Source organism: Haliotis rubra, unplaced genomic scaffold, assembly GCF_003918875.1.
Source record: "Haliotis rubra isolate DU_JTF1 unplaced genomic scaffold, ASM391887v1 Scf956, whole genome shotgun sequence".
NCBI classification, from domain to species: Eukaryota; Metazoa; Mollusca; class Gastropoda; order Lepetellida; family Haliotidae; genus Haliotis; species Haliotis rubra.
This window is the reverse complement of record NW_025767697.1, coordinates 83,715-370,432: the sequence shown is the minus strand read 5'-3', so window position 1 is coordinate 370,432 and position 286,718 is coordinate 83,715. Positions and strand designations below refer to the sequence as shown.

Sequence of the window (286,718 nt, the reverse complement as noted above, 5' to 3'; positions counted from 1 at the left end):
TTGTAAAGTTTTCATATTGCTACTTTCATTACATGGTGTTAGAACGGACAATAATAATTGACAAGGAAGGAAGACGGTGTCACTACCATCGCATGACGTGCTTCAGCTATATGTGGACGTTTTGAAAGAGCAACATCCTATATGTAAATGCCAGAGAGTACCATATGAAACAGTCATTCTGAAGCTTCGCGGACCTAAAGCACCAACTATGCAGTCTGTCTTGGTGTTTAGGGGAGTAGTATTCGTATGTTTTGTGCAATTGATTTTGTCTTCAGATGGTGAGTATACACAATAACTAATATGTCGTTCTATTGCGATATATGAAGATAGTTAAATAATATGGAAAACAGTTCGTTTAACATTCAAAGATTTAACATAAATACAAAACTAATTTACTTGGTAAATCAAGGTGTACCTTAACGAGCGCGAAGGCATGTTCCGAGAGCTAGTGTGACGTCATTACAGCCAATAGTTACCGACATCTGAGTGAGACCATTGCGGAGTCACAATTACAGTATGACACGACATGGAAAGAGATAATATCCCGGTTGTTGATAATGTTCTAGAAATACAGCCGTTTCAGTTTAAACCACTTCGACGGCGGAAATGACGGAATCGATAATGATGATTTCAGTGGCTCAAGTGTTGAATCGGATGCCCATTCCGATTATGTTTTGAGAAATGAGCATTGATTTTCACATTTATTTAAATTGTGAGCGTATATATCAGAGTTTTTTGGTAATAATTACTGAGCACATGACAAAACAAGGCAACTATAAACCCTCGAATATTCAGAATAGTTAATATCACTGCATTGACTTTTACTCTTAGGATAGATATATCTGCGTGTATAGAGTTCATGGGTTTACTAAAAATACTATGGCTCTCCCACAATCATGAATAATTTCGAAAATGTAACCAATTTTCGAGAGGGCGGGACTTCCGTGGAATTCGTTTACAGTATTCGGGCAAACACTTCAGCATACAGCTCAAATGTTAATAATTTATGAGTATTTACAAATGTGGTTATTAATAATCCTGGTGGTATTTCAAAATTCTAACAAATATAGCTACCTAAAGGTATGGACATTTGGATTGCTCGAGGCTAACTACGTTTCTTGAAATGCGTCTCCTCACCTGCAACCATCGTCGCTTTCGCAATGCAGACCTCACATTGACGGCTGCAAGTAGAAATTCTAGCATTTTCAGCGGAATTTCTAGAATATCTTCCTCAAATTATTTGAGGTTTGCGCTTCATATCCATTTCGCCAAAAAGTCAAGTCCTATTTTGTAGTCCTTCTTAGAAAATTGCTGTTTCTAATTTGCTGGGATTCACAAAGCCTGTATGACGACAGTAGGTCCAAGCAGCCTATGACTTTTTCTGGTTTGACTTCTGTTAAAATTGATGTAAAATGTATTCCTGGTTGTTTACATACATGTAGTTTGATGTACATCTGATAGCTGCACAATATGTCTTGGTGGATGAAACCACTTCAAAACTCAATGTTTGTGGCCAGTGCCCACTCGATTGTGGATCTCACACATTGAAACATCATCAACTGGATGGTGTGACTGTGTGAAAAGGGCGAGCCACGCATACGAGGCAAAAGATGATTTGCAGTAGTATGTTTGGAGCAAAGGGTCACTTTTGGACACTGTTTACATACTTACCACACTATATAGTAAAAAATTACGATTTCTTAGCTTAGTTCCTTAGTTCCAAACCTAGGTATAGTCTTTATACTGATTTCTTTATTTTAGCTCATGATAAATTCAAAAGAGAAAGATGCAAAGTTCGGGATTTTCAGAGTGTCATAATCTGTTACCATATGAAATCAACTTAGCCCAACCCTTTAATCATCTTAAACGTTATCATTCATAGAATAGCGACATTAACCTTCTGTCTATATTTGCTGTCACGTACTATAATCTGGCGTTTATGTTCTGATTATGTTGAAATCAATACTACTACTAATAAATTATTTGATTATACTCATACCGTAGATAAGGTATTCCTCATACGTATATATGCATGTTAGTTTGAATCACATAAACGTGGGGCATAAAAAATTTTTGAGTAGAAGAATGACTACACCGAAAAGGTCGCTATACTACATAAGGGAGTGATGTTCCGTAAAACAAAATTTGGACAATGATTTCCGGGATTTGTTTTGGCTAGGTTTTGTCTCTCTTATTTAATTTGGAAAATGAAGCGTGAGTGAGCAAGTAAATAAACGTTGTTCTGAATAGTAATTCTGTTATGTCAGCACGTGTGTTATCGTCAGTTTGATGACAGGGCAAGCCTACACTGATGTATTATATTGGTGAATACCATAGGAATGGTCAAATATATATATTTAAATCAAGCATTCACAGATGTAATCCAAAATTAACACAGCGTTTACAGTTTCAACAAAATCAGTAAAGGCGCCACCGTATCACTGCAATGTCTGGTACCTGACTTTATTACCCACGTGGTCAACGTATGGGTAGTTGCATACTAATCTCGTACGTCACTCGAGTGTCGTATCGCGTTGACCTGTGTCGTAACGACTTGACCTGAGATTCTAACGATTTGATTGGATAACCGATGACCTCTCAGTTAGGTCACGTTGTGACGGACCTATTTTTTTCATTCATAACAAACACGTGAAATCATTCATTCTATATGCAGCTTATATGCATTGTGGGAATGTAAACATGCGAACGTTGCCGTATCGCTGTTTAATTGTGAGTCGAGCTGAGACATTATATGCATCGAAAAACATAAACGCAAAGGTTCAACCAGTGATGTTAGTTGAGTGAAGCTACTGCAAACTAAGAAACGGGGTGCTACGGAGTAGTTTAATGTAGGAGGCTGTACGAGGCGATGACAACTGACGTGCATCTTGACGTCGGTTACCAAGGGGGCAGACGAGCAAGGCGTAGTGACGTCATTACAGTGTGACGTCATGCAAAAGTGTACAACAGAACAACATTCTTCCGCAACCTCTTTATGAAACCGGTTTCGGTTTGAAACCATAAAAATAACAAAAATGCGCTATTTTGTCAATTTAATGCATGTAAGACGTGGGTATAAATATCGATACCACACTCGCATCTTCATAACATACGAATTATGAACCAGATCTTCCTATGGTTCTTGACTCGCTTTCACTCCGCCAGATACCATAGGAAGGACACTCGTTTCGTATAGTTCGTATATAATGAGACCTCGTGTAGTATTCTCTATTGATTGTCTTGTTTGACTTGTTTGCTTCTGTCTGCAGCGACAATGAGATCAGCAATGACCTGTGCGCAAAGGGGTGACGTAACAGTAGAACTTCAGTGTTCTGTCAATGAAAGGATACATGTAAAGGAAGAGTGGTATGGGGACGGAGCAACAAACCCATGTCGATTTCAAAGTAACGGATCGTGCAGAGATGTCCTTCAGACCTCCAGATATGGCTTGGCCGTAAACTGCAATGGAGAACAGACGTGTAACGAAACGGTGTCTTCAGTTACCTGTAACCTTGCTGCACCTGCTGCTGCTGCCGAAGTACACTATAAGTGCATCAATGGTAAGACTTAAACCGTTTTGTTGTCGCATCTCATCTAAAAAAGCAACAAACCCAAAACATCCCCCCCTAAACACATCGCCCCAAACCACCACCCCCAAATCCAAGAAATATTTGTGTCAACAAGTCGATAAGGCCGTAAAATCAAGTCATGGGATGCCAGTAAAGTCTATCGTATACTTGCAGACAGTATGGACATCTGCGGCTTTGACACCATCAACGCAGCAACAAACAAGTCTGTGTACCTCCACTCCCCGGGCTACCCGTACAGTCTTGGGTTGAATAAAAGCTGCGTGGTGAGGATCACTGGGAAGGTTATACAAGTGACACTGGTTGAGCAGAGATTGAATGGGGGAAACTTGATCATTTCAGGCAAAGACTACAAAAAATGGTCAAATGTGAACATAAAACTATACAACAGAAAACTGACAGAACAATATTCAGAAGTTGCGATATCATACATTGACAGAGGCAATGATAGATCAAATGTGTGGATAAGTGTTGTTGGTAAGTATTATTCTATTTCACATTTAATCCTAAGCTGTATATCTGTTGTTTTATGTCGCATATCTTTTCAGGGATTGACATATTTCAATGACTTTTTATAAGCTGAGTAAGGGCGTGGTACTGACATTAGTAAATTAACCTTGTATGCTCAGCACTTTAGTAATTTTTAAAAGCAGGACAACACACTCGTATTGATTTAACATATGCATTAGTGGTTTGAGACTGGGACAATCAGGGCAATTATAAAAAAAGTTTCATCCTAGGTTCAAGTCCAATGTCTGTAACGTTCAACGGAGGGATGATTACGACATCGGCGGCTTCAACCTTATTAGTTCCTATGTCTGAAGGATCTTCGCTTCTACATGACGTAAGCAGTCAAAAGATGTCGGTAACACAATCAGTAATGCCAAGGAGCACCATCTCTCCTGACACGCAAACATTGTCAACAAAGGCTCTCTTTACTATCATGGGTATGTATGTTTATCAAAATTCATTTATTAACACTTATTTATTTATTTAATGAGAGAGAGAGAGAGAGAGAGAGAGAGAGAGAGAGAGAGAGAGAGAGAGAGAGAGAGAGAGAGAGAGAGAGAGAGAGAGAGAGAGAGAGAGAGAGAGAGACAGAGAGAGACAGACAGACAGACAGACAGACAGAGAGCTCACGCACGCCACAAGTCAAACACACTCACCACAAAACACACACACATTGCTTATAGGGGTGTATTTTCACAACCAACATGGTCCAGGTTATGTAACGTCTTATTTTGCGTGACAGTAACTACATTAGTTTAGTTACATACACAGGTACAGATACAGATACAGCCTCAGTCACAGACACAGACGCGGTAGAGATGACATCGAAGACAACAGTTACTACAATGACAATTGCTCCCACGACCACTTCTGTTGCAGGTAAATATAGCATGATGGTTTTTACGTGTTTATCACAGTAACGTTTGCAAACTTTTCAGCGATAAAGAAAAGTTTGATACATCAGCGTGTTCTCCATGATTGACACATGCTGCTCTTAGTTTAAGAAACTTAACGGAAAATGGTACAGACACTGATTTCCTGATCTATTGTAGCAACGTCTTGCCCCTTTTCATTATCACAGAAAACAGGACAGTTGGAATGACATCGAACGAAACAACTTATATTTCACTAGAGATGCTTCTGAAGAAGGTTTACTCCAATCTGAATCGTACATGTACTAGTAATATAGTGCTTGTAGAATGTGTACATTGAGTACAAACCTGCTATTGCAATATGTACCTTTCTAACTTTTGTGGGAATCTATGTACTTGCTCTAAAACGAAAATTATTTTCCACCAAAAGTATTTATGTTCACGTACCAGCAACGTCTAACTAAAGATATAGGATACGTGTCCCAATAACAAGTGTGATCAAAATTTGAACATTCAACTAGACAGGCAAGATGATATTTCTCTGATTCGACGGATAGGAAAAAAATATATTAAGTAAATTTGCCGTTGTATTATGTGTACAACACAAACAGCACCGAAATAAACAACCGTACATAATAAAGTTATCTGATAAACTTGATAAAAAATAGAAACAAAGACGCATATGGTGATTTTTTTTACAGAAACTATTTGCCAGTGATTTTACTGAAAATTCATTGCGATTCTGGTCTTGCATTTGCCGCAATTCATTAAGAATAATCAAGACCTAAAAAATTACCCGAATCAGAATTTCTTCAAAACGTCAGGGGACACGTCACCAATAGCGAGTGTGACCACCCTGGGCATCAATACAACAGGAATCCTGTTTCATAAATCCAGGAGAGCCTGTTCAAATTCCTGCCGGTCTCAGATGACGATGAAGATGATCGGGGTTGGAGTTCATGTCTGGAGTACGTGCTGGCCAAGGCGATACGTTGACGCTAACGTTATGCAGGTATTCTCGAACAATTCTGGCGGTGGGACGCCTTGCGCTGTGATACAAAATGACTCGTCTTGGCTGTTGTAGAATAAAGGGCACCATGAAAGGCCTTAACACTTCACCTCTGTATCACTGTGCATTCAGATTTCCTCGGATGATAACCGGTCTTGTTGGCCACAAATGCCCTCCGATGTCATGACGCTTTCTCCATCGAATGGATGAACTTCCAACGCAGTTCATCGCCAGTTGCTCTCTTCTAGATCTAATTTCATCTGCAAAGAACATTCTTTGGCCTTTGTCGTGTTCATGCAGGCTGACGTTGTGAAGCCCCCATATTGGCGATACCGACCGCCTTCTCTCGTTGCGCAAATCTTGGCATGTTCGTTGTGGGTTTTCATGACTGCATGTTTGCGCTTTCCAACGCTGGTATTTATGTCATAGTCATTTGGACGTGCATTTGGACCAATGTCCCACAATTACGTTTTCCGCGTTTTGAAAACGTGTGATTCATACGAGGGTTTCAGACAGCTGCGTTGTTATCGGAACTTTGTTGCGTTTTGGCGAACGCTTTCCCGCTTTAGTTCTAACTTGTACCAGCTTTGCTTTTGTATGCAACACTTTAAAACTGATAACTATCCTTTGTTCGGTAGATCATATCCTATTCGTACCACAATCTTATGTTCTTCAGCGATCGCGAACAATCACATCAACGATGACAAACAAACATCATAACATTGTACTGAAATATTTTCAATGTAAGTGTGTACACATATGCCATCTACTCTTAACAAAAGAAACTTGACGTACTGTTTTGGAGTGTATTTACTGAGTGCATATAACGGGTGATCGAGAAGACCATGGTGACAGCTGAACTTTGTTTTGCTGGAGGAAGTCCTGGTAGACGTGTGCAACGTCCGGTCGAGCATTATCATGCCTGAAAGATCCACCGTTGACGTTGATGAAGGGAAAACCTCGTTGCTATAGCGAACCCTATTCAATGCTTTTGCTACCTGCACAAGAGCTGTCCGGCCATTATGATGCATACTTCCCCATACCATGACACTTCCACCACCAAATGCATCGCCTGCTGTGCACAGTTATCGGCGAAACGTTCGTTCCGACGTCTGTATACATGTGAAAGTCCATCAGCACGTCTGAGAAGAAACCGAGACTCACCTGAGAACAAAATTGTCCTCCATCTTGTCCACGGCCATCTCACCGTTGTGTGCACCATATTAGACGTTCTGCCGGTGACGTTGTGTCAACACGTTACGTCGAACTGGTCTGCTCACTAAAAGTCCGGATTGGGATAGCCGATTGCGCACTGACTTGTCGAAGATTCGGCGCAGTCCAGGGATTTGGGTTGTATTGCTGTATGCTGCGGCCGTGGTGCGTGAACGAAGATGTTTCAACCGGATGAAGCAATTCTGGGCGGCGGTGGTAACTCTATGTCGACCTGACCTGGGTCTGTCAATAACACACCGAGTGTCCTTGTATCAGGTCCATAGGTTTGAGATGGTCTGTCTGGACACGCCGAAGTGCCTTGCCACCATAAGCTGCGATGTCCTTCTTTGTAAACGTTGTGTCGTTGAGCTTCAGTCAGTCTTGGCATTCTTTTGTCGTCTATAGTGGCTTACAGCAATGCATGTGAAGTACCGTTGATGTGGGTTTTCAAAGCCTACAGTCATAGGCTTCAATTCGGGGCGATACATAATTTCATGATGCACGTGCATTTCATGTAGGGTGCGTTTTAGCGATTCACTACAAACGTGAGTGTAACATTACGTTTCTGTTCAACGATTCTTGTTGCACACATTTCATCGTGTTTCTCCACATGTTGAGATTCAGCATGGATTGGTTTGTGTCAAATATTTTTCCAAAATTCAACTTGTTCCTATGCCAAGTTTCTTTTTTTTCAAAGAGTATATTTCATAGAAAACTGACATGCAATACATGGTCACAATATAACATTGCATTGACTTGCATGGCGCACAAACGCTAACGTTCACTTTTTTGGCGAAACACTTCCTGTTTATGATTTCTTATATGTATTCCTCCAACAATTTATAACAAATGAAAGCATAGCATTTTGCTCATGTGCATTAATTATACGTCATCTATGCACTTGTCTACTGCGTTTTAGGAACAATCTGATGATATGCATATTTAAAAAAAAATAGAAAATTAATACACTATCCACAGCTTTCTTCTTTAACCAAAACTGTGAAACAACCATTAAAGGGTAATATAATTTTTTTGCTCTGCCACTTTTATAAGTAAATGCACGTGTGGTTCTCGTTAGTCAACGCCGTTATCATAAAGAAACTTTCTTTTCATTCCCAAATATATATTATTTACTTAGCACTTTAATTGTAATGGATTCCCCGAGTAGTTGTGTGAACTAATGAGTTTTATGGTTGAATACGTGGTAGCAAAACATTCTGAACAAGTACAATCTTTTCTGTGCTTCCACATATACGTTTGGAGGTACAGCAACACAGGGAAGGAAAGGAAATAGGGTAATTGAGTGGGTTATGGCCATAACATTCGTCGATGAGATAATCAGCGCCAACATCCTATGACAACAAGTCGAATACACGATTCTACCAATTCGTGCATGGTCCTTAATTTTGATCAATGGTGTTACGACATGCTCCTATTTCATGTTAAAAAAACTGACGTGTCTTACGTTGGGTGCGATGTTAAGCAGTGAGCTGAAACATCCAAGCTGACGTCCTGACGACTGCACGTATTTTCTAAACGTAATGGAACACGCTTGTTTCAGGCAACAGTGGGGATGTTGTGATAGCCCTGTCTGTGGTGTGTGGTATTCTGGTGCTGATCATTGTAGTCTTCGTCGTATATGTGTAAGTACTTCATATTGTCTTTATGCAGATAAAGTGTCACTATGATATCTTGCTGTACAGCCTGCTTTTAAACTTAGGTTAAATATTTGTAAAATGTTTATCGCTGCAGCATGATGGTGAAGCACTCCAGGAATTCATCGAGTACTGGAACATCTGTTCACTATGCTGTTCGAAGCAGCCCTAGGAATGGGCCTCAGATAGACGATGGACTTTCACACCCCAGTGCCAACATCAACACGAATTCTTCCCTCAGCCGGCATGAAAACGCAAATGTCTACGCTGGAATACAACGTAATACAAGCGACGCTGGTGACGAACATAATTACGGTCACATTACGAGCAGTGAAGGACCTTGCTATGCTAACTCTGTTAGTGGAGATGATCCATATGTTAACACCTAGAGACAACACAGACGCTAGTGTACTCAGCAGTAGCTTCATTCGTGTATACCTGTATGTACCTGCATATTGGAAACCAATCACTGTTCTTTATAATAGCGAATATGTGTCGTGTATAACATTTAAACTTTGTTTGTACATTGCACGTCTAAAAATGTTCCATATTCAATATCACAGTATTCGCATCTCCACTAGTCCTTACTTGTCCTTTAACAAAGTTTGTACAGTTTCGTTTATCACCTGATCAGTCAGCATGCTTGTTAAATGCAAATTGGTTTAGTATATCGGCTTTGTTATGAATTATTCATCTAAGTTGCAAACCCATGTGGTTATTCGTTTTACAATCCTTTGAAAATAAAGTATTCATATTCCAGTGACTTATCCTTTTCCAACATCCATACTTTTAGTTACTAATTCAACTAAAAATCCGTTTTAAAAACAGATGGTTGCGCATGGTGCTAACTTCAAAAATGTCTTTTTAAATATACTTTTCATACGTATGAGGAAAGTACATAATCAGACTTTGATAAGACAGTGAAAGACTTTATTAAATCTCATACATGTGACACCTGTTCAGACTTTCCTGTAACTGAAGAGCTTCTTTCAGGGGAAATTACGATTGCAGAAATAGATGATGTTATAAATTTCCTAAAGAGCGGAAAAGCTCCAGGAGAAGATGGAATACCCCCGGAGTTCCTGAAGTGTTCTAGTGACGTGCTCATATATTATCTTCATGTTTTATTTAATAAAATATTTGAATCTGGAAACTTTCCTACAGCTTAAAATAAAGGTAGGATTGTTCCACTCCATAAGTCAGGAGATAAGGCAGACCCTAATAATTACCGGGGGATTTCTATATTGAACGTTATGGGGAAAATATCTACAAAAGTCATGATAAAAAGGGTTTTTCAGGGCTTGGATAGAACTGAACGACTTAATATCCGAAGCCCAAGCTGGCTTTTGGTCTAGTTACTCTACCACTGACAATATATTACAAACATTGATTTCTAAATATTTGTGTAAACCACGTGGTAGGATTTTACTGTGCATTTATTGACTTTAAGAAGGCCTTTAACGATGTAGACAGAAAAAACAAGTTATTATTTAAATTAGCACTAAAGGGTTGTCATGGGAAAATGTTTAATATACTTAAGAATATGTATTCATCAGTTAAATCATGTGTGAGACCAAACTAAAAAAGAACGAGTAACTTTACCACATCAGCAGGTATTCGACAAGGATGTGTTCTTAGTCCCATACTGTTCACCTTTTTCATAAGCTGAAACTGAAATGTATTATGATGATCATGCTACTTGTTACACAAAAATATTTTGATATATGATATAATGCTACTACAATGTTCTCTTATACTGTTTCTGGGTTGCAAAAGCAATTAAATGTGCTCCAATCTTTCTTTGAAAGATGGGGATTTCAAGTCAATTTAGATAATACCAATGTTATTGTATTCACGTGAAAGCTGGGCTCTAAACAACATAAATCTAAAACTAAAACCATATTATAAGTATATAGGTATTCTTGGGCAAATTAAATTGGGCAAAAACATGCCAAACGCTGGCAGCTCAAGCTTCACGTGCAATGATGCCTCTATTCACATCATTTAAAAAAAATAGTTGCATATCCTTTCTAGCGTCTTGTGAAATATTTGATAGCAGTTTTACCAATTTTAATTTACGTTTTACCAATTTTAATTTACTGTATGGGTCTGAAATATGGGAGACAAGACACTTTGAAGTTATAGAAAAAGTTCACACACAGTATCTAAAACGTTTCTTACAGGTTGGCAAATCCGCATCCAATAAGGCTATACTTGGCGAAACAGGGCGCCACACGATGTTTGTTTCAACACAGATAAGGGTTATATATACTGGATAAAAATACTTCATATGAATTGTTCTAGATATCCATACCAATGCTATATAATGTTAAAACAAATAGATGATGCTGGATAGCAAAACTGGGTGTCAAATCTAAGAAATTTGCTATTTTACACAGGTTTTACCCATGTTTGGTTATCACAAAGTGTGGGTGATTCTATATTGTTTACAACTATATTCAAACAACGGTTGAAAGATATCGATTGCCAAAATTGGCATAGTTTTATATCATCTTCGCACTACTTAAGTAATCATAGTAGCATTGAGACTTTGTTGCAGCCTGAAAAATATATTATGTCTCTCGGATAGGTCTTTGCTAAGAGTCTTTTGCAAATTTAGAATATCTCTTCATGATTTTAATATTAATCACCTGCGTAGGAACAAAAATGAACATGTATATAAATCACTCTGTTTCCAATGTGATCTTAACGTTATGGAGGACGAGTTCCACGTCCTGTTTATTTGTTAAAAGTATCATGACCTGAGATTAAAATATCTCCCAAGCCTATCTTATGTTAAGTACTATTCAGTGAAACTCTTGTGTAATGTATTAAGTACAAATAATGAGGATAATTTACGAGCACTCGCCATTTTTCATAAAAATGTATTTCTATTGAGATGTAAATGGAAATAGAAAAATATTGCTGTATTGTTTATCACGTGACATGTGTTCTATCAAATACAATTGTATTCTAGGCTATGAGGCCGAAATACTGCATTTATATATATATATATATGTTGAACCGACCGCCAAGTCCACCATTATAGAGGGGAGCATCATATCAATCCGTTATCAGGTGATAAAATGGGCATTATTTCATTGTGTATGTCCAAACATGCTGCTCCAGCATGATAACACACGGCTCTACGTCATTCATGTTTTTGTCTACATCATTGCTCCGAAATATACTACAAACAAAAAGTATTGGAACACCCTAAAATTTAATGGTCATATATAAACTTAAACGTGGTGAGGTCATTTATACTCTAAGGTAAATGCAACTTTTTGTGTGCTTAATAGGAACTTTAAAAGACATGTTTGAACATTCAGTAAATGCATGTCGTTTAAAGTGCCCATTAAGCCCACAAAAAGTTGCATTTATCTTAGAGTAAAAATGACCTTACCACGTTTAAATTTATAAATGGCTTTCAAAATTCAGGGTATTCCCATACCTTTTGTGTGTAGTAAATGTCAGTGAGCTTACCTGACAGCAGATATTGACAGACAGACAGACAGACATTTTATTCCAGTACCAAGGCCATTGGCCCAAAATGAGTCATTTATCAACTTTCACAATCCGCGCATAAATACACAGTAGAGTCCATGAATTATTCCATGCAAGAGTTGTCATGCATATGGGTTTACACATCACACACCCATTTCACATGTAAAGGCAATTCTAAGTGTATACACCTTAATTAGGACCTGACCAATATCACAGACAACAATACATTTATCTGATGCCATAATATTTATAAAAGACTGATGTGATATTAATGTTACATGTTTAAAAATGTATGTGCTTCTTATGGTTGCATATTGTTTACACACAAATAATACATGGTATTTGTCGTATGGAACTCTTGGGTGAACGAGGACGAGTGTGTCATTAAACATTGGCAGTTGAGAATGGTATACCCAGGGTATTCATTAAGACGAATTATACTCACATAAAAAGTATAACTAGAAAGAGAGGGAAGGCAATAGGAAAGGCTTCGATGTACTGTGAAGTCAACATAACTGAACATCTAACCGTTCAAACTAAGCGTTCTTTCTAACTGGACAGGGATTTTTTCGGTCCCGCAAAACTCCTTCATGATTGTTCATTATTCAACTGAAAACTGGCCATTTTCTCTAACAGGACGGTTTTTGACAAACATTGTAAGGTCATGAATGACATAGGCAGGTCTGACCGTATTCACAAAATATGCCTCAATGAAAGTAGTAACTCTGATCGGCAGTTTAGTGCTCATGATTTTGTAATCTAGGGGCTTGGCGGGTACTAGTATGTGAAAAAACCCAAAATGTTGTATTACAAAACTGATTACTTTTGATGCTTGATGCATTATGTTTGCGATAACCAAGGCTTGGGTAATTTGGAAAATCAGTCACCGATTTAAGAGACAACCATTTGATTTGCGAATCACATGATTTTTATGTTGCATTATATTAAGGCGCATGTATCATCACATACTCTGTCAATTTAGATGAAGTAGCTGCTACAATCAATACCAACCGTGGAAAATCTGAAACATATGACTTTACATTGTTATTATGTTGAAAAGTCATACAATGGCATTGCGTTATATTCAGCGGTGATTTTGTGTGATCAGAAACAAATATTTGTTAAGGCTGACGCTGACGGAAGAAGTGAAACACACTGTCATATATGATATTTTATGCATTTTGTCTTAAATTATGCATCCGCCCACCCATTATATCTATCCGTTACACACATGCATGCATGCATTCACGCACGCACACATACATACATTATGTACGTATGAAATTAATGCTCTCTACAGTAGCAATTGTGAAAGTTTGTATGGACTATAAATCGTTTACCCGCATTCTGTGTGGCAGTTGTCGTCTGATCGCCAGAGAACATTAAGGTGACTGGTTCTAAAAAAAACAAACCCGAAACTGATCAAAACAGTACCGTAACATCCACCTGATTACGGCCATGTTATATAGTTGTTGGATATAATATAAAATACATGCGTATTTCACAAATTTGTTTATATTTGTTTGAATTCATACATTTTGATGAAACATATGTTTCGACAAAAATGCAGGTACAGTAAGTGCATCTATAGACGTGCAATTCCTCCGAACGAGCAGCCATTGTGATTGTTTATAAGGGCTGGAAATCGTTTACCCGCATTCTGTGTGGCACTTGTCGTCTAATCGCCTGGTAACGTTGTGGTGACTGGTTTTAACAAAAAATGAAATTAAACAAAACATACCGTAACATTCTACCGGAGTTATAGTCATGTCATAAACAGTGAGAACCCGGATATCCGGACATATTCGTTTTTGCGTAAATCGTCCGGATAACTGCATATCGGATGTCTAGCTTTTTCGTTTTCGTACACCACAAGGAAAATCCCCAAATCGTCAAATGTTCTGTAGTTGTTGTTATACAGTGGGATAAAAATGCATATGACATATATTTAAATAAGTTTTACAAATTTGTATATATTTTGATTAAATACTTGCGATTTGATTATTTATAAAAGCTGGTGGAAGAAGTACATATGTTGTCGTGCAATTCCTCCGTATGAAGAACTGAGACAGTGATTAGCTCGAGAAAGTCTCTCTACATGTACAAGACATTTCAACACACGTTGGTTGAATGGATGGATAGTTACCTTCAGTGGCAGTTGTTGTCATGGTCCTTTGCTGAGTTGACGGTATCGTCCCTTTAGACGTGAAGTAGAGAAAGACACATACACTTTATTAGCAATCATGTCACAATCGATCTCATGTTTCCGCCTTATATGTTTTCGGCTTTTGACAATCTTCTACATTTAAACCATTTAACTGACTAGCTCTTTAATGACAAATTGATATTTGAAATCCTCAGCGTTCTACACCACCAATCAATTATCATTACTACATCCATGTATGTACGATGCCGTCTTGCTTCATATACCAGTGTTGGTTGCTAACTGTGACTAAATGGCACTTAATCAGTGATGAATTCATTATTCATTTTATGAATCTCATATTCAAAGCTGAAGATACAATCCAGTTTCCCTCCTAACATTGCGATATGGACATGAAATCGGTCGAACAGATTGGAATATATCATATTTCATGTGACTACAACATATATCATACATGCTGTGCACGCTGACTATCTACAAAACAGAAATTACAAGGAAAGTCCAATGAACATCCGGAACCATCTGCGCACATCATCTCTGGACTTCTAACCTCTACTCTACTCTACTCTACGAACTTCCTCAGTGTCTAATTGATCCTAATTGTTCCAGTAGCAAATAAGTTACCATCTTATTGACGAGACCTAATTGATCTCAATCGGTCACACCAGTTGTCCCAATTCTGGCAGTGAGATACAACACTTGCATGGTCAAGTGCACAACAGACTGCCAAATATGGGAAATCACCGTCTGTATATGCCGTCTGTAATATCATGTTTCCCTAAATACATTTAAAATCTTTCACACCAAGAAATAAATGCCGCACAATCTACTTAGATCGTACCATGCTGATATCTACGTGTAGTTGGGTCCTTCGGGAATACTTATAATAGGGTTTTATTCACCTGTGCCTTTGTTGATTGCGTGTCTTGGAACCATGTGGGTAACTGTTCATAATATCAGATAATAAGTTGGCGTGCTTGAAGTAACAAAACCCCATCGTTGTACACCTTAATATTGAAGAGTGCGACGTAAAGCAACAAATAATGAAACAAGCGTTACCAGAACACTAGGAAAAATACTAGAACACTAGTTCAAAATAGCTTTGGTCTTCTCTGGCTCATGTTCTGGATCTTTTGGCACGTTCAGCATTTGATTAAAAGAATGTGAATTAAGTATTATACAACAGATTCGAAAGCCGCCATTGTTGGGGGAATACTTAGTGCAATACAGATCAGCTTATCTGAGGAAATGTGTAAACATTGCATGCAGAACAACACGCAAGTCCAAAATGTAAAACTGTAAGTGCCCATTTCTTTCAGGAACGTGGAGAACTAAAAACTGCTCATATTTACACTCAGTCTGTCTTTCTTTGCTCAGGTCGAGAAGCATAATAACACATAACCACTGTCTAACTATCCCGTAAACGATAACTGATCTATATAATAACGTCATTGAATCATAAATATTAATTACTGACAAAAGTTTTCGATTTCCGTTCTGCTTGATCAACCCATATAAGATATAATATGCATCAAATGAAACATTTGTTGATATTACCGCAATTTCATTGAAACACATGTACCTAGAGTGACAGAGTATGTTAGTTTGGTTTAACGCCGTTTTTAACAGTATTCCAGTTATATCACGGCGTATCAGCTGGATGTGGGGAAATCCCGAAGTGAAGCTTGTCTGAGAAGTTTACCATTTTGGGGGAACCAACATAATCAGGACAAACCGGAAATGTAAACCCATGATCCTTGGTGTCTGGTGCACACAGAGGACAGAATGGATCATGCATGCCCTCTGTGACCTATAATACAGTCATTGAGGTTGAGGGTTGCTATTTTCCTTTTTGTATAAGTATATCGCGATGCTAAATTTCTTTAAGGATAGATGTGAAGATGAAATCAGAAGAAAAATATGTGCCATGCATTTTAGGAATTTAAAATCGAAATGAATACCTTTCAAATTTGTTTGGTTGAACCATTATGCCTTCAATACAGAGTGGTAGGTACTGTATGTTCTTCATGAAAGTTACCATTTGAGGGAAGTCACCGGTAGGCATTTAGAATTTGTAAAAACATGAAGCCATAAAATTCATACAATACTAAATATTTCCACAATTTCAGTGCCTCTTCTTGTCCTGCTCCGCCATCACAATACATGTTATAGTTTACACGTGTCGTACGTAGTAGCTCCAGACACATGCGTTGGGTGTCACTCCTGACTTTAAAATATTAAATGAAGGTCGATTTATGTCAATGGACCATTATTTCTGATAACCTTTTGATTCTGCTTATCACACAGTTATGATGTACTTATCATTCATAGTTTGTGTATGAACTAACGATGAGGCGTCAGCCGATTATCTACGTGATATTATCAATACTGGTACTGGCATTAGTCAGACAGAAGCTGTGGCCAGTATGTTCAATAATTCACAGTTTGCGATTAGCAGAGTATGAAACAGACACCATCAAACCCAACATCTTGACGATTTTATACAATGAACGACTGTGTACATGTTGTACAGAAAGTGGAAGTTCTGTTTCCGAATTTCTATATTGCTTGTGTGAGTGTTACTCAGCTCTAAGAACTATGTGTCTCAAACAGGATATGAAGTTTAAACTATAACGTCCCTAATCAAACATATTTCATCTGAGGTATTTGATGTTCTATATAACCAGAAGACACACACACACACACACACACACACACACACACACACACACACACACACACACACACACACACACACACACACACACACACACACACACACACACACACACACACACACACACACACACACACATATATATAGTCATTGCGCTAAGAGAAACTTAATCGATTACAGACATGCGTAATTCATGTAACCAAACATTCCCTGTATTTTGCCTTTATACTGAAAAAACTTTCTGTCTGTCTATTTACCTAATGGAGAGGTAAATACCAAGACACACTTATGATTAAAATTACCCACTTCACTGTCGTAAGCGGATCACGCCCAGCCAATCCACCCACCCACCCATACGCACGCACACCCCACCCCACCGCTTCACAACCACGCACCCCACTATTGTCCAAATTCAAACGAAATACTAGTTGAATCAGGAAGCAAATCTAATTAATGGACTGTGACGCTGTGTGTTATGACAAGATACACCCGGCAACATGCTCTACACACTTAGTCACAACACACTGATTTCACTTCCCTGTTCATACCGGAGACCTCCGGGGACGTGTACCCATGCATTTACCTTTTTTTAGTTAAATTGTTTCAGGTGTTCTCGAGTACATAATGGATTCACAGGTACGGAAATACACGAAGATGACCTAGGAGAGTAATTATATGCAAGTAGGCTAGTCACGAACCAACGAAGGTTGTTGCTACATTTCCCATGAACTCAATTGTGGATGTGTGAATCTCAACGAGGCAACTACATATTGAATATGAATCCAACAGTTTAACTTCAGGGTTGAATAGAAACGATATGTTCTGTAAGCTTGACGTACAGAGAGGACGCATTTAACTGCTGTTGACTGAGATCTAGCAGCCATGCGTGTTGAAAGAGCGTTTGTAATCTATCATTTCTTCTTGCTGTATACGGTGAGTAATAGCACTGACAGACCTGATTTTCTATTTCAGCATGCTGTGTAATGTGATTTTTAAATGTCGCATTATGTACGTGTGATGTGTTGTGTGACTGACGCGCAAATGTCAAAATCTCTTCATGTCCCTGAATTTTAATGCGCACAAGCCGTTTTAAACATTACCTGTGCTATGATACCTACCTTGAGACACCATCTATAAGATAGTCCAAATCAGACTTAGACTCAGAAATGGCATTTTTGTATTGATACACACTGATAGTTTATCTCTTGGAAACTCCATTTCACATTTCCGCTGCATTAAAGCCATATGCATCGCGTACTTATCAGTATATGTACGCACAAGTTTTGTAAATGGAAGGATACTGTAAATGTACGCGTTTCATGTTTTAGATTCATACATTATGATTTTATATGTAATGTCTAATTTGAGCCATACAGAATATCATGTTTTAAAGATGAAACTACATCTATATTTCTCGTTTATTTCACAACAAATAGGGTTTTACCTTCAACTGGAACAATATATTCAAGTATATTTTGTCAAGTATGTTTGACTGAACGAGTTTCAATATATTCAAAGGTGTCAGGACTGGAAACAGATGTATAGAGGATTTGACAAAAGTCTTTACAGTACAGCTTCAGTGTTCTGCCGGTGAATGGATACATGTCGTGCACGAGGTGTATGGGGATGGAGACGCAGCAACATGTCGTCTGAAATCTGCTCAGTCGTGTAGTAAGCTCTTTGCCAGCAGCCAGTATGGCCTGATCGTCAGTTGTAATGGGAAGCAGTCATGTTATGAAGCAATGCAGGTACAGACCATCAACAACTGCAATATTACCGATGCTGCTGCTGAAGTAAATTACAACTGCATCAAAGGTGAGACATCAATATGGTATACCTGTATCAAAGGTGATCATTGGACAAACCTGTAGTAGATCTACGTATAAACACTGATTTATTTAATATCAGCCACAGAGTCCATTATAGACATATTATTGTAAATATTTACCACAAACGTCATAAACGAATGTGTAGATGTTGAATGCACAGCCAGATATCAACTGCAGTATTACCGATGCTGCTCAGTGCTGAAGTAAAGTACAACTGTATCAAAGGAAACTTTGGTCGTTGACGGGGCATTACCTGACTGTCAGTAAGACACAACTGAAGAATGACGGTATGTCTTCCCCCATCAAGTGCAATCTCTTAGCGAAAAACGTGTGTCGCCACTGGGCTTACGAATGTTATCTTCGGCGACATGAGCAAATCTTTATGAAAGTAACCAGAAATATTTATTTACTAACAATTTCCCCATTAAAGAAATATTTAACAGGGTGCTGTCAGGCTTGAATATTATTGGCCTCTATTGCTGTCAATCTCTGAAACAGATATAAGTGAATGCGTCAATTGTAGATGCTATATAATCTAGAAACGTACCATCTGTCTCTGTCAGCCGTATGTTAACAATAGTTCGACTGATTGAAACATTGATCAAATCCGATGTAGCCATTGTTTTATGGCTTACAGACTGAAATTCATAATTGTAAATTATTCGCAATTCGCTCGTCAGAGATTACGACATGGCTATTTTTAATCTTTTTGTTACAAAGTTCATTAATACACACTGACGGGCCGACAGGTGATACCTGTATATAAAGTCAAATCCTGATGAGTCGAATGCCGGTGTATAGTAACCATGCCTGTCGGTCCCGATCTTGTTTTCCAAATCTTGTTTTAAATAACTGGACCATTCTCTTGTTGTGCTTCGTGACATTACAAAACAACACGCTCAAGTAATGTCGTACTGTCTTCATCATATACATTATCATCCATGTTGTGTCATCGGATCCGTGAAGATCCAGGTTAGAATAAAATTCTTATTCATAAGTTGGAAACAAAGGCACTTGCAAACAAGCAAGATCATCAAATGTTTTGAAATACAGTCATGTCTTGAAGCCATAAGTGTACAGCGTACTAGTATTAACTACTTCAATGTGACCAAAGCTACTGCTGAAGTAGAGTACAACTGTATAAAAGGTAAGTCATCAGTTTAGTATTCCCATATCATGAGACAAAAGTTTAGTAGATGCATAAACATCGAATATTTTTAATGTCAGTCACAGCTTCAATAATACAAACACAAATACATACACGGTGATACCTTTGTTTTATTTGTTACGTTTCATGTTATTTTCTGCATGTTTGGTTTGTCAGGTTTTCGTTCAAAGACACGAAAATATAGAAACATCCACTCGATGAGGGCGCTGTTATCTCATAAAAAGGGCCCATCAGCATGGACAAGTGATTATGACAGTAAAATATAAATATGCTCGAGCTGGTCCTAGATGGAATACATACTTGCCTTGGAACACGCACATGCATTTCATAAGTCGAGGCGCCAAAGAACAAGGTGCACGTGTGAAAAACTCAAAGAACATATTTAACCTGGATCTTGCATGACCGACGGACTCGAGGTCGAATTAACCATTTCGGCGATTAGACATCAGGTCCTCGTGATCTAACGCATACTTAGTACTATCTCAAACTGACATTATCAACAAGGAACGCTTTAAATAATGCCAGTCAGTGATTCATTTATGCCTACATGTAGGCGTCAATATTTAAACCCAGTTGTCATTTTTATGCATTATGTTACATATTACGAATCATGGTACATTGCGTTTTCGATCAAGGTTTTGATTGTCACATTAAGTGGTTTAGTGCAGTGGCAAAGGGTGAAAATAGATACCTGTAGGACTAAAGCATGAAACTTTGCAAAGTGCTGGGAAATATCATGATAAAACATATTTTTGTGGTGGTGCCCGATGTTTTGGGCCCATTTTCCGAAAACTCCAAGATGGCGTCCCAGAGGGCCACCGGCAATCAAAGATTTCCAATTCTATCACTATATGACTTACCCCACTGGATTAAAGCATAAAACCTTGCACATTGCTAGGGAACATCGCAATAAAACATATTTTTGTTGTATGCCCGAATCTACGGGCCTATTTTCCGAAAAATCAAAGAAGGCCACCAAAAAAAGAAGTCCATCCAGAATGGTCGCCGACTATGACAAATCTTAAAACGTTGCTCGTGCTGTAAACCACTCGTTTTAACAGACTCCATGAGGTACACGAATGCATCGCCTTATCTATCTGCAATCTAATTGATGTTTCCTCTGAAATACATGACAGGTGGATCAAAATTTGAGTTTGCCTTAAGGAAGTCTGCTGATCTGTATAAATACTCAGTGTAGACTTTATTAGAAATGGGAAAATAAGGGATATATACAACGGCCATACAAAACATTATCAAGGACGCACGGAAATCATTCACGAATTTGACCCCTTAAAAATCCGCCTTTAAATTAATTTTCGCCAACCCATACTTGTTGAAAGAAGTGACTGACGGAGTCGGGTGATAAGGTTAGGTTGACAGAAGTAATCTATCCCATGTACCTAGACGATGCTCATGATGTCAATCACTGGATTGGTCCAAATCCTACAGACCGACGTTATAAAAATGTAATATCGCCGAATGATAGCTTAAACAGCAACTAAAAAAAATATAAAAAATGACATTTTATATTTGATTTTATAAGTTAAACCATGAAAATATTTCAAACACATGAGTACAGAAAGGTTATCTACAAGAAAGAATGATATGTATGTATATCAGTGCACTAATTATAGATAGAATCGTGTGTATCTACGTATTTCCTAATTAATTTCGGGCGGTGGGGTAGCCTAGTAGTTAAGGCGTTCGGTCGTCAGGCTGAACACTCAGGTTCGATTCCCCACATGAGCACAATGTGTGAAGCCCATTTCCGGTGTCCCCGCCGTGATATTGCTGGAATTTTGCTAAAAGAGGCGTAAAACTAAACTCACTCACTTCTGATAATGTCTAACGTTCAGCGTTATTTCACTGACGACGTATTACTATCGTAATGCAGTGACGTCAAGGGTTAATACATGTTGTGACACTTTTCCCCTTCCCCGTTGATGGTAGCATTGCGCCCCATGCATCTGCACACTACTGGAAGTACATACAAATAGGTACCCCTCTAAAAGTCAGGGAATAGGAACCGCCATGTCGTCGGTTTTGTTTACATCGGCATAAAGGTCAATTTATTTCATTAAAATGCTTTTTGTCAAACATTCGTTTGGGCAAAGATTAACAGATAACTCATTCCTGAACACATACATGTACAGTAAATACAACCTGGTACCCATCTAAAAGCCAATATGGAAAAGGAACCGCAATATCGCCGGTTTTGTTCACATCGGTATAAAGATATAGTTATTATCTATTTTTTACAAGATCTAAACACGAATGGTAAACATACTTGGGAATCAGATGTAAGATGGTGGTTATTTAACTCTGGATTTTCTCATGTATGCCTCCCAATGATGTGGGCAATGAATCTGTTTTATTGTTCAAATGAAAAGAATACTCACTGATATGTATCAACAAGAATGGCACAACTCTATATGGACTTCAAAATATCCATTTTTCTAATGTTAAGTCACAGCTTGTACCACAGCATGTGCCGCTTGATTTCTTCTGGCTCAAATGAGTTGCTGTATATCGGCTTGCTAACTGGCGTAACGTGAGCTAGGTGGTTTCAGAGACAATGTCCTCGAATAATAAAAAAAATCGTATTAGGTCGAATTTTACGTTGGTTGAACGAAGTTTCACCATAAGCTCAATGTGGCAGTTATCAGCTTACAAAAGAAAAAAATAAATATATATATATTTTTGCTATTATTCTAACATATGTACAGCGCCGATATCCAGCCCAGCTTCAAAAAGGCGCTTTGTTTTTCTCCTTCGATCACTGGAATTCAATCTCAACGGCACGTCGTATTATCAATCTCAGCTCCCTGGGGATCATACAGCTCTTGCAGCCACTAGGCGCACCGAGTTAATGTTGCTTTCCCGTCATTACGAGGTACCCATTCACAGCTGGGTGGACTGGGACACACAGTCACAGTACTTTGTCCAAGTTTACTGCACGTTGCTGTACCCGCAACTAGGTGTTTGCACGTATTCATGGGGACACCATCTGGTCATCTACCAACGGATTCGTGGGTTCTTTTGCGAGCACTGGGTTGTGTACTGTACACTAGGGGCTGTGACAACACTGAAAGAGTCTGCACACAAAAGTGACTCCAAGGTTTTTACACCCGGTCACAGGAGGGCTCGATCCCGTCACCTCAAGCTCGCTCGATTACTAGCGTGGCGCCTTACAAAGCTCGCCCACCACGCCCCCATATATGTTTAACGTCTTTGTTTACTTAGATTGTTCTACACTTGTACACTTTGAACAAAGTCTTTGAATTCGATGCTATATATGTTGATAAAAATGTCGTCCATCAGTTCACTATCCCGTGTGTAAGCAGACGTCGTGGCATCTGAGGAGTACTGATGTGGGGTGTCCAGAAAAAGGTAACACGTACTTGTTTTATCAAAATTGTTTGAGTAGGTGTGGCTGCTGTCATTTTGCATTTTACTCCAAATGGAATCAGTTTCGGATGATTAATACATTTGGTATCGGAAGGAACAACAGTAAACAGTAAACACAACTATTATTATACTTGTCCCATGTACCTGTGTTTCAGGTAGTATGAACATGTGTAGTCCAGTCACAACAACAGTAAACGGGTCGGTGTACCTCCATTCCCCCGGCTTCCCTGACAGTGTCGGTGTGACCAGCCGCTGTGTTGTTAGGATCACAGGGCAGACTATACTTGTAACACTGGTAGAGGAGCGGATGAGGGGGTCAGGGATGCTTAACATCTCAGGTGACGGGAGACAACTCTGGACAAACGAGAACGCGAACCAGTACAACAGGGTATTACCTGGACAAGCTGCCGAAATAGTTATAGTCTACGATAACCATGATCAGGATGGATCAAATGTATGGATACGTGTTGCAGGTAGCAATCATTAATACACTGATGCCAAAATCATATTTAGCGTACTGTATTCACAGTAATGCATTTTGCGCCCTATTCCTCCTTAACTGAATTACATATGGCCCTTCGTGGATCTATTTTCTGCTGAATTCCCACCACTTGCAGAAATCTTATCTATTAAAAGTAAACAAGTAACTCGGACCTGGAGACTGCTGTAACCATAAGTTGTTCATAAATTCAGGTCAAATGAATATTACGGTCACCGGAGAAATACTGGATGCATCAACCACACCTACATCAACACAGCAGCCGCCACGTTCACAGAGTACATCCGGTCCAAGTACTTCGGACACACCAACAACTGAAACAAAGCCACGTGCCCAATCTACAACTATTGGTGAGTGTACTCTGGCGTTTTATAGCCCTCATTATACGTCAAACGTTTTCAGCTGCTTACAGAGATATTTGCTCCCATACAAGCATTTATAGTGCTTTTGCCTGTGTGAGTGTGAACATCTCTGAAGGGCATGGTTCATTAACTTGTGTGGTCAACCGCTATTTGAGTGCCATGTTTTCACTGCGGATCGACATCAATGCAATTAAAGTACCTTAAATAATGCATCTACATCTTTTCATGCAAGGATGCACACTTATATTTAACACATTTAAAAAATGTCCGCGAAAAGATAATACATAAATGAAAAGAAACCAAGCTCCCATATACATGATTTATCTATCTTCCTTGGAACTGCATCTGATACAAAATTCACAAATTGCAGCGTCCTTTACGACCGTTACATCTACGAGTGGACAACCTACTCGTTCGACAGGGAATATAACAACACAGTGGACTTCAAAATCAACGATGGTATCAACAACAGTTTCAAGAACAGACACAAGTGAGTATACGCAATTACACGCATTTCTTCGCAGTATGTACACACTATATTCGTCTATTGCTTGTAACTACATAGAGACGTTATGTGGCAGTTTATGTAGTTTCATGTCGATATAGTGAGAACTACATCTGATCAAAAGGGTTTTAGTACAAACCACCACAACTGAATCACTGTTCTAGACATAATTGGCTCAACCATATCCATACAATAATAGATGGGTTGTAATACATTCAGTCTTTGCCTTATAGGCGTGAACACAATCAAGCACCCAGTCGTACACTTTGCAACCCAGCTAAGTACCTCTTGATCTCTTTATCAATAATCAGAAAAACAATCACTTTACTATGTGGAAAATATAATATTTTGTGTGGAAGTATAAGTCCAAAACATTCTCAACAAGAATCTTTTTGTGCATCCATATATACAGTTTGGGGTACACAGCTTGAAAAAAAACAGTATTATAATGCCAGAGAACGAAAGCTATAGAGTAGTTGAGTGGGTTATAGCACTAATGTTCTTTGCAGAGATAATCAAAGCCAACATCCGATGGCCACGAATCCAAGATTCTCCCAAATCATGATCGTTAATATTAAACAAGCCCAGTGAACTGAAACATACGCGAGCTGACGTCCTCGCGTATTTTCTGCACATATTTTCTGAACGTATTGCAATATACACGTTTCAGGCAACAGTGAGGATATTGTGACAGCCTTGGCTGTGGTGTGTGGTATTCTGGTGCTCATCATTGTAGTCCTCGTCATATACTTGTAAGTACTTCATATTGTCTTTAATGCACATATCAGACACAGTAACACTGTTATAAGGTTAAAATGCATCTTTTAAACAAGAAAAGTATCCACAAACCCATTATTCAGAATTGCGGTTATTTCGTGATAGAATTGATGCTATCACTTCTAGTTAATTAATCAAGGGATATAGAACATGATAACTGGAAGTACAATAATCCAAAATACCCTTAAAGTATTAGTTAACGGTGAACCAACGATGGGTAGTTTACAGTAATTCTCCGATTACGAGGTACAACATGAGACCATGGAATGATGTAACTTTAAACGAAACGGAAATATTGTATCGGGACATGTGACAAGGGCGGAGTAGGCTCGAACACCTTAAAAATTTACCGTCAGCGCTAGCTGTCAGCAGAACGTTCGGTTCGCGATCGTTGTAGTTCCACGTTTGTTAAAGAGCTTGCCCTGTCCTGTCCAGTCCCAGCCACCTTGTAATGAAGAGAGGGATTGAGTAAATATTTAATTATTGTATGAAATTGTTAGTGTGGACTCCCGGTCGTCCGACCCTCACTCCTTGACGGTAGCACCCCCAACGGACCAAGCGGGTGCAGAGCTTGAGCTTACATTTCCCCTAACAATGTGCAACAGCCATATTACTAGGTAAATGTTAATAGGGTTTACTGACGCCCAGTCGTCAGATGCGACAACACTATGGTATTTTGTTGTACTGTCTGCTGTTGAACATATCAGTTGTGTATATTGTCAAATATTTATCACTGCAGTATGGTGGTGAAGCCATTCAGAAAGAAGCATGACACTTCATCGAATACTGGAACGTCTGTTGAGCATGGTGAAACAAATGTCTACGATGGAATACAGCCTAATACAAGCGTGGCTGGTGACGAACATAACTACGACCGCATAACCAGCAGTGAAGGACCTTGCTATGCCAACTCTGTCAGTGGAAATGATCCATATGTTAACACCTAGACGTTAGTGCTACTCAGTCGCAGTTATATATGTAAATCATTATGTACCTGTATCGTCACTTTGAAATCAATCAAACGTTCTTTATAAAAGTGAATAAGTGCTTATATAGTATTATTTAAATCTAAACGTTCCTTTATACAATATTTCTATAAACGTTGAAAATATGTTTGATAGTCCACATTATGTTCGACAATATTCACTACCCAATTAGTCTTACTTGTCCTTTATTTAAATTATCGCCTGATCAGTCAGCATGCCTGATGAATGCAAACGTATGTGCTTATTTTGTTTTACAATTACTTTACAATAAATGTCATATTCCAGTGACGTATCCTTTTCTATCCATACTTTTAGTTACCAATTCAACTTAAGAAACTGTTTTAACAACAAACAGGCGCACACGGTGCTTATTTCCAACTAGTATTATGTCGAAAAGTCCGCTTCCTTTGACACGAAACAGTCTTGTTACTGCGGACGATGACGATATGACGAAATGTTCTATTATAATGCAGAAATTCTGTGGAACTAATAACTACAAGCATCACGTGAAATGGTTAATCCGTTCACAAGTTCGGTTATTTGTGTTTGTGTGTTAGTGTTTGTTTTCTGAAACGTATTTGGTCATGAACAGCGGTTTGAGCATATACATGTTTTTTAAAACTATATTGTCTAGATGTAGGCTTCGTAGCAATAGTGTAGCATGAACTAAGGCCATCTGGATTCTTCCTCGGGGCCTAACCAATCACAAACACGCTTAGACATAGGGTTCTCCAGGAATTACATATATTCATACACAGCCGGGAAACTTCATACCACACACGTGCGTCAATAGTGTTTCGATTCGTAACTCCGAAACTATTGGTGACATAAATGTTGCTACATGCATATTAGCTGCTGTAATCAGATATTGTGCATGAAATAAACCACCAGGTGTGTACAATAAACAATATGTAAATGCACAGCCAACACTTTCCTGGTCTGATAACGCGAATGGTGCTTTGTCCGTACTTGTACCCTGATTTTCCTGTAAATATCACAACAAGGTAAATGGCGATTTTATCACTCAATATGAGCCAGTCAGTATCAACATTTTCCCCAATTGTTTTGTATACAGTCATGAAAGTAAAACAAATATTAAACACAAACATCACAAACATGTAGGCAGTTCAACTAAACAGAGCAATAGGGTCTACTCCAACTAAATTCCAGGTTGTCAGTAATGTTGGCATTTGCAACTGTTTGGAACTGTTTTAAACACGGCAGTCTCCCCACCAGATATCTCAATGCTCCACTGAGAATATTCGGATCTATCCGTTCAACCACAACAACTTTATTATTATTTTTTTATTATTGGATATTTATATAGAGCACATATCCACGCACCAGTGCATGCTCAAGGCGCTGGTATTTTGTTTCCTCGATCATTGGATGTCAATCTCAGCGGCACATCATATTATCAATCTCAACTCCCTGGGGATCATACAACTCTTGCTGCTACAAGGCACACCGAGTTATTGCGGCTTTCCCATCCTCACGGGGTACCCATTCACAGCTGGGTGGACTGGGACACACAGTCACAGTACTTTGTCCAAGTTTACTGCACGTTGCTGTACCCACAACTAGGTGTTTGCACGTATTAATGTGGCCATCATCTGATCATATACCAACGGATTCGTGGGTTCTTTTAAGTGCACAGGGTTGTGTTTTCACTGTACACTAGCCCGGGATTGTGACGCCTTACCACTCGACTGTATCGATACACTTTAGATAAGAGTCTGCACACAAAGCTGACTCCAAAAAATGATGAAGAAATGAAACTTGGTAGATTTGTTCTACAAACCTTCCTATATAACAAACTAAATGTCCCCTAAAATCCCATTTGAGCTAAATCCATAGTGCACGTGGAAACATGGCTACCATATGCAACCTTTTGCTAACCTAGAAGACCAATTGTGCTTGATAAAATAGTAACAACTTCTTTATTTCTGTACATAAGTACATAAATGTTTGACAATTGAGTGAATATATCTCAAAATTGTTGACTATTATTTCAGAAAGAACTTCTTTCGGTTGAAATTTGATTTTTCTATATGTTTTTACCCTTGGGTGACACAAAGACCTATAGGTATAATGATAAGGCTTAGATATGTCCAAAAGATCTTGAAGTGTATTGTTCAATGTCTTTTTCACCACAAACCACCAATTATAACTAAAAAAACCATATTTTTTTACATTTTGACTGAAACTGAAAATTTGCAATTCTTTGGCATTTTGAAAGGACAATAAATGGCCCAACAATTGCAATAATTTGATTTTCGACACCGAAAAACCAAGCAAGTGAAATTTAATAATTTCATAAAACACATTTAAGTAGCCATTTCCATGCTTTAAATAGAGTAATCGCCCTTGGATACTCACAATTTCAAGAACATATCATAACTCAACCTGACAGTACCTAAAAATAACTGATATTCTGCAGAATACCAAGACTATCAAACACTATTTACAGATTATGTAACAGGGCATCTTCAAACACGTATGATTAAAGAGGCCGCCATATAGCTGAAATCTTGCTGAGTGCGGCGTAACATTAAACTCACTCACTCACTATGATTAAAGATCTAAAAAGACAATGTTCTTTTCCTTGTCAGTCTGGAGGACGTTGAAGGCTGTGATTCAACTTCACTCTCATCAGCGTCTGTTTCATCAAATGGTAGTTGGAGAGCGGAAGGTCGCGGGTTCGATCTCCGACCGCGTCATACCAAAAGACGTTAAAATATGGTACTTGTTGGTCCCTGCCTGGCGCTCGGCATTAATGGGTACAACAAGGACTGGTCGGCTCGGAGTCAGTATAATGTGTCTGAGTGGGGTATTCATGCTTCACTGCGGCATGGTATCTCAGTGGGCTAGCACTATAAAACCAGCTTAAGTCTGGGCTAGTACAAGCATCCGCACATACACATACACACGCATGCACGTCGTCATATGAGCGAAATATTCTCCAGCGCGACGTTAAACCCAATTTTACCTCACCTCACCTCAAATGGTAGTTCATGATCTTCTTCATCCTCCTCTGCAAGGCATACTGTGTTTTAATTGCTGCAACTACCGTGACAATATCCACACAGACGCGAACATTCCAATCGTGACTTTCTGCACCCACACATACGCTCACACCCTGTTTTACAATTGCATTTGATCATGTTGATCAATGTCTCTGGTGCTGGGGGGTCACGGGTTGTTACTGGTTTGAGCTGGCCACAAACAGTTTGCCATCCGCAATCATTTGGTGGAAGACTTCTTCCGATCCATTGCTGCACTTGCAGACAAACCTTCAGACAATGTTCTCTCGCCGCTGCCGATGTAGGTGGCAAGGCAGATAACTGCATTTGTGTGAGAATGGGACACTTGGTAGCGTCTCTTGTGAAACAATGATATCTGTGCTCATTGAGGTATTTAACAGACTTAAGTGCACCATACAATGCCAGTAAGAACTGCTCTTCTGCAAATGCAACCATATCCTTTGTGGATAATTGATTATATAACTCTTTGACAAGTGGTTGCAAGACCTGTCGTTTTGTGAACAACATGACAGTTTTTTTCTTTCCCTGTCTGTACAAGGCTGAAGTAGTGTCACAACCAGTCATGGCGTGGAGAAAGAGCAACCCCGAAATGAAGCTCTCTGGCAATGCTTGCCGTAACAACGAAATGTTATATAGACGATCAGCAGTCTTTCCGCTCCCAATTTTAAGGAAGTACAATCTTTCTGTAAGACACAAATTGATGAGGAGAACCAGAAGATCAACATCAGTCCCAAAACCAATGGCCTTGTACCCATTATCAGCACAATCAATACCTGTTGGTGCAATGAGAAGGTCAGCATCTGCACTGGCTTGATATTGAGCTCATGAAATTGTTGTGTCAGAGCCTTTATCAAATGTGACTTGTTTTACCATTGGACGGCAAATTATCCTGTTTGATCGTCAATGGTGGTTCAGAATTGAAGACAATATCAGTGCTCAGATATATGGATGCTCTCCGACTCTGTTCAACACCTTTTGTGGACACAGACTCGCCATACCCATCAAACACAATGATGCAATTGTTTCCAAAGTGTCTACTGACATATGTCCGATTAGCATCATAAACATCATTGTATGTTCTGCTTTGGGGCCATATCACTTTTCTCAGCAAGTATCCACCATCACTTATGTACATAGCATCTGGCTTTATTTGCTTGACAAAGAATCAGTGACGGAGTACATGACAGATTTTTCTGTTTTCTCATTGAGTACTCATCGAATGATGATAGAGGACATGGAGAAAGTTCACATTTGAAAAGGATAAAAAGTCATCATCTGTTTTCATGAAGCACAGGATGCGATGAAAAAGCTGCATAGTATTGACAGGAATAACCTCATTCTGTATTCTGATTGAGTTGTTCAGGGCATATAGGGGGAGTACTCCAAAGCTTTTGCCAACTATATTCTTCATAGCAGAATCTCCAATTGCAAGTGCAGAATCGCATGTAATGTATTCTTTCTCTACAATTCCACTACTCAAGGAGACCAGTTCATGTCCTTGTTCAAGTGGAGAACGAGTTGATAGCCATTCAATCAGCTTGTTAACGCCACTGATGTCCCTCTCAATTCTAGAAGTCCTTAGTTCTACGTGCTGGTCAGCACTACAAAATCTGGTTCCACAGAATTCCTCGAAGTACTGAATCATTTCAGTACAACCAGGCATTGGCAAGATCCATTCCGCCAACGCAGTCTCTGTCAGTCCTCGTCCACGAGTGAGACCACTGGATGTCTTCATCGCCCGCATGAGAACCTGTTTAATTGTCATATCTGTCCAGATGCCAGCCCACATCTTGTCACTTCGCCTGACAGTAAAACCACCAAACCTGGTAAAAGCTTCAAATTCACCCTTGGGCATAATATCTCCCAGTTGTGACATCTGTTGAACATACAAATGAGCACTTCTGGCATAAGCAACATGTCCTGCAGCATGAAAATATGGTATCATCTTGCAGGCAGCATGAAGATGAAGATCCCAGTCTCTAATCCTTTCAGCTCGAATGAACTGGTGTATCAAAGAAACTTGCTCAAAATATTGTCACCACAACTTGGCAGTTCTGCTTTGAGACGATTCCAATTCCATAACTGCAGTCAGTTTTTCGACAAGGTTTGTGACATTGGCAATTGCTGGAAGTTCATCAGGGATCACATGGTTGGTTTGAACATCCTTATACAAAGTCTTCAGACAAGCTTTACCTGTTTCATCCAGGCTGACCTTCTGCAAGGCAATAACAGCTATTGCTAACTGTACCAGGGTATGTGACCTCAATGCTCTTGCATAAGAGTGATCTGTCAACAATTTTCAGTAGAGTCAGAGGCATAGATGAGTGACCATAGCTCTTTCAATCCACTGCCAACCGACCGAACCCATGAAAGACATAAGGAGACGGAAACCACCAAGTCTGACAACAACTGAAGCTAGAGTACTTTTGTTCTGGTGGGAAGCTGCAATATCAAAAGCTTTCTCATATAGAGGTTGGTCAAATGTCATAAAACATGTTTTCTGTCAATGTTTCCTGCATTTGTCAGCAGAATATGCCAGCACAGAATAATGCGTCTGGATTCGGTGCCTGCAAGTTGACAAATTGCAATGGGATCACTTTGGATACTTCATACTTGTCAACACTATCTACTCCAGCAGTGAGTGTCCTACACTTTCAACCATACTCATCTCATCCAAAGCGTATCCAAACGAATATGCACAGAGCCACAAGAGGTAAGCTTTCTGACATTGGAAATGTCATCAACAGTCAAACCAACCAAACTTTTGCTGACATTGTCTGCTGAAACAGCTGTGTTACGTTTGATAACATCAGATATGCAGACAGAACTACCTGGTGTGACACACATAATTCCACCCATACTATGAAATGTGCCATATCCACCAAAGTGTGCGAACATTAAAATCTGCATTGTCGAATACAAACTGCATGAAGGCATTTTCACCAATCTCATGATCTGCAGCCATTGCAGAATGTTCACAGGAAATAGCCTCATTATATAATGGACACACTTCCAAGGCTGACATTATATCCTGAAGGTGCTTAGATCCATTTTGTCGGTGAATATACACGACAAAACCAAGTTGTATCATAGAAAGAAATGATCTTTCTCTTGCTGCTGAGAGTATTTGGCGACAAATAACAGACGCCTTCCTTTGCTTTGTAGCAACATCACCTTTCTTATCTTTGTTTGTAATCATGTGTATTAGGCACATTCATCATGTGATTATGAAAAGCACCATCAGCAGGAGTGTAATGGTCAGTATCACAAAGCATTGTCCTGATATCCTCCCGTATGATATCCGCACTATGCACAACTGTTCTTCTTCAGGGTTCCCCACTTCTGAGAATACTTTGCATCGGTAACGATCTTGTGGCCAGTATTTCTAATGCAAACTAACGGTTTCCTTCCACGAATACTAGAAATGATAATACCATCACCAAAGTGAGCTAGCAATTATGATTCCAGGGTTTTTCACTACATTCAATCTCACCATCAACATGAAATTCTCTCAGTTTGCTCACGAGATCCTCTGTTGAATACGGACATTCATCATTTTGTTCCAGACATTCAAACAAATCATCAAAGACTTTCTTATAACATGTATGGTGATACCTGGCTTCGGCAGCCACTAAATCTATGGTGCTTGATATCCGTTCAGTAACAGCTCGACCCCACACATCACCACGATATTCAGCCATGTCAAGAATGGAATCTTTGGAACTATTCGTTCGAACTTAAAAAATATGCCTCTTGTGTTTATGTTTTATAGTCTCTGAAACTATATCACAATTTTCTCAACAGAACAAGCAATTCATTTTGAAATTGAAAGTTGACAGTGATGATCTTAAGGTCTTTCGAGGTGAGGGATTCACAGCTGCTAAAATAGACGATTCACGTGTGTAATCTTTGCGGCAGTTTACATGAACTGAAACTGAAGATATTCCAGATAATTGTTCAGCAGTTCCATCTTTGCTCTTATTCTACTTTGCAGTAAGGTAGTTAGACCTCTTGCGACGGTGACAATATCACCTGGAGATAAACTTTTGCTGCATATGATACAACACTCTGTTGGATCCATCGTGAAATAAAACTTGTCCGTGGAACTAGCAGGTTGAAATGTGGATATGCTCCAGTATGTTAAACTATTCGCTGACAAAAAGTCAAACACTTCTTCAATGCTTAGGACCCCTTAAGTGAAAGATGATACTTGATGAGCAATTATGGAAGAAAAGAGCAAGTGGAAGTTTACCGCTTCAGGGAATTGCTTCAGTCATTCGTGGGTTTTTGTGAAATAATTGTTGGTTATGTATCAGTGGTTTTATAATTGTTGCGATTTTCCACGGAAATGAAATTATAATTATAAGAATAGTTATTATATTAAACCTTTCAGATAATGTTCAGTTTGCCATGAAAGTATTGAAATGTTTACTTATCAGTAACCTTGATGAATATAACTGTGATAAGACTCATGCATACTGGTTATTACAAAGCTAGGGGATGGGGGCAACACAATTTTCTGGCTGGTATGCAAATCAATGAAATTTCGAGTTTTGCCATTTTCAATTTATATTTTCAAATTAACTATGTCTTCTAACTATTTGGTACCATTGGATAGATAAATCATACGGCAATTTATTCATGTCTGTATAAAACCAATTAAACTTCATATCAAAAAGTTTCAGGCCACAATTCAGACCCAGGGTCACAGTTTCCTAGAAATCTATTTTTAGAACAAAACGGGATGTGCACATGAGGCAAATGATTATTTTCTACTTTTTAAAGTGTTTTTATATACGTGCACTATAATCCATTATATTAGTCAAATTGGATGGGATTATATTCATAACTAAAGATTTCATGAGCATTTCTGTTTTTAAAACAGGATTTTCTTAGAAGAACAATTATCGTAGGGTATGCATGTTTGCACTTCCTTTGTGGAATTAGCTGAAGTGGGATTTTAGGGGACTTTTAGTATGTTATGCAGGAAGATCCATAGAATATATATGCCAAGTTTCGTTTCTTCATCATTTTCTTCCGACCTTGGCCAAAAATAATGGCTAATTTGACTGGCGTATAAAACCACTTTAGCATCGAATCAATATATATTTTGTTTGTTTCACGATCAATACATAACACAATGGCCATTTGTGACAACGTCATACTGCTTTATTCCCGCATCGAGATCGAGTGTGACCCTCCAAACACACAGTAGTAGTACCTGTGAATTAGGAAGACTAGGATGATGATATAAAAACTCGATATGATTTAAGAACATTTAAGAATACTCTAAAACCATAACTTTTGCCAGCAGCATCACACAAATATCAATTATATAAAAATCAGGAATGTTGTCAGTTATAATATGATATTAAGCTATCGTTATGGAGTAAAGCTAAGTTTCTAAACGTTTTTTCAACTGGACATTCCCTTCGACTTCATGTGAATTATATTCATTGATCATTATCTTGATGAAAATATGGACAATTTTAGACTGGTGCATTTTCAATAATGTTCAGTGTATTTACATATGGCTAATGTTTCTTTGGTCAGTGTCACGTTTGGCAAAACCAGTTTTGATGACAACACTTCCTGGTCAACTAAGCTGAATTACTTTAATTAATATGGTTTCTTGGAACTCTCTGCATCGTCGACTCTTCAAATGTTAAGGTTCCTGGGATCACTGTACATACCAAGCTGCATCGATTCTCAAAGATGCTCCTCATTTGTTACGGAATCGTACTGATGCAGCTTCGAGTAGTCGTGCTCGACCTCCTTGCTTCCCAGCCGACACAAGGCAGAATAGGAGCTTGAAGCAGCATCGGCCAGTCCAGCATGTCCATACCCTGGTATCTGGCGCTTCACACATTACAGAAGCAATGTCATTTCTTTTCCCCGACTGATAGATGTAAAATATTGAGTTGTTTACACGGAGGCAGTTCTGATGTTTCCACTCCCATGTGTCCAAATACTACATCGGACGCTTCATAAATTCTGGAAGTGACAGTTGTCCTGTTTGGGGGATCTGAGTGTGAGCTGAGGACATCGGTTTTACACGGAGCTGGTTATCGCATTTCAATTCCGAGATGTCCATCCAACTCTTCATAGATTCTTGAACTCACTTCTTTCCTTTTCAGCAACTGAGCGGAGATTTTGTGGATAGATTTTGGCAGGGTTGCTGTCACCGTGCGCCATGTTTCTGTCTGTGCTGCGGTGTGCACGGGCGACGTCAGACTCTTCATAGTTCGTAGAATTGTCACAAATCAATCTGTTGGCCTTTTTACGTATTACATCCGCATGCTCGTAGTTTGGGGAAATGTTCTGTTTCGTGATAGTACTGAAATTGAAAACAAGGCCCAATGTGGCTTTCACCTGCTGTTCGCGTAAAAGTGATCAAAGTCAAAATAGGGAGTTGTAATAGACACATGTTTTATCACTGATACATGCAATTTGGAAACATCCTCAACGTATCTGTCACAAGAAACTTTATGTGTCTATATCTGAATATGAATGAAACGAGTCAGTTTCATCGATTTAATTTACTTTTTGTTCAGATAGATAAATCATTTTAAGGAACTCGATTATTATTGAACGATATAAGATCATCTACGTCACCATGGTCTTATGATCTCAAAGGTTTTTGACGCGACAGTGTGTCATTACTGAAACCTTAAATTGGAATTTTTGGGTAGGATATGTTCAAGCGTGTACGAGGCAACTAAAGGGATCGGGTGGACATCTTTTTGACCTTACTGATTATGTATCATAACGTTTCAGCATACTCATGCTGTCAGTCACTGATCTGTCTGGCAAAGATGTGACCATTTATCGGTCGCCTTGACGTAGTCGTCACATTTCGGAGTGTGGTTTATGACACTAACTGAATCTCCTATAAGTGACTACAAACACACTCACCAACATACAATCACGAGAACAAGGCTTGTGATGGCTACCGCTGTACTGGCTGAAGCAGCTGCTACAATCAATACCAAGCGTGGAACATCTGAAACATATGACTTTAATTTGTTATAATATTGAAAAGTCAGTACACACACAATTGTATTACGTTATATTCATCGGTGTGATTGTGTGAAACAAATATTCATAAAGTTTGACGCTGATGGAAGAAGGGAAACACACTGCCGTATATAATATTTCATGCATTTTGTCTTAAATTATGCATCCACCCACCCATTACATCCTTTCTTTACACACACATGCATGCATGCATGCACGCACGCACGCACACATACAGTATGTATGTATGAAATTAATGCCCTCTAAAGCAGTTATTGTGAAAGCTTATATGGATTATAAATCGTTTACCCGCATTCTGTGTGGCAGTTGTCGTCTGATCGCCTGAGAACATTGAGGTGACCGGTTCTAACAAAAAGTACCGAAACTGATAAAAACAGTACCGTAATATCCCACCAGATTTACAGCCATGTCATAAAGTTGTGTGATATACATATAAAAACATACAAATGCGTATTTCATAAATTTGTTCATATACTGAACAGCAAAACAAACGCAAGTCTGGCTTTTTGTCAAGTTTTTGAATAGAAGACAACCGAAATTATCCCTAATCATTTATTCTATAGAAAACACTGTCAATTTAACAGCTAAAAGTTGCTGTTGACATTGAATTGCAATAAGTTCAAATTGATCACAGTCCGTCAAATGGAGATACCCTTGAATGCGAAAAGTGACAGTATGTTTAGTCGCGCGTATAGCCACCTTGAGTTTGCTCACGGGCCGTACAACGTGGCCTCATTGAGTTCACTAGAGTCTGAAAGAATGCCTTAGGCAACTGGTTCCGCTCAAACACCAACCTCTATTCCTATTGTGCAAGTGTGAGTGTTCGTCTACCTGCAGCAATCCTCCGCCAAATTTCGTCCCAGAATGTTCAATGGGAGCTATATCCGGGGAAAGAGACGTTAATGTTGTTGCGCCAGATAATCCATCGACCCCCTTGCTGTGTGAGGGCTGCAAACGTCGCTGGCGTTGTTGACGTGCTAAAATTGGCCACACATATGGCCTTCGGCAGTGGATTCCAGCAGTCAAAAGACGACGCCTAATCGTATCGCTTGGCACTGATCCCCTTGACGCAAGAACTAACGCTGTTGTTACTGTTGCTGCTTGAGTTCGGTTCCTTAGATGAGTGACCCGGATGAACCGATCTTGCGCATGAGTTGTCACTTGTTGCCGTCCGGTACGGCGACGATCAGCAGCAACCCGCTTTCCTGATGACGTTGAGCAGGTCGTGTAATAGTGGTAAGATGACAACCCAATTGTCTAGCTACAGCGGTTGCAGAGCTACCTCCGTGCAACTTTCCAATGGCCATTCCCCTCTGCTCAGTCGTTAGTCTAGGCATCGTTTGTGTGGTGTGTACACCTCCTAGCGTCAATACTGAACTGTTTTTTGACACAAACCTTTATAAAGGATACCTAAGAGTGAAATGCATGCTTTTCATCCATAACCGTCGATGCACGTGCTAACATTATGGTTTGGCTTCACTGTTGGTGTGTTTGTGTGAATGGTTCGTATGGACGTCAAATTGCACGACATTATCTCATCTGGAATCATTACGTCTCTATACCATGAACATTCCATAAATATGAACGCTTACCTTCATGAGATTTCAGTTTTTCGAAACTTGCGTTTCTTTTGCTGTACAGTATATATTTGTTTGAATTCATGCATTTTGATGAAACATGCATTGACAAATATGCAGGTAGAAGAAGTGCATCTATAGACGTGCAATTCCTCCGAACGGGGAATTATTAGCAGCCATTGTGATTGTTTATAAGTGCTGAAAATCGTTTACCCGTAGTCCATGTGGCAGTTTTCGTCTGATCGCCTGGTAACGTTGCGGTGGCTGGTTCTAACAAAAAATGAAATTAAACAAAAACGTTCCGTAACGTTCTACTGGATTCACAGCCATGTGATATAGTTGTTGCAATACGGTGGACTATACATGCATATACATTTGATGAAACATATATATTGACAAAAATGCAGGTACAAGAAGTGCATCTGTAGACGTGCAATTCCTCCGCACGAGCAGCCATTGTGATTGTTTATAAGGGCTGGAAATCGTTTACCCGTAGTCTGTGTGGTAGTTGTTGTCTGATCGCCTGGTAACGTTATGGTGACTGGTTCTAACAAGATACGAAATTACACAAAAACATACCGTAACATTCTACCGGATTTACGGCCAAATCATATAGTCATACAGTGGCATGTACATGCATATAAAATAAATTTAAATATATTTCCCAAATTTGTTTATGTTTCATTAAATACATGCGTTTTGATTCTTTATAAAAGTAGGCGAAAGAAGTACACCTGTTGCCGTGTAATTCCCCAGAACGAAGAACTGAGAAAGCTTTAGAAGGAATCCCTAGACCTACAAGACTTTTCAACACACGCTTGTTGAATGGATGGATAGTTACCTTCAGTCGCAGTTGTTGTCATGGTCCTTTGCTGAGTTGACGGTATCGTCCCTTTAGACAAGAAGTTTAGAAAGACACATATACCTTATGAGGTATCGTGACACTATCGATCTGATATTTCCACCTTAGATGTTGTCGGCTTTTGAAAAGCTTCTACATTTGAACCATTTAATTGACTAGCTGCTTTAATGATAGACATATTCTGGGACAAATTGATAGTTGAAATTCTCAGCTTTCTACACCATCAATCAATCATCATTAGTACATCCATGTATGTACGATACCGTCTTGCTTCATATACCACCAGTGTTGGTTGCTAACTGTGACCAAATGGCACTTAATCAGTGATGAATTCATGATACATTAACATATTCTAAGCTAAAGATACAATCCAGTTTCCCCCCTAAAATTGCGATATGGGCATGAAATCGGTCGATTGGAAAATATCATACGTGCTACATATAATACTGTGTGCACTGATTATCTGCAAAGGAGTAATTACAACTGTGTAAAGTTTACCTGTTGACGAGAGGCTGCCTGAAGTGATGGGATTATTGTAGGTAGTGTCTGTTTGATCCATCATGGTAGATTCTGGATTCAATGGGCGCGTTAATGTGGGCGTTGTTGATGTGATGTTGGCTGAAGTAAAAACTGTAGTATATTTTTTTTATGTACTCCATTCAATCAATGAGTCAACAACATTAGCTGGACCATTGATGTTGATGATCAGAGAATGGTTAAAAAGGCTCTTTGTAAAAATACGCCGGCTGTAATATCATGTTTCCCTAAATACATCAGTGGATGTAAACTGTTTGTCACCAAACCATAAATACCGCACAGTGTACTTAGATCGTACCGCATTGATATCTACGTGTAGATGGGTCCTTAGGGCATCATTATAACAGATTTTTAGCAACCTGTGCCTCTTAAGCGGCAAAATATGAATCGGGGGAGGCTTGGTGAAAGTTGATTGCTTGTCTTGGTTGACACACGTCATCTTATCCCAGTTGCGTAGATCGATGCTCATGCTGTTTTCATAATATCAGTCACTAAGTTGGCGTGCTTGAAGTGCCATCCGGGATTCGAACCCATATCCTCAGAGTCAGGCACCAAATCGTCAGCACATAAAGTCATACGCCTAACCCGCTCAGCTACCGCGACCTCCCCAAAAATGGATGTCTGACAACTGGTAGTCTAGACTGCGGACCATGTGTACCCCTCTGATAAGTGTAAATTGGCACGGCTCCCACGACCAAAAGCTATGATTACATGTACACGATGCCATTTAGAAAGTGGTTAAATGTAACATGTTACATTTACACTGAGCTGAGCGGGTTAGGCGGCTGACTTTGTGTGCTGGCGATTAGGTGCCTGACTCTGAGGATATTGGTTCGAATCCCGGATGGGACTCAACCCCAAAAAGTACTAGAATTTGTACTTTAGTAAGAAAGTGTAACTCCAAATATAACATATGTAACAAATACCGAAGAAAGCGTAAGAGGAACACTGGAATATAGTTACGAGACAAACAGTTTGGTCTCCCCTGGCTCTTGTTCTAGATTTTTTTACACGTTCAGCGTTTGATTAAAAGAATGTGAATTAAATATTATATAACAGATTATATAACAGATATTAATAATGATTTCGATTTCCGTTTTCCTTGATCAACCCATATCGGATATAATATGTATCAAATGAAACGAGTTGATATTATCGCAGATTCATTAATTATTTACTTGTGACAGAGGTAAAAGAGTCGGTTGGTCTGGTTTAACGCCCCCTTTGAAGTGAAGCAGGTCTAAGGTGTTTACCATTTGGTGTTTTTTTTAACCAACTTAATCGTGACAAACCGGAATTCAATCAATGATCCTTGGTTTCTGGTGCGCTCAGGGGACGCAACTCCGCACAGACGACTGGGTCATGCCTGCCCACTGTTTTTCCAGAAGACCTATAATATATTGACGTTGATAGTTGCTATATTCCTTTTGTATAAGTCCATGACGGTGTTAAATGTCTTTTAAGGATAGATAAGGATGAAATGAGAAGGAAAATATGCCGTTCATTATAGTTATTTAATATCAAAATGAGGACCGTTCATATTTATATCACGAGGCGCCTTCTATACACAATGACGGTAGTTATTGAAAGATATCATGTTAAGCAAGTCTTTTGGTAAGTATTTAGAAGTTGCAATACGATGCCATCATGAAATTAATGCAACACGTCACAATTTAATTCCGGACTCACAAAAGTCCAGAAACTCTCCGCACTGTGGCCACTTTCTGACAAGGGACTTAAACAAATTTAACATGCAGTTGTCATGAATATAGGCCATGGATGACCAAATGATTTTCTTTTTCTCAAAAACTCAAAATTTAAACTCGCTCACTATGATTACTATTTCAAGTCAACCTCTTGCTGCTTCATCAAAATATTAAACTCAATTAAACTTACTTAAACTCAACAGAACCGTTTCAATGTTCCTAACAAATGCTTCCGAAAGGCATATTAGATTCTGGTGTTCCGAGGATGTGAAGGAGATACTTTAAAAATACGATGCCATCATGTTTGTAAGAAAATGAACGAGCCGCCATGTATTATATTCAATGAGGTTTGGGCTTGGTGACAAGGAGCTGATACATTTCTAGGTAAGGAGAATCAATCCTAGGTTGAGAGAACTTATCAGTATGTATGTGTGAAATAAGTGTGGTCGTAAACTCTTAATGTAAATACCAAGTATTAGAACTGAGATAAGTGTTGACGACAGTCATCTCATGCAAGATCGTTTTTTTGTTTTAAAACATAACACCAAAACACATCTTATCGTTTATACATGTGTCAGGTAGCGCAACACACATGTGTAGGGTGTCAGTCCTGACTTTCAGATATTCAAGGAAGGTAGATTAACCCCAAAGGATATTCAATTGACAGGCTTATTGATTCTGCTTATCACACACTTGTGATGTTCTTACTTTCATTCATATTTAACTTTGCATTTATGTATGAACTGGTAATGCGGCGTCAGCAATGCGCGTAGTATCTACTGTACATACTGTTTACAGTGCTGGCAGTGGTAAGCATGCAGTGGCCAGTACGTTCAAATTCACATTTTACGACTGCGAAACTCCCTAAATGCCGACGATCCCATACACTGAACGACTGCGCAAATATTGCACTGAAAGTGGAAGATCTGTTAGTGAAGATGCCTTTCTAAACTCTAAGAATTATAATCTTAAACAGTATTTCAAATGTAAACGTCTTCGATCGAGCATATTTCACCTGAAAACGTTGATGTTTTGTATAGCTCATGTCTAAATTTATAATATAGTCCAAGTGAGAAAAGAAACCTAATCGATTACTTTACTGACATGCAACTCATGCATTACTGCCTTTATGAAAAAATAAATAAAATTATCCAAATATAATATCATGTGTTCATTTCAGGCTTAAACCACATGATAAAACAGTGTATATACAGCTCTTGATGCGTGTGATCGGTACAGACAAAATAAAATAACACAAAACAAGTGGCTGAGTCTTTAATATAGACTGACAACGGCAAATCTGCAATTTCTGAACACTACAATAGAAGTAGACACACCACTTGTCTGTTCTCGAAACCATATCTCTCATTCTAACCATGGCATTTTATCTTAGAAACCTTACTTCTTTTGTTTCTTACTATATTTATTTCATAAGCTAACAAAGTTACGGGTGTTTGATGCAACACTACTATTGTTTCGCTATATCCCCTTCTTAAATAGACTGCCAGCTTTCCCCTTTGGCCAATGTCCGCATAATTCAATTGCATTGTGCATATGATCCAGTGGTATTTATGATACACTTGAAGAAAGATAACTCTCTCTTTTAACAAAGCTTCAATTGCAGTTGGAAGATTGTCTGCATCACTTGAAATACCGAAATACACTTATGATTAGAGAAAACCCACGTCACTCTCGTAAGCAGATCACGCCCCATCACCACCAGCCACCCCACTACTGTCCAAATCCAAACGAAAAACTAGTTGAATCACGAAGCAAACAAACATAATCGATTGTGACGTTGTGTGTTGGGGCAAGATAGACCCGCGCAATGCTCTATATGTATAGTCACAACACACTCATTTTACTTCCCTGTTCATACCTGAGACCTGGTCGTCCTCGAGGGACGTTTACTCGTGCATTTAACTATCAATAACACCTAGCGACCTGTTGACGTTAGTCGGTTCGTCATTTCATCGTGCTGGTTATAACAGAAACTTCTTTGGGTTTGTTCAGACTATTTAACACATTCACTTATATTTAGTCTACTGTTTGCCTATGTGATGTAGATACGATTGTAGGTTTATGTTTTGGAGTACCTAATGGATTCAAGGGTACGAACATAGACGCAGACGACCTGACAGCGTGATTATATACAAGCAGTCTAGTCATGAATTGACGAATGTTGTTTACATTTCCTGTGCATTCGATGGCGGATGTGCGTGAATTTGAACGAGGCAACTTGCTACATATTGAATACGAATCCAACAGTTTAACGGCATGCCTGAACAGAGACGACATGTTCTGTATCCATGGACGTACAGAAAGCACGCATTGAACTTCTGATGACTGAGATCTAACAGCCATGCATGTTGAAAGGGCGTTTGTGATCTGTCTACATTTCTTCTTGGCTGTATATGGTGAGTAATGGTACAGACAAATGTGTCTTTGGATTCTGTATTTCAGTATGTGTAACGTGATTATTTCATCATAATTCCGGTTGCCGTATGATTTTATATCGCATTATGTACGTGTGATTTGTTGTGACTGACGCGCAAATGTCAAAAGCCTTTCATACCACTGGATTTTAAAGCTCCCAAGCCATTTTATACATTAACTGTGATATGATACATACATTGGAGACACCTCTTACAACAAAGTCCAAATCAGACTTAGACTCAGACTGTGTTCTAATACACAATGATAGTTGATCACATTTAAGACAACATTACACATTTCTGCAGCGTTAAAGCATTATTTACCTATCAGCATATATACGCACTAGTTTTGTGAATTGAAGAATACTGTACATGCACCGTTTCATACATTATATTAAAACATTATAATGTTATATATAATGGCTTATTTGAGTCACACATAATTTCATGTTTTAAAGATGACGTTACATCTTTGCTTCGAAACTTTTCGTTTATTTAAAAACAAATAGGGTTTTACCGTCAATTGGAACAATATATTCAAGTATATTTTGTCAAGTAATTTTTGACGGAACGAGTTTCAATATATTCAAAGGTGTCAAGACTGGAAAGAGATGTGTAGAGGATTTGCCGAAAATCTTTACAGTACAGCTTCAGTGTCCTGCCGGTGAATGGATACATGTCTCGCACGTGGTGTATGGGGATAGAGATGCAGTGACATGTCGTGTGAAATCTGCTGAGTCGTGTAGTAAGAAACTCGACAGCAGCCAGTCTGGCCTGGTTGTCAACTGTAATGGGAAACATTCATGTCATGAAACCATGCATGTACAGACCATCAACAACTGCAATATTACCGATGCTGCTGCTGAAGTAAAGTACAACTGCATCAAAGGTGAGACTTCAATATGGTATACCTGTATCAAAGGTGATTATTGGACAAACCTGTAGTAGATCTACGTATAAACACTGATTTCTTTAATATCAGCCACTTAGTCCATCATAGACATTTTATTGTAATTATTTACCATGAACGTCATAAACGAACGTGTAGATGCTGGATGCACAGCTGATAGCAACTGCAGTATTAGCGGTGCTGCTAAGTGCTGAAGTAAAGAACTACTGTATCAAAGGCAACTTTGGTCGTTGACGGGGCATGACGTGACTGTTAGTAAGACACAACTTAAGAATAAGGATATTTCTTCCCCCCATCAAGTGCAATCTTTTAGCGAAAAACGTGTGTCGCCAGTGGGCTTACGAATGTTATCTTCGACGACATGAACAAATATTTATGAAAGTAGCCAGAAATATTTATTTACTAATAATGTCCCCATTTATGAAATATTTGGTTGAATATACAAACAAACCCTGTCGATGAAGTACTTGTCTCGGTGAAGCATATGTATGCTCGAGCTGGTCGCAGGTGGATTATTTCGTTGTAATGGAAAATGCACATGCATTTCATAAGTCGAGATGTCAAAGAACAAGAAGCACGTGTGAGAGACTCAAGAAACATACTTAACGTGGATCTCGCAAGACGGACTCGAGGTCGAACTAACCATTTCAGCGATTAGACACCAGGTCCTCGTCATCTAACCCATGCTTAGTACTATATCAAACTGACAAAATCAACAGGGAATGATTGTATTAATGTCAGTCCTTGATTCATTTTACCTACATGTATGAGTCAATATTTAAACCCATTTATGCATTGTGTTATTGTTTCCGTAACTAATCATCACTAGCTCTTTACCATATTGCGAACCATGGTATACTGCGTTTTCTATCAAGGCTTTGATTGTCACGTAAGGAATTTGTCATTCTCACACATTTGGTCTCGATGTGCATGTCATCTAACCCCCATACACAGCACCCATTATATTGTACGCTCAGCTCACAATATACTGATAATTACAGGACGCTATCAGGCTTGAATATTATTGACCTTTTAATGAATATAGCCTTTTGTATGGTGTCACAGCCGTGTTAGTCAACTAGATTTGCCACCTCCTACTTCTTGTGGATGGAGATTCGGTGAAGAAAAATGCAACAAATATACATAAATTATAGTAACCATGTAGACGCCTTACAGGGCATGTTTTCCATAATTTTTTTCAGAAAGTTCATTCTGTGGGGTATCTTACGATACAAAATGCATGGTCCTGCACGTATAATTCACGCATCAGTTAAGAAACATCCAAGATAACAATGATATTGATTACACGTATTGAAGAAGCAGTGCTTGTGATATCAGAAACATTCAGAGCATCGACTAAATATAGGTAAATTGTGATGACTTAGCCATTTATATATAGCAGTAGCGGTCTTTCTAAAATTGCATGGTTACCATGGAAACAACATCAGATGAAATGTTGCCTGAAACTTTCAACAAAAGATTCTGAGCTGTCCAAAGATACATCTAGCTATTCCTCCGGTAGACGTGTTTCAACACAAAAAAACCTACTGCTCTATAATAAGCAACCCATGCCTGTCGTAATAAGGAATATGCAATACCATTTCAAAAGTCATCAAAAGTAAGACATGTTATATTTGGGATTGCACTTTCTCAGTAAAGTACAGATTCTAGTACATGTGTACCACTTGACCGCTTTCTAAATGTCAAACCTGATTCAAGGTGTATTCAAAGCTGTCGGCCGATGGAGCCGTGCCAATTTACACTTGTCAGAGGGGTACACAAAGTCCATGCTCTAGACTACCAATTTTCCGACTTCCATTTTTGTGGAAACCGCAGTAGCTGAGTGGGTTGAGTTTGTGTGCTGGCGATTAAGTGCTTGACTCTGAGAGTGTGGGTTCGAATCTGGAATGCGACTCAAGCAAACAAGAGTACTAGAATCTGTACTTTACTGTGAAAATGTAATCCCAATTATAACACGTCTTACGTTGTCGAAGAAACCGACTAACGGGATCGGATGGTCAGGCTTGCTGACTGACATATGTCATCGTATCCCAATTGCGTAGATCGATATTCATGCTGTTTATCACTGGATTGTCTGGTACAGATTATTTTCAGACTGCCGCCATATAGCTGGAATATTGAGTATTGCTGAGTGCAAAAAACTTGACAAAACATCAGCAATATATATTGTAAACACCAAACGCAGGATGCTGCCAACTACTAATTCGTATGCTAATTAAAAAAAACCCCCAGGTTTTACTTCGACTATCGTTGAATTTCATGCCAACTGTAATCTAGATTTTGACCTTAGTGTTGCCAGTAGGACAGAACATCCTTATCCTGGTAACAATACATATCAGTAACATTGACAGTAATTTATGAGCGTTGATTTTTGGAGATTCTAGTTCCCTTCATTTCAACCTTGATCAACATGAAGCCAAAGCAAAACCGAACAGGCGTGTGAGCAATTCTCTCTTCTCTTATGTGACCCATAACGTATGTCTCAAATTGAAAACCCAATACCAGCCTTCTCCTACTTGCCATATACATTGTATTTCAGGTAGTATGAACATGCGAAGTCCAGTCACAACAACAGTAAACGGGTCGGTGTACCTCCATTCTCCCGGCTTCCCTGACAGTGTCGGTGTGAACAGCAGCTGTGTTGTTAGGATCACAGGGCAGACTTTACAAGTAACATTGGTAGAGGAGCGGTTGAGGTCAGGGATGCTTAACATCTCAGGTGACGGGAGACAACTCTGGACAAACGTGAACGCGAACCAGTACAACAGGATATTATCTGGACAAGCTGCCGAAATAGTTATAGTCTACAATAACCATGATCATGATGGATCAAACCTGTGGATCAAAGTTGCCGGTGTGTATTAATCAAACTATCTTTTGGCGCATCCCATATTTAACTAACACCTTCGCTAACCAGAAATACGAGCTGATGCCTTTCTAACTAGTCATTGTTATTGTAAACGAGTGTTCAGTACATAAATGACATGACATGGAGCCCTATATCACGCTAGAACTATCTTAAAAATTAACATATAACTCGGACCTAGAGATTTCTACTGAAATAACTTAATCATAGATTCAGGTCAAATGAACATAACGATCAGCGGAGAAACATTGAATATATCAACTACACCTACGCCAACACAGCAGCCGTCACAGAGTACATCTGATCCAAGTACGCCGGATACACAGTCTACAGGTATTGGTGAGTGTGTACTGACGTTGTATGACCTTAAATATACGTCAAACGTTTTCAGAAGCCTACATGAAATATTTACCTCAATTCGTGTATTAATAGTGTGTTTCTTCTGTATGAGTATGGACATTATTGTTACATTAAGAAATAGTGGTCGAACGCTGTTTCGGTATGTTTCAGTGCATAGCAGCAACAACGCCCTTAAATTAGGTTTACTCATATAACTACATCGTTCCTTGCACGGATGTACCGGTTATTTAATACATTTGAAAAATGTCCTTGAAAAGATAATACATGAAAGAAACAAACAAAGCTGGCATATGCATATCTATCTATCCTTAGTTGCAGCGTCTTTTACGACCCCTACGTCTACGCATGGACATACTACTAACTCGACAGGAAGTAAAGCAACACAGTCGTCTTCCAAATCAACGACGATGGTATCAACAACAGTTTCAATAACAGACACAGGTAACCATACGCAATTACACGCATTTCGCCACGGTGTGTTCACACCATATTCTTCTATCGCATGTAAATACACACAGTCGCTACGTAGTATATCAGTAATTTAAAGTCGATACAATGTGTATGTTCCTTGAGAACTACATCTGATCAGAAGAGCTTTAGTACATACCACCAGAACTGCATAACTGTTGTAACAAAATTTTCTTCTCCATGACCCTGGTTTGGTGGAGTGAGTCGTTTTCGGACAGAAATACTCACAAGACAGGCCAAAAGCTAAAGGACGGTCACATGTAAGGTTTTTAGACCATGTAAGTGGGAAAACATAAACCTCTCTAATCACAAACAACATAAATTGTATTAATATTGTCACCCTTTTTATCCCGCCTTGGCATATTTTGCAGATTTATATTGTAACATGATGAGTATTTATCATACTTTATGTTTCAATAAAACATGACAAACGTATTGCATAAACTATCTTCAACTATAAAATGTATACATTTTCTGAAAATATATTCATCACCGTTGCTGCGATGTGAATATATCATAACCACTGACACTACTGCCATTACCACTGCTATGAGATTCTATACTGTCCTTGTAGTTGTACTGCTATTGAACTTTGAAATCCCCCACTCTCTTCCGTACTGGCATTGTAATTACATTGCAGTAGTTTGTGTTGATTTGTAAAACTAGATACTGTTATACTACAATTGTTAATTGTATAACATGTCTGTGTTGTTTGATGGTTCACACTACTTGCGACCAGACGAGATTCATGTGTATGCATTCATTGCGTATACTGTTTTTCTTTATAAAAAACAAACCAACAAATATTGGGCTGAAAAACTAGCAGGAACGAATACAGAAAAATACTGAAAGGGATGGTATAATAATAGTTGCTATAAAACGAAGAATTAATAGCAATTACGATATATTCTTATGATAGCAGACAAGTATAAATACACAGGATCGCGAGTTCAGAATTTGGCACGATGATACAACGGTGTGAACTTGATTTACTAACTCGTTGTGGAGGTCATATTCTTATAGTTCTGAGAATTCTGGCCACCCATGATGTAGAGCACTTAGAATCTGAAATGTAAAGTCAATTTTATTAACCCAATTCGCACCGTTTATATAGACAAGTTGAGCCTGCGGAAAGTGGCCTTCCGATACACTATCCAATAATTTATGAAATATTCTGAAACCATGTGACAACGTAGTCAGATGGTCGCATGAACAGTAATATATACTGAGTCAAAAAAGAAACTTCACAAATGTAATTTGAAAAATAATGAATAATTTTTTCTCTGATGATACATTTATGTATCCGAAATGGGATCCCTATCTTTCGACTCTAGAAAAACGTTAGCAAAACCAACTCAAACCCATCCATTCGTCGTGCAAATGACGTTAGTGCCAAATCAGGTTTTGCACGTGCAGTCGATCACGTGATCTCCGCATCGAAGTTTTCTTCATATGCACGTGTTTGCATTGGCCTCAAGAATTGAAAAAACACTTTGAAACCACAGTTCTAACGGTACTTGAAATGCCACGATTGTCAAATGTGCAACGTGAACGTGCCGTTGGCATGTTGCAAGCTGGAAGATCAGTTATTGACGTCGCAAGAGCAATGGGATGCAGCCGTCGTACTGTGTATGACTTGCGAGGTCGTCTACAACAAACTGGCACCACTTCTGATCGCCCAAGGTCGGGTCGTCCACGTGTGACGTTACGAGCAGAAGACCGTCAAATCGTCCTACGTCTCCTACGTGACAGATTTCTGCCGGCTACACAAACCAGGGCTGAGATGTTTAGAGGTCGACTGTTCTCACAGACCATTCGAAATCGGTTGTGGGCTGCCAATCTCGATTCTCGACGTCCATATGGAAAATATTGACGCCGTTTCATCAACGTCAACGTCTGCTGTGGGCCCAACGTCACCTCCGATGGACCCAGAGAGACTGGAATCGAGTCGTCTTTAGGGATGAATCCAGGTTTACCCTCAGATTCGCGGACGGCAGGCATAGAATCTGGAGACGACGTCGTGAACGGTATGCCCAATGTTGTGTACAGGAAGTCAACAGATTCGGGGGCGGAAGTTGCATGGTGTGGGGTGCTTTCTGTGGGAACAACCGTTCCCGACTTCTGGTCATCCGTGGAAACCTCACAGCTGCTGCTTACCGCGACCAGGTGCTCACCCCTGAACTCGTTCCTTTCATGACGGCTCATGGCCCAGGTCTACAGTTCCAGCATGATAATGCTCGGCCGCATACCGCGATGTTGACACGAAATCTCCTTCAAAACGCTGGAATCAACGTCATCGACTGGCCATAGAGGTCCCCTGACCTCAATCCAATACAGCACGTTTAGGATGCACTTGGGAGAAGGCTTGGTGGTCTTAGGAACCAGCCTCAGAATTTGCAGGAACTTGGCGCTGCCTTGCAAGAGCAATGGTGCAGAATCCCCAACCACGTGTTCACGAGCATCAGGCAGTCGACGAGGAGACGGTGTTTGGCAGTGGTGAATGCGCGGGGCGGCCATACACGATATTGAACTGAGACATTTCGCATTTTTATTCTTGTGACTTGACATTCTGTATACCCATGCATGTTTTGGAACGGCGGAGTAGCCTAATGGAACTGATTATGGCACTGTCAGTGTATCGAGTACATCACACAGATCTCTGCAATGACATAATAACAATTTAACCATCTTACCATCTCTTGTTCTTTTATAGCGCCCTGAAGAAAGAATGTGAAGTTTCTTTTTTGACTTGAATTGTCCATATTTTAATTTAGATGGATTTCAGCATGACAATGACCAATGAATATAACTAACATGAAATCGAAGGGCATGTCCAGTTGAAAATATGCTTTAAAAACAAATTCCTGTCAACAGTATGACTCTTAATTCCAAAATGCATCAACATGCAGCCACGCCATGAAAAAAGTGCGAATTTCATTCTGAAATCATACTGACTGTGACATAAAAAGCAGGTGTATGAATACCGATTCTCATTGCTTCACTAACGATTGTGAAACGAGGACAGAGATAACACCTCACGAAAGAGAACGTGCACTAGGCATGATTCAGGTTGGCACCAGCAGCAGGGATATTGCTTGACAACTTGGACTTGGCCACTCCACCATCGTTAGGCTTCATAGACGACATCAGTAGAGGGGCAGCACCCATGACCTTCAAATGACCTTGGTAACAACGTGTTACGACGCTCCATCAGGATCGCCATATTGACCTTGTCCATATCAGTAATTGAACACTGCCGACTGCCAGGACTGCTGCACTAGTTCAAGGCTGACGTGGGGGTCATCAGCACTGACTCGATGCGACGCCGTCTAAACACTACAGGGATCCATGCTCGACGTCCTTACGTTGGACCAATTCTGACTGACAGACACCGTAATCAGCATATACAATAGGCTAGCAGGCATTTTCAGTAAAAGTTCCAACAATGGCATGGTGGGGTAGTCACTGGCGAGTCACGTTTCATCTACGTAATGCTGACAACCGATTACGTGTTTGGCGTAGACGTGGTGAATGTTATGCTGATGAGTGTGTGGTTCAGACAGACCTTTGGGTGGTGGGAGTGTCATTGTCTGGGGTGGACGAAATTAAAATCACAGGACTGCCTTCATGTCTGTCAAGGGAGAGTTAATGCCCTTTATTACCGTGAGCAGATTCTTCAGAATCACATCGTATCTGTCTTCAATCACCACCAAGATGTCAATACTTTTCAACAGGACAACGCACGGGCACACACAACACGACTTTCCATGCAGTATCTGGCCAACCAACACATCCTGGTTATTCATTGGCCAGCAAAGTCGCCACATGTATCCCCCATGGAGCACTTATGGGACGAAATTGGTCAAAGTCTTTCGCGGCGACAACAGATGCGAAACATCCGGGAACTTGAGGCTGCACTACTGCAGAAGTGGAATGCCATCCTCAAGAACTCTATTCGGACGCTTATTGACCCAATGAGGAGATATTGAACAGAATGTGTCAATGCAAATGGCGGTCATACGCGATGTTGACTTTTCGATTTGGCCCAACGTGTGTTTGATCCTTTCTGACTTTGGAACATTTTTAAACGAATGAGCGTCTTTTCTGTGTTGTTGTTTGTGTCAATCGTCCATCTGTTATTATCCACTCCAAAACTATCACTTCCTTACACGTGCTTTTAATAATCTGAACTTTTATAAGTGGTGCGTTTTCAATGATGTTCAGTATATAATACCGAACATTGTGATGTACGGGCTGTATATTTAAATTTTAAACCACAAGTTTTCACATAACCGTAAATAACCGTCAGAGTATTAAGAAAAACACCATATGTCAACATATGTCTTTTTCATGTGTATATCGTAATCTTTCGAATCATGTTTCAAGGAATAGTCGTTCAACAGTACATTTCGTCTCAAAGGAAAAGTACGCTACAAATCTCGACGAGATACAATTCAACAGCCTCTTTCTCCCAACAAACCAATCGACAATGTCAGAAACATTGACACGTGATCCAACAACAAACACAACCACGGCACTGACTACTCCAAAGTCTGCTGCAAGTGAATAGATACACAAAAGATCAACAAGATATATCCGCATGAGGAATGATCACGAACAATACGTTTAGACATCACATTCAATGGACCGTACATCTTCGTTAAATTACAATATTAACCACGCAGTTAGTGTGATTTCACATTAGGGACTGACAAACTGATATGCTGAAAGGGGTGGGAATGGGATTTATGTTAGAGACAGAATAGCTTTAAGATAATAAAACTTACGTATGTACATCTAATTTGCGAGAGGAGGAACCAAGACACATCATTTGATGTAAGACATTACTTAGACCGATAGGACTTACAACCGATACAAACAGTCATATCATTGATATTAAGGATACATACCTGTTATATATACAAATCATGACCTTTGATTAATTTATGTCATTCAGGCGGTAGAATATGAAACAGAAATCTAGTACGCACCGCTTGTATGAGTCGATAAATGCAGGTAGGCAAACTAGTTTATGCTTGAACAGTGTGATAATTTCAACAACAAATGTTAATTGTGGACACTATAACCCACAAGTGTACGATCTTGAATGACGAATTAAGAATCACCATCATATAGTTAAAACGTATGATACAAGATGTTCACAAAAAGCTGAACCTACACCCTCTCACCTGTGGCACCCGTCAGAAACACGTGCACACACAACTGTTCACCTGGATGTCCCAAATGAATGAAAATAGCACGAAATATATATATTTACTACTACATGACCTAATTTCATAGTGTGATGTATCATTTATTATTTAAATATTACATATATATATATATATATTCATATCTAATTGTCAGTTTTATTTCTCTTCAGTAATTATTACAAAGGATGGCGAGGCATATTCCACAACCACATCCAGCCCTGAACCGGGTACGTACCTCACCATTGCACCGACATATCATTTGTCCAATTTAAATTAATCTTCATTTAACAGAAAATAAACATGTAATACGCAGTAATGTAAGAGGTCATTACTGTTCATGAAGTAATACAAGTTGTTCCAACCTTTCTGACTTAGGAACTGATAATAGAGCATGGTTGAAAATGTTATTGCATATATTTCGTAGATTTACTTTTTGTACCCTCATACCGTCATCGAATCTTACTCGTCAAGTCACTGACAATATATCGTACTGACCTTATTCTTACAGGACTGATAGTTTGGATAGTTTCTGCTGTCTCAGGCTGTGTTGTCACAATCTTGATTGTTGTGATTTCAGTTGTCCTTTGCAGGTAATATTAAGATTTTATGTTTTATATTGTAACATGATGAGTATTTATTAAAATGTATGTTTCAATAAAACATGACAAACGTATTGCATAAACTATCTTCAACTATAAAATGTTTACATTTTCTGAAAATATATTCATCTTAGACTTAATACTGTCGAATCCCGTTATCTCGACCAATCGGGAGCATGTTGGAATTTCAGGTATCCGGACAGTCGAGATAACGCATCATGAACAATTAGTAATATAATGTAATATTCTAATGGATACTTAATGGACTTGGACCCGGTTGTATGAAACTTTAATAAAGCTTTAATCGTTAATTAAACTATGATTAGTTAATCACTGATTATCTTCAGTTGCATGAACTCCTTAATAAAGGAATCCCTTCATTAATCCATCATCAAGCTAATGAAGGTTTGGGGGTATCATTAACTCATCATTAGCTGTATCAACATTGCAGACGACATAATGTACCATCAACTTCGACGTCGGAGAAAAGAGAAACATTTTCGTGAACGGATTAATTAACCCCCACCGGGTGCCACAGGGACATATATGTCCTTCCTCTTTAACCCTCACTTTGAAGTTCAATAAGATTCTAAACATATCACATATTTATATACAAATATACTTCACAGTTTTGAATTCTGCGGGAAATTCCCCGTTTCTTGGTACCATCCACTATTAAATCAGACAAAACTAGAGTGCTTAAAATAACCTTTCAAAATAGACTTCGTCGTGTCGCAATTTTTGACACAATATGTAATCGCGATTCACAGAGTTATTTGCTGTAAGTTTTGAAATGTGAAAATTTGACAATTACTGGGAATATAGACTTTCAAAAATAGCATAGTAATGATCACTGATATCAGTTTTTCATAAAATCAGTAATGATAATTCTGAAACGTTGCCGATGAACCTAGAATCGGTTGGGATGTTTTCGAAAATACACTTACACAAACGCCGAAGTGCGTTTTCCGACCTATTGGATACTGTTTACAAAATCACGTTTCGCGAAGGCCAGTATTGAGACACCAATTACATCACGTATATTTCATATTCAGCTCCGAGAAATACACCACTGAATTCCCTATACATTTTGGAATCAAATTACAAATGGTCTTTGTCACCAATACCAACTGTCTAGATGAAATGAAACGAAAGATATTGGGGTGAAAACGAACATTGTACTCGAAAGATTGCACTTTTTTGAAATGTAAACAAAGAAAGAATCCGATTTTACACTGCGTAGCATTTTTCTGGAATTGTCCGACACCCAGCCGTCCATTCTATGCTTGCAATGGCTCAATATCTTTAGAATATGCATGGAAAGAGTATCGTGCCAAGAAACAGGAAATTAAAAACAGATACAATGCAATGATTTGATAATTCATAAGAATTTATCAAGGTTTCCGTGCAGCGTGACGCCATGACTGATGCAACGGTAATTATCAGCATTTCTGGCTTCTTCTCTTATTTATCCAATGAAAACTATAAAAACATATAACAATACACAGAGAGTCAGAATAATTCTGATTACTTACATACTTATGTACAAATGATCCCTGAATCAAGGGAAGAGTCCTCGCCAAATCTTGTGTACCCTTGTCAGCGAAGTCACCATTTTGTAAGAAAACGGTCAGCGATAGTGATGTCATACGTCAACCTTGTTGCACATATTAGGCAATTTCTTTGAGGTGAAGGTCGGCTGAACAAGAGTAAACACAATCGCCCTATCCTTCCGATTACACTGTCAGTATTATGATGCGTATTTTGCGTATAGTTCAGATACTTTTTCATGAAACTGACTTCAGTATCTACATTTAGTTTTGTTCAATATCATATCATACGTGGATATAGGGTATACATTCTATATTTTTGAAAGTTTTTGATTGTTTGAATAATATTTACATAAGAAATTGACACATTTAGTGTAGTAGACCATTTTCTGTCTGAAAACACTTTTTATTTGCATTTTGAAACATGTTGTTCCATTTTGTATTGATTTCTTTGGACGTTCTATTGCTTACCCCAATGCTATTGAGCTCAGCCATTATTTTGTCCCATATCTGCTTCTTTTTTGTCATTAGTAATGGAGTTAGTCAGTTTGCTGTTTAACACACTGATATGATCTTCAACTAGGCCTGTATTTCACAACTTTCAAAGTTTTTACTGCGATTTCTGACAGCAGCCATTATGCAGACTATAGATGAGTGTTAACCTGCAATGCATCATGGATAATAATTAGGGGATTCCCCTAAGTTAATCATGGTTTAATGACGGGACCTTTGTTAGAGGCATACTTAGTTAATGGGTGTTTAAATAAGGGTTTATACAACCGTATTTAAACACTTCATTAACTAATCAAACATTAAGAATTTAATCAATGATTAGTGTTTAATTGATGATTACATAATTACGCGTTGATACAACTGGGTCCTGTTCATAATTATAAACAAACAAGATTTAAGAGCAACATGGGAAACAAAAAAATGTGTTTACATAATGAGCTGGTCTTGACTAGAATCGGGTGCAAATATCGACACAGTCGAGATAACCAGATTCGGGATAATGAGGGTCGGCTGTATTACTTAATGTCAATTAATTGTTTATTTTATTCAAGGAAACATGTGAAGAAGAGCCGTCCTCTTGAAACTCCTGGCAAAGGTCATTTTGAACTCGGTTCCATGAATACGGAAAAGCATCACAATGGCTTTGGACAAAATGAGACTTCTGGAAAAAATGAGCAGGATCAGTACGCTAAAGCGTTGCCTTTGGGTTCTACGGTAGATATGTACGACAAAAATACATTTACAGTCACCAACCGCGAAGCCGCCAACGGAGCCCCACAAATCATAAGAGGCCCTAATAGCCGCACGGGAATATGTGGTATGACTGAAAATGATTTATATGAGGGAGGTTTTGATGATCCTCGAGGGAGAATGGTTGACAATGTTGTCTATGATAAATTCGACATTGAAAGAGAGAAAGAATCTGTGCAGAACGATTCCGACACTTCTCCTAACAACAGTAAACAGGTTTGGAAAAATAAGTGTGAAATGATAGAAAACCACGTCTACGACAGAGGGTCTCCTTGTGCTGCCAAAGACAATCCTGTTGGTGATTTGTGTGATGGAGGGCTGGAAACTAGTGGGGAAATGGTTGGCAATGGGCTCTGTGATAAATTCGAGTACGACAGAGAGAAGGAATGTCTACAGGACGAATACGACACTTCTGTTAACAAAAGTAAACAGGCTTGGAAAGATGATTGCGATATGGTAGAAAACGACGTCTACGAACGGGGTCCTCCTTGATGACCCCGTTGGCAGCGTGGCTGACAACGACAATCCTGTTGGTCTTTTGTATGATGGAAGACTAGAAACTAGCGAGAGAATGGTTGACAATGGACTCTATCATAAATTCTAGTATGGCAGAGAAAAGGATTCTGTGCAGGACGAATCGGACATTTCTCCCAGCAACGTTCACAATGACGAGGATAGAGTCATGGTGTCCAATGGTCTCTACCACAGTTTCATTTAGCTTTTGAAACAGGAGTTGACGTATGCAGAGTATGTTTGCGAATATTCAACAGCAAGTGATGATCATAATGATGGTATTTTATTGTGGATACTGTAAGAAGACGAAGACGCAAATCTGAAACCTAGAACAAAATAAGCTATCACGGAATTACGTCATGCCATCAGTGGGTGCAGAAATTGTCTTGTCCATAGTAAATGAAAATATAAATCTACTTTCCAGACAATCAAGATATTCATTTTATCTGAGTAAACAGTAGTACAGTTGTCGTCAATAATCACTGATCAATTGACATACATATATCTACATGTATAATCATGTTTTAATGCTTAAATCCGACCCAACTTGGTTTGCAGAATACGCAGCCCATTGACACTCTTATTGAATAACACTGAATGAAAGGTCAATACCTTTCTATTGGTGCAATTATAACCTAACCAAGTTTAAGATTGTTTCAAACATCACCTTTATAATAAAAAAATAAGCCTACATGCTTGTCACGATGGTACACATTTGTTAATGCCCGTTACCTCATTTCAACGAATGCCATTCTGATATACCATTTTGGTATAATCGTATCAATGTATGTTAATTGTGGCCACTTTGACTGGTAATGCATTTAACAGGATATCTCACGAGACTACACGACGGTAAAAGTAGTAGTACAAATATTCTTCAAAACGTCGGGCTCTTTTATATTTGGAAATCTCAAATATTTCCCCACCATTCGCTAGTGAGAAACATAACGTAATTGTTTCACTTGACCAGTGAGAACTCCTAATCATAGATTACCTGAAACGGGAATTATTGAAACGGGAAGATGGTTTAATATTAATCTGAAAAACTGAACATGTACAATTTGTAAGAATAAGTTCATTTGTGACGAGTTTCGCGTTATCTTATCATGTACACTTCTTAATGTTGAACGTAAGAGGAAGTTGTCCCCTTATTTTTGTAATAATCAACATATAGACAAATCTATCTCACTTATACGATCAGATTATACCCCACTCATGTTTAAACTATCACTGTTTACTAAAACTGTTCTTAGTCTCTTCTAGACCAATATTTCCACTTATGTGTTATTGTTATAACGATTGTTTGTTCTCCATATCATTTTGTATGAGTTATTCTGTTCTGTTCTAGTAAGGAACGAAATATGAACCTATGAAGTCGTAGGTTCCTGGTGTATGTGCGCAATCAAGCTGTTGCTAATGCTGCTGCCACATACAATGGGAAACGACATTAATGTGAATGATTGCCTTGTTTATATTGTTTCTTCAATCATTTAATTACCTCTTTCTTTTTATTCTTTAACACTACAGGTTAATGTGCATCATTAACATGACTGTGCTGCTTATGCACATGGATGGAAATATACCTTATTTTTACCATCAATCGTAAAAATATTTTTAGATAGTCAACATTAAAACATTTATATAATTCTGATTATTGTTATATATTAGGATGTATATCAGAGTAAATAGAGTTTAGACTGCTTATATTATGTACGTTCTGTACATTTAATGCCAAACAAACTGCTTATTACACAAGTGAACACATTGCTATTGCTTTCCCAACGGCAAAGTACCCTCCTTTGTACACTGTCTCTATTCTTCACATAACTTATAGCAACTCCACATTTGCCTCATGTGCAGTACTTATTATTTGTTCCAACAGTGGTCACCCTTAACAGTCAAGCTTGCAGGTAGGGAAAATAATTATTTAATTATATAAGAATAGTTTCCTAATAATAGCATACCAAACATGGAATTCATGCTTGGCGCTAAAGTATTGGATCCGCTGAATAGACACATAAGCTAATGATTTGTAACCTAAGTTGAACACCTAGTAACACAATATACTGAACGAGAGCAGTTTTAACTTCCCAACGGTATAATACAGCTAGCATGTGAATCACCCTATGTGCGCTTATGTTACAATTATAAACATCGGGCATGCATACGGATTTGAACTGCATTGTGTAGATTGCCAGAGTCGTTATCGGGGACAGGTAAAAGGCTATTCAGATCTGAATAGGGTTGTAGTTTGTAGCAACAGACAAGCCTCAGATAAACAGGTCTGACTTGACAGGTTGGAAGAAGGATAATACGACAGTCGTTACGTATTGAAGTACAATGATTTAAAACGTTCAATGCTCGTTCTATTGAACTTGTACTAAACATCACCAGTTCAAAAGGTTATGAAAGGACCCATAAAGTCAAGACGCTGTACATATACAATGTATACAGCCTACCCTTATAGAATCAAATAAAAACGAGTATCCTGTTGTCATAATAACCATACATTCAAGGCCAGACGCCAAAGATACTGATCTAAACATTGCCATAGCGATAATGACGTTTCATTATTGGTTTACTGGGGTATTTCAATATTTGGAATTCAATGTATTTGTCCAGCGAAGTGCAACACAGAAAGAAACCGGGAAATATGTCGCAGGCAGCTTCATTAGGAAACATCCCCCGGAAGGAGCTACAAATGTCAGTTCAATCTGAAACCCCAAATAACAGTATTACAAGTGATACCAACACTTATTCGAATTTAATTCGGCATCACCTACGGAAGAATACAGCAACGAGATGGTGAGGGAAATGGCAATGGCGGGAGACTGACATATGCAAACACTGCTGGCAGTGAAGATCTGGAATGTAGTGCTAGCGCTGATACTGAAGGCTGACCATCATGATTAACAGCAGTGATGATGGGGAAGATAGCTGCAGTAACACTGGTAGAGGAAGACGCGTAGCTTGGCGATGACAGAAGATAACTTACTCTGAACACTTACAAGTTTATCAACAAATTTTGAGCCTAAAATACTTCTGATATGTTCATGATAAAAATAACTGTATGGTATTGGAGAATGCTTTATATCATTCACATAAACGTAATATTGACATGCACATATTTTCTGGTCACGTCATGTACCCCTATTAAAACGGCAGAAATGAATAAATGTGAGTACAGAGCAGTCATAGAGCTTTTGGTCCTCGTGGGCTACCCGGCGAAGCACATTGAAGCACACTGAAGAGTGATTGACAGCAGTACTCGTACCCCAGTGGATTCGGTACTCGTACACATTCTTATTATATACAATTTGCTTCAGGATATGTACTATGTAATATATACATTATTTCCTAGTCATTAAGTGAGAACCTGAAAAGAAACGTATAATTAACCTTTATTGTATACCGGCATATCAGAGACAACAGCCTTGCTCCAAGGCAGCACTGAATGCTGAACCCATGGATGTATAGTAGTAATTCTATCCTTCGAAGAGGCAAGTCTAGATAAGCAGACAGTAGCCTATGGACCCCAGTCTGTTGTTTATTAATTTTTAGAAATTGTCATTTAAAGTATTAATTGTGAACTTAGAGACTGGCGCAAGTATACAGAAACAACTGGCAATATTTAACAACAGGCAATGTAACATTACCATATACACCCACATTTCATTGCAAAGAAATGTAGGTTGTGTTTGTAAGCAATTTTCTTCTCTCCCATTCTTTCCACGGATATAGATATCAGGCCCTTCTATGTCAGTGTCACCAGTGAGGCTGGGCATATTGAAAACACATTCACATGGGCAGCGGGACGAACTACGTCCCACCCTACAAATCCTTTGGTGTGGAACATCAAGCAATTCAAGCTACCCTTTCACCACTAAACCATTGTCCTTTAGCCAGTGTGATCAGTTAATAATCATTAGACTTTCACACAATGTCATTGGGTATAGCTGATAGCTTTACAGCTCAGGAAAATGATTTTTCTACTTCCTCGTCTCACAACCCGTGAGATAGGCTTGGCTGCATCATTGCAATGCATTTATTCACCTGCGTACCTCGTGTGAGAGAGGGATAAATTGCTATGTCTTTTCACGTTAATATTTAATGTATGGTATGTATGTATGTCGTAATAGTTATTTTACCGTCGTGTTCTCATAACCTTTCTTCACGCGTTAACCATTTTACAGATATTTTTCAGTGGTGGTTGGATTGGTTTTGTGTTAGTGTTCGACATGTGTTTACTCTAACATACTGATTTCCACAGTGTACCTTCTCAAATCATACAATGTGTGTTATCTGTGTAATATATCTGGGACGTTATTTTAGGACTTTTATTAAATGGTCTTAGAAGAATAGACACAAACTGACACCGGGAAGGAAGACCGTGTCACTACCATCGCATGACTTTGTTTTAAGCTATTTGTGGAAATGTCTGAGAGTACCACGCAACAGTCATTCTGAAGTTTCTCGGACCTGAAGCATCAACTATGGAGTCTGTCCTGGTGTTTATGGGAGTAGTATTCCTGTGTTTTGTGCATTTGATTTTGTCTTCAAATTGTAAGTATACTCATGAACTATTATGTCGTTTTATTGTAAAATACGGAGATAGTGAAATGATATGGAAAATAGTTCGTTTAAAATACACAGTTTCAACTGTATATATACGACACCTTAGTCGTGAAAGTTCACATACAAATATTTACCTAGTAAATCAAGGTGCATCCTAACTAGCACGAATGCACTCACTCACACACACATGCACGCACGAACACACTCACCTTTAAAATACATACACAATAAATTACCAGTACGTAACAGTGGTAACACAGAACGAATATAGGGCGTGCGCGAAAATCATGACATCATTTTGTATCGACAATGGGGAAATTGCTTTGGTACCTACCTAAGACGAGAACTCTTACACAGTGAAAGTTTATAGGTGTTGACATTTAGGTTGCTCAAACCTAAACAAAATTTCTTGAAATGTATCTCTCACATGTACTAGTATGTACACGATATCTACAGAGACGTATTTCGTAATTAAGACATCGTTTTCAGTTTCAACAAAATCAGTAAAGGCACCACTGCATCACTGTAATGACTGGTACATGACATTATTGTTTTTTATTCCTCGTTGAAGTACAATGTGTCAGCAGAAAGTTTACCTGCACGTTTGCTTCTGTCTGCAGTGACAATGAGATCAGCAATGACCTGTGAGCAAAGGGGTGACATAACAGTAGAACTTCAGTGTTCTGTCAATGAAAAGATACATGTAGAACAAGAGTGGTATGGGGACGGAGCAACAAACCCTTGTCGATTTCAGACTAACGGATCGTGTAGAGAGGTCCTGCAGACCTCCACTCATGGCTTGGTTGTAAACTGCAAAGGACAACAGACGTGTAACGAAACGGTGTCTTCAGTTACCTGTAACCTTGCTGCACCTGCTGCTGCCGAAGTACACTATAAGTGCATCAATGGTAAGATTTGATATATGCTCAACCCGAATTACATACATGGATTATCATTATCATAATTCAAATAATTATGTTTTAATATATAAACCACATTCTATCTTTATTTCAAAATTGTAACTAATGTCACAAAATTATCAAATGTGGTTACTGTAAAGATTACGATATAGACATAAGTATATTCTTATCCCCATGTACCACTTACGACCTTTCAACTTGAGATGTATGGTGCAAAAGCTTTCTTTTATAAAGCCTGTTATAGAAATAGCAGAGGAAATATACACGGGCTGTTTGGCAGATTGATGAGTAATAACCCCCAATTACTTACACGTACACCTATACCTGTTGGTATACCATCATAGTCCTATCTGCTTTATTCTATATATATATATATATATATATATATATATATCTTTACAATGACATAATCCAAAAGGATATTTCAATACATTATGATCATATTTTGCTACCTTCGATGTATGTAACACTTCTACATGATCCTCAAATTCAGCTTGCATCTTTTCGTGCTATATCCCCCTCTAATTCATTCGACCCCTCTCCCACCCACCCCCTTAAATAAGGAAGAAATCAAAATGATAAAGTCCGAACAAATCAGCAACTCCTGAACCCAGTGGAAGCAAACACGAGCATTAGTACCGCGTTTATAGTTTTAGAATAGTTATGTCAACATATCGACAGCGTCGTACAATTAACTTTTTAACAAAAAGGATGCTGTTTGTTTGTTTGTTTCAATCACGTGTTCAGCTTATCTTATGCTTGCAGACAGTATGGACATCTGCGCCTTTGACACCATCATCACAGCAGCAAACGAGTCTGTGTACCTTCACTCCCCAGGATACCCGAACAGTGTTGGGTTGAATAAAAGCTGTGTGGTGAGGATCACTGGGAAGGGTATCCAAGTGACACTGGTTGAGCAGAGTTTGAATGGGGGAAACTTGATCATTTCAGGCAACGGCAATAAACAATGGTCAAATGTGAACGCAACACTATACAAGAGAAAACTGAGAGAACAATATTCAGAAGTTGCGATATCTTACACTGACGGAGGCAATGATAGATCAAACGTGTGGATAAGTGTTGTTGGTAAGTATAATTCTGTTTTCATTTAATTTTAAGCTGAATCTCTGTTGTTTTATGTCACAGATCGTTCTTATTTCATGTAAATGTATACTACCTATCAAACATTTCGACTCACTTATATACTTTTATTTACATATACGTATAATTTTGCAGTTGGTACCCCCAAGTTGGTGGAGAAATTCATCTACGATGTAACTCAAATGCATCAAATTGCTGAAAAGCATGTGCACATATCGTGCATGTGAACAGCTGCGTTTTGGTGTAAAGCTTTCACTGATCTTTATCATTTATTGAACGTATGACAATAATCTTTTCAATGATACGAATTCTTTTTACAATACATCAGTTCATGTGTAAACAGTACCTACAAACAGTATGGAATATTTTGCAAAATCTAGTTTGGAACAGTAAGTGGCTACATTTACACTAGTGAGTCTAAACTTTGGATGGGTAGTATATATGCAGAAACATACGGAAGCGTAGTAGGGCCACGGTGAAAACATTTTTGGGGGTCACTATCTCCTACGTAGGACTTAATATCTCCTACGTAGGACTTAGTATCTCCTACGTAGGACATACTATCTCCTACATAGGACTTAGTATCTCCTACGTAGGACTAAGTATCTCCTACGTAGGACTTACTATCTCCTACGTAGGACTTAGTATCTCCTACGTAGGATATAGTATCTCCTACGTAGTACTTAGTATCTCCTACGTAGGACTTAGTAACTCCTTCGTAGGACTTAGTATCTCCTACGTAGGACTTAGTATCTCCTACGTAGGGCATACTGTCTCCTACCTAGTACTTAATATATCCTTTTTAAGGATGGTTATTAAGTTGAGAAATGTTTGGCTATGCAGGACGTTAGATAGTCGAAATGTGAGTCAGTGAGAGAGAGAGGTGGATGGGATGGTTGGGGTGAGGTTGTGATATGAAACTCGGGTTATAACACGACCTCCGCAAGTTGTTGCTTGTCTTGATGGGGCTAGGTTGGATCGGATGCAACGCTCGTTTGCGGTTGTATTCGTAATTGTTTACAGGTTGACTTGACTGGGGTGGACAAGTGTTGAGTGCGGCGTAAAACAATACGAAATTAAAAAAGGCAAAGAATTGTCATTAAAGTTATTTGTATAAATATAAGGGGATACGTACACATAGATTGCCACCGAAAGTCTCAGACAAGTCTGTACACGTAGATTATGATTCATGTGCAACGACCTCTGAAATATCCAACGCATAATAGAAAACTGTAACAAAGTGCAACATGTAACGGTGAACTAACTGCAACGTGTAATAGTAGAGCAAATTGAACGCAAGGCAGTAAAGTATAACAGTCGGTCCAACACAGTACTAATGTGCAACAATTAGTTGAACACATGACTCTAATAGTGAAGGAAACAGTAGACTCTAATAGTAAATTGAAACACATGATAGTAGACTCTAACAGTAAATGAAACACATAACTGTAGACTCTTACAGTGACTGAAACAGTGAAACAGGAGATTGTGTGCGTGTCTGGGGCTTTAAGTAGACCGTTTCAGATTAATCCATATAAACGTATATCAATCATCTCCTACAGGAAATATAAAGTACTACGTAGGAGATACTAAGTCCTACGTAGGAGATAGTAAGTCCTACGTAGGATATAGTGAATCCTACGTAGGAGATACTAAGTCCTACGTAGGAGATACCCACTGAGGAGATACCAACTCCTACGTAGGAGATACTAAGTCCTACGTAGGAGATACCCACTTAGGAGATACCAACTCCTACGTAGGAGATACTAAGTCCTACGTAGGAGATATTAAGTCCTACGTAGGAGATAGTAAGTCCTACGTAGGAGATATTAAGTCCTACGTAGGAGATAGTAAGTCCTACGTAGGAGATATTAAGTACTACGTAGGAGATAGTAAGACCCAAAAACATTTTCACCGTGGCCCTACTACGCTTCCTTAGAAACAAATAAAGGAACATAGGGAAATTCAAGTGTTCCTTTAATATTTTCCAGTTTTCATTACCAGCTTTGAATAGCGCTGTGAGGAAATCAGAGAATGAATAAAGGAACACTGCCATGAAGTTGTGCTCTTATATTTGCTTCCCTCAGTATATTTTAAAAATTAGATTAGAAGCTGAGTATGGACCTAGTAATACGTTTTAACCTTAAATGTTCAGTACTATTCAGTTGTATTGGCTACATGGTTCAACATATGCTTTGTGATTTGAAACTGGAACATCAGTACAAATATGAAGCATTGTTTCATCCCTAGGTTCAAGTCCAATGTCTGTAATGTTTAACGGAGGAATGGTTACGACATCGGCGACTTCAACATCATTGGTTCTTATGTCTGAAGGATTTTTGCCTCAGCACGACGTAACCAGTCTAAAGATGTCGGTAACGCAATCAGTAATGCGAACAAGCAGCCTGTCTACTGACAAGCAAACACTGTCAACTGTGTCAACAAACGCTCTCTTAACTACCATGAGTAGGTACCCTTGTTTAAAAGCTCTATTCATAACCAGTTTGAAATAAAATATTTGATAAAACTTGTTGAAATGCCATTATAGCAGGCGTGGTCACATGGACCGGGCGTCAGACCTCGGATCAGAAGGTTCTAATCACGTGACATGACTCGGAAAATACTTGTTCGCCACACCATGATTTAATTTTAATTAAGAACGTACCTACCATCAAATGCCAAATTTTACCTGCTTCCTGTCTGAAGTCATAAACTGACTTCGCTCCAAAAGGACACATGCTGCGTTATAACTGCTGAAACGCCACGTACTCACACACTAACACATGGCGATGTTTGTTAATGACTATTATGATGATGTAAAACAACACACACACACCACACACACCACACACACACACACACACACACACACACACACACACACACACACACACACACACACTCACACATAGATACACACAGACAGGCAGACAGACAGACAGACAGACAGACAGACACACACATTGTTTGAAGGGGAGTATTTTCGCATCTTGATCCAGTTCCAGGTCAGTTTATATAACGTCTTATTTTGCGTGACAGTAAGTACTACATTGTTTTAGTTACAGATACAGTCTCAGTCACTACCACAGCCACGGTTGAGGTGACATCGAAGACAGCAGCTGCTACAATGAAAATTGCTCTCATCACCACTCCTGTTGCAGGTAACTACAATAATGCCGTTTACATGTGTATCAAAGTAACTTTTGCAAAGGTTTTAGAGGTTAATAAAAGTTTGATGGGCACATGCCAAGGTGTTTCATGCGTCAATGCGGCAATCCTTTGACATCTGAAGAGTTCTCCATGATTGACACATGCTGCTCTTATTTTGAGAAACTTAAACAATACAGACACTGATTTCCTGATACATTGTAACAATGTCTTGCCCTTTTTCATTATCACAGAAAACATGACAGTTGGAATGACATCGAACAAAACAACTCATATTCCACGAACTCCAGATGCTTCTGATGAAGGTGGATTTATTCCAATCTGAATCAGTGAATATCGTACATGTACTAGTATTATAGTTAACGGAAGTGCTTGTAGAACATGTGTATATTGAGTAAAAACCTTATATTACAATGCACTTCTAACCTTTGTTGGAATCTATGCATTTTCTCTAAAACGAAAGATATTTCTCCACAAAACGTATTTATTTTCACATACCAGCAATGTCTAATTTACAATACAGGGATAGGGTTAAGAAAAAGGAATTATGGTACTGATGACCTTCTCTTGTTATGTGCTACATAGGGAGAGATTTGCTAAAAAATGTCTCAAATGAATCATTTTAAACTTACATGTCTTGTTCTTACAGATCTGGTTGTCGTTTTTGCTTCTATCGCTGCATGTTGTGTGGTCGCTGTCATAGTTGTCGTCGTAGTCGCAGTAGTCCTGTGCAGGTAGGTTCATAATATACACCTTGAATAATGTAACAAAGATTATTATTCTTCCGGCAATTTGATGATGTATTCTTACATAATTTCAAAATTTTCTGACATTGTCAAGTGAATGGTGCGCTGCTACAGTTTCAGTCGGATTTGCTTTTTAATCATCAGTGATCCATTCTTATAACCCCCATTACTGTTTTGTCTTTCTGGTCCTTGAGTATATTGGACACTGATGACTGTTACTCAACCATTGTATACAATTCAAGCTTTATTCAACAGTGGTTGACAGGGGTGATGATGATGACTTTAAGGGGAGGTCACCCATTTGCTCTGCTCTGGTGTGTGTGTGTGTGTGTGTAATCAAAATATTGTACACATGGTAAATGTCAGCAATTTTGTAAATGCCATTGTACATTCTACATGCTACTCTATAAAAATCACACATCCCCTCCCAAACGTCCAGGCATGATCAATGTTAAGAACATCATGACCGCTATTAAGCCAAATATGACGTTGAGGTTTCTTCACAACAATCGTTTCCCCACCCTCAAATATTACTTTCAACCCCTCCAAGGATACTCCCCACCCCTTTCAGGATTACTTCCCATCCAGCCAGCATTATTCATCACCCTTCCAGCAATACTCCTCGCCCCTCCAGTATTACTCCCCAACCATCTATTACTCTCGTTACTCAATCTACATTGACCTGATCACGAACATTCATTGGAATAGTTAGAATACAGAATATTCATCACGTGCTATTGTGTTGCAGGTGTAAAAATGATAAAGCTAACCGTTCTGCAACTCCTCCTCACAACGGTGGCATTGACAGACCTCTGGAGCTCCGCTCTCCCCACAATAGGACACCTAGTGGTTTACGAAAGCATGATGGCAGCCAACATTATTTCATCATAGATTCAGCATTTGTGCCTGGAAATGGGGATGTGTCATTAAATACAGACTCAAGAGGCAAAGAAGAAACCAGGGCCCTCCGAGTACAGGACGGATACTCTAGTATTGCCACATAGCTCTAGAATAAACATGAATGAAAACAACACATTTACGATCACGCATCCGAGATGTACTCCGTCACCAGATAGCCTGACTGGTTCAAATGAAGATAAACATGTCGAGGACACTGAATCACCTGGAATAGGTGACCTGAAAGCTGACACTGATCAACTTGAATCGGTGGACATGTTTCTGTTTGATCGTGGAAACAGAACAAAATCCACGTGTCACATGATCTAAAACGATGTGTACTGTGGGGGACCTCCTACTACAAGGAACCATGATGCCAGTACAGATGACGGCAACCAGGATGAAGAAAGCACGCCTGAAGATGACTTATATCATGGAGAAGAAGATGTCAGCGTCGGTACAATTGATGGGATGGTTGACAATGATATATATGAGAGTTCTGGGTATGACACTAAAGTTGCAGATCAAAGTGGTGAATGTGACGAAGTGTCTGTTTCAGCTACCCAAGATATCAATGGAGGAGGATCAGCTAAGGAGGAGGTTGACATGAAGTCTAATGACCCCTGTCACAGTTTCGTGTAAACCTTGTACGCTCATAACAGTTGATTATGTTCCTGATTCTATGTCGATGACCTCCCAGGCACAGATGTCAGGCATTACATGTAAACATATTATCTGCGGCATAAACCTTATGAATATTTGCAATCGATAAATAGCTATACCAAAGGATATATATAGTACCCAAATATAGTACACAAATATATCACCTGAACACCTTGTATGAAAATTGCATGTGTCATTGTTAAAAACTGTCTTATGTATCCTTTATGCCCATATAAGGCTGTATTCACTCGGTATTAATATAATTATGTCTTGTTTATGCCAGGACATTCTGAAGGAGAGATATCTCCTTCTGTGAGTGTAGGTATGATTGTTTATCCTGCATCAAATGAAGTGGGTTTAACAGTTGTGTATTTCAGTAATGACACGTGTCCAGTTATTGTGTTATTGTTCGTAGATGATTACAACATGAACGGGCGAAACCCGCAAAAACCTGTATTGTGTAGACAAATAAAGAAAAGCATTGGGTGCTGGGCGGTGTTCAGCACTGATCAGTGGATTCTGGCCCTTCGTCACAAGCCAGCAGTTTGTTACACATACACTATACTGATTTTTTTAATGCTTTTCTGATCTTAGTATACAGGCCAAGATAAATCAGAAGCAGGTTTATTTGGTTTAGTCGAAGTTGAGAGGAACCAGTAGCTAAACATGGCAATACCAAAGAAGTTATAGAGTAACTATGCTGGAAGTGTTGGTTTTGACAACCTTCATACCTAACTAACTGATTTCGTACGATGTGTAATCTTGCTGCCAATGATGAAAATGCAGGAATATTACGCACGCACTTTGTATATATTCGCTGACTTAAAATTAACATACTTATTTTCTCTTAATAAACTTAGTTATTGTATACTCTCACCAAAACAAAATAACTGATTACGTGTATGGGGATATTGTACATTGTGCAGAGAAATAAATATTTGCTTTTCCCCAGTACGTTTATTTGTTGTGTGGATATAAGAACGCGTCTTATATAGAATGTTTATTTTAGGAAATTTCATATCAGAACAAAGTCCATTTCCCAAGCACCTGTTGCATTAGTACATTGCAGAAAAAGAAAGAACTGCAACACAGAAGCTCTACTGCAATTTGAAAGTTATAGACGCCCTATAATGTTTGTTTGCCTTTAGGGAAAAACACAACAACGCTAAATGTTTATGGAAATTAATTCAGAACTTCGGTGATAATCATTGTGTAAACAAATGGCGACGCATGTTCATTGGATGACATCTAAGCATTCACACAGTGCGGTCTTTAGTACTGCCTTAACTACGCATGTATTCCAGAAACAGTTTGTCTTCAATAGGTTTTCTTATTGGCATTTTAAAAATAAATGATTCAGGACTGTTTGAATGTAATGACATTTCTTTCCAAAAGGTAACCGGTCATTTGTGTGCGAATCCCACGCGTTAATGGACACTTTGATAAGCAATTATTGAGGAATCTGCTTTCCAGTTCATGTACATTTACTACATCATATGAGTGTTTGGAACTTATTCAGGCTCAGGGGAGACAACACTGGGTGTCATATTTGTAAAGTATGACCGGAATTGTCTCCCTTGGTGAACAGACTAGCGCATGGCAAACAGCAATCCACGGAACGTATGCATATATAGCAGATTTTTTAACGGATATATTTTCACTTCCCTGTCTTATTGCCTCCTTGGGTTGCATGGATTGCATGCAACTAGTATTGAATTTACAGCTACCTATGGCATTACTCCCCACTTATCCAGCATTCTTCACCACCCCTCAAGCATTACTCATCCAAAACACTCCTGTTTTACTGCCCACCCTCTTTCAGACTTTCCTGTGGTAGTGGTTAACAAACCTTCGATCAATGGAACGTAAGCATATAGAGCAGTTATTTTCAATGAATATACATGTATTTCACTTCCCTGTCTAGCGGCCTCGTCGGGCGCACGCATTGTATGCAACTAGGATTGCATATACAGGTACCCATGACTGCTCTGAAATTACATATGGAGGCAATTTCACATCCTTGTCCATCAAACTCTTGTTTATGTTACTCCTGGAAATATCAGTTGACAATGCTATGTGCAGTATTTGCACGAATGTGTGACTTTCAGATCAGAGAAACAAGTTACTGAAACAAGAACAGATGTATGGAATAATGTAACATTTGGAACTGGATGTGTAGACTTCGAGGACGCTAAAAGAGCCATGAATATCAGACGAATATTTGTTGGGACAGTGTTCCTAGCTTATGTGTATTACATCATGTCTGCATATGGTGAGTACACAAGGTACACACGATATAACATTCTGAAATAGTGTATGTATGCAGTCACCATGTCGAACGTTATATATTTTCTGACAAAATTAGGGATTTACTTTTTCAACTGTATCTGATTCACGTTAGAAGTAATGTCTTACCCCAGTAACGTAGAATTACGTTTAATGCGCGAGTCATTTCCAGAGATTATTTCTTTATCTCATTACGTAGAATTACGTTTAATGCGCGAGTCATTTCCAGAGATTATTTCTTTATCTCATCAAACGTAATAGGGTTTCACCTGCGATTGTATAAAATTTAAGAGTAATATCTTAGGTTGTATCATGCCAAGTGTGTTTGACTGAACGATTCATTTCATATTCAAAGGTGACACCAGAAACAGATGTATAGAGGGTTTGTCGAAAGTCTTTACAGTACAGCTTCAGTGTTCTGTCGATGAGCGGATACATGTCGAGTACGAGGCCTATGGGGGTGGAGATGCAGTGACATGTCGTCTGGCATCTGCTGAGTCGTGTAGTAAGAAACCCGACAGCAGCCAGTCTGGCCTGGTTGTCAACTGTAATGGGAAACAGTCATGTCGTGAAGCCATGCAGGTACAGACCATCAACAACTGTAATATTACCGATGCTGCTGCTGAAGTAAAGTACAACTGCATCATAGGTGAGACTTCAATATGGTATACCTACTATCAAAGGTGATCATTGGAGAAACCTGTAGTAGATCCAGGTATAAACACTGATTTCTTTAATATCAGCCACTGAGTCCATTATAGACATATTATTGTAAATATTTACCACAAACGTCACCAACGAATGTGTAGATTTTGAATGCACAGCCAGATATCGACAGCAGTATCACCGATGCTGCTCAGTGCTGAAGTAAAGTACTACAATATCAAGGGTAACTTTGGTCATTGACGGGGCATTACCTGACTGTCAGTAAGACACAACGTAGGAATGACGGTATGTCTTCCCCCATCAAGTGCAAACTTTTAGCAAAAAACGTGTGTCGCCGGTGGGCTTACGAACGATATCTTCGTCGACATGAACAAATCTTTATGAAAGTAACCAGAAATATTTATTTACTAACAATTTCCCCATTTATGAAATATTTGACGGGGCGCTGTCGGGCTTGAATATTATTGGCTGTCAAACTCTCTGAAACAGATATAATTGAATACGTCAATTGTAGATGGTATATAATCTAGAAACGTACTACCAGAAACGAAATCTGTCTCTGTCAGCCGTATGTTAACAATAGTTCGACTGATTGAAACATTGATCAAATCCGATGGAGCCATTGTTTTATGGCTTACAGACTGAAATTCATAATTGTAAATTATTCGCAATTCGCTTGTCAGAGATTACGACATTGCTATTTTAATCCTTTTGTTACATAGTTCATTAATACACACTGACGGGCTGACAGGTGATACCTGTATGTAGTACCATGCTTCGGAATCTTGTTTTAAATAACTGGACAATTCTCTTGTTCGTGACATTACAAAACAACACGCTCAAGTAATGTCGTACTGTCTTCTCCATGTACGTAATCATCCTTGTTGTGTCATCGGATCCGTGAAGATCCAGGTTAGAATAAAATTATTATTCATAAGTTGGAAACAAAGGCACTTGCAAACAAGCAAGATCATCAAATGTTTTGAAATACAGTCATGTCTTGAAGCCATAGAGTGTACAGCCTACTAGTATTAACCACTGCAATGTGACCAATGCTACTGCTGAAGTAGGTACAACTGTATAAAGGTAAGTCATCAGTTTAGTATTTCCGCTATCATAGGAGACAAAGTTAGTAGATGCATAAACATCGATTTTTTTTAAAATCATCAGTCACAGATTCAATAATACAAACACCTTATCATTGTAAATATTTACCCGAACTTCATAAATGATTAATAAGCATGCTGAATGCACAGCCCGATAACAACTGGAACATCACTGATGCTGCTCAGTGCTGAAGTAAAAGTACAACTGTATCAAAGCTGAGTTCTGTCGTTGAACGGGGCATTAACTGACTGGACTGTCAGCAAGACACAACTTTAGTAATGGAGGAATATCTTTACCCCTTCGAACTACATTGCTCATACACTTTTTCAATGAAAATGTGTGTCGCCAACAGACTTATGAATGTTATCTTCGGTCACGGCGACATGAAAATATCTTTATAAAGTAACTAGTAAATATTTATTTACAGATAATTTATCTATTTATACACGGTGATACCTTTGTTTTATTTTTTACGTTTCATGTTATTTTCTGCATATGTTTGATTTGTCAGCTTTTCGTTCAAAGACACGAAAATTTAGAAAACATCCACTCGCTGAGGGCGCTGTTATCTCATAAAAAGCAAGTGATTATGACAGTACAATATAAATATGCTCGAGCTGGTCCTAGATGGAATACATACTTGCCTTGGAACATGCACATGCATTTCATAAGTCGAGGCGCCAAAGAACAAGGTGCACGTGTGAAAGACTCAAAGAACATATTTAACCTGGATCTCGCATGACCGACGGACTCGAGGTCCAACTAACCATTTCAGCGATTAGACGTCAGGTCCTCGTGATCTAACGCATACGTAGTACTATCTCAAACTGACATTATCAACAAGGAACGCTTTAAATAATGCCAGTCAGTGATTCATTGATGCCTACATGTAGGTGTCAATAGTTAAACCCCATGCATTCTGTTACATATTACGAATCATGGTACATTGCGTTTTCGATCAAGGTTTTGATTGTCACATTAAGTGGTTTAGTGCAGTGGCAAAGGTTGAAAATAGATACCTGTAGGACTAAAGCATGAAACTTTGCAAAGGGCTGGGACATATCATGATAAAACATAATTTTGTGGTGGTGCCCGATGTTTTGGGCCCATTTTCCAAGATGGCGTCAAAGATGGCCACCAATAATCAAAGATTTCCAATTCTAACACTATATGACTTACCCCATCTGGATTAAAGCAGAAAACCTCGCATATTGCTAGGGAACATCGCAATAAAACATATTTTTGTTGTATGCCCGAATCGACGGGCCTATTTTCCGAAAAATCCAAGACTGCCACCAAAATTCAAAGTCCACACACAGAATGGTCGCCGACTATGACAAATCTTAAAACGTTGCTCGTGCTGTCATTAATACAGGTTGTGACACTTTTCCCCTTCCCCGTTGATGGTAGCATTGCGCCCCATGCATCTGCACACTACTGGAAGTACATACACATATTTACCCCTCTAAAAGTCAGGGAATAGGAACCGCCATGTCGTCGGTTTTGTTTACATCGGCATAAAGGTCAATTTATTTCATTAAATGCTTTTTGTCAAACATCCGTTTGGGCAAAGATTAACAGAACACATACATGTACAGTATATACAACATGGTACCCATCTAAAAGCCAATATGGAAAAGGAACTGCAATATCGCCGGTTTTGTTCACATATAGTTATTACCTTTTTTTTACAAGATCTAAACACGAATGGCAAACATACTTGGGAATCAGATGTAAGATGGTGGTTATTTTCTAATGTTAAGTCACAGCTTTTACCAGAGCATGTGCCGTTTGAATGATTTCTTCTGGCTCAAATGAGTTGCTGTATATCGGCTTGCTAACTGGCGCAACGTGAGCTAGGTGGTTTCAGAGACAATGTCCTCGAATAATCAAAGCAATCGTATTAGGTCGAGATTTTACGTTGGTTGAACGAAGTTTCACCATAAGCGCAATGTGGCAGTTATCAGGTTTACAAAGAATAACAGATATATATATATATTTGCTATTATACTAACATATGTACAGCGCCGATATCCAGCTCAGCTGCTCAAAAGCGCTTTGTTTTTCTCCCCCGATCACTGGAATTCAATCTCAACGGCACGTCGTATTCTCAATCTCAGCTCCCTGGGGATCATTCAGCTCTTGCAGCCACTAGGCACACAGAGTTAATATGGCTTTCCCATCCTTACGAGGTACCCATTCACAGCTGGGTGGACTGGGACACATAGTCACAGTACTTTCTCCAAGTTTACTGCACGTTGCTGTACCCGCAACTAGGTGTTTGCACGTATTCATGGGGACCATCTGGTCATCTACCAACGGATTCGTGGGTTCTTTTACGAGCACAGGGATGTGTACTGTACACTAGGGGTTGTGACAACACTGAAAGAGTCTGCACACAAAATGACTCCAAGGTTTTTACACCCGGTCACAGGAGGGCTCGATCCCGTCACCTCAAGCTCGCTCGATTACTAGCCTGGCGCCTTATACAGCTCGCCCACCACGCCTCCATATATGTTTAACGTCTTTGTTTACTTAGATAGTTCTACACTTGTACACTTTGAACAAAGTCTTTCAATGCGATGCTATATATGTTGATAAAAATGTCGTCCATCAGTTCACTATCCCGTGTGTATGCAGACGTCGTGGCATGTGAGGAGTACTGATGTGGGGTGTCCAGAAAAAGGTAACACCTACTTGTTTTATCCAAATTGTTTGAGTAGCTGTGGCTACTGGCATTTTGCATTTTACTCCAAATGGAATTAGTTTCGGATGATGAATAGATTTGGTAGCGGAAGGAACAACAGTAAACAGTAAACACAACTATTATTATATTTGTCCCATGTACCTGTATTTCCGGTAGTAAGAACATGTGTAGTCCAGTCACAACAACAGTAAGTGGGTCGGTGTACCTCCATTCTCCCGGCTTCCCTGACAGTGTCGGTGTGACCAGCAGCTGTGTTGTTAGGATCACAGGGCAGAATATAGAAGTAGCATTGATGGAACAGCGGATGAGGTCGGGGATACTTGACATCACAGGTGACGGGAGACAACTCTGGACAAACGTGAACGTGAACCAATACAACAGGGTATTACCGGGACCAGCTACCGAAATAGTTATAGTCTACGATAACCATGATCAGGATGGATCAAATGTATGGATACGTGTTGCAGGTAGCAATCAATTAATACACTAATGCCAAAATCATATTTAGCATACAGTATTCACAGTAATGCATTTTGCGCCTTATTCCTCCTTAACTGAATTACATATGGCCCTTCGTGGCTCTATTTTTTGTTAATTTCCCACAACATGCAGAAATCGTATCTCTTAACGATAAACATATAACTCGAACCTACTGAATGCTGTAACAATAACTTGTTCAAAGATTCAGGTCAAATGAACGTAAAGATCAGCGGAGAAATACTGGATTCATCATCCACATCTACATCAACACAGCAGCCGCCACGTTCACAGAGTAGATCCAGTCCAAGTACTTCGGATACACCAAGAACTGAAACAGCGGCACATTCTACATCTATTGGTGAGTGTATAGTGGCGTTGTATGGACCTCGCCATGCTTCAAACGTTTTCAGCTGCTTGCAGAATATTTACCCCCATACATGTATTTTTAGTGTTTTTGCCTGTGTTAGTGTGAACATCACTGAAGGGCATGGTTCATTAACTTGTGTGGTCGACCGCTATTTGAGCATGTTTTCACTGCGGAGCATCATCAATGCATTTAAAGTACCTTAAATAATGCATCTACATCTTTTCATGCAAGGATGCACACTTACATTTAACACATTTACAAAATGTCCGCGAAAAGATAATACATAAATGAAAAGAAACAAAGCTCCCATATACATGATTTATCTATCTTCCTTGGAACTGCATCTGATAACAAATTCTCAAATTGCAGCGTCCTTTACGGCCGTTACACCTACGAGTGGACAACCTACTCGTTCGACAGGGAATATAACAACACAGTGGACTTCAAAATCAACGATGGCATCAACAACATTTTCAACAACAGACACAAGTGAGTATACGAAAAAACACGCATTTCTTCACGGTATGTACACACTATATTCGTATATTGCTTGTACCTACATAGAGACGTTATGTGGCAGTTTATGTAGTTTCATGTCGATATAGTGAGAACTACATCTGAACAGAAGGGTTGTAGTACAAACAACCACAACTGAATCACTGTTGTAGACAATTGGCTCCACCATATCCATACAGTAATAGATGGGTTGTAATACATTCAGTCTTTGTCTTATAGGCGTGAAAACAATCAAGCACCCAGTAGTACACTTTGCAACCCAGCTAAGTACCTCTTGATCTCTTTATACTATTAAATAGGGCTGCTCAATATAACCGGATTACCGATATTTACTGATTCAGACATTAAAATCGATACGTATGGCGATACGCTGCTCGAAAACCGGTATTTCGACATGCATTCGGAAAACATCGTAACACTCGGAAATCTTTGAATATTTCCGTTTTTCACACTGGAAGTAGGGTTAAGTTCGGTTTGAAGTTGTGTTCTTAATGTTTGTTCAAATGTTTCGCAATGTTTTTGATGTGAATGTTTTAAACCTCAGGGTTTTTTTGAGAGTGGAGAAACTAGTTCAAACTAGTAACGACTGTGTTGATGTTAAATTGTTCTTTTCCTTGTTTCATCATAATTACAAGTTTTTATTAAAGCTTAATCAGGCATAGTGAATTTGTTGTAAGTACTTTTGTGTTTTAAAACATTTCTTTTCTTTGTTTCATCATAATTACAAGTTTTTATTAAAGCTTAATCAGGCATAGTGAATTTGTTGTGTTTTAACTTGTTCATAAGTACTTTTGTGTTTTAAAACATTTCTTGCAATATATTGCAATACATATCGCAATATATGCTTTCGCATCGCAAATTATCGCAACATGAAAATTCTCTGCAACATCCAACCCTACTAATAAATCGGAAAAACAATGACATTGATTAACTATGTGGAAAATATAATATTTTGTATGGAAGTATAAGTCCAAAACATTCTCAACAAGAATCGTTTTGTGCAAACATACATACTGTTTCGGGTATACAGGTTGAAAACCCCCACAGTATTACAATGTCAGAGAAAGGAAGCAATGGAGTAATTGAAAGGGCTATAACACTAATGTTTTTTGCCGGGATAATCAAAGCCAACATCCAATGGCCACGAATCAAAGATTCTCCTAAATCGTTAATTTAAAACTGGAGCAGAGAACTGAAACATACGCAAGCTGACGCCCTCAAGACTGCACTTATTTTCTGAACGTATTGTTTCAGGCAACATTTGGGATATTGTGATAGCCGTATCTGTGGTGTGTGGTATTCTGGTGCTCATCATTGTAGTCCTCGTCATATATTTGTAAGTACTTCATATTGTCTCAAATGCACATATCAAACACAGTGCCACTGTTATAAGGTTACATGTATATGAATCTTTTAAAAAAGTATAACGAACCCATTATTGAGAATTGCGGTTATTTCGTGATAGCATTGATGCTATCACTGCTTGGTAATTAATCAAAGTATATAGAACATAATGACTGGGAGTAACAAAATCCAAAAGACTCTTAAAGTATTAGTTAACGGTGAATACCCGACGGATAGTTTTCAGTAATTCTCCGATCAAAAGGTACAACATGAGACCATGGAATGAGTTAACTTTAAACGATTGAGAAATGTTGTATCGGCACATGTGATATGTGCCTAAGCGGAGCAGGCTCGAACACCTTGAAAATATACTTTCAGCACTAGCAAAGTGGTGCGGGTTTGAAAGTCAGCAGAACTTTCGCTTCACGATCGTTGTAGGTCCACGTTTGATAAAGAGTTTGCCCTGTCCTGTGAAGTCCGAGTCAACTTGTAATGAAGGGAGGGATTGAGTAAATCTTTATTTATCATATCCCTAATGTTGATATAATTATTGTATGAATGTGCGCCAGAACATGAATGCAGTGTTGTTAGTTAGAAGTCCCGGTCGTCCGACCCTCACTCCTTGACGTAGCATCCCCCAACGGACCAAGCGAATGTAGCTTGAGCTTACATCTCCCCTGACAATGTGGACGGCCATGTCAATAGGTAACTGTTTACTGTCGCCCAATCGGCAGTTAGGACACCACTATGGTATTTTGCTTTACTTTCTGCTGTTGAACATAATATTATCAATTGTGTATATTGTCAAATGTTCATCACTGCAGCATGCTGGTGAAGCCATTCAGGAAGAAAAAATAACACTTCACCGAAAACAGGAACGTCTGTTGGGCATGGTGAAACAAATGTCTACTATGGAATTCAACGCAACACAAGCGACTCTGTTGACGAACATAACTACGTCCACATAACCAGCAGTGAAGGGCCTTTCTATGCTAACTCTGTCAGTGGAGATGATCCATATGTTAACACCTAGAACTTAGTGCTACTCAGTCGTAGATATAGTAACATAAATCATTATGTACCTGTATAGTCACGTTGAAATCAATCAACGTTCTTTATGAAAGGCGTTAGCGAATATGTGCTTATAAAGTCTATATTCTAAACGTTTCTTTGTGCACTATTGCTGTAAACGGTGAAAATATGTTTCATATAACACATTATGCTTTACAGTATTCAGATATAATTATTCCTTACCTTCCTTTATTAAAGTCTCATTTATCACCTGATCAGTCACATGCTTGATAAATGCGAAATTTCAATGCATTTAGTTTATCTGCTTCACTACTCATGACTCATCCTTTTCCACCATCCATACGTTTAGTTACTAATTCAACTAAATGAACAGTTTTAAGAACAGATAGTCGCTCACAGCGCTAATTTCAAATATGTCTTATTAAAACAAGTATCATGTGGACAAGTCCTGTTACTTTGACATGGAACATGCGGCTTGTTACTGTTGTTGATGACGAAATGTTCTATGTTAATGCAGAAATTCTGTGAGAGTAATAAATACACAGATCACGTCATGTGGTTAATTTGTTTAAAAGTTTGGTTATTGTGATTCAAGAAGTATTTTATGCTGAAACGTAGCTGGTCATACACAGAGTTTTGAACTTAGAAACAAGATCCAAACTACATAGTCTTGATGGCAGGGTTCTTAGCCATGGTGAAGCAGGTAGTAAGGCCATCTGGATTCTTTGTGTCGGGGTCTAAACAAAAATAACATGTACAACACTTAGACAAAATGTTTTCCAGGAATGACATAAGATGTTCATACTTATCAGGGAAACTACATAATTCACACAGTTGCGCCAATAGTGTTCCGATTCGTAACTCTGTACCTATTTACAACATGAAGGTTGCTACATGTATATCAGGTGCCGCTATTCAGATATAGTACACGTGCAGCCAATAATCCACCAGTCGTGGACAATAATAATACATACAGTTTCTTTTCTTTACATCAATATGTAAATAAACTTTCCTGGTATGATAACCCGAATGGTGCTTTGTCCTTACTTTGTACCCTGATTTTCCTGTAAATATCACGACGAGGTAAACAGTGATGTTATTACTCAATATGAGAAAGCCAGTAACAGCATTTCCCAACTGTTTTGTATACAATGAGTGAGTGAGTGAGTTTAGCTTTATGTCGCACCCAGCATTATTCCAGCTATATGGCGGCGGTTTGTAACTAATCCAGTCTGGACCAGACAATTTGTATACACTAAATGTTCTATGGAAGTAAAATCTAGGCAGTTAAGCTTAGGAGTGGCAAGTAAAAGTGTCTACACAAACCTGGTGATTCGTAATGTTGGCATTTTCCTTCCTTTGGAACTGTTTTAAACTAGGCAGTCTCCCAATCAGACATCAAAATGTTCCCCACATGGGTACAATACGTGAAGACCATTTCTGGTGTCCCCCGCTGGGATACTGCTGGAATATTGCTAAGAGGGGCGTAAAACCGCACTCACTCAGGCACTCAATGCTCCACCAATAAAATTCATTCCGTTCAAACAACATAATGGTTCACGAACGCATGATGGCAGCCAACATTATTTCATCATAGATCCAACATTTGTGCCTTGAAATGAGGATTTGTCATTAAATGCAGATTCAAGAGGCAAATAACGAACCAGCGCTCCGAATACAGGACGGGTTCTCTACAGTCTTGTCACGTAGCTCCAGATTAAACATGAATGATAACAACAGATTTACGATGAAGCAACCGAAATATATTCAGTCACCAGGTAACTTGACTGGCTCGAATGAAGAGAGAGATATTGAGAACACTGTATCACCTGGAACAGGTGACCTGAAAGCCGACACTGATCAACTTGAATCAATAGACATGTTTCTCTTTGATCGTGGAAACAGTACAAAATCAACGTGTCATGTGACCGACAACGATGTATACAATGGGGGACCTCCTACTACAAAGAACCATGATGTCAGTCCAGATGACGGCAACAAGGCTGAAGAAAGCATGCCTGAAGATGACTTGTATCATGGAGAAGAAGATGTCAGTGGCTGTACAGTTAAAGGGATGGTTGACAATGATATATATGAGAGTTCTGGATATGACACTAAAGTTGCAGAGCAGATTGGTGAATGTGAGGATGTGTCTGTTTCAGCTACCCAAGATATCAACACAGCGGGATCAGCTAAGGAGGAGGTTGACATCATGTCGAATGACCTCTACCACAGTTTCGTCTAAACCTTGCACGCTCATTGCAGCTGGTTATGTTCCTGATTCTATGTCGATGACCTCCCAGACATATCTACCAGGCATTACACGTAAACATATGATTTGAGGCATAAACATTATGAATTAGGAATAATTGAAATAGATAAATAGCTATACCAAATGTATATATAGTAGTCACATATAGTACACAAACATACCATTTGAAAACCTTGCATAAAAATCGTATTTTGTTAAAAAATCGTCATTGTTAAAACTGTCTTAAATATCCTTCTTGCCAGTATAAGACTGTATTCACTCGGTATTAACATTATTATGTCTTGTATATGCTAGGACATTCTGATGGATAGATATCTCCTACTGGGCGTGTAGGTATGAAGGATTTTCCTGCACCAAATGAAGTGCGTTTATCAGTTCCGCATTTCAGTAATGTCACAACACGTCCAGTTATTGTGTCAGGTAAACAGGTGATTCGTAGATGCTTCCTACATGAACGGGCGAAACCCGCATGTACGTGTTTCGTGTAGACAAATATAGAAACGCATTGGGTGCTGGGGCGGTGTTCTGCACTGATCAGTGGATTCTGGTCCCTCGTCACAAGCCGGCAGTGTTACACTTACACTTTATTGAAAGCAGAGTATGTTTTGATGCTTTCTTAGTATACAGGTCAAGATAAATCAGAAGCAGGCTTATTTGGTTTAGTCGTAGTTATCCGATTTAAGAAGAACGAATACCTAAACGTGGCAATACCAAAGAAGATATAGAGTAAGTAGCTTCGTCTGGAAATGAATGGTTTTGACAACCTTCATACATTACTGTCAGTACAACAGATGATTTATTATGTTGTAATCCACAGCAAGAGAATGAACTCAACCCAACTTTACAACCCAACTAATTGATTTCGCACGATAAGTAATCTTGCTACATATGATAAATATTCATAAATATTACGCACGCTCTTTGTATATTCGCTGACTCAAAACAAATTGGGTTTTACCAGAGATAGCATTGTGTTACTATCTAAGAGTAATATATGCAGCTATATTATGCTAAGTATACTTTACATTCGAAGGTGACTCCAAAATAGGATCATACTTAGCCCGGCATAGATGACATTAAACGAATTATTATCTTCTGGTGTCACCAGAACTGGAGACAGATGTATAGAGGACTTGTCGAAAAGCTTTACAGTACAGCTTCAGTGTTTTGTCGGTGAATGGATACATGTCTTGCACGAGGTGTATGGGGATGGAGATACAGCGACATGTCGTGTGAAATCTGCTGGGTCGTGCAATAAGTTTCTCGCCAGCAGCCAGCAGGGCCTAGTCGTCAATTGTAATGGGAAGCAGTACTGTCGTGAAGCCATGAAGGTACAACTCATTAACAACTGCAATGTTACCGTTGCTGCTGCTGAAGTGAATCAAATCCATCAAAGGTGAGACATCAGCTTAATATGGCTGCATATAGCAGTCACATAAGGTGCCATTCTTGGATATTCGATCCTGACGTACAGTATGTACATAACCTCAGCTGTAATTGCGCTGTCAGCACATCACAATACATTGACACATGACATTGTATTGGCTCCTTTAGATTAGCTTCCTGACATCCATACAAGTTGTAAGCCGATAAAGATCGAATGGTTTTAATGTTTGTTTACTGATCTATCACCGTCCTCTACGGCTTTGAACCACAGGAACCCGTTGTCGCTATCTAGGATAAACATAAACCATAGATCTACACACACGTCATGTATATAAATATAGTGCTACTCTATTTAGATGTGTGTAGATGTATGGTCTATGTTTAACCTGCATAGCGATAACGGGTTCCTGTGCTTTGAACGTAGCTCTTGTTGTTAACCATTTTCCTCAGACTCGCAAGGGTACATCCACGAATGTACAACCTCACGAACTGCAAATTATTGATGTTTCTACTGACATGCATTACAGGTGTATCAAAATTCAGTTTGCCTTCAGGATGTCTGCTAAAGATTAAATAACTATATTCTCAGTGTGATCTTTATTAGAGATGGAAAACTGGGATGACATGTGCAACGGCCATACAAAACTTTATCATTGACGCATGGAAATAATGCACGAAATTACATAAAAGTGATCTAAGTTTAAATTAGTTTTCACCAACCCATACTTGATGTAAGAAGTGACTGACGGGCAGGCGTCATTTTAACTAAACTGCGTAGATCGATGCTCATGATGTCAATCACTCGATTGGTCAAACCCTACCAGACCTTATAAAGAAGAAATATTACCGAATGCCAGGTTAAACAGCAAACAAACCAACAAACATAATGACATTTTGTATTTGATAGTGACCAAGAGCATTCGTTGGGGAGTTCTCGGAAGGTAGTTCAGGATGGTTGACGGATACATACATACATACAAACATACATACATACTAACATTTGTATAGCACGGATATCCAGCTGCTCAAAGGCGCTTTGTTTTTCCCTCGTTCACTGGATGTCAATCTCAACGGCGCATCGTATTGTCAATCTCAACCCCCCTGGGAAGCATACAACTCTTGCAGCCACTAGGCGCACCGAGTTATTGTGGCATTCCCATCCTTACGAGGTACCCATTCACAGCTGGGTGGACTGGGACACATAGTCACAGTACTTTGTCCGTGTTTACTGTACGTTGCTGTACCCGCAACTAGGTGTTTGCACGTATTCATGTGGCCACCATCTGGTCATATAGCAACGGATTCGTGGGTTCTTTTAAGTGCACAGGGTTGTGTACTGTACACTAGGGGTTGTGACAACACTGAAAGAGTCTGCACACAAAGTTGACTTCAAGGTTTTTTACACCCGGTCACAGGTAGGCTCGATCCCGCATGTCAGTAGAAACATCAATAATTTGCAGTTCGTGAGGTTGTACATTCGTGGATGTACCCTTGCGAGTCTGAGGAAAATGGTTAACAACAAGAGCTACGTTCAAAGCACAGGAACCCGTTATCGCTATGCAGGTCAAACATAGACCATACGAAGAAGGGAAGAAGAGTGAATGACAGCAGCAGCCATGTTTTTTATGGTTGGTCGAATAATGGTCGAAATGGTACAAGTTGATAGTAAAGACGTGACAGAACGTACACCGGGGCAGAGTGGCCTATGTGCTTTTGTTTGCTTTTTGATTTCGCTTTTTTCAGGCATATATACAGGTTGACATATGTAAATGTATACAGTTCAATACTTAGAGAATAACCAACGAGGCACGAGTGATTATGTGAAATATGCCCGAGTTGAAATAATGTTCACAGTGCCGAGCCTTGGCGAGGCATTGAACTTTATTTTAACGAGGGCATATTTCCCGTAATCACTCGTACCGAGTTGGTTATTCTATTTATTACCCATAATGTAGTTTAAAAAGAAGAACCACGAAATAAAAAAAACACCCGGAGACAGACTTGTGACCTCGATCAGCTGATTCGTATTCATCCGCGTATTAAATTCCAGCGGTAATAACATAACAACGCTATGGAAAATAGTACCTCATAAAATCGCTTTAAAATACAACAAAAGATTTTCTATGGAATAATTTATTAACATTTGTTAATATGATAAAATTGATCTTTTAAATGCAACATCATTGAACGTTATAACAGCTAAAACGTTGTTTGATCAAGTCAGTGCGCCGGAACATCGTTCATTCACGACTGACGTGTATCTAGTGACAGGGTGATGGTGTAGTGTTGAAACACACTTTGGCAAAAACCTGTCAATTTTGGGGGAAAGTCAACGGTTTGGAAATCTAAAAGACAACCATCCCACGAATTCATGTAGAAAAGGTTTTCTGTACCCAGCAGGTTGGAAGATTAAACAACATTTTGTTCTGTGGAAGGCGTGTTACAGTCACGTAACTGGTCCAAGTACAGTACAGCATTTCCAAGAAGGATAACTCTAGTCAGATTCCGAGTCAATGAAATGTGTCAATCTCAGCATCGGATACAGGGAAAAACCTTTCGGACTGATTAGGAATGCGTGGATCAAAAATTCATTTAGCACTGATTCCGATAAGAAAGAAGCTGTTTTCTGGTTCGATGGCATGGACGCCGTGGCAGATCGACTCACTTGTCACACTTAAGGTAACGCCTTTAGTCAGTATCCTGCTAATTCTATTTCCCCGAATTCAGTTTTAACAACAATAACATTGTTACATGTACATCGAAATAATTTACCTTCTCAACGCTTCTATATAGCATGATTGTGTAAACTGGACCATAGTTTTAGGAAGTAGGCTTCATGGTCAAGATTAATGTATACATATTTTGTGGTATTATAATATCATATGATTTGTGTCTTGATGTATGAAATATTTGGAGTGAAATCTTTCTTACAACAGTTGTATATGATATTCTTGGCTAAAATAATTATCCGATTTAATGCATATTTATGCTTTCCTTTAATCCCAAACAGTACCTGGGGATTTGTAAAACTCAATTCTACGTCTACAGTTCTGAGCCATATTTTCATTTCACGCCATATGCTTTTCACCTTGTCACACTCCCCTACGATATGATAAATTGTTTTGTCATAATCGTTGCAAAAAGGTACATTTAGGGCTATCCACAAAGTTGATTTTGTAGAGGAAATGTCTGATTGCCAATATTCTGTGAATGGTTCTGTACTGCAACCATTTTTATTCGGTACTTGGAGTACATTTATTTGCGATCGAATTGTAACATTTGCCCTATGTTCCCGGTGCGGACACTCGCTTTATCACTTACACGCACAGGCAGTAGTCGGGCGGCGATTTTTCATCGTCGGCGTAGTCGTTGGTGAGGCGATGGCCTTGGTCGACGCCCCGTCCTGCCGCACAATCCGTTCGCTTCTGTGGATGATCTGGGCCCGTCTCCTCGCCTCGTCTCCCTGACTGGTCTCCCTGACTGACCATGTCAGGTCACTGACCTATGCACATACGTAAGATCCCCCGACGTAAGGAGGTGTTAATGATAAGAGGGCATTCACCGAATGTTTGTTGAATGCATTAAACAGACAAAGGGGATAGAATTTCGGTGTACTTTGGATACATATTGAAACAATTATGTCGTTTGAATATATGAAGTTATAAAGAAACTTATTGAAATGGTTTAGTCTGTGACAATAGTATTATCTGAACTTTTAAAATATTTTAATCACATAAGCACAGAAAGATTGTGTGTGAGTGAGTTTGGTTTTACGCCGCTTTTAGCAATATTCCAGCAATATCACGGCGGGGGACACCAGAAATGGGCTTAACACATTGTACCCATGTGGGGAATCGAACCCGGGTCTTCGGCATGACGAGCGAACGCCTTAACCACTAGGCTACCCCACCGCCCCCACAGAAAGATTATCTACAAGAAACTATAATAGTGTATGTATATCAGTTCGCAATTATCGATACAAAAGTGTTTATCTACGTTTTTCCTAAAATTTCTAACGTATTGCTACTACAACACAGTGACGTCAAACGTTTATACAAGTTGTGACAATTTCCCTGTTTCCCTCTGATGGTAACGTTACGCATCATGCACTTAAACACGCTACTTGACAGTATATACAAATATGGTTTTGTTTACATGGGCGTGGAGCGTTAGGACAGCCTAGTGGTTAAAGCGTACGCTCGTCACGCCGACGGCCCGGGTTCGATTTCCTACATGAGTACAATGCGTGAAGCCCATTTCTGGTGTCCCCCGCCGTGATATTACTAGAAAAGCGGCGTAAAACCCAACTAACTCACGTAAAGGTCGATTTTACATGACATGCTTATTGTGTGGTCGAAGATTAATAGATAACTCATTTCTGTACAATAACATTTTTTATTTGTACATATACAAGTTGTTAAAATTCGATTATTTTCTCTTACTTACAAAAATATGGAGGAGATGATTTTGATTCTGCCCACGGTTGATATATAATTCCTCCCACCTTTCGTGACTTTTTTTACAGATCGTGAAATATCTGTTATTATTTCTGCTACTAAGGGGCACTAATCGAACTTAGATGCCTTGGTGTCGTCGTATGTCTATTTTGTTACTTTCGTACTGCAGGATCTTTGACGAACTGACTTTCTCGATTTCACAGTCAATGAATGACTGACAGTATGTCATGGACAACACTACAAAATTGTACCAGCCGTCCCCACAACAAGTACTTGTGTATCAGTCGCTTGAATGATTTTCCCTGGCTCAAATGAGTTTAATATAAGGAAATAAGTTTGCTGATCATTTAGGCGCTCCAACACGGTTGATATTAGACGCTAAATGAGCCACGTAATTTTAGAGACCATGTTTTTGTCTGCGGATAATCGAAACTAGACATATAAATTATCAGTCACATGGCATTTATCAGTCACATGGACTCAAATACAAAAGACATGTCAGCCAAGTCATGAAAACTGAAATCAGCTGTGATAAGATATATATAGTGTACGATTTTGTTTCCTTTGAAAGCCAATTTTGGATGAAAATTAGCTTTGTTGTCAGAAGATACAGCAGTAAACAGTAAACACAGCTGTTCTTCTATTTGTCATATGTCATTGTGTTTCACTCGTCACTATATGGCTGACATATTGCCGACGTGACGTTATATGTTAACTCACTCGCTCATTGTGTTTCAGGTAGTATGAACATGTGTGGTCCAGTCACAACAACAGTAAACGGGTCGGTGTACCTCCATTCTCCCGGCTTCCCTGACAGTGTCGGTGTGAACAGCAGCTGTGTTGTTAGGATCACAGGGCAGACTTTACAAGTAACATTGGTGGAACAGCGGATGACGTCAGGGATGCTGAACATCTCAGGTGACGGGAAACAACTCTGGACAAACGTGAACACGGTCCAGTACAATAGGGTATTACCGGGACCAGCTGCCGAAATAGTTAAAGTCTATGATAACCATGATCAGGATGGATCACATCTATGGATACGTGTTGCTGGTATGTAATGCATAAATAAATGTATATTTTGACTTTTCCCGTGAAATAATAGCAGCTATAAGTATTTATTCTGTTCATGTAACTATTTATCATTCAATTAACATTTAAATATGATCTGATGCCATCCCTATACTTAGCGTAATGTAGTCACAGGTGTTTTGCATCCTATTCCTCCTTAAATATATAACATCTGGCTCTACTTTTCTCCATGCTCTGCTAGTGTCCCTCTTAAACAGACAACTCGGACCTAGAGATTGCTACAGAAAGAACTTGTTCAAAGATTCAGGTCAGATGAACATAACGATAACCCGAGAAATACCGGTTGCATCAACCACAGCTACATCAACACATCATCCGTCACGTTCACAGAGTACATCCGGTCCAATTACTTCGGATACACCAAGAACTGAAACAACGACACGTGCACATTCTACAGCAATTGGTGAGTGTGTGCTACGTTGTAAGGCCTGGGTATACACTCTACAATGAGGTCGACCCCCTCCCCGGGCAAACAGTCTGGCCCATGGGCAAGAATATTTACTTTTGCTCAAAATATATCATGTTTTTTCTTGTTTTGGAGGTTGTAAATGAATGAAAGTATATTAATATGTATCATGACACCACATTTAAATTAATTTGACTTAATGCGACCATACAATGTTTTCATTTTGTAGGGCAACAGCACTTATGCATTTAAATTAATTTAGGTTTAATAATGTATCTACATCTTTTCATGGACCGATGTACCGGTATATTTAATGCGTATGAAAAAAAGATAATACATAAATAAAAACAATCAGGGCTACCATATACAAGTCTATCTTCCTTTGAACTACATCTGATCAGAACATCTTAAGTTGCAGCGTCCTGTGAGACCGCTACATCTACGCGTGGAGTTGCTACTCGCTCGACAGGGATTATTGTAACACATTGGCCTCCCAAATCAACGACGATGGTATCAACAACAGTTTCAACTACAGAGACAGGTGAGCATACGCGATTACACGCATTTCCTCACGGTTTGTTTACACTACAATTTTCCATCGCCTGTAAATACACACAGCCATTGGGTAGTTTAGTCATTTAATGTCGATATGATGTGTACCATGCTTAAGAACTACTGATCAGAAGGTTGTAATGCATTCGGTCGTTGTCTGAAGGCGTAAACCAAAAAAAGGCGCTCGGTGGTCGGAATCTGTACTATAAGCCGATCGGAAACGTTACCTTCCAGTGCAGATTTACGATACAAATGTCACGTATATTGTATATTTGGTGACTCTCAGATAAATTAACGAAACTGTCAGCTTGCAGTATTGTACATTCGAGTGTTCAGTGTGATGTGCATATGCAATTTCTGCTGATTTATCCTTTCTCAGGACCTTTAACATTACTAAGGTGAACATTGCTTGAATGAGCTGCATATGTACGATTATTAAACAATATGTGTAACTATAAGTTTTAACTTTTATTGTCAATACAATATAAGAACAGGGTAAAACACGTTAATGGCAAGCAACCACAGACAGGGTGGCCAAACCATGGTACGTGTTCTCCCCCTACAACATGCATGGTATCGCAGCAGGATTTACACTTTCCTTTCAGCTGTTCGCGATCACTTGGGAGGATGTCGCAAATAAAATGAACACATATTTTACGATTAAACAGTGGTAGATTTGATAACCTTTGTTTGTAGTTGACCATCACACTCACCATTATTCCAGCTATATGGCAGCGGTGTGTAAAGAATCGAGTCTCGACCAGACAGTCCATTGATAAGCAGAATGATCATCGACCTATTATGACGTAGTCAGCGAGGCTCTTATGAATATTATGTGAAAGCCACCACGTAAATGAAAACTGAGGATTTTGTAGAATTTGTACACCTGAAGCTCCTCTTGATTGCATAGTGTCAACGTTAAATACGAATAAATCAGAAAACATTGAAAGGGAATAGGGGTAACTGAATCCGTTATTGCACTTACATTCCGCGCCAACATCCGATGGCCACGAGGTCGAATCCAAGATTCTCCCAATTCATGTTCAAGTGGGATTCAGCTACTCTCTAAATATCTATTGTTACATTCTTAAAACGGTGAATCCAAGGCTGAGCAGTGAACTGAAACATATGCCTGCAGAGGTCCGCAAGACTGCGCACATTTTCTAAACGAATTGCAATACACATATGTTTCAGGCAACAGTGGGCATGTTGTGATAGCCTTATCTGTGGTTTGTGGTGTTCTGGTACTCATCATTGTAGCCCTCGTCATATATATGTAAGTACTTCATGTTGTCTTTAATGCACATATCAGACCCAGTGTCACTTTGGTTCTGTACTGTCTGTTGTTGAACATGTGTGTACATTGTAAAATATTTATCACTGCAGCATGGTAGTGAAGCCATCCAGAAAGAAGCATGACAATTCATCGAATACTGGAACATCTGTTCATTATGGTGTGAAAAGCATTACCAGTAATGGACCCCCCAATAGATGATGGTCTCTCGCACCTCAGTGACACCACCAACACGTATTCTGGCTTCAGTCGACATGGTAAGACAAATGTCTACGATGGAATGCAGCGTGGTACAAACAACGCTGGTGAAGAACATAATTACGGTCACATTACCAGCAGTGGAGGGCCTTTCTATGTTAACTCTGTCAGTGGAGATGATCCATGTGTTAACACCTAGAGATAACCCAAAGACATAGACTCAGAGGCAGCTTCCGTGGTTCACATTATGCACCTGTTATGAAACGAATGTGTGCGTGTAAAGTATATACTCTAAGCGTTCTTTTGTATGTTATATCACTTAAAAATATGTCCCATGTTCCATATTTTGTCAGTGGAGGCGATTCATCCGTTAACACATATATCCAACAGAGAAACTGGTGCTATTCAGCAGTAGCTGCAGTTGTATCTACCATATATGCACCTGTATACGAAAACTGTATACGAAATTTGAAACCAACCAACGTTCTTTATAAGAGAGAATATGTGATGTGTGAAGTATTAACTCCAAACCTTCTTTCTACATATATTAGGATTCGTCCGTTCTACCACAATCTCTTAGCATACAATGGCTTTAGATACACTATTAATGTTGCTAATTTAATGGAGATGCTGATATAGTAAATGGTAAGATTCGGTTGAGGGGACACCTGTCTCATGGGGGTATCGGGTATATCTTGAACCGACAGTCAACTCCACCGTTACAAAGGGAGCACCTAAATGGACATAATTTCATTTTACATCTTGTATGTCCAAACATGATGCTTCAGCTCGATATGACACGTTTGTGTGTCATTCAAGTTTTTATTGCCATCATTGCTCCGAAATATGTCAGTGAGCTTACCTGACAGCGGATAGTCGGATGGAGCTCTTGGCTGAACTTGGACGAGTGTGCTAGAATGACCCTCATTAACCATTGGCAGATGAGAATGGTATATCCAGGGTTTGCATTAAGACAAATTATATTCACATGAAAAACAAAACTAGAAAAGAGAGGGAAAGCAGTGGCGAATCAGTCACCGATTTAAGAGACAACCATTTGAGTTGCGAATCACATGTTTCGTTGAATAGCAGGGGATTATGATGTTCCTATTAAGGCGCATGTATTATCATCAAATGCAATCATACGTTATCCATTTGGATTACATGAAAGTATCAATTATGTAAAAATCAGGAATGCTGTCCGTTATAATATGATATTAAGCCATCGTTATGGAGTATCTTATCACGGATCTGGAATTCCATGTCATAGATATGTTTGATGTCAATTTTCTCGCATGGGGTTCTCGCCCTCGTGCATATACGAATCGGAAACAACTTACAATTTCCTAATTTGTGAAAAACTTGATTCTTAGCACATTATGTGGAGCATGACAGTACTTGCAATTGCTATGGCTGCCAACCGTGTTGAAAGACGATGAGGTTAAGATGGGCAATTTCAAACTGACCTTTGTCAGTGGTGGGTAATACCGCCAATCATTAACTCGACATGGCGTACAGCAAATGAGTCTCGATGCTACTTGGTCAGAACAGCCCCACTCTTGTTACAGAAACTGAGATAATTAAGACAACTGGTCAGAGGGCACTGACACCTAGGCACATGCCGATTCGTTTTTTTAGGTTCATTGATGGAACAAACAAATCGAACAAGAATTCACGATCATATCCTATTCGTCAGTATTAGACCAATTGAAGATGGAAAAGAGTAATGGACGGAAACGTTTTTGGCAAGCGATTTCTCCAAATTTCAATATATCATAGTATACAGTATCTGATGAAGGCAACATTCTAACATGTGCAAGTAAATTTGTCAGGAGGAAAAATGTGTCGCACTTTTGTGATAAAGGTTTCCCAGATAATTAGCTGAATACCATTGTTGATTTACCACCGTGAAAGGTGGGTAGTTGACAAGGAAGTGTAAATCATTGTTGCCAGCTTTCACGTCATAATGAAATGCAGTTTCAAACAGATAGAGCTTAACAATGAACTCCTAATATGCCTTTTTTGAAAGGATTTATACTTGACAAGTCCCACATTGGTAGTGGGTATCAGAACACATAATTCGTGATTGATCCAGTTTTCCTTGTACACCAAAAAACTAACACTAAAACTGTAACACGGGGCACTGAACACAACGCATGTTGCATTAATGTTGGGATGTGATACTTGTAAACCTTCGTAACTGCGTATTTCACAACTAAATTGCATCCGTGAAAGTTTTAAGTAAATATATTAAATTGGAATTATAGTCTTTAAAATGCTCTAATTTAATAACTCAACACTTGTAGAATGCTGAATGTGGTACTATCGACTACTATTTTACTGCAATATGTACCGATATAACGACGTAACAGATAATAATATAATTCTGTTTTATTTCTATTTTGTGTGGACAAAAAAGATACAAATATTAATATAAAAGATAAATATAAAATACATGTTCGAAAAATGGTTTTTGTGCTAGAGAGAGTTGAATATAAATGCTGGATTAAAAATAGTGGTGTAACAATATATTTACATATGGCTAATGTTTGGTGAGTGTCACGTTTGGCAAAACCAGTTTTGATGACAACACCTTCTGGTCAACTAAGCTGAGTGACTTTAATTAATATGGTTTCTTGGAACGCTCTGCCCTGTCGACTCTCCAAATGTTAAGGTTCCTGGGATCACTGTACATACCAAGCTGCATCTATTCTCGAAGATGCTCCTCATTTGTCACAGTATCGTACTGATGCAACTTTGAGTAGTCGTGCTCCTCCTCCTTGCTTCCCAGCTGACACAAGGCGGAGTAGGAGCTTGAAGCAGCATCGGCCAGTCCAGCATGTCCAGATACCCTGGAATCTGGCGCTTCATAAATTACAGAAGTGATGTCATTTCTTTTCCCAAACTGATAGATGTAAAATATTGAGCTGTTGGTAGAATCTGGTTTACACGGAGGCAGTTCTGATGTTTCCACTCCCAGGTGTCCAAAGACTACATCGGACGCTTCATAAATTGTGGAAGTGACAGCTGTCCTGTTTGGGGGATCTGAGTGTGAACTGAGGACATCGGTTTTACACGGAGTTGGTTCTCGCATTTCAATTCCGAGATGTCCATCCAAATCTTCATAGATTGCAGAACTGAATTGTTTCCTTTTCAGGAACTGGCGGAGATGTTGTTGGTAGCTTTTGGTAGGGTTGGTGTCACCGTGAGCCACATTTCCCGTGTCTGTGCTGTAGTGGCCACGGGCGACATCGGACTCTTCATAGTTCGTAGAATCGTTACAGGTCGGTCTAATGGCATTTTTACGTATAACATCCGCATGATCGTAGTTTGGGGAAATGTTCTGTTTCGTGATTGTACTGAAATTGAAAAACGTTAGAAAACCAAATGTTTTTTCGTCATACAGCTTGATGTCTTAAAGGTAAGATTAAAAACGTCGAAATCTCGATTAAAAGTTTTAACTTTTATTGTCAATACAATATAAGAACAGGGTAAAACACGTTAATGGCAAGCAACCACAGACAGGGTGGCCAAACCATGGTACGTGTTCTCCCCCTACAACATGCATGGTATCGCAGCAGGATTTACACTTTCCTTTCAGCTGTTCGCGATCACTTGGGAGGATGTCGCAAATAAAATGAACACATATTTTACGATTAAACAGTGGTAGATTTGATAACCTTTGTTTGTAGTTGACCATCACACTCACCATTATTCCAGCTATATGGCAGCGGTGTGTAAAGAATCGAGTCTCGACCAGACAGTCCATTGATAAGCAGAATGATCATCGACCTATTATGACGTAGTCAGCGAGGCTCTTATGAATATTATGTGAAAGCCACCACGTAAATGAAAACTGAGGATTTTGTAGAATTTGTACACCTGAAGCTCCTCTTGATTGCATAGTGTCAACGTTAAATACGAATAAATCAGAAACATTGAAAGGAATAGGGGTAACTGAATCCGTTATTGCACTTACATTCCGCGCCAACATCCGATGGCCACGAGGTCGAATCCAAGATTCTCCCAATTCATGTTCAAGTGGGATTCAGCTACTCTCTAAATATCTATTGTTACATTCTTAAAACGGTGAATCCAAGGCTGAGCAGTGAACTGAAACATATGCCTGCAGAGGTCCGCAAGACTGCGCACATTTTCTAAACGAATTGCAATACACATATGTTTCAGGCAACAGTGGGCATGTTGTGATAGCCTTATCTGTGGTTTGTGGTGTTCTGGTACTCATCATTGTAGCCCTCGTCATATATATGTAAGTACTTCATGTTGTCTTTAATGCACATATCAGACCCAGTGTCACTTTGGTTCTGTACTGTCTGTTGTTGAACATGTGTGTACATTGTAAAATATTTATCACTGCAGCATGGTAGTGAAGCCATCCAGAAAGAAGCATGACAATTCATCGAATACTGGAACATCTGTTCATTATGGTGTGAAAAGCATTACCAGTAATGGACCCCCCAATAGATGATGGTCTCTCGCACCTCAGTGACACCACCAACACGTATTCTGGCTTCAGTCGACATGGTAAGACAAATGTCTACGATGGAATGCAGCGTGGTACAAACAACGCTGGTGAAGACATAATTACGGTCACATTACCAGCAGTGGAGGGCCTTTCTATGTTAACTCTGTCAGTGGAGATGATCCATGTGTTAACACCTAGAGATAACCCAAAGACATAGACTCAGAGGCAGCTTCCGTGGTTCACATTATGCACCTGTTATGAAACGAATGTGTGCGTGTAAAGTATATACTCTAAGCGTTCTTTTGTATGTTATATCACTTAAAAATATGTCCCATGTTCCATATTTTGTCAGTGGAGGCGATTCATCCGTTAACACATATATCCAACAGAGAAACTGGTGCTATTCAGCAGTAGCTGCAGTTGTATCTACCATATATGCACCTGTATACGAAAACTGTATACGAAATTTGAAACCAACCAACGTTCTTTATAAGAGAGAATATGTGATGTGTGAAGTATTAACTCCAAACCTTCTTTCTACATATATTAGGATTCGTCCGTTCTACCACAATCTCTTAGCATACAATGGCTTTAGATACACTATTAATGTTGCTAATTTAATGGAGATGCTGATATAGTAAATGGTAAGATTCGGTTGAGGGGACACCTGTCTCATGGGGTATCGGGTATATCTTGAACCGACAGTCAACTCCACCGTTACAAAGGGAGCACCTAAATGGACATAATTTCATTTTACATCTTGTATGTCCAAACATGATGCTTCAGCTCGATATGACACGTTTGTGTGTCATTCAAGTTTTTATTGCCATCATTGCTCCGAAATATGTCAGTGAGCTTACCTGACAGCGGATAGTCGGATGGAGCTCTTGGCTGAACTTGGACGAGTGTGCTAGAATGACCCTCATTAACCATTGGCAGATGAGAATGGTATATCCAGGGTTTGCATTAAGACAAATTATATTCACATGAAAAACAAAACTAGAAAAGAGAGGGAAAGCAGTGGCGAATCAGTCACCGATTTAAGAGACAACCATTTGAGTTGCGAATCACATGTTTCGTTGAATAGCAGGGGATTATGATGTTCCTATTAAGGCGCATGTATTATCATCAAATGCAATCATACGTTATCCATTTGGATTACATGAAAGTATCAATTATGTAAAAATCAGGAATGCTGTCCGTTATAATATGATATTAAGCCATCGTTATGGAGTATCTTATCACGGATCTGGAATTCCATGTCATAGATATGTTTGATGTCAATTTTCTCGCATGGGGTTCTCGCCCTCGTGCATATACGAATCGGAAACAACTTACAATTTCCTAATTTGTGAAAAACTTGATTCTTAGCACATTATGTGGAGCATGACAGTACTTGCAATTGCTATGGCTGCCAACTGTGTTGAAAGACGATGAGGTTAAGATGGGCAATTTCAAAACTGACCTTTTGTCAGTGGTGGGTAATACCGCCAATCATTAACTCGACATGGCGTACAGCAAATGAGTCTCGATGCTACTTGGTCAGAACAGCCCCACTCTTGTTACAGAAACTGAGATAATTAAGACAACTGGTCAGAGGGCACTGACACCTAGGCACATGCCGATTCGTTTTTTTAGGTTCATTGATGGAACAAACAAATCGAACAAGAATTCACGATCATATCCTATTCGTCAGTATTAGACCAATTGAAGATGGAAAAGAGTAATGGACGGAAACGTTTTTGGCAAGCGATTTCTCCAAATTTCAATATATCATAGTATACAGTATCTGATGAAGGCAACATTCTAACATGTGCAAGTAAATTTGTCAGGAGGAAAAATGTGTCGCACTTTTGTGATAAAGGTTTCCCAGATAATTAGCTGAATACCATTGTTGATTTACCACCGTGAAAGGTGGGTAGTTGACAAGGAAGTGTAAATCATTGTTGCCAGCTTTCACGTCATAATGAAATGTAGTTTCAAACAGATAGAGCTTAACAATGAACTCCTAATATGCCTTTTTTGAAAGGATTTATACTTGACAAGTCCCACATTGGTAGTGGGTATCAGAACACATAATTCGTGATTGATCCAGTTTTCCTTGTACACCAAAAAACTAACACTAAAACTGTAACACGGGGCACTGAACACAACGCATGTTGCATTAATGTTGGGATGTGATACTTGTAAACCTTCGTAACTGCGTATTTCACAACTAAATTGCATCCGTGAAAGTTTTAAGTAAATATATTAAATTGGAATTATAGTCTTTAAAATGCTCTAATTTAATAACTCAACACTTGTAGAATGCTGAATGTGGTACTATCGACTACTATTTTACTGCAATATGTACCGATATAACGACGTAACAGATAATAATATAATTCTGTTTTATTTCTATTTTGTGTGGACAAAAAAAGATACAAATATTAATATAAAAGATAAATATAAAATACATGTTCGAAAAATGGTTTTTGTGCTAGAGAGAGTTGAATATAAATGCTGGATTAAAAATAGTGGTGTAACAATATATTTACATATGGCTAATGTTTGGTGAGTGTCACGTTTGGCAAAACCAGTTTTGATGACAACACCTTCTGGTCAACTAAGCTGAGTGACTTTAATTAATATGGTTTCTTGGAACGCTCTGCCCTGTCGACTCTCCAAATGTTAAGGTTCCTGGGATCACTGTACATACCAAGCTGCATCTATTCTCGAAGATGCTCCTCATTTGTCACAGTATCGTACTGATGCAACTTTGAGTAGTCGTGCTCCTCCTCCTTGCTTCCCAGCTGACACAAGGCGGAGTAGGAGCTTGAAGCAGCATCGGCCAGTCCAGCATGTCCAGATACCCTGGAATCTGGCGCTTCATAAATTACAGAAGTGATGTCATTTCTTTTCCCAAACTGATAGATGTAAAATATTGAGCTGTTGGTAGAATCTGGTTTACACGGAGGCAGTTCTGATGTTTCCACTCCCAGGTGTCCAAAGACTACATCGGACGCTTCATAAATTGTGGAAGTGACAGCTGTCCTGTTTGGGGGATCTGAGTGTGAACTGAGGACATCGGTTTTACACGGAGTTGGTTCTCGCATTTCAATTCCGAGATGTCCATCCAAATCTTCATAGATTGCAGAACTGAATTGTTTCCTTTTCAGGAACTGGCGGAGATGTTGTTGGTAGCTTTTGGTAGGGTTGGTGTCACCGTGAGCCACATTTCCCGTGTCTGTGCTGTAGTGGCCACGGGCGACATCGGACTCTTCATAGTTCGTAGAATCGTTACAGGTCGGTCTAATGGCATTTTTACGTATAACATCCGCATGATCGTAGTTTGGGGAAATGTTCTGTTTCGTGATTGTACTGAAATTGAAAAACGTTAGAAAACCAAATGTTTTTTCGTCATACAGCTTGATGTCTTAAAGGTAAGATTAAAAACGTCGAAATCTCGATTAAAAACAGATGCGGCGTATGATTCATATTGACTTTGTCATATGCATGTGTTGTTGAATCAATCTCATACGTGAAGGTGTGGGTTAGAATTGATCTTCAGTAACCCATGCTTGTCATAAAAGGCGACTAACGGGATCAGGTGGTCAGGCTTGCTGACTTGGTTGACACATGTCATCGGTTCCAAATTGCGCAGATCGATGCGCATGCTGTTGATCACTGGATTGTCTCGTCCAGACTCGATTTTTTACATACCGCCGCCATATAGCTGGAATATTGCTGTGTGCGGTGTAAAACTAAACTCACTCACTCACTCAATTTCATACTGTGACTTTCACCTGCTGTTCGCGTAAAAGTGATCAAAGTCGAAATAGGGAGTTGTAATAGACATACGTTTTGTCACTGATGCATGCAATTTGGAAACGTCCTCAACGTATCTGTGACAAGAATCTTTATGTGTCTATATCTGAATATGAATGAAATGAGTCAGTTTCGCTGGTTTCCTTTACTTTTTGTTCAGACAGATAAATCATATTAAGGAACTCGATTATTATTGAAGGATATAAGATCATCTACGTCACCATGGTGTTACCATCGTCATTACTGAAACCATAAATTGGAATTTCTGGGTAGGATATGTTCAAGCGTGTAAGAGGCGACTAAAGGGGATCGGGTGGACATCTTTTTGACCTTACCGATTATGTATCATAACGTTTCAGCGTACTCATGCTGTCAGTCACTGACTGTCTGGCAAAGATGTGACCATTTATCGGTCGCCTTGACGTAGTCGTCACATCTCGGAGTGTGGTTTATGACACTGAATCTCCTATAAGTGACTACAAACACACTCACCAACATACAATCACGAGAACAAGGCTTATGATGGCTACCGCTAGAATCAATACCAAGCGTGGAAAATCTGAAACATATGACATTAATTTGTTATATTGTTGAAAACACACAATTGTATTACGTTATATTCATCGGTGTGTTTGTGTGATGAGAAACAAATATTCATGAAGTTTGACGCTGATGGAAGAAGGGAAACACACTGCCGTATATGATATTTCATGCCTTTTGTATTCAATTATGCACCCATCCAGCCATTACATCCATTCTTTACACACATGCGTGCATGCATGCATACCCGCACGCACGCACACATACATACAGTATTTATGTATGAAATTAATGCTCTCTACAGCAGCAATTGTGAAAGCTTATAGGGAGTTGTCGTCTGATCGCCCGAGAACGTTGAGTTGGCTGGTTCTAACAAAAAATACCGAAACTGATAAAAAAAAGTACCGTAACATCCTACAAGATTTACAGCCATACAAATGCGTATTTCATAAATGGGTTTATATTTGTTTGAATTGATGCATTTTGACGAACATGTGTCTTGACAAATATGCAGGTAGAAGAAGTGCATCTACAGCCGTGCAGTTCCTCCGAACGAGGAATTGTTAGCAGCCATTGTGGTTGTTTATAAGGGCTGGAAATCGTTTACCCGTAGTCTCTTTGGCTGTTGTCGTCTGATCGTCTGGTAACGTTGCGGTGACTGGATCTAACAAGAAACGGAATAAAATAAAACTTACCGTTTACAAGATTCAACCGGATTTACAGCCATGTCATATAGTTGTTATCATACAGTGGCATATACAAGCATATAACATAAATTTAAATATATTTCCCAAATTTGTTTATATTTCATTAAATAAATGCGTTTTGATTATTTATTAAAGTAGGGGGGAGAAGTACATCTGTTGCCGTGTAATTGCCCAGAACGAAGAACTGAGAAAGCTTTAGAAGGTATCCCTAGACCTACAAGACTTTTCAACACACGCTCGTTGAATGGATGGATAGTTACCTTCAGTTACAGTTGTTGTCATGGTCCTTTGCTGAGTTGACGGTATCGTCCCTTTAGACAAGAAGTTTAGAAAGACGCATATACTTTATGAGCTATCATGACACAATCGATCTGATGTTTCCCTCTTAGATGTTTTCGGCTTTTGACAATCTTCTACATTTCAATCACTTAATTGACTAGCTGCTTTAATGATAGACATATTCTGGGACAAATTGATAGTTGAAATCCTCAGCGTTCTACACCATCAGTCAATTATCATCAGTACATCCATGTATGTAAGATACCGTCTTGCTTCATATACCACCAGTATTGGTTGCTTACTGTGACTAAATGGCTCTTAATCAGTGATACATTTTAAGAATCTCATATTCTAAGCTAAAGATACAATCCAGTTTCCCCCCCCTAAAATTGCGATATGGGCATGAAATCGGTAGATTGGAAAATAGCATACGTGCTACATATAATACTGTGTGCACTGATTATCTGCAAAGGAGTAATTACAACTGTGTAAATGTTACCTGTTGACGAGGGGCTGCCTGAAGTGATGGGATTACTGTAGGTAGTGTCTGTTTGATCCATCATGGTAGATTCTGGATTCAATGAGCGCGTTAATGTGGGCGTTGTTGACGTGATGTTGGCTGAAGCAAAAACTGTAGTATATTTTTTATGTACTCCATTCAATGAGGCAACAACATTAGCTGGACCATTGATGCTGATGATCAGAGAATGATAAAAAAAGGCTGTTTGTAAAAATACGCCGGCTGTAATATCATGTTTCCCTAAATACATCAATTGATTTAAACTGTTTGTCACCAAAACATTAATACCGCACAGTGTACTTAGATCGTACCACGTTGATATCTACGTGTAGATGGGTCCTTAGGGGATCATTATAACAGTTTTTTAGCAACCTGTGCCTCTTAAGCGGCAAAATATGAATCGGGCAGGTTTGGTGAAACTTAGTTGATTGCGTGTCTTGGTTGACACACGTCATCGAATCCCAGTTGCGTAGATCGATGCTCATGCTGTTTTCATAATATCAGTCACTAAGTTGGCGTGCTTGAAGTGCCATCCGGGATTCGAACCCATATCCTCAGAGTCAGGCACCAAATCGTCAGCACACAAAGTCAGCCGCCTAACCTGCTCAGCTACCGCGACCTCCCCCAAAATGGATGTCTGACAACTGGTAGTCTAGACTGCGGACCACGTGTACCCCTCTGATAAGTGTAAGTTGGCACGGCTCCCACGACCGAAAGCTATGATTACATGTACACAATGCCATTTAGAAAGTGGTTAAATGTAACATGTTAGATTTACACTGAGCTGAGCGGGTTAGGCGGCTGACTTTGTGTGCTGGCGATTAGGTGCCTGACTCTGAGGATGTGGGTTCGAATCCCGGATGTGACTCAACCCCCCAAAGTACTAGAATTTGTACTTTAGTAAGAAAGTGTAATTCCAAATATAACATATGTAACAAATACCGAAGAAAGCGTAACAGGAACACTGGAAATAGTTACGAGACAAACAGCTTTGATCTCCCCTGGCTCTTGTTCTGGAATGTTTTACACGTTCAGCGTTTGATTAAAAGAATGTGAGTTATATATAACAGATTCGAAAGCCGTCATTGTTGGGGGGATACTTAGAGCAATATAGATCGGCTTACCTGAAGAAATGTGTAAACATCGCATGTAAAGCAGCACACAAGCCCAAAATGTAAAACTGTAAGTATCCATTTCTTACAGGAACGTGGAGAACTAAACACTGTTCATATTTACACTGGCATGTCTTTCTTCGCTCAAATAGTGAAGCATTATCTCGCATAACCACAGTCTAACTATCCCGTAAACTGTTACTGATTTATAAGAACGTCATTGAATCATATATATTAATTATTGATTTCGATTTCCGTTTTCCTTGATCAACCCATATCGGATATAATATGTATCAAATGAAACTTGTCGATATTACCGCAGATTCATTAATTATTTACTTGTGACAGAGGTAACAGAGTCGGTTGGTCTGGTTTGACGCCCCTTTGAAGTGAAGCAGGTCTAAGGTGTTTACCATTTGGGCGTTTTTTGAACCAACCTAATCGTGACAAACCGGAATTCAATCAATGATCCTTGGTTTCTGGTGCGCTCAGGGGACGAAACTCCGCACAGACGACTGGGTCATGCCTGCCCACTGTTTTCCCTGAAGACCTATAATATATTGAAGTTGATAGTTGCTGTTTTCCTTTTGTATAAATACATGATGATGTTAAATGTCTTTTAAGGATAGATATAAGGATGAAATGAGAAGAAAAATATGCCGTTCATTTAAGTTATTTAATATCGAAATGAAGACCGTTCAAATTTATATCACGAGGCGCCTTCTATACACAGTGGCGGTAGTTATTGAAAGATATCATGTTAGGCAAGTCGTTGGTAAGTATTTAGAAGTTACAATACGATGCCATCATGAAATTAATGCAACACGTCACAATTTAATTCCGGACTCACTAAAGGCCAGAAACTCTCCGCACTGTGGCCACTTTCTGAGAAGGGACTTGAACAAATTAAACATGCAGTTGTCATGAATATAGGCCATGGATGAAAAAATGATTTTTTTTTTCACTTTGATTACTATTTCAAGGCAACCTCTTGCTGCTTCATCAAAATATTAAACTCAATATACTTACTTAAGCTCAACAGAACCGTTTCAATGTTCCTAACAAATGCTTCCGAAAGGCTTATTAGATTCTGGTGTTCCGAGGATGTGAAGGAGATACTTTAAAAATATGATGCCATCATGTTTGTAAGAAAATGAACGAGCCGCCTTTATTATATTCAATGAGGTTTAGGCTTGGTGACAAGGAGCTGATAAATTTCTAGGTAAGGAGAATCCATCCTAGGTTGAGAGAACTTATCAGTGTGTATGTGCGAAATGAGTGTGGTCGTAAACTCTTAATGTAAATACGAAGTATTAGAACTGAGATAAGTGTTGACGACAGTCATCTCATGCAAGATCGTTTTTGGGTTTTAAAACATAACACCAAAACACATCTTATCGTTTATACATGTGTCAGGTAGCGCAACACACATGTGTAGGGTGTCAATCCTGACTTTGAGATATTCCAGGAAGGTAGATTAACCTCAAAAGATATTCAATTGCCAGGCTTATTGATTCTGCTTATCACACACTTGTGATATTCTTATTTTCATTCACAGTTAACTTTGCATTTATGTATGAACTGGTAATGCGGCGTCAGCAATGCGCGATTATCTACTGTACATACTGTTTACAGTGCTGGCAGTGGTAAGCATGCAGTGGCCAGTAAGTTCAAATTCACATTTTTACGACTGCGAAACTCCCTAAATTCCGACTATCCCATACACTGAACGACTGTGCAAGTATTGCATTGAAAGTGGAAGATCTGTTAGTAAAGATGCCTTTCTAAACTCTACGAATTATAATCTTAATCAGTATTTCAAGTGTAAACGTCTTCGATCGAGCATATTTCACATGAAAACGTTGATGTTCTGTATAGCTCATGTCTATATTTATTTATAGTCCAAGTGCGAACAGAAACCTAATCGATTACTTTACTGACATGCAACTCATGTATTACTGCCTTTATTATAAAAAAAAAAAAAAAAATTATCCAAATATAATATGATGTCTTCATTATAGGCGTAAACCGCTTGATAAACAGTGTAAATACAGCTCTTGATGTGTGTGAGTGGTACAGACAAAATAAAATAACACAAAACAAGTGGCTGAGTCTTTAATATAGACTGACAACGGCAAATCTGCAATTTCTGAAAACTACAATAGAAGTAGACACACCGCTTGTCTGTTCTCGAAACCATATCTCTCATTCTAACCATGACATTTTATCTTAGAAACCTTACTTCTTTTGTTTCTTACTTTTTTTATTTCATAAGCTAACAAAGTTACGGGTGTTTGATGCAACACTACTATTGTTTCTCTATATCCCCTTCTTAAATAGACTGCCAGCTTTCCCTTTGGCCAATGTCCGCATAATTCAATTGCATGATCGAGTGGTATTTATGATACACTTGAAGGAAGGTAATTCTCTCTTTTAACAAAGCTTCAATTGCAGTTGGAAGATTGTCTGCATAACTTGAAATACAGAAATACACTTATGATTAGAGAAAACCTACTTCACTGCCGTAAGCAGATCACGCCCCATCACCACCAACAACCCCACTACTGTCCAAATCCAAACGAAAAACTAGTTGAATCACGAAGTAAACAAACCTAATCGATTGTGACGTTGTGTGTTGGGGCAAAATAGACAGGCGCAACTCACAGCATGCTCTATATGTATAATCACAACACACTCATTTTACTTCCCTGTTCATACCTGAGACCTGGTCGTCCTCGAGGGACGTTTACTCTTACATTTAACTATCAGTAACACCTAGCGACCTGTTGACGTTAGTTGGTTCGTCATTTCATCGTGCTGGTTATAACAGTAACTTCTTTGGGTTTGTTCAGACTATTTGACACATTCACTTACATAGAGTCTACTGTTTGCCTATGTGATATAGATACGACTGTAGGTTTATGTTTTGGAGTACCTGATGGATTCGCGGGTACGAACATAGACGAAGACGACCTGACAGCGTGATTATATACAAGCAGTCTAGTCATGAACTGACGAATGTTGTTTACTTTTCCTGTGCGTTCGATGGCGGATGTGCGTGAATTTGAACGAGGCAAGTTCCTACATATTGAATACGAATCCAACAGTTTAACGGCATGCCTGAACAGAGACGACATGTTCTGTATCCATGGACGTACAGAAAGCACGCATTGAACTTCTGATGACTGAGATCTAACAGCCATGCATGTTGAAAGGGCGTTTGTGATCTGTCTACATTTCTTCTTGGCTGTATATGGTGAGTAATGGTACAGACAAACATGTCTTTGGATTCTGTATTTCAGTAGGTGTAATGTGATTATTTCATCATAATTCCGGTTGCCGTATGATTTTATATCGCATTGTGTACGTGTGATTTGTTGTGACTGACGTGCAAATGTCAAAAGCCTTTCATGCCACTGGATTTTAAAGCTCACAAGCCATCTTAAACATTAACTGTGGTATGATACATACCTTTGAGACACCTCTTACAACAAAGTCCAAATCAGACTTAGACTCAGACTGTGTACAAATACACAATGATAGTTGATCACATTTAAGACAACATTACACATTTCTGCAGCGTTTAAGTATTGTTTACCTATCAGCATATATACGCACTAGTTTTGTGAATTGAAGGATACTGTACATGAACCGTTTCATACACTATATTAAAACATTATGATGCTACATATAATGGCTTATTTGAGTCACATAGAATTTCATGTTTTAAAGATGACGCTACATCTTTGCTTAGAAAGGTCTCGTTTCTTTCAAAACAAATAGGGTTTTACTGTCAATTGGAACAATATATTCAATTATATTTTGTCAAGTATGTTTGACTGAACGAGTTTCAATATATTCAAAGGTGTCAGGACTGGAAACAGATGTATCGAGGATTTGACGAAAGCCTTTACAGTGCAGCTTCAGTGTCCTGCCGGTGAATTGATACATGTCTTGCACGAGGCGTATGGGGATGGAGACGCAGCGTCATGTCGTCTCAAATCTGCTGTGTCGTGTAGTAAGAAACTCGCCAGCAGCCAGTCTGGCCTGGTTGTCATCTGTAATGGGAAACAGTCATGTCTTGAAGTCATGCCGGCAGCGTCCATTAACAACTGTAATATTACCGATGCTGCTGCTGAAGTAAAGTACAACTGCATCAAAGGTGAGACTTCAATATGGTATACCTGTATCAAAGGTGATCATTGGAGAAACCTGTAGGAGATCTACGTATAAACTCTGATTTCTTTAATATCAGCCACTGAGTCCATTATAGAGATATTATTGTAAATATTTACCGTGAACGTCATAAACGAATATGTAGATGCTGGATGCACAGCCGGATAGCAACTGTAGTATCACCGGTGCTGCTCAGTGCTGAAGTGAAGAACTACTGTATCAAAGACAACTTTGGTCGTTGACGGGGCATGACATGACTGTTAGTAAGACTCAACTTAAGAATGATGACATTTCTTCCCCCTATCAAGTGCAATCTTCGATGTGCCCTTGTTTTCAGACAAGGCTGTGTTTCGATACATACGTGTTACATGTATCGAAGACGCAATGCTGGTGGTATCAGAAACATTCAGAGCATCGACTAAATATAGGTAAATTGTGATGATTAGTCATATATATATAGCAGAAGCGGTCTTTCTAAAATTGCATGGATACCATGGAAACAACCCTAAATGACATGTTGCCGGAAACTTTCAACAAGAGATCCTGAACTTTCCAATGATACATTTAGCTATTCCTCCGGTAGACGTGTTTCAACACCAAAAGACACTGCTCTATAAGCAACCATGCTTGTCGTAATAACGAATACACAATACCATTTACAAAGTCATCAAAAGTACGACATGTTATATATTGGGATTGCACTTTCTAATAAAGTACAGATTCTAGTACATGTGTACCATTTGACCACTTTCTAAATGGCATTGTGTATTCACAGCTGTCGACCGATGGAGCCGTGCCAATTTACACTTGTGAGAGGGGTACACAAAGTCCGTGCTCTATACTACAAGTTTTCCGACTTCCATTTTTGAGGGAAACCGTGGTAGCTGAGTGGGTTGAGTTTGTGCTGGCGATTAAGTGCTTGACTCTGAGAGTGTGTGTTCGAATCTGGAATGCGACTCAACCAAACAAAAGTACTAGAATCTGTACTTTACTGTGAAAGTGTAATCCCAATTATATCAAGTGTTACGTTGTCGAAGGAACCGACTAACGGGATCGAGTGGTCAGGCTTACTGACCTGACTGACATATGTCATCGTATCCGAACTGCGTAGATCGCTGTTCATGCTGTTTATCACTGGCTTGTCTGGTTCAGATTATTTTCAGACCGCCGCTATTTATACTAGCCACATAAAGAAACTGTGCATTGTCAAAATATTATCCCAGTTGATAAGTACGATAACAATGTCAAAGGTACATATAAACTTTAATGGAGGGATCATGAGACCATAACAAGTCGAGAGAATTTCATTGAAAAGTCAATCACAATGAGGTCACGAGTCCACAAGCGGGACAGGGGTCAAACGACCATGTCACAAGCTCAATAACGGGTATGTCCTCCATCGGCATTGAGAACAGCAGTGCATCGACGACGCATAGAGACTATCAAATGTGCAAGGAAGGCTTGTGGGATGTCCCAAGATTCTCTCCAGTTCTGTTGCAAGGTCAAAGGACGTTATCTGGCGGATGAGGAAGACGGCGTGAGACGTCGATCCATCTCGTCCCAAACATGCTCTATCGGGGAGAGATCCGGTGAATTTGCAGGCCAAGGCAGTAGGTCAACGTTGAGGTGTTGCAAGAAATCCATAGCAACCCTTGCCGTATGAGGGCGGGCATTGTCCTGTTGGAATGTTAACCCAGGGCCATGACGTTGCAGAAAAGGAATTGCCACAGGTCGAAGAATCTGATCCCTGTAGCCCACACCAGTTAAGTTGCCCTGAACAATCACCAAAGGAATTCTTTGGCGTGCTGTTATTCCACCCCAAATCATCACGGAACCACCACCAAAGCGATTCCTTTCCAAGACACAGGCCTGTGCATAACGTCCTCCCACGCGTCTATAGGCACGTTGACCTCCATCACTATGGGAAATGTTATCTGCAAAAACAAAATTTCTCCACCAAAACAAGGGTCTGCGGACATGATTTCGAGCGAGCTTGTCGATGACGTTGTGTCAGGATAGGCCGTATGGCGGGACGTCGTGGTCTGATCCCGTGATGACGTAAACGTTGTCGAACTGTGTTGGGGTGGATATGGCGAAGTCCTGGCATGGTTCGGGCAGTCATCACTGCAGTCTGAAACCTGTGGCGAAGATGGGTCACCCTTATCCATATGGCGTTGTTACACGTAGACGTCCAGAAATGTGCAGCCACTTGTCGTTGAGACATTCCCCCACGGACCATCCCAATGGCCTCATGGCGTTGTGCAGACGTGAGCCTTGGCATGCTATGCGTTTCAATAGCCGATTAATTTTTTGAACGATCGCAAGGGCAGGGGTTGAGCTTTCCAAAGTGACAGTATTGTGTGGCATTCATTTGCTCTGTTTCTCTTTCCCGGAATGCACGTGCAACAACGTATTTCACGTCTCAAGGACGAACCCACTGACGTCACGGAACGTGGCACGTGCATGCATGTTGGATACATGTCACTAATCTCTGAGTTTAAATGTGTCTACACAGGTTTGATCAATTTAGATTTTAAATTTTTGTGTGCACAGTTTCTTTATGTGCCTAGTATATATTGAGTATTGCTGAGTGCAACAAACTTGACAAAACATCAGCAACATATATTGTAAACACCAACCGCAGCATGCTGCCAACTACTAATTCGTATGCTAATTTAAAAAAAAGAAGGTTTTTACTTCGACTATCGTTGAATTTCATGGCAACAGTAATCTATATTTTGATCTAGTGTTGCCAGTAGGACAGAGCATCCTTATCCTGGTAACAATACATATTAGTAACATTGACAGTAATTTATGAGTGTTGGTTCTTGGACCTGCTAGTTAACTTCATATCAACCTTGATCAACATGAAGCCAAAGCAAAATCTAGCATGTGTGTGAGCAATTCGCTCAATGTGACTCATGACATGTCTCAAATTTGAATCCCAACATAAACCTTATCTTACTTGTCATATGCCTTGTGTTTCAGGAAGTATGGATATGTGTAGTCCAGTCACAACAACAGTAAACGGGGCGGTGTACCTCCATTCTCCCGGCTTCCCTGACAGTGTCGGTGTGAACAGCAGCTGTGTTGTTAGGATCACAGGGCAGACTTTACAAGTAGCATTGGTGGAACAGCGGATGAGGTCGGGGATGCTTAACATCTCAGGTGATGGGAGACAACTCTGGACAAACGTGAACCTGAACCAATACAACAGGGTATTACCGGTGCCAGCTGCCGAAATAGTTATAGTCTACAATAACCATGATCAGGATGGATCAAACGTATGGATACGTGTTGCAGGTAGCAATCAATTAATACACTGATGCCAAAATCATATTTAGCGTACTGTATTCACAGTAATGTATTTTGCGTCCTATTCCTCCTTAACTGAATTACATTCTGCTGATTTCCCACCACTTGCAGAAATCTTATCTCTTAAAGGTAACCAAGTAACTCAGACCTAGAGACTGCTGTAACAATAAGTTGTTCATAGATTCAGGTCAAATGAATATTACGGTCAGCGGAGAAATACTGGATGCATCAACCACATCAACGTCAACACATCAGCCGCCACGTTCACAGAGTACATCTGGTCCAAGTACTTCGGACACAACAACTGTAACGACGGCACGTGCACAATATACATCTATTGGTGAGTGTACTCTGGCGTTTTATGGCCCTCGTTATACTTCAAACGTTTTCAGCTGCTTACTGAGATATTTACCCCCATACATGCATTTGTAGTGTTTTTGCCTGTGTGAGTGTGAACATCTCTGAAGGGCATGGTTCATTAACCGCCCTTTGAGCATGTTTTCACTGAGCGACATCAATGAATTTAAAGTACCTTAAATAATGCATCTACATCTTTTCATGCAAGGATGCACACTTATATTTAACACATTTAAAAAATGTAAGCGAAAAGATGATAGTAAATGAAAAGAAACGAAGCTCCCATATACATCATTTATCTATCTTCCTTGGAACTACATCTGATAAAACATTCTCAAATTGCAGCGTCCTTTACGACCGTTACCTCTACGAGTGGACAACCTACCCGTTCGACAGGGAATATAACAACACAGTGGACTTCAAAATCAACGATGGTATCAACAACAGTTTCAACAACAGACACAAGTGAGTATACGCAAAAACACGCATTTCTTCACGGTATGTACACTATATTCGTCTCTGGCCAGCTTAGAAATTACACAAACGTTGTTGTGGCAGTTTAGTAGTTTCATGTCGATATAGTGAGAACTACATCTGATCAAAAGGGTTTTAATACAAACCACCACAACTGAATCACTGTTGTAGACATAATTGGCTCCGACATATCCATATAATAATAGATGGTTTGTAATACATTCAGTCTTTGTCTTATAGGCGTGAACACAATCAAGCAACCCAGTAGTACACTTTGCAACCCAGCTGAAAAATTACTTCTTGATCTCTTTATACTAATAAATAGTGCTGCTCAATATAACCGGATTACCGATATTTACTGATTCAGACATGAAATCGATACGTATTGCAATACGCTGCTCGAAAACCGGTATTTCAGACCTGCATCTCGGAAAACATCGTAACACCTCGGCAAAATCTTCGAATATATCCGTTTTTCACACTGGGAGTATAGTTAAGTTCGGTTTGAAGTTGTGTTCTTAATGTTTGTTCAAATGTTTCAATGTTTTGGATGTGAGATGTTTTAATCTTCAGGGTTTTTGAGAGCGGAGAAACCAGTTCAAACTAGTAACGACTATGTTGATGTTATGTTGTTCTTTTCCAAACCGCATAGTGATTTTGTTGTGTGCGTTTTAACTTTTTTTGTGGTTTTGTGTTTCAAAACATTTCTTGCAATATATTGCAATACATATCACCAATATATCTTTCGCATCGCTGTACTCATCGCAACATGAAAAATTATCTGCAATACCCAACCCTACTTAGAAATCGAAAAACAATGACGTTGATTAACTTTTTGGAAAATATAATATGTTGTATGGAAGTAAGTCCAAAACATTTCTGAACGGATCGTTTTGTGCTTATCACATCTATACTGTTTGGGATACACAGGATGAAACCCACCACAGTATTACAATGTCAGAGAAATAGCAATAAGAGCAACTTGAGGCAACAGTTAGCAATATTATTTGCAGGGATAATCGAAAGCCAACATCCAATGGTACGTAACCAAGATTCTCCCAAATCGTTAATTTTTAAACAGGAGCAAGAACTGAAACATGAGAAGCTAGGCATCCTCATCAACTGCACTTATTTTTGAACCTATTGTTTCAGGCAACATCTGGGATAGACAAGAATAGCATTATCTGTGGTGTGTCGTGGTAGTCTGGTTCTCTCATCAATGTAGTCCTCGTCATATATTTGTAAGTACTTCATATTAATCATAACACACATATCAAACACAGTGCCACTGTTATAAGGATAAAACGTATCTTTTAAACAAGAAAAGTATGACAACCCATTATTGAGAATTGCCGTTATTTCGTGATAGAATCGATGCTTTATCACAACTGGTAATAATAATCAAGCGTATATAGAACATAATTATTATTAGTTAACTGGAATCACCGACGGGTGGTTTACAGTAATTCTCCGATCACAGAACAAATTATCGAGACCATGGAATGAATTAACTTTAAACGAATCAGATGCATGTGACATGTGCTCAGGCTGGAAATTAACACTTGAAAAGATATCGTAAGCACTAAAAAAGTGGTGCAGGTTCGAAAGTCAGCAGAACGTTCGCTTCGCGATCGTTGTAGTTCCATCGTTTGGTAAAGAGCTTGCCCTATTCTGTCCAATCCGAGTCACCTTGTAATGAAGAGAGGGACTGGTAAATCTTTAGTATTATATCCCTGGTGGTTGATATAATTATTCTATGAATGGAGCCAGAACATGAATGCAATATTGTTAGTTAGAAGTCTCGGTCGTCCGACCACTCCTTTGACTTCTAGCATCCCCAACGGACCGCGAATGTAGCTTGAGCTTACATCTCTCCTGACAATGCGCACGTAACATATCAATAGGTAACTTTGTTAATGCTGCTTACTTTGTCGCCCAATCGGCAGTTATTAGACACCAATATGGTGCATGCTTTTACTTTCCTGCTGTTGAACATAATATATTATCAATTGTGTATATCATCAATGTTGTCACTGCAGCATGCTGGTGAAGCCATTCAGGAAGAAAAATAACACTTCACACCGAAAACAGGAACGCCTGCGTTGGACATGGTGAAACAAATGTTTACTATGAATACAACACGCAATACAAGCGACTCTGGTGACGAACATAACTACGTCCACATAACCAGCAGTGAAGGGCCTTTCTATGCTAGCTCTACCGAGTGGAGATGATCCATATGTTAACACCTAGAACTTAGTACATCAGTCGTAGATATATAGTAACATAAATCATTATGTACCGTATAGCCACGTTGAAATCAATCAACGTTCTTACAAAAGGCTGTTAGCGAATATGTGCTATAGCTAAAGTTCTATATTCTAAACGTTTTTGTGCACTATTGCTGTAAACGGTAGAAAATATGTTTCATATTACACATATGCTTGACAGTAATTCAGAGATCCTAATTAGTTCTTACCTTCCTTTATTAAAGTTTTCATTTATTACCTGATCAGTCACATGCTTGATAAAATGCGAATGCATTTAGTTTATCCGCTTCACTACTCATGACTCATCCTTTCCACCATCCATACGTTATAGTTACTAACTCAACTAAATGAACCGTTTTAAGAACAGATAGCCCGCCTCACAGCGCCACTCTCAAACATGTCCTATTAAAATTAAGCACATGTGGACAAGTCCTTGTTAGCTTGTGGACATGGAAACATGCGGTTACTTTCGTTGAGGATGACCTAGTTATTGGTCTTCTTCATCTTAATGCTGACCCGCAGCCAACGACCAGCGTGGTTAATCATAAGACTTCAAAAATTGGTTATTTGTCATTCAAGAAGTGAGCCATGCTGAAACGTGGCTGGTCATACACAGAGTTTTTTGAACCTAGAAAACAAGATCCAAATTACACGGTCCCCGATGGCAAGGGTTCGTGCACCATGGGTGAAGCAGGCAGTAACCATCTGATCTCTTTGTGTCGGGTCCAAAACAAAACGTAACATGTACAACACCGCAGACATGCTGGTTTTCCAGGAAACATCACAACATGTCCACACTCAATCAGGAAACCACATAATTCACACAGTTAAAATAATAATAGTCCTGATTCGCAACCCTGTACCCCCCATAACAACGAAGGTTGCTACATGTACATATCAGCCGCTATTCAGGCATAACGCACGACAGCTAATAAACCACCAAGTGTGGACAATAATAACATCGCCGGATTTTGTTAACATTGATATGTAAATAAACTTTCCTGGTATGATAACGCGAATAGTGCTCATCATTACTTTGTATCATCATGATTTTCCCGTAAATATCACGACGAGGTGTAAATAGAAGGATTTTATCACCAATATGAACCAGTCAGTATCAGCATTCCCAACTGTTTTGTATACAATGAATGAATGAGTGACTTTATGCCGCACCCAGCATTATTATCTAGTTAAAGGCGGTGGTTTGGTTCAATAATCCAGTCTGACCAGACAATTTGTAATACAATGTGTTCTATGGAAGTAAAATCTAGGCAGTTAAACTTCTAGGGAGGGCAAAGTAATAGTGTCTTACAATAAACCCAGGTGGATTCGTAATGTTGGTATTTTCCTTCCTAGGAACTGTTTAAACTAGTAAAGTTCCCTAATCAGACATCATTAAATGTTCATTACTATGGGTACAATACGTGAAGACCATTTCTATGTCCCCAAATAATATTGGCAAAAGTGTAGCATCACACTTCACTCACACATTCAAAATGCTCCACCAATAATATTCATTCCGTTCAAACATCATAATGGTTCACGAAAAGCATGATGGCAGCCAACATTATTTCATCATAGATCCAACATTTGTGCCTTGAAATGAGGATTTGGTCATTAAATGCAGATTCACAAGAGGCAAATAACGAACCAGCGCCCTGAGCACAGGACGGCTCTTCTACAGTCTTGTCACGTAGCTCCAGATTAAACATCATGAATGATAACAACAAGATTTGGTCGATGAAGCAACTGAAATATTTTCAGTCACCAGATAGCCTGACTGGCCTCAAATGATGATAACGATGTCGAGAACACTGAATCCCTGGAGCAGGGTGACCTTGAAAGCTGACAATGATCAACTTTAATCGATGACATGTTTCTTTTGATCGTGAAACACCGTACCAACAAGTCATATTACCGAAAACGCGATGTATGCACAGGAACCACTACTACAGAGAACCACGATGTCAGTACAGATGCATTTTCCAAACCAGGATGAAGAAAGCATCGCTAGGGATGACTTGTTTCCCCATGGAGAAGATGTCAGGGGCAATACAGTTGAAGGGATGGGTTGACATGATACCGAATATGAGAGTTCTTGGATATATCAACTACTACAGTTGCAGATAAGACTGGTGAATGAGGACGGCAAGTCGTTTTCGCCACCCAAGATATCAGTACAGCAGGATCAGCTAAGGGGAGGTTGATATGTTGCCTAAAGACCACTACCAGCAGTTTGCAAACAGTAGGCCGCTCTTGCCGTTGATTCTGCTTCCTTTCTGCATGTCGATGACAATCCAGCCATCGCCGATGAGCTTGCTAACATCTCGACGTCACAATGGATACCGTCACATTATCTCAAACGTATTAGATCTGTTTCTTTTACATAATATGTACATAATCTTGAATCGATGGATAGCAATACCAAAGGATATACATGTGTAATAGCGTCGAAGAGTTTTCACTACGATGGATGTGTCATTGTTAAACATTGTGAGAAGACATTTTCACTTCGTAATAATATCATGATGGCTAATTATGACATTTGTGTAAATCTACAGCTACGATTACCGGGTTTGGGTTGCTGTTTTAACGCCGCACTTCAACAGTATTCCAGCTTATATGAATAATATAAAAAATGCTCGAATAAATGATCGAGTCTGGACCAGGACAATCCAGTTATCAACAGCATGATCATCGTTCTACGCATTTCGATACGATGACATGTATCAACCAAGTCAGCGAGCCTAACCACTCCAATCCAGTTAGTCGTCCCTAAGAGACAACATTACGTATTGCAGAAGACCAATTCTAACCCGGATCTCTTCACGGGTCCGTCATTTACGAGCTTTGTAACCATCCTAATGAAGCACACTTGACTGGTGTATGCAAGAACATTATATAGAACAGATATCTACAACTGTGATTATTACCTTTAAGATAAATTTGTCGAATTCTGATTAATCAATAGTCGTCAAAGCATACCAAACGTCCAGGAAGTGGATTTGCGTTCGTGCACCCCATCAAATCTATCACGTGGCACACTACACGGATTGTACGAATGACCTTGACCTTAGATTGAATGTGTCAGCCAAACGGCTGATCGCTTTGAAATTTTAGAGTTGGCGTATACAGTTATGAGTATAAACAGAGTAATAAAATTTGCTAATATTATTTCTGCATTTGTTTGTGTCAATAAATATATCCCAAAAAGTAAAATGTTTCTGTATTCCACTTGTTTAACAAAACCTCAAATTCGATAATTTTATCATAAAGTTATCATAAGTTGTGTCCCTTTATGACCGTTCAGGAAAAATCATGGCGAAACGCTTTGCGTCTCATTCTGCCGATGATTGAATGTTGTTGTTTAAAGATAAGCTAAGTAAAAAGATCTTAAGGGTAATGAATTGTCATTATGTAGGTTTTGAAAGGATGTAATAGATCGTAAGACTCTGGTAAATTCCGTCTTCCTTCGACTGCGCCTCAGGGGATACGGAATTTACAAGGGTCTTACCGTCTCGTACACCCTTTCAAAAACTCGACTGGGGGAATCTCCATTATTCAATTTGTGATCCGTGTTGAGTATAAAGGATCATAACTTTTTCTGTTAATAAATCTTAATGCATTGAAACTTCCAAATTATTTAAGCTTCAAGATTTAGCTGAAAGAGTAAACAAAGATCATCGTGATGCACAACAAGTCATATTCAGTCGGAATACAGCTTGACCAACAGCTGTATTGACACCAAGAGAAAGATTATCATATAAATTACGATAACGTGTTTCTTTGCGACTGTGAAAACATTTGCTCTGTTATCGTATACTTAATATTCTGTTATATACGTTTTTCATCTGTCGTGATGATGAACGTTAGTGACGGAAGGGGTTTGGATTATATGTATATTTTGTATTGTGAGTATGAAAAATGAAGCAGATGATTAGTAAACATAGATTTGGCTTGATGTTTCATACTTGAAGACATAGGATCACAAACATCAACTCATACCATTTTACTCCACGTCTCGCTTGTTGTCTGTGTTATATCATATGATCATATTACAACCCATAATCTACACACCTCTCATATCGGTGCAACACGTGACAATGCTTTCAGATAGTACTAAGTTCAGGGAAACATGATTACATGGATTAGAAGAGAATTCATCAGTAGGTGTAAACCCGGAACAGTAAGAACGACGTTTGAACGTTCTGTTTTAGGGGGAAATTTCAGGGTTGATTTGTTGATCCAGCATAAAAGACCTGGAACAAAGGTACGGAAAAACATGGCATCCAAAGTACAACCCTAAATGTTAGGTGTGGTCAGACTGTAGAAATACATATGAATACAGGAAGAGTCCGATGTAACTCCGAGATTGTGACATAATCAAGATCATGACACGATTATCACATCACTAATGTATCCGGAATAAACCCGATTATTTCCAGGTAGCGTGACATAGCCAAGGTAGATTGAAGGTATGTGCATTTGTAAGGTTTCCATACTGTAACATCTCTAGTTTTAAGACTTACGCATACATTGTAACCATTGGTGTTTATCATTGTTCACAACATTGATCAAATTATGTCCAGCGTTACTCACCACCGCTCCAGGATTTCTCCTCACTCCTCCAATATTACTTCCCCTGGGCTCCAATGGCTGCCTCCAACCCTCAAGGATTACCCAACAAACCCACCCCCACCCCTGTAGGACTACTCCCCACCCGCCATGATAACACTCCATCCCTTCATCAGTAACCCCACCCCTCCTGTAGGACTACTCCCCCACCCGCCATGATAACACTCCATCCCTTCAGCAGTGACCCCACCCCACCCCTGTAGGACTACTCCCACCCTCCATGATAACTCTCCATCCCTCCAGCAGTAACCCCACCCCACCCTGTCTGTAGGACTATTCCCCACCCGCCATGATAACCTCTCCCATCCCTCCAGCAGTAACCCCACCCCACCCCTGTAGGACTATTCCCCACCCGCCATGATAACTTCTCCATCCCTCCAGCAGTCACCCCACCCCCACCCCTGCAGGACTACTTCCCCATCCACCATGACAACTCTCCATCCCTCCAGCAGTAACTCCATCACACTTCTGTGCAGGACTACTCCTCAACCGCCACGATAACTCTCCATCCCTGCAGCAGTAACTCCATCCCACCCCTGTAGGACTACTCCCCATCCACCATGACAACTCCCCATCCCCCCCGCAGTTACTCCCACCCCACCCCTGTAGGACTACTTCCCACCCGCCATGACAACCTCCATCCCTCCAGCAGTTACTCCCACCCCACCCCTGTAGGACTACTCCCCACCCGCCATGACAACTCTCCATCCCTCCAGCACTAACTCCATCCCACCCCTGCAGGACTACTTTCACCCACCCGCCACGATAACTCCATCCCCTTCAGCAGTAACCCCACCCCACCAGGGGGGAACACATGACACTCTCTTCTACCAACACTCTCACGAAGTAGTGGTTAACAAACCACTCGCCTTTGATATATATAAAGCAGTTCTTATCAATGCGGTTATTTCATTTCCCTGTCACGTGGCATGTCCCTGCATTGTTTGCCACTGTGTCTACACATACAGCGAGCCATGGCTGATTTTGAAATAGCAATTGCGGTTATTTCACTTCCCTGTCTCGCGACCCCTAGCTTGTGTTGTTCTGTTACTTGTAAGGATATGGGTTGACAATGACACGGGTAGTACTTGATCAAATGTGTGGCATACACAGACAAGTGACTCAAAGAGGAAGAGGCACATGTGGTGATATAACAATTTCGAACTTGATGTGTGGACTTTGAAGACTCTAAAACAGCCATGAATATCAGACGTGTATTTATTGGTACAATGTTCATAGCGTATGATGTTACATTATGTCAACAGACGGTGAGTAAACAGATTGACAGATATGACATGCTTCGGTTTAAATGGTGTATTTTATGAATTCGCCATGTAAACTGTAATATAACATTTCATTTAGGCCACTGTCAATGAAGGAAGCTCTTGTCAGTCCTCTCATAAAGAAGAGCCAGCTTGACTCTGAGGTAAAAAAGAACTACAGGCCAGTATCTAACTTGTCGTATTTCTCAAAACTCATGGAGCGTGATGTTGTATCAAGACTCAAAGAGCACGTGGAATCAAACTGCTTGTTTGAAGTTATGCAATCTGCATATCAGCAAGGGCACAGCACCGAGACGGCGCCTGTTCGTGTGCAGAATGACTTATTGTGTGCTGTTGATTCTACAGGAGGAGCCATCCTAGTCTTACTGGACCTATCCGCTGCGTTTGACAATCGGTAGACCACGGCATCTTAATCTCCATCCTTGAACGTAGGATCAGGATCACTGGTCTAGTGTTAAAGTGTGGATCAGGTCGTACTTATCAAAACCGAGATCAGCTCAGTGTGTATTAATGGAACAATTTCGAGAAGGAAGAACTTCAATTTGAGTGCCTCCTCAAGGTCAGTCCTCTCGGTCCGATTCTGTTTGTCATTTATACATCACCACTTGAGACATAGCCTGATCACAATAACCTTTGTTTTCACTTGTGGTTGTACGCAGAGATACCCAATTCTACCTAGGTTTCAAGCCTCTGCAGAAGTCGTCATCCTGCGATGCATGCTGACATGTTTGGCAATTCAAAATTGTATTGCTGATATCCAAAATGGATGACCAGACATTTCCTGAAGCTGAATCAAGACAAAACAGAAATGCTCATTCTCTGTCTCAAGCTCAACACGACAAAGGTTGGTTTCTACACTACCTGAAATTAATGAGTGTATCATTGAACCCACTGATCATGCTCGCAGTCTTTGGGGTGATATTTGATACACTATTAGCCATGAAAAGCACGTCAATAAAATGTGCAAGAATGCCTACTATTTCATCCGCAACATAGGCTTAATCAGGAAGTACATCAACCAGCAAACTGCTGCAAACATTGATGCAAAATATATGTAGTATCTCGGTTGACTATTGCAATGCTCTGCTGTTGCAGGGGATTCCATAATATCTTCTGAGCAAGTTACAGAGACTCCAGAACTCAGCTGTCCGAGTTGTGACACGCACAAAGAAGACATGTACAGAGCATATAACACCAGTTATGATGACATTGCACTGGTTACCCATCCGAAAACGTATCCATTACAAAATATTGGTATTGATGTTCAAAGTCTTGCACAACACGGCACCAGTTTTTTCTCTCACACCTTGTGCAAGAATATCAACCAACACGCCATCTGAGGTCATCACAACAACACATGTGCCAGACAGTAGTCAGTCGGACCAAGACATTTGGTGAAAGGTCTTTTCAGGTTGTCGGCCCAGTATTGTGGAACAAATTACCCCTCTCTCTTCGATCAGTACAGACATTCACTACTTTCAAATCCAGATTAAAAACTCATTTGTTCAGTATTGCATACGGAGTTCAGCAGCGCTCTTGAGCAGTCTTCTCAAGACTGGATATTAGCGCTATATAAATGTATATCAATGTAAAATGTAAATATTATTGGGAAATTTAGTTTTCAGCTGTAATTGATTGATTTAATAATGTTTCATATCACAAAGAATTACATGTATGTATGTCTCAAAGATGTTTTAGGGAGCAAAAACAAACAAACAAACAGTATTTTACCTCCGATTGGAGTAATATCTTTGAGTGTATGGTATCAAGTGTGTTTGACTGAACGATATTACATTATATTCAAAGGTGTCTGGAAACAGATGTATAGAAGATTTGACGAAAGTCTTTACAGTACAGCTTCAGTGCTCTGTCGATGATCGGATACATGTCGTGCAAGAGGTGTACGGGGATGGAGATGCAGCGACATGTCGTCTGAAATCTGCCCACGCTTGTAGTAAGCTCCTCGCTAGCAGCCAGTCTGGCCTGGTTGTGAACTGTAATGGGAAGCCGTCATGTCGTGAAGACATGCAGGTACAGCCCATCAACAACTGCAAAATTACCGCTGCTGCTGCTGCTGAAGTAAAGTACAACTGTATTAAAGGTGAGACGTGAATTTCATATGCCTGCATGCCTGATGCACCACATCTTTCGACATTCGACCGAGACGTACACAATGTACATAACCTATGCTGCCCTTGTCCTTGTCAGCATATCACAATACATTCAATGACACATGTGTTTAGCCCCTCTACGGCTTGTTGCTCGTGCTGTCAACCACTCGTTCCCACAAACTCGATGAATTACACCCACGAATGTATCAGTCTCAAAAATTACAAAATTTAGTGATATTGCTACTGAAATGCATTATAAGTGTATCATAAAAATTGAGTTGAGGATGTCTGCTGATCTGTACAAAGAATGTTAAACCATTCTCAGTGTAGTCTTAGAATAGAAAAAACTTGGGAGATATGTGCAACGGTCATACAAAACTTAATTATGGAAGCATGAAATCATTCACTGTGTTAGATAAAAGTACAAAGGTATAGTAGATCCGCGTTGGAATTAGTCTTCGCCAGCCCATACCAGCTGTTATGGGTTATTTTATCCAATTTGCGTAGATCGAGGTTCATGATATCAATCCCCGAATTGGTCCAAATCTTACAGACCGCTGTTATAAAGACAAAATACTCCTGAATACGACGTGAAACAGCAAACAAACCCAAAACATTCATGACATTACATAATATACAGTATATATGACATTGTATAAATTATAGCATACATTTCATTCGAAACTTTAAAAATATTTTAACCATACAAACAAAAAAAGAAAACCATAATATTAATGTCTTTATGTCAGTGCGTTAATTGTCAATCAGTTAACGTGTGTAGATCTACGTATTTCCTAAGATATCTCAAGTGCAGCGTTATTTTACTGACGACGTATTACTGCTACAATACAGTGACGTCAAGGGTTAATACACGTTGCGACACATTTCACGTTCCCCTTTGATGCAGCAACTGGACTGTATGTACAAATAGGTACCCCATTTAAAGGTCAGCAGGGAAAAGGAAATACCATCTCGCCGGTTTTGTTTACATCGACATAAAGGTAGATTTTTCATGACAACCTTATTGTCAAACTTAATAGATACCATATTTCTTCAAATGTACAATTTATTAAAATTAATTAATCTCTTACAGAAATATTGACCAAGGCTCGTTTGATTCTGTCCGCAGCTGAAATATATTTTCACTCTACTCTCATCCCTTTCAGTACAGACCGTGAAATATGTCTGTAAGTAAGGAGTACTGATCTGACTAAGAAGACTTGGTTTACGTCTGGTCGTTAATTATATGTCTATTTTATTCAATAAATACAAGATCTTTAACTAATTGACTTTCTCGGATTCACAGTTTCACATCAACCAGTCACAGACTGACGCTTTGACATGCTCTACGCTTCAACATTGTACCAGCCGTCATCCTTATCCCCCCAGAATGAATTGTTTTGATATATTATGTTACTCAATAATTATTCTTTACATATTAATTCCACTCACATTAAGGTTTAATAGTTTTGTTTGTTTGTAAAACTACAAATATCCCAGCTATGTGGTTGCGGTCTCTAAATAATGGAGTCTGGACAAGACAGCCCACTGATAAACAGAATGAGCATCAATCTACTGTGACATGTGTCAACCAAGTCAGCGAGGCTGACCACCCGATCCCGTAAGTCGCCACTTATGGATATGATGTGAAAGCCACCACTAAACTGAAAGCTAAGCATTTTGGGACAACAAAGGAATGGTACACTTACAATCTAACAAGATTCTGAAACATGGAACTATCACTGGACCTGGTGTTACCTGTCGACCTGTCAATGTGTATTAATGAAGGTTGTAACAAAAATATTAAATCAGTTTAAGTGAGTGAGTGAGTTAGAATTTAACGTCACATCGGCAATATTTCAGCCATATCGTGATGAGAAATGTTTTACATAAACAATAAATTAAAGTTGCTAAATAATCAGTCATCGAAGGACTGTAAAATAACTAAAATATCATAGATGGAGTCTAAAAAATAGCATGAACATGTAAAACTATTTTATTTACGAAGACAATACAATATAAAAACGGGCTATAGATCGCCAACAACGGAAGGTAGATCACCATACTAGGAACTATGGGGACTTATATTACTTTTGCTACCTGCAAATCAGTTTAAGTCATTTTGGTATTCGAATTCTGACAAGTGTGGCGCCTCAGATTACATCATCATCCTGTCTCCGAAATATATTACGTATGTGCGTTAACACTTCAGGCTGGAGGCAAAACAAGTATCCACATACTCATCCCTATTTCTCGACATCAGTTCGCACAATTCGATCGATGTTTCATTCAGTCAAATCATTAGTTCCCATAAGATTGATAGAGACACATAGTACTTTTCGTACGACAAGCATGGGTTGCTAAAGACCCCATTCTAATCCAGATCTTCACGAGTGTTTTATAAGATTAAACGATATTTATGCCATACATATAATCTTACATTTAACATCATGTTCATCTGATAAACCAAATAGCTCTGATTATAAATTTCGATTGACACAATAATAAATAGTATACAAGTTTGTTGGTATTTTGTCAGTGTCTACAATTTCTTTACGTCATCCTCTGTTCATATGCCAATGTTCTTTTATTGCCACAAGTGTTAAGCACTCAGTCTGTTTTTTAATGGCAACTAGTGACATATGTACCTGAGCATCAGTCGCTTGAATGCTTTCCGTTTGCCTCAGGTATTGATTTTGACCAAAAAAAATCGAGAGAATGCTAACTGACACATTCACGAGGAATGTTACGTGACTTTAGAGAAACTGGATATTCACTGGCGTTGGGTCGATGTTTCCTTTTGTGATATGAAGTCACAACGTTTCATCAATAGCTTAAGGTAGCATTTATCAGTTACGATACGAAGAAATGTTTAAGCCGAGTGACTTCCGCCGTACAAAAATACACATTTAACGATACATAGCTTTGTTATCGGAAGAAACAACAGTAAACAGTAATCATAACGTTTGTTCTACTTGTCATATGTTTCAGGTAGTATGAACATGTGTAGTCCAGTCACAACAATAGTAACCGGGTCGGTGTACCTCCATTCTCCCGGCTTCCCTGACAGTGTCGGTGTGAACAGCAGCTGTGTTGTTAGGATCACAGGGCAGACTTTACAAGTAACATTGGTTGAACAGCGGATGAAGTCAGGGTTGCTTAACATCTCTTGTGACGGGAGACAACTCTGGACAAACGGGAACATGGTCCTGTACAACAGGGTATTACACAGAACAGATGCCGAAATAGTTATAGTCTACGATAACCATGATCATGATGGATCAAACCTGTGGATCAAAGTTGCTGGTGTGTATTAATCAAACAATCTTTTGGCGTGTCCCATATGATAAGTATTAGTCGATGTATTTAGCTAACTAATAAACTAACAAGAAATGCGAGCTGATACCTTCCTAACTACAATTAATTTACTGTGTTCACTGTAATTGTTATTGAAACCGATTCTTCAGTACATTGTTCACATGACATATAACTCTGTATCACGCTAGAATTGTCTTAAAGATAAACACATAACTCGGACCTAGAACTGCTGTAACCAAACCTTGTTCATAGATTCAGGCCGAATGAACATAACGGTCACCGGTGAAATACTGGATGCATCAACCACACCCACGTCAATACAGCAGCCGTCACGTTCACAGAGTACATCCGGTCCAAGTACTTTGGACACAACAACTGAAACAGCGGCAAGTACACAGTCTACTGCAATTGGTGAATGTATGCTGACTTTGTATGACCTTAATTATACGTCAAACGTTTTCAGAAGCTTACATGGGATATTTACCTCCATACGTGTATTAGTAGTGTGTTTCTTCTGTATGAGTGTGAACATTATTGATGTGCATGATACTTTAAACGATTGTGGTCGAATGCTGTTTCGGTATCTTTTCATTGCATAGCAACAACAATGCTTTTGAATTAGGTTTAATTATGTATCTACATCTTTCCTTGCACGGATGTACCTGTTATTTAATACATTTGAAAAATGTCATCGAAAAGATAATACATGAAAGAAAACAAACAAAGCTAGCATAACTTCTCTAGTATCCTTAGTTGCAGCGTCTTTTACGACCACTACATCTACGCATGGACATACTACTAACTCGACAATGAGTAAAGCAACACGGTGGCCTTCCAAATCAACGACGATGGTATCAACAACCGTTTTAATAACAGACACAGGTAACCATACGTAACTATACGCATTTCTTCACGGTGTGTGCACACCATATTCTTCTATCGCATGTAAATACACAGTCGCTATGTAGTATATCAGTAATTTAAAGTCGATACAATGTTTACGTTCCTTGAGAACAGAGCTTTAGTACATACAACCAGAACTGCATAACTGAGTCAAAAAAGAAACTTCACAAAATGTAATTTGAAAAATAATGAATAATTTTTCTCTGATGATACATCTATGTATCCGAAATGGGATCCCTATCTTTCGACTCTAGAAAAACGTTAGCAAAACCCACTCAAACCCATCCATTCGTCGTGCAAATGACGTTAGTGCCAAATCAGGTTTTGCACGTGCAGTCGATCACGTGATCTTCGCATCGAAGTTTTCTTCATATGCACGTGTTTGCATTGGCCTCAAGAATTGAAAAAGCACTTTTAAACCACAGTTCTAACGGTACTTGAAATGCCACGATTGTCAAATGTGCAGCGTGAACGTGCCGTTGGCATGTTGCAAGCGGGAAGATCAGTTATTGACGTCGCAAGAGCAATGGGATGCAGCCGTCGTACTGTGTATGACTTGCGAGGTCGTCTACAACAAACTGGCACCACTTCTGATCGCCCAAGGTCGGGTCGTCCACGTGTGACGTCACGAGCAGAAGACCGTCAAATCGTCCTACGTCACCTACGTGACAGATTTCTGCCGGCTACACGAACCAGGGCTGAGATGTTTAGAGGTCGACTGTCCTCACAGACCATTCGAAATCGGTTGCGGGCTGCCAATCTCCATTCTCGACGTCCATATCGTGGGCCAATATTGACGCCGTTTCATCAACGTCAACGTCTGCTGTGGGCCCAACGTCACCTCCGATGGACCCAGAGAGACTGGAATCGAGTCGTCTTTAGCGATGAATCAGGTTTACCCTCAGATTCGCGGACGGCAGGCATAGAGTCTGGAGACGACGTCGTGAACGGTATGCCCAATGTTGTGTACAGGAAGTCGACAGATTCGGGGCGGAAGTTGCATGGTGTGGGGTGCTTTCTGTGGGAACAACCGTTCCCGACTTCTGGTCATCCGTGGAAACCTCACAGCTGCTGCTTACCGCGACCAGGTGCTCACCCCTGAACTCGTTCCTTTCATGGCGGCTCATGGCCCAGGTCTACAGTTCCAGCATGATAATGCTCGGCCGCATACCGCGATGTTGACACGAAATTTCCTTCAAAACGCTGGAATCAACGTCATGGACTGGCCATCGAGGTCCCCTGACCTTAATCAATAGAGAGCACGTTTGGGATGCACTTGGGAGAAGGCTTCGTGGTCTTAGGAACCAACCTCAGAATTTGCAGGAACTTGGCGCTGCCTTGCAAAAGCAATGGCGCAGAATCCCCAACCACGTGTTCACAAGCATCAGGCAGTCGATGAGGAGACGGTGTTTGGCAGTGGTGAATGAATGCGCGGGGCGGCCATACACGATATTGAACTGAGAAATTTCGAATTTTTATTCTTGTGACTTGACATTCTGTATACCCATGTTTTGGAACGGCGGTGTAGCCTAATGGAACTGATTATGGCACTGTCAGTGTATCGAGTACATCACACAGATCTCAGCATTGAAATAATAACAATTTAACCATCTTACCATTTCTTGTTCTTTTATAGTGCCCTGAAGAAAGAATGTGAAGTTTCTTTTTTGACTCAGTATATTTCCGCGTTGTTTGTTGGTTCACACTACTTTCGACCAGACGAGATTCATGTGCATGCATTCATTGCGTACAAGGTTTTTGTTTATAAAAACAAACCAACAAATATAGGACTGAAAAACTAGCAAGAACGAATACAGAAAAATACTGAAATATACTGAGTTGCTTTTAACGAAGAATTAGTAGCAATTACAATATATTCTTGTGATAGCAGACCATTATAAATACAAAGGATCGCGAGTTTAAAATTTGGCACGATGATACAACGTGTGAACTTGATTTACTAACTAGTTGTGCAGGTCATATTCTAAGAGTTCTGAGAATGCTTTGCATCCATGCGTAGTTTACAAGAAAGTAGAGCACTTAGAATCTGAAATATAAAGTCAATTTCATTAACCCAGTTCTCATCGTTTATATAGACAAGTTTAGCCTGCGGAAAGTTATGTCCACTATCTGTGAGCTTCCGACACACTATCCAATAATTTATGAAAGATTCTGAAACTATGTGACAACGTAGTCAGATGGTCTTATGAACAGTAATATATATAATACCGAACATTGTGATGTACGGGCGGCGTAATTAAACTCAACAGTTTACAGTAATGAATGTCGTTTGAACCGTTCACAAAATCTTGTCACAGTATTAAGAACAACACCATATGTCAACATATGTCTTTTTCATGTGTATATCGTAAACCTTTCGAATCATGTTTCAAGGAATTGTCGTTCAACAGTACATTTCGTCTCAAAGGAACAGTACGCCACAAATCTCGACGAGATACAATTCAACAAGATACAAGTCAACCACGGCGCTGACTACTCCAAAGACTGTTACAAGTGAATAGATACACAAAACATCTACAAAATAAATCCGCATGAAGAATGATCACGAACAATACGTTTAGACATCACATTCAATGGACCGTACTTTTTCGTTAAATTACAAATTATATTTACCACGCAATTAGTGTGATTTCACATTAGGGACTGACCAACTGATATGCTGAAAGGGGTGGGGATGGGATTTGTGTTAGAGACAGAATAGCTTTAAGATAATAAAACTTACGTATGTACATCTAATTTGCGACAGGAGGAACCAAGACACATCATTTGATGTAAGGCATTACTTAGACCGATGGGACTTACAACCGATACAAAAAGTCATATCATTGATATTAGGGATACACACCTGTTAAATATACAAATTATGACCTTTGATTAATTTATGTCAATCATGCGATAGAATATGAAACAGAAATCTAGTACGCGCCGCGTGTATGAGTCGATAAATGCAGGTAGGTAAACTAGTTTATGCTTGAACAGTGTGGTAATTGTAACAACAAATGTTAATTGTGGACACTATAACCCTGTGCATAATTGTACGATCTTGAATAACTGATTAAAGATCACCATCATATAGTTAAAACGTATGATACAAGATGTTCATAAAAAGCTGAACCTATACCACTCACCTGTGGTGCACCCCGTCAGAAACACGTGCACATACACAACTATTCACCTGGATGGTCTAAATGAATGAAAAGTAACCACGACATCTATCTATTTACTCACCATATAACCTAATTTCATAATGTGATATATCATTTTATTATTGAAATAATATATATATATATATATATATATATATATATATATATATATATACACATATATATATCTATATCTATATCACTCTTTTACAATGACATAATCCAAAAGGATATTTCAATACATTATGATCATCTTTTGCTACCCTCGATTTATGTAACACTTCTACATGATCCTCAAATTCAGGTTGTATCTTTCGTGCAATATCCCCCTCTAGTTAATTCGACCCTTCTCCTACACATTCCCTTAAATAAGGAAGAAATCCAAATGATTAAGTCCGAACAATTCAGCAAATCCTAAACCCAGTGGAAGCAAACACGAGCATTAGTACGTGCTGTTATAGTTTTAAAATAGTTATGTCAACATATCGACAGCGTCGTAAATCAACTTTTAACAAAAGGGATGTTCTTCAGCTTATCTTATGCGTGCAGATCGTATGGACGGATCTGCGGCTCAGGACACCATCATCGCAGCAGCAGACGAGTCTGTGTACCTCCACCCCCAGGCTACCCTGTACAGTGTTGGGCTGAATAAAAGCTTTGTGGTGACGATCACTGGCAAGGGTATCCAAGTGACACTGGTTGAGCAGCGTTTGAATGGGGGAAACTTGATCATTTCAGGCAACGGCAATAAACAATGGTCAAATGTGAACACAAAACTATACAACAGAAAACTGAGAGAACAGTATTCAGAAGTTGCAATACCTTACGACGGAGGCAATGATAGATCAAACGTGTGGATAAGTGTTGTTAGTAAGTATAATTCTGTTTTCATTTAATTTTAAGCTGCATCTCTGTTGTTTTATGTCACAGATCGTTCTTATTTCATGTAAATGTATGCTACCAATCAAACATTTCGACTCACTTATATACTTTTATTTATATATACATATAATGTTGCAGTTGGTACCCCCAAGTTGGTGGAGAAATTCATCTACGATGTACATGTAATTCAAATGCTTCCAATTGCTGAAAAGCATGTTCAAATATCGTGAATGTGAACAGCTGCGTTTTGGTGTAAAGTTTTCACTGATCTTTATCATTTATTGAACGTATGACAATAATCTTTTCAATGATACGAATTCTTTTTACAATACATCAGTTCATGTGTAACCAGTACCTACAAACAGTATGGAATATTTTGCAAGATCTAGTTTGGAACAGTAAGTGGCTACATTTACACTAGTGAGTCTAAACTTTGGATGGGTAGTATATATACAGAAACAAATTACAGAAACAAATAAAGGAACACAGGAAAAGTTTTAATCACGTGACATGACTCGGAAAATACTTGTTCGCCACATCATGATTTAATTTTGATTAAGAGCGTACCTACCATCAAATGCCAATTCTTTACCTGCTTCCTGTCCTGACTGACTTCGCTCAAAAGGACATATGCTATGTTATAACTGCTGAAACGCCACTTACTCACACACTAACACATGGCGATGTTTGTTAATGACCGAAAATAAAGGAAACCCTCCATACTGTCCTGATTCTGTAAAATAACCATGAAGATGCACGACTGGCATCCGCATTTATATTTTGATGATGTAAAACAACACACACACACACACACACACACACACACACACACACACACACACACACACACACACACACACACACACACACACACACACACACACACACACACACACACACACACACACACACACACACACACACACACACATAGGTACACACAGACACGCAGACAGACAGACAGACGGACACACACATTGTTTGAAGGGGAGTATTTTCGCATCTAGATCCAGTTCCAGATCAGTGTATGTAATGTCTTATTTTGCGTGACAGTAAGTACTACATTGTTTTAGCTACAGATACAGTATCAGTCACTACCACAGCCACGGTTGAGGTGACATCGAAGACAGCAGCTGCTACAATGAAAATTGCTCTCATCACCACTCCTGTTGCAGGTAAATACAGTAATGCCATTTACATGTGTATCAAAGTAACTTTTGCAAAGGTTTTAGAGATTAATATAAGTTTGATGGGCACATATCAAGGTGTTTCATGCGTCAATGTGGCAATCCTTTGCCATCTGAAGAGTTCTCCATGATTGACACATGCTGCTCTTATTTTGAGAAACTTAAACAATACAGACACTAATTTCCTGATATATTGTAACAACGTCTTGCCCTTTTTCATTATCACAGAAAACATGACAGTTGGAATGACAACTCATATTCCGCAGACTCCAGATGCTTCTGATGAAGATGGATTTATTCCAATCTGAACCAATGAATATCGTACATGTACTAGTATTATAGTTAACCGAAGTGCTTGTAGAATGTGTATATTGAGTACAAACATTCTATTACAATGCACTTTTAACCTTTGTTGGAATCTATGCATTTTCTCTAAAACGAAAGATATTTCTCCACCAAATCTATTTATTTTCACATACCAGCAATGTCTAATTTACAATACAGTATTAGGGTTAGGGTTAAGAAAAAGGAATTATGGTACTGATGACCTGCTCTTGTTATGTGCTGAATAGGCAGAGATTTGCTAAAAAAATGTCTCAAATGAATCATTTTAAACTTACATGTCAGTTTCAGTCGGATTTGCTTTTTAATCACCAGTGATCCATTCTTATAACTCCCATTACTGTTTTGTCTTTTTGGTCATTGAGTATATTGGACATTAATGATTGTTACTCAACCGTTGTATACCATTCAGGCTTTATTCAACAGTGGTTGACAGGGATGATGATGATGACTTTAAGAGGTCACCCATTTTGCTCTGGGGTGGTGGGGGTGGGGGTAATCAAAATATTAAACACAGGTACATGTCAGCAATTTTGTAAATGCCATTGCACATTCTACATGCTACTCTATAAAAATCACACATCCCCTCACCAACGTCTAGGCATGATAAATGTTTAGAACATCATGACCACTATTAAGCCAAATATGACGTTGAGGTTTCATCCACAACACTCGTTTCCCCACCCCTCAAATATTACTTTCAACCTCTCAAAAGTTACTCCCCACCCCATTCCGGATTACTTCACATCCATCCAGCATTATTCATCACCCTTCCCGCAATACTCCTCTTCGCTCCATTATTACTCCCCACCCATCTATTACTCTCGTTACTCAATCTACATTGACATGATCGCGAACATTCATTGGAATAGTTAGAATACAGAATATTCATTACGTGCTATTGTGTTGCAGGTGTAAAAATGATAAAGCTAACCGTTCTGCAGCTTCTCCTCACAACGGTGGCATTGACAGACCTCTGGAGCTCCACTCTCCCCACAATAGGACACCTAATGGTTTACGAAAGCATGATGGCAGCCAACATTATTTCATCATAGATCCAGCATTAATGTCTGGAAATGGGGATATGTCATTAAATACAGACTCAAGAGGCAAAGAAGAAACCAGGGCCCTCCGAGTACAGGACAGATACTCTGTAGTATTGCCACGTAGCTCTAGAATAAACATGAATGAAAACAACACATTTACGATCAAGCATCCGAGATGTACTCCGTCACCAGATAGCCTGACTGGTTCAAATGAAGATAAACATGTCGAGGACACTGAATCACCTGAAACAGGTGACCTGAAAGCTGACACTGATCAAGTTGAATCGGTGGACATGTTTCTGTTTGATCGTGGAAACACTACAAAATCCACGTGTCACATGATCGAAAACGATGTGTACTGTGGGGGACCTCCTACTACAAAGAACCATGATGTCAGTACCGATGACGGCAACCAGGATGAAGAAAGCGCGCCAGAGGATGACTTGTTTCATGGAGAAGAAGATGTCAGCGTCAGTACTATTGAAGGGATGGTGGACAATGATATATATGAGAGTTCTGGATATGACACTACAGTAGCAGATCAAAATGGTGAATTTGAGGAAGTGTCTGTTTCAGCTACCCAAGATATCAATACAGCAGGGTCAGCTAAGGAGGAGGTTGACATGATGTCTAATGACCTCTACCACAGTTTCGTGTAAACCTTGTACGCTCATAACAGTTGATTATGTTCCTGATTCTCTGTCGATGACCTCCCAGGCACAGATGTCAGGCATTACATGTAAACATATTATCTGCGGCATAAACCTTATGAATATTTGCAATCGATAAATAGCTATACCAAAGGATATATATAGTACTCAAATATAGTACACAAATATATCACTTGAAAACCTTGTATGGAAATTGCATGTGTCATTGTTAAAAACTGTCTTATGTATCCTTTATGCCCATATAAGGCTGTATTCACTCGGTATTAATATAATTATGTCTTGTTTATGCCAGGACATTCTGAAGGAGAGATATCTCCTTCTGTGAGTGTAGGTATGATTGTTTTTCCTGCATCAAATGAAGTGGGTTTAACAGTTCTGTATTTCAGTAATGACACAACGTGTCCAGTTATTGTGTTATTGTTCATAGATGCTTACAACATGAACGGGTGAAACCGCAAAAACCTGTATTGTGCAGACAAATAAAGAAAAGCATTGTTAGCTTAACGGGCTATTCTGCAGACTGATGATCAGTGGATTCTGGCCCTTCGTCACAAGCCTTCAGCAGTTTGTTACACATACATTTTACTGATCTTTTAATGCTTTTCTGATCTTAGCATACAGGCCGGAAGACAAACCAGTAGCCATAATATTTGGCTTCAGTCGAAGCTGAGGAGGAACCAGCAGCCGAAACATCGCAACACCCGTACAGTTATAGAGCAACCATGGCTTCGGCTGGAAGTAGCTAATATTCTCGGACAACCTTCATAACTAACTAACTGATTCTCGCAGTAATGATGAGTAATCTTGCTGCCAATGATGAAAATGCAGGAATATTACGCACGCACTTTTAATATATATTCGCTGACTTAAAATTAACATACTTATTTTCTCTTAATCATTACTTAGGTTATTGTATACTCTCACCAAACAAAAAAAACTGATTACGTGTATGGGGATATTGTACATTGTGCAGAGAAATAAATATTTGCTTTTCCCCTGTACGTTTATTTGTTGTATAGAAATAAGAATGCGTCTTATATAGAATTTTTATTTTAGGAAATTTCATATCAGAACAAAGTCCATTTCCCAAGCACCTGATGCATTAGTACATTGCAGAAAAAGAAAGAACTTCAACACAGAACCTTTACTGCAATTTGAAAGTTATATACGCTCTATAATGTTTGTTTGCGTTTAGGGAAAAACACAACAACGCTAAATGTTTATGTAAATTAATTCAGATCTTCGGTAATAATCATTGTGTTAAGAAATGGCGACGCATGTTCATTGGGTGACATCTAAGCATTCACACAGTGCGGTCTTTAACTACGCATGTATTCCAGAAACAGTTTGTCTTCAATAGGTTTTCTTATTGGCATTTATAAAAAATGATTCAGGACTGTTTGAATGTAATGAACTTTCTTTCCAAAGGGTAACCAGTCATTTGTATGCGAATCACACCTATTAATGGACACTTTGATAAGAAATCATTGAGAAATCTGCTTACCAGTTCATGTACAGTTACCACATCATATGAGTGTTTGGAACTTATTCAGGCTCAAGGGGAGACAACACTGGGTGTCATATTTGTAAAGTATGACCGGAATTGTCTCCCTTGGGTAACAGACTAGCGCATGACAAACAGCAATCCACGGAACGTATGCATATATAGCAGATATTTTTAACGAATATATTTTCACTTCCCTGTCTAATTGCCTCCTTGGGTTGCATGGATTACATGCAACTAGTATTGAATTTACAGCTACCTATGGCATTACTCCCCACCTATCCAGCATACCTCACCACCCCTCAAGCATTACTCGCCCAAAACACTCCAGTTTTACTGCCCACCCTCTTTCAGACTTTCCTGTGGTAGTGGTTAACAAACCTTCGATCAATGGAACGTTTTCAATGAATATATTTCACTTTCCTGTCTAGCGGCCTCGTCGGGCGCACGCATTGTATGCAACTAGGATTGCATATACAGGTACCCATGACTGCTCTGAAATTACATATGGAGGCAATTTCACATCCTTGTCCATCAAACTCTTGTTTATGTTACTCCTGGAAATATCAGTTGACAATGTTATGTGCAGTATTTGCACGAATGTGTGACTTTCAGATCAGAGAAACAAGTTACTGAAACAAGAACAGATGTATGGAATAATGTAACATTTGGAACTGGATGTGTAGACTTCGAGGACGCTAAAAGAGCCATGAATATCAGACGAATATTTGTTGGGACAGTGTTCACAGCTTATGGGTATTACATCATGTCTGCATATGGTGAGTACACAAGATACACACGATATAACATTCTGAAATAGTGTATGTATTAAGTCACCATGTCGAACGTTATATATTTTCTGACAAAATTAGGGATTTACTTTTTCAACTGTATCTGATTCACGTTAGAAGTAATGTCTTACCTCAGTAATGTAGAATTACGTTTGCATAATGTTAATGCGCGAGTCATTTCCAGAGATTATTTCTTTATCTCATCAAACGTAATAGGGTTTCACCTGCGATTGTATAAAATCTAAGAGTAATATCTTAGGTTATATCATGCCAAGTGTGTTTGACTGAACGATTCATTTCATATTCAAAGGTGACACCAGAACGAGAAACAGATGTATAGAGGGTTTGTCGAACGTCTTTACAGTACAGCTTCAGTCGATGAATGGATACATGTCGAGTACGAGGCGTATGGGGATGGAGATGCAGTGACATGTCGTCTGGCATCTGCTGAGTCGTGTAGTAAAGTCCTAGGCAGCAGCCAACATGGCCTGGTTGTCAACTGTAATGGGAAACAGTCATGTCGTGAAGCCATGTATGTACAGACCATCAACAACTGCAATATTACCGATGCTGCTGCTGAAGTAAAGTACAACTGTATCAAAGGTGAGACTTCAATATGGTATACCTGTATCAAAGGGGCTCATTGGACAAAAACCTGTAGAAGATCTACATAAACATTGATTTATCTAATATCAGCCACCGAGTCCATTATAGACATATTATTGTAAATATTTACCACAAACGTCACAAACGAATGTGTAGATGTTGAATGCACAACCAGATATCAACAGCAGTATTACCGATGCTACTCATTGCTGAAGTAAAGTACAACTGTATCAAAGGTGAGACTTCAATATGGTATACCTGTATCAAAGGGGCTCATTGGACAAACCTGTAGAAGACCTACATAAACATTGATTTCTCTAATATCAGCCACCGAGTCCATTATAGACATATTATTGTAAATATTTACCATAAACGTCATAAACGAATGTGTAGATGTTGAATGCACAACCAGATATCAACAGCAGTATTACCGATGCTGCTCAGTGCTGAAGTAAAGAACTACTATATCAAGGGTAACTTTGGTCGTTGACGGGGCATTACCTGACTGTCAGTAAGACACGACGTAGGAATGACGGTATGTCTTCCCCCATCAAGTGCAATCTCTTAGCGAAAAACGTGTGTCGCCAGTGGGCTTACGAATGTTATCTTCGGCGACATGAGCAAAACTTTATGAAAGTAACCAGAAATATTTATTTACTAACAATTTCCCCATTTAAGAAATATTTTACGGGCGCGCTGTCAGGCTTGAGATATTATTGGCTGTCAAACTCTGAAACAGATATAAGTGAATGCGTCAATTGTAGATGTTATATAATCTAGAAACGTACTATCTGTCTCTGTCAGCCGTATGTTAACAATTGTTCGACTGATTGAAACATTGATCAAATCCGATGGAGCCATTGTTTTATGGCTTACAGACTGAAATTCATAATTGTAAATTATTCGCAATTCGCTTGTCAGAGATTACGACATGCCTATTTTGAATGTTTTTGTTACGAAGTTCATTAATACACACTGACGGGCTGACAGGTGATACCTGTATATAGTACCATGCTTCGGAATCTTGTTTAAATAACTGACCATTCTCTTGTTGTGCTTCGTGACATTACAAAACAACATCGCTCAAGTAATGTCGTACTGTCTTCATCATATACATAATGATCCGTGTTAAAAGCTCATCGGATCCGTGAAGATCCGGGTTAGAATAGAATTATTATTCATCAAGTTGGAAACAAAGGCACTTGCAAACAAGCAAGATCATCAAATGTTTTGAAATACAGTCATGTCTTGGAAGCCATAAGTGTACAGCCTACTAGTATTGACCACTGCAATGTGACCAATGCTACTGCTGGAAGTAGACAATAACTGTATAAAAGGTAAGTCATCAGTTTAGTATTCCCATATTATGAGACAAAGTTTAGTAGATGCATAAACATCGATTTTTTTTAAATGTCAGTTACAGATTCAATAATACAAACACATATCATTGTAAATATTTACCCGAACTTCATAAATGATTAATAAGTACATGCTGATGCACAGCCCGATAACAACTGGAACATCACTGATGCTGCTCAGTGCTGAAGTAAAGTACTACTGTATCAAAGCTGAGTTCTGTCGTTGAACGGGCATTAACTGACTGGACTGTCAGCAAAACACAACGTAGTAATGGAGGAATATCTTTACCCCCTTCGAACTACATTGCTCATACACTTTTTCAATGAAAAATGTGTGTCGCCAGCGGGCTTATGAATGTTATCTTCGGTCACGGCGACATGAAAATATCTTTATAAAAAGTAACCAGTAAATATTTATTTACAGATAATTTATCTATTTATACACGGTGATACCTTTGTTTTATTTTTTTACGTTTCATGTTATTTTCTGCATATGTTTGAGCTGTCAGCTTTTCGTTCAAAGACACGAACATTTAGAAAACATCCACTCGCTGAGGGCGCTGTTATCTCATAAAAAGCAAAAAGGTGCGATTATGACGGTACACAATATGCTCGAGCTGGTCCTAGATGGAATACATACTTGCCTTGGAACATGCACATGCATTTCATAAGTCGAGGCGCCAAAGAACAAGGTGCACGTGTGCAAGACTCAAAGAATATATTTAACCTGGATCTCGCATGACTGAGAGACTCGAGGTCGAACTAACCATTTCAGCGATTAAACATCAGGTCCTCGTGATCTTACGCATACTTAGTACTATCTCAAACTGACATTATCAACAAGGAACGCTTTAAATAATGCCAGTCAGTGATTCATTTATGCCTACATGTAGGCGTCAATATTTAAACCCAGTTGTCATTTTTATGCATTATGTTACATATTACGAATCATGGTACATTGCGTTTTCGATCAAGGTTTGCGATTGTCACATTAAGTGGTTTAGTGCAGGTGGCAAGGGTGAAAATATATATACCTGTAGGACTAAAGCATGAAACTTTGCAAAGTGCTGGGAAATATCATGATAAAACATATTTTTGTGGTGGTGCCCGATGTTATGGGCCCATTTTCCGACCAAGATGGCGTCCAAGATGGCCACCAAAAATCAAAGATTTCCAATTCTAACACTTATGCTTACCCACGCTGGAAATGAAAAACCTTTACATGCTGAGACATCGCAATAAAACATATTTTTGTTGTATGCCAAGACGGGCCTATTTTCCGAAAAATCCAAGACTGCCAAAATTCAAAGTCCATCCCAGAATGGTCGCCGACTATGACAAATCTTAAATCTTACAGGTTGTGACACTTTTCCCCTTCCCCGTTGATGGTAGCATTGCGCCTCATGCATCTGCACACTACTGGAAGTACATACACATATTTACCCCGCTAAAAGTCAGGGAATAGGAACCGCCATGTCGTCGGTTTTGTTTACATCGGCATAAAGGTCAATTTATTTCATTAAATGCTTTTGGTCAAACATTCGTTTGGGCAAAGATTAACAGATAACTCATTCCTGAACACATACATGTACAGTAAATACAACCTGGTACCCATCTAAAAGCCAATATGGAAAAGGAACCGCAATATTGCCGGTCTTGTTCACATCGGTATAAAGGGATAGTTATTATCTCTTTTTTACAAGATCTAAACACGAATGGCAAACATACTTGGGAATCAGATGTAAGATGGTGGTTATTTAAATCTGGATTTTCTCATGTATGCATATCTCATGATTGTGGGCAATGAATCTGTTTTATTGTTCAAATGAAGAGAATACTCACTGATATGTATCAACAAGAATGGCACAACTCTATATTCACTTCAAAATACTCATTATTCTAATGTTAAGTCAAATGAGTTTGGCTCAAATGAGTTGCTGCATATCGGTTTGCTAACTGGCGCAACGTGAGCTAGGTGGTTTCAGAGACAATGTCCTCGAATAATCAAAGCAATCGTATTAGGTCGAATTTTACGTTGGTTGAACGAAGTTTCACCATAAGCTCAATGTGGCAGTTATCAGTTTACAAAAGAATAAACGATATATATATATATTTGCTATTATACTAACATATGTACAGCGCCGATATCCAGCTCAGCTGCTCAAAAGCGCTTTGTTTTTCTCCCTCGATCACTGGCATTCAATCTCAACGGCACGTCGTATTATCAATCTCAGCTCCCTGGGGATCATACAGCTCTTGCAGCCACTAGGCGCACCGAGTTAATATGGCTTTCCCATCCTTACGAGGTACCCATTCACAGCTGGGTGGACTGGGACACACATAGTCACAGTATTTTGTCCAAGTTTACTGCACCTTGCTGTACCCGCAACTAGGTGGGTTTGCACGTATTCATGGGGGACCAACTGGTCATCTACCAACGGATCTCGTGGGTTCTTTACGAGCACAGGGTTGTGTACTGTACACTAGGGGCTGTGACAACACTGAAAGAGTCTGCACACAAAATGACTCCAGGGTTTTACACCCGGTCACAGGAGGGCCTCGATCCCGTCACCCTCAAGCTCGCTCGATTACTGGCCTGGCGCCTTACACAGCTCGCCCACCACGCCCCATATATGTTTAACGTCTTTGTTTTTTACTTAGATAGTTCTACACTTTGTACACTTTGAACAAAGTCTTTGAATGCAATGCTATATATGTGGATAAAATGTCGTCCATCAGTTCACTATCCCGTGTGTATGCAGACGTCGTGGCATCTGAGGAGTACTGATGTGGGGTGTCCAGAAAAAGGTAACACGTACTTGTTTTATCAAAATTGTTTGAGTAGCTGTTGCTACTGGCATTTTGCATTTTACACCTAATGGAATTAGTTTTGATGATAAATAGATTTGGTATCGGAAGGAACAACAGTAAACAGTAAACACAACTATTATTACACTTGTCCCATGTACCTGTATTTCAGGAAGTATGAACATGTGTAGTCCAGTCACAACAACGGTAAGCGGGTCGGTGTACCTCCATTCTCCCGGCTTCCCTGACAGTGTCGGTGTGAACAGAAGCTGTGTTGCTAGGATCACAGGGCAGAATATAGAAGTAGCATTGATGGAACAGCGGATGAGGTCAGGGATGCTAAACGTCTTAGGTGACGGGAGACAACTCTGGACAAACGTGAACGTGAACCAGCACAACAGGGTATTACCGGATCTAGCTGCCGAAATAGTTATAGTCTACGATAACCATGATCAGGATGGATCAAATGTATGGATACGTGTTGCAGGTAGCAAGCAATTAATACACTGATGCCAAAATCATATTTAGCATACAGTATTCACAGTAATGCATTTTGCGCCCTATTCCCCCTTAACTGAATTACACATGGCCCTTCATGGCTCTATTTTTTGTTAATTTCCCACCACATGCAGAAATCGTATCTCTTAACGATAAACATAGAACTAGAACCTAGTGAATGCTGTAACAATATCTTGTTCAAAGATTCAGGTCAAATGAACGTAACGATCAGCGGAGAAATACTGGATTCATCATCCACATCTACATCAACACAGCAGCCACCACGTTCACAGTGTACATCCAGTCCAAGTACTTCGGATACACCAAGAACTGAAACAGCGGCACATTCTACATCTATTGGTGAGTGTATAGTGGCGTTGTATGGACCTCTTCATGCCTCAAACGTTTTCAGCTGCTTACAAAGATACTTACCCCCATACATGTATTTTTAGTGTTTTTGCCTGTGTAAGTGTGAACATCACTGTAGGGCATGGTTCATTAACTTGTGTGGTCGACCGCTATTTGATCATGTTTTCACTGCGGAGCATCATCAATGCATTATTTAAGGTACTTTAAATCTTCCTTGGAACTGCATCTGATAAAACATTCTCAAATTGCAGCATCCTTTACGACCGTTACATCTACGAGTGGACAACCTACTCGTTCGACAGGGAATATAACAACACAGTGGACTTCAAAATCAACGATGGTATCAACAACATTTTCAACAACAGACACAAGTGAGTATACGCAATTACACGCATTTCTTCTCAGTATGTACACACTATATTCGTCTATTGCTTGAAATTACACACAAACGTTGTGTGGCAGTTTAGTAGTTTCATGTCGATATAGTGAGAACTGCATCTGATCAAAAAGGTTTTAGTACAAACCACCACAGCTGAATCACTGTTGTAGACATAATTGGCTCCACCGTATCCATATAATAATAGATGGTTTGTAATACATTCAGTCTTTGTCTTATAGGCGTTAACACAATCAAGCACCCAGTAGTACACTTTGCAACCCAGCTGAAGTACTTCTTGATCTCTTTATACTAATAAATAGTGCTGCTCAATATAACCGGATTACCGATATTTACTGATTCAGACATGAAATCGATACGTATTGCGATACGCTGCTCGAAAACCGGTATTTCGACCTGCATTCGGAAAACATCGTAACACTCGGAAATTTTCGAATATATCCGTTTTTTCACACTGGAAGTATAGTTAAGTTCGGTTTGAAGTTGTGTTCTTAATGTTTTTTCAAATGTTTCGCAATGTTTTGGATGTGAATGTTTTAAATCTCAGGGGTTTTTTGAGAGTGGAGAAACCAGTTCAAACTAGTAACCACTGTGTTGATGTTATATTGTTCTTTTCCAAATCAAGCATAGTGATTTTGTTGTGTTTTAACTTGTTCATTTGTAGTTTTGTGTTTCAAAACATTTCTTGCAATATATTGCAATACATATCGCAATATATATGCTTTCGCATCGCAATATATCGCAACATGAAAATTCTCTGCAATACCCAACCCTACTAATAAATCGGAAAAACAATGACGTTGATTAACTATTTGGAAAATATAATATTTTGTATGGAAGTATAAGTCCAAAACATTCTCAACAAGAATCGTTTTGTGCTAACATACATACTGTTTGGGGTACACAGGATGAAACCCCACCACAGTATTACAATGTCAGAGAAAGAAAGCAATAGAGTACTTGAGTGGGCTATAGCACTAATATTCTTTGCAGGGATAATCGAAGCCAACATCCACTGGCCACGAATCCAAGATTCTCCCAAATCGTTAATTTTAAACAGGAGCAAAGAACTGAAACATGCGGAAGCTGACGTCCTCGAGACTGCACTTATTTTTTGAACCTATTGTTTCAGGCAACATCTGGGATATTGTGATAGCCGTATCTGTGGTGTGTGGTAGTCTGGTTCTCATCAATGTAGTCCTCGTCATATATTTGTAAGTACTTCATATTGTCTTAAATACACATATCAAACACAGTGCCACTGTTATAAGGATAAACGTATCTTTTAAACAAGAAAAGTATGACAACCCATTATTGAGAATTGCCGTTATTTCGTGATAGAATCGATGCTATCACTGCTGGGTAATTAATCAAGGTATATAAAACATAATTATTAGTTAACGGGGAATCACCGACGGGTAGTTTACAGTAATTCTCCGATCACGAAGTACAACATGAGACCATGGAATGAGTTAACTTTAAACGAATCAGAAACATGTGACATGTGCCTAGGCGTGGCAGGCTGGAACACCTTGAAAAGATATCGTAAGCACTAAAAAAGTGGTGCAGGTTCGAAAGTCAGCAGAACGTTCGCTTCGCGATCGTTGTAGTTCCACGTTTGGTAAAGAGCTTGCCCTATCCTGTCCAATCCGAGTCGCCTTGTAATGAAGAGAGGGACTGGGTAAATCTTTAATTATTATATCCCTGGTGTTGATATAATTATTCTATGAATGTGAGCCAGAACATGAATGCAATATTGTTAGTTAGAAGTCTAGGTCGTCCGACCCTCACTCCTTGACGTAGCATCCCCCAACGGACCAAGCGAATGTAGCTTGAGCTTACATCTCTCCTGACAATGTGCACGGTCATATCAATAGGTAACTGTTAATACGGTTTACTGTCGCCCAATCGGCAGTTAGGACACCACTATGGTATTTTGCTTTACTTTCTGCTGTTGAACATAATATTATCAATTGTGTATATTGTCAAATGTTGTCACTGCAGCATGCTGGTGAAGCCATTCAGGAAGAAAAATAACACTTCACCGAAAACAGGAACGCCCGTTGGACATGGTGAAACAAATGTTTACTATGGAATACAACGCAATACAAGCGACTCTGGTGACGAACATAACTACGTCCACATAACCAGCAGTGAAGGGCCTTTCTATGCTAACTCTGTCAGTGGAGATGATCCATATGTTAACACCTAGACGTTAGTGCTACTCAGTCGTAGATATAGTAACATAAATCATTATATACCTGTATAGTCACGTTGAAATCAATCAACGTTCTTTATAAAAGGCGTTAGCGAATATGTGCTTATAAAGTCTATATTCTAAACGTTTCTTTGTGCACTATTGCTGTAAACGGTGAAAATATGTTTCATATTACACATTATGCTTGACAGTATTCAGATCCTAATTAGTCCTTACCTTCCTTTATTAAAGTTTCATTTATCACCTGATCAGTCACATGCTTGATAAATGCGAATGCATTTAGTTTATCCGCTTCACTACTCATGACTCATCCTTTTTTCACCATCCATACGTTTAGTTACTAATTCAACTAAAGAAACCGTTTAAAGAACAGATAGTCGCTCAGAGCGCTAATTTTAAATATGTCTTATTAAAACAAGTATCATGTGGACAAGTCCTGTTACTTTGACATGAAACATGCGGCTTGTCGCTGTTGACGATGACGAAATGTTCTATCTTAATGCAGAAATTCTGTGGGAGTAATAAATACACAGATCACGTCATGTGGTTAATTTGTTTGAAAGTTTGGTTATTTGTGATTCAAGAAGAATTTTATGCTGAAACGTAGCTGGTCATACACAGAGTTTTGAACTTCGAAACAAGATCCAAACTACATAGCCTTGGTGGCAGGGTTCGTAGCCATGGTGAAGCTGGTAGTAAGGCCATCTGGATTCTTTGTGTCGGGGTCTAAACAAAAATAACATGTACAACACTTAGACAAAGGGTTTTCCAGGAATGACATAATATGTTCATACTTATCAGGGAAACTACATAATTCACACAGTTGCGCCAATAGTGTTCCGATTCGTAACTCTGTACCTATTGACAACATGAAGGCTGCTACATGCATATCAGGTGCCGCTATTCAGATATAGTGCACGTGCAGCCAATAATCCACCAGTCGTGGACAATAATAATACATACAGTTTCTTTTCTTTACATTGAAATGGAAATAAACTTTCCTGGTATGATAACCCGAATAGTGCTTTGTCCTTACTTTGTACCCTGATTTTCCTGTAAATATCACGACGAGGTAAACAGTGATGTTATTACTCAATATGAGCCAGTCAGTATCAGCATTTCCCAGCTGTTTTGTATACAATGAGTGAGTGAGTAAGTTTAGCTTTATGCCGCACCCAGCATTATTCCAGCTATATGGCGGCGGTCTGTAAATAATCCAGTCTGGACCAGACAATTTGTTTACAATGAATGTTCTATGGAAGTATAATCTAGGCAGTTAAACTTAGCAGTGGCAAAGTAATAGTGTCTACACAAATCTGGTGATTCGTAATGTTGGCATTTTCATTCCTTTGGAACTGTTTTAAACTAGGCAGTCTCCCAAGCAGACATCAAAATGTTCCCCACATGGATACAATACTTGAAGACCATTTCTGGTGTCCCCCGCTGGGATACTGCTGGCATATTGCTAAAAGTGGCGTGAAACCGCTCTCACTCACGCACTCAAAATGCTCCACCAATAAAATTCATTCCGTTCAAACATCATAATGGTTCACGAACGCATGATGGCAGCCAACATTATTTCATCATAGATCCAACATTTGTGCCTTGAAATGAGGATTTGTCATTAAATGCAGATTCAAGAGGCAAATAACGAACCAGCGTTCCGAGAACAGGACGGGTTCTCTACAGTCTTGTCACGTAGCTCCAGATTAAACATGAATGATAACAACACATTTACGATGAAGCAACCGAAATATATTCAGTCACCAGATAACTTGACTGGCTCGAATGAAGAGAGAGATATTGAGAACACTGAATCACCTGGAACAGGTGACCTGAAAGCCGACACTGATCAACTTGAATCAATGGACATGTTTCTGTTTGATCGGGGAAACGGTACAAAATCAACATGTCATATGACCGACAACGATGTATACAATGGGGGACCTCCTACTACAGAGAACCATGATGTCAGTACAGATTACGGCAACCAGGATGAAGAAAGCATGCCTGAAGATGACTTGTATCATGGAGAAGAAGATGTCAGTGGCTGTACAGTTAAAGGGATGGTTGACAATGATATATATGAGAGTTCTGGGTATGACACTACAGTTGAAGAGTAGAGTGGTGAATGTGAATGTGAATATGTCTGTTTCAGCTACCCAAGATCACAGCAGGATCAACTAGTAAGAATGAGGTTGACATGATGTCGATTGACCTCTGCCACAGTTTCGTCTAAACCTTGATCGCTCATTGCAGTTGATTATGTTCCTGATTCTATGTCGATAACCTCCCAGACAAATCTACCAGGCATTACACGTAAACATATTATTTGAGGCATAAACATTATGAATTAGGAATAATTGAAATCGATAAATAGCTATACCAAATGTATATATGGTAGTCACATATAGTACACAAACATACCATTTGAAAACCTTGCATAAAAATCGTATTTGTCATTCTTAAAACTGTCTTAAATATCCTTCATGCCAGTATAAGACTGTATTCACTCGGTATTAACATTATTATGTCTTGTATATGCTAGGACATTCTGAAGGATAGATATCTCCTACTGGGCGTGTAGGTATGAATGATTTGGGTTTATCAGTTCCGCATTTCAGTAATGTCACAACACGTCCAGTTATTGTGTCAGGTAAACAGGTGATTCGTAGATGCTTCCTACATGAACGGGCGAAACCCGCATGTACGTGTTTTGTGTAGACAAATAAAGAAACGCATTGGGTGCTGGGGCGGTGTTCTGCACTGATCAGTGGATTCTGGTCCCTCGTCACAAGCCGGTAGTGTTACACTTACACTTTATTGAAAGCAGAGTATGTTTTGTTGCTTTCTTAGTATACAGGTCAAGATAAATCAGAAGCAGGCTTATTTGGTTTAGTCGTAGTTATCCGATTAAAGAAGAACGAATACCTAATACCAAAGAAGATATAGAGTAAGTAGCTTCGTCTGGAAATGAATGGTTTTGACAACCTTCATACATTACTGTCAGTACAACAAATGATTTATTGTGTTGTAATCCACAGCAAGAGAATGAACTCAACCCAACTTTACAACCAAACTAATTGATTTCCCACCATAAGTAATCTTGGTGCATATGATAAAATTGCATAAATATTACGCACGCTCTTTGTATTTTCGCTGACTCAAAACAAATTGGGGTTTACCAGAGATAGCATTGTGTTACTATCTAAGAGTAATATATGCAGCTATATTATGCTAAGTATACTATAAATTCGAAGGTGACTCCAAAATAGGATCATACTTAGCCCGGCATAGATGACATTAAACGAATTATTATCTTCTGGTGTCACCAGAACTGGAAACAGATGTATAGAGGACTTGTCGAAAAGCTTTACAGTACAGCTTCAGTGTTCTGTCGGTGAATGGATACATGTCTTGCACGAGGTGTATGGGGATGGAGATACAGCGACATGTCGTGTGAAATCTGCTGGGTCGTGCAATAAGCTTCTCGCCAGCAGCCAGCAGGGCCTAGTCGTCAATTGTAATGGGAAGCAGTACTGTCGTGAAGCCATGAAGGTACAACTCATTAACAACTGCAATGTTACCGATGCTGCTGCTGCAGTGAATCAAATCCATCAAAGGTGAGACATCAGCTTAATATGGCTGCATATAGCAGTCACATAAGGTGCCATTCTTGGATATTCGATCCTGACGTACAGTATGTACATAACCTCAGCTGTAATTGCGCTGTCAGCACATCACAATACATTGACACATGACATTGTATTGGCTCCTTTAGCTTAGCTTCCTGACATCCATACAAGTTGTAAGCCGATAAAGATCGAATGGTTTTAATGTTTGTTTACTGATCTATCACCGTCCTCTACGGCTTTGAACCACAGGAACCCGTTGTCGCTATCTAGGATAAACATAAACCATAGATCTACACACACGTCATGTATATAAATATAGTGCTACTCTATTTAGATGTGTGTAGATGTATGGTCTATGTTTAACCTGCATAGCGATAACGGGTTCCTGTGCTTTGAACGTAGCTCTTGTTGTTAACCATTTTCCTCAGACTCGCAAGGGTACATCCACGAATGTACAACCTCACGAACTGCAAATTATTGATGTTTCTACTGACATGCATTACAGGTGTATCAAAATTCAGTTTGCCTTCAGGATGTCTGCTAAAGATTATGTAACTATTTCTCAGTGTGATCTTGATGGAAAACTGGGATGACATGTGCAACGGCCATACAAAACTTTATTATTGACGCATGGAAATCATGCACGAAATTACATAAAAGTGATCTAAGTTTAAATTAGTTTTCACCAACCCATACTTGATGTAAGAAGTGACTGAGGCGGAGGTTGATGGAAGTCATTTTAACTCAACTGCGTAGATCGATGCTCATGATGTCAATCACTCGATTGGTCAAACCCTACCAGACCGCCCTTATAAAGAAGAAATATTGCCGAATGCCAGGTTAAACAGCAAACAAACCAACAAGCATAATGACATTTTGTATTTGATAGTGACCAAGAGCATTCGTTGGGGAGTTCAGGATGGTTGACGGATACATACATACATACATACTAACATTTGTATAGCGCCGATATCCAGCTGCTCAAAGGCGCTTTGTTTTTCCCTCGTTCACTGGATGTCAATCTCAACGGCACATCGTATTGTCAATCTCAACTCCCTGGGAAGCATACAACTTTTGCAGCCACTAGGCGCGCCGAGTTATTGTGGCATTCCCATCTTTACGAGGTACCCCATTTACAGCTGGGTGGACTGGGACACATAGTCACAGTACTTTGTCCATGTTTACTGTACGTTGCTGTACCCGCAACTGGGTGTTTGCACGTATTCATGTGGCCACCATCTGGTCATATACCAACGAGACCGCCTCCGTGGTGTAGTGGTTAGAGCGTCCGCCCGGAGAGCGGAAGGTCGCGGGTTCGATCCCCGACCGCGTCATACCAAAAGACGTTCAAATATGGTACTTGTTGGTCCCTGTCTGGCGCTCGGCATTAATGGGTACAACAAGGACTGGTTGGCTCGGAGTCAGTATAATTTGTCTGAGTGGGGTATTCATGCTTCACTGTGGCATGGTATCTCAGTGGGCTAGCACTATAAAACCAGCTTCAGTCTGGGCTAGTACAAGCAGCCGCACATACACATACACACGCATGCACGTCGTCAAATGAGCGAAATATTCTCAAGCACGACGTAAAACCCAATTTCACCTCACCTCACCTCATATACCAACGGATTCGGGCCAACGGATTCGGGGGTTCCTTTAAGTGCACAGGGTTGTGTACTGTACACTAGGGGTTGTGACAACACTGAAAGAGTCTGCACACAAAGTTGACTCCAAAGTTTTTACGCCCGGGGAGAGGTGGGCTCAATCCCGTCACCTCAAGCTCGCTGGATCACTAGCCTGGCGCTTTAGCCAGTTCGCCCACCGCGCACCGCGGATGGAAGATAAAAGTCAGCGGGAAGAAGAGTGAATGACAGCAGCAGCCATGTTTATTATGGTTGGTCGAATAATGGTTGAAATGGTACAAGTTGATAGTAAAGACGTGACAGAACGTACACCGGGGCAGAGTGGCCTATGTGCTTTTGTTTGCTTTTTGATTTCGCTTTTTTTTTCAGGCATACATACAGGTTGACATATGTAAATGTATACAGTTCAATACCTAGAGAATAACCAACGAGGCACGAGTGATTACGTGAAATATGCCCGAGTTGAAATAATGTTCACAGTGCCGAGCCTTGGCGAGGCTCTGAACATTATTTTAACGAGGGCATATTTCCCGTAATCACTCGTACCGAGTTGGTTATTCTATTTATTACCCATAATGTAATTTAAAAAGAAGAACCACGAAATAAAAAAAACACCCGGAGACAGACTTGTGACCTCGATCAGCTGATTCGTATTCATCCGCGTATTAAACTCCAACGGTAATAACATAACAACGCTATGGAAAATAGTACCACGTAAAATCGCTTTAAAATACAACATAAGATGTTTTATGGAATAATTTATTAACATTTGTTAATATGATAAAATTGATCTTTTAAATGCAATATCATTGAACGTTATAACAGCTAAAACGTTGTTTGATCAAGTCAGTGCGCCGGAACATCGTTCATTCACGACTGACGTGTGTCTAGTGACAGGGTGATGGTGTAGTGTTGAAACACACTTTGGCAAAAAAAACTATCAATTTTGGGGAAAGTCAACGATTAAAAGTTTGGAAATCTAAAAGACAACCATCCCATGAATTCATGTAGAAAAGGTTTTCTGTCAACAAACCCAGCAGGTTGGAAGATTAAACAACATTCTGTGGAAGGCGTGTTACAGTTACGTAACTGGTCCAAGTACAGTATAGCATTTCCAAGAAGGATAACTCTAGTCGGATTCCGAGTCAATGAAATGTGTCAATCTCAGCATCGGATACAGGGACAAACCTTTCGGACTGATTAGGAATGCGTGGATCAAAAATTCATTTAGCACTGATTCCGATAAGAAAGAAGCTGTTTTCTGGTTCGATGGCATGGACGCCGTGGCAGATCGACTCACTTGTCACACTTAAGGTAACGCCTTTAGTCAGTATCCTGCTAATTCTATTTCCCCGAATTCAGTTTTAACAACAATAACATTGTTACATGTACATCGAAATAATTTACCTTCTCAACGCTTCTAAATAGCATGATTGTGTAAACTGGACCATAGTTTTAGGAAGTAGGCTTCATGGTCAAGATTAATGTATACATATTTTGTGGTATTATAATATCGTATGATTTGTCTCTTGATGTATGAAATATTTGGAATGAAACCTTTCTTACTACAGTTGTATATGATATTCTTGACTAAAATATTTATCGGATTTAATGCATATTTATGCTTTCCTTTAATCCCAAACATTACCTGGGGATTTGTAAAACTCAATTCTACGTGTACAGTTCTAAGTCATATTTTCATTTCACGCCATATGCTTTTCACCTTGTCACACTCCCCTACGATATGATAAATTGTTTCGTCATAATCGTTGCAAAAAGGTACATTTAGGGCTATCCACATAGTTGATTTTGTAGAGGAAATGTCTGATTGGCAATATTCTGTGAATGGTTCTGTACTGCAACCATTTTTATTCGGTACAATTACTCGGTACATTTATTTGCGATCGAATTGAAACATTTGGCCTATGTTCCCGGTGCGGACACCCTCTTTATCACTTACACGCACAGGCAGTAGTCGGGCGGTGATTTTTCATCGTCGACGTAGTCGTTGGTGAGGCGATGGCCTTGGTCGACGCCCCGTCCTGCCGCACAATCCGTCCGCTTCTGTGGATGATCTGGGCCCGTCTCCTCGCCTCGTCTCCCTGACTGGTCTCCCTGACTGACCATGTCAGGTCACTGACCTATGCACATACGTAAGATCCGCCGACGTAAGGAGGTGTTAATGATAAGATGGCATTCACCGAAAGTTTGTTGAATGCATTAAACAGACAAAGGGGATAGAATTTCGGTGTACTTTGGATACATATTGAAACAATTATGTCGTTTGAATATATGAAGTTTTAAAGAAACTTATTGAAATGGTTTAGTCTGTGACAATAGTATTATCTGAACTTTTAAAATATTTTAATCACATAAGCACAGAAAGATTATCTACAAGAAACTATAATAGTGTATGTATATCAGTGTGCAATTATCGATACAAAAGTGTTTATCTACGTTTTTCCTGATATTTCTAACGTATTGCTACTACAATACAGTGACGTCAAACGTTAATACACGTTGTGACAATTTCCCCGTTTCCCTCTGATCGTAACGTTGCGCATCGTGCACCTAAACACGCTACTTGACAGTATATACAAATATGGTTTTGTTTACATGGGCGTGGAGCGTTAGGACAGCCTAGTGGTTAAAGCGTACGCTCGTCACGCCGACGGCCCGGGTTCGATTTCCCACACGAGTACAATGCGTGAAGCCCATTTCTGGTGTCCCCCGCCGTGATATTACTAGAAAAGCGGCGTAAAACCCAACTAACTCACGTAAAGGTCGATTTTACATTACATGCTTATTGTGTGGTCGAAAATTAATAGATAACTCATTTCTGTACAATAACATTTTTTATTTGTACATATACAAGTTGTTAAAATTCGATTATTTTCTCTTACTTACAAAAATATGGAGGAGATGATTTTGATTCTGCCCACGGTTGATATATAATTCCTCCCACCTTTCGTGACTTTTTTTACAGATCGTGAAATATCTGTTGTTATTTCTGCTACTAAGTGGCACTAATCGAACGTAGATGCCTTGGTGTCGTCGTATGTCTATTTTGTTACTTTCGTACTGCAGGATCTTTGACGAACTGACATTCTCGGTTTCACAGTCAGTCAATGAATGACTGACAGTATGTCATGGACAACACTACAAAATTGTACCAGCCGTCCCCACAACAAGTAGTTGTGTATCAGTCGCTTGAATGATTTTCCCTGGCTCAAATGAGTTTAATATAAGGAAATAAGTTTGCTGATCATTTAGGCGCTCCAACACGGTTGATATTAGACGCTAAATGACCCACGTAATTTTAGAGACCATGTTTTTGTCTGCGGATAATCGAAACTAGACATATAAATTATCAGTCACATGGTATTTATCAGTCACATGGACTCAAATACAAAAGACATGTCAGCCAAGTCATGAACACTGAAATCAGCTGTGTTAAGATATATATAGTGTACGATTTTGTTTCCTTTGAAAGACAATTTTGGATGAAAATTAGCTTTGTTGTCAGAAGATACAGCAGTAAACAGTAAACACAGCTGTTCTTCTATTTGTCATATGTCATTGTGTGCCACTCGTCACTATATGGCTGACATATTGCCGACGTGACGTTATATGTTAACTCACTCGCTCATTGTGTTTCAGGTAGTATGAACATGTGTAGTCCAGTCACAACAACAGTAAACGGGGCGGTGTACCTCCATTCTCCCGGCTTCCCTGACAGTGTCGGTGTGAACAGCAGCTGTGTTGTTAGGATCACAGGGCAGACTTTACAAGTAACATTGGTGGAACAGCGGATGATGTCAGGGATGCTTAACATCTCAGGTGACGGGAGACAACTCTGGACAAACGTGAACACGGTCCAGTACAATAGGGTATTACCGGGACCAGCTGCCGAAATAGTTATAGTCTATGATAACCATGATCAGGATGGATCAAATCTATGGATACGTGTTGTTGGTATGTAGTGCATAAATAAATGTATATTTTGACTTTTCCCGTGAAATGATATCAGCTATAAGTATTTATTCTGTTCATGTAACTATTTATCATTCAATTAACATTTAAATATGATCTGATGCCATCCCTATACTTAGCGTAATGTAGTCACAGGTGTTTTGCATCCTATTCCTCCTTAAATATATAACATCTAGCTCTACTTTTCTCCATGTTCTGCTAGTGTCCCTCTTAAACAGACAACTCGGACGTAGAGATTGCTACAGAAATATCTTGTTCATAGATTCAGGTCAGATGGACATAACGATAACCCGTGAAATACTGGATGCATCAACCACAACTACATCAACACAGCAGCCGCCACGTTCACAGAGTACATCCGGTTCAAGTACTTCGGATACACCAAGAACTGAAAGAACGACACGTGCACATTCTACAGCTACTGGTGAGTGTGTGCTACGTTGTAAGGCCTGGGTATACAGTCTACAATGAGGTCGACCCCCTCCCCGGGCAAACAGTCTGGCCCATGGGCAAGAATATTTACTTTTGCTCAAAATATATCATGTTTTTTCATGTTTTGGAGGTTGTAAATGAATGAAAGTATGTTAATATGTATCATGACACCACATTTAAATTATTTTGACTTAATGCGACCATACAATGTTTCATTTTGTAGGGCAACAGCAATTATGCATTTAAATTAATTTAGGTTTAATAATGTATCTACATCTTTTCATGGACCGATGTACCGGTATATTTAATGCGTATGAAAAAAGATAATACATAACTAAAAACAATCAGGGCTACCATAAACATGTCTATCTCCCTTTGAACTACATCTGATCAGAAAATCTGAAGTTGCAGCGTCCTGTACGACCGCTACATCTACGCGTGGAGTTGCTACTCGCTCGACAGGGATTATTGTAACACATTGGCCTCCCAAATCAACGACGATGGTATCAACAACAGTTTCAACTACAGAGACAGGTGAGCATACGCGATTACTCGCATTTCCTCACCGTTTGTTTACACTACAATTTTCCATCGCCTGTAAATACACACAGCCATGGGGGTAGTTTAGTCATTTAATGTCGATATGATGTGTACCATGCTTAAGGACTACTGATCAGAAGGTTGTAATGCATTCGGTCGTTGTCTGAAGGCGTAAACCAAAAAGGCGCTCGGTGGTCGGAATCTGTACTATAAGCCGATCGTGCAGATTTACGATACAAATGTCACGTATATTGTATATTTGGTGACTCTCAGATAAATTTACGAAACTGTCAGCTTGCAGTATTGTACATTCGAGTGTTCAGTGTGATGTGCATATGCAATTTCTGCTGATTTATCCTTTCTCAGGACCTTTAACATTACTAAGGTGAACATTGCTTGAATGAGCTGCGTATGTACGATTATTAAACAATATGTGTAACTATAAGTTTTAACTTTTATTGTTAATACAATATAAGAACAGGGTAAAACACGTTATCGGCAAGCAACCACAGACAGTGTGGCCAAACCATGGTACGTGTTCTCCCCCTACAACATGCATGGTATCGCAGCAGGATTTACACTTTCCTTTCAGCTGTTGGCGATCACTTGGGAGGATGTCGCAAATAAAATGAACACATATTTTACTATTAAACAGTGGTAGATTTGATAATCTGTGTTTGTAGTTGACCACCACACTCACCAGTATTCCAGCTATATGGCGGCGGTGTGTAAAGAATCGAGCCTCGACCAGACAGTCCATTGATAAGCAGACTGATCATCGATCTACTATGACGTAGTCAGCGAGGCTCTTATGAATATTATGTGAAAGCCACCACGTAAATGAAAACTGAGGATTTTGTAGAAATTGTACACCTGAAGTGCCTCTTGATTGCATAGTGTCAACGTTAAATACGAATAAATCAGAAAACATTTGAAGGGAATAGGGATAACTGAATCCGTTATTGCACTAACATTCCGCGCCAACATCCGTTGGCCACGAGGTCGAATCCAAGATTCTCCCAATTCATGTTCAAGTTGGATTCAGCTACTCTCTGAATATATATTGTTACATTCTTAAAACGGTGAGTCCAAGGCTGAGCAGTGAACTGAAACATATGCCTGCAGAGGTCCGCAAGACTGCGCACATTTTCTAAACGATTTGCAATACACCTTATGTTTCAGGCAACAGTGGGCATGTTGTGATAGCCTTATCTGTGGTTTGTGGTGTTCTGGTACTCATCATTGTAGCCCTCGTCATATATATGTAAGTACTTCATGTTGTCTTTAATGCACATATCGGACCCAGTGTCACTTTGGTTCTGTACTGTGTGTTGTTGAACATGTGTGTACATTGTAAAATATTTATCACTGCAGCATGGTAGTGAAGCCATCCAGAAAGAAGCATGACAATTCATTGAATACTGGAACATCTGTTCATTATGGTGTGAAAAGCATTACCAGTAATGGACCCCCGATAGATGATGGTCATACGCCACCAACACGTATTCTGGCTTCAGTCGACATGGTAAGACAAATGTCTACGATGGAATGCAGCGTAATACAAACAACGCTGGTGATGAACATAATTACGGTCACATTACCAGCAGTTGAGGGCCTTTCTATGTTAACTCTGTCAGTGGAGATGATCCATGTGTTAACACCTAGAGATAACCCAAAGACATAGACTCAGAGGCAGCTTCCGTGGTTCACATTATGCACCTGTTATGAAACGAATGTGTGCGTGTAAAGTATATACTCTTAGCGTTCTTTTGTATGTTATATCACTAAAAAAATATGTCCCATGTTCCATATTTTGTCAGTGGAGGCGATCCATCCGTTAACACATATATCCAACAGAGAAACTGGTGCTATTCAGCAGTAGCTGAAGTCGTATCTACCATATATGCACCTGTATACGAAATTTGAAACCAACCAACGTTCTTTATAAGAGAGAATATGTGATGTGTGAAGTATTAACTCCAAACCTTCTTTCAACATTATTTTTAGAGTTTCATTTATCACCTGATCAGTCAGCATGCTTGATAAATGCGAATTGATTTAGTTTATCCGCTTTGTTATGAATTAGTCATCTAAGCTGTAAACACGTGTGGTTATTTCGCTTTACAATTCTTTGAAAATAAATCATTCATATTCCAACGACTTACTTTTCCAACATCCATACTTTTAATTTCTAATTCAACTTAAGAAACCGTTTTAAAAAACAATTAGTCGGTCGCTCAGGATGCAAAATTTCCCAAATGTCTTGTTAAATCGTCTTTTCATACGTATGAGGAAACTACATAATTCACACAACACCTATTTACGACATTAAGGATGCTACATGCATAATCAGATATTGTCCAAACGCTTCACCAAAAATATTAGGATTCGTCCGTTCTACCACAATATCTTAGCGTACAATGGCTTTAGATACACTATCAATGCTGCTAATTTAATGGAGATGCTGATTTAGTAAACGGTAAGATTCGGTTGCGGACACACCTGTGTCATGGGGTATCGGGTATATCTTGAACTGACTGTCAACTCCAACGTTACAAAGGGAGCATTTATATGGGCATAATTTCATTTTACATCTTGTATGTCCAAACATGTTGCTTCAGCTCGATATCACACGTGTGTATGTCATTCAAGTTTTTATTGCCATCATTGCTCCGAAATATGTCAGTGAGGTTACCTGTCAGCAGACATTAGTCGTATGGAGCAATTGGTGAACTTGGACGAGTGTGCTAGAATGACCCTCATTAACCATTGGCAGTTGAGAACCCAGGGTTTGCATTAAGACAAATTATATTTTCATGAAAAGCAAAACTAGAAAAGAGAGGGAAAGCAGAGGCAAAGGCTTCGAATTACAGTGAACTCAACATAACTGAGCATCTAACTAAGCGTTCTTTCTAACAGGACAGGGATGTTTTCGGTCTCGCACAAATCCTTCATTATACAATTGAAAACTGGCCATTCTCTCTAATCAGTCACCGATTTAAGAGACGCGAATCACACGTTTTATTGAATAGCAGGGGATTATTATGTTCCTATTAAGGCGCATGTATTATCATCAAATGCAATCATACGCTATCCATTTGGATTCCATGGAGGTATCAATTATGTAAACATCAGGAATGTTGTCCGTAATAATATGATATTAAGCCATCGTTATGGAGTATCACATCACGGATCTGGAATTCCATGTCATAGATATGTTTGATGCCACTTTTTTTCTCGCATAGGTTTCTCGCCAACATGCCTATACGAATCGGAAACAACTTACAATTTTCAAATTTGTAAAATACTTGAGTTTCTAATAAATTCTTATTACATTAAGTGGAGTATGACAGTACTTGCTATGGCTGCCAACTGTCTTGACAGACGATGGGGTTAAGATGGGCAATTTCAAAACTGACCTTTTGTCAGTGGTGGGTAATACCACCAATCATTAACTCGACATGGCGTACAGCAAATGAGTCTTGATGCTACTTCATCAGAACAGCCCCACTCTTTTTACAGAAACTGAGATAATTAAGACAACTGGTCAGAGGGCACTGACACCTGGGCACATGTCGATTTGTTTTCTAGGTTCATTGAAGGAACAAACAAACCGAACAAGAATTCACGATCATATCCTATTCGTTAGTATTAGACAAATTGAAGATGGGAAAGAGTAATGGATGGAAACGTTTTTGGCAAGCGATTTCTCCAAATTTCTATATATCATAGTATACAGTATCTGATGAAGGCAACATTCTAACATGTGCAAGTAAATTTGTCAGGAGGAAAAATGTTTCGCATTTTTGTGATAAAGGTTTCCCAGATAATTAGCTGAATACCATTGTTGATTTACCACCATGAAAGATGTGTAGTTGACAAGGAAGTGTAAATCATTGTTGCCAGCTTTCACGTCATAATGATAGCAGTTTCAAACCGATAAAGCTTAACAATGAACTCCTAATATGCCTATTTTGAAAGGATTTAAACTTGACAAGTCCCACATTGGTGGTGGGTATCAGAACACATAATGCGTGATTGATCCAGTTTTCCTTGTACACCAAAAAACACTAAAACTGTAACACGGGACACTGAACACGACGCGTGTTGCATTAATGTTGTGAAGTGACACCGGTAAACCTTCGTAACTGTGTATTTCACAACTAAATTGAATCCATGAAAGTTTTAAGTAAATATCTTAAATTAGAATTATAGTCTTTAAAATGATCTAATTTAATAACTCTACACTTGTAGAATGCTACTATCGACTACTATTTTACTATGTACCCATATAACAACGTAATAGATAATAATATAATTCTGTTTTATTTATATTTTGTGTGGACAAAAAAGAAATACATATTAATACAAAATATAAATAAAATACATGTTCGAAAAATGGTTCTTTTGCTAGAGAGAGTTGAATAAAAATGCTGTATTAAAAATAGTAGTGTAACAGTATAATTACATATGGCTAATGTTTGGCGAGTGTCACGTTTGGCAAAACCAGTTTTGATGCAAACACTTTCTGGTAAACTAAGCTGAGTTACTTTAATTAATATGGTTTCTTGGAACTCTCTGCCCTGTCGACTCTTCAAATGTTAAGGTTCCTGGGATCACTGTACATACCAAGCTGCATTGATTCTCGAAGACGCTCCTCATATGCCACGGAATCGTACTGATGCAGCTTCGAGTAGTCGTGCTCGACCTCCTTGCTTCCCAGCTGACACAGGGCAGAATAGGAGCCTGAAGCAGCATCGGCCAGTCCAGCATGTCCAGACACCCTGGATTCTGGCGCTTCATAAATTACAGAAGCGATGTCATTTCTTTTCCCCGACTGACATATGTAAAATATTGAGCTGTTGGTAGAATCTGGTTTACACGGAGGCAGTCCTGATGTTTCCAGTCCCAGGTGTCCAAGGACTACATCGGACGCTTCATAAATTGTGGAAGTGACAGCTGTCCTGTTTCGCGGATCTGAATGTGAGCTGAGGACATCGGTTTTACAATTCCAAGATGTCCATCCAACTCTTCATAGATTGTAGAACTCACTTCTTTCCTTTTCAGGAACTGGCGGAGATTTTGTTGGTAGCGTTTGGCAGGGTTGGTGTCACCGTGCGCCACGTTTCCCGTGTCTGTGCTGCGGTGTGCACGGGCGACGTCAGACTCTTCATAGTTCGTAGAATCGTCACAGTTCGATCTACTGGCCTTTTTACGTATTACATCCGCATGCTCGTAGTTTGGGGAAATGTTCTGTTTCGTGATTGTACTGAAATTGAAAACAAGGCCAAATGTCAGAAAACCAAATGAATTTTCGTCATACATCTTGATGTCTTAAAGGTAAGATTAAAAGCGACGAAATCTCGATTAAAAACAGATGCGGTGTATGATTCATATTGACTATATCATAGGCATGTTTCCTTGAATCAATCTCATACTGTGACTTTCACCTGATGTTCGCATAAAAGGGATCAAAGTCAAAATAGGGAGTTGTAATAGACATACGTTTTGTAACTGATGCATGCAATTTGGAAACGTCCTCAACGTATCTGTCACAAGAATCTTTATGTGTCTATATTTGAATATGAATGAAATGAGTCAGTTTCATCGATTTCCTTTACTTTTTGTTCAGATAGATAAATCATTTTAAGGAAATCGATTATTATTGAAGGATATAAGATTATCTACGTCACCATGGTCTTATGATCTCAAAGGTTTTTGACGCGACAGTGTGTCATTACTGAAACCATAAATTGGAATTTCTGGGTAGGATATGTTTAAGCATGTAAGAGGCGACTAAAGGGGATCGGATGGCCATCTTTTTGACCTTACCGATTATGTATCATAACGTTTCAGCGTACTCATGCTGTCAGTCACTGATCTGTCTGGCAAAGATTTGACCATTTATCGGTCGCCTTGACGTAGTCGTCACATTTCTGAGTGTGGTTTATGACACTAACTGACACAATACGTGACTACAAACACACTCACATACATACAATCACGAGAACAAGGCTTATGATGACTACTGCTGCACTGGCTGAAGCAGCTGCTACAATCAATACCAAGCGTGGAAAATCTGAAACATATGTTTGTTTGATCAGATACAAATGTTGAAAAGTCAGTCAGATTACGTTATATTCATCGGTGTGTTTGATCGAAACAAATGATAACGGAATGGAAGAGGGGAAACACACAGCCGTATATGATATTTCATGCATTTTGTCTTAAATTATGCATCCATCCATCCATTACATCCATTCTTTACACACATGCATACATGCATGCATACACGCACGCACGCACGCCCACATACAGTATGCATGTATGAAATTAATGCCCTCTACAGCAGCAATTGTGAAAACTTATATGGATTATAAATCGTTTTCCTGCATTCTGTGTGGCAGTTGTCGTCTGATCGCCTGAGAACGTTGAGGTGACTGGTTCTAACAAAAAGTACCGAAACTGATAAAAACAGTACCGTAATATCCCACCAGATTTACGTCCATGTCATAAAGTTGTGGGATATACATATATAAACATAGAAATGCGTATTTCATAAATTTGTTCATATATTTGTTTGAATTCATGCATTTTGATGAAACATGCATTGACAAATATGCAGGTAGAAGAAGTGCATCTATAGACGTGCAATTCCTCCGAACGGGGAATTATTAGCAGTCATTGTGATTGTTTATAAGCGCTCGAAATCATTTACCCGTAGTCCATGTGGCAGTTGTCGTCTGATCGCCTGGTAACGTTGTGGTGACTGGTTCTAACAAAAAATGAAATTAAACAAAAACGTTCCGTAACGTTCTACTGGATTCACAGCCATGTGATATAGTTGTTGCAATACGGTGGACTATACATGCATATACATTTGATGAAACATATACATTGACAAAAATGCAGGTACAAGAAGTGCATCTGTAGACGTGTAATTCCTCCGAACGAGCAGCCATTGTGATTGTTTATAAGGGCTGGAAATCGTTTACCCGTAGTCTGTGTGGCAGTTGTTGTCTGATCGCCTGGTAACGTTGTGGTAACTGGTTCAAACATGATACGAAATTACACAAAAACATACCGTAACATTCTACCGGATTTACAGCCAAGTCATATAGTCATACAGTGGCATATACATGCATATAAAATAAATTTAGATATATTTCCCAAATTCGTTTATGTTTCCTTAAATACATGCGTTTTGATTATTTATAAAGGTAGGGGGAAGAAGTACATCTGTTGCCGTGCAATTCTCCAGAACGAAGAACTGGGAAAGCTTTAGAAAGTATCCCTAGACGTACAAGACTTTTCAACACACGCCCGTTGAATGGATGGATAGTTACCTTCAGTTACAGTTGTTGTCATGGTCCTTTGCTGAGTTGACGGTATCGTCCCTTTAGACGATAAGTTAAGAAAGACACATATACTTTATGAGCTATCATGACACAATCGGTCTGATGTTTCCACCTTAGATGTTTTCGGCTTTTGAAAATCTTCTACATTTGAACCATTTAATTGACTAGCTGCTTAAATGATAGACATATTCTGTGACAAATTGATAGTTGAAATCCTCAGCTTTCTACACCATCAATCAATTATCATTAGTACATCCATGTATGTAAGATACCGTCTTGCTTTATATACCACCAGTGACCAAATGGCACTTAATCAGTGATGAATTCGTGATACATTTTAAGAATCTCATATTCTCAGCTAAAGATACAATCCAGTTTCCCCCCTAAAATTGCGATATGGGCATGAAATCGGTCGATTGGGAAATATCATACGTGCTACATATAATGCTGTGCGCACTGATTATCTGCAAAGGAGTAATTACAACTGTGTAAATGTTACCTGTTGACGAGAGTCTGCCTGAAGTGATGGGATTATTGTACGTAGTGTCTGTTTGATCCATCATGGTCGATTCTGGATTCAATGAGCGCGTTAATGTGGGCGTTGTTGATGTGATGTTGGCTGAAGTAAAAACTGGACAACATTAGCTGGACCATTGATGCTGATGATCAGAGAATGGTTAAAAAAGCTCTTTGTAAAATACGCCGGCTGTAATATCATGTTTCCCTAAATACATCAAAGGATTTAAACTGTTTGTCACCAAAACATAAATACCGCACAGTGTACTTAGATCATACCACGTTGATATCTACGTGTAGATGGGTCCTTAAGGGATCATTATAACATGTTTTTAGCAACCTGTGCCTCTTAAGCGGCAAAATATGAATCGGGCAGGCTTGGTGAAACTAAGTTGATTGCGTGTCTTGGTTGACACACGTCATCGAATCCCAGTTGCGTAGATCGATGCTCATGCTGTTTTCATAATATCAGTCACTAAGTTGGCGTGCTTGAAGTGACATCCGGGATTCGAACCCATACCCTCAGAGTCAGGCACCAAATCGTCAGCACACAAAGTCAGACGCCTAACCCGCTCAGCTACCGCGGCCTCCCCAAAAATGGATGTCTGACAACTGGTAGTCTAGACTGCGGACCATGTGTACCCCTGTGATAAGTGCAAATTGGCACGGCCCCCACGACCGAAAGCTATGATTACATGTACACAATGCCATTTAGAAAGTGGTTAAATGTAACATGTTACATTTACACTGAGCTGAGCGGGTTAGGCGGCTGACTCTGAGGATGTGGGTTCGAATCCCGGATGGGACTCAACCCCAAAAAGTACTAGAATTTTTACTTTAGTAAGAAAGTGTAAACTCCAATTATAACATATGTAACAAATACCGGAGAAAGCGTAACAGCGGAATATAGTTACGAGACAAACAGTTTGGTCTCCCCTGGCTCTTGTTCTAGATTTTTTTACACGTTCAGCGTTTGATTAAAAGAATGTGAATTAAATATTATATAACAGATTCGAAAGCCGTCATTGTTGGGGAGATACTTAGAGCAATATAGATCGGCTTACCTGAGGAAATGTGTAAACATCGCATGTAAAACAGCACACAAGTCCAAAATGTAAAACTGTAAGTACCCATTTCTTGCAGGAACGTGGAGAACTAACCACTGCTCATATTTACACTGGCATGTCTTTCTTCGCTCAAATAGTGAAGCATTATCTCCCATAACCACAGTCTAATAATCCCGTAAACTGTAACTGATTTATAAGAACGTCATCGAATCATATATATTAATAATGATTTCGATTTCCGTTTTCCTTGATCAACACATATCAGATATAATATGTATCAAATGAAACGCGTTGATATTACCGCAGATTCATTAATTATTTACCTGTGACAGAGGTAACAGAGTTGGTTGGTCTCGTTTAACGCCGCTTTGAAGTGAAGCAGGTCTAAGGTGTTAACCATTTGGGCGGTTTTGGAACCAACCTAATCGTGACAAACCGGAATTCAATCAATGATCCTTGGTTTCTGGTGCGCTCAGGGGACGCAACTCCGCACAGACGACTGGGTCATGCCTGCCCACATTTTCCCCTGAAGACTTATAATATATTGAAGTTGATAGTTGCTATATTCCTTTTTGTATAAATACATGATGATGTTTAATGTCTTTTAAGGATAGATATAAGGATGAAATGAGAAGAAAATATGCCGTTCATTTTAGTTATTTAATATCGAAATGAAGACCGTTCAAATTTATATCATGAGGCGCCTTCTATACACAGTGGCGGTAGTTATTGAAAGATATCATGTTAGGCAAGTCATTGGTAAGTATTTAGAAGTTGCAATACGATGCCATCATGAAATTAATGCAACACGTCACAATTTGATTCCGAACTCACAAAAGTCCAGAAACTCTCCGCAATGTGGCCACTTTCTGACAATGGACTTGAAAAAATTAAACATGCATATAGGCCATTGATGAAAATATGATTTTTTTTTTTCGAAAACTCAAAAATTTAAACTCGCTCACTTTGATTACTATTTCAAGGCAACTTCTTGCTGCTTCATCATAATATTAAACTCAATTAAACTTACTTAAACTCAACAGAACCGTTTCAATGTTCCTAACAAATGCTTCCGAAAGGCATATTAGATTCTGGTGTTCCGAGGATGTGAAGGAGATACTTTAAAAATACGATGCCATAATGTTTGTAAGAAAATGAACGAGCCGCCATGTATATATATCCAATGAGGTTTGGGCTTTGTGACAAGGAGCTGATAAATTTCTAGGTAAGGAGAATCAATCCTAGGTTGAGAGAACTTATCAGTATGTATGTGTGAAATGAGTGTGGTCGTAAACTCTTAATGTAAATACCAAGTATTAGAACTGAGATACATGGTGACGACAGCCATCTCATGCACAATCTTTTTTTGGTTTTAAAACATAACACCAAAACACATCTTATGGTTTATACATGTGTCAGGTAGCGCAACACACATGTGTAGGGTGTCAATCCTGACTTTCAGATATTCAAGGAAGGTAGATTAACCTCAAAGGATATTCAATTGACAGGCTTATTGATTCTGCTTATCACACACTTGTGATGTTCTTACTTTCATTCATAGTTAACTTTGCATTTATGTATGAACTGGTAATGCGGCGTCAGCAATGCACGTAGTATCTACTGTACATACTGTTTACAGTGCTGGAAGTGGTAAGCATGCAGTGGCCAGTACATTCAAATTCACATTTTACGACTGCGAAACTCCCTAAATGCCGACGATCCCATACACTGAATGACTGTGCAAATATTGCATTGAAAGTGGAAGATCTGTTAGTGAAGATGCCTTTCTAAGCTCTAAGAACTATAATTTTAAACAGTATTTCAAGTGTAAACGTCTTCAATCGAGCATATTTTACCTGAAAACGTTGATGTTCTGTATAGCTCATGTCTATATTTATAGATAGTCCAAGTGCAAAGAGAAACCTAATCGATTACTTTACTGACGTGCATCTCATGCATTACTGCCTTTATAAAAAAAAAAAAAAATTATCCAAATATTATATCATGTCTTCATTTCAGGCGTAAACCGGATGATAAAACAGTGTAAATACAGCTCTTGATGCGTGTGATCGGTACAGACAAAATAAAATAACACAAAACAAGTGGCTGAGTCTTTAATATAGACTGACAACGGCAAATCTGCAATTTCTGAACACTACAGTAAAAGTAGACACACCGCTTGTCTGTTCTCGAAACCATATCTCTCATTCTAACCATGGCGGTTTTTCTTAGAAACCTTACTTCTTTTGTTTCTTACTATTTTTATTAATAAGCTAACAAAGTTACGGGTGTTTGATGCAACACTACTATTGTTTCTCTATATCCCCTTCTTGAATAGACTGCCAGCTTTCCCCATTGACCAATGTCCGCATAATTCAATTGCATCGTGTATATGATCGAGTGGTATTTATGATACACTTGAAGGAAGATAACTCTCTCTATTAACAAAGCTTCAATTGCAGTTGGAAGATTGTCTGCATCATTAGAAATACCGAAATACACTTATGATTAAACAAAACCCACTTAACTGTCGTAAGCAGATCACGCCCCATCACCACCAGCCGCCCCGCTACTGTCCAAATCCAAACGAAAAACTAGTTGAATCACGAAGCAAACAAACATGATCGATTGTGACGTTGTGTGTTGGGGCAAGATAGACCCGCGTAACTCACAGCATGCTCTATATGTATAGTCACAAGGCACTCATTTTACTTCCCTGTTCATACCTGAGACCTGGTCGTCCTCGAGGGACGTTTACTCGTGCATTTAACTATCAATAACACATAGCGACCTGTTGACGTTAGTCGGTTCGTCATTTCATCGTGCTGGTTATAAAAGTAACGTCTTTGGGTTTGTTCAGACTATTTAACACATTCACTTACATAGAGTCTACTGTTTGCCTACGTGATGTAGATACGACTGTAGGTTTATGTTTTGGAGTACCTAATGGATTCACAGGTACGAACATAGACGAAGACGACCTGACAGCGTGATTATATACAAGCAGTCTAGTCATGAATTGACGAATGTTGTTTACATTTCCTGTGTATTCGATGGCGGATGTGCGTGAATTTGAACAAGGCAACTTGCTACATATTGAATAGGAATCCAACAGTTTAACGGCATGCCTGAATAGAGACGCCATGTTCTGTATCCATGGACGTACAGAAAGCACGCATTGAACTTCTGATGACTGAGATCTAACAGCCATGCATGTTGAAAGGGTGTTTGTGATCTGTCTACATTTCTTCTTGGCTGTATATGGTGAGTAATGGTACAGACAAACGTGTCTTTGTATTCTGTATTTCAGTATGTGTAATGTGATTATTTCCTCATAATTCCGGTTGCCGTATGATTTTATATCGCATTATGTACGTGTGATTTGTTGTGACTGACGCGCAAGTGTCAAAAGCCTTACATGCCACTGGATTTTAAAGCTCACAAGCCATTTTAAACATTAACTGTGGTATGATACATACCTTTGAGACACCTCTTACAACAAAGTCCAAATCAGACTTAGACTCAGACTGTGTACAAATACACACTGATAATTGATCACATTTAAGACAACATTACACATTTCTGCAGCGTTTAAGCAATGTTTACCTATCAGCATATATACGCACTAGTTTTGTGAATTGAAGTCACACAGAATTTCATGTTTTAAAGATGACGCTGCATCTTTGCTTCGAAACGTCTCGTTTATTTCAAAACAAATAGGGTTTTACCGTCAATTGGAACAATATATTCAAGTATATTTTGTCAAGTATGTTTGACTGAACGAGTTTCAATATATTCAAAGGTGACAAGACTGAAAACACATGTATAGAGGATTTGACGAAAGTCTTTACAGTACAGCTTCAGTGTCCTGCCGGGGAATGGATACATGTCGTGCACGAGGTGTATGGGGATGGAGATACGACATGTCGTGTGAAATCTGCTGAGTCGTGTAGTAAGAAACTCGACAGCAGCCAGTATGGCCTGGTCGTAAACTGTAATGGGAAACAGTCATGTTATGAAGCCATGCAGGTACCGACCATCAACAACTGTAATATTACCGATGCTGCTGCTGAAGTAAAGTACAACTGTATCAAAGGTGAGACTTCAATATGGTATATCTGTATCAAAGGTGATCATTGGAGACACCTGTAGTAGATCTACGTATAAACACTGATTTCTTTAATATCAGCCACTGAGTCCATTATAGACATATTATTGTAAATATTTACCATGAACGTCATAAACGAATTTGCAGACGCTGGATGCACAGTCGGATAGCAACTGCAGTATTACCGGTGCTGCTCAGTGCTGAAGTAAAGAACTTCTGTATCAAAGGCAACTTTGGTCGTTGACTGTTAGTAAGACAGTAACAAATCTTTATGAAAGTAACCAGAAATATTTATTTACTAATAATTTCCCCATTTAAGAACTGTGAAATATTTGGTTGATTTGGTACGTGTCATGTTATTGTCTGGATTATGCGCATGTGCTACACGAAAATATAGAAACAAACCCTGTCAATGAAGGCGATGCTAGTACTTGTCTCGGTGAAGCATATATATGCTCGAGCTGGTCCCAGGTGGATTATTTCGTTGTCTTGGAACATGCACATATGCACATGCATTTCATAAGTCGAGAAGCCAAAGCAAAAAAGGTGCTCGTGTGAAAGACTCAAGGAACATGTATAACGTGGATCTCGCACGACCGACGGACTCTAGGTCGCGCTAACCATTTCAGCGATTAGACACCAGGTCCTCGTGATTAAACCCATACTTATAAACCGACAGTGACGTTACTCTATTGTTCTTAGGGGATACTTTTTCTCGTAATATCCCTAAAATCTGATACAATCTCGCTTCTTCGGGCAATTATCTTAATAACGTTCCTCTGCCCCGTGATTTTCTGAGGAATAGCCCTTGACTTTGAATTAATACTTGTTTTGAAGATTGATACGGCTTTGTCTTGCCATCACTGAATTCGATCTTAAAATATGGCGTCATTGACAATTTCCGACATGTAGTGCTGACACCCGGTTTCGAACACGTAACCCTTCGCTTACTAGCTTGGCGGTTTTATCCACAAGGCTACGAAGGATCGCTGTAAAGAATGAGATTGTTTGTCGGTATGAACCGTGTGTTCCTCCCAAGACGGGTAGTGCGGGCAGCGCACGTGCAGGGCACGGCTAGCACGTGCATTGCGAGGCGTCGGCTGCCAGTCTCATCCCAGTTGATTTCAACAGTAAATACCAAATATTGAAATTATATCTAAAGTATATCTTCGGTCGGTTTATAAGTTGGATATAACATGCAAGTGGGCATTATTGAAAAGTAAGCCCTCTTCCCTTGGGAAATGGGCTTACTTTTCAATACTGCCCGCGGGTCATGTTATATCCTACACTTAGTACTACATGTATATCAAACTGACAACATGAACAAGGAATGATATGGATAATGTCAGTGTATGATTCATTTTACCTACACGTATGAGTCAATATTTAAACCCAGTAGTCTTTTATGCATTGTGTTACTGTTTCCGTAACTTATGATCACTAGCTCTTTACCATATTGCGGACCATGGTATACTGCGTTTTCTATCAAGGTTTTCATTGTCACGTTAGGTGTTTGTCATTCTCACACATTTGATCTCGACGTGCATGTCATCTAACCTCATTCTCAGCACCCATGTTATTGTAAGCTCAGCTCACAATATACTGATAATTACAGGACGCTATCAGGCTTGAATATTATTGACCAGTTATGAATATCGACTTTTGTATGGTGTCACAGCCGTGTTAGGCAACTAGATTTTCCACCTCCTACTTCTTGTGGATGCAGATTCGGTGAAGGTAAATGCAACAAAAAATACATAAATTATAGTAACCATGGAGACGCATTACAGGCCATGCTTTCTATAATTATTTTACCTTTTTCAGAAAGTTCATTCTATCGTTTCTTACGATACGAAATGCATGGTCCTGGACGTATAATGCACGCATCAGTTACGAAAAATGCAACATTACAATTATATTGACTTCTGAACAAAAACAGCCACAATTCGACTGTTGTGACCTTGACCTGTGCCCTTGACGTGTTACATGTATTGGAGACGCAATGCTTGTTGTATCAGAAACACTCAGAGCATTGACTAAATATAGTTAAAATTGTGATGACTTCGCCATTTATATATAGCAAAAGCGGTCTTTCTAAAATTGTATGGTTACCATGGAAACAACCCAAAATGACAAGAGATCCTGAACTTTCCAAAGATACATCTAGCTATTCCTCCGGTAGACGTGTTTCAACACCGAAAAACACTGCTCTATAAGCAACCAATGCTTGTCGTAATAACGAATAGACAATACCATTTACAAAGTCATCAAAAGTAAGACATGTTATATTGGGATTGCACTTTGTCAATAAAGTATAGATTCATGTGTACCATTTGACCTCTTTCTAAATGGCATTGTGTATTCCCAGCTGTCGGCCGATGGAGCCGTGCCAATTTACACTTGTGAGAGGGGTACACAAATTCCGTGCTCTAAACTACAACCGATTAAGTGCTTGACTCTGAGAGCGTGTGTTCGAATCTGGAATGCGACTCAACCAAACACAAGTACTAGAATCTGTACTTTACTGTGAACGTGTAATCCCAATTATATCACGTGTTACGTTGTCGAAGGAACCGACTAATGGGATCGAGTGGTCAGGCTTGCTGATCTGACTGACATATGTCATCGTATCCCAATTGCGTAGATCGCTGTTCATGCTGTTTATCACTGTCTTGTCTGGTTCAGATTATTTTAAGACTGCCGCAATATAGCTGGAATATTGAGTATTGCTGAGTGCAACAAACTTGACAAACCATCAGCAATATATATTGTAAACACCAAACGCAGGATGCTGCCAACTACTAATTCGTATGCTAATTTTAAAAAAAAAAAATGTTTTTACTTCGACTATCGTTGAATTTCATGCCTACTGTAATCTAGATTTTGACCTTAGTGTTGCCAGTAGGACAGAACATCCTTATCCTGGTAACAATACAAATCAGTAACATTGACAGTAATTAATGAGCGTTGGTTCTTGGAGCTGCTAGTTAACTTCATATCAACCTGGGGCGGTGGGGTAGCCTAGTTGTTAAAGCGTTGGCTCGTCACGCCGAAGATCCGGGTTCGAATCCCCACATGGGTACATGTATTCTGGTGTTCCCCCCGCCGTGATGTAGCTGGAATATTGCTAAAAGCGACGTAAAACCAAACTCAGTCAGTCAGTCATATCAACCTTGATCAACATGAAGCCAAAGCAAAATCTAGCATGTGTGAGCAATTCGCTCAATGTGACTCATGACATATGTCTCAAATCCCAACATAAACCTTATCTTACTTGTCCTGTGTCATTGTGTTTCAGGTAGTATGAACATGTGTAGTCCAGTCACAACAACAGTAAGCGGGTCGGTGTACCTCCATTCTCCCGGCTTCCCTGACAGTGTCGGTGTGACCAGCAGCTGTGTTGTTAGGATCACAGGGCAGACTTTACAAGTAACGTTGGTGGAACAGCGGATGAAGTCAGGGATGCTTAACATCTCCGGTGACGGGAGACAACTCGGGACAAACGTGAACGTGAACCAGCACAACAGGGTATTACCTGGAACAGCTGCCGAAATAGTTATAGTCTACGATAACCATGATCAGGATGGATCAAATCTATGGATACGCGTTGCCGGTGTGTATTAATCAAACTATCTTTTGGAGTATCCCATATGATAACTGTCATTACTGTGATAACTGTTTATCTAACTAATACATTAACCAGAAATACGAACTGATGCCTTTCTAACTAGTTTACTGTAATCACTGTAATTGTTATTGTAACCGATTCTTCAGTACGTAAATGACATGACGTATAGCCCTATATCACGCTAGAATTGTCTTAAAGATAAACATATAACTTGGACCTCGAGAATCCTGCAGAAATAACTTGTTCATAGATTCAGGTCAAATGAACATAACTATCAGCGGAGAAAAATTGAATACATCAACCACGACTACGTCAACACAGCAGCCGTCACAGAGTACAACCATTCCAAGTACTTCGGACACACCAACAACTGAAACAGCGGCATTTAAACAGTCTACATCTATTGGTGAGTGTATACTGACGTTGTATGACCTTAATTATACGTTAAACGTTTTCAGCCGCTCACATGAGATATTTACCGCCATACGTGTATTAGCAGTGAGTTTCTCTTGTATGAGTATGAACATTATTGATGTGCACGATACATTAAACAATTGTGATCGAACGCTATTTCGGTATGTTTTCACTGCATAGCAACAACATTATTAAGGCTTTTGAATTAGGTTTACTTATATGTCTACATCTTTTCTTGCAGTTCTTTAATACATTTGAAAAAGGTCCGCGAAAATTAAAGATGATACATAAATAAAAACAAACAAAGCAAGCATATACATATCTATCTTCCTTGGAACTACATAAAAAATCTCAAGTTGCAGCGTCTTTTACGACCGCTACATCTACGCATGGACATACTACTAACTCGACTGTGAGTAAAGCAACACAGTGGCCTTCCAAATCAAACGATGATGGTATCAACAGACACATGTAACCATACGTATTTACACGCATTTCTTCACGGTGTGTGCACACTATATTCTTATATCGCATGTAAATACACACAGTCGCTATGTGGTATATCAGTAATTTAAAGTCGATCCTATGTCTATATTCCTTGAGAACTACATGAGTAGTACATACTTTAGTACATACCACCAGAACAGCAGAACTGTTGTAACAAACATTTTCTCCTCCATGTCCCTATCAAATAAGGTTTGGTTGCAATACATTCAGTCGTTTTCTGACAGAAATACTCACAAGACAGGCCAAAAGCTAAATGACGGCCACATGTAAGGTTTTGAGACCATGTAAGTGGGAAAACATAAACCTCTCTGATCACAAACTACATAAAGTGTGATAGTGTCACCTTTGTATCCTGCAAAGGCATATTTTGCAGACTTGTTCACTGTTGCTGCGAGGTGAATATTGTAACCACTGACTCTGCTGCCATTACCACTGCTATTAGATTCTATACTGCCCTTGTTTATACATTCTCTTCTGGCATTGCAATTACATTGCAGTGGTTTGTGTTGATTTGTAAACCTAGATACTGTTATACTACAATTATTAATTGTAAAACATTTCTGTGTTCTTTGTTGGTTCACACTACTTGCGACCAGACGAGAGTCATGTGCAGGTATTCATTGCGCACAATTTCTTATAAAAACGAACGAAAAAACAAACATAGGACTGAAAAACTAGTAGGAACGAATGCAGATAACTACTCAAAGAGATGGTATAACCAACGGTTGCTATGAAACGAAGACTTAGTAGCATTTACAATATATTCCTACCATAACAAACAATTATAAATACATGGGGTAGCAAGTTCAAATTTTGGTACAGTGATACAACGGTATGAAAATGATTTACTGACCAGTTGTGAAGGTCATATTCTAATAATTATGTGCATCCTGGTGAATTATACAAAGAAGAAGAGCATTTAAAACCTGAAATGTAAAGTCATTTTTGTTTTCCCAAATCGCATATAAACGCAAGTTTCGAAAAAATAGAATCTCATAAAAGTAAGCGTTCATGTTTATGTCTTCTATCTAAAAACTTGTCAGTATATGTCAACATATATGTTTATATGTTTATATGTTTATTGTAAACCTGTCCGAAACATATTCCAAGGAATTGTCATTCAACAGTACATTTCGTCTCAAAGGAAAAGTAATGCTTCAAATCCTGACAAGACACAATTCAGCAGCCTCTTTCTCCCAACAGATCAATCAACAATGTCAGAAACAGTGACACGTGATCCAACAACAAACACAACCACGGCGCTGACTACTCCAAAGTCAACCACGGCAGTGACCACTCCAAAGTCTTATACAGGTGAAAAGATACACAAAATATCAACAAGATAAAACCGCATGAGGAATGATCAGGAACAATTCATTTAGAGATCACAGTCAATGGACCGTGCATGCAATATTTCCTCGTAAAATCAACAATCTTAACCACTCAAGTAGTGTGCTGTGTAATGCACATTTTAGGGACAGACCAATTGATATTCTGGAAGGGGTGGGATGGGATATGTGTTAGAGACAGAATAGCGTTAAGACTTCTATTTATTTTGCGAAAGGAGGAACCAAGACACATCATTTGATGTAAGACATTACTTACACCGATAGGACTTACAACCGATACAAACAGTCAAATCATTGATATAAGGGATACACACATATATATAGATATACAAATCACTACCCTGGATTAATCTATGTCATTCATGCTGTCGAATATGAAAGAGAAATCTAGTAAGTACCGCGTGTATGAGTCGATATTGACTGATTAAGAATCACCATCAAACAGTTAAAACGTATGATACAAGAAGCTGAACGTACACCCTCTCACCGGTGGCACCCGTCAGAAACATATGCAAACATATGTTCACCTAAATGTCCCAAATGAATGAGAAAATAAACACACGAAATCTATTTATTTACTACTTTAAAACCAAATTACATTGTGCGATGTATCTAATTGTCAGTTTTATTTCTCATCAGTATTCTCTACAAATATGACTACAAAGAATGGCGAAGCATCTTTCACAACCACGTCCAGCCCTGAACCGGGTAGGTACCTCAGCATTGCACCGACATATCTTTTGTCTAATTTAACTTAATCTTCACTTAACAGAAAACAAACATGTCATGAACAGTAATGTAAGAGGTCATTACTGTTCATGAAGTAATACAAGTTGTTCAGACCTTTCCAGTCATCGAATCTTACTCTTCAACTCACTGACAATCTATCATGATGATCTTATTTTAACAGGACTGATAATATGGGTTGCTTCCGCTGTCTCTGGCTGTGTTGTCACAATCTTGATTGTCGTGATTTCAGTTGTCCTTTGCAGGTAATATTCAGATTTTTCTTTTTTATATTGTAACATGATGAGTGTTTATTAGAATTTATGTTTTCAATAAATATTGACAATTGTATTGCATAAACTATCTTCAACTATACACTTTTTAAATTTTCTGAAAATATATTCATCTTAGACTTTAATACTGTCAAATCCCGTTATCTCGACCAATCGGAATCATGTTGGAATTTCAGGTATCCGGACACTCGAGATAACGCGTCATGACCAATAAGTGAGATAATGTAATCTGTTCATAATTATAAACAAACACGATTTAATCGCAACATAGGAAATAAAAAAAGTGTTTATATAATGAGCTGGTCTTGACTAGAGAATCGGGTCCAAATATCTATACAGCAGTGATAACCGAATTCGGGATAATAAGGGTCGGCTGTATCACAAGTTAATGTCAGTTAATTGTTTTATTTTATTCAAGGAAACATGTGAAGAAGAGCCATCCTCTTGAAACTCCCGGTAAAGGTCATTTTGAAAGGCCTTTAGAACTCAGTCCCATGAATACGGAAAAGCATCACAATGGCTTGGAACAAAATGAAACCTTTCACCAGAATTTTGTGCTCGATCCAGAATTTGGAGCAAGAGTTGGACAATCCTTAAATTCAGAACTTGGACACCGAACTGAGACTTCTGGAAAAAATGAGCAGGATCAGTACGCTAAGGCGTTGCCTTTGGGTTCTACAGTAGATATGTACGACAACAGTACATTTATGGTTAATGGCAGCAGGGCTGACAACGGTCATCAAGGAATATGTGGTATGACTGAAAATGATTTATATGACGGAGGTTTTGATAATCTTCGAGAGGCAATGGTTGACAATGTAGCCTATGATAAATTCGACTTTGAAAGAGAGAAAGAATCTGTTCAGGACGATTCTGACACTTCTCATAATAATAGTGAACAGGCTTGGAAAAATAATCGTGAAATGAAAGAAAACGACCTCTACGACAGAGGGCCTCCTTGTGCTGCAAAAGGCAATCATGTTGGTGATGGACTGGAAACTAGCGAGGGAATGGTTGACAATGGGCTCTATGATAAATTCGACTCTGACAGAGAGAAAGAATCTGTGCAGGTCGAATCCGACGCTTCTGCTAACAACAGTAAACAGTCTTGGGAAGATAAGCGTGAAATGATAGAAAATGATGTCTATGACGGAGGGCCTCCTCATCTTGATGAACCCTTTGGCAGCATGGCTGACAACGACAACCCTGTTGGTGATTCGTGTGATGAAGGACTGGAAACTAGCGAGGGAATGGTTGACAATGGGCTCTATGATAAATTCGACTTTGACAGAGAGAAAGAATCTGTGCAGGTCGAATCCGACGCTTCTGCTAACAACAGTAAACAGTCTTGGGAAGATAAGCGTGAAATGATAGAAAATGATGTCTATGACGGAGGGCCTCCTCATCTTGATGAACCCTTTGGCAGCATGGCTGACAACGACAATGCTGTTGGTGATTCGTATGATGAAGGACTGGAAACTAGCGAGGGAATGGTTGACAATGGGCTCTATGATGAATTCGACTTTAACAGAGAGAAAGAAACTGTGCAGGTAGAATCCAACACTTCTCCTAACAACAGTAAACAGTCTTGGAAAGATGGTTATGAAATGATAGAAAAAGACGTCTACGACGGAGGGCCTCTTCATCTTGATGAACCCTTTGGCAGCATGGCTGACAACGACAATCCTGTTGGTGATTTGTATGGTGTAGGACTGGAAACAAACGTGGGAATGGTTGACAATGGACTCTATGATAAATTCGAGTATGACAGAGAGAAGGAATCTCTGCAGGACGAATCCGACACTTCTGTTAACAAAAGTAAACTGGCTGGGAAAAATGATTGTGATATGGTAGAAAACGATGTCTACGAAAGGGGTCCTCCTTGACGACCCCGTTGGCAGCGACAATTGTGTTGGTGATTTGTATGATGGAGGACTGGAAACTAGCGAGGGAATGGTTGACAATGGACTCTATGATAAAGCGTATGACAGGGAAGGATTCTCTGCAGGAAGAATAGGACATTTCTTCCAGCAACGTTCACGATGACGAGGATAGAGTCATGGTGTCCAATGGTCTCTACCACAATTTCATTTAGCTTTTGAAACAGGAGTTGATGTGTCCCGAGTATGTTCGCGAATATTCAACATCAAGTGATGATCATAATAATGGCATTTCATTTTGGATAGTGTAAGAAGATGAGTACGTAAATCTGAAACTTACACCAAAATAAGCTATCGTGGATTTACGTCATGTCATCGGTGGGTGCATTAATGGACTTGTCCACCAGAAGACACAAATGAAATGAAAAGACGCCGTCTAAATCTACTTTCCAGAGAATGAACATAAAGACAAATTCATTTGATCATAGTTGATAGTATAATGCCGAGCATATTTGACGTCTTCACGCAATTATCAATTGACATACATATGTATGATCATGTTTTAATGCTTTAATCCGACCCAACTTCTTTTGCAGAATACGCATCACATTATCACTCTTATTGAATATCACTGAATGAAAGGTCAATGCGTTTCTCTTGGTTCAATTATAACCTAACAAAGTTCAAGATTGTTTCAAACATCAGCTTTAATTTAATAAAAAAAATAAACCAAACTTTTTGTCATGATGGTACACAAATGCCCATTTATTTTGATTTAGTTGATATATATACCTTTGTAAATTGTATTTGAGCGGCATTAATATAAGCTTGTACCTTGATTGCCAATCCATTTATTTCACGAATAAATATGTTTAGACCAAATGCCCGTTACCTCATTTCAACGAATGTCATTCTGACTGCCTAGAGCTATTTGGTTATAATGATATTTTTGTATGTTGATTTTGGCCATTGTGACTGGTAATACATTTAACAGGATGTGTCACGAGAATACACGATGTTAACGAACGAAAGATGAATGCTCGATGTTGATGTTTTACCTGTTCTGTGTCTGCCTGTATCAATGGAATATGTATTCCTGGAATATGTATGTACACTATCACGTTGCTAATGCTGCTGCCACATATGGTGGGACACCGACATTAATGCGTATGTTTGTGTTGTATTTCTTCACTCATTCAGTTACCTATTTCTTTTTTATCCTTTAACACTGCGGGTTTAAATCACTGAGCTGATTGTGTTAAATGTATTCGCGTGTGCACATGGATGGAAATAAACCTTATTATCGCCATGAATTAAAATTTTGTAAAATTATATTTAGATAACTTGTTTGAGTGGCATTTTAGAAGTTGAGACGTACAATATATAACAAATTTATGGATAACAACTTCTTTATTTTCGTGAGTGCGAGAATGGTGATGTCGGACCACTCTATTTGATGATTGGGGTTGGCTTTGATGTGGTCAGAGATAGCTGATTTGGTGTCGGAATTAGCAACAGAGGTGCGATGTTCTTTGACTCGGGTGTTGATGGGTCGGGATGTTTCACCTATGTAGCATTGTCCACAATCACAGTCTATTTTGTAAATAACACATTTCGGGTTGTTGTTGTTGACGGTGGGTTGTTTTCTTCCGTTAGCATGGAGGAGGCTGTTGAGGCTGGAGGACGCTGAGAAGGTAGTGTCTATTCCTGCCTGTTGTTTCAGGAGTCGGCTGATTTGGTGTGATGGTTTACCAATGTAGGGAATGGATATCTTGATGGGGGCTGATTCTGGTTTAGATCTTTTGGCAGGAGGTGAAAGCGTTGCTTCGATGGTTCTGTTGACTGTTGACCAAATCAGCTATCTCTGACCACATCAAAGCCAACCCCAATCATCAAATAGAGTGGTCCGACATCACCATTCTCGCCAACAACCAAACGGACTTCACTAAACGCAAGCTCACAGAAGCCATTCACATCAAACGCCACAAGCCTACCATCAACCGTGACCAAGGATACTTCATTCCATCTGCTTATGATCCACTCCTCCACCAAGCCCAGTCTATTGTATAAACATAGCATCCATTGTATAAACATCTCATTGTAACTACATCTCTGGCTTCCATTCACTATCCTTTATGTACTTACTGGCTTCATCAGCTTACTGCTTAGCCAATCATGGCAATTATCTTGTTTCCTTTGTCTATTATGTTGTTTCATTGTTATATACAGTATATATATGCAGCTCCTACACTTCATGTATCACTCTTGCTTGACAACGGTACAAGAATCTGTATCGAAACGTCGCACTCACGAAAATAAAGAAGTTGTTATCCATAAATTTGTTATATATTATATTTAGATAGGCAAAATTCAAACGTTCGTATGTACACATTTGTATTAGGATGTATATCAGAGTATATAGAGTTTACACAGCTTATATTCTGTACGTTCTAACCAGTTACATTTAACACCAAACAAACTGCTTATTACACATGTAAACACATTGCTATTGACTTTCTTACGCCAAAGTACTCGCCTTTGTACACTGTATCTATTCTTCACACAACGTATAGCAACCGCACATTTAATTATTGCCTCATGTGCAGTTCTTACTTACTGTTCCAACAGTGGCCACTCTAACAGTCAAGCTTGCAGATAAGGAAATATGAAATTTTAATCGGCTTACTGACTTCTTTCACGAAAACGAGGAAAATGAAGGTCGATGAAAAATGCCTGAAAATGATTATTTGATAATATAGAAATATTTTCCTAATAATACCATACCAAACATAGAATTCATGCTTGGTGCTAAAGTATTGGATCCGCTGAACAGCCATATAAACTAATGATTTGTAACCTAAGTTAGATACGCAGTAACACAATATTCTGAACGAGAGGATTCTTTACTTCCTTCATGAGAATTAATCATCCCAACAGTACAATACAGCTAGCATATGAATTGCCTAATGCGCGCTCCTGTTACAGGTATAAACGCTGAGAATGACTAATATGTATTTGAGCTGCATTGTGTAGATTGCCGGAGTCGTTATCGGGGACAGGTAAAAAGCTATTCAGATCTGAAATGGGTTGTAGTTTGTGGCAACAGACAGGCCCCATATAAACAGGTCTGACTTGACAGGTCAGGAGAAGGAAAACACGACAGTCATTTACGTATTGCAGTACAATGATTTAAAACGTTCTCAAACAAACCTATAAGATGAAAGCAGCAACCCAGCTTGGATTAGCATCAAACTATGCCTTATAAAGCCATACGTTAAGATTCATGTCCATTCAAGACGTTTCAAGCTCAATCATAAGAATCACTTAACCATTGAAATTAATGCTAAATTAAACAATGGTTTTCGTCATGTTAGATCTCAATAAAACCCTTTAAATGGACATTGATAAATATGGCTGAACGTGTAGGTAAGACATATTCACGTTATCACTGATTTAATCTAATCTCGTTCTAATGAAATAATACAAAACATCACCAATTCAAAAGGTTATAAAAAACCCCATAAAACCAAGAAGCTGTACACAATGTATACAGCCGATCCTTATAAAATCAGAAAACAGTTTTGGTTGGTGTTGTGCTGTGTATCGCTCACCGTGTATTAGAACATATTCCCCGCCCCCGCTTTTTCCGGTATACATACAGGTTGACATATGCAAAAGTCTACAGTTCAAGATCTGAACATCAAAATAATTTACCTACTCAACGGTTCTAAATAGCATGTGTAAACTGGACCATAGTTTTAGGAAGTAGGGTTCCTGGTCAAGGTAAATGTATGCATATTTTGTGGTATTATAATATTTTATGATTTGTCCCTTGATGTATGAAACATTTGGAATGAAACCTTTCTTACCATAGTTGTATATGCTATTCTTGACTAAAATAATTATCGCATTTAGTGCATAGTTATGCTTTTCTTTAATCCCAAACATTACCTGGGAATTTGTAAAACTCAATTCTCCGTCTACAGTTCTGAGCTATATTTTCATTTCACGCCATATGCTTTCCACCTCGTCACACTCCCAGAAGACATGATAATTTTTTTCTTCATATTCGTTGCAAAAGGTACATTTAGAGCTATCCACATAGTTGATTTTGTAGAATTTGCATAACATAAAACTGCTCGTTTAACGCCCTCATATTTAAGAAAGTCTGTGTCAAGGGTGTATAAGGCACAAAATTCTTCCTTCGAATATAATCTACCGTTTTCATTCAATAAATCGTTCTCGAATATTATACCTTGTTTTCCCCAGCTTCTGTAAGAAATAGTCTTATTTCCAAGTTTTATGTTATCATCTAAATACATTGAGTCACAATCAGTTTTTACATGTCCTTTGTATCTTCTAACAATATTAGACCAATCTTTAAAGACTTCTATCCAAAAAGGGTTTGAAATGGCGGGAATCACTCCATTTTCGAGTTTGGAAAGTTTCAGTATGGTCCATAATATCCTAAACTAGTCTGGACATTTCCCCTATATATCTGTCTTTTACAAAACCTTTTTGATATTCATGATTACAAACGGACATATTTCCTGTTGGACTTTGGACCAGAAGGTCCGTAGTTCGAATGCCAGCACGGGACTCGGAAATTTTATGGCCGCTACATCAGTATAACCAAACATTCAAGGCAAGACGCCAGATATAAACATTCTAATAGTGATAATGGCGTTTCATTATTGGCTAACTGGGGTCAATATTTCAATAATTTTAATCCATTTATTTGTGCAGCAAAGCGCAGCACAGAAAAAAACAAAAAAAATAAGTCGCAAGCCCTTTCATTATGAAACATCCCCGGAAAAAGAGCTACAAACGTCCGGTCGATATGAAATCCCAAACGACATAACTCGTGTTACAAATGATACCAACACTTATTCGAATCTGACTCTGCATGACCTACGACAGAATACAGCAAAGTAGTGAGGAAGATAGCTACAGTGACACTGGTAGAAGTTGCACGTTATGTTACAACAGAACTGTTAAGGAATGTGAGTATTTTGACGATGATAGAAGTTACCTTAGCCTGACCCAGAAACTCTGAAGGTTTTTCCTCAAAACAAATTATGCCATTTGCCTTTGAAAGAATGTTTCGTCATCTGCTGTTAATCGAGGAAAATAGATTTGCTGACGCTGGTTGAGGAGGACCATATTTTATCACGTGTATAGATCAACATTAAATAAAGACAATATTTGTTTTTAGATGCCTTAAACGTAGCCAATCTGCAAGTGTAGTATCATGAACAGGGAGAGAAAAACACCCCCAGTTTAAAAAGTTGAAAGGCAAACGAAGATATGTATTGCGAATATACTTGGCCATTGTGTGGAATAGACTTCTTGTTAGAACGAGTTAAAATCTTATACACATATTTACGCATATTGATAGTTATCATTTGGAATAAAGATTATACTGAAATATATAACTGCAATGTTATAATTTCCTCGACGTTGTAAGAAGTGTTCAAAACACGAAAAACGGTCGTATTATGTTGATCGTAGTAACTTATTCCACTGTCCAAAGTTCTACATAAGTTGTGTGCTTTGATTGTGTTTTTTAAAAAAAACTTACTGAATGGCACATTCTGTTAGTATATACATTTTGCCTCAGATCAGAAGATGTACTATGCAATATATACAATGTCATGATATACTTCTACATTAAGATGGAACCTGAAAAGAAGCGTATTATTAGCATTAACCTTCATCATATACCGGCTTGTCAGAAAGAATATAAGCAATATTTCCTGTTCCCATACCAGTAGATGTTGCAGATAGTTAACGACAGCAGTTGCGAATATCCGTAGACCAGTTATTCTGTTTAAATAATCCATCTATAGAGTACACCTATAGGGTATGTCTGCTACAGGCTACTCAGCTTACCAAGGAAGAACATCTTCTCTTACACGTTTAAGATTATGTAAAACCGACGAACAGGGACTAACAAACTAACGACTCATTATCAAAGCAACGACCACAGCACTCATCGATACAAATCAAGCGAGACGACCGCTTTTTGACGATCGCTGACAGTGCGTCAGCTAACTGTTAGAGGAATGTCCGGCTTAGAAGTTCACCATCATCTATAGCAAACGCGAAAAACGTTTTCCAACACCACAAGATATCTATGCTGAAAGCGATCCTTGTCAGTGTTCACACGGATTTTGATGTGTTAAATTGCCTTTCGAGTTACTGTTATCTGCTAATAATAAAACTGTGAACCGTTACCACATTTACGAGCATTCGTTCTTATTTTATGATACCCTGATGTCGGGTTTGTTTGTTGTTTGTTTAACACCGAACTCAGCAGTTTTCCACCTGCATGACGGCGGTCTGTAAATGATCCAGTCTGGACTTTGCATCACGAGCATAGATCTACGCAATTGGGAAACGATGATACGTGCCAACCAGGTCGGGGGAGAGTGATCACCCGATCCTGTTAGTCGCCTCTTACGACAAGCATGGATTGCTGAATACCAATTCTAACCCGGATCTTCACGGGTACCCTGATGTCAGGAGCATAGGTCCCTGTCAAACGCAATAAACAGTTACTGTCGAGATGAGAGGGTAATGTGGTTTGTACGAGTCCAATATGTCAACCATGTAAGGTATTCATTCACCCGTGCACGGTGAATTGTGGGGCCTTAGATGGCTGGGTGACCATGCCCTTTAAATCACCACGATGGATACATAATCGCTCGTGGATCTGTATGATAATAATGCATATTTTCCATCATCATTAACTTTGTTGTAACATTAGCATATACAAATATTTAATAGCAACCATGTAGGCTGTGCTTGTAAGCGATTGTCCTCTCTCCCATTCTTTCCACGGATATAGATATCAGGCCCTTCTAGTTCAGTGTCACCAGTGAGGCTGGGCATATTGAAAACACGTTCACATGAGCAGCGGGGCGAACTACGTCCCACCCTTACAAAGCCCTTGGTGTGGAACATCAAGTAATTCAAGCTACCCTTTCACCACGTTAACTATTGTCCTTTAGCCAGTGTGATCAATTAATAACCATCAAGATTTCACACAATGTCGTTGGGAATAGCTGATAGCTTTACAGTTCAGGACAATGTTTTTTTCTACTTCCCCTTCTCACGACACGTTTTTTTCTACTTCCCCTTCTCACGACCTGTGAGATAGACTTGGCTGCATCATAGCAATGCATTCATTCACCTGGGCACCACGTGTGAGAGAGGTTAAATTGCAGTGTATTTTCACGTTAATATTTAATGTATGGTATTTATGTATGTCATATTTTACTGTCGTATTCTCATAACCTTCATTGTACAGATATTTTTCAGTGAAGGGTGGATTGGTGTTGTGTTAGTGTTCGACATGTGTTTACTCTAACATACTGATTTCCCCTGAAACACAGTGTACCTTCTCGAATCAGACAATGTGTGTTACCTGTGTAATATATCTGGGGCATTATATTCGGACTTTCATTACAAGAAGAATGGACACAAACTGACACCAGGAAGAAAGACGGTGTCACTACCATCGCATGACGTTTTTCAGGTATATGTGGAAATGTTTGAAAGTACCATGCAACAGTCATTCTGAAGCTTCTCGGACCTAGAGTACCAACTATGCAGTTTGTCCTTGTGTTTAGGGGAGTCGTATTCCTATGTATTGTGAATTTGATTTTGTCTTCAAATGGTAAGTATACGCATGAACTAATATTTGGTTTTATTGCAAAATACGGACCGAGATAGTTAAAGGATATGGAAAACAGTTCGTTAAAAATATAAAGTTTACCACAAATTCGACACCTTTGTCGTTAAAGTTAATATACAACAATGTACTTAATAAAACAAGGTGCATCCTAACTAGTGAATGCGCTCACACACACATGCACGCACGCACGAACACACTCACCTTTAAAATACACACACAATAAATTACCAGAACGTAATAGTGATTAAATAGAATGAATATAGGGCGTGCGCGACATCATGACATCATTTTGTATCGACAATTGGAAATTACTTTGGTAGCCCCCTAAGGGCGAGTTAAATGTATATGGATATTTAGGATGTTCAAACCTAACTAAAGTGTCTCAAATGCAATTTTCTGCCTATTAAAGCATGATCAGTTAGACAAACCTTGGTATAGATTTCATATTAATTTAATTGTTTCATCTCATGATAGATATATAAGTGAAAGATTTGATTTAACTTATAAGACGTACGTATGCCAAGTGAGTATTATAATATGTTCTCATTTGAAATTAACTTAACCATATACCTCTTTAACCGTCATAAACGTAATTATTCATGGAATAACAGCATTAACCTTTAACTTGCTGTTACGTTATATAAACTGGCGATTGTATTGTGAATAACACCATTTTGATACCATAAAGTTCGGAATTCGATTGTACTCATACGTAATACCTTCCTCATTCCTCATAATGTAATATAGCTTGAATCACGTGTGACCTATCAAAATGTCAAAGTAGAAGTAGGATTAATTCGAAAATTTCGCGACACTACACAATGAGCGATAATCCGTCGTTCCTCATTTTGAGCATGCAATCCTTTTAAGGGACGTCGGCTATGGCTAGGTGTGTGTGTGAGAGAGAGAGCGAGAGAGAGAGAGCGAGAGAGAGAGAGAGAGAGAGAGAGAGAGAGAGAGAGAGAGAGAGAGAGAGAGAGAGAGAGAGTGAGTAAGATGATTTTAAGGGGGGTTCACCCATTTTGTTGTCGGGAATGGGGGTGGAGGTGTCATCATTTTTGTACACGTGTTAGGGGCGGATCAGCAATTTTGTACATTTTAACATTTAAGAATTATGCTGTAAAATTATGTGAAGTGTTGTGTGTGTGTGTGTGTGTGTATGTGTGTGTAATTAATCTCTTACATGACAGACTGGGTGTGGTGGGTGCACTTACTTTTATATAAAATTTACGTGCGTGGACGTGATAGTTTGATGTGATGTGATACAGTGATACATGTTATGCTTTTGGTGAATACCACGAGCACTGGAATGGTGAAATAGAATGTAAACATTAGTAGGTAAATCTGCACACAATCTGTAGAGAGTCGTAAATCGTAATTATCACATCGTTTTCAGTTTCAACAAAATTTGTAAAGACGCCACTGTATCACTGTAATGACTGGTACGTGGCTTGATTGTCTTGTTTGACTTGTTTGCTTCTGTCTGCAGTGACAATGAGATCTAGAAGGACATGTGCACAAACGGGTGACATAACAGTAGAACTTCAGTGTTCTGTCAATGAAAGGATACATGTAGAAAAGGAGTCGTATGGGTACGGAGCCACAAACCCATGTCGATTGCAAAATAACGGATCGTGTAGAGAGGTCCTCCAGACCTCCATTCATGGCTTGGCCGTAAACTGCAATGGAGAACAGACGTGTAACGAAACGGTGTCTCCAGTTGCCTGTAACATTGCTGCAGCTGCTGCTGCCCAAGTACATTATAAGTGCATCAATGGTAAGATTCAAAATGCTTAACCCGAATTACATACATGGATTATCATTATCAGAACTGTAATCATGTTTTTGTATAAGACCCTTATTTTACCTTTATTTCAGAATTGGGAACTAGTGTTTTATTGTAAAGCTGACTTCACAGATATAACTACTGCCATCCCATTTTAAAGTCTGCTTTTGTTAACCCCGCTATTCATATAGAAAAAAGAAGAGGGAAAAAATAAGGGATCACATGAAAACACAAGTGTTCCTGTATTTGTTTCCGGGTTTCTTCACAAGCTATGCGATACAAAGCTTGTGGAGAAACTTTGGAAAAAAATAAAGGAACACTTGTGCTTTCATGTGATCCCTTATTTTCTTTCCTCTGTATATAAATATTCTATCAGCAAGCCGTTTGGCAGATTGATTAGTAATCACATACATGGACACCTACACCAGTAACTCTTGAATGCTGATCAGAATATTCTGATCTGCTATATTGTTTCTAAACGTTATCTTTGAAAGTACCCTTATTACAGTCACCCGAAAGACGTAAATATATTGTGATCATTTTTAGCTAGCCCCTCGATTTCTGTAACACGATTGTATGACCTTCAAACACACGTTACATCTTTTTTTGTCCAACGCACTCTCACTAATAACTGATCAATACTGATCAGGCCCTAATTAATGTTCAAACAATGTCAGAACTATTTATCAATGGTATCGTTGCCCCAATCCTACACCACCCGAACAACAACAACAAACATAGAAAACAATATAAAAAAATCCCAATAAGTAAACGAAAACAACAAAACAATATCAAGAAGCAAACAAACAAAGCAAAACGCAAAACATAAATCAGAACATCATCAACAAGAACACAAACAATGACCCCCAAAAAAAAACCCAACAAGAAACAAAACAAGAAAAAAACAAGAACAACAACAAACAAAAACAAAGAGAAAAAAAAGCAAAACAAAAGCAAAAAAACAAACAAAAACAACGACAACCCCAAAAACCCAACAACCCCAAACAAGCATGGGCTGTGTTGTGTTGTGCACACTGAGTCGGTCACTTAGAGGAAATCGAATTTCAAAATAGTTATGGCAACATATCGACAGGGCAAATTTCTTTAGGAAAAGGGATGCTGCATTTTCAATCACGTGTTCAGCTTATCTTATGCTTGCAGACAGTATGGACATCTGCGACTTTGACACTATCAACGCAGCAGCAAACGAGTCTGTGTACCTTCACTCCCCAGGCTACCCATACAGTGTTTGGTTGAATAAAAGCTGCGTGGTGAGGATCACTGGGAAAGGTATCCAAGTGACACTGGTCGAGCAGAGTTTGAATGGGGGAAACTTGACAATTTCAAGCAAAAGTAATAAACAGTGGTCAAATGTGAACACAGAACTATACAACAGAAAATTGACAGTACAATATTCAGAAGTTGCAATATCTTACACTGACGGAGGCAATAACAGATCAAACGTGTGGATAAGTGTACTTGGTAAGTATAATTCTATTTGACATTTACTTCTAAGCTGCATCTCTGTTGTTTTATGTCACAGATCTTTCATGTATTTATAAATACTGAGACAAACAAATAAAGGAACAAAGGAAAATTAAAGTGTTCCTTTAATATTTTTCAGTTTTCATCACCAGTTTTGAATAACGCTGTGGAATGAAATCTGAGAATAAATAAAGGAACACTGCCTAGAAGTGGTGTTCTCATATTTGTTTCCCTCAGTTTATTTCGATGACTTATTAGAAGCTGAGTATGGGCGTGGTAATACCTTTTAACCTTTAATGTTCAGTACCCGTTGTATTGGCTGTTAGGTTCAACATTTGCTTAGTGATTTGAAACTGCACTATCAGTACAAATATGAAACATTATTTCATCCCTAGGTTCAACTCCAGTGGATGTAACGTTCAACGGAGGAATGATTACTCCATCGGCGACTTCAACCTTATTTGTTCCTATGACTGAAAGATCTTCGCCTCAACATGACGTAACCAGTCAAAGGATGTCGGTAACCCAATCAGTAATGCCAACAAGCACCCTCTCTACTGAAACGCAAACACTGTCAACTGCGTCAACAAGCGCCCTCTCTACTGACACGCAAACACTGTCAACTGTGTCAACAAGCTCCCTCTCTACTGACACGCAAACACTGTCAACTGTGTCAACAAGCGCCCACTTAACTACCATGAGTAGGTACCCTTGTTAAAAAGCTCTATTCATAACCAGTTTGAGGTAATATATTTGATAAAACTTGTTGAAATGCCATTATAGTAGGCGTGGTCACGTGGACCGGGCGTCAGACCTCGGATCAGAAGGTTTGTGGTCATAAGCACGTGACATGACTAGGAAAATACTTGTTCCTCACACCACGGTATAACTTTAATTTAGAGCGTGCCTACCATCAAATTCCACCTGCTTCCTATCTTAAGTCATAACTGACTTCCCTCCAAAAGGATGCATGCTATATTATAACTGCTGAAACGCCACTTACTCACACACTGACACATGGTGATATACATTTGTTAATGACCGAAAATAAAAACAACAACCTCCATACTGTCTTGATTCTGTAAATCAACCATGAAGATGCACGACTTGTATCCGCAATTATATTATGATGATTATAAAAGAACACACGCACACTGGCACCCACTCACACACACCCACTCACACACACACACACACACACACACACACACACACAAAAGCAGACAGACAGACAAACACACACATTGTTTGAAGGTGAGTATTTTCGCAGTCATCTTGATCCAGTTCCAGATCAGCTTATGTAACGTCTTATTTTGCGTGACAGTAACTACATTGTTTTAGTTACAGATACGGTCCCAGTCACTACCACAGCCACGGTTGAGGTGACATCGAAGACAGCAGGTATTACAATGACAATTGCTCCCACCGCCACTTCTGTTGCAGGTAAATACAGTAATGCCTTTTACATGTGTATCAAAGTAACTTTTGCAAAGGTTTCAGAAATTAAGAAAAGGTTTGATACATGGGCGTATGCCAAGGCGTTTCATGCGTCAATGTGGCAATCCTTTACCATCTGAAGAGTTCTCCATGATTGACACATGCTGCTCTTATTTTGAGAAACCTAAATAATACAGACAATAATTTCCTGATATATCGTAACAATGTCTTGCCCTTTTTCATTACCACAGAAAACTTGACAGATGGAATGGCATCGAACGAAACAACGCATATTCCACGGACTCCAAATGAAGGTGGGTTTATTCCAATCTGAATCAATGAATATTGTACATGTACTAGTATTATAGTCAACCGAAGTGCTTGTAGAATGTGTAATTGAGTACAGACCTTCTATTACAAAGTACTTCTAACCTTTGTTGGAATCTATGTATTTCCTCTAAAACGAAATTTAATATATTTCACCACCAAATTTATTTAAATTTTGCAAAATAGGATTTACAATATATTCTTATTTACAATATAGGAATGTCACCAGGTCCACAAGAAAAAGGATTATGCCATAGTACTGTAGACCTTATGGAAGCATATTAGGGTCACATAGAACAAAATATTATCTCCTAATTAGGACTTAGTATCTCCTAATTAGGACTTACAATCTCCTAATTAGGACTTAATATGATACGCTTCCATACAAAACATATTATTTCGAATACTTAAATGATACAGATTTTAAACTAACATGTATTGCTCTTACAGATTTAGTTGTCGTTGTTGCTTCTATCGCTGCATGTTGTGTGGTCTCTGTCATAGTTGTCGTCGTAGTCGCAGTAGTTCTGTGCAGGTACGTTCATAATATACACCTTGAATCATGTAACAAAAATGATTATTCTTCCGGCAATTTGATGATGACACACGTCTAGGCATGATAAATATTTAGATTATCATGACCATTATTAAGCCAAATATGATGTTGAGGTGTCATCACAACATGCGTTTCCCCACCCCTCAAGCATTACTTTCAACCCCTCCAAAATTACCCCCCATCTCTTTCCAGATTACTTCCCATCCATACTGCATTATTCGTCACCCTTCCAGCATTACTCCTCATTCATCCAGCAATACTCCTCGTCCCTCCAGTATTACTCCCCACTCATTAATTACTCTCGTTACTCATTCTACATTGACATGATCACGAACATTCATTTGACTAGTTGGGACAGATTATTCATCATGTGTTATTGTGTTGCAGGTTTAAAAATGATAAAGCTATCCGTTCTGCAACTTCACCTCACAACGGTGGCATTGACAGACCTCTGGAGCTCAACTCTCACCACAATAGGCCACCTGATGGTTTACGAAAGCATGATGGCAGCCAACATTATTTCATCATAGATCCAGCATTTGTGCCTGGAAATGTGTCCTTAAATACAGACTCAACAGGCAATGAAGGAACCAGGGCCCTCCGAGTACAGGACGGGTACTCTACAGTCTTGCCACGTACCTCCAGATTAAACATGAATGAACACAACACATTTACGATCAAGCATCCGATAAGTACTCCGTCACCAGATAGCCTGACTGGTTCAAATGAAGATGAAGATGTCGAGGACACTGAATCACCTGGAACAGGCGACCTGAAAGCTGACACTGATCAACTTGAATCGATGGACAGTTTTCTGTTTGATCGTAAAAACAGTACCAAATCAACGTGTCATATGACCGAAAACGATGTATACAGTGGGGGACCACCTACTACAGAGAACCATGATGTCAGTACCGATGACGGCAACCAGGATGAAGAAAGCACGCCTGAAGATGACTTGTATCATGAAGAAGAAGATGTCAGTGGCGGTACAGTTGAAGGGATGGTTGACAATGATATGTATGAGAGTTCTGGATATGACACTAAAGTTGTAGAGCAGATTGGTGAATGTGAGGATGTTTCTATTTCAGCTACCCAAGATATCAGTACAGCAGGATCAGCCAAGGAGGAGGTTGACATGATGTCTAATGACCTCTACCACAGTTTCGTGTAAACATTGCTCGCTCATTGCAGTTGATTATGCTTCCTTTCTGTGTATGTCGATTACAATCCAGCCATTGCTGATGAGCTGGCAAACATCTTATGATGTCATATAGAGTCGTCAGACATTGCATGTAAACGTATTACAGTGGACTCTGTATAATCAGACATCTGAATTATCCGACAATCTGTGAATTCCGACATGTTTTTGAGGGTCCCGGCAGCGTTCGTCTATATTATCATCATTTAAACATTGAATTATCCGACGTCTGTACACATTCCGAATTCCGACACCATGTTCTGGTCCCACTGTCACTATTAATCTGTACAATCCGACATCTTCTCCTCATATTGGACTTAAATAGCCAATCAACCTGTCAGTGGCCAGTAGACAACTAACATCCTGTTACTGGTAATCTCTTTGGTCCCAGGACTTGCTAATTGGGAGGTAATTAGCAGTGTGACAACGCCTGTACCTTTGTTTTTACAAGCTGAGTGGCCAATGTGAGGACCTAGGTATGTTTTGTCAAGCATAGGATGAATGGGCTGAGAAAAGGGATCAATTAATTTGGTGAGATCAATTACCAATGAGTCAGTGGTGTGAACTTGAATTGTCACTGTCAGCAATAAATATATTATTGTACTGAAGATAATAAATCCAATGATATACATGTACATGTAAATACAGAATTTGTTTTTTCCCCTTTATTTACCAAGAAAATAGCTATTAAGCATTGATTTAATGATATATGATATAAGCCAGTTACAATGTATGGTACTGTTTGAAAAGTATTCAAGCAAGGAGACATAGAATTATCCGACACTCTGTATAATTCGACATTTTCCCCAGTCCCTGTGAGTGTCGGATTATACAGAGCCCACTGTATGTCTGTTTTTACATAATATGAAAATATTTGGAATCCGGGGAATCCGGGGATAGCAACACCAAAGGATATACATGTGTAATAGTCAAAACGTTTCTCACTTAAAAACTGTGTATAAATGGGTAATGAGTCATTGTTGAACATTGTGTGAAGACAGCAGTCATTCGGTAATAATATCATGGCTTATTAGGACATTTGCGTAACTCAACATTTACGATTGGTTTGGTTGTTGTTTAACGCCGCACTCAGCAATATTCCTCCTATACGAATAATATAAAAAATGCTCGAATAAATAATCGAGTCTGGACCAGAGAATCCAGGGACCAATAGCATGAGCATCGTTCTACGCAATTCGGATACGATGACATGTGTCAACCAAGTCAGCAGATCCGGACCACCCGATCCCGTTAGTCGCCTCTTACGACAAGCATGGGTTACTGAAGATCAATATTCTAATCTGGATCTTCATGGGTTCGACATTTACGAGTTTTGTAACCATCCTAATGAAACACACTCACAAGTGTATGCAAGAATATTATGCAGAACAGATATCTAAAACTGTGAGTGTAGGTTTGATTGAGTGGTCTATGTGAATGAAGTATTCTGCACTGACCAATGGACTCTCGCCCCTCGTCGTAGCGTCAAGTTGATGAGTACCTTACCCCAGTACACCTTGATGCATGTACGCTTTATTGTTCAAACAATAGTTTCATGCTTTTCCTTCATCCTTTTCGGATCTTAGTATACAAGTCTAGATATATTCGAAGTAGGGTTATTTCGTTTAGTCTTAGTTTGCCGATGTATGAAGAACTATTTCCGGACCATGACATGCGGTGTTACCAGGAAGCTCTGGGATGAGTGCCTGCGTCTAAGAAATGAAGGGATTCTATAACGCCCATACAATGTATTATAACACGAATGTGCGTAAATGAAGGTTAGCGTGAATATCAAGCTCTCAGTTTATGCAGACTTCAACAAAAGAACTCATTGATTTCGTACGAATCTACACACACATATATATGTGACGACAATGCTGGAATATTACGCACTCTGTTCACGAACATGAACATGTCCTCTTACTTAATGTAGTTATCGTATTCTCTCACCAAATGCAAATATATGTATGTGATCTTGTTACCTGAGATCTTGTTATCTTGTAATAAACATTTCTTTTCCCCAAGTACATTATTGAGTTCTGTGCAACAGGAAGACGTCATATGTAGAATATCAGAACACCTTTCATGGAAGCTGATGCATATGTTAAATACACCGTGCATTTTTCACAGATAGTGGATTGCAAACAATGAAAGAATTGCAAACCAAAGCCTCAATGTACATATTATATGCTCTACAACGCCATATGTATTTGTAGATGTAATTCAAGCTTCAGCTGATAATTAGTGTGTTAAACAATGGCGACACAGCTATTGAACCCATCAACCCTTCCTTTAGTGCAATCGGGATTACTAACTAAGCTGCCCATGCATCTCAACTGCTTTTCTCTTATCCAGGTTGTCACTATAAGTGAATCATGGCTTCTTGATAAAGTGCAAGCTTGACCTGTGGAGTCCGACTCCACTGGGAGAATCTCCATTATTCATTGAGTAAGCCAACCAGCAATTTGTGATCCATGTTGAGTATAATAACTTCTTTGCTTTTTTCTGTTAACAATCTAAATGCATTCCAACGTTCAATTATTATCCGTACTTAAATTGTGTGCTAAGCTGTAAACAAAGATCATCGTGATTCACATGTAGGATAGCGCTTTTTACAGACTGGCAAAGTCATATTAATCGGTCGGAATACAGGAAGATTATCACATAAATTACGATAACGTGTTCTTTTGTGCCTGTGAATATATATATATATATATATATATATATATATATATATATATATATGTGATAATCTTCCTGTGACATATCAAGCCAAGCCTATGTTTACTATTTATCTGCTTCACTGTTACCCTTATATATATATTTATTGCATTGTAAGGGTAACAGTGAAGCAGATAAACAGTAAACATAGGCTTGGCTTGATATGTCACACTTGGAGACGTAGGTTGACAAACATCAAGTCACACCATTTTACTCCACGTCTCGCTTGTTGTCAGTGTTATATCATATGATCATATTACAACCCATAATCTACGGGTGCATCACGTGACAATGCTTTCAGATAGTGCTAAGTTTAGGGAAACACACATACATATGTTACAAATCAACAAGCTCACGTACGTAAGGTATAAGATATGGTTGTTGACTTGTACGTGTAATACTTAACATTGCGCAGAAATTCTAATATTTCAAAAGAACAATTCTTTTTATTACATAAGTAATATAAGCAGATTTTTATCTGCGATCGCGATCGCCCAATCTCGATCTCATTTTCCTTGTCATGATCATGTTTTTTCGTATTTTGTCTACATGACGTTGCAATTGACAAACGATGATTCATATGATCCATGTACATGAATAATCTACATTCAGTCAGTGTCACAGAAACCTTCCAACATTAACGGAATCTATGTCAAAAAGGGTTCCCGGTCATTTATTTGCATATCACACGTAACACTGGACACTTTGATTGAAATTTTTGCTTCACATTTTGTCAATCATTATTCACCACATGCAGGTGGAACGCATTCAAACTTTCGTTCAAGGGAGACCATCCTGTGTATCATAGTTGCATAGAACGTCCAGACTTATCACCCTTGGCAAACAAGTCAAAAGACGGCAAACAAGATCATCGTGGAAATATCAGCTTTTGGCATATGGAAGATTATTTGTAAATGTTATCTAGGAATCAGATCAGCACAGGTTACAACGGAGAGAATTGACAAGTATGAACTGTATACCTTTAACTTCTTTCAGTGGTATTTAAGAAGCTGGGAAGTATAATATTTCTTCTTGACAGCAGTACAAGAATATGTATTGAAACGTCGCACTCACGAAATAAAGTTGTTATCCATAAAGCTTGTCAACTGTCCACGTTGTTTTCAAGAAGATTTCAGCGTGGACATGGAACCGAGAACGAAAGGGAATTGAGAAGATGCCTTGGTTGTCGGCGTCTAAAACATGCGTATGATCACAGAAACGTTTAGGATGAAACGGCCAATGCAGGGACGGTTCAGGTGTCCAATAAAAACGCATTTGCAGGCAGTTGTTTGGAGGAGATAAAGTTTATTTCATCAGCACGTGTAAACCCCGAACAGCAAGAACGACGTTTGAACCGTTGTTTAGGGCCTAGGAATTTTCTGTTTTAGGATGAAATTTCAGGGTTGAATTGTTGATACAGCGTGGACCAAAGGTACAGAATGTGATTGGTGCTGGCATTCATTTCAGGTGTGTTCAGACTATAGAAATACAGCATTACGAATATTATTATTCTAGGATATTTGTATAACGTACATATCCACGCAACTAGCGCAATCTCAAGGCGCTGAGCAGGAAGAGCCAGATGTAACTCCGAGATTGTGACATAGTGAAAGACATGACACGTTTATGACGATATCAGCCATTAATCTATCTGGCACAGACTCGATTATTTCCAAGTAGCGTGATATAAACAGGGTAGATTGAAGGTATGTGCAGTTGTAAGGTTTTCACACTGTAACATCGCTAGTTGTAAGACTCAGGCATGCAATGTAACCATTGGTGTTAATCATTGTTCACAATATCGATCAAATTATATCCAGCGTTACTCGCCGCCACTCCAGGATTTCTCCCCACTCCTCCAATATTACCCCCCAGCCTCAATGGTTATTCTCCACCCCTCAAGGATTACCCAACAAAACCACCCCACCCATGCAGGACTACTCCCCACCCAACCTGATAACTCTCCATCCCTCCAGCAGTAACCCCACCCCACCCCTGCAGGACTACTCCCCATCCACCATGATAACTCTCCATCCTCCAGCAGTAACCCCATCCCACCCTGCAGGACTACTCCCCACCCGCCATGATAACTCTCCATTCCTCCAGCAGTAACTCCATCCCACCCCTGCAGGACTACTCCCCACCCGCCATGATAACTCTCCATCCCTCCAGCAGTAACTCCACCCCACCCCTGCAGGACTACTCCCCACCCGCCACGATAACTCTCCATCCCTTCAGCAGTAACCCCATCCCACCCCTGCAGGCCTACTCCCCACCCGCCATATAACTCTCCATCCCTCCAGCAGTAACCCCACCCCACCCCCTGCAGGACTACTCTCCAGCAGTAAGCCCCCATCCATGACTCCCCACTCTCCATCCCATCCTCCAGCAGTAACCCCACCCCACCCCTGCAGGACTACTCCCCACCCGCCATGATAACACTCCATCCCTCCAGCAGTAACTCCACCCCACCCCTGCAGGCCTACTCCCGACCCGCCATGATAACTCTCCATCCCTCCTAGCAGTAACTCCATCCCACCCATGCAGGACTACTCACCATCCACCATGATAACTCTCCATCCCTCCAGCAGTAACTCCATCCCACCCTTGCAGGACTTCTCCCCACCCGCCATGATAACTCTCCATCCCTCCAGTAGTAACCCACCCCACCCTTGCAGGACTACTCCCCATCCACCATGATAACTCTCCATCCCTCCAGCAGTAACCCCACCCCACCCCTGCAGGACTACTCCCCACCCGCCATGATAACTCTCCATCCCTCCAGCAGTAACCCTACCCAACCCCTGCAGGACTACTCCCCACCCGCCATGATAACTCTCCATCCTACCAGCTGTAACCCCACCCCACCAGGATAACTCCTGACACCCTCTGCCAACACTTTCACGAAGTAGCGGTTAACAAACCACTCGCCTTTGATATATATAAATCAGATATTGTCAACGTGGTTATTTCATTTCCCTGTCACGCGGTAGGTCGTTGCATTGTGTGCCACTGTGGCTACACATACAGCGAGCCATGGCTGATTTTGAAATAGCAATTGCTGGTTATTTCACTTACCTGTCGTGCGACCCCTTGCTTGTGTTGTTCTGTTACTTGTAAGGATATGGGTTGACAATGACACGTATAGTATTTGATCAAATGTGTGGCTTTCACAGACTGGTGACTCAAACAGGAAGAGGCACATGTGGTAATATAACATTTTCGAATTTTATGTGCGGACTTCGAAGACACTAAAACAGCTATGAATATCAGACGTGTATTTGTTTTGGACAGTGATCATAGCTTATGGATATTACATTATGTCAACAGACGGTGAGTACACAGATTGAGAGATATGACATCCTTCGGTTTAAATGGTGTATTTTATGAATTTGCCATGTAAACTGTAATATAATATTTCATTTATGACCTTATTGGGAAATTTAGTTTTCAGCTGTAATTGATTGATTTAATAATGTTTTATATCACACAGAATTACATTTACGTATGTCTCAAAGATGTTTTAGGGAGCAAAAACAAACAAACAAACAGGATTTTACCTCCAATTGGAGTAATATCTTTGAGTGTGTGGTATGACTGAACGATATTACATTATATTCAAAGGTGTCAGAACTGGAAACAGATGTATTGAGGATTTGACGAAAGTCTTTACAGTACAGCTCCAGTGTTCTGTCGATGAGCGGATACATGTCGTGCACGAGGTGTATGGGGATGGAGATGTAGCAACATGTTGTGTGAAATCTGCTGGATCGTGTAGTACGAAACTTGACAGCAGCCAACATGGCCTGGTTGTCAACTGTAATGGGAAACAGTCATGTCGTGAAGCCATGCAGGTACCATACATCAACAACTGTAATATTACCGATGCTGCTGCTGAAGTAAAGTACAACTGTATCAAAGGTGAGACGTGAATTTCATATGCCTGTATACCTGATGCACATCATCTATCGATATTCGATCGAGACGTACGTAATGTACGTACCCTGTGCTGTCCCGGTTATTGTCCACGTTATAACAATACATTCCTTGACACATGTGTTTAGCCCCTCTATGGATTGTTGCTCTTGCTGTTAGCCACTCATTTCCACAGACTCGATGAGATACACCCACGAATGTATCAGCCTCACAAATTGCAATATTAGTGATGTTTCTACTGAAATACATTATAAGTGTATCGTCAAAATTGATCTCAGGATGTCTGCAGATCTGTATAAAGAATATGTAACCATTTCTAGAAAAGGAAAAACTGGGGGATATATTCAACCACTTTAAAACTTTTTAACTCTATATATTTTGGGCGCATGAAATGATTCACGGTGTTACATAAAGTTCAACGGTTACAGTAGATCCGGGTTAGAATTAGAAGTAAGAGGCGATTAACGGGATCGGGTGGTCAGGCTCGCTGGCTTGGCTGACACATGTCATCGGTTCCCATATGCGCAGATCGATGCTCATGCTGTTGATCACTGGATTGCCTGGTCAAGACTCGATTATTTACAGACCGCCGCGATACAGCTTGAATATTGCTGGGTGCGGCGTAAAACTAAACTCACTCACTCACTCACTAGAATTAGAAAATAAATAGTTACGTTTGTGAAATTTCCGGGATTCATCGTAATTCTACACTCGCAAATTTAATTTAAAACCGACGGCTTTTGCGGGTGTTGAATTACGATGAATCACGGAAATTTCACAAACGTTACTATTTATCGATATTGCAAACCATAATTACAGAAAAAAAGGGTTTTTCTTACGGACTCTTTCATATGGCGAGGTCATCGGTCGCAATTGGGTCAGTAAAGCACGCACTGGAATTCGTTGACCTGACAAGGAGAACTGGTGGGTTTTGACATTCTTTCAAAGGGGAGATGGGCTGCTTGATGATGATGAAATATAAACAAAAGACAGATTTCAAGATACTTTAATAACATGACATATCACAGATTTGAATATTTATGTTAAGAAAACAGTCTAGTCAAATTTCTCAGAAATGTGAATGCATGAGGCATTTTCGAGTAAAAGCAAGCAAACCACTTATTCTGGGGTAGTTTTTCGTGCTGAATACGAATCTGTTGTTTGCTAAGCTCAAAAATGCCTAATTAGGTCACTAATTAGGGTCAAAGGTCAATGAGTGCAAAATTCATATTTAAAAAAAAAAGGATTTCAAAAAGTTGGATTTCAAGGAAAATCTTAAGGAAGAATTTACTATTTTTGTAAATATCTCCCCAAGGGAGCGACTTTTGACGTCTACATTTTTCTTGCAGCATTCATTTACAAATGCACAGAAAGGTTGGATTTCTTACTTCATTTTGAACAATGTTTCACAGATTGTATGATCATAGTGCCAATGGAACTCGAATAATGAACTAGTCCAAACAGGCCGGGAAGCATGCTTTCCATGGTGTCATTCCCTATTTGTTCGGCCTACTGTGTGTTCATCAAATTTACATTGAATGTGGAATACTGAATTTGAAACATCCCCATAACAAATAGTTGACGAGAAGAAGAGGGCTGGGACCGAGAAACAACCGAACAGTCGGCGACACGCTGACATGTGAGAGATGACGACTCGTTGTCCGAATTTCCTCACTTCGGCATAAAAGCTCCGGGGGAGATCGTTGAGTTGGTCAACTGACATATGCTCAAAATCCTTGTGATGACCACGCTCAAGAAGCCATTCTTCGAACGGAAAACAAAAACAAAAGGTAAGATTACAACATTTATAATTTTGTTTTGATATGCTTGGGCTTGTGCCAGTGGGATTTCCTAGCCTGCATTAGTACCTCTTCATGACTACCGATTAGTATTTATTTTTTGCTATGATATTATCATTCAGTGTTAGATCAGATGTAAATCATGTTGATAGCTGTTTTTGAGAAATAATAGCGATATAACTTCCTTTTTGTTTGTTTTCAAATTGTTATACGTTGCAGACCTCTGAAGACTTTTACGCCCCAAACTGTATTTCTGTCAGTTGCTTTCGATAATGACCCATCAATTATTTCCATCAGGCCATTCTCATCAACCTTAGCAAAGCGGGACTGTGGAGGGATGCACGATGGACAAGATGGAGCCAGGTCAGCGTTAGCGCCTGAATTTCCAATGGAAGTGGAAACGCCCGGAGTGCTGGGATTGGTGTCTTTTGGGAGATCAATATCTAGAAACAAGCAACATGACGTATTCTTTGGCTGAATAATAATCTTTAAACTTTGTACCCCAAAATTGTACCCCAGATCAAATACACGAATGCTTGAGATTTGCAGAGCTGTTCATTTGTGAATAAACATCATTGAAGGATATTATTTTATGGCTCTTCAATCACTTTACCGTTATCTGATCACATGTGATTATGTGCAATGTGATTGTACTCACCATCATCTTTGAATAATACTTCCAAGAATTTGTCGTCTTCAAAGATTGTATCAAAATTCCCGAGAAAGAAATTGAGGTTGCCTCCATTATGCTAATTCATGCAGCGAAAGTAGTACGGTATTAGTTCCAACGTATTAACGTGCGGTTATTAGGCCATCATTTTCAGGTATGTCGACCACTTTCGCAATCAGATAGCGGAAAATACTTACCGTTTGTTTATTTGTCTTCACCAGCCCAAACCTGTTGTAAGACTGACTGACTGAGTACGGTTTTACGCCGCTTTTAGCAATATTCCAGCAACATCACGGCGGGGAGCACCAGAAATGGGCTTCACACATTGTACCTTTGTGGGGATTCGAACCCGGGTCTTCGGTGTGACGAGCCAACGCTTTAAACATTAGGCTACCCCACCGCCCCCCTGTTGTAAGAAGGATAGGGTGGTCAAGTCATGTTATCCCATTTCCGTAGATTGAGTCTCATGATGTCAATCCCTGAATTGGTCCTAATATTACAAACCTCTGTTAAAAAGATGAAATATTCCTGAATAGGACGTGAAACAGCAAACAAACCAACAGGCATATATGACATTACATAACGGCATTGTATAATTTATGGTATAAATTGAACTTAGTTTAACCATAAAAGCACAAAAAAAGAAACCATAATATTGTCTTTATGTCAGCGGGCTAATGTCAGCGGGCTAATTATCAACAGGTTGACGTGTGTAGATCTACGTATATCCTGAGATGTCTAACGTGCAGCGTTATTTCACTGACGACGTATTACTGCTACAAAACAGTGACGTCAAGGTTTGATACACGTTGTGACACATTTCCTCTTCCCCTTTGATGCAGCAACTGGAATGTATGTACAAATCGGTACCCCTTTTAAAGATCAGTAGGGAAATGGAAACACCATCTTGCCGGTTTTGTTTACATCGACATAAAGGTAGCTTTTTATGACATGCTTATTGTCAAACTTAAAAGATATCATATTTCGTCACATGTACAAAGTACTAACATTCGATTCGTGTCTCTTACTTACAGAAATATTGACAAAGACGGTTCTGCCCGCAGCTGCAAAATAATTTCGCTCGCCTTTTATCTCTTTCAGTACAGATCGTGAAATATGTAAAAGGTAAAACAAACAAGACGATATAATGAAATACGTACCAGTTATGAAGTAAATATGAAATTCAATCAAGTTGGTTGCAGCAGATCTTTCACACTATTCTTTACAGATTAATACCACTCACATTAAGGTTTAATAGTTTTGTTTGTTTGTAGTTTAACTCCGCAATATTCCAGCTACAAAATGTATATGGCGGCTGTCTGTAATAATCGAGACAGGACAAGACAGTCCACTGATAAACAGAATGAGCATCAATCTACTGTGACATGTGTCAACTAAATCAGCGAGGCTGACCACCCGATCCTGTAAGTCGCCGCTTATGAGTATAATGTGAAAATCACCACTAAATTGTAAACTAAAAACAATTGTAGAATCTGTTCAGCTGGCAACCCAGCAATTGGGATACGAGGACACGTGTCAACCAAGTCAGCGAGGCTGACCACCTGATTCCGTAAGTCGCCGCTTATGAATATAATGTGAAAGTCCCCACTAAACTAAAAGCTAAGAATATGGGACAACAAGGGAGTGGTCCAGTTACAATCTAACATGATTTACATGGACCTATTACAGGACCTATTACAGGACCTGGTTTTACCTGTCGACCTGCCTGTGTGTATTAATGAACCTTGTATCATAAGGATTAAATCAGTTCAATTTGGTCATTTTGGTATTTAAATTCTGACACGCGAAGTGTGGCGCCTCAGATTACATCATCATCCCATCTCCAAAATATATTACTTATGTGTTTTAACACTTCAGGCTGGAGGCTGCAAAACAAGTATCTACATACTCATCCCTATTTCTCGACATCTGTTCGCACAATTCGATCGATGTTTCATTCAGTGAAACTATTTGTTTCCATAAGATTGATAGAGACACATGTTATTTTTCGGTAGACAAGCTTGGCTTCAGACCAATTCTGACCAAGATCTTCACGAGTGTTTTATAAAATTAAACGATGTTTATGTTATACATAGAATCTTACATTTAACATCATGTTATTCAGAACAATATACTGAGCAGTAAAAGAAACGTCAGTTCGGAATTTCCTTCGCAGAAACGGATAACTGTAAACTCATTTAATGTTTTGATGGTATATGTTTGACAACATCTCCAACTTTACCAGAGCAAAGACATTCCTTCCCAAACCCAGAATGGAACCCAGGAAATGGTCTCAAAAACGCAACCTGATCTCGGAGGTGGTACGGTGTTCTCCATTTTTTTTCATGCAACTCATGCTGCACGTGCTGTTCACAAGGACTAGCCCTATAAAATGCACCCCCAAACCTGGTTGAAACATTCACATTACAACGTCAGCAGGATGCCGCGACTCACGACAGCTCAGAGGAACCAGGCGCTAGGAAGACTTGAACCTGGCCACACTGCACAAGCCGTTGCCAATCACTTCCAGGTCAACGTTCGGACCATCTACAGGTTACAGCAACGTTTCCGGGCCACTAACCCCACAAATGATCGCCCCCGTACTGGTAGACCAAGGGTGACCACAAGACAAGACCGCCATGTTGTGCGACAGCATGTACAGAATCCCTTCATGCAGGCATCCGAAACAGCACGCCAGACACTGGGAACACATGGAAGACCAATCAGTGCTGATACAGTACGCCGACGTCTTAACAGCGGGAACCTCCATCGCCGTAGTAGACGTTACCGTGGATCTATCCTCACCCCTCGTCATGGGCGTGAACGTCTACAGTTTACCCTACAACACCAAAACTGTCGATACAGGCAATGGAGAACTGTTCTGTTCACAGATGAGAGTCGGTACTGCGTATGAACTGCAGATGGCAGAACAAGCATATGGCGACGACGTGGCCAGAGTTACTCAGACCAATGTGTTATGGAAAGAAACTCCTGGGGAGGTGCAAGCATCGTGGTATGGGGTGGAATAGGCCTGAACCAGAGAGTGGGTCCTGTGGTGTTCCAAAACCTTGGTCCAGGGAGAGGAGGCATCATCACAGGGGTGCGCTACATCGACCAAGCTCTCAGACCCCACGTTATACCACATTTCGCACGTCACCGGAACAACATTTTCCAGCATGATAACGCCCGGGCCCATACTGCCAGAGCTACACGGGACTTTTTACAGCAGAACGGTGTCAACATTATGCAGTGGCCAGCCCTTAGTCCTGATTTAAACCCAATTCAACATCTTTGGGATGGAATTCAGAGGAGACTGACTGATGTTATAACAAGGCCGAACACAGCCAATTTATTGCGCCAGGGATTTCTCAGAGTGTGGTTCCAGGTGCAAATGGCCGTCATCAATCGATTGGTGCACTCCATGCATAGACGCTGTGCTGCAATTGACTGCAAACGTTCACGTAATGTCTTGAAATTGAGTTATTCCTTGATGTGACAAGAAAAAAATGTTTTTCATCCGCTTATCATGTCCATTTCTGTCATGATTTGATTACAGTGCCTATCTAATTCTATATTCGTACTGACGGTGTTTTGCTGCTGAGTATAGATAGCTTGATTGTAAAATTCGATTGACGCAATATTAAGTAGAATGCCAGTGTATTGGTATTTTGTCAGTGTTCATAATTTATTTACGTCACGCCTGTTCATATGCGAACGTTTGTTTATTCCCACAAGTGTTAAACACTGTTTACTAATGGCAACTATCCATGAAGTGACTCATGTACCTGAGCATCAGTCGTTTGGATGCTTCCGCTTGCCCAAGTGCGTTGAAATAAATCAGGTATTGATTTTGGCAACAATTTCGAGAGAATGCTTTCTAAGGTTGCTAACGGACACATTTAAGAGGGATTGAGCTACGTGACTTTAAAGAAACTGGTCATTCACTGGCGTTGGGTCGATGTTTCCTCTTGTGATATGAAGTCACTAAGGTTCATTATCAGCTCAAAGTAGCATTTATCCGTTACGATACGAAAGAAATGTTTCAGCCGAGTCAAGATAAGTGACTTCAGCTGTACAAAGATATACATTTAACGATACATAGCTTTGTTATCGGAAGAAACAACAGTAAACAGTAATCACAACTTTTGTTCTACTTGTGATATACATTGTATTTCAGGTAGTATGAACATGTGTAGTCCAGTCACAACAACAGTAAACGGGTCGGTGTACCTCCATTCTCCCGGCTTCCCTGACAGTGTCGGTGTGAACAGCAGCTGTGTTGTTAGGATCACAGGGCAGACTTTACAAGTAACATTGCTACAGTGGCGGATGAGGTCAGGGGACCTTGACATCTCAGGCGACGGGAGGCAACTCTGGACAAACGTGAATGTATTCCAGCACAACAGGGTATTACCTGGAACAGCTGCCGAAATAGTTATAGTCTTCGATAATCATGACCAGAGTGGAGAAAATGTATGGATACGTGTTGCTGGTATAATTGCAGTTATGATTTAGTATGATTAACCCATCTTTTTTATAATACTACTAGTATATATGCATCTATTAAAGATAAAATAGGATCTGGTGCAATTCTCATATTTAGCGTATGGCATTCATAGTGATGTGTCTTACATCTTCATCTTTAAATGAATATTACATATGACTTTGCATAAGTCTATGTTCTGTTAGTTTCCCTCTTAAAGATGTTCGTACCTAGAGATTGCTACAAATATAACTTGTTCATAGATTCAGGTCAAATGACAATAACGATCACCGGAGTAATACTGTATGCATCAACCACAGCAACGTCAACACATCAGCCGTTACGTTCACAGAGTACGTTCAATCCAAGTACTTCGGACACAGCAGCAACTGAAACAACGACACGTGCACAATCTACAGCTATTGGTAAGTGTTGGTATGCTTCAAAGATTTTCATCTGCTCACATGAGTTCTTTAACTACATACAGGCACTTACTGTGTGTTTTTCTGCATGGGGATGAACATTACTGTAGGACATGGTACATTAAACCTGCAGTTTTCACTGCAGAGCAACAGCAATGCATTTAAAGTTACTAGGTTAAATAATGTATCTGCATCTTTTCTTGCGCGGATGTACCGGTCCATGAAATACATTTGAAAAATGTTTGCGAAAAGATAATCGGATTATTATTCCTTAAATGAAAACAAACAAACCTAGCATATACATATCTGTCTATCCTTGAAACTACATCTGATCAGAAAATCTCAAGTTGCAGCATCCTTTGCGACCGTGATATCTACTCGTGGACGTACTACTCACTCGACAGGGAATATAGTAACACAGCTGCTTTCCAAATCAACGGTGGTATCAACAGCAGTTTCAGTAACAGATACAAGTAATTATATGAAATTACAAACAGCTTTAACGTATGGATTAATTTGGTATCTTGTTTAACCAATAACCTTATAACATATATTCAATGTGGTTCTAGGGAAAATCGTAGTACCATTGATCATTTGGTACGCTTAGAATCCTTTGTTAAAAATGCTATAGTAAATAAACAACATGCTGTATCAATTTTCTTTGATCTTGAGCAAGCTCATGATACGACCTGGAAGCGTGGCATTTTGAAGGATTTATATGATTTTGGTTTGAGAGGCCGTTTGCCTCTCTTTATATCACAGTTTTTAAAAGACAGGCAATTTCAAGTCCGAGTGGGTTCAACCCTGTCTGATCATTACAATCAGGATCAGGGTGTCCCTCAAGGCAGTATTTTGTCTGTCACTATATTTAGTATCAAGATCGACAGTTTATCCGAGGTCTTAAACGATTCAATTGATTGATCACTTTTTGTGGATGATTTTAATATTTCTTGTCGTGGTAAAAATATGCATACTATTGAACGGCAATTGCAGTTGTGTTTAAATAAAATAAATAAATGGTGTCTTGAAAACGGCTTTAAATTTTCCAAGTCTAAAACTAATTGTCTACACTTTTGTAGAAAATATAAGCCGCATAAAGACCCAGAACTATCTTTAAATGGCTCTCTGATCAAAGTTGTCAAGGAGGCCAAGTTCTTGGGTATAATTTTCGACTCCCATTTAACTTTTTTGCCGCATATTAAATCCTTTAATGCTAAATGCCTGAAGGCCCTTGATTTGTTGAAAGTTGTTTCCAACTCAAAGTGGGGAGTGGATCAAGCTACCCTCCTCCACCTATATCGATCATTGGTCCGCTCGAAACTTGATTATGGCTCCATCGTATATGGTGGAGCCTGCAAAAGCAACTTAAAACTACTTGATTCTGTCCACCACCAAGGCCTAAAACTTTGTCTTGGGTCCTTTAGAACCTCTCCTCTTGATAGTCTCCTTGTTGAGGCTGATGAGCCATCCCTTTACCAACGTCGTATCAAATTATCATTACAGTATATAACGAAACTGTATTCTAACGAGTCGAATCCTGCGTTTAACTGTGTTTTCAATCCTCTTTATGAGGGTTTATACAACAAAAAGTCTTCTCTTGTTCCGCCTCTTGGGCTAAGAATTAGACCATTCCTATCTGCTGACGGCATTGAGCTGGAAAATATAGCTTCTTCCCTGCTTCTTTCTTCTCCTCCTTGGCAACTGGTGAGGCCTGAAGTTGACCTAACTCTGACAAAGTTTAGGAAATCTGAAACTAATGAATTACAATATAAACAAGAATATAATCAATTAAAAATTAAATATCATACATACAAATCCTTATTTACAGATGGGTCCAAGGATGATGGCGCGGTGGCCTGTGCCACTGTCATTGGATCCCGAACAATATCTTTTCGACTACCAAATAACAGCTGTATTTTCACAGCTGAAGCTAACGCCATATTAACAGCTCTTAAATATATTAATAAACACCGTAAATATAAACAATATATAGTCTTTTCCGATTCTCTTTCGTGTCTTCAGGCTATTAAAAATCTTTCTTGTAAACATCCACTTTTATTAGAAATTATTGAATTGTATAATGAGCTTGCTACTGGCCAATGCGACATCGTCTTTTGTTGGTTACCCAGCCACGTTGGCATTTCTGGGAACACAATGGCCGATCTTGCTGCTAAGGCAGCACTCAACAAATCTGTGACACCACTTCTGATCCCATACTCTGATTACAAAGCTGCTATTAGATCTTATATCCGTGATCTGATGCAAAAGAAGTGGGACACCCAAGTAGGTATCAATAAATTACATGCCATAAAACCAACTATCGGTTACACCTATTTGGGTTGTCAGTCCAGATTTGAAGAGGTCATCATACGACGATGTCGTATTGGCCACACAAGATATACTCATGAGTACCTATTAAAAGGTGAGGATCCTCCGTTTTGTATCCCTTGTGATGAAAGAATCACGGTCAAACATGTCTTGCTTGACTGTGTTGAATATTCCATCACAAGGGATAACTATTTCAAATCACGAACCATGAAGGATCTTTTTACTAATATAAGTTCTCATTAAATTATTGCATTTTTAAAAGAATTAGACTTGTTAACTGATTTGTAAATAGATACATATTTTATTATTGGTAGTTTAGATTAGTAACTGAGATTGTTAGTGGCTGTACCCTCAAAGGGGGTTGAAGTAGCGTAAAATTATTGTCCTCCTGAGAGGGTACGTAAGTCCCGAAACATTCAAAGGAAATTTAAATTTACCAGCTGTTTTAAATGTAGTATTCTTGTCATTTTAATTTTGGCTAAATTTGACTTCAATCGCCAGCGGCTGAAGGGATGATATAAATCCAACTAGGGTCCATGCAGGTAGCAAAAGAACTGTAAGTCCCCATGGTCCCTAGTTTGGTGATCTACCTTCAGTTGTTGGCGATCTATAGCCAGTTTTTTTATATTGTATTGTCCAAATAGTGCTATTAGTTTTAATTTTCCACACTAGTTTTAGTTGTAATTGTGATATTCTAGTTGTTTTACTGTCCTTCGTCGACAGGTTTTTATAATATACATCTATTCCATTTCAATGTCACATATGTTCTCGTCACGATATGGCTGAAATATTGCCGATGTGACGTTAAATAATAACTCACTCACTACAAACAGCTTTATGGTGTGTATACAGTACAATCTTCCATCGCCTGTAACTACACACAGTCGCTATGTGGTTGTTTAGTAATTTAATGTCGATAGTGTCTACATTAATTGAGAACAACAGCTGATCAGACGAGGGGGAGTGCGTGCCACAAGAACTACATGACTGTCTTAAATATTATTGGGTCATCCATATCCATATCATAATAGTTGGGTTGCAATGCATTAAGTCTTTTAGCAATATTCCAGCAACAGGAGGGACCACAATATGCCATGTGGGGATTCGAGCCCGGGTCTCGGTAGTTGGAACCGCCCCAGTGATTATTTTAATGAGCCGATCGGAAAGGTTGCCTCGGAAAGGTTGCCTACAAGTGTGGGTTTGGGATACGAATCTCACATTGTATACATGTTACAGTCAGATTGTGAAATCAGTCATTTCGTGATATGACTAAGAGGATCAGCTATTTCGCTATTGGCTATATAAATAGGTTTGGACGTTTCCATCAAATTTGATGTAAATGTGCTTGATAACGATTGCAAATGTTCGTTGTGCACGAAACAAATCGCCCAGACTTATTTTGTGGCCCCGACTCTCAGAAACACGAAACACATGTCTTAGTCGGATACATGGCAAAGGTCGTGCGAAAAATCAGTATGAATGGCCTGTCCAACACTGCAATATCACTGCACATAGAGTCACAAAGAGAGAATGCCAAGGTTAACCCATGAAGAAAGAAAAGAGCAGTAGGGATAGTTGAATGGCGGACCCTCTTAGTTATTTCACGAAATGACTGAAATTTTTAGTCATTTCACGAAATGACTGATTTCACAATGTGACTGCATTTAAAGTCACTAGGTTAAATAATGTACCTGCATCTTTTTCTTGCGCGGATGTACATCTGATCAGAAAATATCAAGTTTCAGCTTCCGTTACGACCGTGACATCTACGCGTGGACTGACTACACAATTATATATACACAATTACACACATATTTACTCTGTGTATTCACTACAATCTTCCATCGCCTGTAAATACACACAGTCGTTATGTGATTGTTTAGTAATTTAATGTCGATAGTGTCTTCCAGTGTGGCTTAAGGGTACAAATCTCACATTGTATACATACAGATTCTCAGATGAAACTGAAGCAACTGTCAGCTTGCATTATGCTTGCTGCATGTATACTACCCAACAGGATTTATACCTTCCTGTTAGATGCTGGCGAAGGCCCTGTCAAATAAAATGTACATTTAAGTATATTTAAACAGTGGTAGATATGATAATGTATTAATATTATGTGAAAGCCACTACTTATTTGAATGCTAAGGTTTTTGCAGAATTTGTAACTTTCAAACCCAACGGCATTGCCACTGTGTCAAATTTACGATTAAAACAGAAACAAATTTTCATTGATTTATGAATAAAATGGAAAAATAATATTTTGTATGGAAGTATATAGTCTTTGTTCAGTAGTTTTCGTTAATGAAATCGAAAACCTGTCACATTTCACAACATGTAATGAGCATTGTTTTCCATTTTATTAACTTCTTGGATGGTATCGGCGTTTTAGTGTGGACAACCACAGCTAGCCTAGTCTTAAGTTGTCTCACAGCTGTTCGTCTAGCACAACTCTCAGTCTAGTGATGATAATAGTTTTAGTACTGGCAGGACCACATTTTGACATCATACATAGTGATGGAAGATTCAGTTTGTAGGCGTACTACGTATCCAATTAACACGGCCGCTAAATTTTAAGTGTGGTCCAAAGTTGAACTGAAGTCCGAAGTTGAAAGGTGAACTGAAACTTCAAAACTTCATTTACTTTCTAAACGTATTGCAACACACATTGATTTCAGGCAACAGTGGGGGTGTTGTGATAGCCTTATCTGTGGTGTGTGGTGTTCTGGTGCTCATCATTGTAGCCCTCGTCGTATATTTGTAAGTACTTCATATTGTCTTTAATGCACATGTACGACATATCCCACTATGTACTGTCTGCCGTTGAACATATAATTTGTCTACATTGTCAAATGTTTAACACTGCAGCATGGTGGTGAAGCCATACAGGAAGAAGCATGACACTTCATCGAATGCTGGAACGTCTGTTGGGCATGGTGAAACAAATGTCTACGATGGAATACAACGTATTACAAGCGACGCTGGTGACGAGCATAACTATGGCCAGATAACCAGCAGCGGAGGGCCTATCTATGCTAACTCTGTCAGTGGAGGAGATCCATATGTCAACACCTAGACGATAGTGCCACTCAGTAGAAGATTCAGTCATATATATCATTATATAGCTGGTGTATGTTCACTTTGAAATCAACCAACGTTCATTATAAAAACGAATAAGTGCTTTAAAAGTATATAATCTTAACTTTCCTTTCTGCAATATTTCTATAAAAGTTGAAAATATGTTTCGTATTGCACATTATGTTTGACAATATTCACTACCCAATTAGTCCTTTCGTTTCCTGTATTAAAGTTATTGTCCCTGAAAACATATTGCCAGTCAGCATGCCTGATGAATGCAAATTTATTTACTTTACCTGCTTTGTTATGAATAACTCATCTATGCCCCAATTGTATGTGCTTATTTTGTGTTTTACAATTATTTTAAAATAAATTTCATATTCCAGTGACGTATCCTTTTCTACCGTCCATGCTGTCAGTTACCAATTCAGTTACCAATTCAACTTAAGAAACTGTTTTAACAACAGATACGCTCAAGGTGCTTATTTCCAAAAAGTCCGATTCCTTTGAAATGAAACAGTCGTGTCACTGCTGACGATGACGAAATGTTCTGTGGAACTAATAACTACAAATATCACGTCAAATGGTTAATCCGTTCACATTTTCGGTTATTTGTTTTTTTTTTAAAAGAAGCTGTTCATGAACAGTGATTTGAGCATATACATGTTTTAAAAACTATATTGTGTAGTTTGTCTATGGCTTCGTGGCCATAGTGTAGCACGAAGTAAGGCCATCTAAATTCTTTTTTCCCGTAGTCTAACTAATCACACCCACGCTTAGACATAGAGCTCTCCTGGACTTACATATATTCTTACTCAGCCGGGAAATTTCATGCGTCAATAGTGTTTCGATTCGTATCTCCGAAACTATTTGCGACATAAAGGTTGCTACATGCATATTAGGTGCTGTATTCAGATATTGTGCATGAAATAAACCATCAGGTGTGTACAATAAACAATATGTAAATGCGTAGCCAACACTTTCCTGGTCTGATAACGCGAATGGTGCTTTGTCCGGACTTTGTACTATTATTTTCCTGTAAATATCACAACGAGGTAAATGGCAATTTTTCACTCAATATGAGCCAGTCAGTATCAGCTTTTTTCAATGGTTTTATATACACAATATACGCAGTATACGCACATGAAACATAAAAATCACAAACATCTAGGTAGTTCAACTAAACAGAGCAATAGAGTCTACTCCAACTGAATTCCAGTATGTCAGTAATATTGGCATTTTCAACCCTTTGAAACAGTTTTAAACACGGCAGTCTCCCCACCAGACATGCAAATGCTCCTCCAAGAACATTCGGATCTATCCGTTCGACCACAACATCTTTGCGTTCAGTGACTTTAGGTACTCTGTTCACGTTGCTGATTTAATGGAGTTGCTGCGATATGAAATGGAACATTTCGATTTAGGACGCATCTATGCCTGTGCCAATATTTGGGGTTGAACCGGCTACCACACCAACCATTAAAGAGGGGAGGACTCTGTTATCCGAATGAGAAACTGGCGCATCATTTCATTACTCATCTTGTAGCCCAAACATGAACCGTTCGATATCATATGTTTGTCACACAGCGTTGGTACTGAATGAATAGATTTGTCATGATAGAAAGGAATTACATTCGGCTGAGAAAGTATAATTGTTTGGGAAAATATTTTTGTATTGGTTGATATATTGGCGCATCACATGAACCTTAAAGTGACGCATCATTTCAACACTCATCTTGTACACACAAAAACAATGCTTCAGCACTGTAACCCATGCTTGTATGTCATAACTTGTCTGTCGACATCACTACACAGCCTAGTGATTAAAGCGTTCCAGGTTCGATTTCCCACATGCGTACAATGTGTGAAGCCCATTTCTGCTGTCCCTCGTCGAGATATTGCTGGAATATTGCTAAAAGCGGCGTAAAACCATACTCATCCACTACACAGAAATATGTCAGTATGCTGACCTGATAGCTGTTTGCCAGATCTTTGTCTCAGGGAGCACTGGAATAATCCGGAATGAGTGTGTACAAATGACGTCAACCCCCTTAAACATCGCAGTTATGCACGGTACAGTCAGGCATAAAATTGAAATATATTCACTACATAGCTATTTATAAAAAAGAGTTATTTCATTCTGGCTTAAACTTGCAAGCAGTATTCAATCGCGTAAACTGCCCCAGGCTCTTTATTCTTTTATGTCCATAAATATTCAAGATGTGTAAAAAATAATACATGGTTTTCTTTTATCAAGTCAATTCTTGATAAATGTGTCCTCTCATATATTTTTGAAAACCCACCAATCTGCTCAACATCATGGCTTGCTTCAATGGTTAATACAACACTAACAGATCAATTTCACCAATCTTGCCTCAGAAAGTAATGCAAGTTCAAAAGGCGTATACTACAGACTTTTAAAAGAAAAGCCAAATTTTGAAAACTACCTCTTCCTTCCTAAATCAATTTATATACCAATTCTACGCTTCAGGCTTAATAATCATAGGATGCGGATTGAAACAGGCCGATATCTAGCAATTCCAAGGGAAGAACGTGTTTGTCAGTTGTGTAACTCACCTGCTGTTGATGAGGAGTTTCATTACTTACTGAAGTTCGAGGCTCTTCACCAACAGCGGGTGCAGCTGATTAATAGTTATTATTGTGTCTGGCCAAATTTGATAAGTTTAAAAGATTAATGTTAACAAAAAACCTTAGAGAACTGTAAAACCTATCCAAATTTATAAACGTTATCCTAACAAGTTGCTAAATATGTCCATCAGGACTTTACGTTTAATATATTAGAATCATGCATTTATGTACAGTTTTTATATACTCTATATCAATAAGGTTAAAATATTTTGTGCACAAATGTCAATGCATATAGCCATCTTGTGTCTTTTTATCACATGTTAATATATATATATATTATATATATATATATATATATATATATATATATATATATATATGGATGCTCATGTACCACCGTTGGTGGCGTTAATGAGTGATGATGACTAGAATTTAGTCAATGAGTAGGACAATCTTCATGAGGTGTGCAATGAATGGAATCGACAAGGCGATATCTCTGTTGCGAAACCAGGTCTGATACCTGGAGGGATTAGACCCGTGAGACCTTTATTGTTATCGGTGCCTGTGGTCTAATGCAACAAATAATAATCAAACTTCAAGTGCGTTCGGTTTTGATAATATTGAAGTTTAGATTATAATTGGTCAACCCAATAGCCATGTCCGAACAATTAAATAGTGCTTCAATCAATCACCGCAATCTTTTGTTAGCCCTTTTAAAAACATATTTTTCATGTATATCCTTTTCAATAATAGCTATAGGTTTCTAGTGAATGTGACCCAGACTAAAATCACAAACAGTAAATGCGTCATTGAGGAAGTGAATGCCATACAACTAAAATATAATAGAATGTTATTGAACATATCAATACTGGAGCTGAAGAACATAAATATGAATGCCCATGTCCTCACATAACTCATTATACAAAACGCCTTTATGATATTTGGGAAAAGCATGCAAATACATTTGCCTTGTATTAGCAATCAAACGTGCCGGAACCTACTTCCAGAAGTATTTGAAAGACAAGTTGACAATCTCATCAACGTGTGTGTCCAAGTTCATGTAGATATATCTTGTAAGCTTATTGGATATCAAATCGAAAATGTTTCAAGCCATTATTTGTCTATCTCAATCTGATAAGCGATTATAGTATTATTATGATTTGGGCACACCCATTCAGCCGTCCCTATTTCCCTGTTTTCGCTATCTCGGTAAAAGTAAGCTGTACATATTTGGTGTTAGATTATGTGAATCGTGTACAGGTTATGTGACGTGTTTAATGTATTACTAATTGATTAAAGGTGTAACTAGGATAGTGTCACTTCATTCGTTGCGACAGCGGAGCATACTTTGATAGATCTAGCATCATCTATTACAGTCCATAAGAAGAGTTATGTGAAAGAGAAGTCCTGAAGTTACATTTGTGTTGGGTTGAGGAAAGTCCACGAGCGCAATGTTTGGTGGCATATTTTTGTTGACGCTCCTTACAGTTTGTGTGTTTTATGTTTCGGGTTTAAACGGTGAGTATGCTCATTATGGCACATATCATCTGCCAGTTTTTCAAACGTTTTTCTTTCATTTTCGGACAAGACTAAGAAATCTTGTTACAAGGTTAGCACTGCCGTATTTGTGAAGCAACACACTCTTAAAAATATATTTGATGCGCCTATATCGCGTCTGCATCTGATTTATACTATTCTCTGTCTCCTTCTTATGAGTGAGTGAGTTGGGTTTATGATATTCCAGCAATATCACTCATGTGGGGAATCGAACCCGGGTTTTCGGCGTGATGAGCGGACGCTTTAACCACTAGGCTACCCCACCGCCTCTCCTTCTTTAAGAACCTCTGTAGGTCCACAGCTATAAGAAGTTAATAACTGAAAAGTGAAAAAGTCCAATGTACCACCTCATTTGATTGAAGGGTTGGTTTGATGTTTGACTCCATACTAAGCATTTTTCCAGCTATATGGCAGCAGCTTGTAAATAATTGAGTCTGGGCCAGTCCAGTGTTTCACAGCATATATAAACACAATTGGAATACGATAACATGTCTTAACCAAGTCAATGATCGTGACCACCCGATCCCGTTAATCGCCTTTTATCACAAACATGGGTTGTTGAAGATCTTCATTTGAAATTGGGGATTAATCAATGTACTAACGTCAAGGATGAAAACCTGATTCACCTGCGAATGTGTGGACTTTCAGCGAAGCGACTTGCTATATAAGAACTATCCTAATGTTTCACTGTCTGCAATATCTGATTAGAGTCGGCATATTGTGTATGCATATAGGCACATAAAGCAGGTAATTTACCTGCTGCAAGAGAGTTTGTGTTTTTGTGTGTATTTGGTATCGGTTGCACACAGTGAGTGAAAGACTGACAGAAATTCTAATGGCGTTGTACATTTAATTTGGTAAACAGAAGTTAACCTATTGGACGATACAATGGTGAGGTGAAATTGGGTTTAACGTCGCGCTGGAGAATATTCGCCCATATGACGACGTGCATGCGTGTGTATGTGTAGGTGCAGCTGCTTGTACTAGCCCAGACTGAAGCTGGTTTCATAGTGCTAGCCAAGTGAGATACCATGCCGCAGTGAAGCATGAATATGGGGTCCCCACTCAAACACATTATACTGACTCCGAGCCGACCAGTCCTTGTACCGATAAATGCCGAGCGCCAGGCAGGGACCAACAAGTACCATATATTAACGTCTTTTGGTATGACGCGGTCGGGGGTCGAACCCACGACCTTCCGCTCTCCGGGCGGACGCTCTAACCAGTACACCACGGAGGTGGTCGGGCGATACAATACCTTGATGAACTTGCATATGGCAGCCCTTGGTATTGCCTATAGCTACTTGAAGAGCTACGGGTTGCGGTTGAGCACGCTTGGCCCCAAACAATCAAACAGATGCTAAGCGGACCAGTGCAATATCCGTATGCCCCTTTGTCGACACCCTTTTGTCATGGATAATTGATGATGAACTGCACACGAGCTGGTTGGGCATTATCGTCTTGCAGTTCAAAGTCTCCGCCAATAATCTACCGACAGGGCAAATACCATAGGGTCAAAATGACGGTTTTTCTGCCTAACATACAATTCCGACCATTTGACGGTGGCTTTTGTGCAACAGTTAGAAATTACAGTTGTGAGTCGCTAAACATCCTCCTAAACATTTGCGATATTGGCGTCCCCCATTCTGTCGCACCGACAATTCGCCATGTTTTCTGTAGAATACTGTCAGATACTATCTTGGTTGCAGGTTTTTTCTCGATTGCATACTTGATTATGCATTCCGCTATGACCGCATACACTTTGGCTTCTGTTTGCTCGTACTGTTCATGTCACATGCGACATTTCATTGTGATTAGATGTTTCATTTAGACTCAGTGTCACGATATTGTAACTTACACCTCAGTGACAGCTAACTATTCTTTTCAAATAATGAGTTGCCGTAATTTCTATCAATAGTTTAAATGTTATTCTGGACGCTAAACTACATTTCAAGATCCTCATCATAATATCATAGGCTACCATTTATGTAATGTGCATGGTTTGTTTCGGTCGTTTTCTTATCGACATCTAGAAACTTAAGTTCGGAGAGTATGGGGCTTATAACTGAATTAGAAGTTACAATTTCATATTCATACGTTATCATTTATATCAAATAGGCTTTGTTCAGAAGTACATTTACATGTGTCATAAACACATTAATGCATATATTACTTTGATCGAATTGCATTATTTTCAAAGGTCACAGTAAAACTGGAAACAGATGTGTAGAGGACTTGTCGAAAGTCATTACAGTACAGCTTCAGTGTCCTGCCGGTGAATGGATACATGTCGTGCACAAGTCGTATGGGGATGGAGATACAGCGACATGTCGTCTGAAATCTGCTGAGTCGTGTAGTAAGCTCCTGGTCGTCAACTGTAATGGGAAACAGTCATGTCGTGAAGTCATGCCGGCAGCGTCCATTAACAACTGTAATATTACCGATGCTGCTGCTGAAGTTAAGTACAACTGTATCGAAGGTGAGACTTCAATATGGTATACCTGTATCAAAGGTGATCATTGGACAAACCTCAAGTAGATACAAAGACCTCAATGTCTTATTCACCTATCTGTCTATCATTATATATCTATCATTCATGTTATGGGAAATACACATTTCGATCTCTCATCGTATGGGGAAACAGCACTTACGGATAAAATATTGTTTTTTTATTAAGATATGTGACATCCAAACACAAGCAATCATTTTGTATGCTTCGGAAGTATGGGGATTCAGTAAATTACACTGAAAACCCATCTTCATATTTCTAAACGTCGGTCCCCAGAACGCCCAATGCTACAACATAAGGCGAATGTTGTCATTTCAGCTGTTGGTTGTTTGAACTGTTGGATAAAGATATTGTTAATGCATGAAGAACGCTTATCTAGAAAAGCATATGATATGTAGTTACATGTGGATATTATTGACTGTGAAACATGGGCGTTCTCATGGAATCGTTTTAGTTGTCAAAATGCGGGGAACCGTGTTTGTATTATGATTACTTTCAAAACTCGTTTAGTAGATATGTTAAACCAAAATGGAGCTCGACAATGGAAACGTTATGGTTTGTAAAGAGACTTGAAAAGTCTTCTGACACCAGCAAAATATCTTTTTGAAATAGTCGATTTCAAATGCCTCGTCAAATTTAGAACAGCGTTGATTTGACTGAAATAGACCGAAATGAGATGGTATAAGATTTGGGGAACCTGTCCTCTTTGTAAACATAGTTAAGACGAATATCACTTTGCGTTTACTTGTCTATTTTATAATGAAATTGGAAGGAAATATATTCTTAAAACGTAATAGTAAATGTGTTTCACATTACGAAATCACTTTTAACAATCAGTACACGTAGCTTTTAAAATGCTGACTCATACTTTCCTACCTGTGGGAAAAGATGCAGACTACAAGCTTAACAATTTTGTAAAGTCAGTTTGATATATTTTTGCATTATACCTGCATTTAAATTCACCCGCCTTATATGTTTATGTTGTGTCAAACGCCTACAGTGCTTCTCGGTTGGAATTACAGTTCGCGTAACTTTTTCTCGCTTTATCGATACCACATACAGCTGTAAGTAGGATGTTTGTTTGACTAGAGACTGACACGACTGCCCCTCAAGTCGGATTATGTGGTGATCGCTAATTTAGTTATCCAGTCTCTTTTGTTAAGTAATTTACTTCCAGGGACCGTGTGAAGATGTTTAGTTAAGCGGTATTGTTTACTTATCCGAGTTTAGTTAACCAGACTCTAATAGTAATAATTAATGAAGAAATTTGCCGGGACCAAAGAAAAGTGTTTACTTATCAGGTATGTTTAGTTAAGCGGTCTTTACTTAGGCGGTTTCCACTGTACGTTAAATTATGTTTTTGGTTAAATATATTACCCCACAAGCGCTCGGCATTATGGCCATAAGAGACTTGTACTGCACTACAATTTTGCAATAAAACGAAAGCCATTCGTTAGCTGAGTGGGGATGGGTTTTACACATTTTCTATTTTTGCGAAAGAAATGATTAAATAAACGTAACACATACGTCTATATATTATGTGGGCATCCCATCTTCATGCATGCTCAAAGTGCTCTGTTTTTTCCTCGATCATTGGATGTCAATCGGAACGGAGCATCGTATTTTCAATCTCAACTCCCTGGGGTGCAGCCTCTAGGCGAACATAGTCACTGTATTTTGTCCAAGTTTACTGCATGTTGCTGTACCCGCAACTAGGTGTTTGCACGTGTTCATGTTGCCGCCATCTTGTCATTTACCAACAGATTCGTGGGTTCCTTTAAGTGCACAGGGTTGTGTACTGTACACTAGGGATTGTGACAACACTGTAAGAACACAAAGTTGACTCAATGGTTTTTACACCCTGTCACAGGTGGGCTCGATCCCGGTACCTTAAACTCCCTGGATCACTAGCCTGGCGCTTTAGACAGCTCGCCCACCAGAGAACTGACACTTGTGACCAGTGATATAAAAAATAAATGTTCATAAATAATTCACTTGCCAGAAGTAAATTAATGCTGCTATCAACAAACCATCGTTTTGTGTCCTTTCATCCCTCTATCCATTTTGATTAATACCGAGCTGCAGTGTTGAGACTGGTGACTGGTATAATTTTGTCTCTCGTTGACAACATATCTTATATCTTCTTACATGTATATTTGTCGGTTTGGGATGACTACACCATTCTACATTTATTCTAAATGGTTGGTTCTTGCATTTAAACTTTACGTTCGGTTAATTTCAACATGGATAGTGAGTGAGTGAGTTTAGTTTTACGCCGCACTCAGCAATATTCCAGCCAATTGGAGGCGGTCTGGACTAGACAATCCAGTTATCAACAGCATGAGCATCAATCAGCGCCACTGGGAACCGATGACATGTGTCAACCAAGTCAGCGAGCCTGACCACCCGATCCCGTTAGTCGCCTCTTACGACAAGCATGGGTTACTGAAGATCAATATTCTAACCCGGACCTTCACGGGTCTTTCAGCATGGATAATGTAAGGTGAGGTGAAATAAATTTATCTAGGGTAAATACGGTAGTCTAGACCGAGAAGTTGTGCTTGTTTAGTCACGTGATAGAAGGTTACAAAGTGGGTTGAAGATATTGTTTCGTCACTCGAGGTCTACGCGTTACTCAGGCGGGTAGCTTTGCCTTGATTTCTGCCCTTATGTCCCTCATGGATCAACAAGATTCTACAACTTCTACTCCGGACGCTCCTCAGACTTCGAGACAGGAGTCCAGTTCCGAACCTTTTGAGTCCTTTCAGCTGTTTAAGGACTACATCTACAACAAGCTGAAATTATTGAAGAGAGACATTGTCGACGAGTCCGAGGAAAGGTCTCTCATTTTTTTCAAAAAGGTGAGGCAATTTGATACGCCAAACTTTAAATACAAAGGGAACGAGATTCAATTCAAGTTCTGACATTTCTGATAGACTAGATTCGGCTATAAGGCACTGCAAGAGGAGAGATTTTCCAGAATGTTTAGAGCTTATAGACACTATCCATTGTTCTATTAAGAAGAGGAATAAGTTCTTCAGACTAGCGGACAGATCTCCGTCGGGATGGGGATTGATATCGGAGTTGAAAGGGGACCAAATTGCTTCTAACTCGGAGGAGGAGAGACGGTTTGAAAGGGCAGAGACCAAAGCACTTTGTAAGCGACAACGTCGTGAATTCGTCAGGCCCCGAGGCAGAGGACCTCAAGGATCCGTTAACTCCAGTCCTTATCCTCAACCAACTTTGCAACCAACATCTCAGCCTCCCAAACAGCCCTTTCGTCAGTACTCCGGGCGTCATCACCCCGTCTCCAGGCCATGTTTCTTCTGCAGCGAGCCACGTGTCCTGCAGGCAGCAGCTTTGCGCCGGTCAGCCCAGCAGAACTCCAGGGAGGGTAGCTCCCCAACAGGACGCAAAAAATACAGTGAGAAACAAAGTCTTGGAGAAAACTAAAGCGGGGAGTTCGTCGGAAACCGTGACTTCCAGCAATTCACATTCTACTTCACCTGCAAGGTTAGAAGGTATCGAACTTGAGGCTAGTGCCATGCATCTGTCTGATAATTTCGAATTTGAGTCTAGTTCTCATGTTATAGTAAAAGGGAATCTTAAGATTCATGTTGCTTTCTGGAGACAAATTTCTGCTTCTGATTACATGTTGCAAGTCACAGAACACGGTTATGTTATTCCATTTGTCGAAACCCCTCCTCCTTCGTGTAGTCGTAACAACTGCTCTGCATTTAAACATGGCGAGTTTGTGACTGACGCAATTCAACAACTCTTGGCAAATAATTGTATAGTGCAAGTTATACAAAAAACTCAGTTTATAAGTCCATTGTCAGTGTCCGTTCAAAAATCAGGCAAGAAAAGGTTAATTTTAGACCTGAGGTTAGTAAATCGTTACATTTGCAAGGAGAAGATTGTTCTTGAAGGTCATAATGTTGCTTTAAATCTTGTTCATATTGGCGGATACATGTTTAAGTTTGATTTAAAGTCAGGTTATCATCACATTGATATTCACAAAGATCAGCACAAGTTGTTAGTTTTTCGTGGACAGATAATAACGGTTGTATCAAGTATTATTGTTTTACCGTTCTCTCGTGAAGTATTGGAGGCAGAATTCCGTTGATATCGTCGTGTATCTGGACGATGGGTTCGGCCTCGCCCAGACTCTAGCTTTATGCAGCAAGCATTCATCTTTCGTTAGATCTACGTTAGCTAAGGCAGGTTTTGTCTGTAATGATCAGAAATCAGTGTGGGCACCTTCAAGACAGCTAGAATGGCTTGGTTTTAACTGGGACCTTGACAAGGGTATCATTTCCATTCCTTACAGGAAACTCGACGATATAAACCTACGGTTTTCGAAGTTTATGTCTCTGCAACCCAGTTTTACACCAATTTGACGTTGCCAGACTAACCGGTAAAGTCATTTACCTTATGCCAGTATTTGGAGACGTATGTAGGTTATTAACCAGGGAAATCCATTTGCAGATACAAGGTTACACTCACTGGGATAAAAGTGTTAACTCTTATGATAATCCTGGTTTTGTGTCAGAGCTAGTCTTTTGGAGAGATAATGTTCTGAATTATAATAGCAGAAGTCTCCAGCAGGGGTTCTCTCCCCTCGTAAGCGTGTTTTCAGATGCTAGTTCGATTGGTTGTGCAGCATTCATTCAGGATACCATCCACACTTTTCACTGTACATGGAATAGTTCAGAGAAAACATTCAGTTCAACTTGGAGGGAATTAAAAGCTGTTGAATTGGCATTGTTGTCTTTTCGACACCTTCTTGCACATAAGTCAGTCAAGTGGTGTTCAGATAATAAAGCATGTTGTCACATTGCTACTTGCGGTAGTTTTTCCCCCGCACTGCAGACGATAGCTCTGTCGATCTTCAGATGTGTAAGGTCAAATAACATAAATCTTCAGTTCTGTTGGATCCCTAGGTAAGAGAGTGATAAAGCGGACAGTTTGAGTAAATTCCAAGATTATGATGATTGGACCATATCGGATCGTGTTTTTCAGCTGTTAAACAACAGGTGGGGTCCTCACTCCGTAGACAGGTTTGCCAGTCATATCAATACTAAGCTGAATAGGTCTAACTCCAGATTTTGGACTCCACGTTTGGGGGCGGTTGATACGTCCACTCAAGATTGGACTAGAGATAACAACTGGGTAGTTCCACCTGTATCTTTAGTGACAAAAGCTGTCAAGTATGCTTTGAACAATAGGGCTCCAGCAACACTGGTCATTCCCTACTGGCCATCGGCATCGTATTGGTCAATTTTGTTTGATAATGGTACAGTTCGCCCCTTTGTAAAGGATTTTATTCAGTTAAGCGGTAGTACTTCCTCTCAGGGAGGCAGCAGAAAATCTGTTTTTGACAATTTCCAAGGTTATGCATTAGCCATAAGGATATAGAATGGTGCTTATGTCCCTGGACATTCTCAGAGCTGTTTACCGCTGGAGTGTGGAGTGAGAGAAAAACTCTTCAGGATGAGAGATTACAGATTCTAGCTGACAAGTTACCCGATGTAGAGTTGAAATCAAGGGCGCCAACTACTACAAGCAAGTATAAGAGAGCCTATAAGAACTGGAGAAAATGGGCTTCCAGTTTTGAAGATATTTGTTTTTTCCCAGCATCTCCTTTTCACGTTTCACTGTATTTAGTTTCTCTGATTCAAAGCGGTAAAAATAGTTGTAGCATAATGGAAGCAATTTACAGTATTTCATGGGCTCATAGGGTCGCAGGTTTCCCTGATCCTTGTGCAGATAACCTGGTTATTAATGTTAAAGAATCAGCAATGAGAACTTGTGTTAAACCTGTGGTTAAAAAAGATCCAGTCACCACAGATATGTTGTTAAAGCTGGTAAATATGTTTGGTGGGAACAATGCTACTTTGCTAGATTTAAGGTTTTTATCAATGTCTTTGCTCTCATACGCAGGAGTTTTTAGATTTTCCGAAGTAGTGAACATAAATAGAAATGATATTACTTTTGAAAAAGGCTATATAAGTATATTTCTCGGTAAAAGTAAAACTGACGTTTACAGAGATGGGAGAAGTGTTTTGATCTCTGTCACTAGTGTCCAGTTACTATGTTAAAGAGGTATCTTGAGGCAGCATATATAGTCGATTCTTCCGAAGATTACATATTTAGACAGATGTGTTATTGTAAAAGTAAATCCAAATACAAGTTGAAAGGGAAATCCCGCTGTCCTATACTAGAGCTAGAGAAATATTCCTAGATAAAATTACGTTCATTGATGAAGATGCAACTAAGATTGGACTGCACAGTTTTCGCTCAGGGGGAGCCAGTGCTGCGGCTAACGCCGGTGTCCCGCACAGATTGTTCAAAAGACATGGCCGCTGGGACTCAGAGACGGCAAAAGATGGTTACGTGAAAGACGATGTTAATTCATTACTCTCAGTGTCCGCAAATTTGGGAATTTGAAGGATGTTTTTGTATGGCAGTCGTTGGAAGTAAAATTGGTGTGCATCAACAGGCCCGTTTTTTTTATATCGAGGCGCGATAGACAGCACCCTGTATTACGAGTATGTTGTACTTGGTAAATATTTGATGTTCGATTGAGCGAAGCAAATTAGAACATAAATTAAATTATCTCGGGTAAATACGGTAGGCATGTGTTGCACGAGAAGTTGTGCTTGTTTAGTCACGTGATAGAAGGTTACAAAGTGGGTTGAAGGTATTGTTTCGTCACTCGAGGTCTACGCGTTACTCAGGCGAGTAGCTTTGCCTTAATTTTATTTTCATCGGAGACAAGGCCACTGGGCCGTGTGCTTGGCCATTGGGCCGTGTGTTTGGCCACTGGGCCGTGTGTTTTAAATGTAGGCCATTGGGCCGTGTGTTAGGCCACCGAGCGGTGTGTTAAGCCACTTGGCTGTGTGTTACAAATGCAGGCCACTGGGCGTGTGTGCACATGTAGGCCACGGATGTGATGTTATGGTGATATACAAAGTTACTTGATTGAGGATCAGCAGAAGTCAAAAGAAAGTATTGTACGCATCCTGGGATTAGTGACAGGGGCACAGCCAAAGACTCAACAGAGATGAATCTTATGGAGTGGAACGGTCAATATTCTAAGTTAAGTATGCTTTATGTTTAGGCTGGTAATTCTTGTGTGGGACTAAAATGGTTTGTTTTTCTGTAGTTACTTGCAAATGTTTAATGTCTGAGTCGTATCTTATGTATACAAGACTCACGGATGCATGATTACGTGGAGATCCGGCTTTGTGTTAGTGTGAACTATGGAAGGATATCCGATTGGGCAGTGTATGGACTCGCGCGTTTATCGCATATTTATATCTGTGATCCGTGTCGATGAGCTCTTGCTATGTAAATTTAAGAAATAAACCTGCTCGCTCTCGAGGCGCGGTAGACAGCACCCTGTATTACGAGTATGTTGTACTTGGTAAATATTTTATGTTCGTTTGAGCGAAGCGAATTAGAACATAATGGGGTTTAACGTCGCAGCTAAGAATATTTCGCTCATATGAGGACGTGCATGCGTGTGTATGTGTGGCTGCTTGTACTAGCCCAGACTATTATAAGCTGGTTTTTTAGTGCTAGCTCACTAAGATACCATGCCCGCAGTTAAGCATGAATAGCCCACTCAGACGCATCATACTGACTCCGAGCCGACCAGTCCTTCTTGTACCCATTAATGTCGAGCACCAGGCAGGGACCAACAAGTACCATATTTAAAAACGTCTTCTGGAGTGACGCGGCCGGGGATCTAACTCGCGATCTTCCGCTCTGGGCTCTAACCACTACACCACGAAGGCGGTCAACATGGATAAGCCGGACATATATGCAAAATAGAGAGTCCGTGTCAGCAATTTGAAACTCTTTGACCTCACATTTGTCACTAGAGTTGTTATACGTGCGATATGCCTTGTGTTTCAGGTAGTATGAACATGTGTAGCCCAGTCACAACAACAGTAAACGGGTCGGTGTACCTCCATTCTCCCGGCTTCCCTGACAGTGTCGGTGTGAACAGCAGCTGTGTTGCTAGGATCACAGGGCAGACTTTACAAGTAGCATTGATGGAACAGCGGATGAGGTCGGGGATGCTTAACATCTCAGGTGACGAGAGACAACTCTGGACAAACGTGAACTTGAACCAGTACAATAGGGTATTACCGAGACCAGATGCCGAAATAGTTATAGTCTATGATAACCATGATCAGAATGGATCAAATGTATGGATACATGTTGCTGGTATGTATTAGTGCATAAATCGTAATTATCTTTAAGCGTATCTCGTGAATTACATTAACTATAATTATTCATTATTTTTATCTAGCTACAAGTATTTATGAGTCAGTTAACACTTAAATTGGAACTGACGCTATCCTCATATGACGCATAATACTGCATTCACAGTAATGTGTTTTGTGACGTATTAACAACTGTATCCTAACTCAATACAAATTACTTCTGTAAACAAACAACATAACAATAATCCCAGTGACTCTATGTTAATTTCCCACAATTTCCAGAAATCGTATCTGTTGAAGATAAACACGTAGAGAATTCTACAGAAATAACTTGTTCATAGATTCAGGTCAAATGAACATAAGGATCAGCAGAGAAACACTGGATGCATCAACCACACCCACGTCAACACCACAGCTGCCACGTTCTCAGAGTACACCCGGTCCAAGTACTTCGTATGCACCAACAACTGAAACAACGGCGTTTGCACAATCTACAACTATTGGTGAGTCAATACTTGCGTTTTATTGCTCTCGCTACTCCTCAAACATTTTCACCTGCTTACATGAGATATTTTCCCCATGTATTTGCAGTGTGGTTTCTGTATGCGTATGAACATTACAAATGAACAAATTACGTCTAGTCCAGTACTTTGGACACACCGACTACAGAAACAACATCACCTTCTGCAGCTATTGGCTAGTTGCATACTAGCATCTTATGTCCCTGGTCATCTGTCTTCACTTTATGTACACATATGATTAGTTACCACTGTTTGTGTATTTGTGAGTTTTTCTGCATGGCCACTGCATGATCACAACATGCGTCAAAAGATATATATACACACGCATAAATAGAAACAAATAATACAAGTTATATCCTTTGTATGGTGAGTGGGCAGTGAGGTAGCCTAGTGGTTAAGCGTCCGCTCGTCACGCCGAAGATCCGGGTTCGATTTCCCACATGGGTACAATGTGTGAAGACCATTTCTGGTATCCCCCGGGGTGTTATTGCTGGACTATTGCTAAAAGCGGCGTAAAACCATACTGACTCACTCTTTGTACCATGTTTAGACAATACAAGTAACTGCAATTCAATTGTATTTTATGTAAATGAGTGAGTGTTAAAATTTAAAGTCACATCAGCAGTATTTCAAACTATATCGACGTTGGATATGTAATCACACACGTTTTTTCAGATTACGTGTAGTACTGGACTATTAACAATTATAACACATTGACAATACAATGTGAAACATCCGGGTTGTACATGTTAATCGCCAGAAATAAGAGGTTGATCACCATACCATGACCTTGCAATGCAGCTCTTAAATAAAATGTAGTTTGCCATAGCTTAGTGTTGACGTTCATGTTCTAAACTTAACGCCCATATTTTCCCATCATATAGTGGTCAAAGATACAGTGAAATGTACTCTCAGTGACAAGTGCGGTTAGTTACGACTGTGGATTAATATTGAATTTCCGATTAGCCAACAAGGGTGAGCTCCCTTCTGGAACCGCCGATAATCCTGTTTCCCCTCAATTGACCTTTCAGTAACTATCTCCTTGCCACCAGTTGTTAAAGAATACGTTCAAGTTAGAGATCAACGCGTAACATTCTGAAGGATTTGGTGTTTTTTTCTCCCAGGACACACCAGTCATATGCCGAGTGTGCAATCATCTCAAGCTGCAGCGTCCTTTACGACCGTGACATCAACGCGTGGACCTACTACTCACTCGACTGGGAGTAAACAAGGTTTGATTCTATTTTCAGTCAAGCAAAAGCCCGAACGTACAACGCTCACGATACCTACCATGAACATTGTAAACCAAAAGTCACTGTGTTCTTTAATCTGTTGAAAAACATGATCGAAAGGTATTCGATTCCCGGAAAATTCGCTGCGTATTAATACGTACAAACATCGCTCATACCATTGTATTGTTACGTCGTCAGCTGTGATGACGTCATTCAAATCATATTGTGACGTAAAGTCTGAATGACGTCACAAATGAGCAGTTCGAGATGCTACCATGGGAGACAGCCGAAACGGCCGGCTGATGACATTTCACTGCTGTACCCGTACTCGATGTCAATGAGTGCAGACACAAAAACGTGTGTGGACCTTTTGGTTTACTTTTGTGTTTACAATGTCGATAAACATCATGCGTTGGCCAATTTCCGGGTGTTATAGAGTATTTGAAGCACGGGAATATTTCATTTGAAACCTCCGACTGACGCCGTCGGTTCCAAACGAATTCCCGTGCTTCAAATACTCAATAACACCCGGAAATTGGCCAACACATGATGTTTATCTCCTAATGGGAATACGTGTTACGTTTAGAAGATTTGCAGATGATTTTATATTATCATGAAGGTTATTTGTATTTCCAACTGCAACTGGATATCCCTCAGTTCACCTCAGACTCTTTTTAATGTATCCACGTCTGCTGCTACATAAAATAACTATCACTGACTTCATTGCTGTTATCACTACTGTGTTTAATACTCCCATTGCATCTGCTACTCTATTGTACTGCCGTTGTATATACTTTTCAGTAATTTGTATTGAGTTAGGATACAGTTGTTAATGCGTGTAGAGTTCACAGTTAACGTATTGTTTAAACTTGCAAATCGACGCGTGTCATTGTTAATAGCTCTGCTTTATTCACAGGACACAGCAGTGAAACGTCAAGCGTGCAATCTTCTCACGATACAGCGTCCTTTACGACCACTAAATCTACGCCTGGACTAACCACTCCCTCGCCAGGGAGTAAACGAACACAGCGGACTACGAAAGCAACGACGATCGTATCAACATTTTTAACAACGAGTATGCAAAATTATATTTCACGGTGTATATACATTTCACTCTTCTATCGGCTGTAAATACATAACGTCGTTTTAGGGTCATTTAGGTGATCTAAAGTCACGCAATAGTGTCAAGAACAACTTCGACATGTACAATACAAACTACACAATAAACCTATATTAACACCTAATGCATAACCTTTGAAGGGCATTTAGAAGTGGAATGCATAAGAAAAGCAAGATTTATGGATTTCGTTTTTCTTATTGAATACCACGACGTTTCGGAGTGTATGCTTACTCCTTCATCAGGTGAATGTAATCTTTGAAGGGCATTCACCTGATGAAGGAGTAAGCATACACTCCGAAACGTCGTGGTATTCACAATAAAGAAGTTGACATCCATAAATCTTGCTTTTCTTACCTCATGTAAAGTTTATGTTTATATATAAAATAATAATAATAAAATATACCTAATTGATTTAAACAATACTTATTCATGAAAATATTCAAGTCATGAATTGATTGGCCAATTTGAAGGCCGCTCCCATATTCAAATATATATAGAAGTAAATACAGAAACAGATGACACAATGATGATACAATTCTTTTTTATCAGCAATCAAGATGTGAATAATGCATTTATATCGACTCGTTTGCTTGGCAGTCAGTATCAAAATATTTATGAAATATTAACTCGATCTACCCCAATATACCTAACTGGATATTTGTACAACCCACGACTAGTGAGTGATAGAGGACGTGTGAGAGAGGGAGAGTTTGAATGTTTGGTTTTGCGCCATGCTGTATTCAGGAAATGAATTGTCATTACTTTCCCCGTCCCAGTGATTCTACTACAACTGGATTAATATTTTCACTCTTAACAATGGACATGTGAGACAAAGAGGCAAACGTTGGACTGTGTCATTTAACTATGGAATAATGTGTAAGGTTAACTGATGTTCCACTTACAGGATGGGTGGTTTCACTTGCGGTGCCGTGTGCAGTGAGTTGTGTTGTTTTTGCAATCATCACAATTATTCTTTGCAGGTAAATACGTTTACATATTAACGACTAATTACAATGTTAAAACAAACATTCATTTTTAACACATGTTATAATTGGGATTACACTTTCACAGTACAGTACAGATTCTCGTACATTTGTTGGGTGGAGTCCTATCCGGGATTCGAACCTACGCCCTCAGAGTCAGGCACCTACACTACCGCGGTGTACTAGATTCTGTACTGTAATGAGAAACTGTAATCCCAAATATAACATATGTTACATTTGACCACTTTCTAAAAGGCATTGTGTATTCATATAATCTATTTCGGTTGAAATAGTTGTTTTCAAAGAACGAGCTTTGATGTAAATGAGTCTCGTTCAGTACGTAAAAGAAATGTGAAATATCTATAATAGATAATATTCTTATTGTTATTATCACACACATTCATGCGGCTGAGAAAGGGCATAATTACCATAGCTTTTTACAGCTAATCGTTTGTAGAAATAGATATTAGTGATCTCTTAACAATTGTTATATCAACAATGGTCCTTGAGAATGTTCTGTACCAACTGAAAACATCTAAAATTCAACAGTTACTGAACACTTGCAGGGTGACAACACTTACACTTTTCGGCTGTTAGAAAATCTGTGTATTTAAAACGATTCACTGGTGTGATATCATCTTTTAAACATTTCAACGATCACTCCATATCAGGTCAATAAATATAGACAATTCACTGATCAATTAGATCATAATTTGGTTATATATTACATACATACATGTACATGACACAACAGTAACATGCAAATTATTTGTTTTGTTATAGATATAGACAAAAGAGACAGACCCGGTCCCAAGATACTTCCACTGACAGACCCCTGGAACTGGCTACCTCGGGGTCAGCTGAACCAAGTAACCTTTACTTTGTAAAGGCGTCCCAGCCTTCCCTCGTCCCAGCCTTCATAAATCTAAACAATGAAGAAGTACCAGATGCAGAAGCATCATCCAAGCTGACCGACACCAGACCAGAGCACGAACGGTACTCGAAAGTATTACCAAGGCATTTGAGATTCAACCAAAACGACAAGGCACGTATTTCTGGGAATCGTGCCGAAATGGTTGATAACTTTTTATACAGCACATCAAAACATGAACTCATTGATGAAAGAGCTGACGATGCCATTCTGGAAAACATGGATACTTGTCTCGTTGATGATGGAAACATTGGGGCTGGTGTTTGTTACATGACGGAAAACGATATCTATTGCGGGGACCTGCTACAACTGACACCTCCGCTGAAACGAGCTCAGAAAGCGGAGATATGCCCAAAGAAATATGTGTCATGGTTGACAATGACATCTACAGTGGAGGAGAGCCCGATACTGTTAATGTAATGATCTAGATGGGGTATGAGAGAAGTGGGTGAAGGAGTATGGCTTCATGCAAGCTTTTAACTACATACATACATACATACATACATACATACATACATACATACATACATACATACATACATACATACATACATACATACATACATACATACATACATACATACATACATACATACATACATACATACAATCATACATACATACATACATACATACATACATACATACATACATACATACATACATACATACATACATACAATCATACAATCATACATACATACATACATGATACATACATACATACATCTGATACATACATACATACACATACATACGATGAGACATACATACATAAATCTGACTGTAACAGAATGATGTGTAACAGATGATTTGAGGACAGACATGTACCGTCATGAATGACATTGACAGTTATGACTTTAGTCTGAAAAGTGCCTCGATGATATTAGGAACTCTGACCAGCAGCCTAGTACCCATGTCTATGTAATGTTACAGTATCATTATCTAGTTGCTGGGTGGATATGTGACCTGCTATGCAAAAAGTCCTCTCGCATGTGCACAATTCATTAGACTTTACACATTGTTCTATAGTTTCGATTACCAAGGCAGATAAATCCTCGGGTAATTTGGAGAAGCAAGTGACACCTTTTGGAGTCCTGAATCACATGGTTTGTTCAATAGCAGCTTATTGTTGACGTTCCTGTTAAGGCGTATGTGCCATGACAAGCAACCATATAATGAATAAATTATTGTTTTCCTGCTTATAATATCTGATACTTTATCGGTTTATGAATCAGTCGCAAATGTTTTACCGAACGCAAAGTATGAACTTGATGTGACTGGCTTGTCATTGGAAATACTATTTTGACGTTTTACTTTGATTCTTCTTGTGTTTAAGGGTATGTAAATCCGTAAATGTCTTCTGCTGAATGTTTTGTTGTGAGCTGTATATGTTTGTATTTTATTCATTAGCACGGTTGTGCAGTTTGTTTACCACAGGACTATTCATTAGATATGCCCGGCTATACAAGACAATATATAAAATACATAGCGCCCTATATGATTCAGAAACTATCACACTCTAAGGCACTGACATGTTTATACATTTTCACAATGTATTCAGTAATTAGTTTTAGAACAAAACGTGAGTGGAAACCTGGACAAGTAACCTTAGGCACCAAATAACAAAGTGACCAATCACGACAAATCGGGTCATGTATTACTCATGTGCATTTCAACGAATGAACGGATTCGTGAGTTATTACAAGATGAGTCTTATTTTTTAAGATTTAAGCCTGTACAAATGTATATAATTTTATTTTTAAAGTCACATTTACAAAGTTTACTATGCCATCTGGCCAACAGGATATGGACGTGGGGAAAGTTTTAAACAAACGGAACGTCACCATATATGCATTAGATACAATTGAACTAACACGGAAAATGACAGAACTTTCCTGTTTGATATGTTCGAACTGTCAGATAACAGGTCAAACTTGATCAGAGGTTTCCTCATCTTTGATATTGTCTATATAGGGGACTTACATTATACACAAACTGCATTAACTGACAGTGTTATACGCTGTATTGCAGAATACTGTCAATTTTACTAATTCGTCAGAACGTTTCTGAATTGTGAAAACTCTGGTTTAAGGTTCATTTGGGCATATTTACAACAAAGCGGTACGATCAAATTAGAATATCTAAATATGGTGCCCATGAATAACTTCACACAATGTTACATAGAGTTTCACATGTTATGTCAAAAGTCGTTGTTTGTGCAGTGTGGCTTTATTAAGCGTATTTGCCTGTGCTTCATTTTACATTATTATTTGTCGTTTTTTGGACAACCGGGCCTACTGCTTGGAACCTTATACTTATGTCCAGCAGTGATGTATACACAAGCCCCAGTTTCTCTTTATAGCTGTACACCTTTACGCGGATTTTGTTCCATTATGTTTCACAATTAAATACTCCATACAATTGTGTGCGTTTGTTCATTGCCTACAATACCTTAGTTGAAATTGAGGGATTGACTGAGAAATCGAAATTCCAGCTTCAGTACCGAGTAGGACCCTGTGCTGAAGGTTTTTAACTCACTCGTCCAATCATGAGTAAATGCCGGTGTTGCAAGAACACACCATGGCCGACATCAACAACTTTGGGAGACTTTGTCTGTGACATACAACCGCCCAAATATGAATATGTATGCACCAAGTTATTGTCTAAGGAACACGTCTTTCATAAGAACACTGTAATAAAATGAATACACGGCATGTAATGATGAACACTGGTATAGGAAGGTGTAAAGCATTTGTGTCAGCTACATCAGCCATACAATGCCAGTTTGCATTATCACGGTGCCAAGCACAGAACTGAGTCTCACTGGAGACTTTGGTAATGTCGCTAGCCGGTATCCCCGGATCGTGAAGGTATTTATACTGTAAATGGTCTCGCCATGTTTCGCACGGGCACTTTTAAGTATTTTTGTTATATTGTGTTGTATTTTGGCTAATGGCCTGAACAGATCATTGCTATTAAGACAATGGATAGTTTTGTCCTACTACCCACCTTTCCAGATTAGATACAACATGTCAGTAAAACAGGAAATGATTGACATATCCCTCTGATCTGAATACAAATGAGAATTTCTGAAATTAAAAGAAAAGGAGAAACAGTTGAAATACAAGTAAGAGACGACTGATGATGGCTCCGGAGGAAAGCATGGACTTTCTTTGAGTTTAAGTTTCAGAAACATAAAATTACAAACGTGAATTCATCATACATCTGAAAATCAAGTCTTTATCAGCGCACCCACTACTGATCAGCTTAATTAGCCATAACCTCCCACTAACCTGTCAAAGGTGGACTGTTACATGTACAGTGCCAGGTTGTTGAAACTAAGAAGTGAACCGGGAATGAGTAAAAGAAGTAGAAGTGCAAACAACGCACAAGAAGGAAATGCGCTGAAATACGGAAGCGTAGTAGGGCCAAGGTGAAACTGTTTTTTTAGTCTCATTATCTCCTACGTAGGAGATAATAAGTCCTACGTAGGACTTAGTATGTCCTACGTAGGACTTATTACTTAGTATCTCCTACGTAGGCCTTAGTATCTCCTACGTAGGACTTAGTACTATTATCTCCTACGTAGTACTTAGTATCTCCTATGTAGGACTTAGTATCTCCTACGTAGGACTTATAGTATCTCCTACGTAGGACTTAATATCTCCTACATAGGACTTATTACTTAGTATCTCATCCGTAAGTCTTAGTATCTCCTACGTAGGACTTAGTATCTCTTTACGTAGGACTTAGTACTTAATATCCCCTACTTAGTACTTAGTATCTCCTACGTAGGGCATAATATCTCCTACGTAGGACTTAGTATCTCCTACGTAGTGCTTAATATCTCCTACGTAGGACCTACTATCTCCTATGTAGTACTTAGTAATTCCTACTTAGTACTTAATATCTCCTACGTAGGACTTAGTATCTCCCACGTCGTACTTAACATCTCCTGTAGGAGATATATGTTAATATACATTAACCTGAAATGGTCGACTTAAATACCCCGACATGCAAACAATCTCTTATTTCACTGTTTCAGTCACTGTTAGAGTCTACAATCATATGTTTCATTCACTATTAGAGTCTACAGTTATGTGTTTTATTTACCATTAGAGTCTACTATCATGCATGTGTTTCATTTACTATCAGAGTCTACTGTTTCCTTCACTATCAGTGTCATGTGTTCAACTAATTGTTCCACATTACTGCCTTGTGTTGGACCGACTGTTGTACTTTACTGCCTTGCTTTCAGTTTGCTTTACTATTACACGTTGCAGTTAGTTCACTGTTATATGTTGCACTTTGTTACACTTTACTATTATGCGTTGGATAGTTCAGAGGTCGTTGCACATGAGTCATAATCTGCGTGCACAGACTTGTCTTAGAATATCGGTGGCAATCTATGCGTACTCATTCCCTTATACTTATACAAATAACTATAATGGCAATCTTTTTCCTTTTTGAATTTCGTATTGTTGTATTTGAACGCCGCACTCAACACTTTTCCACCCCAGTCAAGTCAACTTGTTAAGTCAACGCAAACGAGCGTTGTAACCGATCCAACCTAGCCCCATCTGAAGGCAAGCAACAACTTGCGGAGGACGTGTATCATATCAGAATCTTACCCCCCACACCCACCCACCACAACTCCCACCTCTCTCTCTCTCTCTGTCTGTCTGTCTCTCTCTCTCTGTGTGAATAGATGCATGTATGTTAGATCAAACATAACCATACCCAAACTCCATAACTGCAATTAGATCAAGGTCCACGTCACCCTAACGTAATACACACACACACACACACACACACACACACACACACACACACACACACACACACACACACACACACACACACACACACACACAATAACACTGTATAGTAACACTGCGTTAGTGTCATGAATATTCACTGACTTGCATATCTACTATCTAACGTCCTGCATAACCAAACATTTCTCAACTTAATAACCATGCTTCATAAATCCGAACCTTAAAAAGGAGATATTAAGGACTGCGTAGGAGATACTAAGTCCTACGTAGGAGATACTAAGTCCTACGTAGGAGATACTAAGTCCTACGTAGAAGGAGATATTAAGTCCTACGAAGGAGATACTAAGTCCTGCGTAGGAGATACTAAGTCCTACGTTGGAGATACTAAGACCTACGTAGGAGATACTAAGTCCTACGTAGGAGATAGTAAGTCCTACGTAGGAACTAGTGACACCAAAAACATTTTTCACCGTGGCCCTACTACGCTTCCGTACTGAAACGACCATTCTATCAACATAAATTAACTAAGTTCACAAAACGCAGTAAAATACAAGAGCAATGATTATAGCAATAAATCAATTATGGCACCCAATATATGAATGATAATGAATGATAATTGATTTGTATAGCGCTTGGTTTCCAGATTGGACATGACTGCTCAACGGCGCTTGTTGAAGTGAGCGGAAAAAAGATATGTCTTCAGACGAGTTATAAAAGAGTCTTTTGTTTGACAATTTCTGATTTCCAGTGGTAGGGTATTCCACAGGTTTGGAGCTGCAAAAATAAGACTTCGCCCATCTTTGTGTTAGTTTTAGGAACATGAAGTAGTTTATCATCGGCTGATCTTAAAGCTCTTGTGGGTTGGTAGTGATGTAACATGTCCTTAATATAGGTTGGGGAGTTTTCATCATTAAGTGCTGAATATGTGATAGAAAGAGTCTTGAAAGTGATGCAGTGCTCTACGGGTAGCCAATGGAGTGATTTCAGGACAGGGGTGATATGGTCAGTTCTCTTGGTACCAGTCAGCATCCTCGCAGCACTGTTTTGCACTTGTTGCAGTAGTTTGATGTTAGTGGCAGTAGTCCGATTGAGGAGGGCATTTGCATAGTCAAAACGTGATGTGACACAGGCTTGGATAACTGTCCTCAGACTGTCATTGTCAAGGTATTTCTTGATCTTGCTGATCTTAAATAGCTGGAAGAAGGCAGATCTGCATGTTGACTTGACGTGGTGTTTCATCGTCATGTTTCTGTCAAACTTGACTCCCAGATTTCGCACGTCATTGCTTGGCTTGATATGACTGCAACTAATCTCAAGAGTTACATCTGGGATTTTCCAGAGCTAATAGTCATGAATTCTGTTTTGGAGTGCATTTGCTGTCATCCACTGTTGAATACCGGTATCACTGATACAATGTTCAAGCTGTAACTTGGAAGCAACTACTTGGGTAGGTTTTGTTCCTATATACAACTGGTTGTCGTCTGCGTATCCATGGAAATTGACATTGTGCTGTCGGATGATATTTCCTATAGGCAGTATGTAAATGTTAAAAAGGAGAGGACCAAAGACAGAGCTTTGTGGGACACCACAGCGCAGCTCACATTCTTGTGATCTGGATCCATCAATTTGAACTTGAAGGTATATGTGTCAGTATATACCCAAGAAAAAGTCCGGAAATGTCTATACTGTTCCCAGCCTAACTAGAGATGCCCATAAGATTGGTGCAGGTCTAAATATAGCACACCACTGCCCCTCACTGACTCTACAGGTACAATGTATAACAACTGAATCGATATCGTTGTTGCACTACAAATAACACTTCCTCATTACGGAACGAGAGACTTGTTATATAATTGACAACATCTCAGAACAGCTTTGATACCTCCCGTGGAGTAAGACAAGTCACGTACTTTTTATACTTTTTATTAATGAATTTGCCACTGAACAGTATATGTCTTGTAACAGTGGAGTGTTCGTTACCCAGGATATACAAGATCTGCTGCTACTAATGTTTGCCGATGACATCGTTCTTTTTTGCCACTAGTGTTATTTGTCTTCAACGACAACTAAGTCTCCTGGAGACATTCTGTTTAAATTGGGGACTGGAGTTGAATTTAAGAAAGTCAAATATCATCGTTTTTCGAAATGGTGGAATTCTGGCGGAATCGGATAAATTGTTCTTCGGTAATCAGCCTATGGAGGTTGTAACTTACTATAAATATCTTGGACAAAGGCGTGTGAAACTCTTGCACAACAAGCAAACAAAGCCTGTCTTTCAGTGTTTAGAACCTTGAAGAAAAACCAGGAAATTACATACTCTGCGGCACGGATTATTTTTGATAGGAAGATATCATCAATACTACTCTACGGAGCTGAAATTTGGGGACACAAATATTCAGATTCAATTGAAAGGATTCAAATGACGTATTTTAAAAGATTTCTCAAAATTGGAAAATTTGCTTCTAACAGGGTATCCCCGGTGAACTTGGACGTTATCCAATGTATGTTTTCAGCCGGATCAAAGCAATTAAGTTTTGGTTTAAACTGTTACACATGAATCAACAACGTTATCCCATACAGTGTTATAAGATGCTTAAAACTTTGACGATATGGGCAAAATTAATTGGGTGTCAAGTGTGAGATCTATTTTATTCAAAAACGGATTTTCACATGTATGGTTAAACCAAGGTGTTGGCGATGTGCAGCTATTCATCCTAACTTTCGAACAACGCATCAAAGATATAGCCTACCAGACTTGGCATAATGATATTTGCAGCTCAACGTTTCTCAGCCACTATTCACAATTTAAATATGACCTTCACTTGAAACCGTACACCACTGAATTGAAAAACAAATACTTAATACGTGCGTACTGCAAATTTCGAATTTTCCATAACAATCTGAAGATAAACAAATTTAGATGTAAAAAAGATATCCCCATAACAGGATATCTGTGCACTGTATGTAATGCATTAGAAGTTGAAGACGAGAATCATGTCTTTTTTTAATGTAAATATTACGAATTTTGGCGAGAAAAATATTTGGTACAACTTCGAAAAGTGTATAAAGGTCCACTAACTTTAGAATCTATTTTCAAATCAAGAAACAGCCAGGTAATTTATTTCACTTCTTTATTTCTGCATAATGTATTCCAAACTAGAGCTGGATCCCTTTGACCATTGTACATCGATTTATACAACTGTATAACTGTATTACAGGCCACTAGGCCGATATTACGCAAATAAACTGTCTGTCATTTACAGGTCATTGACTCCCTCCCTCTGCAAACCGTCTGCGTTCTGCTGTTTATTTTGTTGACAGTCACATAGACATATTCTATCATACAAATGCATAAAATCGGTGATTTACAATGTGATTAGGTTGTCTGACAAAACATCCACTTGCACAGTTTGAGATCGATTGGGTCATTGGATGAAGAGATACTTACAAAAAACCGGGTCCACATGCATTTCATGCCAAACTATAGCTATAGTTTGTTCACAGAAATAATAATCTAGTGATTGTACGAGCGCATCATAAATGAAGCCATGGGACCTTCAAATGAATATTAATATTTTTAAAATACTGTACGTATTGCTTTCATCTACACTGGTGATACTGCACTCCTTTCAAATCGTAGCCTGGAGTGAGTATGAACCGATGACAACAAAACCACGTGAATATCCTATCAAGGAATTAATGACCAGAAATATTAATAGTTTATACTTTATGTCAGAACGACACTACACTTCAGCGTGTCCTTCACACGTTATGTTAAAAAGAAATTATACCATGGAAGTTTTCCGTTAGTAAGTTTCTGAATGAATTTTCTTTTTTGAACGAACGAAAGAGTGTGTTAAAATGGTCAAAGAAACGCAGCCGAGCATTTGATGTTCGAATTGCACGAAACTTCAAGAAACAAGAAACATACGCAATGCAGTCTTAAGAAGTGCAGACGTAAGGCAACACCTATATTCATCGTTCTGGACAAAGGTTGACATGCCACACCTCAGGGAAAATGACAGATGGAGGAGAGCTGTAGGCTTCAGTCTGGTACCTAGCAGCGTTACGTTGCTCGTCTATTCAAGGTATATAGAAACACAACTTGGCACTTTTGGTGACGTTTTCAGCAAAACGGTCAAGTTATAGTCGTAGGGGCCGCCCATCAGTGGCGACCTCACGTCAAGACCGAAAGATTCCAACCACTCACATCCGACGCAGGCCCCAGCCAGCAACCTTTACAGGTTGTGCCATACCTGACAACAGAGATGTATCTGCGAGAACAGTTCTACGACGTCTAAGGGCCTACGGCATAAGTGCAGGACGTCCAGTGTGACTTCCAATCCTGACGCAATAACATCGTCCTCAAGTGGAGCAGAGAAAACTTCTTTCACTGATGGGTCGCTTCACCTTCACCACCGCATTGATGGCGGACGTCTCCAGGCGCGAACGCTACATCTGGACGTGTGGTCTGGGTGGGGATAAGTTGAGAGATGGGGTTGGGTAATAGCTGCAGCAGGGACGTCAATTTACTTCAAAAGTTTGTGGACTTACGTACCATCTCAGGAGGACAATAATTTTACAGTACTTTAACCTCCTTTGAGGATACAGCCACTAACAATCTGAGTTACTAATTTAAACTTCCAATCCTAAAATATTTATCTATTTACTAGATCTCAATAAAAAGCTTTAAATGGACATTTATATATATTTCTAAACGTCTGAGTAAAACGTACTCGTTCAATGCTCGTTCTATTGAACTGATACTAAACATCACCAGTTCAAAAGGTTATGAAAGGACTCATAAAGCCAAGACGCTGTACATGTACAATGTATACAGCCTATCCTTATAGAATCAAATAAGAACGTGTATCCTGTTGTCATAATAACCATACATCCAAGGCAAGACGCCAAAGATACTGATCTAAACATTGCCATAGCGATAATGACGTTTCATTATAGGCTAACTGGGGTATTTCAATATTTCAATATTTGGAATTCAATATATTTGTGCAGCGAAGTGCAACACAGAAAGAAACCGGGAAATATGTCGCAGGCAGCTCCATTAGGAAACATCCCCCGGAAGGAGCTACAAATGTCAGTTCAATCTGAAACCCCAAATGACAGTATTACAAATGATACCAACACTTATTCGAATCTAATTCGGCATCATCTACGGAAGAATACAGCAACGAGATAGTGAGGGAAATGACAATGGCGGGAGACTGACATATGCAAACACTGCTGGCAGTGAAGATCTGGAATGTAGTGCTAGCGCTGATACTGAAGGCTGACCATCCTGATTAACAGCAGTGATGATGGGGAAGATAGCTACAGTAACACTGGTAGAGGCTGAGCGTTACATTTCAACAGAACTGTTAAGGAAGACGCGTAGCTTGGCGATGACAGAAGATAACTTACTCTGAACACTTACAAGTTTATCAACAAATTTTGAGCCTAAAATACTTCTGATATGTTCATGATAAAAATAACTGTATGATATTGAAGAATGCTTTATATCATTCACATAAACGTAATATTGACATGCACATATTTTCTGGTCACGTCATGTACCCCTATTAAAACGGCAGAAATGAATAAGTGTGAGTACAGAGCAGTCATAGAGCTTTTGGTCCTCGTGGGCTAGCCGGCGAAGCACATTGAAGCACACTGAAGAGTGATTGACAGCAGTACTCGTACCCCATGGGACTCAGTACTCGTACACATTCTTATTATGTACAATATGCTTCAGGATATGTACTATGTAATATATACATGATTTCCTAGTCATTAAGTGAGAACCTGAAAAGAAACGTATAATTAACCTTTATTGTATACCGGCATATCAGAGACAACAGCCTTGCTCCAAGGCAGCACTGAATGCTGAGCCCATGGATGTATAGTAGTAATTCTATCCTTCGAAGAGGCAAGTCTAGATAAGCAGACAGTAGCATATGGACCCCAGTCTGTTGTTTATTAATTTTTAGAAATTGTCATTTAAAGTATTAATTGTGAACTTAGAGACTGGTGCAAGTCTACAGAAACAACAAGCAATATTTGCTATTGTACAAGTAAAGAATTAAATGTTCCTATAACAACAGAAGTTGCAGATATTTATCTTGAGCTCCTAACGACAGTACATGCGTAGTTCGTGTCCATAGACTGGTTATTTTGTCTAACCACAGGTCTGTGTCAAAACCATTAAACAGTTACAGTCGAGATGAGAGGGTAATTTGGTTAGTTGGAGTCCAATATATTTCTCGTACAATCAAGTAAGGTATTCAACTGTGCACAGCGAATTGCGGGACCTTAGATGGCTGGGTGACCGTGAACTTTTAATCACCACAATAAATACATACTAACAAATTATCAGAACATTTACAAAAGCATATAAGACCGTGGACCCCTAAAATAATAATGATAATAATAATATATACTTTTCATCATCATCAACTTTGTTGTAACATTACCATATACACCCACATTTCATTGCAAAAAAATGTAGGTTGTGTTTGTGAGGCTGGGTATACTGAAAACACGTTCACATGAGCAGCGGGACAAAATATGTCCCGCCCTACAAAGCCTTTGGTGTGGAACATCTAATAATTCAGGCTACCCTTTCACCACGTAAACCATTGTCATTCAGCCAGTATGATCAATCAATAATCATCAGGCTTTCACACAATGTTATCGGGTATAGCTTTACTGTTCAGGAAAATGTTTTTATTCTTCCTCTTCTCTCGACCTGTGAGATAGGCTTGGCTGCACCATAGCAATGAATAATTCACCCGGGCACCATGTGTGAGAGAGGTTAAATTACAGTGTCTTTTCACGGGGATATTTAATGTATGATACTTATGTATGTCATAATAGTTATTTTATGGTCGTGATCTCATAACCATGCATCATGTGTTAACCATTTTATAGATATTTTTCAGTGGAGGTTGGATTATGTTGTGTTAGTGTTCGACATGTGTTTACTCTAACATAGGGATTTCCACCGAAACACAGTGTACCTTCTCAAATCATACAATGTGTGTTATCTGTGTAATATATCTGGGACGTTACTTTAGGCATTTCATTACACGGCCTTAGAAGAATGGACACAAACTGACACCAGGAAGGAAGACGATGTCACTACCATCGCATGACTTTTTTCAGCTATTTGTGGAAATGTCTGAGAGTACCACGCAACATTCATTCTGAAGCTTCTCGGACCTGAAGCACCAAAATGGAGTTTGTCCTTGTGTTTAGGGGAGTATTATTCCTGTGTTTTGTGCATTTGATTTTGTCTTTAAATGGTACGTATACTCATAAACTAATATGTCGTGTTATTGCAAGATGATTAATAATATGAAAAATGGTAGTAGGAGATTTATAAGATCCTCAGAGCCACAATTATGCGATATATGCATGACGTCATAGGTCATCAATGATTAAATACAAAGAGCTAATTAGTTGCAATTAAGCAATTAGTTGTGTGGTCGTTAATTAAGTCAAAACGACACATAGTATCGATTTCCATATATGGGTCGGCGATGTAGAGTTGACTCATGCTTAATGGAATGTGCATGTGTTTCAAATTCTGTGGACTGCAGAGATGGGAGGTATGACTTCCACATGTGTAAACATAAGGCCGTGTGGCTGCAATCCCCCCAGTTACTCTCTATAAGACGTCCCATGTTATTTCCACGTGTGCTATGGGTAAATCCCGCCTCTATGCGTTATAACAAAATGAGGTCCTGTGTGGCTCAGTTCTGGGTCAACACGTTGCGTTTAATGAGTTAAGCCTTCATACATTTGTACAAAACATTTCTGTCATCGCATAATGCGAAGTACATTTAATATTTACATTATAAATTGAATTTTTAAACTGTCTGATAACACTAAGGAAGTAATCTTTCCCTCATAACATGTAAACATATGGAAATGATAGAACCTAGCTCTGTGTTTGTTTATGGCGGGAGAGGAGATACATGCCTCATTTAGAGGTAGAAACACAATAATCATTGACCCCAGAGCCTTCAATCCCTGTCTCATCTTAAAAACAAACAAACAAACAAAACCCGAACTTCATCTGTTATTTCACTGTTGTAAATTAAACATTATTGTTAGGAGTCTTGGGAGGGGGGTCACGGTGACCTGACCGAGAAGGTGGGATGACTTCATTTCTTGAGCCCCGTTCATTTCTTGGGGGTGGGGATGGTGTGTGTGTGTGTGTGTGTGTGTGTGTGTGTGTGTGTGTGTGTGTGTGTGTGTGTGTGTGTGTGTGTGTGTGTGTGTGTGTGTGTGTGTGTGTGTGTGTGTGTGTGTGTGTGTGTGTGTGTGTGTGTGTGTGTGTGTGTGAGATAAGTTAGTAGTTTTATGGGCATGACGTGTATTCATTGTAGATGGAGAAAGATAGATTGGGTTTATCAATTAACCATATTGCGTCAGAATTATTGTTTTGGTAAGAATAGGTCCCACTTTGTTTTAGCAACTGTATGATACTAAATCACTAGCAGCTACCACCCGTCACCCCTTTTTTTCTGACAAGTTCATTGTTTGACATGCATTAGGCGTTAATGATTGTAGATATTACAATTTGGCTAGGTAGATTGGCGTTTATTCATTGTATATGGAGATAGAGAGATTGGATTTACCAATTAATTGTATTGCGTCAGAATTATTTTCATTAGAATATGTCCGACTTTGTGTTAGCAAGTGTATGCTACTCAAACACTAGCAACTACTACCTGTCACCCCTTTTCTGTTCATAGTTTCACATACGTTATAGGTGTAATGGTTGTAGATATTACAATTGCTACAATGACAGTTGTAGATCTTTTTTAATAAACCTGGTGGATAATTATTTTCATATGAAATCCAAAGATAAACAGTACATTGTGTTAAAATATCATTAGAATATGTCATATTATATGTGTACATATGTCAGCCTATGTGTTGTGAATGTATGATGTAAAAAAAACCACTAGCAAATTGTTGTGTTCGATTTGTAGAAGCATAACAATAATTGTTTTCGAGAAGGATATTCATGATGTGGAGAACACCATTGAAATCTGTGATAGTCGACTATCGGATTCGGGGATCGGGTGGTCAGGCTCGCTGGTTTGGTTGACACATGTCATCAGTTCCCATGTGCGCAGATCCCAATTGTGCTCATGCTATTGATCATTGGATTGCCTGGTCCAGACTCGATTATTTACAGACCGCTGCCATATGGCTGGAATATTCCTTAGTGAGGTGTAATACTAAACTAACTCGCTCACCATTGAGATCTGAATTGAGAAAAAAAATACCAACAAAACAAAACAAAAATTGTGATAGACCTTCTTTCATTAGCAACATAAGGTCACAAGGTTACAAGTGTAAGACTTGGGTAATGTCAGTTATTGACAAACAAAAAATAGGAATCTTAACGGTTCAATGATGTTAAAAGTTTAATGTGTTTCATCTTGACATGACACTCGGATATATCAGCGATAGGATGGAGAAGGACATCTTTACGTGACATTTATGGTACAGAAAGAGATCTGCGCCCTGGAGATCTCAACTTGGCTGGTCTCCTGATGCATAGGACCATCTGTTTCTTTGATGACGAGCAGTTGGTGTCATTTAGAGAAATCTGTTTTGACTTTGTGAGAGGTCGTGTTTTTAATATATGAATAAGTCCACATCTCCTCCTTCCTTTACATTGGTTCAGAGATTGATTCTTCCGTGTCATTCTTATGATTAACAAAATATCGACTGAAGGGTTGGAACACCAGCCATGGTTTGTATATTCCCTCGCCATGTTTTTTTCTTTCTCACTCTCATCATCATCATCATCATCAGCAGCAGCAGCAGCGGCAGCAGCATCTTCATCACTACCATCGTCGGCAGGTATGATAGATTCAGTGTCGCTTTCAGCTTCGGGCATATCTATACGAGTTAGAATGTCCTTCATGATGGTTTTCATGAAACGGGTTATCTTGTGTTTGATGATAGATTGATCAGTGCCAGGAACCATATCGTTCAGGCTGTCTCGAATGGCCTGAAATAGAGGTGCCCGTTTAAAGTATTGGGTGAACTCTATGACACTGTCAGCCAATTCATGTTCCCACATCTGTTTAATTTTTTGGTACATCTATTCATGTGTACGACCACCTTGTTTTCTGTACTTTTTCCTCTTAAGTTTCATCAGGTCACGTTTGTTGTTGTACACACGATTCCAGATGCGTTGTAAACCCACATTTTGCCAGTCCTTGCTTGATGGCTTCCCACAACGACGATGTTTGAAAGCAAGACCTCCACCTTTCAGTTCCTCATCATCACTGCTGTCGTCAGTCTCGTATCTAAGACGTTTCCTCTTGAATTTCAAACTGTCGTTTGCTGGACACCATGATCTGATATGTCGTTGTAGATCATGCATATTGTCTATCAACACACCACAGTCAGTACACGCAGTGGCCATGGTGAGAGGTCCTGTGTCGTCACTTGAGATGGATACTGTTTCGACGTCACAGCTAAGAGACTGTTTTTTGGAAGTGTGATCAGCACCTGTCTGAACATCTAATGCTGCCGATAGATCTTTTATCTGTTGTTGTTGCCGTAAACCACTCTGGCCAGATTTATTGTAGCTGGTTGTCAAGATAGGAGGAGCAGTCTATTCCTTCTCACTCATGGAGGAGGAGGAAATATTCTTCATAGGAGGAGGAGGAGGAGGAGGAGAGGAGGAGGGGTAGGAGGAGGAGGCGGCGGCGGAGGAGGAGGAGGAGGAGGACACGGATAACACCGTACACAATACAGGACATAAGTTTCGAGTTGATCCATGCATCTGCTTCTGATGTTTCTGTAGATTATCTTTTCGTGTAAACCTCTTGCCACAGTCTGGACAAGTGGTAGTAACCTCCATGGTGGTTAAACACAAGTGTGGCATTACAGGGTCTGAAGCATTCTTTTATTCCCTTCAGACATGTGTCGCTTCAAGGTCGATTGGGTTCGTTTCACAATGTTTGTTGACTTAGACTTGAAAATGGCTGTAGGGCCAAATATATCCTGTGAAGCTCTCATCATGTTGAAAGATGACGTCTTAACCATCAGCAGGCAAGAGTGAAAATGCAAGTCAGTCGGCACTACAGTGAAATTTTATTCTACTTTCTTACGGTCATGCAACACATTTACAAATGACAAGAAAAGGTATTTTATACACTTATACAAGTTTTTATTTCGGTTCAATCGATGTGTTACAATCTATGTATGATTCATTTATGTAATGAACAGGGTATACACAACACTGAAAACAGATACTAATATTTTGTCTTAGAGATACAAGGTAGACATGAATCAGTGCAATATCTGAAGTAGTTACAAATAACTGCGGAAACATATTCATCATTGAACACATGATCATTCATATCAAATTGCTGTACAATATAATTCATTCGTAAATTTGCTTTGAATGTACATAAAACATAATACAATGTAAACAACCCACAGGTATTTGAATTGGAAGATTGTAATTGTTCTGTGTTGCGAGTGTAGGAGCTGTTATTCTCGTACTTCATGAAGTGATCATATATCCTATCAACGGGCTGCTCCGCCAAACTGTCAAGAAATTCTGCTTGGTTCATTTTGAAATACATGGCAATCCAGTGACGACCTTCGTGTGAACTGTTCTCCGTGTTGACAATCAGTCCAATGCCTTTAGCATGCATGCTTGGCGTGAGCATACTGTAAACGTACTTATTTTCGCGTGGTGCAATTTTTTTGCGGAATTGACAGTTTAGACTACATCGCGCCGTCAATTATTCTCGCAATCAGTAATTGCCGGAACTGCCAGCTGTCTTTTTGGCCGCCACTAATAGCGGTGAAAACAAACAGAGTGGCTAAACCTGTCAGGCGGCGTTTATTGCTTACTCACAGGAAATCCCTATCTGTGCGATATACTAGTACACAGTAATCCGTTTACTCACGGAAGTATTAAGTGCTTAGGAAGTGTGATATCGTGATGCAAGTACTAGTATATAAAGAGATGAAAAACACATCAGTCTTATGTTCCGAATTCTGACGATCTGACGATGGCATTGCGAATGTGGTTAAAGAAAGCGCCTACCCCCAAGACACCTGGACTTCCAGATCCAAATGACTGTAAAGATGACACTGAGGTCGAAGTTGTAATCGATGCAAATGCTGCAGTAGATCTACTCCAGGAAGATATGGCGATAAGTGACACGTCACGTGACCCATCATTCCGTAAAAGGAAACGTGGGGAATACCGTAATTATGATGCAGAATTACGGGTGAAAATTGCTGTGTATGCTATTGAACATGGTGTTATGAACGCAGCCCATAAGTACTCTTGTCACACTCACAAATAAAAAGAAGTTGTTATCCATAAAGTTTGTTCTATGTTGAAAGAATTTGGTGGACATGTTGAGTTGACTGACTCCTGGGCTAGATCGCTTCTAAGACGGATGGAGTTTGTTAAACGCAAGGGAACTAAAGGTGTGAAGAAGCTGCCGTCTGATTTTGCCGTCATCAAGACAGAGTTCCTGAATCTAGTACAGAGTGTCATCGACCAGAATGTCATCCCCGATCAAACCATCTGTCACTACGATTGGTCGAAATAGAACATGTGACCAATTTCCATGGCGGCCACAACACACATTGCTGTTTTCGCTAATTCGGCGATGGGATTTGGCTCATTATTTAATTATGTTTTGGGAAATCCATTACAGCAACCGTTAAGTATGATTCTTTATGCTACTATCAGTCGTCATTTTAAGATTCCCGTAGATTTCTGTCTTCAAACCTGATGTGTTATGGTAACAATTCAGGGCCGAGCGTGGCTAGACTGAATGAATGACAGGTTTATTTGCGCTGTATAAATTTTCGTGCTAAAATGTTTTGCGCGAAAAAGTGCGAAAATACAACCTGCGCGAAATATAATACGTTTACAGTAGGTAAAGTGTCTTTAGCAAAAACACCTAGGACACGAGATCGTAAACTCGGGTCGCATCGTATGGCACACCAAAGCTGTGAAGCTTTCATTATCATCTGGCGATTACTTGACAAACACGTTGCGGGGTTGGTCGATTTCGATGAGGGAATTTCAAGACAACGCAACTCAGCATGCTGGTGAGCGCCGATTTGAATTCCAGTTCGAGCCTCACGCTTCCGGATTTCACCAAGTTCAGGTATTCCGACTCTGCCCACATTGTGTCGATGTCGAAGACAAACAAGGCATTCCCCAGGAGAAATTCGCTTCTGGTGATGGCATTGCCCTTGTCTTCCTTCCACAGTCCCATGCCGTCGAGCATGTTGACGTAAGAGACGACATCGTCCGCTTCGGCAGGTTGACCCGGCACACTGACTCCGTCGATGTACAGCGTTATCTTTTTAAGCATGGATGACTTGAAATTATAGGGATTGCCAGTGTAGCTGCCTTTCAGACTCGAAATTTCCGCCAGTCCCACGACGTATCGGTTGGCGACTGGATTACTAACGTTGTCTATGGCATGCGTCTGCTGAGTGGTCGGGATGCTGGTCACCTTGACTTCGCTTTTGGTGTATGGGTAGAGAGCGTTCGACTTTTCGAACAGCGTGTTGTGAGCCAAGATCAAGGTGGGGTTGACTTTGACCTTGCACACCTGCAGATAAGCGTCCAAGAGTTGAACTTTGAATTCGTGCTCAGTCACGCTGCTCATCAAACAAAATTTGGGTTTCGATCTGAACATTTTCAAAGTCAGGTCCACGTCGTTGGGGAGAAGTCCATTCATGTCGAAGATGTCCTCGTACACGGGCCCTGACTTGGTGAGTTCTTTGCTTTGTGCTATGAAAGTGCCACATAATGACATTCCTGTATTGATAGATCCGGTGACGTTACTGCTTTCCAGATCCAAGTCGCTCTCGGCATAATCTTTGGCAAACAGCTGCGTGGCCAACTGAGTGTTTTTCGCTTGTGCGCCATATCCCAGCAGGACATTCATCATGCCCTTGTAGGCATAATGGTTGTTGGTACTAGACATTAACTGATTTTGGAGGTAGACCGTGACCTGGGAGAATAGCGACTGCATAAACAAGTTCACCGGGGCCACATTCTCTTCCTCGACCAAGGCCGTGCCATCGGTCTGCGTTACTTTGACTTTGATGTGCAAACGGGTGCGTCTCAGATCGGTGTAGTCAGGGCCTGAGTTGTTCACTTGAAACGACGGGGCAGCATCGTTGATTTGGCTTAAAGGTCGCTTACTTGGGTTGTCAGTCCAGATTTGAAGAGGTCATCATACGATGATGTCATATTGGCCACACAAGATATACTCATGAATACTTATTGAAAGGTGAGGATCCTCCGTTTTGTATCCCTTGTGATGAAAGAATCACGGTCAAGCATGTCCTGCTTGTCTGTATTGACTTTTCCATTACAAGGGATAAGTATTTCAATGTCAAAACAGTTAAGGATCATTTTAATGTTAATAATCATTTAATAATTGAATTTTTAAAGGAAATAGAATTACTAGATAAATTTTGATAAATGGTGTGTAAATAGATAAATATTGTATTATTGGTAGTTTAAATAAATAACTGCGATTGTTAGTGGCTGTACCTTCAAAGGGGGTTGAAGTATTATAAAGTTATTGTCCTCCTGAGAGGGTACATAAGTCCCAAAGCATTCAATGTAAATTTAAATCTATTGTTATTTTTGATCTTAGAATATATGTTTTTTTAATTTGTGGCTTGAATATCAAACATTGCTAATAGCTTGGAGATGGTGTAAATCCAGCTTGGGTCCATGCAGGAAGCAAAAGTACTGTAAGTCCCCATGGTCCCTAGTATGGTGATCTACCTTCAGTTGTTGGCAATCTACAGCCCGGTTTTATATTGTATTGTCAACTATAGTTAAACTGTGTTAGATTTAATTACTAGTTTTAAATTATTCTCTGTGATAATCTAGTTATTTTACTGTCCTTCGTAGACAGGCTTTTATAATTTACTATTACTTACTATGTGTACCAATTAATTATTCTCGTCACGATATGGCTGAAATATTGCCGATGTGACGATAAATTTTAGCTCACTCACTCAAGGGGCGGTGGGATAGCCTAGTGGTTAAAGCGTTGGCTCGTCACGCCGAAGACCCGGGTTCGAATCCCCACATGGGTACAATGTGTGAAGCCCATTTCTGGTGTCCCCCGCCGTGATGTTGCTGGAATATTGCTAAAAGCGGCGTAAAACCAAACTCAGTCAGTCAGTCAGTCACTCACTCAAGTGATCCTTTAATATTTTTTAGTTTTCATCACCAGCTTTGAATAGTACTGTGGAAGGAAATCTGAGGAACCTTAAATGTTCCGTACTATTCAGATGTATTGGCTACATGGTTCAACATATGCTTTGTCATTTGAAACTGGAACATCAGTACAAATATGAAGCATTGTTTCATCCCTAGGTTCAAGTCCAGTGTCGTTCAGCAGAGAAATGATTACGACATTGGCGACTTCATCCTTATCGGATCCTATGTCTGAAGGAGCTTCGCCTCAACATGACGTAACCAGTCAAAGGATGTCGGTAACCCAATCAGTAATGCCAACAAGCACCCTCTCTACTGACACGAACACTGTCAACTGTGTCAACAAGCTCCCTCTTAACTACCATGAGTAGGTACCCTTGTTAAAAAGTTCTATTCATAACCAGTTTGAGATAATATATTTGATAAAACTTGTTGAAATGCAGTTATAGGAGGCGTGGCCACGTGAACAGGGCTTCTGACCTCGGATCAGAAGGTTCGTGGTTCTAATCACGTGACATGACTCGGAAGATACGTGCTCGCCGAACCATGATTTAATTCTAATTAAGAGCGTACCTACCATCATATGCCAAATTCCACCTGCTTCCTGTCTTAAGTCATAAACTGACTTCGCTCCAAAAGGACACATGCTATGTTATAACTACTGAAACGCCACTTACTCACACACTAGCGATGTTTGTTAATGACTGAAAATAAAGGAAACCCTCCATACTGTCCTGATTCTGTAAATCAACCATGAAGATGCACGACTTGCATTCGCAATTTTATTATGTAGGGCTGCGCAATATAACCGGTTTACCGGTATTTACCGGTTCAGACATGAAATCGATACGTATTGCGATACGCTGCTCAAAACCCGGTATACCTGTGTGGTCGACCGCAATTTCGGTATGTTTTCACTGCAGACCAACATCAATGCATTAAATTAGGTTAAATAATGTATCGACAACTTTTCATGCACGGTGTACTGGTACATTTGATGTGTTTGAAATGTCCGCGAAAAGATAATACATGAATAACGGAAAGTTGCCACACACTACGTCAATGCAGCGATGCTCTCTTGCACAAATTACGTCTAGTCCAAATACTTTGGACACACCGACTACAGAAACAACATCAGGTTCACCTTCTGCAGCTATTGGTTGGTGCATACTAGCGTCGTATGACCCTGGTCATCTGTCTTCACTTTAATACAGATATGATTAGTTACCAGTGTTTGTGTATTTGTAGCGTTTTTCTGCATGGCCACTGTAACTACAAGTGACACGTCGAAATACCTTTCAAAACATTGTTTGGATGTAATAAAATCACTCGTCTGAAAATGTGGGTGAGTGGGCTCAGTTTTACACTGCTTTTAGCAATTTTATAGCAATATCACGGCGGGGGACACCAGAAATGGGCTTCACACATGGTACCCATGTGGGGACTATTGCTAAAAGCGGCGTAAAACCATACTCACTCACTCTTTGTACCATGTTTAGACAAGTAACTGCAATTCAATTGTATTTTATATAAATGAGTGAGTGTTAAAGTTTAAAGTCACATCAGCAGTATTAAAAATTATATCGACGTTGGATATGTAATCGCACACGCCATTTCAAACTACAATACATCACATCCGGGTTGTACATGTTAATCGCCAGAAATAAGAGGTTGATCACCATACCATGACCATGCAATGCAGCTCTTAAATACAATGTAGTTTGCCATAGCTTAGTGCTGACGTTCATGTTCTAAACTTAGCGCCCATATTTTCCCATCATATATAGTGGTCAAAGATACAGTGAAATGTACTCCCAGCGACAAGTGCGGTTAGTTACGACTGTGGCCTAAAATTGAATTTCCGATTAGCCAACAAGGGTGAGCTCCCTTCTGGAACCGCCGATAATCCTGTTTCCCCTCAATTGACCTTTCAGTAACTATCTCCTTGCCACCAGTTGTTAAAGAATACCTTCAAGTTAGAGATCAACGCGTAACATTGTTAAGGATTTTTTTTTTTTTTCTCAAAGGACACACCAGTGATATGTCAAGTGTGCAATCATCTCAAACTGCAGCGTCCTTTACGACCGTGACATCAACGAGTGGACCTACTACTCACTCGACTGGGAGTAAACAAGGTTTGATTCTTTTTTCAGTCAAACAAAAGCCCGAACGTACAACGCTCACGATACCTACCATGAACATTGTAAACCAAAAGTCACTGTGTTCTTTAATCATTTGAAAAACATGATCGAATGGTATTCGATTCCCGAAAATTTGCTGCGTATTAATACGTACAAACATCGCTCACACCATGGTATTGTTACGTCGTCAGCTTTGAAGACGTCATTCAAATGATATTGTGACGTAAAGTCTGAATGACGTCACAAATGAGCAGTTCGAGATGCTATCATGGGAGACAGCCGAAACGGTCGGCTGATGAAATTTCACTGCTGTACCCGTACTCGATGTCAATGAGTGCACACACAAAAACGCGTGCGGACCTATTGGTTTACTTTTGTGTTTACTTTTAAACATGTTTACAATGTCGATAAACATCGGGAATATGTTGGCCAATTTCGGTTCCAAACGAGTTCCCGTTAAATAATAACACCCGAAGTTGAAGCACAACACATATGTTTATCATTTGAAACCTCCGACTGACGCCGTCGGTTCCAAACGAGTTCCCGTGCTTCAAATACTCAATAACACCCGGAAATTGGCCAACACATGATGTTTATCTCCTAATGGGAATGCTTGTTACGTTTAGAAGATTTGCAGATGATTTTATATTATTATGAAGGTTATTTGTATTTCCAACTGCAACTGGATATCCCTCAGTTCACCTCAGACTCGTTTTAATGTATCCACCTCTGCTGCTACATTAAATAACTATCACTGACTTCATTGCTGTTATCACTGCTGTGTTTAATACTCCAATTGCAACTGTTACGCTATTGTACAGCCGTTGTATATACTATTCAGTAATTTGTATTGAGTTAGTGTACAGTTGTTAATTGCATGTAGAGTTCACAGTTAACGTATTGTTTAAACCTGCAAATCATCGCGTGACATTGTTAATAGTTCTGCTTTATTCACAGAACACACCAGTGAAACGTAAAGTGTGCAATCTTCTCACGATACAGCGTCCTTTACGACCACTAAATCTACGCCTGGACTAACCACTCAGTCGTCAGGGAGTAATCGAACACAGCGGCCCACGAAAGCAATTTTAACAACAAGTAAGTATACACAATTATACTTCACGGTGTATATACGTTTCACTCTTCTATCGGCTGTAAATACATAACGTCGCCTTAGGGTGATATAGGTTATCTAAAGTCAATACAAACTACACAATAAAAGTATTTTAACACCACATGTATAGTTTGTGTTTATTTGCACGTTTGTGCGTCTCGTCAGCCTGAAAAAAGACCAGAATAAAATAGACCTCATTGATTTGAACATATTGATTTGAAAATATTCAAGTCATGAATGGAATGACCAATTTGAAGGCCGCTCCCATATACAAATACATGAAGAAGTAAATACAGAAACAGATGGCACAATGATGATACAATTCTTATTTATCAGCAATCTAGATGGGAATGATGCATTAATATCGATTCGTTTGCTTGGCAGTCAATATCAAAACATGTATGAAATATCAACTCGATCTACCCCAATATACCTAATTAGATATTTGTACAACCCACGACTAGTGAGTGATAGCGGGCATGAGAGCGAGGGAGAGTTTGAGTGTTTGGTTTTGCGCCATGCTGTATTCAGAATATAAATTGTCATTACTTTCCCCGTCCCAGTGAGTTCACTACAACTGGATTAATGTTTTCAATGGACATGTGAGACAAAGGGACAAAGAGACAAAAGTTTGACTGTGTTATTTAACTATGGAATAATGTGTAAGGTTAACTGATGCTCCACTTACAGGATGGGTGGTTTCACTTGCGGTGCCGTGTGCAGTGAGTTGTGTTGTTTTTGCAATCATCACAATTCTTTGCAGGTAAATACGTTTACATAGTAACGACTAATTAAAATGTTAAAACAAACATTCATTTTTAACACATGTTATAATTGGGATTACACTTTCACAGTACAGTACAGATTCTCGTACATTTGTTGGGTAGAGTCCTATCCGGGATTCGAACCTACGCCCTCAGAGTCAGGCACCTACACTACCGCGGTGTACTAGATTCTGTACTGTAATGAGAAACTGTAATCCCAAATATAACATATGTTACATTTGACCACTTTCTAAAAGGCATTGTGTATTCATATAATCTATTTCGGTTGAAATACTTGTTTTCAAAGAACAAGCTTTGATGTAAATGAGTCTCGTTCAGTAGGTAAAAGAAATGTGAAATATTTATAATAGATAATATTCTTATTGTAATTATCACACACATTCATGCGGCTGAAAAAGGGCATAATTACAATAGCTTTTTACAGCTAATCGTTTGTAGAAATAGATATTAGTGATCTCTTAACAATTGTTATATCAACAATGGTCCTTGAGAATGTTCTGTACCAACTGAAAACATCTAAAATTCAACAGTTACTGAACACTTGCAGGGTGACAACACTTACACTTTTCGGCTGTTAGAAAATCTGTGTATTTAAAACGATTCACTGGTGTAATATCATCTTTTAAACATTTCAACGATCACTCCATATCAGGTCAATAGATATAGACAGTTCACTGATCAATTAGATCATAATTTGGTTATATATTACATACATACATGTACATGACACAACAGTAACATGCAAATTATTTGTTTTGTTATAGATATAGACAAAAGAGACAGACCCGGTCCCAAGGTATTTCCACTGACAGACCCCTGGAACTGGCTACCTCGGGGTCAGCTGAACCAAGTAACCTTTACTTTGTAAAGGCTTTGTCCTCGTCCCAGCCTTCATAAATCTAAACAATGACGAAGAACCAGATGCAGAAGCATCATCCAAGCTGACCGACACCAGACCAGAGCACGAACGGTACTCGAAAGTATTACCAAGGCATTTGAGATTCAACCAAAACAACAAGGCACGTATTTCTGGGAATCGTGCCGAAATGGTTGATAACTTTTTATACAGCACATCAAAACTTGAACTCATTGATGAAAGAGCTGACGATGCCATTCTGGAAAACATGGATACTTGTCTCATTGATGATGGAAACATTGGGGCTGGTGTTTGTTACATGACAGAAAACGAGATCTATTGCGGGGGGCCTGCTACAACTGACACCTCCGCTGAAACGAGCTCAGAAAGCGGAGATATGCCCAAAGAAATATGTTTCATGGTTGACAATGACATCTACAGTGGAGGAGAGCCTGATACTGTTAATGTAATGATCTAGATGGGGTATGAGAGAAGTGGGTGAAGGAGTATGGCTTCATGCAAGCTTTTACATACATACATACATACATACATACATACATACATACATACATACATACATACATACATACATACATACATACATACATACATACATACATACATACATACATACATACATACATACATACATACATACATACATACATACATACATACATACATACATACATACATACACATACATACATACATACATACATACATACATACATACATACATACATACATACATACATACATACATACATACATACATACATACAATCATACATACATACATACAATCATACATACATACATACATACATACATACATACATGCATACATATACATACATACATACATAAATCTGATTGTTAGTACTCGAGACGATGAGACATACTGTAACAGAATGATGTGATGATTTGAGGACAGACATGTACCGTCATGAATGACATTGACAGTTATGACTTTAGTCTGAAAAGTGCTTCGATGATATTAGGAACTCTGACCAGCAGCCTAGTACCCATATCTATGTAATGTTACAGTATCATTATCTAGTTGCTTGGTGGATATGTGACCTGCTATGCAAAAGGTTCTCTCGCATGTGAAAAAATTCATTAATCTTTACACATTGTTCTATAGTTTCGATTACCAAGGCAGATAAATCCTCGGGTAATTTGGAGAAGCAAGTGACACCTTTTGGAGTCCTGAATCACATGGTTTGTTCAATAGCAGCTTATTGTTGACGTTCCTGTTAAGGCGTATGTGCCATGACAAGCAACCATATAATGAATAAATTATTGTTTTCCTGCTTATAATATCTGATACTTTATCGGTTTATGAATCAGTCGCAAATGTTTTACCGAACGCAAAGTATGAACTTGATGTTACTGGCTTGTCATTGGAAATACTATTTTGACGTTTTACCCTGATGTTTCTTGTGTTTATGTATTGTAACACTTCCGGGTATGTAAATGTCTTCTGCTGAATGTTTTGTTGTGAGCTGTATATGTTTGTATTTTATTCATTAGCACCGTTGTGCAGTTTGTTTACCACAGGACAGGACTATTCATTACATATGTCCGGCTATACAAGATAATAGATACAATACATAGCGCCCTATATGGTTCAGAAACTATCATACTCTAAGGCACTGACATGTATATACATTTCACACTGTATTCAGTAATTAGTTTTAGAACAAAACGTGAGTGAAAACCTGAACAAGTAACCGACTGTAGGCACCAAATAACAAAGTGACCGATCACGACAAATCGGGTCATATATTATTCATGTGCATTTCAACGAATGAACGGATTCATGAGTAATTACAAGATGGTTCTTATTTGTTAAGATTTAAGCCTGTACAAATGTATATATTTTTTCATTTTTTAAAGTGACAATTACAAAGTTTGCTATGCCATCTGGATATGGACGTGGGGAAAGTTTTAAACAAACGGGACGTCATCATATATGCATTAGATACAATTGTTCTAACACGGAAAATGACAGAACTTTCCTGTTTGATATGTTCGCAGTGTCAGATAACAGGTCACACTTGATCAGAGGTTTCCTCCTCTTTGTTATTGTCTATGAAAGGAAATTACATTATACACAAACTGCATTAACTGACAGTGTTATACGCTGTATTGCAGAATACTGTCAATTTTACTAATTCGTCAGAACGTTTCTGAATTGTGAAAACTCTGGTTTAAGGTTCGTTTGGGCATATTTACAACAAAGCGGTACGATCAAATTAGAATATCTAACTATGTTGCCCATGAATACCTTCACACAATGTTACATAGAATTTCACATGTAATGTCAAAAGTCGTTGTTTGTGCAGTGTGGCTTTATTAAGTGTATTTGCCTGTGCTTCATTTTAGATTATTATTTGTCGTTTTTTGGACAACCGGGCCTGCTGCTTGGAACCTTATACTTATGTCCAGCAGTGATGTATACACAAGCCCCAATTTCTCTTTATAGCTGTACACCTTTACGCGGAGTTTGTTCCATTATGTTTCACAATTAAATACTCCATACAATTGTGTGCGTTTGTTCATTGCCTACAATACCTTAGTTGAAATTGAGGGATTGACTGAGAAATCGAAATTCCACCTTCAGTACCGAGAAGGACCCTGTGCTGAAGGTTTTTTAACTCACTCGTCCAATCATAAGTAAATGCCTGTGTTGCAAGAACACACCATGCCCTATATCACGGGCCAGAAACGGTGGGTGTTGTTGTTTAAACGTCGCGTGGACGACGACTATACACAATCCATTGACATGTTGCACACCGACGTGAAGCTGGTTCCCAGGGCCAACTGGTGGTATCATCAGAAGTGACCTGTCTTTAACGGGTTCGAAGCCGGGGCGCTTTTAAGCCCGATTTGACCCGATTTACGGCAGTATTTCACGCTGCAGATGCTTGTTATGTTTCGTACATCGACCACAGGGTTTTGTTGTTACTATGGATCGAAAGCCCCGTGTCTTAGCTTTCACGTCATGTGCGACACGTGCGGGTGTCGTCACGTTTTCCCACCCTTAAAGCCCCCCGAAGCTAAGCCCCGTGCGTGTGACGGGAGCCAAAACAGCTCAGATTTCATATCAAAAGGGGGTTTGATCTGTGCGTCCCGTTTGCACTGATTGTCTCACACACGGATCCCCTTTTGCTACTGCTGTATATAAACACAATGGGCCGAAACGACAATTATAGAGTTTTGGAATTACGATAAAATGATGATCTACCGGACAGGGCATGGGCGTTTAAACGTACCTACACATACACTTACGAATGGAAAGCCAGAACTGGGCATTGGCTTTGACGTCAAGTGGACGCCATCCTTGCCTAACAGTGCAGGTCCCATCCTCATGTGCTGGCTGTGGTCCCAAAAGGTGGCATCCAGACGGCGTCGCAACATCCTCTTCCAGCGCCGATTCGTCTCCTCCACCTTCCGCTTGTAGGCAGAGACCGTCATGTTCCTTGGTTTTACCCTCGGGAACAGACTTCCTATCACTGCTCTGGAGCCCGGCCGTTTCCACCGAAGGTAGTCCAGAAGATCCAGCAAGTCCTCAACCAGGTTCTGAGGATCAGTTGACGCCGACACGTCGTTCTCTCCCACTTGAAAGAAAACAATGCCCTGGAAACCTGCATCAAGGGCATCCACCACTGCTTTCATCCGAGCGACAGTCGCCCCTCCTATCCCACGCACGGAAGTGATGATGCCACGTGGAGGGGACAGATTTGATCAAGTCGCCGCACGAAGCTATGTCCCAGGATGGCAAAGTGGACGGGCTTTGAAACAGGACCTTTAAAAGTGTGTAGGCCATGGCTTGAATGAAGTCTTCAACAATGAGTTGTGTCAAACAATGTTAGCACAAGTGCCGTGATGCTTGTATCTGACTGCTAGGTATATATATAGCCCGGGCGATTGAAAAGTGTTTGTATTAAGCTCTGCATTGAGGTCACAGAGTCAATCAATCATTCATGGATTAAGGCCGGCTGGTAGCTTAAACCTGACACGACTCACTCATCCCATTCACTTATGCGCGATTAAACAACCGGATCAACGATTGGCGCTTTCAGTCGTAATTCCCGCCACTTGGTTGGCTTCCATGTCTCACTCAGAAACTCGGATTAGGCATTACAATCAAAACATCAGAGCAGAGCCTGTGTGCCCCACCACAACAAGTGCCTCTGCAAACGTGAGGCCAATCAAGGCTCATTTTGAAGACAATGAGGTGAGTAAGAACTCACTATGAAGCTACTTAAGGGATGTAATTGTGTGAAGGTGACCTTTAGTAACAAACAATAAGAATTAAATATCACAAAAAACGTGTCTCCGTTTTCTCTTCACATGGAAATAAAGACAATACCAAGGCTAAACGTAGCAAAGAAATCGTTTTATTCATCCTTCCAGACAACATCAAACCAAGTGCAAACATAGCAAAAAATTCAGTTCGCCATCACACCAGGTGGAATTGAAGACAAATATCCGGGCTAGTTCGTAGACATTGAAAGCATGTTCCCCTCACCTGGAAACAATACTATCAATGCCTCGGCCGGCCTACCGACTCAATTCATAGAACTTGAGCCAAGTGTAGAAAATCACTTGAGCCAAGGATTATATTTCAGTTTCACATGCCAGACTTTACCTCGATGTTTTTTCCCGTTTAATTTACTGGTATTATTAGTTCTTTGTTGTTATTGTTTTAAGTTTATGTCATTGCAGTTTTGGTTAGTGATTCAGCTGAAAGAGAAGGCCGTAGGCTTTTAGTTTTAATTTATGTTTTTTTCGGTTTTTAGGTTAGCGTTTTAGATTAGAGAGAGAAGGACTTATTGCCTTTTCACGCTAGTTTTATGTTACATCGGTTTGTGGTTAGTGTTACTTTAGAGCGAGACAGTGTTAACTTGTACTTTTATTTTTGCATTCCCCATTTGTAAGACGAACATGATCATGACGAAGCATTTGTGCATCACAGTCATATACCCAGATGGATAACCATAGCTCACGCATTCAATACTCTAACAATTGCATAATGGACAGATGATTCAAACATGTCAGCACAAATATATAATACTGAAACATTAAACCTGGAAGGATACAACTTTGATTTCAAAGTCCGATTGCTGTGATGAAGCGCAGTTGGAGTCTACGCAGGAAGGTCGCCGTGGTAGATCAGATCTCTGTGAATTCTTCAGGTACTACTGTTGACAATGGCAGTGGAGCTGCTACGTGATGAACAATACATACTACAATTTACATCAACATGCATAACAAACGTCAGAAAACGTCAATGTCCGTCTGGCGTGTAGTGCCATTGCGCCTACCCATCAATTGGGTGACTTCGCGATATGCATAGCTGTAGACACTACAGCAATATACCTCTCCTTTCCCATATGCCACACCTTAGGGGAATTGCAAAGATTTGACACGGCAAATCATGCACAGTTACCACCAAATCGCCTCTGAGCACCTGCCGGGACTCGAACTGGTTTGCCTGCGCCAGCTACCGTTCCGCCGCTAATGCCTCTCCTCTAAGGGGCGACCCTTCACTCCCATGCAACACCAGCATTTCGTCCTGCTTCCAGGAGAAATCAACCACCGTTTGCGCTTGCTTACTGCCAAGTCGCCTCTGAGCGCCTGCCGGGATTCGAACTGGTTTGCCTCGCCAGCTACCGCTCCGCTGCTAATGCCTCTCCTCTAAGGATCGCCCCTTCACTCCCATGCAACACCAGCATTTCGTCCTGCTTCCAGGAGAAATCAACCACCGTTTGCGCTTGCTTACTGCCAAGTCGCCTCTGAGCGCCTGCCGGGATTCGAACTGGTTTGCCTGCGCCAGCTACCGTTCCGCCGCTAATGCCTCTCCTCTAAGGGTCGCCCCTTCACTCCCATGCAACACCAGCATTTCGTCCTGCTTCCAGGAGAAATCAACCACCATTTGCGCTTGCTTACTGCCAAGTCGCCTCTGAGCGCCTGCCGGGACTCGAACTGGTTTGCCTGCGCCAGCTACCGTTCCGCCGCTAATGCCTCTCCTCTAAGGGGCGACCCTTCACTCCCATGCAACACCAGCATTTCGGCCCTGCTTCCAGGAGAAATCAACCACCGCTTATGCTTTAGCTTACTGCCAAGTCGCCTTCTGAGCGCCTCTGCCGGGGACTCGAACTGGTTTGCCTGCGCCAGCTACCGTTCCGCCGCTAATGCCTCTCCTCTAAGGGGCGACCCTTCACTCCCATGCAACACCATCATTTCGTCCTGCTTCCAGGAGAAATCAACCACCGTTTGCGCTTGCTTACTGTCAAGTCGCCTCTGAGCCCCTGTCGGACTCAATGTGTTTCAGTTCTGCTACACCGTACGCGATCGAGCATCTTCGGAGAACCAATGACGAATAGCATGAGCAACGTCGCGCGCCGTTACACAAGCTAAACACCAAGGCAACGAAAAGCTTGATCATGGTGGAGGTGGAATTATCCCGCTTATGCACTACCTCGGGTCCCCATCTTTCCAACCTCCGCCGGCAGACGTGGACGGCAGCGTCGCAATTTTCACATCGCCGTGCCCGTCGCATCGTCTTGCCCGGGAACATAGGGCAAATTTCTGAGCCAGTGGCCAGCCTGGCTCTTGTCCCCATATAAAGAATACCCCGTAAATACGTTGGATAGTTAGACTTTCGCCTGAGAGTACTATGCATTTTAAAAAGTTAATAAATACTTTATTTGAAGGGTTAGAAAACGCCCTTTGCATGCACCTCCGCCATTGAATGGGCTTTCTGGCAATATAAGTTAATTTGATTTCTGTCTTTGGACAGAAAAGTTATATAGGATTTCCTGCGGAAATATAGCAAAACATGACGATTTTACAAACAAATTGTTCAATATATATTTTAATTTTCAGGATAGATCCAATTTGTGTTCACCACCGTCACCGACGTCAAAAGAGCTTTCTAATGATACCAATACAGGTTTGTTGCAGATAGGTATAACGGAGTTAGAAGCAAACAAAGACGCGATAAGGCAAAGACTGAACAAGGGCGCATTTGAAAGGCCGACCACACAAGCGGCGGTATAAACCGGCGTGCGTAACGTCTCAGCAGAACATCGCACATGTCTGAGTTATACGTCGTTAGGAGCGTACTTTCGAGGGCTTTCGACTGCATTAGACATAGTGAAAATCGGACCATGGACATATAAATTATAGCCGAACACTACATCTGCTGATGGCGCAGGTGACACGAACACCACAGACGGCGGCAATTTCAGATGTGTGGAGCACCGTTGCAAAATACTCCCACATGTGCATGTTATACATCGTTAGAAGCGCACTGGAAAGGCCTTTCAAATGCGTTATAGATATTAAGAATCCAACATTGCATAATGAATTTATGTGGAAAACATCTTCCGCCCATAGCACATGGCACACGGAAATTATCATTATACGCGTACAAGACCTTTGCACAGCGGCGCAAATGTGCATGTTACACATCGTTAGAAGCGCAATGGAAAGGCCTTTAAAACGCGTTATAGATATTAAGAATCGTAATATGCATAATGAATTTAGAACAAAAAACATCTTCCGCCCATAGCACATGGCACACGGAAATTATCATTATACGCGAACAAGACCTTTGCACAGCAGCGCAAATGCGCTTGTTATACATCGTTAGAAGCGCACTAGAAAGACCTTTCAAATGCGCTTATAGATATTAAGAATCCAACATTGCATAATGAATTTATGCGGAAAACGTCTTCCGCCCATAGCACATTGGAGACGGAAATTACCATTATATACGGACATCTAAAATACCTTTGCGCAGCGGCGTAAATGTGCATGTTATACATCGTTAGAAGCGCACTGGAAAGGCCTTTCAAATGCGTTATAGATATTACGAATCCAACTTTGCATAATGAATTTATGTGGAAAACATCTTCCGCCCATAGCACATGGCACACGGAAATTATCATTATACGCGAACAAGTCCTTTGCACAGCGGCGTAAATGTGCATGTTATACATCGTTAGAAGCGCAATGGAAAGGCCTTTCAAATGCGTTATAGATATTAAGAATCCAACATTGCATAATGAATTTATGTGGAAAACATCTTCCGCCGATAGCACATGGCACACGGAAATTATCATTATACGCGAACAAGTCCTTTGCACAGCGGCGCAAATGTGCATGCTACACATCGTTAGAAGCGCACTGGAAAGACGTTTCAAATGCGTTATAGATATTATGAATCGTAATATGTATAATGAATTTATGTGGAAAACATCTTCCGCCCATAGCACATGGGAGACGGAAATTACCATTATATACGGACATCTATAGTACCTTTGCACAGCGGCGCAAATGTGCATGTTATACATCGTTAGAAGCGCACTGGAAAGGCCTTTCAAATGCGTTATAGATATTAAGAATCCAACTTTGCATAATGAATTTATGTGGAAAACATCTTCCGCCGATAGCACATGGCACACGGAAATGACCATTATACGCGAACAAGTCCTTTGCACAGCGGCGCAAATGTGCATGTTACACATCGTTAGAAGCGCACTGGAAAGGCCTTTAAAACGCGTTATAGATATTAAGAATCCAACATTGCATAATGAATTTGTGCGGAAAACATCTTCCGCCCATAGCACATTGGAGACGGAAATTACCATTATATACGGACATCTAAAGTACCTTTGCGCAGCGGCGTAAATGTGCATGTTATACATCGTTAAAAGCGCACTGGAAAGGCCTTTCAAATGCGTTATAGATATTAAGAATCCAACATTGCATACTAAATTTATGTGGAAAACATCTTCCGCCCATAGCACATGGCCCATAGCGCATTGGAGACGGAAATTACCATTATATACGGACATCTAAAGTACCTTTGCACAGCGGCGTAAATGTGCATGTTATACATCGTTAAAAGCGCACTGGAAAGGCCTTTCAAATGCGTCATAGATATTAAAAATCCAACATTGCATAATGAATATTATAGCTGTCAAGGACCAACATCAGATATAGAAATAATTAGCAAACGAAACATGCACTGATTTTCGCTGATAGCGTCGGCACACCAGATGGGAAATGTCGCAGATGTACGTGTTATTCGTTTTTAGAAACAACTTTGAAAGGGCCCATATGCATTATAGATATTATGGATCGCACAACGGATGAAGGACGAAAAAAGGACATGTAGGTCGTTAGACACGAATTTGCATATAGACATTATAGCTGAAAAAGAGACCTTATATATATATATACATTGTCATATAAATGAATGATTAACATTGCGAAATACACGTACGTCTACGTATCAAATAAGTTGCACAATGGTGATTTATAGCTCGTCGGAACCACCCCAAAAGAAACTTTAAGAGCTATTCGTATTAACCAGCACTCACCACGTGGAGGTTGCTCTTTAAGAGTGCCATTTTCATTTTCCTGCACCATTCACACAACAGCAAGTTCGAACAGCGAACCCCTTTACTACTGTTGTATAAACCTAATGCGTCAATACTGACATTAGGTTATGGAATTACAGGTTATATCCTATTACTTCTAGCCTATAGTTGATTATGGTTTGATCATCTTTCCCTGTTTCTGTTACCTTTCCCTTCCCCTACCTTCCACTATCCACCTAATTTATTACCTTTTGGGCTTGATGAGTTTGCCTTTGCCTTTACTTTTGCCTTTTCCTTTCCCCTACCTTTGGGGTTTGGGGCTGGGGCTGGGCTGGCAAGCCAGTTGGAATGGACGCCGAGGCAGGTTCCTCACCGTCGTTTGATGCACTAGCTGCTTGTTTGATGACACCGCTACAAATGCACACTCACTAGCAGCCTGTAAGGGTGTTTTTTTACATAATATTTATCTACTGTTTTGGGCCGTGTGCAAGATAGTCACTGGCCATCTTACGTTTTGCATCATCATCGGGATGCTGCCTTGCCACTTCAGTCTCCAAAGCTTTTCGAACATCCGTGGCTGTAAATGTCTTACGTTTATTTCCCTCGTTGGGTTTAAAGAAACCTCTTTTCGCCCTGGAAGCGGGCCAACTCGAGGGACATGTTACCCACTTCGGTACCATTGTCCACCTTTCTGAAGAAAGGCTTACTTTTTCCGGCTGGACATCTTCAGGCATGTCACCACGTATATACCGGCGGTAATCCCTGAACATGTTGTACTCCTCTTGCACAAGGTTATGCTGACCAGGAAGCTCGTGGACGTCTTGTGGTCCATGAACGAAATTTGGTACCTGCCGCCAACGGATCGTGCCTTATCAAAGTCAGCCAACTTCATACAGGATGCCACCGAAGGTCTTTGGGCATGACCAAGTTGAATTATCCCACAGGACAGGTACCGCATCACCAGGCGCTGATCGTCATCGGATTGTCGATCTGCCTTGGCCTGATCCAGGATGTCCCTCACCTCCTGTCTGGTTGGAGGATCTGTGTATCCTTTTGAGCAACGGAAATGGATGGCGGTTGCCTGGTTTCATCTCTGAATTCTGCAACAGATTTATGGGCTTCCTCGCGTTTATATTGTTTACTTACGCCTGTATATGAACAATTTGTAGCACTTGTAAACCTACGCAAATTATCGCAACCCTGGGTGACATTTTAACATATGTTTGACAGTAGGTGAGAAAGGATTTGACTGCTGCCATGTAATTTTTAATGGCACCTGCAGAAACCCCGTTTTGCGAAAATACCATGTTGAAATGATGTATTTCATCTACGTGCTCAAATATATCAAATTGATACAAGCCATATTACTATTTGGGAATACCTGTTTTTGGATAAAATAGAAAAACTTAGAAACGCGGCGACATGTGTCCCCAGCATTACGCCCTGCTTTTTTAAGAATATTGGTTAAATATTGCTTAAACCCTGAAAGTGTGGGTTCAATCATATAAGCCAGAGTTAGTTAGATTAGCCCTGACTGAGTTGTGTTGGTAATTATACCGAGTACCATTTCTGGTCGACCCAGTTAAACCAGTACTGGTACTCGGCATTGGATTATTATTTGAAGGAGAGGCTACAGGTGCGTCCTCTCCTTGTATTGTGTGGCCAAAGTGTTTTAATACCCTGATGTACTCAGGGATTTGGTTGTTCTTTATTGTGAATGTGCCACAAAATGCCAATAGAGCCGACATGGACACAAGCTGAGTAGCTGTATAAGACTCGCTTTGGCGGCGATTTTGGGCATGAATGGCGTTTATAGCAGCAGTAGAACTGTTAGGATAACATTTTTTTAAATGCGCAACGCCTTTGTAATATGTTTTGCACTTTTGACAAACCACTGATACATTTGTGGAAGGCATACTGGCAAAAGATTCACTGTACTATGTTTCTGGGAGCTACAGAAAAGGGCCTTGATGTCACAGTTTTGTACTTGGATATTTTAAGAACCCTATTTATGCTATGTATCAGTTTGATATATTGAGCAGCGTAGATGACTTATTAAAAACAAGCAAAAGGTAATAAAAGTAAAGTTCACTTGCCAATAGGGATCGTCAACTCCGACTGGTATTCGTCCACTAAGACACTCGGTCTGTGATGATGATATTGTGAGCATTCACTTATATTACCACGTCCCCGCTAGATAGCCAATGGAATGGTTTAGATGAAGGTCACTGTCATGTGACCAAGTCGGATGTTTTTAAGGGAGAGGAGGAAATTGTGAATTGCCCATCTCCATTCTATGCATGACGTCCATTTGGAGGGGCAAGGGCACGCCAAAAGGTGTGAATTGCCCATCCCAATGAAAACCAAGCATTATATGCACATGGCCGAAATCAGTCGGGCGACAAGATTATAAAATCACAAAGCTGCTTATCAAAAGAAGGATATCTTCACGGTGACGAAATTAAATTTGCTGATTAGTGGTACATCTCCGGAAATTACCTGCCACGCCTCAGGCTAAACAGTAAACACAGCAGAGTGATGGAGAGCTAATGAAGTGATAATTAGATTTACAGGAAGCTAGAGATGTGCATGTATATACAACGAATCCACGAGGACAGGTCAAACAGACGTTATAAAAACAATGATGATACGTAGATGTGATATATAGAGTGTGATATAAAGCTAATTAAGTGACAATAGCGGCGGCTTTTTGTGATAAAGTATAGCTGTCATAACGCCGACGGGCCGACGGAGCATGCACGCCAGATCATAGATTTGATCCGGTTTCAGCAAAATATAACGGCGCGCAGTGCCCGACTATCAGGTGTGACTCGAATGCACATTATACCTTGGCAGAACCGCATTTTCAAGGGCTTTCTGATACACTAACATTATAAATAATAACACTACAGGTATTGCTGTTATGGTTAGATTCCAAACGCTTGTCCTTTTAGTTATGTCAAGCATGTTCATTCCTGTATTGCTCAACTATCTAATGTCGCACAACAACATATTACATATTCCCAGAATTCCACATGAATGATCTTGCAAATGCACTATAGATGTAAATATTAACACCGCCGGTATAGGCGGTGTACAAATTCATCTATATTCCGCCAATCTATTTCACGTCCCTTATATTTTGCAGTTCGCACATCAATACTCATATAGCTCCACCACTGAATGTGCAACATGTGCGTATTATACATTATTGTCTAAAACACGCCTCAATAGGCTTTCAAACGCGCTATAGAAATGTATATTCTGAGGTGATGTGTAAGAATAGTAGCCGTTATATCACGACTGCGCGATGTTGGCGAAAATTGCTATATCACAGAAGAATTGAACTTCAGTAAACTTACACAAAACATCACGTCGGAGTTTCAATCTGACTGGTTACCAGGGCAGCACAATATTCACGTTTGCATATTTGGAGAGAGCGTTTCAAGGTTTCCAAGAACGTATAACATGCATAGATATGACAAAGTAGAAGGCTTGAAAAATGCCATGGCGCAGGCGACTTCCACCGGAGGCTGGGTGGAACAAGTTTCTTCCACCGGGGCCTACGTGGAAGAAAAACGCACAGCTTAAAATCACAGAAACCTTAATTGCTCGGCTATAAAGTTGCGTAAAAACAAACGGAAACATTCTCCGTGTAGCCACAGGACACATCTATCCAACGACGCGCGGCATGCTCGTGTAAGGCGATTTATGCAGCCCCCAAGGGAGCCGTGCTGAAATAGGTGATACAATCTGGGAGGCCGACATCAACAACTTTGGGAGACTTTGTCACATACAACCGCCCAAATATGAATATGTATGCACCAATCTATTGTCTAAGGAACACGTCTTTCATAAGAACACTGTAATAAAATGAATACACGGCATGTAATGATGAACACTGGTATAGGAAGGTGTAAAGCTTTTGTGTCAGCTACATCAGCCATACAATGCCAGTCTGCATTAGCACGGTGCCAAGCACAGAACTGAGTCTCACTGGAGACTTTGGTAATGTCGCTAGCCGGTATCTTATCCCAGAAGGTATTTATACTGTAATGGTCTCTCCGTGTTTTCGCACGGGCACTTTAAATATTTTTGTTATATTGTGTTGCATTTTGGCTAATGGCATGAACAGATCATTGCTATTAAGACAATGGATAGTGTTGTCCTACTACCCACTTTTTCAGATTAGATACAACATGTCAGTAACAGGAACTTATTGATATATCCCTCTGATCTGAATACAAAAGAGAATTTCTGAAATTAAAAGAAAAGGAGAAACAGCTGAAATACAATTAAGAGGCGACTGATGATGGCTCCGGAGGAAAGCATGGACTTTCTTTGAGTTTAAGTTTCAGAAACATAAAATTACAAACGTGAATTCATCATACATCTGAAAATCAAGTCTTTATCAGCGCACCCACTACTGATCAGCTTAATTAGCCATAACCTCCCACTAACCTATCAAAGGTGGACTGTTACATGTACAGTGCCAGGTTGTTGAAACTAACAAGATAACCGGGAATGAGTAAAAGAAGTAGAAGTGCAACCAACACACAAGAAGGAAATGCGCTGAAATACGGAAGCGTAGTAGGGCCACGGTGACATTTTGTTTAGTCTCATTATCTCCTACGTAGGAGATATTAAGTCTTATTATCTCTTACGTAGGACTTAGTATCTCCTACGTATGTCATAGTATCTCCTACGTAGGACTTATTATCTCCTACGTGTCTACTGTTTCCTTCACTATTAGTTCAGAGGTCGTTGCACATGAGTCATAATCTGCGTGCACAGACTTGTCTTAGAATATCGGTGGCAATCTATGCGTACTCATTCCCTTATACTTATACAAATAACTATAATGACAATCTTTTTCCTTTTTTAATTTCGTATTGTTGTATTTGAACGCCGCACTCAACTCTCTTCTACCCCAGTCAAGTCAACTTGTCAAGTCAACGCAAACGAGCGTTGTAACCGATCCAACCTAGCCCCATCTGAAGGCAAGCAACAACTTGCGGAGGACGTGTATCATATCAGAATCTTACACCCCCAACTCCCACCGCCTCTTTCTCTCTCTCTCTCTCTAGATGCATGTATGTTAGATCAAACATAACCATACCCAAAACTCCATAACTGTAATTAGATAAAGGGCCACGTCACCCTAACGTAATACACACACACAATAACACTGTATAGTAACACTGCGTTAGTGTCATGAATATTCACTGACTTGCATATCTACTATCTAACGTCCTGCATAACCAAACATTTCTCAATTTAATAACCATACTTCATAAATCCGAACCTTAAAAAGGAGATATTAAGTCCTACGTAGGAGATATTAAGTCCTACATAGGAGATACTAAGTCCTACGTCGGAGATACTAAGTCCTACGTAGAAGGAGATATTACGTCCTACGTAGGAGATACTAAGTCCTACGTAGAAGATATTACGTCCTACGTAGGAGATACTAAGTCCTAAGTTACTATCTTCTACGTAGGACTTAGTATCTCCTACGTAGGACTCGATAGTATCTCCTACGTAGGAGATACTAAGTCCTACGTAGGAGATACTAAGTCCTACGTAGGAGATACTAAGTCCTACGTAGAAGATAGTAAGTCCTACGTAAGAGATACTAAGTCCTACGTAGAAGGAGATATTAAGTCCTACGTAGGAGATACTAAGTCCTAGAAGATAGTAAGTCCTACGTAGGAGATATTAAGTCCTACGTAGGAGATACTAAGTCCTACGTAGAAGATAGTAAGTCCTACGTAAGAGATAGTATCTCCTACGTAGGACTTAGTATCTCCTACGTAGGAGATACTAAGTCCTACGTAGGAGATACTAAGTCCTACGTAGGAGATACTAAGTCCTACGTAGAAGATAGTAAGTCCTACGTAAGAGATACTAAGTCCTACGTAGAAGGAGATATTAAGTCCTACGTAGGAGATACTAAGTCCTAGAAGATAGTAAGTCCTACGTAGGAGATATTAAGTCCTACGTAGGAGATACTAAGTCCTACGTAGAAGATAGTAAGTCCTACGTAAGAGATAGTATGTCCTACGTAGGAGATACTAAAGTCCTACGTAGGAGATAGTGACACCAAAAACATTTTTCACCGTGGCCCTACTACGCTTCCGTACTGAAACGACCATTCTATCAATATAAATTAACTAAGTTCACAATACGCAGTAAAATACAAGAGCAATGATTATAGCAATAAATCAATAATGGCACCCAATATATACCCAAGAAAAAGTCCGGAAATGTCTAACTGTTCCCAGCCTCACTAGAGATGCCCGTAAGATTGGTGCAGGTCTAAATATAGCACACCACTGCCCCTCACTGACTCTGCAGGTACAATGTATAACAACTGAATCGTTGTTGCACTACAAATAACACTTCCTCATTACGGAACGAGAGACTTGTTATATATTTGACAACATCTCAGAAATGGAACGTAATCTAAAAGTGTGATTCCTCGGGCGCTACTCCGATGTTTTAGCAAATCATAACTCCGTTCAGAGAGCCAAAAATATTTTTCAAGACGACTTGGAGGCGCAAAGAAACCACACCAACTACGAACTTAGAAATCTGATATAATGACTAATTGAATATCTGACTAGGGTGTTCACAGAAATAATAATCTAGTGATTGTACGAGCGCATCATAAATGAAGCCATAGGACCTTCAAATGAATAATACTATTTTTAAAATACTGTACATATTGCTTTCATCTACACTGGTGATACTGCACTCCTTTGAAATCGTAGCCTGGAGTGAGTATGAACCGATGACAACAAAACAACGTGAATATCCTATCAGGGAATTATTGACAAGAAATATTTATTTAATACTTTTTATACTTTTCTACACTTCAGCATGTCCTTCACACGTTATGTTAAAAAGTAATTATGCCAATTGCCATGGAAGATTTTTGTTAGTAAGTTTCTGAATGAATTTTCTTTTTTGAACGAACGAAAGAGCGTGTTATAATGGTCAAAAAAACGCAGCCGAGCAGTTGATGTTCGAATTGCACGAAACTTCCAAGAATCAAGAAACATACGCAATGCAGTCTTAAGAAATGCAGACGTAAGGCCACACCTATATTCATAGTTCTGGACAAAGGTTGACATGCCACACCTCGGGGAAAATGACAGATGGAGGAGAGCTGTAGGCTTCAGTCTGGTACCTAGCAGCGTTAGGCTTCAGTCTGGTACCTAGCAGCGTTACGTTGCTCGTCTATTCAAGGTATAATGAAACACAACTTGGCACTTTTGGTGACGTTTTCAGCAAAACGGTCAAGTTATAGTCGTAGGGGCCGCCCATCAGTAGCGACCTCACGTCAAGACCGAAAGATTCGAACCAGTCACATCCGACACAGGTCCCAGCCAGCAACCCTTACAGGTTGTGCCATACCTGACAGCAGAGATGTATCTGCGAGAACAGTCGTACGACGTCTAAGGGTCTACGGCATAAGTGCAGGACGTCCAGTGCGACTTCCAATCCTGACGCAATAACATCGTCCTCAAGTGGAGCAGAGAGAAAACTTCTTTCACCGATGGGTCGCTTCACCTTCTTCACCGAATTAATGGCGGACGTCTCCATGCGCGAACGCTACATCGGTCCGTGTGGTCTGGATGGGGATAAGTTGGGAGATGGGGTTGGGTAATAGCTGCAGCAGGGACGTCAATGATTGTGACTGAGGGGAACTTAAAAGCTGAGAGGTAACGAGACGAGATTTTCAAGTGGCCGATTTACCGGTTTGCCCTGGAGCCCTGGTTTTGAGTTGTCAGCTACTGAACACGTCCAGGAACGCGTTTACAACGCTGCAGGAACAAACTTCCATCGACCTTTAGTGGCTTCAATGAGGCGAGAGGTGCCACGCCTGCATTAATGCGGAAGCTTGGCACGCTTGCTAGGTTGTGGACCCTAATGCAAGGATTAAAAAACTGAATTCTACTGTTAAGAAAATAGGTTTCAGTTCTGACCATATGAGCTGACTTTAACGTCTGGTTCCGCCAGCATAAGATAGCTTGGGAGCAACTCGTGCCTTATGTGCTGACACTGACATTTTTATGTCCTGCTTTGGCAACACTTGGGTTACATGTACAGTTACAACATCCTAGTGAGCGAGTGAGTGAGTGAGTTTAGTTTTACGGCGCACTAAGCAATATTCCAGCTATATTGGGGCGGTATGTAAATAATCGAGTCTTGACCAGATAATCCAATGATCAACAGCAGGAGCATCGATCTACGCAGTTGGGATACGATGACTTGTGTCACCCACCCGATCCCGTTAGTAGCCTCTTACAAGCATGGGTTACTGAAGATCAATTCTAACCTGGATCTTCACTTGTCTACGACATCTTAGCGTATTCTCTGTGCAATGTTCTGCTTTGTGCTAACCTTGGGCACACTTACTAGTACTTTTACTTTTCACATTGAGTTTACACATAAAAGGGATTTGTGTGTTCGTTGTTGAGTTTGAGGTTTGAGATGGTTATTTCTCTTTTTTTGTCAATGTATTGCATCGTTTGTGGGGCATATGTATACATCGTTAAAAGCGCACTGGAAAGGCCTTTCAAATGCGTTATAGATATTAAGAATCCAACATTGCATACTAAATTTATGTGGAAAACATCTTCCGCCCATAGCACATGGCCCATAGCGCATTGGAGACGGAAATTACCATTATATACGGACATCTAAAGTACCTTTGCACAGCGGCGTAAATGTGCATGTTATACATCGTTAAAAGCGCACTGGAAAGGCCTTTCAAATGCGTCATAGATATTAAAAATCCAACATTGCATAATGAATATTATAGCTGTCAAGGACCAACATCAGATATAGAAATAATTAGCAAACGAAACATGCACTGATTTTCGCTGATAGCGTCGGCACACCAGATGGGAAATGTCGCAGATGTACGTGTTATTCGTTTTTTAGAAACAACTTTGAAAGGGCCCATATGCATTATAGATATTATGGATCGCACAACGGATGAAGGACGAAAAAAAGCGACATGTAGGTCGTTAGACACGAATTTGCATATAGACATTATAGCTGAAAAAAAGAGACCTTATATATATATATACATTGTCATATAAATGAATGATAAACATTGCGAAATACACGTACGTCTACGTATCAAATAAGTTGCACAATGGTGATTTATAGCTCGTCGGAACCACCCCAAAGAAACTTTAAGAGCTATTCGTATTAACCAGCACTCACCACGTGGAGGTTGCTCTTTTTTAAGAGTGCCATTTTCATTTTCCCTGCACCATTCCCACAACAGCAAGTTCGAACAGCGAACCCCTTTACTACAGTTGTATAAACCTAATGCGTCAATACTGACATTAGGTTATGGAATTACAGGTTATATCCTATTACTTCTAGCCTATAGTTGATTATGGTTTGATCATCTTTCCCTGTTTCTGTTACCTTTCCCTTCCCCCCTACCTTCCACTATCCACCTAATTTATTACCTTTTGGGCTTGATGAGTTTGCCTTTGCCTTTACTTTTGCCTTTTCCTTTCCCCCTACCTTTGGGGTTTGGGGGCTGGGGCTGGGGCTGGGGCGCTGTTGGAATGGACGCCGAGGCAGGTTCCTCACCGTCGTTTGATGCACTAGCTGCTTGTTTGATGACACCGGCTACAAATGCACACTCACTAGCAGCCTGTAAGGGTGTTTTTTTTACATAATATTTATCTACTGTTTTTTGGGCCATGTGCAAGATAGTCACTGGCCATCTTACGTTTTGCATCATCATCGGGATGCTGCCTTGCCACTTCAGTCTCCAAAGCTTTTCGAACATCCGTGGCTGTAAATGTCTTACGTTTATTTCCCTCGTTGGGTTTAAAGAAACCTCTTTCGCCCTGGAAGCGGGCCAACTCGAGGGACATGTTACTCACTTCGGTACCATTGTCCACCTTTCTGAAGAAAGGCGACTTTTCCGGCTGGACATCTTCAGGCATGTCACCACGTATATACCGGCGGTAATCCCTGAACATGTTGTACTCCTCTTTGCACAAGGTTATGCTGACCAGGAAGCTCGTGGACGTCTTGTGGTCCATGAACGAAATTTGGTACCTGCCGCCAACGGATCGTGCCTTATCAAAGTCAGCCAACTTCATACAGGATGCCACCGAAGGTCTTTGGGCATGACCAAGTTGAATTATCCCACAGGACAGGTACCGCATCACCAGGCGCTGATCGTCATCGGATTGTCGATCTGCCTTGGCCCGATCCAGGATGTCCCTCACCTCCTGTCTGGTTGGAGGATCTGTGTATCCCTTTTGAGCAACGGAAATGGATGGCGGTTGCCTGGTTTCATCTCTGAATTCTGCAACAGATTTATGGGCTTCCTCGCGTTTATATTGTTTACTTACACCTGTATATGAACAATTTGTAGCACTTGTAAACCTACGCAAATTATCGCAACCCTGGGTGACATTTTAACATATGTTTGACAGTAGGTGAGAAAGGATTTGACTGCTGCCATGTAATTTTTAATGGCACCTGCAGAAACCCCGTTTTGCGAAAATACCATGTTGAAATGATGTATTTCATCTACGTGCTCAAATATATCAAATTGATACAAGCCATATTACTATTTGGGAATACCTGTTTTTGGATAAAATAGAAAAACTTAGAAACGCGGCGACATGTGTCCCCAGCATTACGCCCTGCTTTTTTAAGAATATTGGTTAAATATTGCTTAAACCCTGAAAGTGTGGGTTCACTTTCAGGGAACCTATCATATAAGCCAGAGTTAGTTAGATTAGCCCTGACTGAGTTGTGTTGGTAATTATACCGAGTACCATTTCTGGTCGACCCAGTTAAACCAGTACTGGTACTCGGCATTGGATTATTATTTGAAGGAGAGGCTACAGGTGCGTCCTCTCCTTGTATTGTGTGGCCAAAGTGTTTTAATACCCTGATGTACTCAGGGATTTGGTTGTTCTTTATTGTGAATGTGCCACAAAATGCCAATAGAGCCGACATGGACACAAGCTGAGTAGCTGTATAAGACTCGCTTTGGCGGCGATTTTGGGCATGAATGGCGTTTATAGCAGCAGTAGAACTGTTAGGGATAACATTTTTAAATGCGCAACGCCTTTGTAATATGTTTTGCACTTTGACAAACCACTGATACATTTGTGGAAGGCATACTGGCAAAAGATTCACTGTACTATGTTTCTGGGAGCTACAGAAAAGGGCCTTGATGTCACAGTTTTGTACTTGGATATTTTAAGAACCCTATTTATGCTATGTATCAGTTTGATATATTGAGCAGCGTAGATGACTTATTAAAACAAGCAAAGGTAATAAAAGTAAAGTTCACTTGCCAATAGGGATCGTCAACGCCGACTGGTATTCGTCCACTAAGACACTCGGTCTGTGATGATGATATTGTGAGCATTCACTTATATTACCACGTCCCCGCTAGATAGCCAATGGAATGGTTTAGATGAAGGTCACTGTCATGTGACCAAGTCGGATGTTTTAAGGGAGAGGAGGAAATTGTGAATTGCCCATCTCCATTCTATGCATGACGTCCATTTGGAGGGGCAAGGGCACGCCAAAAGGTGTGAATTGCCCATCCCAATGAAAACCAAGCATTATATGCACATGGCCGAAATCAGTCGGGCGACAAGATTATAAAATCACAAAGCTGCTTATCAAAGAAGGATATCTTCACGGTGACGAAATTAAATTTGCTGATTAGTGGTACATCTCCGGAAATTACCTGCCACGCCTCAGACTAAACAGTAAACACAGCAGAGTGATGGAGAGCTAATGAAGTGATAATTAGATTTACAGGAAGCTAGAGATGTGCATGTATATACAACGAATCCACGAGGACAGGTCAAACAGACGTTATAAAACAATGATGATACGTAGATGTGATATATAGAGTGTGATATAAAGCTAATTAAGTGACAATAGCGGCGGCTTTTGTGATAAAGCATAGCTGTCATAACGCCGACGGGCCGACGGAGCATGCACGCCAGATCATAGATTTGATCCGGTTTCAGCAAAATATAACGGCGCGCAGTGCCCGACTATCAGGTGTGACTCGAATGCACATTATACCTTGGCAGAACCGCATTTTCAAGGGCTTTCTGATACACTAACATTATAAATAATAACACTACAGGTATTGCTGTTATGGTTAGATTCCAAACGCTTGTCCTTTTAGTTATGTCAAGCATGTTCATTCCTGTATTGCTCAACTATCTAATGTCGCACAACAACATATTACATATTCCCAGAATTCCACATGAATGATCTTGCAAATGCACTATAGATAATAAATAACACCGCCGGTATAGGCGGTGTACAAATTCATCTATATTCCGCCAATCTATTTCACGTCCCTTTATATTTTGCAGTTCGCACATCAATACTCATATAGCTCCACCACTGAATGTGCAACATGTGCGTATTATACATTGTCTAAAACACGCCTCAATAGGCTTTCTCAAACGCGCTATAGAAATGTATATTCTGAGGTGATGTGTAAGAATAGTAGCCGTTATATCACGACTGCGCGATGTTGGCGAAAATTGCTATATCACAGAAGAATTGAACTTCAGTAAACTTACACAAAACATCACGTCGGAGTTTCAATCTGGACTGGTTACCAGGGGCAGCACAATATTCACGTTTGCATATTTGGAGAGAGCGTTTCCCAAGGTTTCCAAGAACGTATAACATGCATAGATATGACAAAGTAGAAGGCTTGAAAAATGCCATGGCGCAGGCGACTTCCACCGGAGGCTGGGTGGAACAAGTTTCTTCCACCGGGGCCTACGTGGAAGAAAAACGCACAGCTTAAAATCACAGAAACCTTAATTGCTCGGCTATAAAGTTGCGTAAAAACAAACGGAAACATTCTCCGTGTAGCCACAGGACACATCTATCCAACGACGCGCGGCATGCTCGTGTAAGGCGATTTATGCAGCCCCCAAGGGAGCCGTGCTGAAATAGGTGATACAATCTGGGAGGCCGACATCAACAACTTTGGGAGACTTTGTCACATACAACCGCCCAAATATGAATATGTATGCACCAATCTATTGTCTAAGGAACACGTCTTTCATAAGAACACTGTAATAAAATGAATACACGGCATGTAATGATGAACACTGGTATAGGAAGGTGTAAAGCTTTTGTGTCAGCTACATCAGCCATACAATGCCAGTCTGCATTAGCACGGTGCCAAGCACAGAACTGAGTCTCACTGGAGACTTTGGTAATGTCGCTAGCCGGTATCTTATCCCAGAAGGTATTTATACTGTAAATGGTCTCTCCGTGTTTCGCACGGGCACTTTAAGTATTTTTGTTATATTGTGTTGCATTTTGGCTAATGGCATGAACAGATCATTGCTATTAAGACAATGGATAGTGTTGTCCTACTACCCACTTTTTCAGATTAGATACAACATGTCAGTAACAGGAACTTATTGATATATCCCTCTGATCTGAATACAAAAGAGAATTTCTGAAATTAAAAGAAAAGGAGAAACAGCTGAAATACAATTAAGAGGCGACTGATGATGGCTCCGGAGGAAAGCATGGACTTTCTTTGAGTTTAAGTTTCAGAAACATAAAATTACAAACGTGAATTCATCATACATCTGAAAATCAAGTCTTTATCAGCGCACCCACTACTGATCAGCTTAATTAGCCATAACCTCCCACTAACCTATCAAAGGTGGACTGTTACATGTACAGTGCCAGGTTGTTGAAACTAACAAGATAACCGGGAATGAGTAAAAGAAGTAGAAGTGCAACCAACACACAAGAAGGAAATGCGCTGAAATACGGAAGCGTAGTAGGGCCACGGTGACATTTTGTTTAGTCTCATTATCTCCCTACGTAGAGGAATATTAAGTCTTATTATCTCTTACGTAGGACTTAGTATCTCCCTACGTATGTCATAGTATCTCCTACGTAGGACTTATTATCTCCTACGTGGGACTTAGTATCTCCTCCGTAGGCCTTAGTATCTCCTACGTGGGACTTAGTATCTCATATGTAGGCCTTTAGTATCTCCTACTGTGGGACTTAGTATGTCCCTACGGAGGACATAATATCTCCTACGTAGTACTTGGTATCTCCTACATGGTACTTAATATCTCCTACAGAGGGACTTATTACCAGAGTATCTCCTCCGTGGGTCTTAGTATCTCCTACGTGGGACTAAGTATCTCTTCGTGGGACGTAGTACTTAATATCTCCCACGTGTACTTAGTATCTCTACGTGGGACATATCATCTCCTGCGTAGGACTTAGTATCTCCTACGTAGTATTTAATACGTAGGACTTAGTAGGTCCGACGTTACTATCTCCTATGTTGTACATAGTAACTCCTACTTAGTACTTAATATCTCCTACGTAGGACTTAAATCTCTTATCCTACTACCTCCTCCTATGTTGTACTTAGTAACTCCTACTTAGTGCCCAATATCTCCTACGTAGTACTTGAGCTATCTCCTACGTGGTATAATATATCCTGTAGGAGATGATCGACATATGTTAATATACATTAATCTGAAATGGTCGACTTAAATACCCCGACATGCAAACAGTCTCCTTTTTCACTGTTTCAGTCACTATTAGAGTCTACAGTTATATTTTTCATTTACCATTAGAGTCTACTATCATGTGTTTCATTTACTATCAGAGTCTACTGTTTCCTTCACTATTAGTTCAGAGGTCGTTGCACATGAGTCATAATCTGCGTGCACAGACTTGTCTTAGAATATCGGTGGCAATCTATGCGTACTCATTCCCTTATACTTATACAAATAACTATAATGACAATCTTTTTCCTTTTTTAATTTCGTATTGTTGTATTTGAACGCCGCACTCAACTCTCTTCTACCCCAGTCAAGTCAACTTGTCAAGTCAACGCAAACGAGCGTTGTAACCGATCCAACCTAGCCCCATCTGAAGGCAAGCAACAACTTGCGGAGGACGTGTATCATATCAGAATCTTACACCCCCCCCCCCCCAACTCCCACCGCTCTCTCTTTCTCTCTCTCTCTCTCTCTAGATGCATGTATGTTAGATCAAACATAACCATACCCAAAACTCCATAACTGTAATTAGATAAAGGGCCACGTCACCCTAACGTAATACACACACACAATAACACTGTATAGTAACACTGCGTTAGTGTCATGAATATTCACTGACTTGCATATCTACTATCTAACGTCCTGCATAACCAAACATTTCTCAATTTAATAACCATACTTCATAAACTCCGAACCTTAAAAGGAGATATTAAGTCCTACGTAGGAGATATTAAGTCCTACATAGGAGATACTAAGTCCTACGTCGGAGATACTAAGTCCTACGTAGAAGGAGATATTACGTCCTACGTACGTCCTAGTAGGAGATACTAAGTCCTTACGTATCTTTCACGTAGATTCTAGTATCTCCTACGAGATGATATTACGTCCTCCTACGTAGGAGATACTAAGTCCTAGGAGTTACTATACTAAGTCTTAGTAAGTCCTACGTAAGAGATACTAAGTCCCACGTAGAAGAGATATTAAGTCCTACGTATCTCCTAGAAGATACCCACGTAGGACCCACGTAGGAGATTAAGTACGTAGAAGATAGTCCTACGTAGGAGATACGTAGGAGATACTAAGTCCTACGTAGGAGATACTAAGTCCTACGTAGGAGATACTAAGTCCTACGTAGAAGATAGTAAGTCCTACGTAAGAGATACTAAGTCCTACGTAGAAGGAGATATTAAGTCCTACGTAGGAGATACTAAGTCCTAGAAGATAGTAAGTCCTACGTAGGAGATATTAAGTCCTACGTAGGAGATACTAAGTCCTACGTAGAAGATAGTAAGTCCTACGTAAGAGATAGTATGTCCTACGTAGGAGATACTAAGTCCTACGTAGGAGATAGTGACACCAAAAACATTTTTCACCGTGGCCCTACTACGCTTCCGTACTGAAACGACCATTCTATCAATATAAATTAACTAAGTTCACAATACGCAGTAAAATACAAGAGCAATGATTATAGCAATAAATCAATAATGGCACCCAATATATACCCAAGAAAAAGTCCGGAAATGTCTAACTGTTCCCAGCCTCACTAGAGATGCCCGTAAGATTGGTGCAGGTCTAAATATAGCACACCACTGCCCCTCACTGACTCTGCAGGTACAATGTATAACAACTGAATCGTTGTTGCACTACAAATAACACTTCCTCATTACGGAACGAGAGACTTGTTATATATTTGACAACATCTCAGAAATGGAACGTAATCTAAAAGTGTGATTCCTCGGGCGCTACCTGATGTTTTTTTAGCAAATCATAACTCCGTTCAGAGAGCCAAAAATATTTTTCAAGACGACTTGGAGGCGCAAAGAAACCACACCAACTACGAACTTAGAAATCTGATATAATGACTAATTGAATATCTGACTAGGGTGTTCACAGAAATAATAATCTAGTGATTGTACGAGCGCATCATAAATGAAGCCATAGGACCTTCAAATGAATAATACTATTTTTAAAATACTGTACATATTGCTTTCATCTACACTGGTGATACTGCACTCCTTTGAAATCGTAGCCTGGAGTGAGTATGAACCGATGACAACAAAACAACGTGAATATCCTATCAGGGAATTATTGACAAGAAATATTTATTTAATACTTTTTATACTTTTCTACACTTCAGCATGTCCTTCACACGTTATGTTAAAAAGTAATTATGCCAATTGCCATGGAAGATTTTTGTTAGTAAGTTTCTGAATGAATTTTCTTTTTTGAACGAACGAAAGAGCGTGTTATAATGGTCAAAAAAACGCAGCCGAGCAGTTGATGTTCGAATTGCACGAAACTTCCAAGAATCAAGAAACATACGCAATGCAGTCTTAAGAAATGCAGACGTAAGGCCACACCTGTATTCATAGTTCTGGACAAAGGTTGACATGCCACACCTCGGGGAAAATGACAGATGGAGGAGAGCTGTAGGCTTCAGTCTGGTACCTAGCAGCGTTAGGCTTCAGTCTGGTACCTAGCAGCGTTACGTTGCTCGTCTATTCAAGGTATAATGAAACACAACTTGGCACTTTTGGTGACGTTTTCAGCAAAACGGTCAAGTTATAGTCGTAGGGGCCGCCCATCAGTAGCGACCTCACGTCAAGACCGAAAGATTCGAACCAGTCACATCCGACACAGGTCCCAGCCAGCAACCCTTACAGGTTGTGCCATACCTGACAGCAGAGATGTATCTGCGAGAACAGTCGTACGACGTCTAAGGGTCTACGGCATAAGTGCAGGACGTCCAGTGCGACTTCCAATCCTGACGCAATAACATCGTCCTCAAGTGGAGCAGAGAAAACTTCTTTCACCGATGGGTCGCTTCACCTTCTTCACCGAATTAATGGCGGACGTCTCCATGCGCGAACGCTACATCGGTCCGTGTGGTCTGGATGGGGATAAGTTGGGAGATGGGGTTGGGTAATAGCTGCAGCAGGGACGTCAATGATTGTGACTGAGGGGAACTTAAAAGCTGAGAGGTAACGAGACGAGATTTTCAAGTGGCCGATTTACCGGTTTGCCCTGGAGCCCTGGTTTTGAGTTGTCAGCTACTGAACACGTCCAGGAACGCGTTTACAACGCTGCAGGAACAAACTTCCATCGACCTTTAGTGGCTTCAATGAGGCGAGAGGTGCCACGCCTGCATTAATGCGGAAGCTTGGCACGCTTGCTAGGTTGTGGACCCTAATGCAAGGATTAAAAAACTGAATTCTACTGTTAAGAAAATAGGTTTCAGTTCTGACCATATGAGCTGACTTTAACGTCTGGTTCCGCCAGCATAAGATAGCTTGGGAGCAACTCGTGCCTTATGTGCTGACACTGACATTTTTATGTCCTGCTTTGGCAACACTTGGGTTACATGTACAGTTACAACATCCTAGTGAGCGAGTGAGTGAGTGAGTTTAGTTTTACGGCGCACTAAGCAATATTCCAGCTATATTGGGGCGGTATGTAAATAATCGAGTCTTGACCAGATAATCCAATGATCAACAGCAGGAGCATCGATCTACGCAGTTGGGATACGATGACTTGTGTCACCCACCCGATCCCGTTAGTAGCCTCTTACAAGCATGGGTTACTGAAGATCAATTCTAACCTGGATCTTCACTTGTCTACGACATCTTAGCGTATTCTCTGTGCAATGTTCTGCTTTGTGCTAACCTTGGGCACACTTACTAGTACTTTTACTTTTCACATTGAGTTTACACATAAAAAGGGATTTGTGTGTTCGTTGTTGAGTTTGAGGTTTGAGATGGTTATTTCTCTTTTTTGTCAATGTATTGCATCGTTTGTGGGGCATATGTAACATTTCGACCTTTTCGCATTTCGGATATTAGTGAACAATGAAATTTGACAAAGGACACAATAAGTGAGGCTACACGGTAGACAGAATTTCACATATATGAACAACTACTGTTATAACTCACAGAGACCACAAATTGACCTTCGTTATAACTGTAGTAGTCTGTCTCACAGTCCCTAAACCACATTATCTTCCCTACTGCCAAGCCCTCTCTGCAGTGCTAAAGCCCTAAATAAAGCAAGTCTAGATTTCCTCAGGTTCTGAATCTCTGGTCTCCCTAGGGCTCCTTTTCAATATAAATGGGCTTGTTTGTTACTATTAAAATTATATATATTGAGAGACTAAGCCTTAGTCTATAACCGTAGTTCTACATACCGACTATAATATGCTAAAAGTAGCTCGATATATCCGCCAGTTCTTATATGCGCGTACGTTATAAACGTGGTTTACTGTGAGTATCTTATACTGTTCTCAACAACCATCTACCGTCAGAATAGGCCACAAATATTGATACATATCAAATCTGGGACCTGGTACAAGCGACGTATACATGTTCAACCCTGTTGGAGCCTGAGGCTGGAGCTCCTGTTGATTTCGCCCACTGCTTGTTTTTACACTACCTACCCTTTTTATGAGCAAGAGCGCCGCAATGATTTTTAGATAGAGCATTTAAGTACAGCGCCTCCAAATAGTATCTGACGCTTCCGGCTCTTTAACGGGAAACAAGCAAGTATGCAATTTCATTGTTCCTCCACTACCGTACTTAACCTATAGCCTGCTGCATTAATTTCAGCATAAGGCGTTATGAATAGTGTGGGTGATTTCAAACAATTATGACGTTAAAACAACTGAACCAATATTTTACACATTAATACTGGATTAAAAATTTATAAAAAAAACCCCATTGGTATCCACAATTATGATATTTTCAAACATACAATGCAAACATAAATAATGTAGCCTTTCTTGAATTTACCTTTATCACTTGATATACAGTGAAAAACGTTTCTTATTAGGAACCTGTTTAAATCATAAAATTTGCGTTAACCGATTTCAATGCTCTTATCTCCGATGTATCATATTTAACTGAGTTTCAATTCGTATATTTGTATCGGCAAATATCAGCGCGATGGCAGATTAAAAAACATAATGTTTGAAAACCTTTGTCGTAAAAAATCGTATGTGAGATGTCATCCCATCTTTTGTTCATTATTTTCGACTCTGAACCGCATAAAACCCGTGTTGCATTCCAGTACACGTACGAAAAAAAACATGGCGCTCTTCGTCCAACTTTTGCATAAAATATCGATAAACAACGAAAGAAAAATTGAACAACTTCAGTTGATCAAAATTAACAGTAACCATGTGAAGGTTAAACTTGAACAATATATTTAGAAATGGGAATTTGAATCTACTCAGAAAATATATCAATGGTTGTTTACAAACTCGTGCATATTTTACCCCGATGTGCGTGCTGTAGTACGTGCTTCATCAAGGATGGATGCAATTAAAAATATTATGATGTCATTATGCTGCTCTCCTGTCGAATATGTACGACAGCAGCATTGAGAAGATTAATGTGCACAGTTATCAACATCTGGAGACCCGTAAACATCCAGATTAGAATTGGTCTCAGTAACCGAAGTTTGCAGTAAGAGGCGACACGTTCGTGATAGGGTGATCAGGCTCCACGACTCGATTGTGCATGTCATCGTCTCCCAATTGCGCAGTCGATCGCCGTCTGAAGCTGGAAAATTACCGAGTGCTGCTTTAAACAAACAAATAAATAAACTGATGACGTGTCTTTCGCTGACGGGACGTCATAAACTCTGCAATGTTAACTGACCGAGGTTCACAAAACTGGTGTACAACCATCCACAATCCTATCAGGTTGATAAAGTAAAAGTACACAGTGCGCTCGCGCGCTATCGATGTGTGTATTTATGCTGCCCTGCTACTGCAGCAGCTCCAACGTTGTTATCATCCTCAAGTATATATAGTATATATATAAGACGGGATTAGCCGCTTTAATTTTGCTGAAATGTACTGAGGTAACAGTTCATTAGCGTTACATATTTTAAGCGTCGTCAATCCCAGAATGACCTTTAGGTTTTGATGGAGCAATGGAGCCATGTTGTAAATTGATATGCAAAATAGTTATACGGGTTGATATCAGCATTTTGAGTATATTCTAAGCAATGAAATGGCTGTTGTTGTCTTTCTTTAGAGAAGACAGTACATAACAGCTTGGCAGCGGTGACCAATAGAAGAAAGGAGATGCCGAATGCTGTCTTGGGGAATGTTTTGATACTCTTGCTGAAGTGCTGTGCGCAAAGACACTTGTTAGTATCTTACCTGGGATTCGACCCACAGTCCTTGAGCTCTTCTCAATACTTCCGGTCCTCTGCATCTCGGTAGTGTGATCACAGCTATTTTGTGATTGACGTCAGTTAATCATAGTTTATTGATGTTGTGTTTAGCGAAATATTTAGTGGGACGTCACATATAACTTTCTTGACAACTGATATTGTGTTTAGCGAAATATTTAGTGTGACGTCACATATAACTTTCTTGACAATTGATGTTGTGTTTAGCGAAATATTTAGTGTGACGTCACATATAACTTTCTTGACAATTGATGTTGTGTTTAGCGAAATATTTAGTGTGACGTCACATATAAATTTCTTGACAATTGATGTTGTGTTTAGCGAAATATTTAGTGTGACGTCACATATAACTTTCTTGACAATTGATATTGTGTTTAGCGAAATATTTAGTGTGACGTCACATATAACTTTCTTGACAATTGATGTTGTGTTTAGCGAAATATTTAGTGTGACGTCACATATAACTTTCTTGACAATTGATGTTGTGTTTAGCGAAATATTTAGTGTGACGTCACATATAACTTTCTTGACAATTGATGTTGTGTTTAGCGAAATATTTAGTGTGACGTCACATATAACTTTCTTGACAATTGATGTTGTGTTTAGCGAAATATTTAGTGTGACGTCACATGTAACTTTCTTGACAATTGATGTTGTGTTTAGCGAAATATTTAGTGTGACGTCACATATAAATTTCTTGACAATTGATGTTGTGTTTAGCGAAATATTTAGTGTGACGTCACATATAACTTTCTTGACAATTGATATTGTGTTTAGCGAAATATTTAGTGTGACGTCACATATAACTTTCTTGACAATTGATGTTGTGTTTAGCGAAATATTTAGTGTGACGTCACATATAACTTTCTTGACAATTGATGTTGTGTTTAGCGAAATATTTAGTGTGACGTCACATATAAATTTCTTGACAATTGATGTTGTGTTTAGCGAAATATTTAGTGTGACGTCACATATAACTTTCTTGACAACTGATGTTGTGTCTTTGGATTTTGTGAAGCTGTCTGTTGATTTTAGTGTATTTGTATGTGTAACCTACATTTTCACACGCCCATGTCATGCGCGTTATAACAGCTTCGTGCTTTTGGAAATTGTGTGATTGAGCGCCTTTTTTGGTCTGGCAGATGTTGCACGTGACTTGAGCATATATATTGACTTGGACAGTGAAGTTCGCCTTCTTTCTTGTATTGAAAGACTGTGATACATTGTCTGTAGTAGCCATGTCTTCTGACGAAAGCTTTCCCCAAATTTACCAAGAGCAGTTTCTGAGGAAAGTGGTTTCTCCCCTGATCCTCTATTGGATTTCCTGTCTTCCGGCGAAACCACCCCAGGTCAACATCGACTGAGAGACGATGCAGACGATGACTCACCTGGGTTTTTTTCCATTTTAGTCCCGGCGATATGACTGAAGGACTAACGAATGACGGTCAGCGATCTCCTGTAAGTTCCGTTTCTAGCACCGGTTTGACTCACTTACTAACCGATGATTTTCCTTCTGATCGTTCTCCTAATCATTCCAGTAATTCGCATCCCCTCCAGCTCCGGTTTCTATTGACACACCAATCTGACCCAAACGCACTATTAAACGTCCCGCTCGTTTTGTTCAATCGCAGTCACCCAGTCCTTCACCCCCTCGTCCCAGGAAATGCAAGGCCAAAACCCGGCACTTAACTCCCCCACACAGGTCGATCCCCCTTCCGATACCCCGTCACCCCCGGCACCATCCTCCTCACTCCTCCCGCTGCCGCTAACAACCCCTCAGCTTCTGAACCTGCGGTCACAGCTACAATCCCCATTAATTTGTTTACTTT

General features: G+C 39.6%; 4 protein-coding genes and 7 long non-coding RNA genes across 18 annotated transcripts; 7 read left to right on the top strand and 4 right to left on the bottom strand.

Annotated features, from left to right (window-relative positions):
* The first annotated feature begins 64 nt into the window (after positions 1–64).
* LOC124265004 lies at positions 65–9,602 on the top strand. Its single transcript, XM_046699795.1, has 7 exons — positions 65–278; positions 3,270–3,560; positions 3,744–4,064; positions 4,328–4,534; positions 4,869–4,976; positions 8,752–8,833; positions 8,943–9,602. The coding sequence occupies exons 1-7, from the start codon at positions 209–211 to the stop codon at positions 9,232–9,234; spliced, it is 1,371 nt and encodes a 456-aa protein (XP_046555751.1). The 5' UTR covers positions 65–208; the 3' UTR covers positions 9,235–9,602.
* Positions 9,603–17,732: 8,130 nt separating this feature from the next.
* On the top strand, positions 17,733–27,015 carry LOC124265005 (cell wall protein DAN4-like). The gene is made up of 7 exons (XM_046699797.1): positions 17,733–18,126; positions 18,712–19,008; positions 23,754–24,071; positions 24,292–24,447; positions 24,830–24,949; positions 25,635–25,716; positions 26,481–27,015. Exons 2-7 carry the CDS (start codon positions 18,936–18,938, stop codon positions 26,686–26,688), a joined length of 957 nt encoding a protein of 318 aa, XP_046555753.1. The 5' UTR covers positions 17,733–18,126; positions 18,712–18,935; the 3' UTR covers positions 26,689–27,015.
* A 9,033-nt stretch (positions 27,016–36,048) lies between these two features.
* Positions 36,049–37,273, bottom strand: LOC124265010. The gene is made up of 3 exons (XR_006895315.1): positions 37,098–37,273; positions 36,687–36,774; positions 36,049–36,108 (listed from the first exon to the last, which is right to left on the bottom strand). It is a non-coding gene; the product is annotated as an uncharacterized LOC124265010 (long non-coding RNA).
* A 1,185-nt stretch (positions 37,274–38,458) lies between these two features.
* LOC124265011 lies at positions 38,459–40,016 on the bottom strand. The gene is made up of 3 exons (XR_006895316.1): positions 39,747–40,016; positions 39,228–39,278; positions 38,459–38,656 (listed from the first exon to the last, which is right to left on the bottom strand). It is a non-coding gene; the product is annotated as an uncharacterized LOC124265011 (long non-coding RNA).
* Positions 40,017–43,162: 3,146 nt separating this feature from the next.
* LOC124265002 (mucin-22-like) lies at positions 43,163–191,288 on the top strand. 8 transcript variants are annotated; one of them, XM_046699785.1, is made up of 12 exons: positions 43,163–43,908; positions 44,519–44,815; positions 47,397–47,711; positions 47,934–48,062; positions 48,396–48,524; positions 185,336–185,623; positions 186,794–187,114; positions 187,513–187,818; positions 188,459–188,560; positions 188,806–188,868; positions 189,332–189,416; positions 189,825–191,288. In XM_046699785.1, the coding sequence occupies exons 1-12, from the start codon at positions 43,854–43,856 to the stop codon at positions 190,609–190,611; spliced, it is 2,877 nt and encodes a 958-aa protein (XP_046555741.1). In that variant the 5' UTR covers positions 43,163–43,853; the 3' UTR covers positions 190,612–191,288. The 8 variants fall into 8 exon arrangements, with proteins under 8 accessions (XP_046555741.1, XP_046555747.1, XP_046555746.1 ...); XM_046699789.1 differs by lacking the exons at positions 43,163–43,908; positions 44,519–44,815; positions 47,397–47,711; ... (7 more) ...; positions 189,332–189,416; positions 189,825–191,288 and adding exons at positions 119,542–119,867; positions 121,689–121,863; positions 128,206–128,211; ... (5 more) ...; positions 174,159–174,240; positions 174,686–177,029; XM_046699786.1 differs by lacking the exons at positions 43,163–43,908; positions 44,519–44,815; positions 47,397–47,711; ... (7 more) ...; positions 189,332–189,416; positions 189,825–191,288 and adding exons at positions 119,544–119,867; positions 121,689–121,863; positions 128,206–128,211; ... (5 more) ...; positions 174,159–174,240; positions 174,686–177,029.
* LOC124265012 lies at positions 79,083–91,675 on the bottom strand. Its single transcript, XR_006895317.1, has 3 exons — positions 91,588–91,675; positions 85,203–85,205; positions 79,083–79,116 (listed from the first exon to the last, which is right to left on the bottom strand). It is a non-coding gene; the product is annotated as an uncharacterized LOC124265012 (long non-coding RNA).
* Positions 107,557–111,203, top strand: LOC124265009. The gene is made up of 3 exons (XR_006895314.1): positions 107,557–107,567; positions 110,537–110,851; positions 111,045–111,203. It is a non-coding gene; the product is annotated as an uncharacterized LOC124265009 (long non-coding RNA).
* On the bottom strand, positions 167,617–183,364 carry LOC124265013. The gene is made up of 3 exons (XR_006895318.1): positions 183,351–183,364; positions 179,675–179,681; positions 167,617–167,811 (listed from the first exon to the last, which is right to left on the bottom strand). It is a non-coding gene; the product is annotated as an uncharacterized LOC124265013 (long non-coding RNA).
* Positions 191,289–196,413: 5,125 nt separating the features above from the next.
* LOC124265003 lies at positions 196,414–230,319 on the top strand. The gene is made up of 8 exons (XM_046699794.1): positions 196,414–196,692; positions 196,984–197,280; positions 203,942–204,256; positions 204,511–204,672; positions 226,658–226,720; positions 227,637–227,795; positions 228,745–228,820; positions 229,607–230,319. Exons 1-8 carry the CDS (start codon positions 196,680–196,682, stop codon positions 230,172–230,174), a joined length of 1,653 nt encoding a protein of 550 aa, XP_046555750.1. The 5' UTR covers positions 196,414–196,679; the 3' UTR covers positions 230,175–230,319.
* Positions 230,320–230,568: 249 nt separating this feature from the next.
* On the top strand, positions 230,569–256,012 carry LOC124265008. Its single transcript, XR_006895313.1, has 2 exons — positions 230,569–230,718; positions 255,629–256,012. It is a non-coding gene; the product is annotated as an uncharacterized LOC124265008 (long non-coding RNA).
* On the top strand, positions 241,304–253,818 carry LOC124265007. The gene is made up of 5 exons (XR_006895312.1): positions 241,304–241,836; positions 249,960–250,167; positions 251,828–251,926; positions 252,899–253,039; positions 253,746–253,818. It is a non-coding gene; the product is annotated as an uncharacterized LOC124265007 (long non-coding RNA).
* Positions 256,013–286,718: the final 30,706 nt, after the last annotated feature.

Coding starts and splice junctions, on each gene's coding strand:
- LOC124265002 (XM_046699785.1), top strand. CDS start 43,854: ATGCATGTTGAAAGGGCGTTTGTGATCTGTCTACATTTCTTCTTGGCT. Junction 44,816..47,396: donor AAAGTACAACTGCATCAAAG/GTGAGACTTCAA, acceptor ATTGTATTTCAG/GTAGTATGAACATGCGAAGT. Junction 48,063..48,395: donor TACACAGTCTACAGGTATTG/GTGAGTGTGTAC, acceptor ATCTATCCTTAG/TTGCAGCGTCTTTTACGACC.
- LOC124265004 (XM_046699795.1), top strand. CDS start 209: ATGCAGTCTGTCTTGGTGTTTAGGGGAGTAGTATTCGTATGTTTTGTG. Junction 279..3,269: donor ATTGATTTTGTCTTCAGATG/GTGAGTATACAC, acceptor TTCTGTCTGCAG/CGACAATGAGATCAGCAATG. Junction 4,065..4,327: donor TGTGTGGATAAGTGTTGTTG/GTAAGTATTATT, acceptor GTTTCATCCTAG/GTTCAAGTCCAATGTCTGTA.
- LOC124265003 (XM_046699794.1), top strand. Junction 197,281..203,941: donor AAAGTACAACTGTATCAAAG/GTGAGACGTGAA, acceptor ATTGTATTTCAG/GTAGTATGAACATGTGTAGT. Junction 226,721..227,636: donor CTCGACTGGGAGTAAACAAG/GTTTGATTCTAT, acceptor CTTTATTCACAG/GACACAGCAGTGAAACGTCA.
- LOC124265005 (XM_046699797.1), top strand. CDS start 18,936: ATGCAGGTACAGACCATCAACAACTGCAATATTACCGATGCTGCTGCT. Junction 24,448..24,829: donor TGCCCAATCTACAACTATTG/GTGAGTGTACTC, acceptor CACAAATTGCAG/CGTCCTTTACGACCGTTACA. Junction 25,717..26,480: donor GTAGTCCTCGTCATATACTT/GTAAGTACTTCA, acceptor TTATCACTGCAG/TATGGTGGTGAAGCCATTCA.